Source organism: Onychomys torridus, chromosome 14 (genome assembly GCF_903995425.1).
Source record: "Onychomys torridus chromosome 14, mOncTor1.1, whole genome shotgun sequence".
NCBI lineage: Eukaryota > Metazoa > Chordata > Mammalia > Rodentia > Cricetidae > Onychomys > Onychomys torridus.
The window spans coordinates 24,533,662-24,809,052 of record NC_050456.1 but is presented as its reverse complement, the minus strand read 5'-3'; the positions used below and the strand labels follow the sequence as shown (position 1 = coordinate 24,809,052).

Here is a 275,391-nt window from a genome sequence, read left to right as displayed (position 1 = left end):
CTTACATTCCTCTTGATTCCCAAACTCTGGAATTATAGATATGAGATACCATGCCCAGATCTCCAATACTTGAATCACAATTTTAGGTGATTACCTGAACTTTAGTCTGTTTCATTTTGTAAATTTCCAGCAAATATTACAGTTTAGTTCTGATTTCCTGACACTGGACTGTGGCAGACTTAGCTGAATGGGAACCTGCAGCCCTGGGCAGAAGGTAGTGCCCGCTGTGTTTCTGTGTCTCCTGGTTGTTTGGCTGGGGGTCTGGCGTGTCCCTGGCTGGCAACGTCTCAGGAAGTGCTTGGGCTCCTTTGGAAGATGCAGAGTCCGTGTTTGAACCGCAGATGCTCAGATGTCAGGTCCGAGGTGACTGTCTCCCTTAGGCAGCCTTTTCACTGTAGGCCTACACCGTCAGGGCCTGTGTGGAGGCCTGCTAGCTCCCCACTTTGCTTACCACATTCTTTTCTCTCTTCCCGAATGGTGACTGGAAATGGTGCCCTGAGGTACTGACCCTCAAGGGAGGAAGCTGCTGCTCTAGGATCAGTCAACATGCTAGTGGCTGGGTGCGTGGGGTGCTTTAGACAGTGAATTTGCTCAGGTCTGTGGTGTTTTCTTCTTCACACGGTCAGATCATGCCTGCTGTATTGCCAGAAGCAAAAGCTAGTAAGTTTGTTTGTTTTTTAAACTCAGAAAAATATTGATTTTCCTTGTTTATACTTTTTCATCTTTGAAAGTCTGCTCTCTTCTTTGGAGATTCAAAATATTTACCTGAACCTTGTAGTATAGTAAAATCTTGGTGTTTTTATATTAGTGTATAATTAGCTATTGTAAAAAATCTGAAGATGGCAGAGTTCAAGGACATTTTAGAAAGATGAAATAAAAGATGAAAATGAACTTACTTTTTAAATAAAGAGGTGTGTGTGTGTGTGTGTGTGTGTGTGTGTGTGTGTGTGTAGGTGGTTTTGCCTGTGTGTTTGTATATGTACTGTGTGTGTGCAGTGCATGTGGAGACCAGAAGAGGGCATCAAATTCCCTGGAACTGGAGTTGCAGATGGTTGTGAGCTGCTATGTGGGTGCTGGAGCCAAAGCCAGCGACCCTCCAGGAGCTGTGAGTGCGCTAGAGATAGCAGTGAGCCATCTCTAGCCCAGCGACTTCCATTTTGAATGCCTTGTGTTTAGTATTTAAATTTTCACTTTAGTCCTTATTATAACATTATGAGATAGGAAGTATTTTAAGCATGTAAAATGGGATCAATGAAACTGAGAGGTTGAGTGATTTACTCAGAGTCACACAATTAATGATCAGCAAAACCATTGTTTTTTCTCATTATTCATGTACCTTGCCATTCACTCTGAACTTCATCAGTCAGGGCTTTTTGTCTGCTTATTTTGTAATTCTTATATTTGACTTACATAGAAGTAAGTGAGAGTCAAGAGAAGGAGAAAGGCGGAAGACATGGCTCCATGTGTCTCTATCTGCTTGAGTAGCAGCAGGTAGGGAGGAGAAGCCTGGCTTTGAGACTAGACTAGGGTGCACATGCAGAGAGTATACTGCTACTTTGCTGAGGGATAGAGGCAGCAGAGGAGATGTATCAAATTAGAAGGAGATTGCATGTGTAGAGTACTAGTGTCCCACTTGAAGAAGGCTGAGGATGCTTTATTTAGGCTAGCTCTTTGAGCCTCACAACAAGGCTTGCAATGACTATTAAGATTGGACAGCAGGGGCTAAGGATATGGCTCAGTTAGAGTGCTTGCCTAGCATGCACAAAGCCCTGAGGTTAACCCTCAGCAACTTATAAAACTGGGTATGGTGGTAGCATATGCATGTAACCCAGCACTTGGGAGGTGGAGGTGGGAGGATTAAGGACCAGCATGGGCTTCATGAGACTGTCCCTGAAAACTCTTTCGAGAGAGTGCACATGTGCATATGCGTGCATACACGCACACACATAGATTGATTGATTGATTGAGTAGCAGGTAGGAGCCAGGACTCAGAGGCCTTCAGAGTCAGTCCAGCTTCAGGTTTTTGAGAAGACTGATGAGAATTCTTCAAGGTTCTGGTGGCTTCTGGTCAACAAGAACCTGAGTGTGGATCCCCAGAACAAGTGGAAAAGCCTGGTGTGTGGCAGTGAGTCGCTGTAACCTCAGCCCTGGGCAGAGGTAATAGGGATGTCCCTGAAGCTTGCTGACCATGTAGGACAGCCCAGTCAGTGAGCTCCAGGTTCATAAAGTTTGCTTTTGATTTATAAGCTTAGTAAATGTCTACTGCTAAAATTTGAAAATTAAGTCTAAAGAAGGAACTGAAATCGTAATTTACCATGCAGAGATAATCATTGTTAATAAGTGAGCATGTTTGTTTATATTTTCCAACATAGCCGGATGATTGTGAACAACTCTTTAGTGTTTTAACGTATTTTCAAGCAGGGTTTCATGCACATGCTGTGGTTCTAAATACTCTTTGAAGGTTTGTTTCCTGCAGGTCACGTGCACATACCCTTCTGAAGGCATAGGCTTATAGTATAAACAAGTGTGTGCTGTCTTATTTTAAACTGCACCTCAGTGGCTGTTGTTTGTGACTTTGAGATGTGGCCTCTGGAGTTACGCCCTATTTCTGTCGTTTAGACGTGGTTAGTTTTTTGTTAGCAGAAGCCAAGCGTTCTGTGAGCTGCTTCATTCCTTTCTTCTTACGGCATTGTGTCATGGTTTTGTTTTTTCCCTGCTTGTAAGTATTGTTCATGAGCCAGAGTTACGGTCTGCTGTTGATTCTTCCCGTGGGACAAAGAATGTCTGTGTATGCCAGGTCTGCTTGTGCAGGGGTTGGTAATAACTTTGCAATTAAAATTTACATTAAACATGAAGACAAAGTTACGGTCTACCTAACCTTTTCTTCTGCATCACTTTTGTCTTTGTGGTGGGAACTAGTAACCCTTCATTTACTGTTGGTTAGCTTTGTTTCTTCTTCAGTACTGAGACTGAACACTGGCTTTGCATATGCTGCTCAGGTGCTCCACCCTGAACTCTGCCCCTGGCCCTTTACTTGCTTCAAATTATTATTTTTTAAACTTTCTTTTTTATTTATTCTTTGTGTCTTTCACATCATACATCTCCATTCCATTCATTTCCTGTCTCTTCGTATCTACCCTCTGCCCTTGCAGCCTCCTCCCCAAAATAAACTAAAATAAAACTTAAGATTAAAAGAAAAGGAAAATCTATCATGGAAGCTATGGGATGATATAGTGAGTCATGCAGTAAACTCTTTTATCCATATTTATCCATATATCTTTATGTGCAAGTGTTCACTGCAGAGTCACTGGTCTGGTTGAAGGCCTCTGGTTTCTATTACACTATCCATGCTGGGCCCTCACTGGGACTCCTCTTGGATATCCTTTGTTGCCCTGTAATGTGGAGATCCTGCAGCTTTGGGTCTGAAGGACTGATCCCTTTATGTGCTCCAGCAGATCTGGGGTGGATGTTGGGGTGGGCCTGGGTAGGTGCAGGGTTGGTCAGCCTGCCAGCTCTCCCTTGTCCTCACCACCAGGTCGAGCTCTCCAGCATTGCTCTGGCCAGTTCAGCCCTTGCAGGAGTGAACAAGGGGCAGGGCTCGTTCTCCAGCTTTCACATCCTCTGGGTCGGCTCTCCCACACCTCCTTTTCAGGGCCTGCTCTACTGTGTTGCCCAGTGGAGGTGTAGGGGCCACTCTCCCAAGTGCTGAAGCTGGTGAGGGCGGGCACAGCTCTCCCACTCTTCTGACATCAGGGCCAGCTCTCCCACCTGCTATAGGCAGCATAGGGTGAGGGTGGGGGGTGCAGCGTGGGGGTGGGGTGGGATGGGGTGAGTTTTCTCTCCCCAGTCCACACCACCATATGGCATCTGAGGGTGGGGCTAGATCTTCCATGCTGGGAAGTTTACCCACACCCCGGTCAGTAGGGTCAGCTCTACTCTGCTGCCTAGACGAGGTGCAGGGCCTGCTTTCCCGAGTGTTGGAGCTGGTAGAGGGGAGAGTCAGTGCCCTCACAAACTGGAGGCAATAGGGCAAGGAGGGAGGGCATCTTTCCCTCACGCCCATCACCACACCACAGACGAGGGAGGTGGTACCAGCTATGTCCCTGTCTACAAGTTCAACTTCGCTGTACTACCCAGGCAGGGTGCAGGGCTCCTCCTCCTAAGTGAGTGCTGCAGCTGGTGAGGGTTTGGGGCAGATCCCCCACCTGCTGCAGGTGGAGAGGGGAGGAGATCATCTTTCCCTCACCCACACCACCACATGGCAGACTAGAGGGGTGCAGCTGCTCTCCCGTTCTCACGCCCTGAGGGACAGCTTGACCATACCCCTGCGAACAGGGTTAGCTCTATTGGGCTGCCCAGGTGAGGTGTAGGACCCTCCTCTCTCCTGAGTGCTTCAGTCAGTGAGGGGCGGGACCAGTTCTTAGTGCTTCAGTCAGTGAGGGGCGGGACCAGTTCTTCCTAGTGCTTCAGTCAGTGAGGGGCGGGACCAGTTCTCCCTAGTGTTGCAGTCAGTGAGGGCGGGACCAGTTCTCCCTAGTGTTGCAGTCAGTGAGGGCGGGACCAGTTCTCCCTAGTGATGCAGTCAGTGAGGGGCGGGACCAGTTCTCCCTAGTGATGCAGTCAGTGAGGGCGGGACCAGTTCTCCCTAGTGATGCAGTCAGTGAGGGCGGGACCAGTTCTCCCTAGTGATGCAGTCAGTGAGGGCGGGACCAGTTCTTCCCAGTGATGCAGTCAGTGAGGGCAGGACCAGTTCTTCCCAGTGATGCAGTCAGTGAGGGCGGGACCAGTTCTTCCCAGTGATGCAGTCAGTGAGGGTGGGACCAGTTCTTCCTAGTGATGCAGTCAGTGAGGGCGGGACCAGTTCTTCCCAGTGATGCAGTCAGTGAGGGCAGGACCAGTTCTTCCCAGTGATGCAGTCAGTGAGGGCGGGACCAGTTCTCCCTAGTGCGTCAGTCAGTGAGGGCGGGACCAGTTCTTCCCAGTGATGCAGTCAGTGAGGGGCGGGACCAGTTCTCCCTAGTGATGCAGTCAGTGAGGGCAGGACCAGTTCTTCCCAGTGATGCAGTCAGTGAGGGGCGGGACCAGTTCTCCCTAGTGATGCAGTCAGTGAGGGGCGGGACCAGTTCTTAGTGCTTCAGTCAGTGAGGGGCGGGACCAGTTCTCCCTAGTGATGCAGTCAGTGAGGGCGGGACCAGTTCTCCCTAGTGATGCAGTCAGTGAGGGCGGGACCAGTTCTTCCCAGTGATGCAGTCAGTGAGGGCGGGACCAGTTCTTCCTAGTGATGCAGTCAGTGAGGGCGGGACCAGTTCTTCCCAGTGATGCAGTCAGTGAGGGCAGGACCAGTTCTTCCCAGTGATGCAGTCAGTGAGGGCGGGACCAGTTCTCCCTAGTGCGTCAGTCAGTGAGGGCGGGACCAGTTCTTCCCAGTGATGCAGTCAGTGAGGGGCGGGACCAGTTCTCCCTAGTGATGCAGTCAGTGAGGGCAGGACCAGTTCTTCCTAGTGATGCAGTCAGTGAGGGGCGGGACCAGTTTTTCCCAGTGATGCAGTCAGTGAGGGGCGGGACTAGTTCTCCCTTGTGATGCAGTCAGTGAGGGGCAGGACCAGTTCTCCCTAGTGCGTCAGTCAGTGAGGGCGGGACCAGTGTCCCTAGTGATGCAGTCAGTGAGGGGCGGGACCAGTTCTCCCTAGTGATGCAGTCAGTGAGGGGCGGGACCAGTTCTCCCTAGTGATGCAGTCAGTGAGGGGCGGGACCAGTTCTCCCTAGTGATGCAGTCAGTGAGGGGCGGGCCAACTCTCTGCAGCCCTATCCTCTCTGACTTTGGTGGTATCAGGAGCCATAGACATCACTGACCAAGGCAGTGAACCCAGACAAGGGCCCTGGCAGCCACCCAGGCCCAGACCTCATCACATCATCATGGCCCTGGTGGCAATCAGGCCAACCCAAGAAAGAGAAGAAATGGCATACACAGGATTAATATGGTAAACACGCTGTCTCCCCGCCCTGCTCGGGGCCTTCACTGAGCATGATGTTGGACACTTGCAACTCCAGTACTCAGAAGATGGAGGCAGTAGAACGTCAACTTTGAGGCCACGCTAGGCAAGACAGCAAGATCCAGTATCCAAGTGTCTTAGTCTGCTTCTGTTGCTGTGATAAACATCATGACCAAAAGCAACTCAGGGAGGAAAGGGTTGATTTCATTTTACAGCTTACAGTCCATCATCCAGGGAAGTCAGGGCAGGAACTCAAGGCAGGAACCTGGAGGCAGGAATCAATGCAGAGATCATGGAAGAACGCTGCTTGTTTACTGGCTTACTTCCCAAGGCTTACTCAGCCTGCTTTCTCATATATAATAGGACCACCAACCCAGGAACAGCACTACATATCTTCAATGGAATGGGCCCTCCCACATTAATTACCAATCAAGAAAATGCCTTACAGATTTGCCAAAGCCCAATCCTATGGAGGCATTTTCTTGATTAAGATTCTTTCTTCCAGAATGGAGAGATGGCTCAGTGGTTTAGAGCACTCACTGCTTTTTCCAGAGGACCTGGGTTCAATTCCCAGCAACCACATGGTGGCTCACAACCATCTGTAAGTAAGTCCAGTTCCAGGAGATCCAATGCTCTCCTCTGGCTTCCATGATACCAGGCATACATGCAGGCAAAATAGTCATACATAAAAAAAATAAAATAAGCCTTTTTCTAAAAATTCCTTCTTCACAGATAACCCTACATTGTATCAAGTTGACAGAAAAAATAGCCAGCACACAAGAAAAAGAAGAACTCCTAAGAGATCCACTTTTGTGGCACCAATTTCACAAGAGTTCTGGCATTAACAGGGAAGTGGAGGGGTGAATGGAAGTGTGGTGATGCACAACTGTGATGTCACCTATTCAGGAGGCTGGGTAAAAGGGCAACAGAATAGAGGCTAGCATCAACAATTTGGCAAGAGTCCTCTCAAAATTAAAAATGGGTTGCTGGTGTAGCTCAGTAATAGAGTGCTTATCTAGCACATGCCAGGCCGTGGATTCAATCTCCAAGACCAAAAGCAAAAAGTAGGTAATGTGGGGAGAAAAGTTGGTGTCTCTTAGGCACCTATTACATGCCAAGCAAATGGCAAAGAATTGTACATACAGCTCCTTGTGGTGGTCTGAAAAAGAAGGGCCCCATAGGCTCATATATTTGAATGCTTAGTTGTGAGGGGTTGGCACTACTTGAGAGGGAGCAGGAGGTGTGGCCTTGTTGGAGGAAGTGTCACTGGGGGGAGTGGGCTTTGAGGTTTCAAAAGCCTAAGCCAGGTCCAGTGTCCTGCTCTCTTCCTGTTGCTCTATGCTACTTCTCCAGCATGTCTGCCTGCATACTGCCATGCTCCCTCACATGATGATAATGGACTGAACCTCTGAAACTGTTAGCCAGCCTTAATTAAATGCTCTTTCATAGGAGTCTTGTGGTCATGGTCATGGTCTCTTCACAGCAACAGAACACTAATGAAGACCCTCCTTAATTTTCACAGTGGATTGTGAGATCATGAACAGCATTGTTTTTATAGATGGATGGACTGATTTACTTCTGTTGCTGGACATCAAACAGGGCTTTCTACCCTCCTGTGTTCGGCAAGTCTCTACCACTGAATTCATCCCCAGCACCCTATCACCTTTACATCTGTTTAAAAAGCCTGATTTTCAGTATAGTGGTTTCTCAGAACACTGGGAATCAATCTTCCTCAAGACCCAGCTATATCACTCTTGGGCATATACCTAAGGAATGCTCAATCATACCATAACAACACACGTTCAACTATTTTAATTATTTTTAATAGCCAGAACCTGGAAACAACCCAGATGATCCTCAACTGAGAATGGATAAAGAAAATGTGGCACATACACACAATGGAATATTACTCAGCACAGAAAAACAATGACATCATGAAATTTGCAGGCAAATGGATGTAACTAGAAAATATCATCCTGAGTGAGGTAACCCAGACTCAGAAGGACAAACATGGTATGTACTCACTCATAGTAGGATACTAGATGTAAAGCAAAAGATAACCAGACTACAACCCACTGCTCCAGAGAAGCTAGCTAACAAGGAGGACCCAAAGAGGGATGCACAGATCTCCCTGGGAAGGGGAAATAGATGAGATCTCCATGAGTAAACTGGGGATGAAAGGGAGCAATGGAGGGTAGGGGATGGGGGATGACAACATAAGGGAATGAAATGGGATGATGGAGCTGGAACAGGGATGAAATGGGAGAGCAAGGAAAGAGATACCATGATAGAGGGAGACATCATGGGGGTAGGAAGAAACTAAGTGCTAGGGAAGGTCCCAGGAATCTACAAGGTTGACCCCAACTTAGACTACTAGCAATAGTGAGTGGAGAGGGTGCCTGAACTGGCTTACCCCAGTAATCAGATCGGTGAATACCCTGTCATCATAGAGCCTTTCTCCAGTAACTAATGGAGGCAGATGCAGCAATCCACAGCCAAGCACCAGGCTGAGCTCCAGGAGTCCAGTTGAAGAGAGAGAAGAGGGATTCTATTAGCAAGGGGCATCAAGATCATGATGGGGAAACCTACAGAGACAACCAAACCAAGCTAGGGGAACTCACAAACTTCAGACCATCAGCTGTAGAGCCCCAATGGGACTGGACTAGGCCCTCTGCATAAACGAGACAGTTGTGTAGCTTGGTCTGCTTACGGGGCTCCTGGCAGTAGAATCAGGATCCATACCTGGTGCATGAGCTGGATTTTTGGAGCCCACTGCCTATGGTGGGACACCTTGCACTGCCTTGATACAGGAAAGGGGCTTAGACCTGCCTCTACTGAATGGACCAGGCTTTGCTGACTCCCTATGGGAAGGCATACCTTGTTGGAGGAGAAAATGGGGGGGGGCAGGGGGTGCAGGAGGGGTGGAAGGAGAGAGGGGAATCTGTGATAGGTATGTAAAATGAATGTAAAATGAATAAAAAATACCTTAAAAATAAAGAAAAATTTTAAAAGAAAATGTAGAAAGAAAGAAAGAAAGAAAGAAAGAAAGAAAGAAAGAAAGAAAGAAAGAAGCAAGCCTGATTTAGGAGCTGGTAAGATGGCTCAGCAGTTAAGAGCACTGGCTGATGGGAGTTTGATTCCCAGCATTCAAATGGCAGCTCACCATCTATGTATGTAATTCTAGCTGCTGGGGATTCAATGCCCTCTTCCTGGCCTCCATGTGCATGTGATACACAGACACAAATGCATACACAACACACACACACACACACACACACACACACACACACACGCATGCACACACGCAAACGCACACAGACACTCACACACACACTCACACGCACGCACACACGCACCACACACACACACATGCACACAGAACAATTTAAAATGCACTCACACCTGATTCAGAGCCCTTCCACGCCATAACAATCCCTCCAGAGAAAAGAGCCTTTAGTGGAACGCACATGTAACACCAGAGGCAAAAGGCCTGACTTCATTTGCTATTTTTTGATAAACTACGGGGACAGACGCCTCTCAGAGCATCAGTTTCCTCACCAGTAACATGGAAGACTGTCCTCCAACATTACAGAGCTGTTACAAGGAAAATAAGTAACACACGTGAAATGGATGCTCTACACTGTTCAACGTTAAGACATAAAATCAAATTGCCAAACAGAAAATTGGAGGACCATACTCTATTATATTCTCAAATTTTAAACACGGTCTCAGCCTGGTGGCACAGAGCTGTAAACCCAGCTACACTAGAGGTAAGGTTAGAAGGATCACAAGCTCAAGGCCTGCCTGAGCTACAAAGTGAGTTCAAGACCAGCCTGGCCAACTTAGCCAGCCCCTGTGTCCAAAGAAAAGGATCTGGGGCTGTAGCTCAGTGGCAGAGCACCTACCTATCATGTGCACAGTTTCATCTGCAGCACCAGAGGGGGAAATCTCCAGCCAATTGTTTAACAAAGGAATGAAGAATGCAGACTAGGACCACGTGTGCAGCAACGCACACCTGAAGCACCAACACCCACACGCCAGTCATCTACTCCGTCCCACCCCCAAGAACTTCTTGCCTCAAAACCCTGTTTAGTTAATGAGGTCTCCTGACGCCTCCTTCAGATCAGATCAGTCTGTTCCCATAAAACACAGAAGGGAACACAACAGAGACAATGGAATTCCTCTTGTGCTAGTAAAGACGATGCCACTGAGACTCAGCGACAATGACCTCCTGCGGTTGGTACTTACTGATCTTTGAGATCTGTAAACTGTTTCTCAAGATTGGACATTTCATCTAAACATTCCATTCTTCTCCTTTCACAATCTTCATCATCCATTTCTGTTCATAAAAAGACAAAAAGGGAACGGTCAAAGATGAAACGTCAAGGCAGGCCTGGGAGCACGCACGGGCCGGGATCCCGGAGCTTGCAAGGTACAGGCAAGAGGGTTAGGAGTTTAAGGCCAGCTACAGCCATATGCCACACAGCAAGCTGGAGGCCAGCCTGGGGTACATGAGACCAAATCTCAAGAAACAAAGAAGATAAAACTGTTTCAAATATATCTGAAGTGAGTCCAAATAGGAAAAAAAAAATGCTGTAATTTGAAATTGGATGTCCAAGGTCTATATTAAACCTTAAAGGAAAATAATTTTTATCCAAAATAATTACCACTATAAAATTAATTTAATGACAGATTAGTTAAAGCTCCAGCAGTCTCCAGAGCTCCTGGTGTTTATCCATCTTTCAGTCTTCTTAAAGGACTTTAAAAGCCATGTCAATGGAGTAATTAACCCACTTTTGGTTTCACACTAACTCTTGAGAACTTAGCGCCAAAAATGACTATGCTCATAAAATGTCACTAGTATTCAAAAAACACATCTGGAATTCTTTCTTCACAACTGCAATGTGTCAGCTGTGGTATAGTACATGATTTGTAATCCCAGCACCAGAGAATTTGAGGCGGGAATTGATAAAGTTTCAAAGCCAGCCTGGCTGAAGCAAAAAAAAAAAAAAAGAAAAGAAAAGAAAAACCAGAGCTGGAAAGATGTCTCAGAAGTTAAGAGTGAACACTGCTCTTGCAGGAGCCCCCAATTCAGTTCCCAGTATCCATGCCATGGCTCACAACTGCCTGGAACTCCGGTTCCAGGGGATCAGATGCCCTCTTTTGGCCTCCAAACACACCATACACATACACGTGATTCGAATTTTTTTTTAAATCCTAAAATAAATAAATAAATAAATAAATAAATAAATGAAGGTGAAGGTGGAAAAGCCACATGGCTGATTACCCCATCACATACATAAAATGGGCACCACATACATAAAATGGGCAGCATGGTGGCACAGGCCCTTAATTCCAGCACCTGAGAGGCAGAGGCAGGTGGATGCGAGGCAGAGGCCAGCCTGGTCTACATAGGGAGTTGCAGGCCAGCCAAGGCTACACAGCAACAACAGAAAGCGAACTAACCCACTACATGGAGCTTAGGGAACCCTGGGCTGGCACTCACCCTCTCACTGTACCCTCTCACTGTTCCCTCTCCGCCACTGTCAGTCAGAGAGAGAGCAAAGGAGGCAAAAGGTAAGCCAACTTTTCAAGACGGCAACCATTAACTACCAGGCCTGCCCCTTTTCCTCCTCTTCTATTTTTACATCACATATATGAAACACATCAAAATAGATCTGCATCTTGATCTCCATCAAAGGAACGGTCAAACTAAGAAAGAGTCACAGCATGTATAGTTATTTTCATATGGCAAGGAAGTATATGATGATAATTTTCTAAAACAAATTGAAATATCTCCGCCTCTTAATAGCCTCCTCTGTAGGTCTTAAAAACTCAACTGGAGATCTAACTCCACGCAGAGCACAGGCCCAAACTGTTCAAGGGTTTGACGGGGAGCAGGAGGACATGACAGGGACACATGATCGCACACACCACACTTGGTCCCTCAGAGCTTCCTATCTTCCAAATTCTGCAGGAAGTTTGTGTCCCCAGGACCTGATCAGTACCAGCAGAAACAGGAAAAAATGGGACATGTAATATGCAAGGTGTGGTAGAATAAAAATGATCTTAGAAAAAGTAAAACGCACTTAAATGATTTATTTGCACTTAAAAAATTGACTTTTAGGGTTGGGGATTTAGCTCAGTGGTACAGCGCTTAGGCCCTGGGTTCGATCCTCAGCTCCAAAAAAAAAAAAAAAAATTGACTTTTAGTTCAAATCACTATTATGATCTTTGTAAATTTTTCTAGAGTGAGATTTTTTTTTTTTGAAGATGTTAAAAATCATGACAATGTAAATATTAGAAGGAAGGAATTATAATACATTTAATGGGAACCTGGCTCCCATTGAAACCCACAAAGAACATGGGCTGGAGAGATGGCTCAGAGGATCTGATTACATAACTGCTCTTGCAGAGGACCCAGACTGAGTACCCAGCACCCACACTGGGGGACTCACAACCACTTGTAACTCCAGCTCCAGGAGATCCAATGCCCTCTTCTGGACTCCATGGGCACCCTGACTCATATACCTGTACCCACACACAGACACACACATATACACATAATTAAAAATAAAACCTTAAAAAAACAAACAAGAACATTTAATATAAAAATGCTTTGCTCCTGAGTAACATAGCACAACCCTGTCCTCTATATCCCTCAAAAAAAAAAAAAAAATTCAGATCCAAGAACTGTATTTACAGAGTATAAATGTGATTTATAATCCTTACTTCATGTTAAATAATTCGCTGGTTTTACCTGGGCGGTGGTGGTGCATGCCTTTGATCCCAGCACTCTTTGGGAGGCAGAGGCAGGCAGATCTCTGTGAGTTTAAGGCCAGCCTGGTCTACAGAGTGAGTTCCAGGAAAGGCGCAAAGCTACACAGAGAAACCCTGTCTCGAGGGGGAAAAAAAAAAAAGAATTCACTAATTTTGAAATCTCACCTATGTCCCTAGCTAAGCAGATAACCTCAGAATTATTCTTATCCTGGGCAGGTTCCAATGTTACATTTCCATTTGTCAGTTCAGACATTCTTAAATAAACAGACGGAATACTCAAGAGCAACATGCTCCAAATACTTTATCCTCTATCTTCAACTCAAGTCTTTTACTTTTCCGTTAGAGCTGATGCTACCCACACCTCTCTCTCCTGTGTCTGAGCTTTCCTCTTACCTTCACTTCTACAGTGAGATTCCTCAACTCCGTCTTCAGCCATCTTTGAAATCTCTCACAGCTACAGCTTTCTTTTGCCTTTGCAAGCTTGCTGGTCTCCCAACCAAACTGGTTTTCTCATTCTCCAGGAAGCCTTGAACTCTGGCCTTTGCACCTTTTCTCACATTCCTTCTCCTATATGAACTTTCCACCTTAACTATCCCAACCCAGATGCTTCAAAATAAGGCAATCCTTGCTTCCTCGGGTAAACGTGCTGACCACTCAATTCTGGGAGTATTTCCTCTGCCTCGGAATGCCTCCAACACTGTGTACACTCAACCGTTTATTTGGTAACTTACAACAGTATTTCTAGATATTCTTATTAACTCTGAGAATTGTACAATGTATTTTGAACGTATTGGCTCCTGTTCCCCCAACTCCTCCAGCTCCACCCACCTCCCTACCAACTTCAAGTCCTCCACTTTTCCTTTTTTACAAAACCATGGAGTTCAATTTGTTTTATCCAGCCATTCCTGGGTTGGAGCCTACCCTGGTATGGGGCTGACCAACCAGGGGTCATGCTATTAAAGAAAAGTGACTCTCTCCCAACACTATCAAATGCCAGTAGCTTCCTCAGCCAGGGGTGGGCTCCATGCCCACCTCCACCCCTTCATCCTGGGATTTTTTCTGGATTCAGTCTGCTCAGGTCTTGTGTCACAACAGCCGTGAGTTTCTATCTTCAGCTGCTCTGCTGAATAAGGAAATCACTGTTCTTCACCTGAGACAAGATAATACATCTACATATTTATACCTCATGCTGAGTAGTGCCCAATACTGAGCAAAAAGTCTCCCTCATAAACATTACTTTTGGGTGGCTGACATACCGCCATTACATCCTTCCACGGAGGGGTGTACTCTGACAGGTAAGCCTGAAAAAAAGGTGTGGGGTGACAACACGCGTTATCAGTGCTTCCCTTATAAACATAAACAGCCCAGAGTTACAAAATCACGAACGCGAGAAGATTCTGGGAATCTGGGGAAGTGCCCACATCGTCCAGATTTAAAAAAAAAAACAAAAAAAAAAAACCCATGAAGATTCAAAATCCTCCCTCAGGCTGGTCCCTTCTCGGTCTTGGAAACTTTAGGGACCTACTATGAACCGGGATAGTTCCCAAGCTAGCCCCCTCGAGAGCACTGATGACCGTACTAATGACAAGATGACCTACAAGCAAATGTTAACGAGTTCCAAGCCCGCCAAGGACCAAGGCAAATCTATCCTCAGCCTCCCCCCCCCCCCCCAAAACACACACACACACACACACACACACACACACACACACACGCACACACGCACACACGCACACACGCACACACACACGCTGACAAGGGTGGCGGGCACTGAGTAGGTTGGGGAACGGGACTTTTCCACGGTCTTCCAGACCAGCCAGCGGGGCATTCCACTCCCGGGTGGGTAGCCCCAGGGCACCGCCGGGCGACCGTAGGGCAGGCCCCACCCGTGGAGAGAGCCGCCTCGGGTCCCTACAAGTCAGCGCCCGCCCCGCCGACCCGGAGCCAGAGCTGGCGGCGCCCCGCAGCTCCCGGGTGCCGGAGGCCGAGCCAGTCCCCGCCCCTTCCCCGTCTCCCCGCCCCGCGCTCGCAGCAGGACGCGCCGCCCGGCGTGAGCACCGCGGCCTGTCGCGCGCCGGGCGCTGGGACCCGGCATCCCTGCCCAGCTGGGTCGCGCACCTGAGCTGTCCCCATCCTCGGAGACCGACGAGCTCTCGGTGTCCTCGTCTTCGGAGCTGCTCCCCTCGTTCTCCGCGTAGTCCACCTCCATCTCATCGTGATGATTCGTCTCCTTCTTGTCTCCTCGGGAATGGACCGGCATTTTCCAGCCGCGCCGTCGCTTCCCACTCCCTGCTCCCAGCCCGGCCACTGCCGCTTCGGTGAAGGGCGCGCCGAACGCCCCGAATCACCCGGCCGCAGAGCTCGCTCCGAAACCCTCGACTCCTCCCCACCCCCGGCCCGGGCCTCACAACCTAACCCGCAGGCTGTGCGCTCCGAGCTCTGCCATTGGCCAAGGCTGTCTGGAGCGGGGGGCGGGGCTTGCCTTGTAGACAAACGATTGGTTGTCTGTGATTACGGCGCGGCCTTCTGATGTATGTCGGGAGTTGTAGTCCTTAGGCCTCGGAGCTGCAGGGGCTGTGGGTTTCTAAGGTCCAGCTGCCTGCCTCGTTCCTAACTTCGGACTTCAAGTCCCACAAGGCAGGAAAGCTGACACACTGGGACGCAGTTTATAAACTAAACAGAAACAGATTGTGCTGATTTGGTCAGTATTTATCCTTTTCCCGCCAAGTGGTTATCTGATCTCACTAGCTACGCAAAATGTGAAAAGGTCCTTTGCCTGAAAGGGTTTTTCCTTACGTACTCTTTGAGCCTAGAGAGGGACAGAATCGTCTTTTCTATCTTAGTAGTACATTTATTGCCTCGAATAAACTATTAAATTGAATTGTATATATAAGAAAAACTTGTACTTTTTAATTGTCACAAAGAAATTTTAATCTTGACATTTTCACAGCCAAAAATACAGAGGGGAAGGAATTTTTATCTTGGTATTTCAGTCTAGCATTTTTGCATGTTTTTTTGTTTTTGTTTGTTTGTTTGTTTTAGTGGAAGATGCTACCAGTTGATTTAATTTCAGGTCCCAATGAAAAATACATGTTTGACTTAAAGAGATTTCATATTTTTTTTCCAAAAACAGGATACACAACTAGGACGCAGTAAGTACTATGGTTGTTGTAACTCATAACAGCTGACCACTTTGATTCTACGTCAGGTTGTCTTGGTAGAGTAACAAGCTTATTGCACGGTAAATGAGTTGAATTTTCAGTTCAATAGCCCTGAGGTGGGAGTCAGTATTATATCCATTTTTTAAACAAGAAAAATCATTTCCAGGCAAATCTTAAAACTATATTTTAAGGTGGAGGTGGTGGGACAGGCCAGTAATTTTCACTTGGGAAATGGAGGGTGGTCACAAGTGCAGAATCGTCCTCAGCTACACACTGAGTTTGAAGCCAGCATTGTCTACCTAAGACCCTGGAAAAAAAAGTGAAAAATTGTATTTTACCACTCATAAAGATAAGAGCAATTTACTATTGAAAGATATTTCATAGAATGAGCTACAGGGGTAGCTCAGCATTTAAGAGCATGTTCTCCTCTCCCAGAGGATCAGAGTTTGGTTCCGCATACCCACATCAAGCCTCACATGCACATACCCATACACAGACTCATACATTAAGTTAAAAATGAGAAAAAAATAAATCTTATTTTAAAAAAAATCTTTTCAGGGGCTATAGAGATGACTCGGGTTCAGAACACTTGTTCTTGCAGAAGACCGGAGTTCAGTTCTGAGGACCCACATAATGGTTCATGTATGTGGAGTTTCTCTGTGTCTCAGCAGCCACTTCATAATCATCACACTGAGCCTTAAAAGTAATTATAAATGCTTGGCCAATAGCTCAGGCTTATTACTAACTAGCTCTTACATTTTAGGTTAGCCCATATTCCATATTTATACTCTGCCATGTGGCAGTACTTTTATTACCATGGCATTTTTTAATTTATTTATTACTCTTTTATATACACTGGTATTTGCCTGCATGTATATCTGTGTGAAGGTGTCAGACCTTGGAGTTACAGACAGTGTGAGGTGCCATGTGGGTGCTGGGAATTGAACTCAGGACCTCTGGAAGTGAAGCCAGTGCTCTTGGCCATCTCTCCAGCCCCTCTGCATCTGGCTGGAAGCTCCAGACTCTGCCCTTCATCCTCCCAGCATTCTCCTAGTCTGGCTTTCTGAGGTAGATCACTGAATCTACTCTAAAAAGAAAAAGGAGAAGATATAAAAATGACAAAAGGTAGACTACTGAATCTATTATGAAAAGAAAAGATAGGATAAGTAATGAAAAATTTTTGTCTGAGTTTATCAAATGTTACTGGACTGGACATTATTATAGATAATGGAGTTTATCACCTGAATCTGTCAAATGTTAATGGACTAGACATCATTAATGTAATCTTGACTGTGTATATTGTATATACTTATTGGATATGATTTTTCTTGTATTAGTTATAAGCTTTTTTAAATTTTAGACAAAAACAGGGGAAATGTGGTGGGTATTGTATTCCCTGAAATATTGTGTGTTCTCCGAAATAAACATATCTGGGGTCAGAGAACAGACAGCCACTAGAACAAAGCCAAAAATGGTGGCTAGGAAATAGGAAGAGTAAGCCCTAACAGAAGTTGGGCGGTGGTGGCACACACCTTTAATCTCAGCACTTTGGAGGAAGAGCCAGGTGGATCTCTGAGTTCAAGGCCACTTTAGAAACAGCTAAACATGGTGACCCATGCCTTTAATCCAGAAACCCAACCTTTAATACCAAGGAGTGGGGGCAGAAAGACAAAAGTATATAAGGCGTGAGGACCAGGAATTAGAGGAGAGAAAAGCATGTATTTGGTTAATTAAGCATTTGGCTGGAGAAGCATTCAGGCTTTGGAGCAACACAGTTCAGCTGAGATTCATGTGGAGGAGGACTCAGAAGCTTCCAGCCTGAGGAAACAGGATCACCTGAGGAACTAGCAAGGTGAGATAGCCGTGGCTTGTTCTGCTTCTCTGATCTTCCAGCATTCACCCCAATAACTGGCCTCAGGTTTGACTTCATTAATAAGAACTCTTTAAGATTCCTGCTACAGCTTTCCTACTTAGTTTTATTCTGTTCAGCTATTGGCCAATTAGCTTCTTTATTAAACCAATTACAATGATATATATTCACACAGTACAAAGGGATATTCCATAGCATTTCTCCCTTTTTGTCTAAATGAAGAAGGACAGTTTTAACTTTAACATAATAAATTATATACAACAAAAACACTTATCAAGTAAGAATTACAGTTACCATATCCACTTGTGTTTGACAAAATTAGAGAAAATACTCTATTATCTATCCTTTTTTGGTGAGTCCAAGTGTTGTATCTAATTCACTTTCTACCAAACTCATGTTACCAACTGAAAACTATCTTTATGTCTCTCAACCTTATATACTATACACCTCTTTTGTCAGTCTCTTTTCTGAATTTGGTAGCAAGGATGACTATAATTATCTGGTCTTCAACTCCATCATCGACCTGAGAAGGATATAATATTACCTGAGTAAACAGGAATTGTAGAGCAAACAAATACCAAAACTAAGAAATGACAGAAACATTTAGCTGCCTGGATAGTCACCCAAGTTTCCTCTATAATATTGGGGCATCCATCTTTGGCCTACAGGTGTAGAGTATCTGACAGACATTCCTGTGAAGCAGGGAATTTTGAGGGACTGTCTTACCTTGTCTTGGCAAAGTTTGGCAGTCACTTTCTTGCATCCTGCTAGTCTAGTTTGGACAATAAATTGTCAGCAATTGAGACAAGGAAAAAAAAATTTTTTTTTGGTTTTTTTCAAGACAGGGTTTCTCTGTGTAGCTTTGCACCTTTCCTAGAACTTACTTGGTAGCCCAGGCTGGCCTCGAACTCACAGAGATTCACCTGGCTCTGCCTCCCAAGTACTGGGATTAAAGGTGTGTGCCACCACTGCCCAGCAGGAAAATTTCTTTGCCCACATGGCCATAAAGAAAACAAACTCTATGTGGAATTTCTTCAATGTCCATCATCTTCTCTGAAGTAGATTGCTGCTGCCAGGAACAGATGTGTCTCACTGTCATGAAAAGCCTTAGGTTATTAAATATATTAAATGTCCTGTTCTATAGATCTTTGAAGTGCTTAAAGACCATCTGTCTATCAAAATATATCTGTGTATGACCTTGAAAACATACCTAACATGACTATAACACTAGTGTTGTGGAGTATTAGTTTAAGATGTGTTACATTCATTTATGCTGTGGAATATGTGTTTAATGATGCAAATATGTGTTGCATTCTTTTATGTTGCATTTGCGTAACTCTATAAAGCTGTGTTACTGTGCCTGCCTAAAACACCTGATTGGTCTAATAAAGAGCTGAATGGCCAATAGCTAGGCAGGAGAAAGGACAGGCAGGGCTGGCAGGCAGAGAGAATAAATAAGGAGGAGAGATCTAGGCTAGAGAAGAATGGGAGTGGCAAGGAGCAAGAAGAGGAGAGGAGGATGCCAGAGGCCAGCCACCCAGCCACCCAGCCAGCCACGGAGTAAGAAGGAAAGAAAGATATATAGAATAAAGAAAGGTAAAAAGCCCAAAGGCAAAACATAGTTAAAGAGAAATGGGATAATTTAAGTTAGAAAAGCTGGCTAGAAACAAGCCAAGCTAAGGCCAGGCATTCATAAGTAAGAATAAGTCTCCATGGATTTATTTGGGAACTAGGTGGCAAGCCCCCAAAGAATAAAAAAAGAAAAAAAAAAACACAACTGCACACTAAGACATATAAAATTACTAAATCTAAAATGAATGTTTCAAAATATTCTTTTCATGGAACACAAGGCATCACATAGCATTTCTTTCTCAAGAATGTGGTCCTAAAGGCATTTGACCAAATGTGATAACAACAGCCAGACATAACTACATTTAAAGTTAGATTTGTAATTTAATAACAGAAAACATTTCAAGAGCTGTCCATTTCCTACATGGTAAAATCCAAATTAGAGACTTCTATTATTTTGTGTCAATCAATTCCAGTTTGTCTTTCCTAGATAAAAATCTACCGAAAAGCTCTCTTTATGGTTGCTAAGGACACAAGCTGGTTCCCCTTCCATTTCTTTACTCACTGAATCCTCTCTGCAAGCCCCTCCCTTTCATTTTCTTTTTCAAAGCCCCTTTGTTGACAACTCAGGTGACCACCAACATCTCCGCCATTTCAGATGCCCTTCGCTGGGCTACTGCTATGCGGGGTACTTGGCAACACTGTCTCTTTTTCCCCTACCAGGCTATTTTCAGCCAGTGTGAGTCACCTATAGGATTGTGAATTCCTTGAGAACAGGGCTGTTTTAGTCAAGTATGAAATACAAGGACAAGCAGCAGACAGGCGGAACACTTGAAAGGAGGAAGGTTACTATGTTACATGACGCTTAGCTCCTAGCAGTTGGCAGCTGGCGCTTTCTCCCAGGCAGCTGTTGGGAGATGTATCTCCACACTGCAGCTGGCATGAGACTGTGAGACTAGGAAGCCATGTTTAACTCTGTTTCTGTGCATTTAGAACTTTTTAAAAAAAGCTTTCTCAGGCTTTATGTGGATGACGTTGGGCACGAGGTTCACAGCCATCCATAACTCCAGTTTCAAAGGCGCCTATGCCTTCTTCTGACCTCTGTGGGCACCATGCATGCACATGGTTCACATACATACATGCAGGCAAAACGGAACTAAGAGTTGATTCTTTAAGAAAACCGACAAACATGGCTGGCAAATTGTTAGCCAACTTAAATAAAAGGTGGAGAGAGGAGATTCAAACTAATAAAATTAGAGATGAAGAGAGGGATATCACAACAGATTCTCACTAAGAAAATTAAGAGAATCATAAGGACATACTTTCCTTTTGCCTGCTTTGGGGACCCTTTCCACCCTACTGAGTTACTTCCTCAGCCTTAATATGAGGGGAAGTGCCTAGTCTTACTGCGGAAGGAAGGGAATGGGGGGGGGGGGTTGGAAGAAGAGGAGGGATGGGAAACTTGGTTGGGATAAATATATGTAAGAATAAAGTTTAAAAATTTAAAAAAACCTGTACTCCACCAAACTGGAAAGCCTAAAAGAAATGGATAAATTTATTGATATATATAACCTACCAAAGATAAATCAAGACCAATGAATAATTTAAACAGATCCATAACCCCTAGTGAAATAAAGGCAGCAATTAAATGTCTCCCAACTGAGCCAGGTGGTGGCGGTGCACACTTTTAATCCCAGCACTCAGGAGGCAGAGGCAGGCGGATCGCTGAGTTTGATGCCAGCCTGGTCTCCCAAGCAAGTTCCAGGAAAGGTGCAAAGCTACACAGAGAAACCCTGTCTCAAAAAAGAAAAAAGGAAAGAAAAGAAAAGCCTAGGGCCAGATAGATTCAGCACAGAATTCTACCAGACTTTCAAATAAAAATTAACACCAACATTTCTTGAATTATTCCCAAAAATAGAAACTGAAAGAAAATTGCCTCATTCTTTTTATGTGGCCACTATTATCCTGATCCCAAAACTATGCATAGATCCAACAGAAGATAAATGAGCACACATGTAAAAATTCTCAATAAAATGCATGCAAACCAAATCTAAGAACATATCAGAAATATTATTCACCATGACTAAGTTGGCTTCATTTCAGAGATACAGGGATGGTTTGATATATGTAAATAGGTAAACGTAATCTACTACAAAAACAAACAAAAAAACAAAACCACATGACCATCTCGTTAGATGCAGAAAAGGCCTTTGACAAAATCCAACATCCCTTCATGACGAAAATCCTGAAGAAACTAGAGATACAAGGACATACCTCAACATAATAAAGGCAGTTTACAGTAAGCTCACAGCCAACATCAACCCTAACAGAGGAAAGACTCAAACCAATTCCACGAAAATCATAAATAATGATACAAAGATGTTCATTCTCTACAGGCCTTTCAGTATAATACCCGAAGTCTTAGAGCAATAAGACCACTGAAGGAGACCAATGGGATACAATCAGCAAAGAAAGAATCCAACCTTTCTTTATTTTATCTTTTTTTTTTTTTTATTTAACAAAAATGAAATACAGGACTAAACAGAATTCTCAAAAGATGGAATTCAACTAGCCGAGAAACACTTAAAGAAATGGTCAGCATCCTCAGCCATCAGGGAAATGCAAATCAAAACTTCTTTGAGATTTCACCTTGCACCAGTAAAAGTGGCCAGGTCAATAAAACAAATGACAGCTCCTGGTAGGGAGAATGTAGGGAAAGGGGAACACTTACTCATTGCTGGTGGTAGTGCAAACTGGTTCAGCCACTGTGGAAATTCGTGTGGCAGTTCTTTAGAAAGCTGGGCATCAATCAACCTCAAGATCCAGCTGTTCTCTTGTGACAGCTATTCTTGGTTGTCATCTTGACTACCTCTGGAATTAACTAAACCAAATTCTGGACACACCTGTGAGGGAATTTTCCTTAGTTAAATAATTTGAAATGGGAAGACCCACTTCAAATCAGGATCTTTGAGGTGGGACGACACACCTTTAATCTGGGCCACACCTTCTGTTGGCAGCCTAGATAATGAACATTGAAGAAGGGAGCTTGCTCTCTCCTTACCTTCCTGCTTTCTCTTTTGATAATAAGTCCATTCCTTCGCTGGCATTAGTGCCAACTTCTTCACGATTCCTGTATGTACTGATGACCAGTTGAGACATCTAGCCTTGTAACCTGAACAACTACTGGATTCTTGGCCTTTCCATAGATGGGCAGTCATTGCTGGACAAGCTGGGTTGCATCTTCTAAGCCCTCCCCTGGAAGTTAAGGGTTCTATGTAAAAGAAGAGGCAGAAAGATTTTAAGAGCCAGAGGTGATGGAACACACCAAGGAAACAATGTCATCTAGAGAGACACAACAGGATTAGATGCACATATGAACTCACCAAGACTGGAAACATATACAAGACCTGCACAGGTTCAAGCCAGACAGGGTCACAGTGAACTGGACACAGGGTCCCACCCCTAACCAAGAAACTCTGCAATTGATACCCTTTTGCAAAGGGATGATTTCGTTTTCTTCAACGATGCATCATTGGGTATATTGACCACGTGTCAGCACAGGTTCACGCCCAGGAATAGTTGACCAGCCCAAAATGAACTCAATGGTATAGTGTGGACTTTTTGCTTCATTTTGCTTTGTTTGGACTTTTTTGTTTTGTTGTATTGGTCAGTGGTCTTTCAAATGTCTGCTATGGTTTTCACTTTTATGAGTTTTTTTGTGTTTCTTTTTTATCTTTGCTTTTGTTTCTTGTTTCTCTTTTGTGAAACTACTTTCTCTTTCATTATGAAACACAGTTGTCTTATTTTGTTAAGGGGAAAATTATTTTGACAAATGACCCAGAGCAGCCACAGTATCAAAATTAGGACTGCCAAAATGAGGGATGAATTTGTCAAACAGATACAATGATACTAAAATATATCCTCCCAGTTTATAGTATTTTTGTTTTTAGAATAAATAAAAACTATATTTTATTATATTTTAAAGCATATTCTAAGTCTTATAGTAGCAAAAGTTTAATTCCAGTTTTTACTTTCTAAGGTGCAGACTTGACAAACTGGAGACTCTGAAGGGGGATCCCCAAACTGTACTGTCAGGATTTTAGCTGTACCAGTCACTTGTATGTGCTACATATAAATCATAAAAATAAAACTTAATTGCAAATTGAGTACATAAGCACTTCTCCATTTACCTGAGGGAATGGAGTGAATGGAACTTCATGAATAAATATAACTTTTGTAATCCTCAAAAGATGAAAATTAGTTGCCTGAATGAACATTGTTCCATGGGTTTCTTAGACCACATGTATGAGAATTTCTCTACATCAGAGTCTTCAAACTGGGTTATGTTTGTGCAGAGACTGTCACAAAGAAGGGGGAAGGAAGGAAACATTAAAACTTTTATTTGTTGGCCAATAAAAAAATTGTTCAACTTCCTCAACCATCAAGGAAACACAAATCAAAACACTGAAATTTTACTGCATACCAGTCAGAATGGCTAGAGTTGAGGAAACAAACAACAAAGATTAGTGAAGATGTAAGGCACAGAGGAACTCTTACACAGACTGGTGGGAATGTAGAGTAATGCAACTGTTATAAAAGGCGATCTAGAACTCGGCTTCTCAACCTGTGGGTCTTGACCTTTTCACAGGGGTTGCCAGGGACCATCAGAAACTACAGATACCTACATTGTGATTCTTAATAGTAGCAAAATTACAGTTATGAAGTAGCAACAAAAATAATTGTATGGTTGAGGGGTCACCACAACATGAGGAACTGTACTAAAGCGTGGCAGCATTAGGAAGGTGGAGAACCACTGATACAGAGGTTCCAAAACCAGACAAACCAAACCAAACCAAAAGTAGAATTGTAAGCTGAGTGTGGTGGTGTATGCCTATAATCCTAGCATTTAGGGAGCATCAACAGGAGAATCACAGCAAGCTCAAAGCTAGACTAGTCTGCATAGAAAGCTCCAGGCCATCTGAAAATACACAGTGAGGCTATGTCTCAAAACAAAACAAAACAAAAAATGGTATCCTGTGACTACTCTATACCAGTCCTCTGTAAATACCCGGAGGAATCCAAGCCACCACGGAAATACATGCACATCTGTGTCTATTGCAGCACTATTCCAACAGCTAAGGCATGAACTAGCCTGGATGCCCATCAGCTGATAAAATACAGAAATGTGGCGTGTGTATACAATGTGTCTTATTCAACCACAAAGAAGAAAACCATGTCAGTTGCAAAAGCAGAACTGGATGGAATTCCAGTCCTTGTGTCTTAGGACTCAGAAAGACACACAGTGCACACTTTCTCCTCCTCTCCTCTTCTTCCCCCTCTCTCTCCCCCTCGTTTTTTTGAGACAAAGTTTCTGTGTGTAGCCCTGGCTGGTGTCAAACTCACAGAGATCCTCCTGCCTCTGCCTTCCAAGTGCTAGGATTAAAGGCATGACTACCTCATCTCTTCTTTATGATACACACACACACACACACACACACACACACACACACACGTATGTGTATGAGATATGAAAACAGGAGAGCTATTTTGTGGAGTAGAAAAGAAACCAGATGGAGGACAAAGGTAGTGATGTACACATAGGAAATGACATAATAAATCTCATCATTTTGTATATTATCTAAAAAGTTTCCTTCAAAACTTACAGTGTTGCCTGCCAGGTGGCAGTGGTGCACGCCTTTGATCCCAGCACTCAGGAGACAGAGGCAGACAGATCTCTGAGTTCAAGGCCAGCCTGGTCTACAGAGGTAGTTTCAGGACAGCGAGGGCTACACAGTGAAACCCTGTCTTGAAAAATTGAAAAACAAAACAAAACAAAAACAAAAACAAAAACCCTCTAAACGTACAATGTTTTCAATTCCACCTGTTTGCAATAAAGTCAATACAGAGCTATTCTTTTTAAAATTCTTTTTAAAATTTCTTTCCTGTTTTGAGTCTCATTATGTACTGCAGACCATCTTTACTATTAATAATCCTCCTTCCTCCACTTCCCAGTGTTCGTATTATAAGAAGGGGCCACTACTTCCCTTTTGTATTTCCCTATTAAATTCTCATTTATCCTTCTTACTTGTTTCCAGCCTGCAGGTCCTGTGTCTGATGGAATGCAAACAATTCCAACGTCTGCCACACGGTGGAGCTGAGATACCAGTCATACAATGCCCAAATTTGTCACTGCTGATGGACCAAGGTCAGATGCTGGAAGCCTATATAAAACTAAGACAGAGGTTGTGATTAATAACTAGTACCAAAATTTTTGTCATATCAACTGTAAGACAGGGAGGTATGGTGGCTCATGCCTATAATCTCAGAACTTGGGAGGTTGAGGCAGGAGGATTTCCTAGCGTTGAAGGCCAGCCTGGGCTATCTATTAAATTCTAGGTCAGTTTGAGCCAGAGAAAGACCCTGTCTCTCCAAAATTCCTTTTCATATTCATTAATCTATTATTTACTGGATGTATATTATGTGGCAGGTGTGGAACAAATCTCAAGAGATGGCTTTGATGAACAAAATGTGCAGATTGTCTTTGTAGATCTGCAAGAATAGGGTAGAAAGAACATCAGACAGCACTGCAAATTGAGAGGTGCTCTCTTATGTGTTATAAGAACAGGTCTTGGGCTGGAGAGATGGCTCAGAGGTTAAGAGCACCGACTGCTCTTCCAGAGGTCCTGAGTTCAATTCCCAGCACCCACATGGTGGCTCACAACCATCTGTAATGAGATCTGGTGCCCTCTTCTGTGTCAAGAAAGAAAGGAAGGAAGGAAGGAAGGAAGGAAGGAAGGAAGGAAGGAAGGAAGGAAGGAAGGAAGGAAGAAAGAAAGAAAGAAAGAAAGAAAGAAAGAAAGAAAGAACAGGTCTTTGTTTCCAATGATAAAATTCCATCTCAACAGTAGAGCAATGGCTAGCCTTGCATGCCTCACATGTACAAGGGGAAAAAAATCAAGCTTGCCAGTAAAAATGAGGAATTTAGAAAACCTTAATGAGCATTATAGGCTTCCAGTACTTAAAGAACTATCTGAAGTATATGACTGTTTGATATTATTTAATGAAATTTAACATCTGATATCCCAGTGTACAGTTCTTTCCCAAATGAAAATGAAAAATGTATAGTGTTTCAAAGTTTTGCATAGATAAAAGATATATTTAAGTGCAGAATTTTATTGTAGAGAGCAGAGAATGTCTGCTCGTGTGCCTTCATATTCCCTATTGCAACTCATCTTTACTTTTGAACTTTTAGTGCAGTGGTCACAAGTATTTGAAAAGAAGTTATCAAAATAGTCTCCCTTTCTGATATCATAGAGACACGGAACCAGGATTTTTCCCCATACATTTCAAACAAACAAACAAAAAAAAAATGGTATCACATCATAAGAATCTAGATGTCTTCTATTTGGACATTAAAGAATTGGAGAGGGGGCTAGTACAACGATGATACTTTTCTAACTAAATACTTTTGTGTAGAAAAGATTTTCAGAGGGCTTGGGAAGGTAGCTCAGTTGGTAGACTGCTCGCCTACAGTTAATGTGGCCCTGGTTTCAATCCCAGCAATGCATAAAATAGAGTATGGTGGTGAGTGCTGGTAATTCTGGTACTCATGAGGTGGAAGTTCACGGTTGACCTTGACTACATATAAGTTTGAAGCTGGTCTGGGGCACATCAATATTCCATCTCAAAAAAAAAACAAAACATTTACCATTCTTCCATCTCTGATGGACAGCACAATTTACACTTTAGTGTTGAAAAGATATAGACTCCTTGTCTTTTTCTCTGTTCTCTGAACTTCATCCTTACCTCTACTATGAACCATGTATTGACAGTTTGAGTAATTGAATTTCCATAGTTGGTACTACACTTGGTCTTAGTCAAAGGCATAGAAATGGTCTCACAGCTGATACAGATGAAAATGAAACATTAAAAACATGAGACTGGGGCTGGAGAGATGGCTCAGTGGTATGTGTGTGTGTGTGTGTGTGTGTGTGTGTGTGTGTGTGTGTGTGTTTTGGTTTTTCAAGACAGGGTTTCTCTGTAGCTTTGGAGCCTGTCCTGGGACCAGGCTGGCCTTGAACTCACAGATATCCACCTGCCTCTGCCTCCCAAGTGCTGAGATTACAGGTGTGCACCACCACCGCCCGGCAGCTCAGTGTTTAAAAGCACTGGCTGCTCTTCAAGAGTCCTGAGTTCAATTCCTGGTAACCGCATGGTGGTGCACAACCGTCTATAGTGGGATCTGATGCCCTCTTCTGGTGTGCAGTTGTATATGCAGACACAGCACTAATATGCATAAAATAAATAAATAAATCTTTAAAAAATATATGAGACTGGATGTGTAGCTTAGTGATAAACACCCAGCACTTGCCAAGCTGTGAGTTTGAACCCCAGCATTGAATCCCACCCCCAAAATTTTTTAAATGTAAGGAAAGCATAGAATATATTTTGGTGTGATTCAAACTCACAAAACATTCACCTTTTTGACATTTTGGCTTGCTATGACTAAGCACGGTTTCCCTTTTTTCTTTGCCTCTCACTAACATCCTCCTCTGGTGTTATGTTTAAGCAAATTGTCATTATTGAGCTGACATCAAAGAAAGTGGCAGCTCAAATATATTTTGCATAAATCAAGTGAGCAGTTATTGAGTACCTACTGCTTACACAATCTTTGCACACGTGCAGACTGAGTATCTACCACACAGCCAGTATCACTGGGATCGAGGAGGGAGAGAGGCAAAAGAGAGTGGAGGAGGAGAGGGAGAGAGAGAGAGAGATGGAAAAGGAGGAAAGGAGAAGAGAGAGAACCTTGAGTTGTGAAACATAGGAAAATTAATAAAACTTATCTTCAGCAGAGATTATTGTCTAATGTGAGAGAGATGTAGTGTAGAATGAAGGCCATGTTGAGTAAAGGGTGGTGAATTTGCTGGAGAGGACTTCAGATGGAGCTCCAAATTCTGGGAGGCTGGCAGGGTCTGGGTTCTCTGGGGGAAGGTACAGGGTCTTGCTAGGTAGCTTGGTATTCACCACAAAACTCAGTCTGACCTTGAACTTGTACCAATCCTCCTGCCTCAGTTGCCCAAAAGCTGGGTTTATAGGAATGAGAGCTATCACTCAGGGCTTGCACAATTGTTTTCAAGTACTCCCACCTCCACCCCACCCCATCTCACTCCCTGCCCCACGTTTTAAACTTTTTATTGATTCTTTGTGGACTTCACATCAAGCACCCCAATCCCACTCATCTTCCGGTCCCTTCTCATCCGTCCTCCGATCTTGCAACCCCACCCCACAAAATAAAATAAAATTTAAAAAAAAAACAAAAACAAAAACAAAAACAAAACCTCATTGTGGCAGCTGTAGTGTGTCACAGCGAGTCACACAGTATACCCTTTAGTCCACACCTCTGGAACTGCAAATGTTCACTGCAATGGGTCATTGGTTTTGAGGCCTCTGGCTTCTGCTACACTATCAATACTGGATCCTCATTGGGACTCCTCTTGGATATCCTGATGTTGCCCTGTGATGTACAGATCCTGCAGCTTTGGGTCTGCAACACCAGCCCTTTCACGTGCTCCAGCAATTCATAGATGAGGTGGCTGTTGGGGTGGGCCAACTCTTAGCCCTGCATCTGGACCAGATTGGTAGCTGGTTTGGTCAGCTCTACCGCATCCTTCCCACCAGGGTGAGTTCTCCAGCACTGCTCCTGCTAACTCACCCAATGCCATAGGCAGCAAGGGGTGGGGGCAGTTCTCCCACTTCCACGCCCTTAGGGCGGCTCACCCACACCCACAACACCAAGGCTAGCTCTACTGTGCTACCCTGGTGAGGTGCAAGGCTAATTCACCTGAGTGCTGCAGTTGGTGAGGGGCGGGGCCAACTCTGTGCAGTCCTTGGATATCAACATGGTCCCAAGCTGCAACTGAGACCAGAGACATCCACATGGTCTTTGGTAGTAATGTGGGCCATGGACATTGACACAGACCCCTGCTACTGCATGGCCATGGACCCAGACATGATTCTCGGCAGCACCATGGGCCCCGTCTTCACCATGGCATCGGCTGGCTTTGCACGCTACTCGAGTCAGGCTGTTCCTCTCCATCCTTGAGTCTCCAGATCCGCCTCTCTTCATAGTGCTCAGGTGGTTCCACTTCTCCTTCTCTCCCCTCTTTCCATCCCATACTTGCATGCTGTAGTGGCTCATGCTGTAGGAAGGCCACATATTGGGTAGGGCCTCTGGGTGTCTTCAAGCGTTTGTCTGACCCAAAGCTTCCAAAGGAAATAAATCTCTGGCCAAAGTTAGACACAGCACAGTAAAACTGTAATTCCACACAGAGTTGTCCGGTCTCATGGTTGAGCAACCACCACAACCAACTAGAGAGATTAGCAGCTAGGCCAAGGATGAGAAGTAAACACAGCAGGACCTGTCCAGTCAGTCGTGGGTCTCCATTCTGCAGGCACGGCTCTTCTTCCTGGGCGAGGATGCACCTCTGGGCATCACAGCGACTCATGCAGTGGTCTGTTTTCTCAAAGGAAGAAGGCACAGGCCCGTTGGCGCTTGTGTTTGTTACTGGCTCAATTGATGGGCAGCTGTGGGGTTCTTTCCACAGCCCGCTGGTGATAGGTTTTGTACTTAGGGGGCACATATATCTGTGGATGGTCAGGAAGATAATTCCTTCTTAAGCTGTATAATTTTGATGAATAGAAATAAACCAGGGTATGTTTCATAACTAGATCTATTGCTCTCTGAGGACTGTAAGACACTTAAGCCTGTTTTATATCATCAATTCAGACTGACATAAAGAAAACAGCAATATCTTCTCAGTTCTAAGACAAGCTACATACAATTAGCTGATTTTAGGCCTCGGAGCGAACTCAAACTAGACTGAATGTCTCTGTGAATAGATTGAAAGTTAGACTTTCACAGATCATACACAAGGACAAATTTCCAGGTGTCTTATCTATTAAACCAAGGTCTTTAGACACAAAGCAACCTACATCACTATGCCATCTCTCTTGCTAGGTCTGGCTGATAACACAGACCAGTGGCTAGCTACTCCCTGCAAAAATTCCTCAGCAGCTTGTTGTCATGGTTACTCACTTCCCTCAGATGTAACTTTTACATTGTTTTCCTTGGGGATACATGCAGGGGAGGTAGAACAAGAGAAAAAGAGAAGCTGGAGAAAAGTAAGAGGATGATCATCAGTACTGTGTGAGTATTATCCCCTCACATAGACAAGAATCATTCCTAAGTCCCGATACTCTGAAGGCATTCTCTTTACAGCCTTGGAGAAGTTATGGGAGCTTGTCTCTCAGACTGCAATGGGTTTTGTCTCTCAGATGTAAAAAACCTGATTTATGTGCATGAGTGTTTTGCCTGCACGTGTATTTGTACACCTCTTGTACGTCGGGTACCTGGGGATCCAGAAGAGGGTGTCAGATCTCCCAGAATGGGAGTTACAGACAGGTGTGAGCTGTCAAGCTGGTACTAGGAACTGAACCCAGGTCTTCTGCAAGAGCTATAAATGCTCTTAACTGTCGACCCATCTCTCTAGGCCCCAGCGTAATATCTTTAAATGGAAGTCAGGGCTATATGGTGGCTCAGAGGGAAAAGGCACTTATCACCAATCTGACAACCAGAGTTGTAGCTTTAGGACCCACATGGTGGAAGGAGAGAAGTGACTCCTTCCTGTACATTGTCCCCTGACCTCCACATGCCCAACATAACTTGACCCAAACTGCCTTGGGCAGATAAGTTTGAGGAAGGAGAAAAGATTATAGTACTGAAGTTAACGTTTAGTGGATCCATTTCGTGTCGGTTCCCTGAGACTCTAGCCAGGCTTCGAAGATCTTCTTCGTACTCAGTTCATTAGAAAAAACGACTCCTTTCCAGTAGTGTAGGATGGCATTTCACTGGCCTGACCTACCACGCACGGGCTCATTCCTAACAATAAAGTCTTACTCAGGCTTCGTAGACTACTTACTTAATAAAAACAGGGCAGTGGAGGTGAGCTCAAATGACACAGAGAGAGCTTTCTCAGTCACATGGGGTGTGGCTGTCAGAAAAACACAAATGCCAGCCCCCAACATCCATTCACCACAATCAATGTGACCGCTTCTATGTTTTCCCTTTTCTTTTTTTATTTCCACTTAATATATTCCGAAAAACCAGAAACTAGCTCTGCTTTTTTCTTTTCATCTTCTAGGTCAACTTGAAGATACTGATCATAATCATGTTGAAGTAGAAACAAGGTATAAAGCCTAGATATGTTTATATTTAGTTTCTCTGGAGTCTGTCTTTTGTGTGGGTTTGGTTCTTTGAACAGGAAGTACTATAAATTCCCTAAATCCATATACTAGTCCCCAAAATGGTATGTGCTTGTATCTATACATCCAGTGTGTGTGTGTGTGTGTGTGTGCGCGCGCGCGCGCGCGCACGTGCATGTTTTCTTTTGCAGGGCAAATACTGTACCACTGAGCTACATCTCCTGCCCCTAGATAATCACATATTGATTCCAAAGAGAAAATAGTACTTTGGGTAGTATTTTAATTCTTAATTGTTCTTTAAAAGGAGTGGACTTCCCCAAATTCTATTGAGTATCCACAAAGCCCTCTGGTGGATGCCCATCCACCACATAAACCAGGTGTGGTGGGGGCATGTCTGTGATTCCAGCATTCAGAATATGGAGGGGCCGGAAGTTCAGGAAGGAGTTCAAGGTCAACTCCAGCTACATAGTGAGCTGAGATGACTGAACAAAGCTATTTGTGGGAAGTGGGATCTTCAGGACGTGGTAGTTGATTAGACATGAGGGGAAAAGAAGCCTTAAGGAAGTTCTGTTTTGGATAGCTAGGGAGATGGCTAGTGCTCCACACACAAGCATGGGAACCTGAGTTAGGATGCCCACATGAAAGCTGTAAACCCTGGGCCTGGTCTTATGCTCTGGAACCCAGTGCTGGGATGGAACAGAGATAGGAGGACCCTTGGAGCTCAATGGCCATCCAGCCTAGCCAATCAGTGAGCTGGAAAATGGAAAATGATAGAAGACCCCTGAGACCAACCTCTGGCCTGCACTTGAACACACATTTACACACTCACACTAATGTGCACAGGACACATGCCTACAAATACAATTAAAAAAAATTCTGGTTTGTTTTTTGAAAACATGCTAGCATTAGCGCTCTATACCCAACAAGGAAAGATGAGTTAGTAGATCAGAAGCAATACTTTGTAAAACACCTCTTGTTTTTAAAGAGTTTCTATTTACTTAACTATTTATTTGTTTACTGGCTCAGGCTCACCTATAACTCAATATGTAGTTGAGGATGACCTTGAACTACTGATCTCCCTGCCTCTACCCCCACAGTGCTGGGATTACAGACATGGGTCCCTATGCTACCCAAGCATTCTACCAACCCCACTCCATCTCCAGCCTGAGAGTTTCTAGTCTCACACATACATACTAGTTTGTTTAGTTTAAAATTGGCATATTAGCCGGGCGGTGGTGGCACACACCTTTAATCCCAGCACTCGGGAGGCAGAGGCAGGTGGATCTCTGTGAGTTCAAGGCTAGCCTGGGCTACTGAGTGAGTTCCAAGAAAGGCACAAAGCTACACAGAGAAAACCTGTCTCCAAAAACCAAAAAGAAAAAAAAAAAGGCATATTAGATTTTCTTAATTGCTCTAAAGAATTGGAAAAGATGGCAAAGGTTAGAAACACACACACACACACACACACACACACACACACACACACACACGCTGTGGCACACACGTGGAGGTCATAGAACAACTTGAGGAAGTCGGCTTTCTCCTTCCACCTTGTGGGCCCTGAGGATTGAACTCATGTTCTCTGTCATGTTTGGCAGCAAGTGTCCTTACCTACGTGAGGCATCTTAATAGTCTTGAATGGCTGTCTTAAAGAAAATCAGAGTCCCTGATTAGTGAGGGACAGTTTTCATCTCAGGAAAGAAAATTAGGCATAGACAGAGACACAGGATTCGAGAGTGCCTAATAATTTAAGACCACCTGCTATCTAGCAGTTAATAATCCAGGTTCTTTTCTTTTTCTTCTCTCTCCCTTCTTTCCTCCAGCCTTACTTCCACTTCCTTTTTGGAACGTGCTGTGTAGCCAAGGCATCTTCCTCATCCTGGGATTACAGGCCTGTGTCACCACATCCTGCCTTGATGTGTGCTGTTATTGTTGCTGTCATAGAGTTTTTAAGACAGATCCTCCATCTACAGCAAAGCTGGCCTCAATCTCATGCCAATCCTTGCCTCAGTCTCCTCGGTGCTGGGATTACAAGTGTATGCCACCACACTTAGCTTAACAATAATCCATTATCTAATTGTAAAATCAATGAACATTCTATGCTGCAATGGGATATAAAGTTTGTTTGTTTGTTTGTTTGTTTTTGGAGCTGAGGACCGAACCCAGGGCCTTGCGCTTGCTAAGCAAGTGCTCTACCACTGAGCTAAATCCCCAACCCTATATATATATTTATTTTTAAACACTACTTGTTTTCAAGAAGTTTCTCCTCTTACATGCACATCTTAACTTGTTGTTTTTTAGTTTAAATTTGGCAGACTGGGGGCGAGGGAGACCTCTCAATCCTTTAAGTGTTTTCTGTATAAGTACCCGGACCAGAGTTCAATGCCTAGAACCTATCTACAAAAACTCGGCAGGACAACATACACCTGTAGTCCCAGGGCGGGGAGGTGGGCTCATGAGGATCCTGGGGCTTGCTGACCAGCCAGTCTGGCTGAGTAAGTGAGCTCCAAGTTCAGTGAAAACACTGTCTCCAAAATAAGGTGGAGGGATGGCTCAGTGATTAAGAACACCTACTGCTCTTGCAGAGGACCTCAGTTTGTCCAACACCCATGACTAGTCTTTAGAAAACCCTCTACCTCCAGCTCCAGAGGATCCAACACCTCTGGCCTTAGAAGGCACTTGCACTCATGTGCACACACCAGTACACAGATACACACGCATGCATATAATTAAAAAATAATAACAATACATTAAAAAAAAAATAAGGTGAAGGCCAGGTGTGGCAGTGAATGCCATTTAATCCCAGCAATTGTGAGGCAGAGCCAGGTGGATCTCTGGGAGTTCAAGGCCAGCCAGGGCCACACAATGAGACCCTGCCTCAAAATAAGTAAGAAAGTAAATAAATGAATGAATGGTGGAGAGTAACTGAGGAAGATGCTCAACTGTTGGCCTTCTGTCTCCATAGTGCGTGAACCACCCACACATGAATACACACAAAAGGTGAGTGCACTAGATTCTCTTAATTAAAAAAAAAAAAAACAACCAAAAAAACCCCACACTTTTTGTAAAAGCAGCATATTCTTTTTGTAGAGATGCAGATATCCAGCTAGAACTGGGCTGGAAGCCACGCCCCCAACCCCACCCCGCTGCCTAGCTCTCACAAGGCTGGAAGGGGTAACGCAGGCTTCTGAGGGAGAATTGTCATCAATAGCCTTATTCAGTTTTGGACACTGCAACAAAACTAACTGGACAGGCCAGATGAGGCCACTGATGCAACAGTGGGGAGCCTGTTTTGAGAGCAGTCACCTAGCTTTCTTATTGTATTCGACGGCTTCTCCACAGGAGGAAGTTCACATGGGAAACCCACTCAGAAGCCTGTGGCTGAGGGGGTCATGGCCCTCATTAAGGAAACTACTGTTGTTTTGCTAGATGGGCATGGTGTGACTGTCAAATCTACTTCTAAATAGCTATGTTTATGCACATAGACATGCTGCTGTCAACTTTAGTAGGAGAACTGTCTGTTTCAGTGGCCAGCAGTTATTGCAGATTCCTAACTTATCAAAGCACTGCCCAGCTATTACCGGACACCCGTTATTGCTCCCTAAAGGGAGACAAGAACCACTGGAGAAGTGCTAAGGTCCAGCCGCAGCTAGACTGGAAGGTGATAGACCTAGGCAAGTATTTTCAGGAACAACAATCAGAGGGGAGATCTGCCTCTGATCCTCTCAGCACTGAACCAGAACAGTCCCTGAAGTCTGGAGTGACAGCTGGTATCCCCAGACAAGAAACCTGAGAAGTGTCAGTTCCCAAAGAGTTTTAGGGGAAAATATTTGAGAAAAAAAATGGGGTTTCCAGGAATGATCACATCTGTCCCGTGTATGATTGACAAAATGTCACTAAAATCACCAAGAGAATCATCAATATTAAAAGAGAGAAGAGAGCATGCAGGAGTCCACTGGTCATTGCTAAGTGAGCCTGTCCCCGTGGGCTTTGGCCTCACCGGGAGACCTGTTGGACAAGCACTCAGATACTGGTCTGAAACTCGGCCGCATGGCTCCCAACAGAGAAGCAGTGGAAGGACTCTAAGCCTGGCCAGGTGGGAGAGGTTTGGAATGCTGGCCAGGATATGACATGTACTCTGGAACTCACATTAGCCCTGGTTACCTGCTTAAACTCTGCAGAACATTGGGCCCATCAACACACAGCCACAGTAGTTTTTTTGAGCCCTGACCCTCCTTGAGAATTTACATGCAGTTAATGCTTGATGAAGGATGGAGAGACATTTTCTTCAGTGGTCTGTCTAGTCACTGGTAAGCTGCCCGATGCGCCTTTCAGCAAACTCTTACTCAAACTGTAAATAACCCTAATGCGATGCATTGGATTGTGTGAAAGATAAATGATGTGGTTCGGTATCAGTACGAGAGGTGCCCTTGGAGGCCATCAGAGTCACAAGTTCGCAGGCGGTGCTATGTCCCCCTCTCTGCTAGCTGGAGGCTGGCACTTGCTGGCCTTGGAGCTCTAAGATGGGGAAAGTGACAGGCAGTTGTCTGAGCCAATAGGATGGTGAATTTGGGAAGGGTGTTGCACTAGGAGAGCATGAAGATCACATCTTTCTAGAGTGCCAGCCTACAGAAAGAGAGAGCAAGGATTTCTTGCCATACAGGATTCAAACAAACAAACAAACAAACAAACACACACTGTTTTGTGCCAATCAGCATGCCAGCCATGTTGCCTTTCTCCTGTGCTGGCATCCTATTCTGTAGAATCATATATTAAAAACTGTTTTGCTGGGACTGGAGAAGATGGCTCAGCTACTAAGAGCACTTAATGGGTTCGGTTCCCAGCACCCACATAGTGGTTCATGATGGCTTGAAACTCCAGTTCCAGGGGACCTGGCATCCTCTCTGGCCTCTGAGAGCACTGCATGTCCATGGTGTACTTAGCTGCATGCTGGAAAAACACTCATACACATAAAGTAAAAATAAATGAATAAATGATTTATAATAAGCTGTTGTGCTTTTGCTTATCTTTAGGGAAAAAATATTTTTTTTTCTCATTTTCCCGCTCAGGGTGAGGTTCTTCTTTCTTACAATCACACACATTAAAAAGACACGAAAGGAGAGTGGGACTAGCTGGGCAGAGGAACAGAAGGAGTGGGAAGCAAGAAAGGGAAGTAAGAGGTGACTGTGATGGCATTACGTTATGTATATGTCTGAAATGTCACGGTGTGATGCATTATTAGATAGAACTTTGAGTGTATACTAATAGAAACATTCTAGAGAGTGTTCACAGTGATCAATTTTCATAGCTGTATGGCTAGCCTAGTTAGATTTCTATCGATAAACACCAATGGCCAAAAGCAACTTGTGGAGGAAAAGGTTTCTTTCCGATTATAAGAAGGGAACTCAAGGCAGGAACTCAAGGCAGGAACTCAAGGCAGGGACTGAAGCAGAGACCAGGAAGGAATGATGCTTCCTGGCTTGTTCCCCATGGTTTGCTCAGCCTGCTTTTTTCATGCAGTTCAAGCTCATGTACCCAGGAGTGGTACCACCCACAGTGAGCTAGGCCCTCTCACATCAGTCTCTGCTCTGCCCCTCCCCTGGCAGGCCCAGTCTGCTGGCCATGTTCAGTCTACTACTTTCTCTCTCTTCTCTGGACTCTTCCAGATGCCTCTGGCTGTTCTGTCATATCTGCAGTATAAAAGCCTTGCCCTTAACCGTACCACAGAGCCATCATGCCATCAGTTCATACACTTATAAATCATGTTTTAATATTTTACAAAGACTTTTCTCCCCTCATTTCTGACATGCTTTAAAAAAAAGAGTTCTAGAAGCAGAACTTTTGAATCAGATTACATATACATTTTTATGTATCTTGTTACTTTTCAGAAGCCTCCTATTAATTCCTGCCTCTTCCTAAGGTACTCTTGAGAGTTCACGCTGTCGTACTCACGGGTGAATTTCTATTTGAAGACAAGTATTACTGATAACATAATGCATTGCTGTTAAAAATGTTATGTTGAATGAAGTAAGCTGGATGAAAAAATAGGATTCTGTAGATTTTATGTAAAATTTAAAAAAGAAGGGTGCTGGAGAGATGGCTCTGTAGTTAAGGAAGAATATGCTCTTGCAGAGGACCAGAGTTTGATTCCCAGAACCTATGCTGGGTGGCTCACAATTGCCTGAAAAGTACAGCTTCAAGGTCTCTGACACCTCTGGCCTCAAAGGACACCTGCATTCATGTGTGTGTAGGTACACACACACACACACACACACACACACACACACCGAGACAGAGAGGGAGGGAGGGAGGGAGGGAGGGAGGGAGGGAGGGAGGGAGTTTAAAGTGAAAATAAATTGGCTCAGTGGTTAAGAGCACTGGCTGCTCTTCCAGAGCACCTGGGTTCAATTCCCAGCACCCAAGTGGCAGCTCATAGCTGTCTGTAATTCCAGTTCCAGGGGATCCAGCACCCTCACACAGATATACAGGCAGGAAAACCACCAAAAGTAAGAAAGTAAGTAAGTAAGAAGTAAATAAATAAATAAATGTGCTGGACTGTGGTTGTACACAACATTAATCCCAGTATTCAGGAGGCAGGGGCAGTCAGATCACCGAGTTTGAGGCCAGCCTGGTCTACAGAGTGAGTTCCAGGACAGCCAGGACTACACAAAGAAACTCTTTCTCGAAAATCCAAATAAACAAATAAAAATAAATCTTTAAAAATCTCTTAAAGAAAAATACAAGCGAAAACCTCTAACAAATATGAATTCAGAGTGACAGAAGGCAGATGAGTAAGTGCGTGGGCATTAGGGATGGGCAAAGAGAGAGATACTTATAGGCGGAGTCAGCTCTTTTTTTAAACCAATCAGAAGGCGCCTTGGCAAAGACACATCTTCACAGTGTACAAAAAAAATTATTCCATAGCAGACACTGACAAGGAAGCAAGAGTTGTATAATCCTGTGATTATTATTCATATTTTTCATTTCTCTCTATGTCCTGCTTTGTTTTGGAGACATGGTGTAATGTAGCTGAGCCTGGCCTTGAATTCTGTTTCACCTCCTAAATGCTGGAATGTCAGAAGAGCACTCACACACAGTTAATTGTTCTACTCACAATCTACAGATTTTCCTCTGGATGTATATGAGTACTTCACATGCGAAGACAGCCTTCCTTTACAATCATCCAGATTTCTTAAGTTTTCTCTCTGATACATGGTGGGACTCGTACAAGATATTTTGTTTATTTATGTCTCTCTTTTTTTTTTTGGCACTGGAGATCACCAGCAAGCTGTAGCCCTAGCCATCCATGTGCATGGTAATTTAAAGGAAAAGGATGTACCACACTCCTACGCATCTCTAAGGCACAGTACATTTTTAAATCATGATTTTGCAAAAACACAGGGAAAATCCAAATTAGAAAGTGAATAGTTTGCAAAACACAGGAAGAATCCAAACTAGAAAGCGAAATGACGTTACAGCCAAGGCTTCAGAGCTGGTATCAAGCTGGCCTTGCACATCTACTCTTACGTTTACCTCCACAGGAGTGATTTAAAGAGTGGAGAGGAAAAAAATCTTAAAAAAACAAACAAACAAAACAAAAACTCTAGGAACTGCTGTTTACACCGAGCACACGGTAAAGAACACCCTCCTTAACTTCCTCGCCCTCCTCCAGTTGTGCTAACACAGGTTCTGAGGAACCAACCAAGAGGTTATAGCGGCCGGCATGAGCTCACGCTAGCGTGACGTCACGAGCACTCGACGTCAGAAGGCGGTTGCCACGGGGACCGTTCGCCACCGACGGCAGCGTCGTGAAACTCCATCACCCACACGGCTGGGTTTGGGCCTCTTGCGCGGTTGAAGCTGCTGGAGAAGCTTCAACCTTCAGGGGGCCTCAGGGGAAGGAGAGGAGTGGCGCGGCGGCGGAGCGCTCCATCTCCGCGGCTGTGGGGCCCGGGCGGCGGCCTGGGCGGCTTGGGCGGCGGCGGCAGCAGCGGCGGCCCCCGCTCCGCGTCTCCTCGTCGCTGCAGCGCGCCGGGCCGATCCGCCATATTGGAGCCGGGGCCGCAGGTTCCGTGCAGCGGCGGCGGCGGCGGCGGCGGCGGGGGAGGCGGGCCTGGCAGCGGGGCCCGCGCGGCGGGGGAGCGCATGAGCCGCCGCGGCTAGCCTCTCCTTCCCCGCCCACCGCCTGCGCTGGGCCGTGGGGACCCGGCCGGGAGGGGCCGCGGCGGCCGCAGGATGTTCTCCAAGAAGCCGCACGGGGACGTGAAGAAGTCCACCCAGAAGGTGCTGGACACCAAGAAGGACGCGCTGACCCGCCTCAAGCACCTGCGCATCGTCATCGGTGAGCAGCCGAGCGACCTGGGGGTGAGGTGGGCGGTGGGGTGTGTGTGTGTGTGTGTGCGCGACGCCTCGGCCTCGCTGTCCCGCCCCGGCCCGTCACCCCCGCGAGCTCCGGGGTTCGCCCTCGCGACCTAGCGCGGTCGGGAGTGAGGGCCGGCGGCGCCTCTGCCCACGCGCGGGAGGGCAGGAGGGCGGGTGGGGAGGGAGGGGGCAGCTTGGCAGTTGGCACAGACCAGTCAGCACCGACCCACAAGAGACCCACGTTGGAGTTCGGGGTCTGAATTCTCTTTTGAAACAAAAATAAAATAGATAAAATAAATACAACGAGCGTCAGGCTAGAAACTTAAGTCCTTGATGGGACTTCAGGGACACTTGGTGTTGTTGTGGGTTAATGGTGTTTAGAGGGCGTGTGGGCCAGATGACTGCTGCCATCCCCACCCAAGAGGACAGAAAAGCAACATGCTCGCTCGGGCAGTAGAACCCGTAGTCTTTCAAGCTTTTTTTTTTTTTTTTTTTTTTGGCAGGTGAGGGCCGGGAGGAAGGAGTTACACCTCTCTGGGAAGTGGGTGGTTCCTGAAGTTTGTGGGGAAGGACCCCGCCCTGCTCTCCAACACACTGTTCTTCATTTTGCTGCCCTTTAGAAGGGAAGACCAATTCTAGAGGACGAGATTCTCGAGAACTGTACAGAATTCAGTTTTCATTAAAATTTTCTTACTGTCGGCCGTCTTCAACGTCCGTGTTTCCAAAGACCAAACCGAGCTGAGTTTGGAACATAAAGTTAAAAGGAGGGTTTTGGATACTTGGTGATAGATAACGTTGATTAGGACAGGATTGTGTACTTATGGAACTTTTGGTTCTGTACTTTTTTCCCCCCCAGTGGGGAAATTTGAGATGAAAAGGAAAGTTGACCAGGGCCCATGTACGGAATAATAGCATACATGTCTGAGGTTAGAGCCCAGATGCTTGGATTCTCATCTCAAACTGTCTTCCTAATGACTGCCTACGTTGGAAAGTGACTTAAACATATAAGTAGTGTGCCTGTTCCAGGGATATATTTCCTTAGTGTGTCAAGACACCACTAGTAATACCCAACATTTGTGTGGTGCTTTACTGTCTACAAAGGGTTTCACATGAATTACTATAATGGATTTTTGCAATCTGTCTAAAAATAGAGATCTTATTGCCTTTTTGTGTGTTTGTGTGCAAACGAGAAAGTGTAAGGTAGGCCATGTTTCTACTAAGCTGATGGGAGACTAAATCAAAAATGAAATCCAGATTTTGTGCCTCTTAATTTGTTTTTCATCCTTCCTACATGTATGACAGCTAATCACAAGTACTTACTCCTGTGGTATAATGAGAAAGGAATTTAATCCAGTTTATGGAAACCATTTAACTATGGTAGAGGTTTTTAACATTTTATTTTCATCCTGGAGTTGTCATTGAAGCCAGATTTGTCTGAAAAGATACGTCTGAGACATACAAAGTCATCGTGAATGTAGATGGATTACAAAATAATGGCAGTTGGAAACTGGACACTTGGTGCAACTTGACACTCACTTGAGACAAGCTGTAGACTGCATAAATGCAGAACTAAAAAGCTGAGTTACAACAGGGTATTGAGATTTCTTAAACTAACTGCCATGGTTGATTAAGGATAGATTTCTTTATGTTTCTTTGGCATGTGGTTTTTGTGGTTTTGTGTGTGTGTGTGTGTGTGTGTGTGTGTGTCTGTGTGTGTTTTCTCTATGTGTGTGTCTCCTAACTTGGGAAACATGAAATGTCACACATGTTGGATATTTTGTAGAACTAGCTTCCTCTGTTTGAAAATAGAATACTTAAAAAGAAAAAAAACTTTTTTTTTTGCTTTATTAATTTAAGAACTCTTTTTAAAAAATGAAAATCACTGGAGAAAATATCTTTCAGGACTTTCAGATTTTGAGCATTCTTACAGACATATGCCAGAGAGTAGAAGACCTCGTTGACTAGACACACTTTGCCAATAGCAGACAGTGACCATGTCTGGAAACACTTTTATTTATTTATTTATTTATTTATTTATTTATTTATTTTTAAAGACAGGGTTTCTCTGTGTATCTTTTGGAGCCTGTTCTGGAACTCACTCTGTAAATCAGGCTGGCCTCGAACCCACAGAGATCCACCTGTCTCTGCCTCCCGAGTGCTGCCACCACCACCCGTCTGGAAACACTTCTTCTGTGAGGAGTTGCTACTAGATATAGTATGCTAGATGCTGCTAAATGAACAGAAAAATCTCTCATGGCAATATTCAAGTCTGAAGTGTCAGAATACCAGCTTCTGGGAGCTTGTCATAATGCATACTAAAAGATGGACCCCAAATGCTAAGCTTGGTTTTAAGTTCTCTTCTCTCCCTCTGCTGTAGGGCTAGGAATCGAACCTGGGACTCAAGTGTGCTAGCAGGCACTTTGCTTCTGAGCAAATTTCAGCTCCAATATTTAAATTTCAATAAAAATATTCTTTATTTTTAAATAGTTACAGTTATTTTATTTAAAATAAGATTAATATGATTTCTAAGAAAATGAGTGAGAGAAATGAGTGAACCCTTAGAGGCTTGCCAATTGGTATCCTATTTTGTAGTTGGAAGAGGCATTTTAAATCCTTTTTGGAAATCAGTAGGGATTTAAGTAAATACAAAGAGGGAACTACTTAGTTGGTTAATTACACAGAACGTATTGGACCAATCAGAAGTGCTATTCCTTGGGGATATTTATAGAACTCTGTACATCCAGGTATTAAAGTAGCAACTCCCTTTAGAAAAAGTGTTTCCAGACATGGCCTGTCTCCCTTTGACACTACTGTTCTGCAGCACTTTAGTGTGGTCCTTACAGATCCCTACTCACAGGGCAAAGGTCTGGAAGAGTGGTCAACATTTAAAAGTCTTTGAAGATGTCCTCTTCATTGTTTTTCATTAAGAAACAATTATTTTTCATATGTTCTGCCTTCATGTATGTCTGCATAGTATGTGTGTGCTTGGTGTCCAAGGAAGCCAGAAGAGGGTGTTAGATGCTCTGAAAGTGGAGTTACAGACAGTTATGAGCTGCCATGTGAATGCTGGGACTTGAACCTGGGTCCTCTGGGAGAACAGCCAGTGTTCTTAACCACTGAGCCACCTCTCCAGCTCACTTTTCATTTTTTTTAAACTCCTTACATTATTAAAAAGCAAAAGGTTCTTTCTCCTTTAAAATTTTATTATATAAAAACATAAAATTTAAATATCCAGTGTTAACCTTCCACTGTAGTGAGAATTCTAGTTAAGTGTATAGATTTTAGCCAAGTGTAGTGCTGCACTTCTGATGCTGAGGCTTGAGGATTACAAGTTAAGACAGTTATTATTGGGAGTACCAGAGCAACATAGTGAGACCCTGTTTTAAAGCAAACAAAACAAAACAAAAGGAAAATTCCTCTGATGGGTTCAGATTTCAAATCTGCTGGTTATTGATGATACCATATGTTTGATCTGTAGACACTAAAACATTAAGTAGAAAAAGAAGAGACAGTGTCTGGTTTCTAGAGTTTTGTGGTATCCTTTTTATCTTCCCACTTCCGGTTTACAACTAGTAGCTTTAAGATAATGGTAGTCAGGTTAACACATGTAAAGTGACTGATACAGCTCATGCCAGATTATTCATATTCTGGAAATGTGGGTTTGCTTCTACTTAAAGTAGCAAGTTGGAAGTTCAGTCATCAGGATTTAAAAATATAAGTGCTTATTTAGCTAAGAATGGATTATTGCAGTGGTTCTCAACCTGTGGGTTACAACCCCTTTTGTGTTGAATAACCCTTTCATAGGGGTCACATATCAGATATCCTGCATATTAGATATTTACACTACATTTCCTAACAGTAGCAAAAATTACAGTTATGAAGTAGCAATGAAAATAATTGTATGGTTGGGGGTCACCACAACACGAGGAACTGTGGTAAAGGTCTCAGCATTAGCAAGGTTGAGAACCACTGGATTAGTGCTAGGTCATTTTAACAGCCTTACTAATGTACAGTTGTCATCCAATACATTGCACATATCTAAAGTTTGTGCAATAATTTTGACATGGGTACCTCATGAAATCAACATTAGACTTACCCAAACAAGGTAAATATAGCTGGGGCTGGACATCTAGCTCAATAATAAAGCATGCACTGTACAAGGCCCTGGAGTTAGCTTCTCCACAACACAAGAAACAGAAAAAGAGGGCGAGGCTGTAGCTCAGAGTACTTGTAGAGTGCTTGCCTAGCATGCTTGAGGTCCTGGGTTCAACCTCTTCTACTGCCTTCAAAACCAAGCAACACAAGCCTGTAGCCAGATACATACGACAGCGAGTATGTCCTTAACCTCCCAGAGTTTCTCCACGCTTCCCTTCCTCCTCCCCTTCCTCCTCAGCTCGTGCCTCCTGTCCATCCCTGAGCAAGTCTCAGGGACTCTGCATTTGCAGTTTGTAGAGTTTTATAGAAATGGGGTTATATAGCAGATAACTGAAACTTTACTACAGTGTCTTCATTTTCCTTTTACTCAGCCTCATTATTTTGAAATCCACCTGTGTTGTACTCTGGGGTGTCAGTGGTTTGTGTTTTTATTCTGGAGTTGTAGTCTACTAGACCACAGATTTTCCACTTATCTGTTGATTAACGTGGGTAGTTTGGGGCTATTCCAAGTGAAGCTGCTGCAAAGTGTACTTGATAGGCATACTTTCCATTTCGAATGGATAGATACCTAGGAATGAAAGGGCTGGATCATGTGGCAGTGGTGTATTTAACATTTAAGAAACATGCCAGCCGGGCAGTGGTGGCATACAACTTTAAACCCAGCACTCAGGAGGCAGAAGCAGGCAGATCTCAGAGTTTGAGGACAGCCAGGGCTACACAGAGAAACCCTGTCTTGAAAAACCAAAAACCAAACCACCACCACCAACCACAACAACAACAAAACTTGCCAAGCCAGGTTGCAGTTAGCTGATGCTTATAATCTCAGCATGTGGGAGGCTGAATGAGGAGGATTGCCTAAGTTTGAAGCTAGTTGAAGCTAGTTGAAGCTACATAATGAGTTATAGTCTATCCTGGGCTACAGAATGAGCCAGACCTTGTCGCAGCAAAACAACAACAAAAGAAACTGCCCTACAGTTCAATAGTAGTTTGAGAGTACCAGTTCCTCCATATATGTGTGTGTGTAGAGCTTGTTGATACCAGCTAGTCCAGCAAGCCAGTTTGCTTCAGAAGTCACTTGCCCCTGCCTTCCAAGCTCCAGCATGGGATCTGAATGTGGGTCTTCATGTTTGTATGGCAAGTGCTTTATCTGCTGGGCCATCTCTTCAGCCCTCCTCAGAATTGTTAAATTGTTTTGTTTTCTAACTCACCTTTTAAAGTTCTTTATAAGTTTCTTGTGAGCTTGCTTTGTTGTTTTTATTGTTTTGTTTTCTCAGTGCTCAGGATCAGAACCAGGACCTGAAGCTTAGGCAGGTGCTCTCCTTACAGCAGCATCCCAGCCACTGAATACAAGTGTTTTTATCAAATAAATGATTTGCCAAGACCCCCCCCCCCAGATTGTGGTTTATCTTTTCATTCTCTTACCTTTTAATCTTCTAAAGAGGAAAGCTTTATTTTGACTTATATGATTCTTAATATATTCATTGAAGGGTTAAGCATTTTAAATTTTATTTTTTAAATTTTTGAACTGTTATTTTTATTTCATATTTATGGGTGTTTTGTCTGCATGTGTTTCTGTACCGTGTGCATGCAGTGCCCACACAGGCCAGAAGAGGGTGTCAGGTCCCCTAGAACTGGGGTTGCAGATGTTTGCCAACTGCCACGTTGGTGCTGGGCATTGAACTCTGGTTCTCTGAAAGAACAGCCAGTGACCCAACTCTCCAGTCCCTAGCATTCTTAATTTTGATTAAATTTTTATGAGTTGGGGATGCAGCACAGACAAGAATGTTTGCTTCCCTTGCACAAATTCTTGGGTTTGATCGCCAGCAAGACCACCAAAACCAAAATTTCAGCTTAATTAAAAATTTACATCAACTTGTTCTTTTAAGCTAATTTTTGAACAGTGTCATCTAAAACCTGCCTAAGTCATGGTTAGGCATGTTCTTACATGCTTCTAAAAGTGATACTGTTTTAGGTTTATCTGGGGCCGTGAGGCATCTTAAATTTACTCTGCTTTGTAGGTGTGCTATCAAGTGTGTTGTGGGTGTCCCACCCCAGTCGTTCTATGTAGTTAGCAGTTGTCTCAGACTTGTAAGTCCTGCTGTACTGAATTGCCCCGTGCTTTGTTTGTCTAAACATGTGTGGGTCTATTTCTAGACTCTGTCTTGTTTCAGTGATCTGTTTTATTTGTGCTGGTGCCAATACCACAATATTTTGATTATTGTAACTAAAATAAATCCTGAAACCTAGTTAGTGTTTTCCAACTTTTCTCTTCATTTTCAGAGCTTTGTTGTTGCTTGTGCTGAAGTGCCAGGTTTGTATCTCCATGGCGTTTCAGATGAACCTGTGAAGCCTGTGCATCATGGTGGCACATGCCTGTCGTCTCATCTAGTTTGTAGTCCAGCAACTCAGGAGGCTGAAGCCAGAGGATCATTTGAGGCAACTTCTTCAAGCCTAGCCTGGGCAACATAGTGTGAGACCCTACAAAAAACAGAGGTGCTGGAGAGGTGACTTGGTGGTTAAGAGCTGGCTGCTCTTCCAGAGGACCTGGGTTCAGCTGCCAGCACCTACACGGCGGCTGACAGGCATCTGTAACTCTACTAACAGGGGATCTAACTCCCTCTTAGGGTCTCTGGAGGTATGCACATAGTACATAGACATATGCAGGCAAAATACCCACACACATAAAGTAACAGTAAAGAATGAAAGATTAGTTTTTCAATTTCTGAACAAAACAGAAACCCGTTGGGATTTGGACTGGGACTGTTTGAGTCTAGCCATCAGTCAGGGAAAACAATGTAAATACTTAGAGTCGTGACCCAGTCTGTTTCTTAGGACTTCTTTAATTTTCTCAGCAATGTTGCACTGTTTCCAGCATCCTGTGGATCTTCGGTCAGACCTAACCCTAAGTAGTTTTGAGTCTCTTCTAAAAGGTTATCTTAGGCAGATGTGCTAGCATATCTCTTAGACCCCAGCACTCGGGAGGCAGAAACAATCGGATTTCTGAGTTCCAGTCCAGCCGGGGCTAGGTATGAGACTCCATCTCAAAACAACAACAAAACTAGTGAAAAACACCCCCCCCCCCAAATGTTATCTTGGTATTTATTTCTGATTGTAGTTAGCTTAGGGAAATACAGACTTTAAAAATGTGTGTGTGTGTGTGTGTGTGTGTGTGTGTGTGTGTGTATGTGTGTGTATATATGTGTGTATATGTGTGTATATGTATATGTGTGTATGTGTGTATATGTGTGTGTGTGTATGTGTGTGTTTATATGTGTGTATATGTATATATGTGTGTGTGTGTGTATGTGTGTATGTGTGTGTATATATGTGTGTATATGTGTGTATATGTATATGTGTGTATATGTGTGTGTGTGTATGTGTGTGTTTATATGTGTGTATATGTATATATGTGTGTGTGTGTGTGTGTGTGTGTGTGTGTGTTTTGCCTGCATGTGTGTTAATAGGACGTTGGATCCCCTAGAATTGGAGCAAGTCAGGTCCTCTGGAAAAACAACCAGTACTCTTATTCACTGAGCCAACTCTCCACCCCTCACTTGATTCCATTGGTTTTCTTGTGTTTCCCTTTATAATGTGGGTGCTTTATTCCTTTTTTTTTTTTTTTTTTTTTTGGTTATTGTTGTTTTTGTCCTCTTGCCTTGAACTGGCTAGAAACTCTGATGCTATGTGGAAGTTTTTTGACAGACTTTTTTTTTTTTACAAGAAAGAAAAATGGTGGTTTTGTGTGTGTGTGTGTGTGTGTGTGTGTGTGTGAGAGAGAGATTGAGAGAGAGAGAGAGAGAGAGAGAGGGAGGGAGGGAGGGAGGGAGGGAGGGAGAGAATGGTGATTGGAGGTCCCCTAGATGTCTCTTTATCTAATTTTTTGAGACCGGGTCTCTCACTAGCCCAGACCTTACTGATGGGTTAGACTAGCTGGCCAGCAGGCTCTTGGACTCTACCTGTCCCTTCTTCCCCGACCTGTGCTACGGATCAGATGCAGGCCACCACAGCCAGCTTTATGTATGTTGGTACTAGGAATGCAAACTCAAGTCCATGTGCTTGTGCAGCCCACACTTGACCAATGGAGCTGTCTCCCAGCTTGGTTTTTGTCTTTTTAAAACAATACATAGATTTTATATCAAATGTAGAGAATGTCTTCTCAAGCCTACTTTACTTGGAATCTTTTCTAGGAATCAACATTGGAGTTTTCTGCTTACTATAGCTATAAATATATATATTTTTCCATTTAGTCATGTTATGAATCAGATTCATTGTGGGATAGGTTTTTTTGTTTTTTCCCTTTTCAGTTTTTTTCTTTGTGATGCTGGAGATAAGAGACCGGGGTCTCTTTTGAGGTTTTTTTTTTTTTCACTTTCTTTCTTTTTTTCTTAAGAAAATGTTTTTATTCATTTTTACATACCAACAACAGATCCCTCTCTTCCCTCCTCCTGCCCCTTCAGCCTCCCCTCCCCCAACCCACTTCCATTCCCTCCTACAAGAAGGTAAGGCCTCCACAGGGAGTCAGCCGAGCCTGGTACATTCAGTAGCGACAGGTCCAAGCGCTTCCCCCTGCCTCAAGTCTGTGCAAGGTGTCCCTCCATAGGTAGTGGGCTCCAAAAAGCCTGCTCATGTACCAGGGATAGATCCTGACCCTACTGCCAGGGGACCCATTAAGCAGATCAAGCTACACAACTGTCTGGCTTATGTAGAGGGCCTAGTTCAGTCCCAGGGAGGCTCCATAGGTACTGGTCTAAATTCCCATTAGTTTGTTTGGTTGTCTCTGTAGGTGTCCCCATCATTATCTAGATGCCCCTTGCTCATAGAATCCCTCTTCTCTCTCTTCGACTGGAAATTTAGATTCAGCCGATAATGTAAATGAAAACAAAAATGGAAATAATAGCGAAGCATAACGGTTTCCTGGAGAAAGGACTTGTTAAAGGATTTAGTTTTGTGGGAAGTGTGATGTAAAAAAAATTTTAAATTGAAATTTTAGTAATAAAAGACAAGATAAAATTTCTTATATATGTTGCTACTGTGTTATTGAATGAATGCATAATTTAACCATGTAATCATTTATTAAATATTCCTTATGTTAAACAAACTTTGTTTTTAGGCAGACTTTGTTTTTACTTATTTGCTTTAAGCTTATCCATGAAAACATGTAGAGAAGAGACCAGGGTCTTAAATATACTAGTACTCTACCACTGTGCTACATCTCAGTCCACGATTTATTATTATTATTTTGTTTTTTGTAGAGTTAAAAAGAAACACATTTTTATCTCTTCTCTTTTCCTCAGCCTAGATTCCTCCTCCTATTTATTCCTCTCTGCCTGCCAGCCCCGCCTACCTCTCTCCTGCTAGCTGTTGGCCGGTCAGCTTGTTATTAGACCAATCAGGTGCTTTAGGCAAGCAAGGTGAGACAAGTGCAACACATCTTTACATAGTTAAACACACATCCTTACATCGTTAGACAAATGTAACACACCTTTACACAGTTAAAGTAATATTCCTCAGCATAAACAAATGTAACACAGCTATGCCTAGTTAAAGTAATATTCCACAACAAAGATTAGTACATTTAGAGACTTTCTCAGAACTATGGACTTTTATGGATTAGGTCTATGTTTTCGTTTTGGCAGGTGGTACTGGCTATGTGCTGAGTTTTACAGTCTGAATAGTACTTCTGTCATGGAGTTAGTTGTGCTAAGGTCTGGGGCCTACTAAACTTTGGGGCCCTGTTATACTCCTATAATCTATAATAGTGTGGTGTGTGTGGGTGTGTGTGTGTGTGTGTGTGTGTGTGTGTGTGTATGTGTATGTGTGAGAGAGAGAGAGAGCGCGAGAGAGAGCGAGAGCGCTCATGTAGAGGTTGGTTTGTGGAGTTGACTTTCCTTCCACCTTTACATGAGTTCTGGAGATGGAACTCTGGTTATCAGGTGTGGGTGGCCAGCACTTTTACATTGCTATCAATATAGCCCCATTTGCTTTCATCTGATTAGTGTTGCATGGTAGGACTTTTCCCATCTTTTTAATATGCTACATATTTAAAGTGGGTTTCCTATTACTTGATCCCCCCCAATTTATTCATTTTGAGCCAGTGTAGGGAACAAGTGAAGTCCTGAGTGACTGTGTGTTGTTGACCTTAATGTCTTAGACCTATGGGAGTTGCAAAGCCTTTCCTGGGTGACACTTAGAGGGATGGTGAAGCTTTTCCCTAGTCTGTGTGTGGATATTGATAGTGTGTGCAAAAAAACTCCACTGCAGCCTTCTCCCCTGGATATTTATAGCCTGAAGACATCTCCCTCACAAAGACTGCTCCTAGTGGGATTAGCTAAGCCTGTCTCCTTGTTCAGCTGTATGCAATAACTAGCACCCTGTTCCACTGTATGTACTAACACACTGAGCTGCTGGGGTGCTGTGGATTCTCCCTCAGGGAGCCCAGACCACCAGTTTTCCAGTTTCTCTGTGTCTGTGTCATTCACTAGTCACCCCTAGTCGGAGTTCTAGGACCCATGCTGTGCATAGATGGGACAAGATGTATCTCATGTATCCCCGGCTGGCCTTAAACTCACTATGTAGTTGAGAATGATCTTGAATTCTGATCTTCCTGCTTTCACCTCCTGGCTGCTGGGATTAAAGGCATGTGATTTCATGCCTGGTTTATGTGGTGTTGAGGATCATACCCAAAGCTTTATGCATTCTAGATAGGCCAGCACTCTTCCGACTGAGCTACATTCCCCAGCCCCAATTGCTTAGCTGATTGCTTGCTTTAGAGACAGGGTATTGTTATGTAACCCAGGCTGACCTGCTGGCATTCACTGTGTAGCCCAGGCTAGCCTTAAACTTGAAGTACTCTTCCTGCCTCAGCTTCCGGGATGCTGAGATGACAGGAGTACATCATCATGCCTAGTGAGCATATAAATATAATATCTGCCTTTTAATGGAGAGTTTGGAATTATTGCATGTAATGTGATTATTGATATCATTAAGCTTGGGTCTGTTGTCTTGCTTTTTTCTTTCTTTCTTTTTTCTTTTTTTTTTTTTTTTTTTTTTGAGACAGGGTTTCTCTGTGTAGCTTTGGAGCCTTTCCTGGATCTCACTCTGTAACCCAGGCTGGCCTCGAACTCACAGAGATCCGCCTGCCTCTGCCTCCCGAGTGCGGGGACTAAAGGCATGCACTACCAACCGCCTGGCTGCTTTTCATTTTCTGTTTGGCCTGTTTAGTTCCCATCTTTCCCCTTCCTTCTTCTCCCTTTTTTTAGTTCACAACATGTATCTATAAACAGGTCAGGGTCTCCACCTCTAAGTGGTGTTATAACAGTTTGCACTTAAGACCCTTAAAGAGTATACTTCCATTTCCCCACTTTGAGCACTTACGCTTTTGTTATCATGTTTTACCTATGTAAATCCAACACTTTATTATTTTATCTATGCAAATTGTTATCTTTGTAGGGTTTTTAAGTTTTTCAGGGCTGAGGATAGAACCCAAGGCTTCACAAATAGTTGGTATGTGCACTACCAGCGAGATAGACCTTTGTAAAATTTGTAAGTGACAAAAAAGGCTTATACATTTCTTCATCCAGTATCATTTTAGTACTATTATCCCCTTACATAGAAATTATGTCTATTCTATATAATCTTATTTGTACTTGAAAAACTAACATTTCCTCTATGGTGATTGTCTGCTAATGAAAGCCTATTTTATTTTTAAGACTGCCTTTAGTACTTTTTGGAAGACACTTTTGCTCTGTTTAGAATGCTTGATTTATGGGTTTGTTTTCCCCCTTTGTCTTTAAATATTTTACTTCACTGTCTTCTTTCTCGTTTTTGACAAGTCTTTTTTCATCTGGATCCTATTCTGTATCCAACTTATCATTTCTTTTCCTATGGCTGCTTTCAAGATATTTTTCTTCATCATTGGTTGTAAGCCATTAGGCTATCTTCATATTTCTTGATGTGTAGGTCATTGAGCCTCTTAGATACAGATGGTAGTCTGTGGCAGAGGGCAACTGTGCACAGCATCACGGACAGGAAGCAGCCTGGGGATCATGTACTTGTAGGACTCTGTCTGCAGTGACTTACTTTCTTCAGCTCTGCCCCACCTCTTCAGTTTCTAGAACCTCCAAAAATAACACCCTTAGCTGGATAGCAAGCCTTTGAAAATGAAGGATTCAAACCATGACTCCAGTTAATATTCTTAATAGAACAAACTGTTTTAAATATAGTAAGCCATTTTTGCACTAGTATTTCACTTATTAAGGATTGTATTGTGTCCAGGTAAGCAATGAATAAAGAGTAGAGAGAAAAAGAACAACTAAAGAGTCACTATGTGAAGAAAAGAAACGTTATCAGGTTAGAGACGAGCCGATTACAACTATAAGGCATTGAATTTGGTTCTTAAATTTCCTGGTGGCTCAGGTGAAAAGAGAAAGGTCATGTTACAAGTCTTTGGTGTCCTAGAACAGAAAGAATTCTTTGTTTTTGGCTAGAAGCTTCCTTTTCTTCATTTCTCTGTTTCACTCACTTGAGTTTAAGATGTCCCTGCCTTGTCCTCTCAGGTGCTAGCATTGCACCATGACTGGCTTTGAAGCTTGTTAAATTTAATAGAAATCTATGTTCGTCATGTGTGTGCACTCATATATTTAATTATAGTACCTTTGTTGAAGTATTCATACTCTAGAAATAGATCTTGGGGAAAATAGTTGAATAGATGACTAGCATTTATATTTTTGTAAGTGATATCACCTTCGTCCAATTGGCGTGAATGTTAATGATAGGTAGAAAAAGGTAAATTTATATCGAGACCTCAGAATTTGAAATGTATGGGACTTCTCGTCCCCCTTCTCCCGCTTTGAGACAAGGTCTCTCTATGTAGTCCTGGCTGTCTTGGAGCTCTCTAAGCCTTCAATTCACAGATTTTTTTTTTTTTTTTTGCCTCTGCTTCTAGGATTAAAGGAATGCACTACCATGCCTGGTCTGTGTGGGACATCTTTACATTGCCTCTTCAACTAAATATTGCTCTTTCTGTTTGTGTTTATGAGGATCGGGGTGCATATGTGTGGGTGTGTGTGCACATGTGTGCATGTGGAGGTCAGAGGTCAATGAGAGATATCTCAAGTGTTTCTCCATATTTAGTCATCATTCATTCATTCATTCATTTATTTTGAGTCAAGGTCTCCCATTTGGCTTGGAGCTCACTGATTGGCTGGACTGGTTGACTAAAAAGCCCTAGGGATCCTTCTGTCTCTGACTTTTAGCTTTGGAATAACAAGTGAATAGTCCCTGGCTTTTTACATGGGTTTTTGGGATCCAAACTGTGATCCTCATGCTTGTGTGGCAGCACTGAACAAACTACTGCCAGGTAGCTTACTATCACCCCAGCCCCATCCTGCTCATTTTTGTCTGTTCTTACTATTATTTTTTATTAAATGTTAATTAATTAATTAATTTTGCTTAATAATTTGTAGCAGTTTACTAGTTGGTTTCCCTATGAGGATCTTTCTCCCTTTCTGAGCTTTCACATGATGCTGTCACAGTCTTTCTATAGCACATTACTGAGCATGTCACACCAACTGTTCTTAAATCTTTCACGGATCCTCATTGTCAGGAAGATGAAGTTCAAAATGTTTAGCTTGTGTTTAAGCAATCAAATTATCTGATCTTACCATTCCAGCTGAGTGATGTAGTTGAATCATAAAAAGCAAGGGAATGTCATGGTATTTCATTCTGTTAAAACTCATTTAACTAATCTGAATCCCAGTTTTCTTCTTGATAGCAGATTTCTTTGTATCCCATTTTAATGAGTGGCCCTCTCCCATGCATGGGGAAACCAGCATCCTTGTATTTGTCTTATTACTCTTATGCTTCTGTTGCACCTATGCATTCATCTGAAGATGCCCCATGATTTGGGGTACATGCTGCTTTCTCAGTGCTCTGAGTTCTCCACCTCTGGGGTCAGTCTCTCTCTCTGTCTCTGTCTCTGTCTCTCTCTCTATGTGTGTGTGTGTGTGTGTGTGTGTGTGTGGTGTTTTTGAGACAGTGTTTCTCTGTGTGACCCTAGCTATCTTGGAACTCACTATGTAAGAGCAGGCTGGCCTCAGATTTACAGGACCCCCTTGCCTCTGCCCTCCCCCTGACTCCCCTCCAGTGCTGGGGAGGCACCATCATGACCATTCCATTCCATTTCATTGATTACACTTTTGCAGACTTGTATTCTGTAGCCAAATACTCCCTTCATTGTTAGTGCTTTCAGTGTTCTGTTTACAAAGTCTTTTTTCTTCTACCTATTGATTAAGTTGCCCCTGGCTTCAAATGCCCATATATTTACTGTTAATGCCCTCCATCTACACTCCAGGTTTTAGCTCTGACCTGCTTCTAATCTCAAAAGCAGAATCTACACTTAAAAGACTCATCATACCTAAAACACCTTCAAGTGTCCTAACGTCTTTTCTACCACATCGTCCTCCTGTTTTCCCCCTAGTTACAACTCTGGCATGTTTCACTGTAGTATCAAACCAGAAGTCATTGCACTTGCTAATAATACTTGCTGTACCAGTCTGTGTTCCTATCACTTTTACCACTTGAAAGCTTCAACTTTTGCAAATTTCAGGGAGAAATGTTACACACAGCTTCTATCAAGCCTTTCTGATTAGGTCAGCATAGGAGCTGATACGAGACTTTCATACACTATGCTTATTTATCTCCAGTAATTTGATTGTTTTGGTGACAATATTATTTGCATACCTAAGGAATGTCTCAAGTCTTTCCTGAGCACAGAAATATCTTTTTATATCCCTAAATTAAGTGTGGTGACTTGCTCCATAATAGGGTGCTCAGTAAATACTGTTCAGTTCTTGAGTGGATACATTAAGTATGAGAAGAGCAAAACTTTTGTGAACATTCAATTGTCAGTGGAAGAAAACAATCAAGGAAGTCAGTATCTAGTCAGAAAGACTAGAAAGTTGGGATTGTTTTCAATACCCTTGTAAAAGATTTTGATTCAGAATCTAAAGTCTGTTGTATAACATAGAAGAACAGGCAAATATGTACATGCACACATTCCCACACACAAAGCATTAACTGAAAAATGTACAGGCAAACACACACATGTAACTAGGACATTAACTGGAAAATGTTTATGTCATGAAGGCAGGGATTAACAGATAATTTCTCCTATTGAAAGATATTTTTATTATCTTGTTTATAACATTCAGCTTATGTAAAACTCATCCTTAGGAGCCAAATGAAATGTAGCCTTAAAGTACACTGGTCCTTTAGTTTTATCCTATCATGTAATAAAGTTAACTGACCTCTGCGAGGGTTACAGCTCTGGAGGGAGAGGTAGCCTGACTTGTGAGGAAGTCAGGTGATATCTGAAGCTGGGGTACAGTGGGGATGGTCTCCCGCAGGATATAGCAATCTTGCTCCTCTGAGAGAGACCCATTACAGCTGAACTTTGCTTCCCTCCCCCCCCCTCCCCTTAAGGGTGCTTCCCAGCAGAGCTGTTTCTTCTCTCTGGCCCGAGATAAGATGTTGCTTCTTTTGCTTCACTCTGCTAAAGGGGAAGCCCCTGCAGAAATGTAGCAACCTCCTCCAGCACACCAAAAAGTTGTTAGATTTTCTGCTCCGCCTTGCTCAGCCCCTTTGAGGGAATATTTCAGCAAGGTTTTTTCTGCTCAGTCTGGCTAAGGGATGTGCCCTGAAAATTAAGGTTTTCACCCAAGACTCTTTTTTTTTTTTTTTCAAGACAGGGTTTCTCTGTGTAGCTTTGCATCTTTCCTGGAACTCGCTTTGTAGACCAGGCTGGCCTCAAACTCAAGAGATCCACCTGGCTCTGCCTCCCTAGTGCTGGGATTAAAGGCGTGTGCCACCACCAGCTGGCTCCAAGACTCTTTTGAGAAAGATTTATTTGGGAAGGAGGAGTCCAGGAGAGTGGCTGTCTCTGCCAGGGTGGAAAAGAACAGCCAACAACTGAACAGGCAGAGGGGCTTATATAGGGATTCTTAGGGGCGGAGTTTCTCCAGGGAGAAGATTTTCTGCTCAGGGATTGGTTAGTTTTCCTGCTCAGGAATTGGTTAGTTTCATTGGCCAGGGGCAGAGAAGGCTGATTTCAGGGCCAAACTCTGTTTCTTTCACTGGTTTTATTTAGCCTTTTGGCTGTAGTTTTAGGGCCAGGGTGTATTTCTTTCACTGGCTCTGATTCTAGAGCCAAAGTGTGTTCCTTTGGCACTGGTTTCAGGGTCAGGGCATGTTTCTTAGGTTCTGGGTTCAGGGCTAAAGTGTTTTTTTTCACTGGCTCGGGTCTCATGGCCAAGGTGTGTTTCTTTCACTAGCCCTGGTTTCAGGGCCAGGGTGGATTTCTTTGGCTGGCCCCTTTTCCCTACAACCTACAGGTAAACCCAGAGAGAAAGCTTGATACAAAGACAGAGCAAATGGGAAGTTCAAAGTACTGGTCTTGAAGATTGGAGTTATGGGCTGCTAGATAGATGGGAAATGGTTCTAGAAGATGGAACAGACAGGATGGACTGATTCTTCTCCACAGCTTCTGCAGGAGGACAGTGGTGCTGCTAGTGCCTTGATTTATGCTCATTGATTTCACCTCGGGCATCAGGTGTGTTTGAGAGAATAACCTTTGATGTTTGGGGCTGTAATTTCTTAAAGACAGTCACAGAATGCTAAGAGCTTTCTTGGCTGTTTTGGCTTTTTCCTCTACCATATGTATTTGAGAATCAGCTGGCTAACTTTCATGAAAAGCATTGATTGGATGTTTTGTTTTTTGAAACAGGGTATCTTACTATATTATTTATTGCTCAGGCTGGTCTTGAACTAGAAATCCTCTTGTCTCACCTCCTGCTAGCCTTGTAAGTTTGTGACACTATGCTTGATGTGACTCAGTTTTGTTTTGGTTTTTATTACATTGAATCTACAGATTTAATTTAGAGAAGATACAGACATTAGTAGTAGTGCATGCTCTCTTCTTCTGTACTAAGGAACTTTCCATTTACTTATTTATATTTCTTTAATGTTTGAGAATTAAAAGTTTTCTATTTTCTTCTCCAAAGATTTTTGCACACTTTTAACATACTGAAAACGGTTACATTTAAAAAGAACATTAAAACTTAAAAGGACACTTGGGAGGTACAGATAGGACTGCTGCTACAGTGGAAGGCCACACTGTCAGATCCTTTCTCCAAAGGATGACTGTTCCATTCCTACAGAAGGTACTTGTAGGTGAAGGAATGTTTAGATGAAGTTGAAGAAGAAAGTACTTGTAAAAACTTGTGCTTGGGACATAGAGTACCAGTATATCATGAGGCCTGAACCAGTACACCAAGCCCTAGGTTCAGGCCTCAGTGCCACACAAGCAAACAGAACACCCTGAAATTTTTGAACAAGTCTAGATAGTAATAATTTGCAGATTGATTTCAGAATTTAGCTCTGCTCCTACATATGAATATTATGATTCTAAAGATTTGTTAGAGTTTTTTTGGTGGGAAGCATACTAAGACTTCACACATGTTAACACATGCTGTACCCCTGAATTACATGTCCAGTCATTATTAAACACTAAATAAGTAAGCTTTTCATGTGAATGTAAAGAATTTATATGGTAGTTCCATTTATCTATGTTCTTGGTAAGTTTTTAGAGTGAATATTTTTATAAAAAGCAGCTGTCCATGTATTGATAATAATGGTATTTTTTGATTACTCAATATCTAACAGGTTCTAGACTAGATATTTTATGTGTATTACTTAATCCCCACAATAGCTTCATATGGTAGATAGTAATTAACTGCTGAGCAGACTTGAAGACTAAATAGATAGAGAAAGCAGAAGACTGGAGTCTGATTTCAGTTGTTTATTACTTAATACTTCCAACCTTTAGTTTATCTGTCCACAAAACTATTATTACAGCACTTCCAACATAGTTAGAGACTGCACAAAAAATACATTTGAACCACAAAGTTTATAGGGAAGTTTGAGGCATTTGTGGAAGTGCAATTGGACTCTTAAAAATGATAAAATTAAATCAGAGGTAAAATTAAAATTAAATCTCAAGGTAGAGCACTTACCTAGCACTTTCAAGACCTGGATTCTGGCCAGGCAAACACAAGAATAGACGTTATATGCTACTCAGTCAAGTAATAGAATTTATTTTTAAAGAATAAATGAGCCCTACATGTCTGATAAAAAATAGCAACTTAGAAAATGATGAGTTTATGCTAGAAAACAAAGGAAATAAAATTGGCTGCTGGCATTTTATTTTAGATAATGTAAGGAAGCCACATGACTTTTACCCTTCCTCTCCACCCAAACCTAAAATAGAATAACCAGGCTAAAAGTGGTGTTTGTTTGGAATTTGCTGGTTTTTGTCTGAATTCTTTTAAGTCCATAGACTTCTTAGGACTTTCTAGAAGCAACTAGGTTGTTAATGTAAACCTTTTAAAAAATAATAAACATGCCATTTCTCATCAAACATGTTTAAGAGGGGCTGGAGAGATGGCTTAGTGGTTGAGAGCACTGGCTGTTCTTCCAGAGGTCCTGAGTTCAGTTCCCAGCACCCACATGGCAGCTCACTCACACCTGTCTGTAACTCCAGTTTCAAAGCTTCTGACATCTTCACACAGACATACACACAGGCAAAACACCAATGAACATAAAATAAAAATAGTGATTAAAAACTATGTTTGAGAAACACTGCCATCTATGTATCTGCCTGTTTGAAAATTTAAAACAGATGGATCTAAGCAGTCATATTCTGGGAAGTTGGCAGAGAACTAGAAGAGGTGGTGGCTTGGGAATGTGGAGTCATATGCCAGACGTGAAACATGCTGTGCACATGAAAAAGAAGTGTTATCTTCCTTTTTCTATACTACCTTCATAGAGACGGGGGCATTTGAGCTATGCCTTGAAAGATAATTAGAATTCAGAAGGTATCCATTAAGGAGCAGCAGTTTGGGTAAAGGTAGTGAATGGCAGGAACATAGACATGAATGCAGGAAAGTAGTTGGCCAGTACTCCTTAAAGGTTTTTAAACAAAATATCAGGCTTCAGCTTGAGTTGTTCAGTTTAATTGCAAAGTGAATAGAAGAATCGGTGTTGTGGATGATACTGTATAGAGATAGTTTATGAGATTTGGTAAAAGCCTTTCATGAGGATTTAAGTGGAAATGATGCTACTTCTTCGATGTCTTTTTTTTTTTTCTCTATGTAAATGTGGATGTCCTGGAACTCACTCTGTAGACCAGGCTGGCCTTGAACTCACAGAGATCTGCCTGCCTCTGCCTCCTGAGTGCTGGGATTAAAGGAGTGCGCCACCATGCCTAGCTATGCCACTATTTTTTTTTTTTAAATCTTAGTTTTATTGTGAATTTATATCAGAAATTCTCTGCTTTGGTACCACTGTTAGGGCTGTTAAGCTTAAGCACTGAAACTGTACCATTCCTTCCATAGTTAATGCTGCTGGGACACCAAGTATAGTCTGTAAACAGGTCCACATGTACTGATAGTGTATTACAGATCTGCAACAAGGCAAGCATAGAAGTTGAATGTGTTGAGAGGTTCATCTTACTTTGACAGTCCATAACATCCAAATGTGCAATTATTGGACTTATCAAATAGGGTACCTGAGCATAGAACAGTCCATCTGCTTTTCACTTTATACAAGTCTTATTTATATTTAAATGTACTAGCATATATACAAAATTTCACACATATAAATACTTTATTTGATTTAAAGTACTTGCATTGTGTGAAAATTCAGTGTTTATTAAGAATGCCTGCCTATATTGTTGGCTGTTTTGGACTTTAAACTCCTAAAAGGCATATGCCTAATCTCTTCAGTATCCAAAAGAATATTTTCATTGCTAGAGGAATGATTTTATGAACTGAGATGTCTATTTTGGATGTGTGCAACTGGTTATAAAATATTAATATTACCTCTTTCTGCCATCTTTCCGCGCCGGCACCATGGTGCGCATGAATGTCCTGGCTGATGCTCTCAAGAGCATCATCAATGCTGAGAAGAGAGGCAAACACCAGGTCCTCATCAGGCCCTGCTCCAAAGTCATCGTTAGGTTCCTAACTGTGATGATGAAGCATGGTTACATTGGTAAGTTTGAAATCATCGACGACCACAGAGTTGGGAAAATCGTCGTGAACCTTACAGGCAGGTTGAACAAGTCTGGAGTGATAAGCCCTAGATTTGATGTGCAACTCAAAGACCTAGAAAAATGGCAGAGCAATCTGCTCCCATCCCGCCAGTTTGGCTTCATTGTACTGACAACCTCAGCTGGCATCATATGGACCATGAAGAAGCAAGACGAAAACACACAGGAGGAAAAATCCTGGGATTCTTTCTCTAGAGATGTAAAACACATTAATAAAAAGCCTCCATGAATAAATAAATATATATATCCATATATATTAATATTACTCTATTTTGATTTTTCTGAAAGCAGATGGCATTGTTTTACAACATATAAAAATAGTTTACTGAGTTAGGTTCTCTTCAAAAAAGTGATGGTCGTGTATTTATTTGCAGTAGACATCCGTCACTTGGTGATACTATAGTTTGCAATTTCTAATTTTAGGGGGATTTTTGCATTTTCAGTTCTTCATTAGCTTTATTTCTTTTTATAGTAGTTGTTTTCAATTGACCAGGAAGTTTAGCACTCATTCATTTATCCAGGTAGGATGTCACAGGTTTCACAGATTAGGATGCTAAAGAATTGGATGTTAGGAGAGCTAGAAGAGTTTAAAAGAAGAAAGAAACAGAAGAAACTTGTATCTGTTAGCAGTACTGTCCCTTTCATACTGGGTTCTCCTGGCAGCTATTAATAACTTTGCATCTCCATGGCTCTGGATGGATCATATAAACAGAATCAAACATGTATTGGCCTCTGTGTCTGGCTTCTTTCACTTAGCACCATGTTCTAACAGTACTTCATTTTTTTTATGAATACATGGTATTTGTTGTATGTGAATACACTACATTTGGTTTATCTTTTAATCAGTTTATGGGCATTTGAATTATTTGTAGTGTTTCATAATTATGAGTGATGATGTGTGTTATGTGTATGGTAGCATGTGTCCTACCTAGTAATGGAATTTCTGGGTCATGTGGTAATTCTTTAACTTTTTTTTTAATGCTTACCAAATCATTTTCTAAAACAGCTACATTATTTATAGTCATAGCAGCAATGCACAATTCAAATTTCCCCACATCTTTGCCAACTCTTGTTTCATGTCTAATCTGACTGTAGCTTTATAGTGGATAGTGGTACCTCTTCTTTGTGCTAGAGATGAACCCAGGACCTCATGCATGCTACACAGGTGTCCAACTATAAAGTGATACTCCCCAACCTTCATTTTGGTTTTGGTGTTTTTCCCTGGTGGCTAATGGTGACAAGCATTTTTCATGTGCATATTTTTGTTGGCTATTTCTATATATTGTTGGAGAAATGTCTTATTCAAACATCCTACCCACTTTTAACTGTGTTTTTTGACAGTGTTAAGAATTGTTAAAATGAGGTTTGAAAGTATTTTCTTCCATTCTGTAGAGAGACTTCTCAATTTTTTGATAGTGTTCTTTGAAGCAAACAAACAAAAATAAATACATTAAGTCAGTTCCTTTTTTCTTTATGTAGTGTTGGAAATCAGACCCAGGGCATGCAAAACAAAGATTATACCTCTCTGCCACCTCCTTCTCCTATTTTTTCTTTAATTGCTTATGCTTTTAGTGTTATCTAAGAAATAATTTCTAGCTCAAGATTGTTTCCTTTCTTCTTTTCTTTTCTTTCTTTTTTTTTTTTTCCGTTTTTTTGAGACAGGGTTTCTCTGTGTAGCTTTGGAGCCTGTCCTGGAACTCACTCTGTAGTCCAGGCTGGCCTCAAACTCACAGAGATCCTCCTGCCTCTGCCTCCTGAGTGCTGGGATTAAAGGCATGCACTACTATGGCCTGGCTCAAGATTGTTTTCTTTTCTTTTCTTCTCTTTTAAAAAGGTTTTTATTTATTTATGTATACAGAAGAGGGCGCCAGATCTCATTACAGAAGGTTGTGAGCCACCATGTGGTTGCTGGGAATTGAACTCAGTACCTCTGGAAGAGCAGTCAGTGCTCTTAACCTCTGAGCCATCTCTCTAGCCCAAGATTGTTTTCTTTAGAGAGTTTTACAATTACCTTTACATCTGTCCTTTTTGAGTTTTTATTTTACATACGATATGTGGTAGGAGTCATACTTCATTTTGTTGCACATGGACATCCAATTGTTTGAGCACCATTGTTTTTAAATAAGTATTTTTCCCATTGAGTTGTTTTGGTATCCTTGTCAAAGATAATTGACCAGTTTAAGGGTTTGTTATTGGTTCATTAATCTGTATGTCTTTCCTCCACTCAGAACCAGTTTTGATTAGTGTTAGTTCTTCAGCTTTGTTCTTTCTTAAGGTTTATTATAAATATTTTAGAATCTTTATGTTTTCGTACAAATCATAGAATCAACTTGTCAATTTTGGTAAAAGAGTAGTGTGGATTTGGGTAGGGATTGCATTGAATCTAGATATATTTGGAGTACTGTCTTCACAGTATGAATTCTTAGGATTTGTTCTTCATTTATTTGTTTTAATTATGTTTTGGAGTTTTCTTATTTATCATCATAACCGTTATCATCATTATCGAGGACTAAACACAGGGGATACATATAAGAAGAGAGAGCTGAGCGGTAATAGACAGTGTGAGAACTGACTGGGCCCCATTGTTGACTTTTTTTTTTCTTTTTAACCACTTCTGAGAGCTTTATTGACCTTGGATGACAGCGTTGAGTGCTTGGGAACTCTCTGGAGCGCTTCCACCTGCATTGCCCAGTTTATAGCAGAAACACAGAAGCCAGGTTTTTTAAGAAATACAATGCATATAAACCAATTCCAGGTTTTGCCCAAGGAAAGTATAAAACACTATATAAAGAACCAAACAGGAACCCTGAGGAGCAACTTGACTTACAGTTCTTCTCTGCTGCCGCCGGGAAGGACTCTGCAATGGGCAGTCCTCGTACCCTGCTGAGTCTTACTTTAGGCTTTGCCTTACTGACCCTGTCTCAGATCTAGGTGAATTCCTCCAGGGTTCCAGTTGTGAATGCTTACCCTGGCCCTTTACTGCTGGCTCTTGCCAATGTCATGCAGGCTGTTTGGAGTCTGAATATTGCAAGGTAACATTGGTTCCCACAGGTTTTCAGCTCCTGAATGCTGTTCAGATCTGATTGGAGATTTCTTTTTTCAGTCCCACAGTGTTTGTCAGGTTTCAGCATGTAGTTCAGTGCTACTTAGTCTGGCTTTTCCTAGAATGTGATTAGAGGGTTCAGGCTGCACTCATTTTGAAGTGGCAGCTTGCTTCTGCTTTGTCACCAGTGCAGAACACCCCAGTGCTAAGAGAAGAGGCATTCCCATCTTCTCTGCTATGGGAATGGCTTTCCCCTGCTGTTTATAGAGTTGCTTTTCTGATGACTGTTTATCAATTTCGCTGAGATAATTCCCTGGAGACTGTACATCCGTACCTGAGTATGGGCTGCCATTTTCAATCCTAAATTATTTATTTTGAAGATTTAAAAATTTTTATCTGATGCATTTGACTGTCTTTCTGTATAAATGTATGCCACATGTGCTTGTGCCTGTGGAGGCCAGAACCGGGTATTGAATCTCCTAGAACTGGAGTTACAGATGGTTGTGAGCTGTCATGTGGGTGCTAGGAATCAAACCTGGGTTGTCTGCAGACAGTATGTGCTCGGTATTTCTGTCCTTTTGATAATTTATCTAGCTTGTGTTTTACTTGCATTTTTCAAGTATCTTGGTGTGAAGATTGCCTGGCTGTTGAGTTTAGAGTGGAAGTGTGAAAGGACTGTCTCTGTTGTCCCCGTTCGCGGAACACTTACTAGTCTTTCCCCTGTTGGGTCTCAAGTTGGACTAGAACCTTAGCTTTTACATAATTTAGACACAAGAATTGAAAACCCATCACACTATTTAGTGTCATTTTTTTCCTTAGAGTTACTTGTTTTTGCTTTTTTATATTTTGAAATAGTTGTATAAAACTGAAAGCTTCCTGGTTACAAAAACTAAAATAACATCTATAAATACATTGTTGTGGGAATCTTTCTGGAATAAGCCCTTAGACACCATTGAGAGTAGAAGAGAAGAGATGTCACCAGCGGACTGAAGCCAGGGTACCTGAAAGGCTTTGACGCTGGGTCTAGTTTGTGTTTTCCTTTTATGCCCTAAAACCATAGTGGGGCAGGCAAGCAGGATCTTATGGAAGTGTACCTGCAGTCAGCAGGTTGTTAGGGTGAACGACCCATTGTTTCAACTGTTTCTCCAAGTCCTTCTGTCCTGGTAGCAAATGAAGTCATGCTTGCCAAATAAGCAGTCCAAGTAGTGCTTTAAGCAAGTCACTAAATCAATCAATAAATCAGAATTTAATAACTTTTCATTAGCCTTTTTTAATTTGTAATTCTTGTCTTTGTCTTTAATTTGATGAGTCAGTATAATTGTCTAGGTTAGGATCTGGATTGTATTTTTTTTTTTTTTATCATTTTTAGATTGTGTATGTATGTATACAGGCATTTTAGGAAATACTTTGTAGATTGATTTTTTTTTTTTTTTTAAAGACAAGACTAATATATGGCCTTAAACTCTCTATGTAGTCAAGGATGATCCTCCAGCTTTGGGTATACTAGACAAGCTTTCTACCAACTGAATTGCAGCCCTGCCTTTGTGCTTGTGATAAAGTTCCACTGAGTAGCCCTGGCTGACCAGAACTTGCCATGTAAATTAGGCTAGCCTTGAACTCACACCTCTCTTACCTCCCAAGTGCAGGGTGCCACTATGCCTGGCTTTATTTGATTTTAAAAAGTGTGTGTGTGTGTGTGTGTGTGTGTGTGTGTGTGTGTGTACACATGTGTGTAGGTGCCCTCAGAGACTAGAAGAGGGTGTTGGATCCTTTGGTGCTAGAGTTATAGGTGGTGTGTGAGCTACCCAATATGAATGCTGGCAACTGTATTAGTCAGAGTTCTCTAGAAGAACAGAACTGATAGAATGAATGGATTTTATTAGAGTAGCTCACAGCTATGGTCTGAGTAGTCCAACAGTGGATGTCTACCCACAGAAAGGATCTGGTAGTTGTTCAGTTTACCAGGCTAGATGTCTCAGCAGTCCCAATCTGGTGCTCGCGTCCCAGAGGATTCCTAGAGAGCTGCTTGTCTTCAGTCTGTGTTGGAATCTAAAAAAGAAGGTTCTGATACCAGTGAAGGAACGCCTCAGCAACAGGGTAGATGAACCTGCCAGCGAGAGTGAGGGCATTCAGGCAAAAAATACAAGCTTCCTTCTTCCATGTCCTTTTATGTGGACTGCCATTAGAAGGTGTGGCCTTCCTAACTCAAATGATATAATCAAGAATATCCCTCATACATATGCCCAGCTGCTTGAATTTTAGCAGATTCTAGATATAATCAAGTTGACAAGTAAGGTTAGCCATCCCAGGACCCAAACTCTGGTCCTCTGAAAAAGTAGCAAGTGCTCTTAATCAGTGAGCCATCTCCTCTAACCCTTTATCCAGCATTTCAGTATTTACCCTGAAAGAGTGGTTTGTGGATAAGCCACTATATTGTTGGCTCCATCCTCATTATTGTTGATTGTGTCTTAAGGAAATAATTTGCAATGTTTACTACTTTATTATTAGAAGCAGGTTATTTATGTTGCATCTTACAGGCTAATAAATTATACCACTGTTTGAGGGAAGGTTGTTCTAAATGGCAATTGCTATTTAGTAGATGAAGGATAATTAAATTGTTGAATTTTTGATTTTTTTTAACGTAATTCTTTATTGACTCTTTGGGAGTTTCACATCATGAACTCAACCCTGCTCACCTCCCAGTCACTTCCTATCCACCCTTCACCCTGCAGCACCCTCCTCAAAAGAACCCCCCAAATTAATTAAAAACAAACAAGAAAACAAAAACCATCTTGCTCCTCTGTCTTTACAACACCTCTTCATTCATCCTTAGTGGCATTGGGAGCTGTGATATGTCACACACATGGTATACCCTTTTGTCCAGTCAGCCCCACCCACAGATGTTCTTTGCAGTGAGTCATTGATCTGGTTCAAGGCCTCTGGCCTCTGGCATACCATCATCACTGGACCCTCACCGAAACTCCTACTGGATATCCTGCTGTTGTGCAGTCATAGAGATCCTGCAGCTATTGTTCTGCAGGACTGGCCCCTTCATGCACTCCAGCAGGTCACAGATGGGGTAGATGTTAGGGTGAGCCAACCCAAGGCCAGGATGTGGGTCTGGGTGATTGCTGAGCTGGTCAGTTCAGGCACTGTGACCATTCCTCTCAGGCAAAGCACAGAGCCAGCTCCTCTAGGCCTATGCCTCCTGAGTGCAGGTGTAGGGAGGAGCAGCACTCTTATGGGGAGGGGGTAGGGCCACCTCTCCTGCAGCAATGTCCAACAAGGGGCAGGGCCAGCTATCTTAAAGCTAGTGAGGGGTGGTGCTGGCTCAGCACGGCCCTCAGATTTCAACACACGGGGTTCTTATGACCCCCTGTGGTAACATGGGCCATGGACATCATCACAGACCCCAGCTGCAGCAGGACCATGGATCCAGACATGACCCTTGGCAGCAGCTCAGGCCCAGACATCACCATGGCCTGGTGGCAGAATAGGCCACCCAGATCAGTATGGCCCTGGTAGCAGCAAGGTCCATGGACACCAACATGGTCTCAGGTGGCTGTCTGGACCACAGGCATCCAGTGGCAACAGGAGCCATAGATATCAATACAGGACCCAGCTGTGGTAGGACCACAGGCTCAGACATGGCTCTCAGCTACAACCCAAGACCAGACATCACCAAGGCACCTTGTTACATACAGACCACTCAGATCTGTATGGCTCCAGCTGCAGCATGACCCTCCGATCGCCACCTGGTATTTATATGGCCTTCAATGGTATCAGGAGCTATGTATATCAACCCAGACCCTGGCAGCTGTAGGGCCATGGACCAAGACATGGTCCTATGCTCAGGCTCAGATGTCACTGTGGCCCCAGAGTGGCAGCACAGGCCATCCAGATTAGGATGGTCCTGGCAGCAGTGTGGCCCCTGGACACCATCATGGACTCATGGATGCAGGTGTCTGACTAGACCCTGGTCATCTTCATGGCTTTCAGTGGTTACTGAAGCTGTGGACATCAAAACAGATGTTGGCTGCTGCAGGGCCGGGGACCCAAGTATGGCCCCAGTAGCAGCATCTTCGGACACCAAAATGGCCACAAAATGGCATCCCCATGGCCTTGGTGGTAACAAGGGCCATGGACACCATCACAGACCCCAGCTGCAGCAGGACCACAGACCCAGACATGGCCTTAGGCAGCAGCCCAGGCCCAGGCATCACCCTGGTCCCGTGTGGCAAGCAGGCCACCAACACCAACCTATTCCTCTCAGCCCTTGCTTCTTCAGAACTGCATCTTACCACTGCATAGGAACCATTTCCCTTCTCTTTCTCTCCAATTTCACCACCATGTATTTGCTTACCATATTGACCCAAGGCACAGGGCGGGCACGCGGATGCTTCAGGCAGGCCTGACCATGAGGACCCAGGCTGCCCGTGGTTGTCTTTCACCCTTCTGAGCCTTTTTTTTTTTTTTTTTTAAGAACTTCACTTTTTAAAAATTCTTTTGTAAAGACTAGCATGCTCAGTTTCACTGGGTAAGCAGTTTTGAATAATCCATGCAAGGTCTCTCAGTCCAGCTTGATGAAGCCTATGTCCTTCAAGTACTGACAGAAACACTGACAGCACATGTACAGCCATATTTCCAGATAAACGATGGTGGTTAGAGCAGATGTGGTGAGAGAACCCTGGCTGAACTCCATGGGTGAGTCCAGTAGAGCTAGCTGCTGTTGACCCACCTTCAGACGGCCAATACGGAAAACGGCCGAAGGTTGTATTTTTCAACCAGCTTCATTTAGTGAACTTTCAGGGACTCATTTACTACTCAGGCTTTAAAAGGAAAGCCGATGGGTCTGGAGAGATGGTTCAGCTGTTAAGAGCACCGGCTGCTCTTCCAGAGGTCCTGAGTTCAATTCCCAGCAACCACATGGTGGCTCACAACCCTCTGTAATGGGATCTGATGCCCTCTTCTGGCATGCAGACAGAGCACTCATATACATAAAATACATAAATCTTAAAAAAAAAAAGGAAAGCTGGCCTCTGACCTTTAATTTTTTTTTTGTTTACATACATGCTGTAGTATTTAAATATTTTTAAATATGTGAAAGAGAATAAATGTGTTATCAGGTTCTTAAAGGTTATCCTTTATTTTAAGCCCAAAAGGAACATCTCAAAGACTTAATTTGTGGAAACTGAAGTCTATAACTATTCTGTTACTTAAATTTAATATTCCCAAAGGTCTACAAAGCATTCCAAGGCCTGAGTCATTTTTAAAATTCAGAAACCTTAATCTGAATTTCTGGTGAAATGTTTAGTTTCTTTGGGAAAATACTGTTTCACAAACACTTTCAAACAGAAGTATTTGTGAAGATAGGTAGTATTTTTTTAATCAGCTTTTTTTTTTTTTCTTCTGGTGATAGTGGTGGGTGGGTGGATCATCACCTTGCACAACCCTTCCCCTAGATTAAAATGTTAAAGGTTTGTGGAAGAAAGTAAGTCACACTCAGTGCTCCTGAAGACTGTGCAGTGACTGTAGAATATTCCTGGCCACTGTGGCATGATTAATACTCACTGCACAAAAGTAGTGAGAGCCTTCAACAGAGACACAGACAAGTTAGTGGGCATTTGGAAAGAGTAAAGTTTGGTATTATGGTACAGAATTGATTGAATTTTCCAGTAACCTATCTATAAATATCCTTTCTTTTCTGTTTTCTTTTCTCTTGAATTGTTCTAGAGAGCTTCTTACTTTTTTTTTTCAGATTTATTTATTTTATATAATGTATGAATGATTTGCCTGCATGCCTGTCAGTGTATCATGTGTATGCCTAATTCTTGTGGAGGCTAGAAGAGGGTATTGGATCTTCTGGAACTGGAGTCACAGATGATTATAAGCCATCATGTGTAGACTAGGAATTGAACTTGGGTCCTCTGCAAATGCACCATGTGCCCTTAATGCTGAGCTATCTCTGTGGGAGAGAGAGAAAGAAGAGGAAGGAAGATTTTAAATACATGAAGACCTATTATAGTTTATATAATTTGGCCTTGTTTTTTCCTCTGCCAAGTAAACTTTGTGAATTGACTGTCAAACATTTTACCAGAGGTCTTGTTTGCTATTGTGTTTTTAAAAATAAATATAGAGGGGCCGGAGAGGTAGCTCAATGGTTCTGAGCAAGGACTACTCTTGCAGAGGACCAGAGTTCAGTTCCTAGCACCCCATCAGGTGACTCATAATCACCTGTTAACTCTAGTACTAAAGAATTCAGTGCCCTCTTCTGGTCTCCGTAGATAATTGCACTCACATGCACATACACACAGATAAACAGGCATACAATTTATTTAAGGTAAAAATAAATCTTAAAGTAAAAAAGAAAAACAAACAAATCAGCTTAATTTTGATAGACCCACCTCCCCTTCTTAGTCAAGTCTAGCTGTATAGCCCCAAGACTGGCCTCAACTTTGTAATCCTCCCATCTTAAACCCCACTGGAATTTCAGGAGTGCGTCACTGTGCTTGGCCTCAGTACTTGTTTATTAGGCTTATCCAAGTGTGCAACTTCCAGGCTTTGTTGATAGCCATATGGGAAGGAAATTGAGGGACAATATCTCGGCTCCTAATATGTTGGGAAGTCTTTGGTTGAGGCACATTTGCTTTTGAGTTTTTGTTTTGTTTTGTTATTCTCATTTTCTTGTTTCTCTTGGGACATTGTATTTTTAAGCATTTCAGAAAGTTGAGATGTAACTAATGTATTTCCTTCTCATTTCATAGTTCTTCAGTGCATTCAAAAGGAAAATGTTTTTCTTGATCACAGTTGTCTAAAATTTTTATTTTCATATTCTATAAAATACATTTGTATTCTATGACTACTTTTCTTTGTTATACTCAGGTAATAGGTAGTTTTTATAATGCAGGCTGTAAAGTATAGCTGTTCAGAACATGCAGTTTATAAAACTTTGAATATAATTCTGTGTTTTGAATTCCCATATAAGGTCCTTTCATTTCAATTTCATAATCTAACTTTCTATTGTGCATAGAATTGCATGTTTTGTTTGTATGCTATACTGACAAATTCTTGAGAGCAGTCTGTGTTTTGGGTTTTATAATCCTCAAATGCTCATTTACAAAGCCTATTATTAGGTTATTTACTGAATTATCATGAATTATTCTTACAATAGTTCTTTAACTGTTAGGGGAGATACTAGAATAACTGAAGCCATGAATTGAAAATAGATCTTATTTTAAAGATTTATTTACGTATTTTATGTACATGGGTGTTTTTGTTAGCGTGTACATCTACACACCAGAAGAGGGCATCTGATCCTGTAGGATTACACTTAGAGGTGGTTGTGAGCCACTTTGTAGGTGCTGGGAATTGGAGGACCTCTACAGGAGCAGTCACTGCTCTTAACCACTGAGCACTCTCCATCTCCATTCCCAAAGATAGATCTTTGAGGTAGTGATTTTGAGTCAGTCAGTCAGTCAGTCAGTCAGTCAGTCTGTGTGTGTGTATGTGTCTTGACAGGGTCTCACTATGCTTCTTATGCTACTTCAGCCTTCAGAGTTGCTAGGATTACAGCTGTGCACCACTGCACCTAATTTTGACATTGATTGCTTTTATAAAAAAAAAGACTGTAGTAACTTGACCAATTTTTTTTAAACTAAAACTGAAATATATAAAGGCAAAAATTGCAAAAATGAAGAAACAGTTATATAAATGTTTGTTCCATATATAGAATTTCAAGGGCAGATCTTTGACCTTGAAGGAAATTTAGCACTATGAATGTTTGCTAATCAACATTTAACCTTGATGGAATAGTTGCTAAGAACTGGTTTTTGTTGTTGTTTTTCAGAGAATGCAGAATCTATTGACCTTAAACAGTTTTTTGACCAACATTTTTCACATATATACTATGTGTTTTTTGAAAATTTTGTGACTATTGAAGCTAGTCTTAAACAGAAAGGTAAGATATCAGCATATATTCTGACTTATGTTTCTAGTAGTCATAAGCATCAGCTTAAAAAGAGGAACTGGATTAGAATTTTAGTATTGTTTTATTTTGATACCCTTCTAACAGTATAATCAGCTGTATTTGAAAGGAAACACATAGACTCCTCTGACTCTCCTTGTTGTTTTGTGAAGGCTTGGAACATTTGCATTTTCCTGGTCTGGTTTCCTTCACTTACTTTCTTTGTTCTGCCCTAGGAACATTTGAATAGTAATAGGAATAGTGTTTTTTGTGTTGAGAGCTCATTTAGAACCCACACTATATGATGATTTATTAGTATAACCTAAATATTATTATTATTAGTAGTAGTATTAGTATAACCTAAATTTTTGTGTTTATCCTGGGGATTGAATCCAGGGTGTTGTACATGTTAAGTGTGGGCTTCCCAACCCCTATACCTAGAACCTAAATTTAGAGTAATTATGCTAAAGAATAGAGAGAGGGGCTATACTATTGTCTGTATAGTAAATCCCTGAAGAAAAGCTCAGGGATTGAAACATTTAAGTTCATTAAGTAGTTATATTTTATACTATAAAATAATGTATTTAAAGTATTTTTCTGTTAAAAATATTTCAGGTCACAAGTCTCAAAGAGAGGAATTGGATGCTATACTTTTTATTTTTGAGGTAAGTGCTGTGAATCATTCCTTTTAAACTTTTTCAAAAACAATTCTGGGAACATATGAAGAAATATATTATAATTATTAGATATATAATGAAACACAGTTAATCTGCCAGTTTTTTTGCAGAACTTAATTTATAAATTAAAAATGTATCTGACTGAGCTTGTGTATTTTTGAGGTACAATGTATTTTCGGGGGCAAATTATGTTTATGCTTTTGACAACACAGAATTAATTTGATAGCATATTTACAACATGAAAATTTTTATAATTTACACAGATTTTTTTTAACCTCTAGAGCCTTGGATATTATATATGAGGAGAGGATTTATCCTTTATTTATTTATTTATTATTTGTTTTGCTTTTGTTTTTTCCTAAGACAGGGTCTCTGTAGGCAGTGTTTCTCTGTGTCCCACCTGCCATTCCACAAATAACCATACAGAGACTTAATATTAATTATAAATGCTCGACTGATTGCTTAGGGTTGTTACTAACTAGCTCTTACAACTTAAATTAATCCATTTCTATTCATCTGTGTGCTGCCCCAAGGCTCGTTTACCTCATCTATGAACTTCCCATGTTGCTTCTTCTGCATCTGGTTTGTGACTCCTCAGACTCCACCCTTTTGCTTCCCAGCATTCTCTCTGTCCTGAAAATCCTGCCTAGCTATCGACCAATCAGCTTTTTATTAACAATGAGAACAACACATTTTCACAGTGTACAGAAGGATTTATTCCACAGCAGGTCTTGCTATGTAGCCTTAACTGGTCTGAAACTTGCTATGGGGACCAGGCCAGCTTTGAACTCAGACAGATCTGCCTGCCTCTGCCTCCCAAGTGCTGAGACTAAAAGTGTGTGTCACTATGCTAGGCTTTATCACTTAGTTTTGCAAGCCTCTCACTGCTCATCCACATGAATCTCAGCTGAACTGTGTTTCTCCAAAGCCTGAATGCTAAACCAGCCAAATGCTTAACTAACTTCGTTCCTGGTCCTTATGCCTTACATACCTTTCTACTCTCTGGGATTAAAGGCTGGATTTCTGGGATTAAAGGCATGTGTCACCAGGCCTGGCTGTTTCTAATGTGGCCTTGAACTCAAAGATCCAGAGGTATTTCTGTCTCTGAAATGCTAGGATTAAAGGCGTGAGGACCAGGAACGAAGTTCCTGCAGTCTGAGGAAATAAGACTAGCTGAGGAACTGGTGAGGTGAGGTAGCTGTGGCTTGTTCTGCTTCTCTGATCTTCCAGCATTCACCCCAATAACTGGCCTCAGGTTTGATTTTATTAATAAGACCTGTAAGATTCATGCTACATCTGGCACCCAACGTTCGTGGTACAAATTCCCGTTCCGAAGGGATGTGGAGAAGGGTTCCATGTGAACAGCAGTTGAACAAAAACCAAGTTTTATTTATAAATATAATATTTTTTTTTCCCCCAAGAAGGAAGAACCAGGGCATAGTTATAGTCAAATCTGAACCCAAACCCAGCAGTATAAGGAGCTCAGTGTATGATGTCTGGGACTCACTTCTGATCTTTTGGGCTCTAAAGAGCTTTGGGCAGCTCCACTTTCCCAGCTCTGCCATCCACAGCACACATAGCTTGTTTTTGAGGCTCAAGCCAGCTCCACTTCATAGCTGCTGCTTTTCTTGGCAGATGTCCTGTGGTCCTGTCATCTCCCATATCCTGTAGCCTCTACTCTTAACTGAGGCTCAAACCTTACCATTGACCTTTCCTGGTCTCCCTGCAGGGACTCCAACCCTGACAGGATGGCAAGCCTCAGCTTCTCTCCACGACTCCTTCAACTTTGGGGTTCCCACTGAAACTGAGAAGGCTTCACATTCACTAAGGGCTTCTTATGACTTCTCTGCAGGGACTCTAACCCTGCCACATAGTACTACAAAGCCTTAGTTGTTCTTCATACTGCCAGGGGAATCTTTATGAACTGTAGGTTTCATTGAGTTGGAGAGCCAGCTCCAAATAGGGCCAAACCCATTAGAGAAATTCATCCTTACAATTCTGTTTCTCTAGAGCCACCCCTGGTAACCACAATCTCTATTTGTGAGGCTTCTCTAAAGCAACACACACACACACACACACACACACATTTATTAGATTGGCTTATGTGATACATTCTGGGTAGTCCCACAGTGGCTGTCTCATCCTGGAGAGACTGAGAATCTGGTAGTTGCTTAGAATGTAAACTTGAAGGTCAGCAGACCCAGTCTGGCACTGAAGCCTAGAGGATTCCTGGAGAGCTGCTGGTCTTCAGTCTACTTTGGAAGTCGGAAGAAGGCAATTCTAATTTCAGTGAAGGAATACTGAAGCAGCAGGATGGATAAATTTGCCAGCGAGAATAAGGGCAAGCAGACAAAAAGCAAAACTCCCTTGTTTCATCTACTTTTATCTGATCTGCTACCAAAAGGTGTCACGTAAATTCAGGGCAGGTCTTCCTGATTCAAGTAAATCCCTCATGGGAGTTTCCAGATTTTAGTTCATTCCAGATCCAGTCAAGTTGACAACCAAGGTTAGCCATCAAAAGGAGACCATACTTACTTTTTAATCACTGTTAAAGATAAATTCCATTCATTTTCTTTTCCAAAATTTCTTTAGTATTACTTTTTGGGTGGGAAAGTTCAAATATTTTGCTAGTTTGTATTTGCTATACTTTAACATAAGAAGCTCTTAATGTAGTCCTCTAATATTTCATACTTTACAATATATTGACACATTATTTGATTTTTACTCTTTATTTTGCTTGATTTTTAGAAAATTTTACAACTTCTTCCAGAAAGAATTCATCAGCGATGGCAATTTCATAGTATTGGTAAGTAATATAAATACACATTTCACATCTGAAGTAAATTATATAATGGTTTCCCAGTTATTTTTAATGAGTTCATGGTTTGTTTTAGTGAAAACAGAATACAAGAGGCTAGTGAGATTGCTCAGAAGGTAAAGTGCTTGCTGGACAAGCTACAGCCTGAGTGCTGATCCCCAGCACCCATATCTAAAAGCTCAGAGTGACTGCATTCATACCAGTAACCAGTGCCATGGTGACTTACCAGTTTAGCTAAAACCACAGATTCCAGGTTCAGTAAGAGACCCTGTCTCAAAACATAAGGTGGGAAGCACCAATATTAACCTCTGGCTTCCACTTTTCACACGCGTATGCATGTGTACATGTATATACATGAATTTAGGAGGGATCTAAGTATAGTGCCATAGGTCTCTAATCCCAGCTACTTAGGATGCTGAGGCCTGAGGATCACAAATTCAGGGCCTGCCTGGGCAAGCAAGACCCCATCTGAAAAGGAAAGAGTGAGGAATGAGCTGGGTGTAGAATTCAGTGATGGAGTGCTTGCCTAGAATACGTAAGATTCTAAATTTGATCCTCAGTACTATAGAGAGGAAAATACAGGGGCAGATTGAGAGTCTAAGACTAAAATTTAAATGAAGGATCAAGGATCAGTGGTAGATGTCATGGTTTGTATGCGAGGACCTGGGTTCAATTTCCTGTAAATACACACAAAAAGTAGGCAGAACAGACAAGTTGAGGAAGAGGAGATGGGGAGGAGGAAATCTATTCATGTATATATGTTGATTTGGCACACAATATTTTTTTGTGATCTACCTCTTCCTTTACTCTGATTGCATTAGCAGTGATGAGTTACTTTAAAAAAATAGAAGTGGGCTTAGACTCAAGATAAATATCTTTGTGAATCAGAAATAGGAGAGAAATGCAAATGCCAAAAAAGAGAATCTACGAAACTGTAACCTCTGGATTTCCTGTTTGTTTTGTTTTTTGTTTTTTTTTGTGATAGGGTCTCACCTAGTCCAGGTTGGCCTAGAACTCATTAAGTGACTGCCTTCCCCTCAACTGTGCTCATTTGTGCAGTGGTCCTCCTGCTTCAGCCTTTGAGTACTGTGTAAACGGAGTTTCTCTGTCCTGCCCGATCCCGCAGCCACTTCCAAATAATCACTTACAAATGCTTGGCTGATGCCTCAGGCTTATTACTAACTAGCTTTTGTACTTAAATTAACTCATTTCTATTAATCACCATATGGCCCATGGCTTACTGGTCCTTTGGGATCTTGCTCCTTGGGCAGCTGGCTTTCATCTGCCCCTACTCCACCCTTCTTCATCTCTGTTCCCAGTTTGATTGTACCGCCTAACCTTATCTTGCCTCACCATTGGCCAAATAGCTTTATTATCAACCAGTGAGAGCAACACACATTTATAGCATACAGAAGGACCATCCCCAGCAATACTGAAGTAATTTCAGGACAAATTCTCACTATGTAGCCCAGGCAAGCCTTAAATTCATGATCCTCTTGCCTCCGCCTCCAGTATGTGGGGATTATAGGCATATACTCCATGTATGACTGTGCCCATGATTTGAAAACAAAGCAGGGGGATTAGAGTTAAGCTTACTGTGCTTGAAGCACCAAAATGGCTCTCTAGCTCATGAGATCAAAGCTGAAAAGAAGAAAGGAAGGAAGGAAGGAAGGAAGGAAGGAAGGAAGGAAGGAAGGAAGGAAAAAGAAAAGAGTATATTGCAGGTTACTGTCAGAGAAGAGAAAACAGATTTTCTGTTTATCAGGAAACAATGAAGTCAGGTTTTGCTACATTCAAATTATAACCACAGGGCTCTTGAGCTGTTATTACAAAGTTGTCATGATTAATAATATTCCAAAATTATGTATAACTTGTGAAAATTCATAAATGGTGATTTTTCTCTGTCACTCACATGATTCCTACAAGTTGTTGGCTTTTATGAATAGTTAATGGAGGAAACTGTGACTGTAGTTGATTTAAAAAATAACTTCATTAAGAGATACAATTTGCATAGGTAAAATATATTCTTTGAAGTAAGATTCGGTGGTTTTTAGGAGATAGTTCTCCTAATCCAGTTTTAGGAGACTTCTATCCTCACCTAGTCTTTGAATCCATTTGTTGTCTTATGCCAGCCTCAGCTGTGTTGTGAACACTAGGCCAGCCTGGTCCAAAATCCAAAATAAAAAACAAAACAAAACAAAGGAAAACAACTCAAGTTTTTTGGAAGAACTATTTGTTTTAGGTTTGTAATACCAAAGTCAAGGATTTCTTTATATATAGAAAGTACACCTAAAAATAAAAGTGTTGTTCCTATTGAAATTTATATACACACAACACACACATACAGACACATGCTTTTTGCTGTTTTTGATATAGTTTCAAAAGTCTAGACTGTCCTCTTACTTACTGTGTAGCTGAGACTGGCCTCTCCTATCTCTGCCTTTATAGAGCTGACAGAAAATTAGTAGGCAATATATATAAAGAACTCTTAATATTAAACAAAAACAAAACCTTGAGGGCTGGGGAGATGATGTCTCAGTGGATGAGAAGATGTGCTGCTCTTCTGGAGGACCTGAGTTCAATTCCCAGAGCCCTCTCCAAGCAGCTCACAGCAGCCTGTGATTCCAGCTCCAAGGGAATCTGATGTCCTCTTCTGGCTGCCAACAGCACTGCATACATGACATTCACTCACACAGACACAAACACATACATGTAACTTAAAACAACATAGATCTTTAACTTAGAGAAGTCTGCCCACTTGAAAATCACAAAAGGACATGACAAACAATTGAATAAAATCTGAATGGACAAACAAAAGGTCGTTCTTTGTCACTGGAAAACAGCAAATGCAAACATTTAAACTTAACACTAACTAGATTATCAAATTTTAGAGTTTGTTATTGGGTTGTATGCTGCCATCATATACCAGAGCACTGTTATGCACTGCATTGATTGGTATTGTTAATTATTATTATATTTTAAATTTTAGTTTTTTCGAGACAGGGTTTCTCTGTAGCTTTGAAGGCTGTCCTGGAACTCGCTTTGTAGATCAGGCTGGCCTCGAACTCACAGAGATCCACCTGCCTCTGCCTCCCGAGTGCTGGGATTACAGGCGTACGCCACCACTGCCTGGCGCCTAAATTTTCTTAATATTTGGTAAAGCCGAAAGTGAGTGCTTCCTTTGCAATTTATATATCCTAAGGAAAGTCATATATGTAGCAGACAATCATGGATAATAACATTTATTATAGTACCCTTGATAGTGGCAACAATTTGGAAATAAGCCAAATGTCTTTATATAAAGAAGATACATTTTTGGTATATTTGTATAATGATTAAGTATTAAAGTAGTTAAAATGAATTATCTAGAGCTACATAGACCAGTATAGATAAATTTGAAAAGCTAATATTAGATATGAAAAGCAGTAACTTATAAATGCATTGCTGTGTATGATATCCTTTATATAAGGTTTTAAGCAATTGATGCCAAGAAATGAATGTATTTATAAGTAAGTAGTAATATAAAAATATTTTGAAGTTATAATTCTAAAATGTACATAATATTTTCCTCTAGAGAAGGAAGAAAATGATTTAAGCTTCAATGTGCCATTGATTTAAACTTCAATGGTTAAGTAAAACAAAGATAAGTGTTTAAATCCTAACAAATGTAATATTGTATTTAGATTTGTTCACAGTGAATGATGTACTTCTGGATGTTATAGTAATGAAAATAATTATTAGGAAATAGTGGAATTAATCAATATTCTTTTGGTTAATTAAAACCTTTTTATAGTAGCTTTTTGTATCAGTGGTAAAATACTTTATTTATATTTTCAGTGTAAATAAGAGATGTAATAGATTGTTGTGTTAAGCACAATTTGGGGACCAAATTTTGTCAATAAATAAATCATGTTTAATTGTGTTGAAAGGTGACTTTTTTATATGCCCCTCTGACCTCACTTTTGATCAAAGGGTTACCAAAGTCACCAAGAACAATTTAGAGATTGCCAAGGACTTGTTTTAAAGTAATTTCAAGTCTGACCGAGAACTCTGACATTTATAAATAGGGAAGAAGATAGGTATAATTAAAACCATGTTTTTCTTTTTAGGTTTGATTTTAAAGAAACTGCTTCACACAGGAAACTCCTTAAAGGTAAAATATAATTACATTTATTTTCTATGACTTAGAAAAAAAACCTGAGCAAAGGGTTTGGGTGGTTTAGAGTGTTTGTTAAATGTATACAGGGCCCTGAGTTGGTCCCCAGCACTGCATAAAGTGGGTGTAATGATGCCTTCCTGGAATCCCAGCATGAAGAGGTGGAAGCAGGTAGATCAGCAGTTCAACTACACAGCAAGTCTGAGACCAGCCTGGTCTGCCCTGAGACCTTGTCTCAAACAAATCAGCACACCAAACCAGTAAAACGTCCATACCACGTATACTCTCCCACCTTGACTTTTTCCTGAAGCTTGTTGAAATGATTGTCTTCAATTCATTTGAGAAAAGCCATTTAGAAGAATTCAGTGTCTTTCAGAGAGGGAGTTATCCTTTTTCTCTTTTCTGTTCTCTTTCTGAGAGAGCATTCATTTATTGGGTCAAGTATTTGTAGTCTTTCATGTATGGGGATTGGTGTAGGTCATTGGGCACAGTGGTTATTCCAGAGTTCCAGAAATAGTTGTTTAAATAAATTCACTTTTATGATTTGAATAACTCTAAAACTTTGAAGAGACGCAAGCATGGATTAGTTGTTCACCAGCGTCCCTGTAACCATTCTACTTTACTAAGCCCCTTTGTCCTGTACTTTTTCTCTTTGGATTAGATTGGTGGTGATGGGTAGCAGGGAGGCAGAGAGAGAAGGAAATTGTCACCTGATTGTTTTATTTTTTATTTTTTGCAATTGGAAATTACTACACTAAGTAGTTTATTCCATCAAGTATGGCTGGTTTTCTCCCCAGAGTTATGGATTGAACCCAGGGCCTTGCATATACTGTCACTGAGCAATAGCCTTAGCCCAAGTTTATTCTTTCAAACCTATGAATTTGGATTTTAGAATAATGGGAGTTGTATAGATGTACTGGGTATTCTGTCTTCACTCTCCATCTTGCCTTTCTCTTTCTTCAACAAAACATCATTCTAAAGAATTGTGTTCTAAGGAGCAAGAAAGCCTGTCCTTTAAGAAATACTGCCTTTCCTTTCCTTTTATTTTAGATCAGACGGGAGGGTGTCCGTCTCTTCTTGCTGTGGTTGCAAGCTCTTCAGGATAACTGCAGCAGAGAACAGCTCTGGATGTTTTCATGCTTGATCCCTGGATTTTCAGCACCACAATCTGAGTATGGACCTCGAACTTTAGAGAATCTTATTAATCCTCCACTCAACCTTCAAGAAAGTAAGATTGATGAGATGTTCTCTGTCAGTAGGTTTCCCATTGATTTTCTTGTAAAAATGTGTTTGTTTTATATGCATTTTTGTGTGCGCAGATGTATTTGTAGTATATGTGCATGTGTGCAGGTATGCTTGTCCACGTTGACCATGTGGAGGCCAGACATTGACAGCTGGATATCTGACTCAGTTGCTTCTCCATATTATTGTTATTTTTGAGTCCAAGTCCCATACTAAGTCTGCAATTTACCATTCTAACTGGACTAGCTAGCAAGCAATCCCCCAACCCCTGCAAGTTTACTTGTTTTTGCCCCATAGCACTGGGGTTCCAGGCCTTCAAAGCCATAATGATCTTTTTTTAATGTGGGTGCTGGTGATCTGATCTCAGGTCCTCATATTTGTTTAGTAGGCACTTTACTCACTGACCATCTCTACAGCCCTTTGTGTAGTTTGTTTTTAATGTCAAATGTCTGTGCAGTTATCACATGGTATTCTGAAGCAGTGTTTGTGAAGGTAGGGTTAGTATTACTTTAGCTTGATGGGGCCTGCAGGTTAAGACAGCTGTTGGAAATGTCATTTGCCACTTAGTTTCCAAGAGGAAGCACACCGCATGCCACAGGCCTGTGTAGACAATGCGTGTGTGCGTGTGTGCATGCGTGTGCAGCTCTCTGTGTGAGGGATCAGGGCTAATCAGAAGACAGGGAGCAGAAGGTGATATGTTATTGTGGGCAGGAGCTTATATTATGGTTTCATGGGAAGGAAGTAGCAAGTCAGTGAGAGCAATTAAAGTCAGCTAGTGTAGATAAATGATTTCCGTGGCTTCTGGTACAAAGGGGGTCCCTAGTTGTCTAGTCCTGGGCTCTGAAGTGATCAAGACAGAAAAATAGTACCTTGATTCAGAGTGTAGAGGACTTTATGAGGATGTGGACTTCAGACAGAGTGGTTTATATATGAGAGTCATTATTAACAGGTTAGTCAATTATTACCTCTAGGAATTGGCTAGCCTTGGTAAGGACATTCTCTCTGGTAACCAAGTCCTAGATATCAGAGCATGTAAACCGTATTAGGGTTAATATGGACCACTTCACATCATGTTTTGTTGTGTTTTTTTGAGACAGAGTCTCATATACCTCAGGCTGGCCTTAAATTTACTTTGTAATAAAAGATGACCTTTAACACAAGATCCTCTTGTTGGGAGGTATTGGACACTACTCCTGGTTTTAATTTATAATTTCTTGTGTATCATTTGTATGCTGGAATTAGTTTAGATGTATGCAGAAATAAAAGTGTGTTTCTCGTTATGCAGTAAGTGACTATAAAATGCTGCATATAAAAATTTATAAATCTGAAGTCCCCCCCCCCCAAAAAAAAAGAAGCTGGGCAGTGGTGGCGCATGCCTTTAATCCCAGCACTCGGGAGGCAGAGCCAGGTGGATCTTTGTGAGTTCGAGGCCAGCCTGGTCTACAGAGCGAGATCCAGGAAAGGCGCAAAGCTACACAGAGAAACCCTGTCTTGAAAAACCAAACAACAACAACAAAAAACTAAAGTTGCATTTTTATTTTAAATTTAACTTGTAATTTTAGAAATGTTATTTAACTGTTTTTTTTTTTCTGCTAGTGAATCTTGGTCTTTTTTAGCCCTAAGATTTTGTTATTTTTTTCTTTACTTTTTAGTTTTCTACTTGTATTATTCTGCTTAAATATCAAAGTTGTTTTTCTTTTTCCTAAATATATTCTTCTTTTACTGGTAAGCATTTGTGATATATAGTGCTGTATTAGTTGACTAGGGCTGCAGAAACAAAATACCATAGACTAAGTGGTTTCATGGCAGAGTGTATTTCCTAGAGGTTGGTGTGTGCGAGAAGATGCTGACAGTCCAGTTTCTGATGAGCCTTTTTTCAGTTTGCATACAGCACCTTCTCATTGTGTGTGCACATGATTTTTTTCCTTGGTGCATTTGCATGCTAGTGCACACAGAGCAAACCCTCTGGCATTTCTTCTCTCCAGTTCCATACATTTAGGGCTGAACCCTAATAACCTCATTATAACCTTACATGATCACTGTTTAGATACAGTCACATTGAGGTTTCATGTTTCAGCATATGAATTTTGAGGGTACACAGTTCAGTCCATAACTTGTACTTTATTGGATATTTCGTATTATTATAATATATATTTCTATAAATTATAGATTTTTATAGCAAATCAAACTATATCTGTAGCATGAAATTTTAGAAACAAAAACAATCTTGCATATAATCTATAAATATACCATCTTAAGCAGACCACTTACATCTGCTTATTTACATGCATGTCATCTTGAAGTATTCAACTATGTTTCCTGAGCACTTCTCCTTTTGGTATACTGCCATCCATCCCATCTGTAGCTTTCCTTCAGTCTCTATTTTTAGAGCTAAATTTCTTACTTTTTTTTTTTTTTTTTTTTTTTTTTTGCTTAGTTTCAAATGCATTTTGACCAACTCTTTTGTATTCTCTTTCTGAGAACAAAATTTAAACTTTCCTTTATTTTTTTCTTTATGTGTATATGTGTTTGCCACATGCATGCAGGTTTCCCCAGAGGCCGAGAAATCTCAGATCTTCTGGGATTGGAGTTTGCAGTGGTTTGTGAGCCAGCTGCTGCGGATACTGGGAACCGACCCTGGGGCAAACAAGAGCAGCACACACGCTGAAGTGATGAGCCCTCTCTCCAGCTATTACTTTATAGGGCACAGAAAATACAAATACCTGCCCATTCTTCTGTAGCTACTAAGAAGTCCTTGGGTCTTAAATGGGGGTCTATAGCTTTGCAAAGTAAAGCACTTGAACTAGTCTGTGAGGACAGAGTGCAAATGATAAAAGGTTGTGTTTTAAATACGAAGTTTTAAACGGGTGTTAGAACTGTCATACTGTGTAGTATTTTAGACTCGAAACATCTCTTTGTTGTGGGCTTACTAACGTGAGCAGTACAACCAGTGACTGATTATTCTGTCTAGAAACTTGAGATCATTTTGCTAACTGTGGGTGGATTTTGTTTGTTTGTTTGCATCAGCATTTGTCATAGTGAATTAATATCTGAAAAGTAAAACACAGACTTCTTCTCGTGTATAATCAGAATGCTAATTTGATGAAAAAGCACCTTGCAGTATGCTTCTCATCATATTGTGGCATTTTGTAATGGACACCCCAGTGTGAATTTCCTCTAGTGAGGGCCATGTGCCCTCAGTCACTGCATACTTGCTCATCCCTGTTCCATTTCCTCTCAGTCAAGGAGTCACAAAAAAGCCAGTTTTGAAGTTTACGATAATTATGGACTGTCAGGATTATCCTCAGATTTATTTCAACATATATTTTAGGAAAATTTAAAAGCAGTTTTCATTGCTTATTTGTTTTGCTAAATTTTATTTGATCACATTTTTGTATAATGGAGCTTGTCTTATGATTACACAACTCTCTTGTCTTCGGATAGCTCAAGTAACGATAGAGGAAGTCACCCCTCTTGTTCCCCCGCAGTCAGGAGATAAAGGACAAGAAGACCTCACAAGCTACTTTCTTGAAGCACTTTTAAAATACATAGTAATTCAGGTATGTTGTTACCGTCTTCCCACTGCGTGCACACGTGGCAGCTTGTCTTTGTGCTCCCTTGCATGTACACCCAGACCCTCCTGGTGTCCTTTCCCTTCTTTGTTTTCTCCTTATGAAAAGATACTCTCCCTTGCTATGCTCCTGGATAATTTCCCTGTCTCTTATCATTGCTTTGTTATAGTAGATATTTGCTTATTTTCTTGAAGAGTGACAAAAAATTTAATTTGAAAATGTATATTACTATCATTTCCTCAAGTAAAAATCATGAGAAGGTTATGAAACTCTTAGAGAACTTGCTGGATGCTAGCCTGGTCTACATAGTGAGTTCCAGGCCAGCCAAGACTGTATAGCAAGTCTCAGTCTCTCTCTCTTGACCAATCAGAGCAACACATTTTCACAGCATACAGAACAGCCCACAGTACTCCCCCCCTTCTCTCATTCCCCTCCCCCCCACACACACACCCTAGAGAATAAAAGAAGAAAAAAATCTTTTCTACTTCAGTGTCACAAAGATATTGTCTGTTTGAGTCTTAGAATGTAATCATTTTTTTGAGCTCTCTGGGACTTCTTGAGTGACTTTGTACGTATCTGTAGTGTAGCTCTTGATGCTTTATTAACGTGGTATCTGCCAGGCTTTTCAAATGTGGTAATACTATTAATACTATTTTTCTTTCTATAGTCAGTAAATATTTGGGGAAACCCATTATAATTACGTAACCTCCCCTTCAAAATTTTACTCAGAGTTTTAGTATCTATTGAAGACTTCTGGCTGAATTCCTCCCCGCCCCCTTAGACAGGGTTTCTCTGTGTAACAGCCCTGGCTGTCCCAGAACTAGCTCTGGAGATCAGGCTGGCCTTGAACTCACAGAGATCCACCTGCCTCTACCTCTTGAGTGCTGGAATGAAAGGCTGTGCACCACCACTGCCCAGCCATCTGGCTGAATTTTTACTGCGGTGGTTGCCAACTAATAATTGTTTTAGGTTGGCTTACCGAGCTGTCATGTACGTGTAGTCTAGCTGTCACATAGAATGTGCAGTTTAGTGGATGTTTTTAAGGACTCTGCTGCTGTTATTACATATAATTTTGAAATATTTTAGTTTCCTCTCATAAAAATCCCAAGCCTATTAAGAGTCCTCTTACTCCAGTATCACTCCATCTCCTGCCCTAGGGAAACCCTAATCTGTATTTGCTTATCTTAACATTTCAAATAAATGAATTCATTTAGTGAAGTCAAAATGGACTCCCACAATGTATTCTTTTTTGACTGTCTTCTTTTACTTAGGAAATGCTTTACAAATTCATTCATATTTTAGCATAATCAGTTCTTTCTTCTTATTAACTGTGTATATGCCAAAGTGTATCCTTTGGGACATTTGAATTTTTCCTCTTCTTAGCCAACACTGAAAAATAATCCTGTCATGGCACCTACATTAATGTAGGCCAGGAATTATCTACAAAGGCTTTCTCCCTTCCCTATTTATTTACTCATATAATTGTATATCTCAACTTAGGTTGATGGGTTCTTGCAACTTCAGTGCATTTTATAGATGATTTCTATGCATTTTACGTTGTCTCTAATAAAGTTCTTTTAAAAACTTGTTACCTTGGGTTGGGGATTTAGCTCAGTGGTAGAGTGCTTGCTAGCAAGACCCTGGGTTCATTCCTCAGCTCCAGAACCCTTCCCCCCCAAAAAAAACCAAAAACAAAAAACTTGTTACCTTCTTATTTATTTCATTGGAGGGAGGCCAGAGGTGTCCATGATACAGAGGTGGAGGTCAGAGAACAGCTGTGGAGTTGATTCTTGGCTTCTACCACGTGTGTCCCAGAGGACTGAACTTGGGTGCTCAGTCATGGTGGAAGTACCTTTGCTCATTGAGCCATCTTGCTGTTCCTCAGTGTAATTCTTTTTGTTGTTGTTGATTGTTTTTTCTGTTTTTAATTTTTTTGTTTGTTTGTTTATTGAGACAGGATTTCTCTGTGTAGCTTTGCATCTTTCCTGGAACTTACTTTGGTAGACCAGGCTGGCCTCGAACTCACAGAGATCCGCCTGCCTCTGCCTCCCGAGTGCTGGGATTAAAGGCATGTGCCACCCCTGCTTGGCTCTATTTTTAAATTTGTTTGTTTTGAATCAGAGTCTTTCAGCGTAGTCCTAGCTGTCTTGGAACCTGTATGTAGACCAGGCTGACCTTGAATTCCCAGTGTTTCACCTGCCTCTGCCTCTTGAGTGCTGGGATTTCAAGGGTGCCACCACAACCTGCTCCAGTATAATTCTTTACTGTTCCAGTTTTATTTTGTACTTTTCCTTGGCCCACTCTGGAGACTGGTGGACTCTAAGACTCTTAGACTCTAATAGCTAGGTACTTGGATGCTCATTGCTATCAATACTGAGCATTGCTATTTCTGGATCTTCTTAAAGACTAAAGTTAAAGAATAAATATATATACACACACATCTGTCCCCCTTGCTCCATCTTTTCCTTTGTGACAAACTTGTCTCATACTCAATATATTATTTAGTTAGCCTTGTTAAAAGTGACCATATTTACACAGATCACCATTTCCATGCTCTACAGACATTCTCCTTAACTTGGCTGGGTTCCAATAACTCACCTTGGGCCTTTGCAAACTCCTTTCTTAGGTATCTTTCTCATTTTGCTGAACATCTACAATGGAGTATTATTAGTCTGTGTCCCTCTGTTCCTCTACTCCATACTATATGAATAGTCTCTGTACACATCTCAAGCTCCAAGTCTCCACTGAGCTGCTGCATTTTATGTGTACCCTGCTTCCTGTTCTTAGACTTTGATGTCTGCACTTGCCTACTACCACTGTGAATACACACTCCTGGCCACATATACCTATGCCTCTGATCCCAGTTATTCAGGAAGGAATAGCGACAAAAGAACGTTAGTATATTTGTCATTAATACTGCCAAACTAGTCATTTTCACAATATTGCAATACACAATTTAGTGTAAGATTTTTAAAAATATATATTTTTATATAGACCAATTTTGAAGAATAGATTATAATTAAAGCACATTATATGTGTATGTATGGAAATTGTATAGTGAAACCACTTTGTACATTATTAATAAAAATGAAGAATGGAACTTGTGCTGTAGATTATGATCTCCATAGTCTAAAGGTTCAGTATATTATAACCGCTATATGTTTGTTAATAACAGTTAACCTGTATTTAAGAGATTCTGTCTCGTGGGATGATTCTAATGATATTGTTTATTTTTAGGTAAAAAGTTTAGAATGGAAGAACAAAGAAAACCAAGAAAGAGGATTTTCATTTCTGTTTTCACATTTTAAGAAGTTTTACTTGCCTTATATTTTCCCAAACATCTGCAAGGAGAATAGTTTATATCATCCTGTACTTGGTAGGTATAATTTAGAATTTTATAAAAGAACCCACATAAGAACAAAATGTCAGTGTAAAGTTGGCATTTGTTATTTACAGAAAACTGACCAACCACATTTACTATTTATATTGATGCTATACCCAGATTCATAATGAAAGTGCATTTAAAGTAACAAATTTTTACTAGAATGAAAAGGTTTCATGAAAAGCTTACTCTCTGGATCTCATCCATTAGAGTTAGCAATAGATTAAATTGAATTCTAACATTTCTATGATCATTTGGGTGTGTGTGTACTTTTTTCTTTTCTTTTTTTTAAAATTTTGAGACAGAGAGTTGGTAAACAGCCTAGGTTGGCGTGGAACTTGGTACATAGCCCAATAACAGACCCAGATTGGTCCCAGACTTTATGATCCTTCCTTTCTCAGCCTTCTGAGTGCTGGGATTATAGGTATGTATCATCATGCCTGACTTTAAACTATATATTATGAATTTTCCCCCCAAGATTTCTCAAGGGTTCCACTAACAATCAAATTATGTAATTAAATTGTTGTATCTTTTTGTCATTTCTGGTCCAGTTTTTAGTGGTTTTGTCAAGTGACCTATTGGAACCCTGCAGTAGAGCCTTGTGTAGAGATCTGGATTAGAGGCAGACCTGGGCAATCCATATGTGAAAGGAAGAGATAAATTTGTATATAGAAAATTTATTTTAAAGAAGGATGTTCCTTGTGGCAAATTGAGGCAACTAGCATGGCCATCTCATTGAATATTTTTTCTTTGTTTTCAAGATGTGGTTTCTCAGTGTAACAGCTTTGGCTGTCCTGGAACTCACTCTGTAGACCAGGCTGGCCTTGAACTCAGAGATCCATCTGTCTCTGCTTCCTGAGTGCTTGGATTGATGGTATTTTGGAAAAGACAAGCTTTTGTAATTAGCCTAATATATATTTCATTCTTCTAGGTTCTTAACTAGCATCTAACAGTATAAAAGATTTTTTTTTTTAAACTAACACTTCTAAAACTAGTATAATGTCAGAATATCTCTGTAAGAGTTTAAAAATGTCGGCTTAGCTAAGGGTAATTGCTTTTTCATTTCATGTTTTATTTTTCAATTTTCACATAGATATCCCACAGATCAGACCAAAGCCTCATTACGTGATGATCAAGAAGGATGCTGAAACCAATGAAGCAATGTACTGTACAAAAGAGCCTTTTATCCAAGCACGGGTTATTGTCATTCGTTGGCTGGTTTCTTTCTGGCTGGAGCCAAAACCACATTCAGGACCTAATATTCCTGGGATGGAAGGTGAAGTCTTGCCAAAGAATATTCAGGTAATTTACAAATGAAGCAAGCCTGTTAAAGTTAGAAATGCTTTCCTGAGTTCATCTGCATTAGGTATACAGCATGTTTAGAATGGATGCTTGTGACAGTTTATTTGAGTAAATCTATCTCATAACTCAAACTTTAACCATTATTGTAGAAGTAGTATTATCAGGGCTGTGGTGCACACACCTTTAATTCCACCCAGCACTCTGGAGGCAGAGGCAGGCAGATCTCTGAGTTGGAGGCCAGCCTGGTCTATAGAGTGAGTTCCAGGACAGCCAGAGCTACCCAGAGAAACCCTGTCTGGGGTGGGAGGGGGGAGGGAGAAAAAGAAAAAGTAGTATTAATTTTCCTTGTAGAAAGTAAAGCTTATATAGTAAATACCTAAAAAAAATTTTTAAAAAGAAAAGAAAGCTTGAGATTTAGAAGATAATTTTAGTCATGTATTAGTCTTAGGTTCTAATTTATCTCAGTAGTTTAATAGAATATAGTCTCCTTTATTCCTAGAGTATAGGTTTGGAGAGCCCATGGATATTACTGAAATTGTAGATAGTATTGGCCCTTTTTATGATGTTTTTCCCTCTTCAGTGTATGATAAAGTTTAATTTAACGCCAGGCCGTGGTGGCGCACACCTTTAATACCAGCACTTGGGAGGCAGAGCCAGGCAGATCTCTGTGAGTTCGAGGCCAGCCTGGGCTACAGAGTGAGATCCAGGACAGGCACTAAAACCACACAGAGAAACCCTATCTTGAAAAAAAACAAAACAAAACAAAAAGAAAAAAAAGGAAAAAGGAAAAAAAGTTTAACTCTGGTTTTCATGCTTGTATAATGATCAGTTTACTTACAGATTTATCTTAGAACATCATCCTTTTTCTTTCTCTCTCTCTCTCTCTCTCTCTCTCTCTCTCTCTCTCTTTCTTTCTTTTTTTTTTTTTTTTTTTTCCGGGACAGGGTTTCTCTGTGTAGCTTTGGAGCCTGTCCTGGATCTCGCTCTATAGACCGGGCTGGTGTGTCTGTCTGTCAGTCTGTCTGTTTTTACTGAGTGATGCCATTTATTTGAATCTAATGTTGGCACAGACTTAACTATCAAATCTATCTTTTTTCTATGAATTTAAAAATTTTATTGAAAATATAATACATTTTGATCCTGTTTTTCCTCTTTCCTCCAGACCCTTCCCACCTCCCTATCCACCCAACTATATGTTTTCTCTCTCTCTTTAAAATAAGCAAACCCAAAACAACAACAAAAACAAGAAACACACACACCTACAAAAATGAAAATAAAAATAAGCAGAAAATAATAAGATTAAAAAAAACCAAAGCAAAACGCGACAAAAAGTCTACAAAAATGCCATTGAGTTTGTTTTGTATTGGCCAATTCTTCCTGGCCATGGAGCCTTCTCTGAGATTCCACCGGAGAAAACGGATTTCTTTTCCTTTACCAGTGGGTGTCAGCTGCAAATAGCTTCTTAGTGGGATCCCATTTCCACTTCCACCTCCCAGTGCTGGGATCCCATCTGGCTGGAATCTGTGCAGGTATTCTACATGCTTTCTCAGTCTCTGGAGTTCTTAGGTACATCAGCCCCATTTTATATGGAAGACAAGGGTTCCTTGCTGTCATCTGTCCCCTTTGGCTCTGACAGTCTTTCTGCCTTTTCTTTCAAATAGATCCTGAGCCAGAGGGCAGAGTTTGATGAAGACATCCCATTCAGAATGTAGTGTTCCAGAGTTTCTCATTCTCTGCACATGATTCGGTTGTGGTTCTCAGTGTTAGTTCCCATTCACTGCAAGAAGAGGCATCCTTGATGAGAGCTGAGCGAGACCCTGACCTGTGGGTAGAGCAGTATGTCAGTGTCATTGGAAACCATTTTATTGCTCCGTTCCCCTAGCAGAATCATAGTATTAGGTTTTCCCCTAGAAGTATGAACTCTCTAGTCTCAGGTTCTTGGCCACTTGAGCAGATGGTACCAGAAATCCAATCAGAAAATGATTGTTTGCTCCCATGACATTGTTGCATCAGTATATCTTGCAGTCAGGTCTCTGTTGTAGGCAATAGGGAGTATAGCTGGGTGATACTGATGATTACAGTAGGGTTGAAGCTTCTAGTTAGGGACCGCTTGATTTCTCCGTGTTCAATGGCAAAGTGACTTCAGCAATAGGGTCTTACCATCAGGTTGTGGAGAATAACCAATACCCTTGGCAATAGCCTTGATGTTTGGGTGTTTCCATTGGGTCCCTTTGGCCAATGATTAAACAAGATGCAATCCGTTCCTGGCACTAGAGGTTTTACTTGGTGGCATAAGATGTCTAGTTGGGGCATTGTCCCTCTTACTTGGTCACTCCATTTAAATTCTTCTTATATGTATAAATTATAGGAAGCTTCTGCAGTAGTAGGTTTCCATATAGTTTTTCAGATGGCCTTTAGTGTTAGTCATTCCTCTCCATATTCCCTGCTTTACCCTTCTCTTTCATTCCTATCTGTATAATCTTCCTGTAGACGAATTTCTAAACAGTCTTATTAAATAAGAAACACAGAGCCAAATACAGAGGTGTAAGCCATAGAGACCAGAGCAATAGCCACCAACTAACCTTAGCTTACCACTTCACTGTAGCTTCCCAAGTGAGCTTCTTCTTGTCTAACCTGTGCCTTTATCGTCTTCCTGTTCTGCCTTCTCATGGCTCTAAGCCCAGCCACATGACTTCCTTGTCACTGCCTGTCTACACAGACCTCCAGTTCTCTATGGTTGGTACTGGGATTAAAGGTGTATGTCACCATGCTTGGCTGTGTCCTTGACCACACAGAGACTCTGCCTGCCATGTGATTGGATTAAGGGCGTGTGCTACCACCGCCTGACTTCTGTTTATGGCTTACTATGACCTCTGATCTCCAGGCAAACTTTGTTTATTAACATACAAATAAAATATCACCACACCTTCCTATTCTAGTTTTCCCTTTGTCTCTCCATACTACTAGATTCTATTTCCCCTTCCTTGGGAGATCCTCTCCTACTCCCAGTCCCTCCCATATTAAGTACTTAGTTTCTCCGGAGACTGTAGCACACACATCGAAGATTTGAAAGCTAACATCCATATGTAAGAGAAAACATACAATATATGCCTTATTGTATGAGTTTGAGCTACCTTACTCAGGATGGTTTTTTTTTTTTTTTTTAGTTCCATCCATTTACCTGTGACTTTCATTTTTTGTAATTTTTTGTAACAACTGAATAGCATTTCATTGTGTAAATGTACCACATTTTCATTGTCCATTCATTAGCTGATTGACATCTAGGCTGTTTCCAATTTCTGCCTATTATATATAGAGTAACAATGGATATAGATGAGCAAGTACCTCTGTAGTAGGATATAGAACCCTTTGTACCCAAAGGACTTATGCCCAAGAGTGGTATAGGTGGCTTTTTATATATATGATTCTCAGCTTTCTGAGGAACCACCACGCTGATTCCAATAATGGCTATACCAGTTTGTACTCCCACTAGGGACGATAAGTGTCCCCTTTTCCCCACACCCACAACAGCATGTGATGTTGTTTGTTTTATCGATGTTGGCCATTCTTACTGGTATAAGATGAGTTCTCAAAGTAGTTTTAGTTTACATTTCCCTGCTGGTTAAGGGTGTGGACCATTTCTTTAAGTGTTTCTCAGCCATTTGTGGTTCATCTTTTGGGAACTCTCTACTTAGTTCCGTATCTCATTTTTAATTGTGTTGTTTTTTATGTTTATTTTTTAGTTCTTCTATATATTTAGATACTAACCCTCTATCATATGTTTTCCCATTCTGTAGGCTGCCACTTTACTGAATTGATAGTGTGTTTTGCCGTATACAGCTTTTCAGTTTCCCGAGGTCTCATTGAGTAGTTGTTGATCTTAGTTCTGCTGTCAGTGTCCTGTTCAGAAAGTCATTTCCTGTGCCAATGATCTTGAACCTATTCTGCAATTTCTTTTCTATCACATTCAGGGCATCTGGGCTTATGTTGATGTCCTTGATCCATCTGGAGTTGAGTTTTGTGCAGGTTGATAAATATGGTTCTATTTGAATTCTTCTGTATTCAGCCATCCAGTTTGACCAGAACCATTTGTTGAAGTTGCTGTCTTTTCTCCAATGTCTATTTTTTACTTCTTTGTCAAAAACCAAGTATCTGTAGGTGTATGGACTTAAGTCTGGGTCTTCAATTCAATTGATCAATGTGTTGTTTTTTGTTTTTAAATACAATACCATGCGGTTTTATTACTGTAGCTCTGTATACAGCTTGAAATTTGGGGTAACAAACTTCTACCAGTTCATTTTCATGATTGTTTTGCTGTCCTGAATTTTTTTGTCATTGCATATCAACTTTTAATTTCTGTGAAGAATTGTGTGGAATTTTGATGGAGATTGCATTGAATCTGTAGATATTTTGGTAGGACGGCTGTTTTCACAATATTAACCCTATGGGTCCATGAGCATGGGAGATCTTCCTATCTTCTGATACCTTCAGTTTCTTCAGTGTCTTAACATTTTGTTATAGAAGGCTTTCACTTGCTTGTTTAGAGTTATTCCAATATATATTTTTGGGACTATTGTAAAGGTCCTGTATCTCTGTTTTCATTTATATATTGGAAGACTACTGATTTTCGTGTGTCAGTTTGTATCCTGCTACTTTGCTGAGTGTGTCGCAGCTATAGAAGTTTCCTGGTGGAGTTCTTGGGATCTTTTGTGTATAAAAATCATGTCATCCACAAATAAAAATACTTGAACTTCTCCCTTTTCTATTGTACCCTATTGATCTCCTTCCATTGTCTTATTGTTCTAGCTAGAACTTTAAGTACTGTGTGACTCAGTATAGAGAGTTGTCACATCCTGTATTGTTCCTGATTTTAGTGGAAATACTTTGGGATTGTCCCCTTTAGGTTGATGTTGGCTGTGAGCTTACTGTAAATTGCCTTTATTATGTTGAGGTATATCCTTGTATCCCTTATTGTCTCTAGGACCTTTATCATGAAGTAATGTTAGATTTTGTCAAAGGCCTTTTCTAATGGGTTGATCACATGGTTTTGTCTTTTAGTCTGTTTTTGTGTTGAATTATGTTCATTTATTTGTATATGTGGAACCATCCCCTGCATCTCTGGTAAGAAGTCAGTTTGATCAGGTTAGGCTTGGTCTTCAGGCTTGATGAATTATTCTTTTATTATAGTGAACAGCATTTTCTCACAATTCCTCAGATTTTCTCTTAGCCTTATTTCTTTGTTTTCTGTCATGAGTCATTTCTCCTCTTCCTCTAGTGATTCAGAAAGTTTTCAGTGTTTAGCATTGTGAACTAAATAGCCTGATGCTGTTGACTTGTCAGTTTCTTACTCATTCTTAAAATCAGGGCTTCCTCTGTTTGTGACTGTGTGTTGAAAGTCTTTTCATGTGGGCTTAATTGATGACTTAATTGAATTACTTCAATTTAATTACAGTTAAGTAGATAGTTTGTTACTACACATTGGTGTTTTTCTATATCACTTAGGTGTTATCTGCATTTCTGCTTAATTCTTCAGAATGGATTCTAAGTGTAATTGATTATCTGGCTTTTAAACAGTGTTGGATGTGTCTTTGGGGTGTGCCAATACTTACTGAAAGTAAAGCATTAAGTTGAATGATAATGATGTTTTTCCACTTCTGTTTTCATTTTAGAGAGCAGCTGCTAGTTTGGTATCCAGAGAAGAAAACAAAAACGATAATGTTGATAAAGCAGACAAAACTGCAGAGCCAGAGCAGACTCATTCCAACACAAGCACCCTAACGGAGCGAGAACCCAGCTCTTCTAGTCTCTGTAGCGTCGACGAAGAGCATCTCACGGACATTGAGATTGTTCGCAGAGTGTTTTCATCTAAAAGAAGCAATGTAAACTTCGTCACAGAGATATTTCGTCAGGTAAAATACCCGTGAACATTTTTAGATTGTAATGAAAATGTATGTCATTATTACTGAATATATTGATTTTTAGCTATTTAAAATAGATTCTCTGAAGATTTTTAAAGTTAATTTTAATTTTCTTAAACTTATATGAAAAGCATTTTCATTTATCCTCCTATTTCCCTGTTGTTTTCTTCTCGCAATGAAACACAGAGGTTCATGCTCTAAACACATGCTCTGCTGGATTTGTACCCCGTCCTTCCTCTCTGTCCTCTCCTTCATATTCCCTGAGTTATCAAAAGAGTTTGTAATTATTCACTGTGTGTCTTGGGGTTTCTGTTGCTGTGATAAAACACTGACACCAAAGGTAACCTGGTGAGGAAGGGGTCTATTTACAACTTATAGTCCAGCAACCAGAGAAGTCAGGGCTGAAGCTCAAAACAGGAACTTGCAGTAGCTGACACAGAGGCCATGGAATACTGTTACTTGCTGGCTTGTGCTCAGCCTGCTTTGTGATAGCACCCAGAAACACTGCTCTAGGGGTGGCCCTGCCCACTTGAGCTGTGTCCTTCCTCATCAACTGTTGCCCAAGAACATGCAGCACAGGCTTGTTCACAAGCCAGTTTAGTACAGGGGTTTTCTTAATTGAAGAAAGATTTCCCTTCTTTCCAGATGACTTTGGCTTGTGTGAAATCACCATAAACTGATTGTGCCAGTGTATGGTGAATCAGCACAGAATGGTAGTTAGTTTAATTGTCAGCCTGACACAGCCTGGAATCATCTGGGAAGAGAATCTGAGGAATGATCTAGACCAGGTTGGCCTGTGGGCATGGACAATTGTTTTGATGATAATTTATACAGGAACAGCCAGCCCATGTGGACAATGTGATTCTTTGGGCTAGTGTACTGAACCATGCAAGAGTAAGGAAAGAGAGCTCAGAACTGGAAGTGTGCGTGTTTCTTTCCTCTCTGCTCCTGCTGCCATGACTTCCGTAACAGTGATGGACTCCACCTTGAATTGTAAGCTAAAATAAACCCTCATTCTCACATGGGGACATACATTTCAGTCACAGTCCCCTTTATTCTCTTCGTACCCTCCCACTTCTGCTACCTCCTTCCCATGTTGAGTTTCATTGGGGTTCTTTGTTCACAGGAGTGTGGAGACCTTACCAGTGGTTACACCACTGGAGAAAATGTTTCCCTCCCTGTCAACCCTTTATTGTGTATAAAGCTTCAGAACCTTTCCCTGCTCCATGACAGGATGTTGAGCAGCCCAGTCTTACACAGATCTTGTGCAGGTAATCACAGCTGCTGAGAGTTAAGGAGTGTGACAACTGTGGCATGCTTGGAAGTAGGTGTTCCACACCTCTCTACCTCCTGCTTCCAGCTCTTATATTCTTTTTGCCCTCTTCCTGTATGTTCTTCAAGGGAGTGTTTTACCTGGGCATTCAGTAGTCATTTATTCCCAGTCCTTTGACTAGTTATGAATCTTTACAGTCATTGCTGACCTCTGCACAAAGAAGCATTTCTGACTACTCTAACAGTAGCAGTAATCTATTGGTATAAACATAGTTATTTAAAGCACGATTTCAGGACCAAATGTGGTAGTTCATTACTTTAATCCGGAGCTCGGGAAGTAGACACTAGCAGGCAAACAAAGGCAGATAGATCTCTCTGAGTTTGAGGCCAGCCTGGTCTAGTGGGATCCTGTCTCAAAAAAAGAGGGCGGGGATAGTTTGGTAGACATAGCTTATCATTTACCAAAGTAACAGCAATAGCTTCCCCTCTAGAGCTCGTGCTTCTCCTGACCTAGGAATCTGAGCAGTTTACCACGTTGGATGTGACTTTCCTCTAGTGGAGCAGGCCTCAGACCCAGGTAGAAAGCAATGGTTACTCATCGTAGACTTCCCACTATTGCATCAATGGGTTTATCTTGCATGTCGAGTTGATCCTTGTTTTTGTTTTTTCCTTTCCTTTTTTGAGACAGGTTCTCAATCTGTATCCCTTGCTGTCTTAGAACTCGATCTGTAGGATGATCCACTTGCTTCTGTCTCTCAAGTGTTGGGATTAAAGACATGTGCCACCACACCCAGCCTTAGTTAGTACTTTTGCACACAGCAGTTACAGGTCAGTAAGACCGTTAGTGACAATTTTCCCAGCAGCCAACATAGCACCTTCTAGCACTGTGAGGATGAGCAAGAAGGAAGCATCTAGCTTGTTTCCACCTCGACTTTTCTATACCCTGTGACCAAGGCTTTTGGCAACTGAAGTCATTGGGTCTTCTCATCTAGTTCTGGTGGGCAGCCGACAGCAGGGGCAGTCCCTTTGTTGTTTTAGGAGTCACAGGAGCCTCCCTGGCCAACAGTTCATAGGGAGTGAGACCACTTGGTGCTGGGGTTTCTATTCAATATCTATGGCTTCAGGGAGTAGCTTTAGCCATCCTTACAGGGTACCTTCTTTCTTTTCTTTTTCTTCTTTTTTTTTTGTTGGTTTTTGGGTTTGTTTTTGTTTTTTTGAGACACAGTTTTTCTGTGTAGCCCTGGCTGTCCTGGAACTCGCTCTGTAGATCAGGTTGTCTTCCAACTCAGAGATTCACCTGTCTGCTTGGGATCAAAGGCAAGCACCACCATGCCCTGCCAAATCTTTTCTTTTAATTAATTAATTATTTAATTAGCTTATCAAGTATCATATTTTCTTTTTTTTTCTATACATTGTTAGTATTTACCTCCTCCTCTGCCCCATCTCCCTACCCAATTCTTAGTATTCTTCCATTCACTTCGATAGCACAAGCATTCAACTACCCCATACCTGTTGTGGCTGCATTGCAAGACCCCCAGCAAGATCACCACAGAGCTGAAATCTGAGGCAAAACACACTGGGGTTTATTGATAACAAGCAAGCTCAGGCTTGGTCTGCGTCCAGCACACTGGCTAGCCAGGTGAAGGAGGACAGCCCTGAGCTCTCAGGGTGTGGGGTTTTTAGAGGGAAAAACCACAAACAGGGTGGTACAAGCCTTGGCGTCATATGATTGGGTGAGCATGTGTAACCTTTGAATTTACTGGTTGGGGGTTGCAGTTATCATTTTTGGGCCAGCCTGGACAAATCCCAGGCTTTGTCCTTGAGCTGCCGTGGGGTCTGGCTGGCCTTGAATATTCACATTGATCCATGCACGTAGCTCTAAGTTGGTGAGAGGTCCCAGACAATAAACAACTGGCTGAACTTTGAGCAGTCAGTGTACGTGCAGAAAGGGAGCTACTGCAAAGACTGTCTTTTGTTCATAGCCCTCCCAGAAACTTCTGCTCAAGCCTCAGGAAACTGAAATTGAGGCCCAGTCTCTGAGAGAAGACTGAGCAGCCTGTTATGGTGTCTGCTTGATCCTTTCATATCCTCTTTAAAAGGATAAAGCCTCTACAAACACCTACATAAATGCCCAAATATAAAAGTGCAAGCAAGCTAAGACTGTATGTGAGAAAGAACATGCAGTGTTTGTCTTTCTCAGTCTGAGTTTTTCCACCTAATATTTTCCTACAGATTTCAAAATTTCATTTTTCTTTATGGCCAAACAAAATTACATTGTGTATATGTGCCACATTTTTATTATCCTTTAATCAGCCGATGGACATCTAGGCTGATTTAATTTTCTTGCTCTTGTGATTAGAGCAGCCATTAACATGGGTATGCAATTATCTCTGTGGTATATATAGAATTCTTTGGGTAAATGCCTAGGAGTGGTAGAACTGTTATTTTGAGAAATGTCACTGATTTCCATAGTGACTGGACCAGTTTACACTCTCACCAACAGTGAATGGGTCTTTCTCTGTCCTGCCAGCCAGCTCCCAAATAATGGCACAGAGACTTCTTCTTTTAATTATGAAAGCTCGGCCTTTAGCTGAAGCTTGTCTCAATTATAATGTAAATTAACCCATTTCTTTTCATCTATGTCCTACAATGTGGCTTTTTACTTTTTCCCTTGTTCTGTACCTCTAACTCCCTCCATGTCTGGCTGGTGACTCTGCCTTCACCTTCCCAGAGTCCTCTCTGTGCCTGGAAGTCCCGCCTAACCTTCTGCCTAGCTGTTGGCCATTTAGCTTTTATTAAACCAATCAGAAGGCATCTTGGCAAAGACATCTTCACAGTGTACAAAAAGATTATTCCATAACACTTCACATCCTCACCAGCATTGTTGTTTTTCTGTTTTATTCCCCCCCCCCCAATTTTTTTGGTTTTTCAAAACAGGGTTTCTCTGTGTAGCTTTGCACCTTTCCTGGAACTCACTTTGTAAGTTAAATCAAACTTAAAAATTAAAATTAACCACAGGTCATCAAATTAGAAAATATTTACAAAATAAATGTCAATGGATTGATATAAAAACATACTTTAAAAATCCTACAACTTGGCCAGACAGTGGTGGCACACGCCTTTAATCCCAGCACTCGGGAGGGAGAGCCAGGCAGATTTCTGTGAGTTCGAGGCCAGCCTGGTCTCCAAAGCGAGTTCCAGAAAAGGCACAAAGCTACACAGAGAAACCCTGTCTCAGAAAACAAAAACAAAACAAAACAAACAAACAAAAAATCCTACAACTTGATAATAAAGATGAGTCCAATTCTAAAAGCTGGAAAAGTCCATAACCCAGCAAACCCACACTCTGGCCAGAACACGTAATATCAAACAGCTCCTAGAACAAGGCTCTCCAAATCACTTGGGTAAAGCTCATGAACTCAGAGAGACTGAAGCAGCAGTCACAGGCCTGCATAGGTCCATACCAGGTCTTCTGCACATATATTGGCGGGGGGTGGGATGGGGATGGGGGTTGGCTTGAGACAGGGTTTCTCTGTGTAGCTTTGCACCTTTCCTGGAACTCACTCTGTAGCCCAGGCTGGCTTTGAACTCACAGAGATCCGCCTGGCTCTGCCTCCCGAGTGCTGGGATTAAAGGCGTGTGCCACCACTGCCCAGCCAGACGTGTTTTGTTGCTGTTGTTGTTGTTGTTTTTGTTTTGTTTAATTTTATGAGGATCCATTGGGAGTTGATTTTGGTGCAGGATGGGAGATAAAGTTCTCCTCTCATCCATATATGGCCATCCTAACACCGTTCGTAGAAGCAAGTTGTCCTTTCTCTGATAAGTGTTTTTGACATCTTCATCAAAAACCCTGTGATGGAAGCTGTGTGAGCTAATGTATGAGTCCTCTATTTTATTCCATTGTATCTACTTGTCTGTTTCCCACCAGGACCATACTGTTTTTATTACTATATAGTATACACTATATAGTATATTTTAGCAATTTGATGATACCTTCAACATTATTCCTTTAGGTCAGTTAAGCTATCTGGGACCTTTTGTGCTTCCATATGAATTTTAAAGTAGTTATCAATTTCTGTGAAGGATGATGTTAGAATTTTGATGGGAGATATAAAAATTTATAGATTGCTTTTGGTAAGGTCGTCATTTTCACAATATAATTCTTCTGACTTACAAGCATGGAAGACCTTGCCATCTTTTTTTAATTATTAAATGTTTATTTATTAAATTTTTTTTCCATTTTACATACCAACCCCAGTTCACCCTCCCTCCCCTTCTCCCGTTTCCTCACCTCCCTCCCACTCTACCCCCATCCACTCCTCAGAGTGGGTAAGGCTTCCCATGGCAGTCAACAAAGTCTGGCATACCAAGTTGAAGAAGAGCCTACCCCCTCCCCATTGTATCAAGGCTGAGCAAGGTATCCCACCACAGGGAATGGGCTCCAAAAAGCCAGTTCATGCACCTGAGATAAGTCCTGGTCCTGCTGCCAGGGACCCCACAAACAGATCAAGCCACATAACTGTCACCCACATTCAGCAGGCCTAGTTCAGTCCCATGTAGGTTCCTGAGCTGTCAGTCCAGAGTCAGAGGACCTTGCCATCTTAGTGTCTTCCTCAAATTCCTTCTTCAGTGTTTTAATGAAAAAGTTTCATGTTCTGTTGAGATGTATGAGTGGCTTAAGGCCTTTGCCACCAAGCCTGATGACTTGAATTTGGTTCCTGGGAACCTACATAGTGGAAATAGAGAACTGATTCACAAAAGTTATCTTTTGACCTTCACATATACACAATGGTGCACACATACTAAAAGTGTAATAAAAATCAATTATAAAAAGAAAATACCTTCTTGGTTAGATATATTTGTGTGTGTGTGTGTGTGTGTGTGTGTGTGTGTGTGTGTGCGTGTGTGTGTGTGTGTGTGTGTGTGTTTTGAGGCTGTTGTGAATGGGGTTGTTTCTCTGACTCATTCTCAGTATGTTTATCATTGGTAATAGGAAGGCTACTCATTTTTGTATGTTAAATTTGAGTCCTTGAGTGTCGCTGAAAATGTTCATCAGCTCTAGGAATTTTCTGGTGGATTCTTTAGTCTCATGTATAATGTTGTAGGGTAGCCACCAGAGAAGACTGCTTGGACATGGGTTTAAGCCAATAGAAAGTCTTTATTAGTCAGCCAAGTGACTATATTGTGTGTTCAGAAAACTGTGTAGCCCTGAGCCTTTCCCACGGTGAGCTTTTAAGCACAAAAAACATGTTCTAGGTTGACATACTTCAGTTAATGAGAATAGTTAGCCGGAAATGGAACTACAGAAGCAAAAAAGCAAGGTTAGTATATTTAGAGATTTTCCTAGAACTATGAACTTTAATGGATTGGGTATTTGTTTTAGTTTTGGCAGGTGGTGTTGTCTATGTGATGAGTTTTACAGTTTTACTTTCATCATGGAGTCAGTTGTATTAAGGTCTGGGACAGTGTTACCTACATATAGAATCATGTCAAGTGTAAATAAGGGTATACTGACTTAATCCTTTCCTATTTGTATCTGTAGGAGGAAGTTTTTGTCCACAAGCTGCTTCCCAAATAACTGACACAGAGACTTAATAATAATTGTAAATGATGGGCCAATAGCTTAGGCTTGTTACAAGCTGACTCTTATATTTAAATTAACCCATATTTCTTATCTGTGCTTTGCTACATGGCTTGGTACTTTCTCTTAGTATGGCATGCCCATCTTGCTCTCTCCACATCTTCCAGCGACTCCCTTCACCTTGTCCTTACTCATCCCATCATTCTCCATTTGGCTTTCCTGCCTAACTTTATTCTGTTCAGCTATTGGCCAGTCAGGTTGTTTACTAAACTAATCATAGCAACATATATTCACATAGTATACAGAAGGATGAATCCAACATGAATCCATTTTACTTCTTTTCTCTTATAAGTCTTACAAGTCTACAAACATTATATTGTATAGGAGTGGAGAGAGCAGCAAACATTCTTATTTCTTGTCTTGGTGGAAATGTTGCTAAGTTTTCCACCATGTAGCATTTTGTTGACTATAGATTTGTCATATGTCACTTTTATTATGTTGAGAAATATTCCATTCCTAGTTTATTCTGCATTTTTATCATGAATGGATATTGAATTTTGTCCAAAGTGTTAAATGATCATGTGATTTCTATCCTTGAGCCCATTTATGAAATTTATAGCATTTATTGACTTAGATATGTTACATATCTAAGAATAAAACTAACTTGATCATGATTAATGATCTTTCTGTTAATGTTATTTAATTTGGTTTTTTAAATTTTTTTTGAAATTTTCTGCATATATTTATAAGAGAGATTGGTCTGTAATTTTATTTTTTATGTCTTTCTAGTTTTAATCTAACTGTTTAAATCTGTTTAAATTGTTTGTCACATCTTGGTTTATTTTTGGTAGATTATAAGCATTTAGAAATTCATCCATTTCTTTTAGCTTTTCTAACTTAGTAGAATAAGTTTGTAAGATGAGACCTAATTATTTTTTTAATCTCAGTGATATCTGTTCTAAGGGCTCCCTTTTCATCTGTAATTTTATCAATTTGGATCTTCTTTTTCTTTGAGTTTAGTTTTGTTTATCTTTTCGAAGAAGCCACTCCTTGTTTCATTGTTGTTATTGTTTTTATTGTGTTAATTTCTGCTGTGGTCTTAGTGATTCCTTTTCTCTAGTGGCTTGGGATTTGGTTTGTTCTTTACCCAGAAGCCTAAGTTATTTACTTAAGATTGTTCTGATTATTTTATGTAGGAAGTTAGAGCTCTAAACTTTCCTTTAGGACTGCTTTTACTGTGTCTCAGTAGGTCTTTATTGTGATTTTGTTTTCATTCAGTTCTAGAAAGTTCTTAATTTCTTCAAATACTCATTTATCATTTAATAGAATGCTGTTTAATCTCCATGTGTACATATATGTTCTAGGGTTGTTCTTACTGTTGATTTATAGTTTTACTTCATTGTGATCAGATAGGATACCAGAAAATAGTTCAGTTTGCCTGTGTTTGTTGAGACTTGCTTTGTATCCTAATGTATGATCTTTTTGGGAGAACATTCCAAGGGCTGCTGAGAAAAATTTGTTTTGCATGGAATATGTTTTGGGATAGAATAGTCTGAAGGTGTCTGTTAGGTCCATTTGATATGTGATGTCACATAATGAAGATGTCTCTGATTTTCTAATAGGTGAGAGTAGGGTATGGAAGTCACCCACTAGTGCAGTGGTGGGTTGGCGTGTGACTTTTTACATCTAGTAGTGTTTGTCCTATGAAATGGATGTTCCTGTGCTTGGGGCATATATGTTAAGAACTACATTTTCTTGATGGTTTGTTTAGTCACATGAAGTGACTTCTTTATCTTTTCTCATTGTTTTGTAGTGAAGTCTACTTTGTCAGATGTTACAGCAATGATATCTGCTTGTTTCTGAGGTCTGTTTGCTTGGAATGCCCTTTATATCCTTATATCTATTAAATAAATAGTGTCTGGTTTTTGTTTTGTTTGTTTTGTGGTGAAATAGAGGGAACAAAAAAATGGTTCCTGCTTTTTGATCCAGTCTACTTGTCTGCATCTTGGTTTGGGAAATTGAGACTATTAATATTCAGAGCTCTTATTGAAAGCTGTGTGTACTAATTCCTGTCATTTTGTTGATTTTTGTAGTTTATTTTTTTCCTTTCCTGATTAACTATTATTCTGTGACTTTGTTTCCTGTGGAAAGGTTGTCTGTTTGTTTTTTCTTTTTAGTCTGGAGCATTTCTTTAAAGTAGCTCCCATAGAGAGAAGCCTTAATGGTTATAAATTCTGTTAGCCTGTTTTATCATAGAAAGTTTTTACTTCCCCTTCTAATGTGACAGATAGCTCTGCTTGGTCTGGCAGCATTTGTGAGTTAGCAGTTGGCTTTTAAAACTTGAAGTGCATCTTTCTAGGACCTTCTACTTTTTAAAGTTTCAGTTGACAAATCTGCCTTTATGTGTAACTTGATGTTTTTCTCTGCCACTTTCAATATGCTTTCTTTTTTCTGTATAGTTAGTATTTTAATTAGGATTCAAGAGAAAGTTCTTTCTGGCCTTATTGTTTGGTGTCCTGAATGCCTTTTTTATGTGGATCTCTTCCCTAACTCTAGGAAATTTTCTGTTATGATTCTTTTGAAATGTTTTGTGTGTCTTTAAAATGAAAATTTTCTCCTATGCCCATGACCTTTAGACTTTGTCTTTTCATGTCACATGAGTCTTGGAATTCCCACCTGTGCATTTTTATGACCTTCATTTTGCTCTTACTGGATTGTTCCAGTTCCTCCATCTTGCTTCCAGCTCAGATATTTTTTTTTCCTTTCCTTCATCTATTCTGTTGGTGAAACTTTGCACAGAACTTTTAATATGACTTACTGTTTTTTCATTTCCAGCGTTTCATACTGATTTTTCTTCAGTAACATTTTGTGGAATTCTTTCATACCTCACATCATTATTCTTATTTTATTCAAATGTCTATATTCTTCATCTGTAGTAAATCTTTTTATGGAAGCATTTTAATAGTCATAATTCTCAATACAGCAGTAAATGTAAGTTTATAAAATGTGGCTTATGAGAAGTTATATTTATATTGAACTTTGCAAGAATACATTTTCATGAAGCAAAGAATGTTACCATTTAGAAGTAATGCAACTAAGACAAGTCTTTGTTCCTTCTGCTTGAATAGCTATACTATATTCTTTTTCAAGGTATTTACAAAATATTTGGAGATAAAAGGCTTTCGGGGGGGAGGTTGATTAATAGTTAATGAATTAAGTTTGTAAAATTGTTTATATCCCTATTGTGTGAGATGAGAAATACATTAATGTTTGTGGCAAAATAAAAAGTATCATTGTTTCTTTTTCTTTTTTTTTTTCTACTTACTAGGCATTTTTATTACCAATTTGTGAAGCAGCAGCTATGAGAAAAGTGGTAAAAGTGTATCAAGAATGGATTCAACAAGAAGAAAAGCCTTTGTTTATGCAAGAGCCTGAAGAAGGACCGCTCACTTCTTCAGATATGCCTTGCCTTGAAAACATCACAGATCATGATATTTCCATAGAAGATGGAGAAAAAAGAGAAGAGGTAAAATTATACGATATATATGTTTTAATGTAAGTTCAATAGATTAGAGTTTCTCAAAAGTATAATAGTGTGCTGATATAAATATGTTTAAAAAGATAAAGTATCTTTCAGTATATTTTGCATTTTATATCACAGTATTTACTTCAGTACTCTTTTGCAAAGTTCTGTGATGTATTTTATTTTTATTTTGATGTCACCATCTAAAAGCAAAAATAAATAAATGATTTTGAGGTTATGTTGTGTATATCAGGGTTTTATAAACTTTTTCCACTGCCAACTTTTTTACCCAATAAATTTTTAGACAACCTAGTGTATATCAGTGTATAACAAAGGTATCTGGGATAAGTAAGGTGTACATACCTTTAATTGCAGCACTCAGAAGGCAGAGGCAGGCAGCTCTCTATGAATCCAAGCCAGTACATAGCAAGTTCCAGGCCAGCCAATGCTACATAGTCTCAAAAAAAAAAAAAAAAAAGACATCTGAATCATTCATTAAGAATAAATCATAAATTTATTTTCAAACAGTTTTATATATGTATATATATATAATTTTACCATTTATAAAGACAAAGGCAAATTTCTACACTAATGAAATGGATATGAAAAGAAATAGACTTGTCTGAGTATTTGATACTCGAGGACATGAACATGTTCAGCAATTTTAATAGTTAATTAACATTTTTATTTTATAGTCATCAGTGCTAATTATTTCACTTTGTATAAATATGTAGTGCAAAATGTTGGAAGTATCTTTAAGACCATTTTAGAAATTGTTGGAAATTCTGTCTTAATGTCCATCTAAAATTCATTTTTTATAATTGCTACTCAAGTCAGCAGCTTAACAGCAATTTAAAAAAATTAAACATTCTGACATAGTCCAATCCAAAGAAATACTAATTTGGTACTTCCATGCTGAGGAATGACAATATGAAAATATTAAGTTCTTATATTACCTTTGTTCCATAGTTATGCCATTATATTTTCCAAAAGCAGGCAACTTTGCATGCATAGTGAAAACACTGCAGTTCATAACACATCATAGTCCTGAATCTGATTGGCATTCATGGATGTTTTGTGGTTTGAAGACATGCTCAGTACAGATTGTGTATACTGTATGTTCAGAGCCAGGACTGTAGTTCAGCCATGAAATGCAGCACAGGCCAGTGTGCCTGAAACAGCTTGGATTCATTGTGTATTTGATTTTAATTTTCTGGTGTATATTCAGAAACTTTTCACTATCGTAAATTGTTCACTTATCCCACATACATTTATGCAGCCTATGGTTAAGAAAGGGTTGGGGTGCATATCAGAGGTGGATGCTGTCATATTTTAAACATGTACCAAATCAAACCTGAGGTTAGAGGACATACCTTTGTGATGGTTATCAAATTGTCATTCCTTTTCTCAAAATATTGTCTGCTAATGCTCTAAATGGTTACCCACCACAAACCAAAATGTTTTGAATTCTTTTCTAGACTCCTTTGCATTAGAGCTGACTGCAGAATTTAGAGTTTTCCTGATATGATAAAATATATTGGGTTGGGGATTTAGCTCAGTGGTAGAGCACTTGCCTAGCAAGCACAAGGCCCTGGGTTCAATCCTCAGCTCAAATATATGGCTGGTGATAAGAAAGCCTAGAATTTATCCATAGGGAGCAGAGGTGGCGCTGGGTCACTGAGTCCATGCATTCCTTAGACCAAGCAAATTTTCATCTTTGGGTTGTTCAAACCTTGTTATGTAGCTGACTCTCAAGGAACTAGACTGAGATGAAATTTAGAAGTATAAAAGACTATCAGGCCAGGCAGAAGTGGTGCAGGTCTTTAATCCCAGCACTCCGGAGGCAGAAGCAGATGGATCTCTGTGAGTTCGAGGCCAGCCTGGTCTATGAAGCAAGTTCCAGGACAACTAGAGCTACAGAGAGAAACCTTGTTGTTGTTGGGGTTTTTACTCTTTTAGGGGGCCCACCACCCAGCTTCCAAATAAACCACACACAGAGGCTTAGTCTTAATTGTGAATGTCTGGCCTTAGCTTGGCTTGTTACTAGCCAGCTTTCTTAAATTAGCCCATGTAGCTTTTGCCTTTGGGCTTTTTCCTTTCTCCATTTCTGTATATCTTTTGTTATTTCTTGCTCCGAGGCTTGCTATGTAGCTGGGTGGCTGGCCTCTGATGTCCTCCTCCTTCCCTATCCACTCTTTCTCCTTCCTTCTTCCAGATTTCTCCTTCTATATCTTCTCTCTGCCTGCCAACCCTTTCCTTTCTCCTACTTTGCCATTGGCCATTCAGTTCTTTAGTAGACCATCAGGTGTTTTAGACGGGCACAGTCACACAGCTTCGCAGAGTTCAACAAATGCAACAGAAACAAAAGTAACACGCCTTAAAATATTTTATCACACCCTGTCTTGAAAAACAAAACAAAAGACTGTCTGTTTTTATCGACTTACCTTTCTATAGTCCAAAGTCTTTTGAATTAGTAGAGGAGCAGTTGGGTAGTGTTTCTTTTTTAGCCTTTAATTTAACCTCACCAATGGAGTTTAATCAGGATAAAGACACAGAATGAATAGAGCAGTTCTACATGGATTAATTGAGCAAAGGATTGTAACACGAATCTTAAAAGGTCTTGTTAATAAAAACAAGCCTGGAGCCAGGTATTGGGGTGAATGTTGGAAGATCAGAGAAACAGAACAAGCCACATCCAACCTCACCTTCCCAACTTCTCAGCTGATCTTGTTTCCTCAGACTGAAAGCCTCTGAGTCCTCATCTGAATGGCTCTCAGTTGAACTGCTGCTCAAAAGCCTAAAAGCTTAAAAGGCCCCTGGTTCCTGGTCCGCAAGCCTGATATACCTTTCTGCTTCCTGTCATCACTTCCTGGGATTAAAAGTGTGTGTCTTTCCCAAGCAAGCCATGAGATCACAAGTGCTGGGATTAAAGGTGTGTGTCACCATGCCTGGCTGTTTCCAGTGTGGCCTTGAACTCAGAGATCTAGATGAATCTCTGCCTCCAGAATGCTAGGATTAAAGGCATGTGCTACCACTGTCTAACCTCTATGTTTAATATAGTGGCTGTTCTGTTCTCTGATCCCCAGATAAGTTTATTGGGGTACACAATATATCAACCACAAGGGATTATGGGTGGGGAATGCAGAATCTGCCTAGAGAGCCTAGACTGACCTCAAACTGACAATCTTTCTTAGTGTTTTGAATGATGCTCTGTATAAGATGAGGAAATGTTGAAGTAGTATTACTGAGACAGTGGTAGAAGCAGACTAGCATGTATGAGGCTAGTTCCATCTGCCCCCCAAAAGTAAATAAAAGAAAAAAATGACAAATGCAATTGTATTATATAAATTGTTCTGGTTTTGAGGGTTTTCTTTTTCTTCTACAGACTGACATCAGTCTCACTATATAACCTAGGATGATTTTAAATTCTTCATCATCTTGTCTCCACTTCCCAAGTACTGGGATTACAAATATATACCACCATGCCCAACAAAGTATATAAAATTAATCATATAATTTGTGAAAGAGAATTCATAGTACTATTAGGTATTAGTAAGAAATACCAAATATTTCAGTTATGGTAGAAAATACACCTATCAGTCTAAATGATGTATTTTCCAGAACCCTTTTAGTTATACTAATGTTTGTGTACACTGAACCTACCCTGCATCATTTATGTGGAAATAATAGAATAAACTGTATACAGAATTACAAACAGGGCCCATTGCTTAGGAGACAGAGGCAGATGGATCTCTGTGAGTTTGAGACCAGTCTGATCTACATAGTTTCAGGACAGCCAAGAGCTACATAGTGAGAGCCCATCTCAACAACAACAAAAACAAGCAAGCACACAAACAAACCAAAAACAAACCGCATCAAAAAGTAAAATAAAAAACAAATAGTAATCAACAGGTTGAAGGAAGATGAGTTGATAATGTAGATGTATTGGTAGGCACATCTTCTGTTGGTGTGAATTTTCAAAGTGCCAGTAGCTCTTGTAAGGGTATTAACCCAAATGATACAGTCACTCATTGATTGACATCTGATAAGTTCAATATATATTACAATTGCTCAAAATTTTGGTGTCACAAAGTGAAATTATAGATTTGGATAATTACAAGTGGGTTTTTATTTCACATAGCATTTAACATGTTTGGAAGACACTAGGCTATTTTTCTGTGAGTTTTTGGTACTTTTGTGCACCTTGTAGAACATTAGGTATTTCCTAGTTCATTAACTCCCAGTGGCATTTTCCAATAAAGTACCTCCAAAATGTTCAGAATATCTTGTAAAGCAAAGTATGCATTATAAAACTATATTACTACTATGATCCTAGAGTATGAAAGAGAATACTTTATACTCTGCCTGGAGGTAATAATACAATATGAAAAGCAGGTAGATCAATGGGAAAGGAACCATAGAGTATAAATAGCATCCACAAAGGAGTAAGGGACTGCGAAAATACTTTATTCTAGCTTTAGATAAGAGTCATTAGGAGAGAGTGATAGGATGTATGACATAGACAAGGCTTAGGCTCTGTTCAGTAACTTGTAACACTTCATTAGGTACTGTTAGTGCACTTTGATTATTTTCCAGACATTGGAAAACTTTTGAAAGTAGCATGAATAGTTAAATGGTTTAGAAGGATTGTACAAGACCAAGTTGAGAGTAGACTGGAAGCCAGTGTGGGTCAAACAGACCAGTTAGGGAGTGTTAGCAAAGTCCCAGAGTGAGATGGGAATAACTGAAATAGGACCATGACAGTTGCAAATGACTGTAAGAGAGAACATACATATGTTAGTTTCTCTGTTTGTAAAACCTGTGGACTTTGATGATTGCAGTCATGGAAGGATGGAAACTAAAAAGTGCAGATTTGTTGGTGGAGACTAATGTGGCTGCAATAGGTAGAAATGGGAAGTTTGTGGATAAGCGGCTTATCTTTATACTTGCAGGTCATTTAGGAAGACGTTAGAAGACATATTGTCATAGAGAGAGAGAGCGCAAAAGAAAAGCTGGGCTAGAGCATGGAGAGTTGAGTTTCTATTTAGGACAGAGTGTTAGACAAAACTACATGTATGTTGTAGGTATAACTCTACGCAAACTGTAAGAAGGCAGCTCTCGAAAAATATTGGTGACAAAGGGCTTGGAATGTCACTGTGGCAGAGTGCTTGTGTAGCAGACAGAAGGCCCTGAGTTGGATCCAGTGACTCCTGTCTGTAATTCTAGCCTTTGGGAGACTGAAGCAGAGAGATTGTTGATAGTCCAAGGCCAGGTTGGGCTACAGAAAGAGGCCCTGTCAAGGAGGGAGGGAGAAAAGGAGGATTCTATTAATGAATGTTCAAAAGCAGCAGTGGCTGGGGGGATGGCTCAGTGGATCAAGTATCCACACAAGCATGCATGGGTACAAGTACCTGTACACGCCTGTGCACACACTTGCATACAACACACACACACACACACCCTACAACACAACAAAACAGGCTCTTACCCGAGGGAACTTGTAGCCTGTACTACCTTACAGCACCAAAACTCGGGCAGAAAGTTTGTTTGTTTTTCATTACAGTTATAAGAATTTTACTGTTCTTAAAAAAAATCTATTTTCAAGTTATGTAGATTCTAGCATTAATATAGAATAGAATTAATCTTTTACAAAGCTGTGGATAGTGTAATATGATTGTTGAATATATGAGAATATACACAAATGACTCCATATATGATGTGATATTAACTCTAGTTACTCATTATCCATAATTTTTTACTTTGTTAGAATTTTTTTACAGTGAATACACATTCCTTGTATAATCAGTTAAAATATCTTTATCTTTTGATTTATTTTTGATATTTTTAGTTACGTGTAGGCGTGTGTATCTGCATGTGGGTATGTGCACATAACTGCAGTTGCTCTCAGAGGCATCAGAGTTCTGTGGAGCTGGAACTTCAGACAGCTGTAAGCCTGCTGATATGTGCTGGGGACTGACCTCGGGTCCTCTGGAAGAGCAGCAAGTGCTCTTCACCATTGAGTTGTCTCTCCAGGCCCCTAAAACAATGTATTTATGGAAAGAAACAGTTTAATAGTGGGATCTAATAATTTCATACAACTTTTAGGTTACTGACTTGTTACAGCATTCTCATTGATGAAATATTAAAAAGTTTGATATTTTGCTTCAGGAAAATGGGACCAATATTTCTGAGCATGTTCGAAATTCTAGCTGGACCAAAAACGGTTCCTATCAAGATGCTTTTCTTGCCTCTGAAGAATCCACAGAACAAAATATTCAAGCTGGTACACAGGCAGTTTTGCAGGTGGGTAGCTTTATACTTACTTATTTGTGTGTGTGTGTGTGTGTGTGTGTGTGTGTGTGTGTGTGTGTGTGTGTGTGTGTTTATAGTTCCTGGGATTAAACCCAGGGCTTTGTGGCATGCTGGGCAAGTTTTCTACCAATGAGCTACATATCTAGCCCTTTAGCTTTTTTAAAAAAAAACCAAAACAGTCATTAAATATTTCAAATGCCTATAGTTTGAAATTTCAAATATAATAAATTCATATATTCATATTATATTTATATATAATTCACTACTCACATCTATGAGTTGTCATTATACCATATTTTGTTTTTCATAAAATGAATACTGACAAACACTACATAGTTCTTAATTAAAAAAAATAGGCTCAAATTCGAGACTAATAAAGGAAAAGTAAATTGATCAGGAAATATAATTTTGATTTTGTATTTAGAGTGTGTATGGGGGGTAGGCAGGTGTGTGCTTGCCATGTGGCAGTCAGAAGACAACTGTGGCAGTGTACATATTCTCTCCTAACCGTGTGGCTCCTAGAGAGCAGACTTGAGTCATCAGGCTTGGCAGCAAGGGCCTTACCCACTAAACTGTGTCACCAGCCTCAGAGTTTCTTAAAAGAGAACAATGTCACATCCTCTGTAGACTGAAGAATTCCAATGTGATAATTCACGTACTGGGCGGATGTGCAGGAATAGGAATTCCCAAACACTTCCTGAACTCCATCTGCACATCTCACCTGAATGGCTGCATGCTTCATTGTGCTTTCCTACCCCTCTGTCGGGAAGTCTACCCTTTAAAGGATGTGCAGGGGTGTCTTATGTTCTCCTTTGCCTTCCCCTTCAGTCTTGCCTTTGTTTCTGGTGTGTGGCAGGCACCCTTTTATAATCCTATGCTGAACCTCATTCTGTTTTCATTTCATTCCTAATACTTCCCTCGTCCTTTCTCTTGCTTTTGTTTGTTCACATCTGCTAGGTTTACAGAACCTGCTCTTTTCACTCTTAAAAGTGTGCTTTAAAGAAGTGTGCTCCTTTTCAAATGAGTGTACAACTTCGTGTGGTAACATAGTACTTCTAGGAAAGAGGAGGTATGCATAGAAAAAGGAAATAGTTTTTATAACAGTTATAAAAACGTCATAGATGCAATGTTCCAGCGCTCCAGTATGTCTGAGACATGGGTACATGGCAAGTTTGAGGCCAGCCTGATCTATATAGGGTCCTGTCTGAAAGGTAAAACAAAACAACAAAAGTGAAGCAGAGCAGACTGTTCTTGAGATCCCCTGTATACAGCTGCTACATTATGTTTGTCTTTACAGCAGCATTCAGAAGGCGATCACAGCTTACAATGAATGTGTTAATAAGTTTAATTATGATATATGTTAATAGAATCTCATAAATTATAAAATGCAGTCTTTTATGTAAGGTTGTTATTACAAGAACAGATGTACACATAAAAATAAACAAGAAAATGGTTATGTTTATACAACTCAGAAAAAATTTCCTGGTTTAGTTGTTATCTTTCTTATTAAGCTTTTTGTACATACTGTTGTCCTTGGTTATGCTTATAAATTTCTCACTTTAGAAATGCTGTTTTTCATATGGATTCATTTCTTTGAGTGTTAATTAGCTTAAATATCAGATGCCAAAATAGTAGTAGAAATAGGAGTATTTAGTAATCCATGGTGGTTTTTAAGTTTATTCTAGATCACCCAGTCATTAGTGCTTCTCTCTCTCTCTCTCTCTCTCTCTCTCTCTCTCTCTCTCTCTCTCTCTCTCTCTCTCTCGTGTGTGTTCACCCGTGCGCGTGTGAGAGAGACAGACAGACAGAGACAGAGAGTCAGAGACATACACATACACATACACAGAGAGTCTTATTCTTTAACCCAGACTGGCCTCATATGTGCAGCCCTCTTTCTTGTCAGCTTTGTGAGTTCTAGGACTACAGGTATGAACCAGCATGCCAGACTAATTTTTTCTTTAAATAAGAACTTTATCATTCAGCCAGATGTGGTAGCTCATGCCTATAATCTTGGCACTCAGAGACAAAAGCAGCTGGATTGCAATAGATTCCAGCTTATCCTGGTCTACATAGTGAGTTTCAGACCAGCCAGGACTACCACCAAATGAGATCCTGTCCTAAAGAAACAACAAAAAATTGAAACTACCATGGAAATTTTACTATGAATAATGAGTGATTTCTCCCATTATAGGTGTTCATTATAAACTCATCAAACATCTTTCTTCTTGAACCTGCAAATGAAATAAAAAATCTTTTGGATGAGCACACAGATATGTGTAAACGTATTCTTAACATTTATCGATACATGGTTGTGCAAGTATCAATGGACAAAAAGACCTGGTAACAATTCTTTATCTTTATATAGTTAATTGTTCTCTGTATAAGTATAGTAAGTTTTCAAGGAATAGTATCTATAAATAGGGTGTGTTACAGTATTAGAGTGATCCTATTACTGAATGAATACACACAATTATAATAGCTATATCCTTGGGTCCTTTTTAAAATTTTATTTCTTTCTTTCATTCATTCATTCATTCGTTTTGGAAAAGGTCTTGCTATCTATGTAGCCAGGCTGACCTGGAACTCTTGCCTCTCCAGCCTTAGCCTCCTGAGTATTGGGATTACAATTGTAAGCTGCCACAATTTATTGATTTTTGTAGCTCAGGCAGACCTTAAATTTATAATCTTCCTTCCTCAGCCTCCTTAGTAGCTGGGAATACAAGCCTATAATTAACCTAACCAACATATGTTAATAGACATGTTATTTTTTTCTCTGATTTTGGGGTGAGAAAGTTTAAGACAATGAATATCCTTACATCTATTAATTTTTTGAGTCATTTTTAAAAAGTGGGAACACTTGGTTACAGAAAGTGCTTACTTTATGTTTTGCTACTTAGAAGGAAGTGGCTTTAAAGATTCATATGTATATAAGTGTTTTGCCTACTACATGTATGTAACTACACTATATGCATGCCTAGGTTCTGTGGAGGCCAGAATAGGGCCTCCCTCTCTAGACCCCCTAGAATTGGAGAGTTACAGCGCCTTGTGAGCTGCCATGTGGGTGCTGGGAATTGAACCAGGCTCCTCTGCAAGAGCATTTAGTACTCTTAACTGCTGGACCATCTCCCAGCCCTCTAGCTTAATTTTAAAAACATTCTTTACTAAAAGTCTGTATAGAATTGCATATAGAAATACTTATGAACATATTTGGAACACTTTGTGCTGAGACATTTCTTAGCATTTCCCATGCACACTAATCACATTATTCCTTAATAATGTGTGTCTCCCTGAGTTTGTCACAAGGAGATTAAATGACTGGTCTTTGTTTAAGCAACTCAAGGTTTGAATTATAATCTTCTCCTTTCAAAAAGCATTCTGTTTTTCAAACCAAACACCAAGGTGTACGGTGGTAATCCAGCACTTGGGAAGCAGAGGCAAGAAGAGGATTGCAAATTGGAGGCTTACCTGGGCTACATAGAGCTACACTCTCTCAAAAACAGGAAACCATATCAAACTGAAATATGTTTTCTTTTCTCTTTTTCTTTTTTTAGAGGGGGATAGTGCTTTCAAAACAGTTTCTCTGGGTAGCCTTGGCTGTCCTGGAACTCTCTCTGTAGACCAGAGTGGCCTCAAACTCTCAGAGATCTGCCTGCTTCTGCCTCCCCAGTCCTGAGATTAAAGGCATGTGCTACCACTGCCCGACATGAAATATTCTCTTTGCAGTAAGTTTCCAATCAATGATGAGCCAGGAATCTTGCCATGTGGATGGAACATAATTTTAGACTTTATTTCATTAAAGAATTTTTTTTTTTTTTTTTTTAAATTTTCGAGACAGGGTTTCTCTGTGTAGTTTTGGAGCCTGGAAGTCACTCTGTAGCCTAGACTGTCCTTGAACTCAAAGAGATCCTTCTGCCTCTGCCTCCCGAGTGCTGGGATTAAAGGCATTCACCATCACTGTCTGGCCTTATTTCATATTTTTAATTAAAATTTTAAATTTTATTTTTTTGTGTATGGGTGTTTTGCCTGCATTCATGCCTGGTGCTGGCAAAGGCCAAAATATACTGGATCTCCTTGGACTGGAATTACAGAAGATGTGAGCCACCATGTGGGTGCTAGGAATCAATCCAGGACCTCTGGAAGAGCAGCCAGTGCTCTCAACTACTATCCAACTCTCAAAATTCTTTTAAGTTCCTTTAAAGCTGAAGTCATAGTGCCTGTTGACAGAGGTATGGGTGAGCCATCCCTGAAGTTGTGAGCATGGGAGAACTATTTCCATTACTCATCTGTCTTGTGGTAGCATGAGTTGGGGAGACTTTGCCACTCCCTGCACCGCCCATCAATACCTGAGGCAGGTAGGAGAGCTGGCCCTGTGGTCATAAGAGCAGGAGGGCTGTCCTACCCCTCACCAACTGCAGTGCTTGGAAGAGCTGCCCCTGTACCTTGCCTGGGCGACACAGTAGAGCTAGCCCTAATAGTGTAGGTGTGTGAGAGCCGACCCTGAGCATGAATGCAGAAGAACTGGCTCCACCCTCACTTACTGCTGCAAGAGGTGAATTAGTCCAGGCAGTGCTGGAGAGTGGACCACCCTCAGCTGCTCTGGCCCAGAACCAGAGATATGACTTGGCCCATCCCAACATCCACCCAGCTATGATTTGCTGGAGCAATTGAACGGACTTGACCTGCAGACTCCACAGACTGCTTTACTCACAATTCTTAACAGTGGCCATCCTTAAAGCTGTGCCTAGATTGGGACTGCAAAAATAGCCTGGATGGAGGAGACTCTGACAGGGACTCTAGCTTGCCTCTATACTCAACTAGAGCTCTCTTGTTAGTTTTCTTTCTTTTCTCTTACTCTGTCTCTCTCTCTCTGTCTCTCTCTCTCTCTGTGTCTCTGTCTCTGTCTCTCTCTCTCTCTCTCTCTCTCTCTCTCTCTCTCTCTCTCTCTCTGCTTTTTTTCTTTCTTTTGTGTGTGTGAGACAAGGTCTTAGCTGTGGTCCCAAACATACCGCCCCTCCTGGCCCTGTCACCAAGGGTTACAGGTGCATTCCACATGCCTAGCTATCAGCCTCATATATTGGTATGTTGATGAATTTGTTCCCAAAATACCAGGTGTAGTTTTATGGTGTTAGTAGGAAGCATCTAGGAGAAAGTGTTAAGGTAAAGACTATGTTAGAATTGGTTCCATTTCCAGTATACATGTAGAGCAAAAGATTGGAAAAAATTGTTGAATGGAGCTAGAGAGATGGCTTAGCAGTTAAGAGCACTTTATGCTGGGGACCTGAGTTCAGTTCCCAGCACCCACATTGGGTGGCCCAAAACTGCTGGTCACTCCAGCTCCAGGGGATCTGATGCTCTCTTCTGAGTTCCTCAGGTGCCTGCACACATGTGGCATACACTCACACAGATACACATTTTGAGATAGAAATCATTTTTTAAATCCCTGAAACTAAAAGGAAGGAAAGGGTATGGTGACAAGCTTCTGTAATCCTAGTACAAAGGAAATGGAATCAGGGTTAGGAGTTCAAAGCCACCCTTGGCTACATAGGAAGGAAACAAATGGGGGTGGGAGGAAGAGAAGCAGTATCGTTGCCTCTTCTTTTTTCCTGAGTGTTCCTTATATAAAGTTTGTACCTGAAGGTATTGTGCCCTAAAGGGTTTTATGATGACTTACTTCATAAAGGCTTACTAGCTTTAATTCTTAATAATTAAAGAGTCCTAGAAACTTGATAATCTTTCAAAGATTTTAGTATTTGTGTTATTACAGTGATAATGTTCTTTTCAAACAAATGAATATGAAAATTGATCACTAATTCAAAGAAAAAGGAAACATTAACAGATCTTCTTACTTTAAGGGAACAGATGCTGCTCGTCTTGCTCAGAGTCACGGAATCTGTACTGAAGATGTCATCACAAGCTTTTCTACAGTTCCAGGGGAAAAAAAACATGACCCTGGCAGGTCGACTTGCAGGACCACTTTTCCAGGCAATAAAAATAGATAGATGGATAGAACTGTGCTTGTTTTTAAAACATCATTGAGGCTGAGCTTGTTAGTAGGGAAAATGTCTTAAATCAGAAACCTGTTTGTGTTAAAGCATCTTTTATAGAGCTAAATTAAAATCCACTCATCTAAATAGCCATACACACAAATTCACAGCATAATGGAAGAAAAATGTTGTAATGAAGAGTAATGGTGCTTATTTTACCTCTAGTGGGGCAAGCTTATGGTTTCAGAAAGCTAACAAAAGGCTGCAGGAGTAATGCCTGAGTGCTTTATGTGTTTCTGAAGCTCTGGGATTATTAGGAAAAACATCTTCAATTTGTTCTGTAGTGATGACAGTGTAGTGCATAACCAAGAGTCATTCTTATGCTGTCCCATAGACTCCTAGTGTCTCCTTTCTAGAGTTGATTCAGTCAGTGGTATTTTTGATCATACAGGAATTGCATATTGTTTTTCAACATGAAGGCTGACTACTATAAACTCTGAAAACAGGAAATATTTTATAGTGACATATTAAATGAAATTACATGGTTAAAATGATTCTTACTACCAGAGGTCAAGACTATTTCCTATCTAAGCCATGGCCTTAAGTGTAACCATTTATATTGGCATTTTTAGTTCTTAATCACTTACCTCAAAATCTCTGCTGATGGCAAATTAACTTTTAAAATAGCAACATGTGTTATCTAAACTTTTAGAAAATTCCTCTTTTTTAACTAACCCAGTGATGGGAGCTACAGAAAGATAAAAATTTAGCTTAGTTTGAACATTTAAAGACAGAATGAAAGGTCACTGTTCACTTCAATGTTATCTTTACATTTCGTGTGTGAGTTTATAATAATTCCTCAGAAAATTCATGAAGTTCAAGTTTTGAAAGCTTTTTATTTTGTGACTTAATAGCAAGGTAAATATTTAGTAGCAATCCATAAAGCCTTAGAGGATACCAGATAATCAGTATTTTCAACCCTCTTAACTGTAAACTTTTAATACTATAATTGGGTTTATTACAGAATGCTCTTAATTGCTTTTGTATCTTCAAATAAAATTTAATTTTAACCTTTAATTTGCATATAATTTTTCAAGGATATTTCATTAAGTACATCTCTGGGACCCTCCTTTTTTTTTTTTGTAGTAATAGTAAAACAAACTTCCACATTCTAGTAATTTCCATGTTTAATTTGGGAATGTAGTTTCAGGTTTTTACTTAAGAACTCAATTTCAACACTAAATAAGACAGAACCACCTCTTACATGGGTTTTACTTAGTAGTAATGCAGTGCATCATGAACGTTATACCTTAGTGTTACTGGGGATTAGTAGTTACTTTACTTATCAGGTAGTAATAACTACATTAGTTACTTATACAACAGTTTCTGTGATAAAATTTTTCTGTTTTTTAGATAAAAAGAATTGAATAGTTGATTTTGAAGTCACACACCAAACAAATCTCATTCGTTGTTTTTGAATATTTGCCTTTGTAGACGCTCATTGTTGCCTGGATCAAAGCAAATCTAAATGTGTACATCTCTCGAGAACTTTGGGATGACTTGCTTTCAGTATTGTCATCGCTGACCTATTGGGAAGAATTGGCCACCGAGTGGTCTCTGACCATGGAGACACTAACTAAAGTCTTAGCCAGGAACTTGTATAGTCTGGATCTCAGTGATTTGCCGTTGGATAAGCTGAGTGAGCAGAAACAGAAGAAGCACAAAGGGAAAGGTAAGAGCTGGCAAAGGTTCTCCACAGGAAACTGTATCTTCTCCATTCTCCTTCATTGATCCTGGAGCTCTACAGTTGTAGAGATACATTGTTCTTTCCTTATTCTTAAAATCAGTAATAATTTTAGATAAAGAATGTCATAGAAATGTGTGTGTATGTATTTGTATGTATGTAGATATGTTATGGTCAATCTTACATTTAACTAAAGTTAAATAATATAGAACCTTAACTTTTATTTTAAATGATTAACCCAAGTCAAAATTTATAAAATGTATTTACTTTTTAGTATAAGCAGTTTTTATGTAGAATTGAAAAGATGACTTCATTTTATTCTATTTTTAGGGTATATAATAATTACTTGGATAATTCTCTTAAAAGAATTTTATTATTTGAAACTACAAGCAAGCATTCTGTAGGTGTGAAATCGTATTTGTGTAATGGTAAAGTGAAGTGGGGAGAGTAGCATAATTATTATATCACTACCATGCCATTGGTATAGTATCCTGATTTGTAAAGAATAAGTTGCCAGCTAGAAATTATATTTGTCATAATTTATATTTAGCTGTTCATGGATAGTTAAGTATATGCCCAAACTACTTTTTCTGTACTATTTATTTCTCAAGTGGCTGTTACTGGTATTTAGAAATTTAAAAAACTGTCACTCAAGGTGACTTTCCTTTAGCTCATTTCTTATTTCTAGATGGTAGAGAATTATAATAATTGATTGATGATGAAATAATTGATAGAATTTTGGTAGTCTTCCTAAGTTTAAAGTATAGTTTTTACATAAAATGAAGTTCAAAACAATCTTTATAGTTACTTTATAATGTATTGTGAGGAAGCCTTAGAATTTGCAACAACATCTTTCTGATAATTTAAAGATAACAACCAGGCAACCATAATGCTGCATTTCTAGGAGTTGGACATGAATTTCAGAAAGTTTCAGTTGACAAGTCATTTTCCAGAGGATGGAGTCGTGACCAGCCTGGCCAGGCACCCATGAGACAAAGAAGTGCAACCACCACGGGCTCCCCAGGGACTGAAAAGGCAAGAAGCATAGTACGGCAGAAAACTGTCGGTATGTACACTGAAGTCCTGGGTGCAGGCGAGCAGTGTCGGGAGTACAGTGCTGTCTGTGTAGATGTTTGCTTCTAGGAGATGAAAACTTCTGTAATTCGTATAACCCAATAGCATGCTTATAAGCCTTGATTCCTTTAATATATATAGTCTTGTGTTTATGGAGTTCACTTTATTGTGGGTATCTGTATTTCCAAATTGTCATTTTATAGAATTCAAAAAGTAGAACTTGGATCAACATGCAGAACTCAAACATGAGCTGGTATATGTTTTATTAAGTAAATATATTCACAAATATGGAGATGGTAGCAAACTTTCAGTTTTAAATTATATATCACAGTCTTACTGACTTTAGGAACTTTCAACATGGAATTAATTCACTCCTTCTGCTGGCAGGCGACTGAGGTCAAGAAGAAATCTATGCTTTTTTTAGACAAATAAAGCAGTTTTTATGGTGTCGTAAAAAGTGGTATAGGAGCACTGTGTGAAGCACTTGAAGGCTAACAGCAGCAGTACAGTGTAGTGTAGAGCTAGCAACTGGCTTCTCCCCCCCAGAGCCATGTAACTCAGCTGAGTTATATAGAGAGGATTCTGTGAGAAATACAAGGAGGGCGGAGGCCCTGAGTTCTTTCTTACTCTTTTTCTTTACTAAATATCTAGGTAACCTTGGACAATTTACCAAACCTTTCTAGGCTTTACATTTTAAAAATGTGTGTGTGTGTGTGTGTGTGTGTGTGTGTGTGTGTGTGTGTGTGTGTGTTTTCCACATTGTGCATATAGAGGTCAGAGGATAAATTCTTTGAGTTGGTAATCTGTTTCCACCAAGTAGGTCCCAGGATTTAATCAGATTGTCAGGCTTGGTGACTGTTACCTTTACCCACTGAGCAGCATCTCACTGGCTCCTTTTCTAGGCTTTAAGCACTTTTTTTGTTTAGTGGTAGTGATAATACTTCTTTTGCATGATCCTGTCACAGATTTCAGGTGCACTAAACAAAAAGCAAATCCTTAACTAAGAAAGGTACATGCATAAAGTTGGAAAGTTTAAATACTGTTAGATCTTACTTGTTTGCTCTCTGAGACAAGGTTTCACACTGTATCCTGGGCTGGCCTGAAACTCACTGACCTCAAACTTTAAGTAATATTGTCACAGCTTCTGGAGTACCTGGTTTACAGATATGAGCCACTATGACTGATTAATTTCCTAATTTTTTTTTCTTGTGTATACAGTGTTCTGTCTGCATGTATGCCTGCAGGCCAGAAGAGGGCACCAGATCCCATCACAGATGGTTGTGGGCCACCATGTGGGTGCTGGGAATTGAACTCAGGACCTCTGGAAAAGTAGTCAGTGCTCTTAACCACTGAGCCATCTCTCCAGCCCCTAATTTCCTAATTTTTAGAATTAATTTTTTGTAACCATGGTGAATGAATGTGCTTAATTCAGTCTGAAAAATGTATATACACTCCATTAAGCCCTCACAGCATGCTCCTCCCTGTCTTCAGTTGACTTCACTAGAGGCAAACCTTTCCACCGGTTTCTTACACATGCTTCTCAAGACCCTTTCTTCACATAGAGGCCTAAACACATTGCCTATGTGCTGTGGTTAACCATGGATTTTACACATTTGAATGAAAAAGTTAAAATTTCAGTATCAAAACACTGTTCTAAACATTAAGGATGTAATTAAGAACAAACACTTGATCTTGGTTAAAAACTAGGAAGCGATAAAGCAAATCAAATATTAAAAACAGTCACTGGCACTTAAAATTTTCATGTTGAGCTTACAGATCTGGTAAACAACATGTAGTAGGAAATTACAAAGAAAAGTAAGGCAAGATAAAGGACTAGAGAATAGCAGGAGGGAAAGCAAGACTTTTAGATGAAGACAGGCCTCTGTGTGGTACAGTTTGAGAACACAGATTTGAGTAAGCGAGACAAGGATCTGTAGGAGATAACAATCTGGGCAAAGGGGAAATGTAGAAGCCCTGAAGACGAGAGGTTTTGTTTTGTTTGTTGTTTCTTTTTGCCTCTATCACTTGCATTGAATTCTGTGCAATATAGTTAAGTATTATGTTCTTACATAGCAGTACCATAAGTTCATTTAATCAGTAGTCCTTACACTGAAGCGAGAACTACTGGGAAGTTTAAGTTATTAGTTACTGCTGTGTGAACTAAAAATTTCTACCTTTGTGATCTAGTGACTCTTTTATGAAACTATCCAACCAAAATATACAACCAAAAATAGAAGTTTTGGAAAGTAACCTACAGTTTTTGTATTTAAAAAAATACTTTGAAGTTTTTATATGTTTATTATTATTTGGATGAGCAGAGATTGTATATTTTTTCTTAAGAGCCTGATGCTGTGTTTGTTGTTGTGTATTTGCTTTGCTTTTAGAGAGGGTGTGCTGTAGACCAGGCTGGCCTAGAACTCACTGTGTGGTTGGAAATGACCGTGAACTTGTGATCCTCCCCTCTTACCACTCCGGTGCTGGGGGCAGGTGTGCACCCACGCCCGCTCGGATGTGAGTCTTCCTTCATGTTGATGCACGTTCTGTTTTCTACTAATAGTTAGATTTTGTATAATTACAAAGTTATACTTCTATACTTTAGTGTAAATAGAGACACTGGTTTGAATAAATGTTCTCTCACCTGGAACAACTACTAAGCACAAGAGTAAGTCAGAACAAATCAAATTTCATAAAAGGACCTGTTAGTCATTAGAGGACTTTATTTGGGTAAGAATATGTAAATATGAATAATTTGTTAGTAGAATTCAGCTTCCTTAAGAAGAATTGCTCAGAGAAATGACCAAATCGGGTATCAGAATTATTTTGGACTAATGATATTGAGTGTTTTTCAATGATTCCATTTGATAGATTTCTCATTTCTTGGTTTTTTTGAAAATGTGCTGAAGTGTCTGCTGTTTTTTTTAATGCTGTTCCATTGTGATTGCTAATAATAGGCATTTTCCTGCTTTACACCAAAAGAATTACATTCAAAATGTGTGTTGTGGTTTCTTTTCTTACAGCTTGCCAGTATTTGCTGTGCTGAAATGTTTTAATTTAAATTTTCCTTCCTTTGAGTCTTTTAGTTTTCTCTGTTGCTGCTTTTTCTGTGACACAGCCTTTCATATAGTCACTCTTCTTTTTCCTTCCCCACCTCTTTCTTTTCCTTTTTAAAGCCATGAGAAGCCGATCCATTGGTGAATGTGCTCTGCCATCGGCCTATATTCGCAGTGCTAAAAGTGCTCCTGTTCTGATCCATACTTCCAAACCCTTCTTGCCTGATATTGTTCTCACTCCCCTTTCTGATGAGCTTTCAGGTAGTGCCACCTCTGCTAATTTCTGCACCACCCTTTCACTTTGTAATCCTCTGCTTTCGAATTTGCTGATCAAATAAACTCTTCAAAGTTAATTTCTTTGGGGGGAGGTGTGGGAAATTGGAAAATAATTGAGAAATCAACATTTTGAGTTATTTGAACTCTAATGCTATTCTTGCAGTTCATTCTGGAAGTGCTAAGTTTAGTGCTGTGCCAATGTCTTATTTTTTTTATTCTAAAAGGCCAAGTTGATATGTTTGATTTTTTCTTTCTTTCAGGTGATTAAAAGATATAGTAATGAACATTTGTATCATAGATGTCTCACAACAGATAACAGACTTTTTCAATTTTTCTTTCTTTTTCTTTTCTTTTCTTTTCTTTTTTTTTTTTTTTTTTTGGCTTTTCAAGACAGGATTTCTCTGTGTAACAGCCCTAACTGTCCCCTGGAAGTAGACCAGGCTGTAGACCAGGCTGACCTTGAACTCACAGCCTCTGACTCCTGAGTGCTAGGATTAAAGGCATGTGCCCCCACTGCCAAGCCAGATAACAGACTTTTAATGTTTTGTTGTTTTAGTTAACAATATGATAACTCTTAAGTATTACTTCCTCCCTGTCTTCTGTATTTATGGAACTAATTGAGGGTGTATAATCATTGGAGAAAACATATAATCTAATAGTTACTCTGGGGTTTTATATATTTCATATAACACTATGTAGAATTCAAAGGATGTTCTCAAATCATTTTAAGCAATTCCAGATAGCCCCAATTCCGAGGGACTTAAAAACCTCAGCTTTCCTATTGGATTAGATATTTGATTGTCAGTACCAGGATATCATGCTCTTTTATTAAAATAGTTACTGTTTAATAAAATGCATGGATTCATTTCAGTGAGTTTTGAGAATTAACATACACCGTCACCCAAATCAAATACGGAACATTTCCATTGCCCTAAAATTTCCCTAGTCTATGCCAATAACCACTGATTCTCCACCTCCACATGCAGAAACCACTTTTAACTTCATCACCTCACTTAGTATTGCCTTTAAATTATGTTGCTTATATATAAAATTATACATAGCTTGTCTTTTGGACAGAAGCAAACAAGTGTAGATATTGTGCAAAATGTGATTGTTCAGTGAGCTTACCTGGGCATCATGAGGTACCATCCTGGCAGTTTGCTTAGTTGTCTGACACTGCTGTTCTTAAGAGGCACTGGTGTTTTTTGTTTTATGTGTATTTGTGTAGATTTTTTCTTTTCTTTTTCCCTTTAAAGTGTATCTTTAGTTCAGTGGACTGAAAGATCTGTGAAGGAAGGTACATCTGTGCTAATGATATTTTCAGTGCCTCTGCCATCTGTATTCCATTAAGATCAACTTCTTCTAAATTATCAGGGTTCCAATAATTGAGAATTACTTATGTAAATACAGAAATATGTCTTAAATACATCTTATGTTTGATACTCTATAAAGAGTTATAAATGACAAAATGTATTTAAATTTTCTCAAAATTAAACAATAAAACTCAGTTATTGGATATATGCATTTTCCAGATGGCATCTGGAAGAATTACTTCTGGATAGTATTCTGATATGTTGTTACTGCTGAATAGTATTCTGATACATTGTTCTTGTTTTGAGTCAGTGTTTTACTTTGTAGCTCAAACTAATCTAAAACTGCCTAGTTTAAGCTGGCCTGCAACAGTGATCCTTTCACCTCAGCCTCCTAAATTCTGGGAAAACAGGCACAGACCACCATGCCCAACCTCATAGTATAATATATTCGGGAAGTATTCAAGTATTATTTTGAAACCATAATATAATAAATTAGAAATAGTTTATAATTAAATTGGTATTTGATTTTGCAGTTAAATGACAAAAGTAAAATAGGAAATTTGGCCTTAATCCAAATCTTGGATGACCCATAAAATTTTTTGTTTGTTTGTTTGGTTTTTAAAGACAGGGTTTTTCTATGTAGCCCTGGATGTTCTAGAAATCACTCTATAGACCAGGCTGGCCTTGAACTCAGAGATAAACTATCTTTGCCTTGGGGAATGCCAGGATTTAAGATGTGAGCCACCATGCCCAGCTGCTCCATAAATATTTGATTAAATAAATTAGTAAAATTTAAGGCTACCAGTGCGAAACTGTAGGACAGTTGGATGGTATATATGTGGAATAATATCGACTTAAATGGATGAGAGAAAGTGCTATTTATTTCTCTTAAATATGGCCCTTAGTTCTAAATAACTGAATGAATAAATATTTTGCCCTTGGCTGTAAATATTGGCTATAAAAATATATTTTGCCTTTTCGTTGCTCCATCCAAATACTGTGTCTTTCTATGCAAACAGCACAGATTTTTGTCTGCATATGTCTCACTATAATTTATTTCTTCAAATTAGCAAAGTTTCTGTCTGATAACTGAATTAGATACAGTTAAAGAGAACCTTCTAGTTTATTGTAAACAGATAAATTCTTTTGTTTCAGGCTTTTAAAAGCACATTTACTTAAAACATGTAATACAAACAATCTTTACTTATTTAGAAAGATTAAAATTAATTTTGGCCACTAATTCTTAAATTTTTGGTTGGATCAGATAGTCTCCTGTTTTAAAAACTGTCAGAAAATTTCTTTTTGTTTTTTAGAATCTTTGGCACTTTAGAAAATTTCTTGTCAGAAACTTTAATATTTTGACAAATAATTCTTGTAGGTGATAATAAAAAAACAAGGTATTTTTTAAAAAAAGAAGTGCTTGATTTGTAGGGAAAACTCTCTAGGACTTACACCTTATGTACAATAGAGAAATAGGGATGGGGAAATGAAAGAACAGAGAAATCTATACTGTAGTAGTCAGGATGTGGTGGGACCAAATTTCTGCTTTCTAATTGAGAATGTATTCTTAGTCCGTAACAAAATGATAGAGTAAAGTAGCAGGCTCCCTGTTTAGTAGAAACCTCCTGTCTGCTGCTGGAACACACCAAGTATATCTTCTTCCTCCATTTCCAACTGTGCAGGTGTGTGCATTACACTGATTGGTTACCCATCAAACCAGAATCTCTTCTGCCATTCACAAGAGGCTTTTTCATTGGTTCACTAAGAGGTGTTCTTAAAGTGTACCACAGAACCATCTGCCTGCCACTTTCAGCTTAGTATGGTCATTGTTCTGTCTTGACTCCTTCATTGGGTTTCTCATCTGCCATAATGAGTGCTGGTATCTCTCAGCTACTGTTCCACAGAAGAGGCACCAGGTCCACACTGAAGGAGCACACAAACAGCACCAGAAGCAGCAGTAAAATGTGTTTTCTAAAAACTAACAGAAAATCAAAGTGTTTCTTCCCTACCCCCTAGTTCTCACCCCCGTTGAGACAGTCTCATGTAGTAAAGATTGGACTTGAATTGAACTCAGTATGCAGTCAGGGATGACCTTGAATACCTGATCTCCCTGCCTCTGCTTCCCAAGTACTGGGCCCAGGCTACATTGTTCCTTTCAAAATATTCCAAGTATTGCCTTCAATAGCATGAGATGTTTCTATTTCACAATTCTTGCTTTGTTATAAATAATTCATAAAGATTACCTTTTAAAAAGACCTTTAAGTATTTATAGATGATAATATTTAAAAGATTTTCCAAGTGCCATGAATTTTTTGCCTTCATTTTCCTCATTTGAGATAAAATGTTTTCTATGATAAACTTAACTATTTAGATAATATTGGCATACTAGTCACTGGAACAAAACATTTTGTGTCTCACTTTCAAAGTGATGTTTACACTTGTTTTTGGAATAGTCTTCCTGTAGCTCGTGCTGGTCTTCAGCTCATAGCAATCCTGTTTTAGCTTCCTGAGTGGTAGGATTAGAGGCATGCGCTCTCTGTGCACGATGTTCATAATAGACTGTTTAGACTTCAGAAAGAACATTTTAAAAACACAGTTCTCCAAAACCAGTTTGTTCATAAGATACTTGGCCACAGTGTTGTATGAAAATGCACATATACAATGTCAAAGCATGATTAAAGTCATTTTCAATTAGACATCTTTTTTGTCTTAGGACTCACAAGAGGCACAGCATTTTAATGTTAACAGCAAACCTTCCTTTCCCTGAAAACTGACTTAAGATAAAGTCACCAGGTGTAAGCTGATGCACTCAGCGGTTAGAGTACTAAGATATAATAAGTTATAAAAAGGAAATGGATGAAGATTCATAGTGTCTGCTGACATTTTGAGGGACCCTCAGAAGTCTGTCAACAAATAAAAATTGCAGAATCCAATATTTGTCAAGTTTATTTCAGCGTAAACACTTTCTCTTAACATTTTGACAGTTTATATAATAATGTTAAGGTCCATAGAACACAAATTTAGAAGACACTGAACTAACTTTTTTGTTTGGTTGTTTTTTGAGACAGGGTTTCTCTTTGTAGCTTTGGCGCCTTTCCTGGAACTCACTCTGTAGCCCCAAGCTGTCCTCAAACTTACAAAGATCCACCTGGCTCTGCCTCCCAAGTGCTGGGATTAAAGGCATGCGCCAACACAGCCCAGCCACAACTAACCTAAAAAAACTACCACAAACAAACAAACAAACAAACAAACAAACAAAAAACCCAAAAAACCAACACTGTGAAATCTGATGATTATTGTAGGAATCTGAGTTATTGGTTGATTTTGTGCATTTGTGACACACAGAAGCCAGTTGATGACATGGAGTTTGTTTTGTCAGGGGTAGGTGGAGGAGAGAGAAGAGATAGTTGTGTGGTACAGATATGTAAAATTAGTGCTAAGTTATAAGCAAATCATGGCTTGAATCTTCAACCATTCCAATTGGTTAGTTATTTATGTTTCCTATAAGGTTTGAGTAAATTTTGCTTTGGAATAATTTGATGTAGAAAGAAACCATTGATGGGCAGTGGCGTCATAAATCAGCCAGCTCTAGTGATGTGGGTCCCTCGTGCTAGCACCAGTGAAACTGAGGCAGGAGTAGATTGAGAGCCTAAAAGATGATGTCTTTAAAAAGATTCAGAAAGAATCAGTCAGAATATTGGACTTCATAAACTGGGTGTAGTGACACATGTCCTTAACTGCAGCATTTGGGAAATTGAGGCAGGAAGTTGTGAGTATGAGGCTAGCCTGGGCTACATACCAAGCCCTGTTTCAAACAAACAAACAAACACGTTACCACAACAAAACTCCACAAAAGAATAAAAGGACTAGATAAAGAAAAGCAATGTGTTTCATGGTTTTCTGTATTTGTTCCCATGTTTATAACCATAAATGAGCACATAATAAAGATTTCCTGTGTATATCTTTGAGCTCAGGAATTGAAGTTCTGTAACAGCTTTATCAAACAAAAATAGTGACACTCTCATAATAAACAATCACTTGACTTTTGGTTAAAGTAGCAGTTTATCAGAAAAATGTCCACACAAAGGAGGCAATCCCTGTCCTAGTGGTATGATTGAATCCTAGCACTGCAGAGGCTGAGGCCAGCCTGGGTTACTTAGCAAGACCTTGTCTTGATAAAAAGAAAAAGATGAGAGAAGAAAAATATTTTCCTGATAGCTTTTAAATTAAAATTAATTGCATTATGATATTCTTAAATAGTTTGGGGGCGGGGGGTTAAATTAAACTTCTTTTAACTCTTCCTATACCTATGAGTTTTTAAAAATATACTAAAATTGTTTTAAATGACCTATCAGTTCTCAAAGTACCATTTTTGCCGGCCCTTTTGTCTCCTCCATTATTTTAGAGGGCCATTCTACCTAAATAGTTGTGAATACTGTGATGCCGTGTCTTAGACCTCATAGATAGTTATAAACTCAATTATTGAATGTCTTAGAACTTCATAGATATAGACTAAATTATTGAATATCCTAGAACTTCATAGTTATAGATTCAATTATTGAATATCCTAGAACTTCATAGATAGTTATAGGCTCAATTATTGAATGTCCTAGAAGAGTTTTCCTAGGCTAGGGACCAAGTGAACGTCATTGGCATTATGCCAACACTTTCTTAACATAAGATTTGTCTTTAGTAGTTGAAAAAAAAGTATTTTCTTGGGCCCTTAGCTCAGATTTTGATACAGTATATGTTGGAGCTTGCATAAACGCCAAATACAACTTTTTAGTAATTTTGGCATCTGAGGAAGCACAGTCTCTCTGGCCTCTCTCCCAGCATCTCTTGAGAATTACTGCACTAGACTTCACTTGAATGCATTTGACAGTGAACTTGGCAGACTTTCTGGTTTGTTTTGCTTTTGAGACAAGGTTTTTTTGTTTGTTTTGAGACAGGATTCTCTGTGTAGCCATGGCTATCCTGAAACTTGTACTGTAAACCAGGCTGGCCTTGAACTCAGAGATTCATCTGCCTCTGCCTGCCCAGTGCTGGGTTTAAAGATGTGCCCCACCACCAACCAGGCTTGAGATAGGGATTTTTTATGCAGCCCAAGCTGGTCTTGAACTGAGAGCTTTGTGTCTCCACCTCCACCACTACAACTAGCAGTGTTATTTTTCTCTTAAGCAATTTCTTAAGCAAATTTGTTTATAGTGCCAAAAACAATGCCTTCATGAAAGGAGGGTATTAAAAAATTTAACAATAGGGGCAGTTTATTACTTATAATTCTGTTTTCTGGCAGAAGAAAGATGCCCTCCTCCTTTTCTAAATTTTGCCAAGTAAGAATGAAACTTGTCCGTCTCTAATTAAATAAGTATGTTCCTCTTTATGCAATGAAGATATTTCTTTTTTCCTGTCATCAATATGTAATAGCATATCCATCTTTGGTAGCTCTTTGCACCTATAATAGCATAATTCCAAATTATATATTCAGTTCTTGGCCCTGAACTCACTTGTTGAGTAGTGGATAACTTTGAACTTCTGTTCTTCCTATGTCTACTTTTGAAATACTGGGGTTATAGGTGTGTGCGATCACATGCAGCCTCTAAAATCTCTTTTTTATTGAATTATCATCTTAGTATTTTCAAAGTAAAATTTGATGGTAACTTAAAAGGGCAGTTGGTAGATGTAAGCATAGTGGCTCCTCCCTGTATTCCCTGCAGAATTGAGGCAGGAGTTGAGACAGCTTGTGGGTTTGAGGACCACGTGGACTACATAGTGAGTTCTAGGCCAGCCTGGCCTAGAAAGTTAAGAGCCTGTTTCAAAAAAGAAAAAAGAAAATAAAAGAAGGCAATCCATACATAACATGCTCAGAAACAAAACACTATAGTATAACATAAAACTAAAGGAACATGTACATGCATCTGCACACACAAACATGAACATGCATATGAACACACACAAACATAAAACATGTATATGTGAATATTAGAGTCTTAAAAGAGTAGAAGAGATAGTTCAGTGGCATAATTTTTTATTTAACTTTGATTGATTGTTTTGGTTTTTTTTAATTCATATTTTTTTTTTTTTTTGGTTGTGAGCGTAGCCTTTAACGGCTGAGCCATCTCTCCAGCCCTAAATTCGTCTTTTTATTTTACATGCTGGCTACAGGATTGGTTGGTTTTTAAGTCTTCATATGATTTAATAATGTAACATTGCTTTGTCCACTGAGACATCCCATCTTTTAAAAAGATACATAAGTATACTACATGTACTATGTAAAAACATTCTACCATGAAGGTACATTGATATTATTGTCAAAATAGGCAAAAAATGATAAATTATCTAGTAATTATTAGTAAGCTTGAGTTTCATAATGACATTGGTTTCTGTATAAACTAATATAAATCATTTTAAGTTCAAGGGCCATAAAATACCAATATTTGTGCTTTACTAAGAAAATAATTTAACTTCATTAAAAGAATTTGGAGATTTCTGTTTTTTAGAAATCTAGTTGAATGTTAATATTTCTAATTTAAGAGGTTCTGTTCTTGAGGAATTATTTCTACCAATGAGGAACAGCTTTAAAAAAAAAAAAAAAACTTTCATGTATTTGTTGTGCATTTGTATGTAGGCTTGTGCACATGAGTGCCGGTACCCAAAGAAGCCAGAGAAGGCATCAGATCTCTTAGAGCTAGAGTAGGAGGCTGCTCTGTGCTACTGTTGGCTGCTGTGGGCTGTCCAACCTGGGTGCTGGGACCCACACTCAGATCTTTAGAGGAGCAGTGTGTGCTTCTCAGCATCCAGCTATCTGTGCAGCCCAGTGAGCAGCATTTTTATGTGACTGATGCTTTCCTTCTGTATTGTATCCATTCTGTATGATAAATGCTCTGAAAAGCAATGAAGATAATTGTATGAACAGGATAAAAATCTTCAAGAAACCTAAATTCTGTTGGAAGGGTTTTTTCCTTATATGCTACAAGCTAACAGTAATACTTTAATGCACAATTTACTTTTAAACCTAGCAAAATAACCTTTCTTTAAAACATAATATTCAGAAAAATGTACATTTTAATACAGAAAATAATTTTCAATGCTTTAATGCTAAACATTACCAAGGAAACCTAGGCAAATAAGACTTGCCATGCCTATAAAATTATAGGTTTCCATGAAGCTTTGATTCTGTAGTCAAGAATATTTTTTTCATTTATTTAAGATAGCAGAAAGACCACCATTTAGCTCTCTCAATGACTCTGAAATTACACTGAATAAGAATTTACCTTTTGTAAACAAGGAAGCTGCTCTCATGCCCTCACCTTCTAAAGGATGTAAATAAAATCTCAGTTACTTTGTGTTCCTAGAAAAATGATAGCTTCACTCTGAACTAAATGTTTAGTTAGAACGCTTCAGTGATAGTTGTTGCTTCTGTTTTGTGAGATAGGGCCTCACTTTTGAAACATAGGCTAGTTTTGAACAAATCTCTTCATCCCTCTGCCTCCCAAGTGCTAGATTATACCCCGTGCCAGCCACCATGCCAGGCTTAGTTCTGTTTACTTTTCGCATTTGCATTACAAGTGTAATGAATGGCAATGATAATCTCTTAAAATTCTGATTTTATTTTGCTGGTAGATACAATTTTTTTATTTCTAGGTAACCTAAAGACTTTATTTTTTATTAATTTTTAATTTATTTATTATTATTTTTTTTATTATTATTATTATTATTATTATTAGATTTATCAAGACAGAGTTTCCCTGTGTAACAGTACTGGCTGTCCTGGAACTTGCTTTGTAGACCAGGCTGGCCTCAAACTCAAAGATCTGCTTGCTTCTGCCTCCCAATTGCTGGGATTAAAGATGTGCACTACCACCGCCTGGCAAGTCTTTATAATGAGTTCACAGGCATTGTGTTAACTTCCACAATTACACTTTGAAAAATTATATGTAGTACTTGATTTTGTGATTTGTGGTTTCATAAATATTTTTGAGGACTTAAATATACTTAGCACTTTACGATTATAAAAATAATATAATGACATTAAGCCTTTTTTTGAAACTGCATTATAAACTTGAGAAAAGAAATTTAGTTCTTCTGGATTTCAACTTCCTCATCTGTAGGAGAATTAATTAGATAATCTCTGAATCTCCATTTTGACATCAGAATCTGTACTTCGTTTTTATTACTTATTTATTCCTATTTTATGTGCATTGGTGTTTTGCCCACATACATGTCTATGTGAGGGTGTCAGATCCCCTGGAACTGGAGTTAACAGACAGTTGTGAACTGCCATATGTGTGCTTGGAATTGAACCTGGGTCTTCCGGAAGAGTAGCTAGTGCTTTTTTAACTCCTGAGCCTTCTCTCCAGACCCCCAGAATTTGTGCTTCTTAAAAAAGAGATGCAAGCAGCCATGGTTTCTAGAGTTTGGTGATGTCTTAGAGTTTCTATTGCTGTGATAAAACACCATGACCAAAGGCAGCTTAGGAAGGAAGGGGGTAATTTCAGTTTACAGTTTGTAGTCCATCATTCAGGGAAGTCAGGGCAGGAACTCAAGGCAGGGCCTAGATGCAGGTACTGATGCAGAGGCCATGGAGGAGTGATACTTAGTAACTTGCTCCTCTTGGCTTCCTCAGCCTGCCTTTTTATGGTACCCAGGACCACCTGCCCAGGGCTGGCATCACCCACAGTGATCTGGGCCTTCCCACATCAGACATTAATCAAGAAAATGCACCACAAGCTTGCCCATAGGCCAGTCTGGTAGGGACATTTTCTCAGTTAAGGTTTCTTTCCAAATGACCAGCTTGTATCAAGTTAGCATAAAACTACCCAGCACAGTGGTTGCTTATGAGAAGGGCCACTCATAGGTAGATAAGATTTCTCTATATCAGATTTAGATATTTTTTATCTAAAACAAAGAATATTTTTTTTTGATGTACTGATCTTATTTTGTCTTTTACTGATTATATTGGATAGTAAAGGATAGAATTTAAGATTATAGTAAATAAAGTAAAACAGAAGAAAACATACAGTGTCCTGACAAAGAGAACTTTAAGGAACAGAGGGGAGAGATTTCCCTTACTATATTATGTGGTCAATTGGATAGCAACAGTTGAGGAAAGGCAATGTTTTCTTCCTGCCTGATGGAGCAGAATTTCTAAAAGTCTACACGAAACACCTAAATCAGCCCTGTGTGTTATGATCTTTCTCCCCTGCTTACAGCGTGACTAGGAAAGGCTAACAAGTCTGGATGGCTTGGTGTATTGGCACAGCTCTATCTTACACTGCACTTCCAAGTGTTTCATTGCCTCACTCTTCATATGCATGTTAACATCTTAAGTGCATTCCGGTCGTTTTCTAATTCATTGACACCACATGCCTTGGGCCCATCGTATTTTTTGAAAAGTCAGCTTTATATTTTTTAATTGGTTTTCTTTAGTTGAATTTACAAAAAAAAAAATCAGAATTTTTTTTTTTTTTAATCGGGAAGCATTTGCTTGGGTTATGGGTGAGACAACTTTATATTTTGATAATTTCTACTATGTATAATTTTTGTCTTTTACAGATATTGATGATGCTCAAATCCTTCCCCGTTCAACCAGAGTCAGACATTTTTCACAGAGTGAAGAGACTGGAAATGAGGTTTTTGGAGCTTTGAATGAGGAACAGCCATTGCCTCGAAGTAGCAGCACGTCTGACATCTTGGAACCATTCACTGTTGAGCGAGCCAAAGGTGCAGTTCCTGTCGTTGACAGTTCATCCCGCCATGCTCCGAGCTTGCAGAGTTCCACAGAGGCTTCTTCAATAACTAGATCCACTGAAAGCCACATCACTGATTCTCATAGCAGAGAGTCTTCTCTGGAAGTTGGTGATAGCATATATGACCATCTCTGTCATTTAATAGGTCCAGTAGAACTTGCAGATGCAGCTTTCGAACAAATCCAGTACATTGACCTTGAAGGAGACGATGATCTTCTTTCTTCCCTGAAAGAATACTTTAAGGAAAACCAGGAAAATCATAGTAAAAATGAGCTAGGTAAAGATACAGCTTCTCAGAAGGTGATTATTGCAGTAACTAGAGATGAAATACCATCTTTAGATAAATTAGAATACACAGGCCAGGAAATAACATCAGAAAATCTCATGTCTGTTGTTGGGACTCCTGAAAATACAGCATTTCAAAAAGAACCAAGCTCAGCTGTCTTCACGAGTACTCTTGCACCTAACCAGTCAGTTAGTTTCTTGAGAACACAAACTGCTGAAAAATCTAAACAACTCAATCTTGATGAACAGTCCTCGGATCCTAGTTCAGATAGCCCTTGTGATAAAGAAAAAAAGAAACATCTGTATAGACAAACAGCCACAGAAGTAGATGTTTGTGTAGATATGACACTAGGTGAAAAGCTTAAGAGTATACAAGTCAATGAAAAAATCACCCCATATATAATGCATGCCAAGAAAACTGCACTAAAAGCACCAGTAAACCGCAGAATGCCTCATGTTTCCAACACTAGCAAGCTTTCTCCAACTAAGAGGAGCTTGTCTGAAACAGTAACGCATAGGGCCAAAATCATGAAAATTGCTGCTAAGAAACGCAATAGTGTTCATGTTACTTTTAGACCGTCTACTGAGTCTGTCCAGTTCTATAACCCTCTGGAAAACAAAGAGGCTCCATGGAAGATGAGACTACGGAAGCTTAGTGCCTTTAGCGGTAGTAGCAATAGCAGTGCCAGCAACACACAGACCAGCTCAACTAGTGGTACAGACCTTGTAAAACCTGGTGTGTACAGACCTCTCGATACGATTGGTGCAGCATCAGTTAGCAAACCAGTGAAGGAATCCACAGCGATTCCCACCACCACATCACAGAAAGAAGGAATTGCAAGTCACCAGTTAGGGAGCCGCAGTCCTCTCAGGTCCTCCAGTCCCGAGGCAGGACTACAGCAGGGCTCCCTGGGTGGCGTTTATAAAACTGTTGTACATGCTCTTTCGAAGCCGAAGGCAAATGTTTCCCCACAGAGGCAGAACAGAATGCCAGCAGAGGCTCCACTGAGGGATCTGTACAGTCATGTAATGGGCTATTTTGGAAGGAAAGCTGCAGGTGAGCACTAACAGTGTGCAGAGCGCAAAAGGAGAAAGACAGCACCAGTTTGGCTTAATGCAACTGAAGCAAGCTCTAAGCAATCAAAAAGCTTTGGGATGGTCACTGCTTTCTCTCTGTTTGGTTATGCATGCGCCTTTCCCCAGCTGTATTTTTCCCAGCATACAATATTTATTTAAATTACTAATTTCCCTTATGAGGCATTAAATTAAACCTCTTTGCTGCTGAACAATAAAATAGAAAGGGAAGATGCAGGAACAAACTCAATGACCTTTCAAAGGTCAAGTATTTTTCTTAGTGTGTCCCATGAGTTTTGAAGTTTACTGAGGAGTTGGCTGTACCTTCTCTCTTGCCCCACTATAGTATGTCTAAACGGGCATTAGCTGTGGCTAATTGAATCCCCTTATTTTTACTGGTAACATAGTTGGTTTTGTATTTTTTCCTTGGTAGAAGGTTACTTTGACATTTAACATGGCAGAAATCAAAGTCCTAAAACCAGCACCAATATTATACTTAACTATCATTGAAAAGGAAATCCTTTCTTTAACCTCAAAGAAGATTTAATCAGTTTCTGTTCAAGGCATTTCTGAAGAAAATTGTTGTAGGCCTTTAGTCTTTCATTCTTGTGTATAGAATGTATTTTTGAAAGATTGAAATATTTATTGTGAAACTTTAAATGTGCATGAAGGTTTCATAATAGCTAATCATTATTTCAATGTGGAACCTAAACATGCAGATTAGAAAAAGGAAGCAAGATTGTAGTAACCACTTAATCTTGTTTCAAAATTAAACAACTTTACAGATACAGAAACTTAACTTTCAGCAGTAAGGTAGGTTTTGTTTTCATTTGTTTTAACATGGTTTTGTTAGCATGATTAACAACGCTGTGTAATGCATCTTGCATTGAGCCATTAATGCCACTTGAGGGCAGTATTTACAGCTTAGCAAAGCCTGGCCAGTAATATAAAGACAGTGGTATTACACAGTCTGAAACTCTTCCTGGTTCAGCAGGAATCTAAGCAGCGCTGGTCTTTGTTCTACAGAGAAACAAACTTTTCAACAGTGTGATAGTGACATAATTAATTATCTTATTTTCCACCAGTTAGTTTTCCAAGTGAAAATAATCTTGTTACTATAAAATCATATTATAGTGTTAATGTTAAACAATCAAGTAACTATTTTGGTTTGATTTTTTTCTTGACTCTTGTGAAAATTTAACCTTTTTTCCCTTCAAGCACTGAGGTTAGATTTTAGGCTAAATCTAAAAAACAGTATACCAAATCATGAAATTTTAATTTGTATCCAAACCTAAATGTGTTTGTGTCTTACTGAGGTTTGCAAAAGTTGAAAGGATATATTCTTGCAGTTACTCTCTGGGAAAAGAGGGGGAATGTAAATTATTACAGCCCTATGGCAGCATAGAGTAGGAAGAAGGAAAAATATACCAGTTTCTTTATAGGCAATATTAACCTGACTTCAACTAGTGCTTCCCTCTAGCTTTCTTGCTGTTTAAGGTCAAACTGAAGATTGACTAACATCTGCTTAGTTAAATAAAGTAAATACAATTTACTAATTCTTAAAAATTAAATCTGAAAGGAGGGAAATTATTCATAAGTGCATGTTTGGCAAATAATGGCTATGGCAGAGGTATTTTGTTTTATTTTGTTTCAGATTTAGAAGATAGAGTTAAGTTGTTGCTCACTATATGTAGTTCTTTATTTGCTTCTAGTAAATAAAGAGGACATGGGCCCCAAACCGCCGCCTCTTAATAGTGACACTGGAGGCAGCAGTGCTAATGTCCCTGACCTGATGGATGAGTTCATAGCGGAGCGGCTTCGAAGTGGGAACGCCTCGGTGAGCTTGCTTTTCTGTCCTTTATTTGCCTTGAGAAAACGATAGAAAACTAAAAGGTAGGTATAGTGTATATGTGGAAAGTTTTCTTCAAAACTTCATTTTACTGAAATGTAACCCTTCTTTTATGAAGTAATTAAAACATTTTACCATGAATGTATTTATTTTTTCTGTGTATATATGTGGGTGCATGTATGCCATAGCATGTACATGAATGTCTGAGGACAGCTTAGGAGAGGTAGTTCTCACTTCTGCCTGTTTGTTCATCAGTGTTCACAGTAAGCACCTTCATCACTGACTTGCCAGCCCTTACAACTTTTTAAAGCTGGACTTAGGGGTACAAAGTTCTACCTAGCTGCTCAGGAGGCTGAGGCAGGAAGATAGCTAGTTCAAGACATTACCTGGGGTACAATGTAAGTTCTAAGCTAGCCTGTGTAACTTAGTGTGACCCAGTCTTATCAGAAGTAAAAGGAAAGCTGGCTGGACCTCAGTGATAGAGTGCTTGCCTAACATTTACAAATCTTTAGGTCAAATCCCCAGAGAGAAGGGGGGGTGGGCATGGAATGTATATGTGTGTGTGTGTGTGTGTGTGTGTGTGTGTGTGTGTGTGTGTGTGTGTATTTTTTGAGCTGGGGATGGAACCCAGGGCCTTGTGCTTGCTAGGCAAGCGCTCTACCACTGAGCTAAATCCCCAATCCTATGGATATGTGTTTTAAACTAAAGGTTTTAAATTATATTTTTTTTTTTTTATTAAAAGACATAAAACATTGAAACATGTAGCTTTTACTACAGACACACTGGACATTAGTAGTTATGAGCCACTTCCTTCCTAGTTCCCCTTACCCTCTTTGGAGGCTGGTATCACCTGCTAACTGTCAGCAGGAAAGAACAACAGGAGTCACTTAGCCCGCTTCCATAGTTTTGATAGTGTAAATATTGCTTAAAAAATTCAGATAACTCCAGAGTCGATGTTCAGATTTACCATGTATATTAAATATTAAGTATCAGAATGAAATTGAAGCTAATGTATCTCTAGTTCTCAGTTGCAGAATTGCTTTTAAAAACTGTCATATTCCATTTGGGTTTTAATTTGTCCATGACTGTTACCGTTCCTTTTATTTGAATTTTTTCTTTGAGTAAGTGAGAATTCTTTTAGAATCATCTTTTCACGTACTCTGTTTGCTTCTTTGTTCCACTATAAACTTTATTTTTCTTCTCTTTAAGAGCCTTAGACTCAGCACCATCTCACCTGATATTTGGCTCTTTGATTTAAGTAGAACTACAGTAGCTTAGGCATCAGGGACATGTCATTACATACTATTTAAAATGTTCAATAAGTATGTTTCTCCTATCCAGCTGAGGTCCTAAATATCAGCATTTATACTGGTTATTATCTTGAAAACTAAAGGTTTTAGATGCTTAATTAAGATTTTAAAGAATATTTTAATTGTAAAATATTTCTTGTTTTAGACTATGACAAGAAGGGGAAGTAGTCCAGGAAGCCTTGAAATTCCGAAAGACCTCCCTGATATTCTAAACAAACAGAACCAGATGCGTCCTGTTGATGACCCAGGTGTACCCTCGGAGTGGACATCTCCTGCCAGTGCAGGGAGCAGTGATCTTATGAGCTCAGATAGTCACTCAGACTCCTTCAGTGCGTTCCAGTGTGATGGACGAAAATTTGACAGCAAGTATCTTTTACTGTTTGAGTCTGTGTTTTCTGTCAGTTGTTTGTTGACTCGTGGACTGCATAGCTTTTACTTTGCTCTCTGATGTTACCCTATATGTTGATTTCACAAATTCTGAAGTAAGGTTTAGGGAATCCTCTTAGGTTGAGACCATTTTATTTTACAAAAGAGGGGGCAGGGGCATTTTGAAAAACCCAAACCACTGTCCATCATAAGATAAATTACATATTAAAGACAGAAGATGTGAAAAGAAAAATGATTTAGAATGGTGTTAATATTAAAATAAAGAGCCAGCAGGGTTACAAGATGCTGTTATTTAATGTACTCATATTTGACATCTGTTTTCCAATTCTGTTCTACCCAGACCCTTCCTTGAATGTTCCTCCATGTTAAATATCAGCAATTATTATCTGGTACCATATGTCACTACATCATTATGCTGGTGAAATTCTCTCTACACTTAGCATTCACAGAATAAAGTAAAAATCTTTGGGAATCAAGTTTATGAAGAGCTAGGAGGTACATTGGAGTAGTGTATGTTTCCTTCTTTAATAGGTTGATGGTATACTGAGCTCAAACAGGTGCAATTTTAAGATACGTGATGATGATGGTGATGGTGTGTGTGTGTGTGTGTGTGTGTGTGTGTGTGTGTGTGTGTGAAAGAGAGAGAGAGAGAGAGAGAGAGAGAGAGAGAGTGAGAGACAGATTTATAAAATACTTAAAAAGTAGTAAGTGTATTACCAGCTATCAGAAACTACATAAGAATGTAATTTTAAAATAGTCATTGTTAATAGTAAGGTGTTACAATCCTAAAATGTTTCTAGTTGAGAGCCTCAAAGTGTTACTGCTGCTTACACCGGCCAGAGTATACTGCAAAGAGTAGACTGGGAAGACTGGACATGTGAGTCTTGTGTTGCTGTAGTACTAGTCTTTCTTCTTCCTGCAGACTTTGGCTTTGGGACTGACATAGGGATCCCGTCCTCTGCTGATGTGGACTCCGGTTCTGGCCATCTTCAGAGCACCGAGGAACAGGAAGTGGCTAGCCTAACAACACTTCATTTAGATTCAGAAACAAGCAGCCTTAATCAGCAAGCCTTCTCTGCTGAAGTTGCAACAGTTACTGGTAAAGTAACTCACTGCAATGTTACTTAATCTTGGCTTCTAAACTCCAAAGAATGGTTAAGTTTCTACAGCTTATAGGACCTACTGCTATTTCAATGGAGTTTTTGGTTTGTTTTGTTTTCATTTGATTTTTATTTTATTTTAACAGAGGAGAAAACAAAACAAAAACCCAAAGTAGTTTCTTGACATGAAGTACATATAGGTAAGCATTAGTGGACCTGATGTATATGCACCAGACTAGAAGAGGTTATTAAGTAAACAATCTAGAAGAGGAAAAAAGTACTTCACTATATATTTTTCATTTTTTGGTTTTTCGAGACAGGGTTTCTCTGTGTAGTTTTGGTGCCTGCCCTAGATCTCACTCTGTAGACCAGGCTGGCCTCAAACTCACAGAGATCTGCCTGGCACTGCCTCCCAAGTGCTGGGATTAAAGGTGCGCACCACCACCGCCACCCAGTCCAGATACTTTTTAAATGTGACCAAACTCAACTTTAGTATAACAAGTGGAGTCCTTAATTTTTTTTAATATAAATGTTACTTCAGGGTTAGTGTAGAGATTAAAATGATCTTGAAGGTTCTACCGTGTGATCTAAACTTACTTGTAGATGTAACAGGCTTGTTAAATAAGAAACACAGAGCCAGTTGCAGAGTTAAAAACCACGAGGTCAGAGCAAGAGCAGAAAACCTTACCCTTCACTGCTTCTGCTGTCCTTCCTCTCCGCAAGAGACCTATTTCTGTGTGTCCTGTCTTTTTTATAGACTTTCTGTTCTGTTTTCTCATTGGTTGTAAACCCAGCCACATGACCTCCTCATCACTGCCTGTTTGTACAAACCTCCAGGTCTTCTATGGTTGGTATTGAGATTAAAGGCGAGTGTCTGCCATGCTGGCTGTGTCCTTGAACGCACAGAGATCTACATAGCTCTGCCTCCCAAGTGCTGGGATTAAAGACATGCACCACCATCGCCCAGCTTCTGCTCTGGCTTGCTCTGACCTCAGGGCAACTTTATTAACATACAAATAAAATCACATTTCAATACAAATAAAATATCACTATACTTACTCTGGTTCTAGCTATACTCTGACGCACCCCACTCAGAGGTTAGCCATTCCAGTTAACAATCATGAGGTAGTCGCTAATGATTCTAAGCATCCTGATCTCTTTAAAAACAGAAATACTTCCCCATGCAAGCTTGATTCTAATTCTACTTTACTTAAAACATTAGTAAACTGCTATAGGGGCTGAAGAGGTGGCTCAGAGGTTAAGAGCACTGGCTGTTTTTCCAGAGGTCCTGAGTTCAATTCCCAGCAACCACAAAGGTGGCTCACAACCATCTATAATGAGATCTGGTGCCGTCTTCTGGCCTGCAGGCATACATGCAAGCAGAACACTGTATACATGATAAATAAAACTAAAAACAAAACAAAACAAAAACAGAAACTGCTGTGTTTTTCAAAGGTTATTACAATGTGAAAGAAAATGTCACCACTCTTTTTTTCTTGTGTCTCTTTATTCATCAAAACTAAAGCTCCAAGAGCTAGGGAGATGATTCAATGGGTAAAGTACTAGCCAAGCAAGTGCGTGGATCTGAGTTTAGATGCCAGAACCCTGAAAAAGCCGGACATAGCAATGCATTCCTTCTACCCCAGCTTTGGGGTACTAAGACAGGTGGCTCCTAGGAGCTTGTTGGCCAGCCAGTCTACTCCAAAAACTAAGCTTCAGATTGAATGAGAGGTGCTATCTCAAAAGTTGGATAGCAATAAAAAATGATGACATCCTAATATCAACAATCAGGCCTCTCCATGCCCTCACATGCACCCCCCCCCACACACACAGGTACATACACACACAAAAGTAAATGAATAAATAAATAGTTCAAACAAAAAAAATCTAAAAATTAAAACTTAGTATGAAAAATTAGTTTTATGTTTGTTTATGTGGTCTTTTTTGTAGCTAAACTTCTAAGAATTTGTAATATGCATGCAACTTATGTGCTGCATTGAATGACCGATTCTGTTACCCTATTGGGAGGTTTTATTAGTAATACTAACCTTAATCTCTGACGTTATCTGTAGTGCAGGGGTGTTTAAAAATAGCTGGGCTTTTAATTCACAAACATAAAATTCAGGAATGAGTATAACTTCATATACTCAATATACAAAACTTTGTAACAATGTTTTCTGATGGTCAAGTTTGCATGCTTGGTAACATGGTAACTGTGTTTTATCAGAGGGATGTCACTTCCCCTGGGATCTTCTCTCCTGTTTAATACAGAAGTTTTCAGATACTGCAAGTAATCTAGAGGGAAAGATTAAAAGATATGAAGTTTAATACATATAGTTAATATAAGCTCTATGCATATTGGGGATATGAGTATCAGTATAAAAATGTTGGGTGTTTTTGCTTTAAAAAACTGTTTTAACAGTGAAAAACCTTTAAGTCAGCCATTATAAAAATTAAAGGTAATATTGATCCTTTGGTAATTCATCTTAATATAAACTGATTTTAAAATCTTTGATCTTGAAAATGAATTTAGGATATCAAGATGACTCATTGGGAAAAGGCTTTTGCCACCACTCCTAACAGCCTGGGTTGGTCCCAGAGATTTACACAGAGGAGGAAGAGAAACAGTTCCTGCAAGTTGTCCTGTACCCCACACATCCTGTGGTCAGTGGACACACACACACACACACACACACACACACACACACACACACAGTAAATCTAAAATGTCTGACATATTGATTTATGGAGATAAAAGAAATAGATTTGTATTTCAAAGCATTTGCTGAAAATATTGATGTCTCTTGGAGATGCTTGAAGTTTTCGATAAGTGTTAAGGAGATTTTTCTCCATGTGCCTTCCCTGTGATAGTGCTTAGGCTAAGCTTCAGAGTCCTCAGGCTTCTGCAGCTGTCTTATCATAGGAATTTTCTTGTATGTCAAACAAAAGGAACATGCCACCTAGTTAGTAATGTGACTCCACCTACTTAATCCTAGGTGGAGTCGAATTATTTCTACACATAATAGTCATATGATCATGTGATTATTGTAACATGATGCATATACTATAGTTCTTTATCTTTTGAGCATTTATTGTGCTACTTTTAAAAATTACTCAAGTGATATGTAGAACCACACTTTTAGAAAATTAATACAAATGTGTAACTTATATTGTTTTTTGCTTTACTATATAGAAAGAAGTAAAAAGGGTAGAATATTATAATTACTAGGTCTAGAACCTTGATATTTCTGAGCTAGAAAGAAATTGAAGATGAGAAAATGAACTATGTATATAGCTCCTGTTTAGTACCAGTGGACTCTGTTCTGTAGCTCCCATCAGCTATCCTGTATGGCAGTTATGCCGCACAGTGCTTACTGGCAAGGTGTCATGCAGCTTGGTAGATACCAGCAATGCAATGATATGTGACAAGTAACAAGCCTGTGTTTAAGGAGCTTGTATTCTGCTGAGGGGTATTTCAAACTGAACAGGCATGTTAAAGTCAGTATGATAGTGGTATAATGTGAACGTATGAAAGTCTACCAAGCCATATAGCAGGGAGTTACACTTGGTAAGGTCAGGAGTAGGCATCAGTAGGAAACAATGTCTAAGCAAGAATTTAATCAGGATTCTGTACAAAGAAAAGAAAACATGGAAAAGGTCTAGACTATGATGACTTTAGTAAATAGAGTTCATTTGGCTAGAATACAAAAATTAAAGGCGGATTGTAGAGTAATAAGAGCATTACAAGGACGCCTGAACACTAGGAAGTTAATTGGAGGGTTTGCAAGAGAAATGAGACTTGGAGGATGTTTGTTTGTTTGTTTGTTTGTTTGTGTGTTTGTGTGTTTGTTTTTGAGACAGGGTCTCAGGTTGTAGCCCAGGTTGACTTTAATTTAAGTTCATGGTCATCCTGCCTTAGCCATCCAAGTGCCAGGATGACAGGCATGTACCACCATATATCTATTGATTTGCAAGATTTCTGTTTGTTTGTTGGTTGGTTCTGTATGGCAGTTTTTGTGGGGAGGGGTGTAATTCTTTCACATGTATTTATGTTGTAAAGGTGTGCATGCATGTGTGAGCTGTGTACATATAAGGTAGAAGGTGATTTCCCAGAGTAAGTTGTCTCCCTCTACCACATAGATTTTGGGGATTTCAAGTGGTCAGACTTATTAAGCAAGTGTCTTTGACTGACTGAGCCATCTTGCTGGCCATGTTTGTGTGTTTTAAAGGCAGACTGTCATTAAGCCCAAGCTGGCCTCCGACTGAACATGTAGCTGAGGATGACCGCACTGCAGTCCTGGTCCTCTTCACACCTCAGTGCTGGGGTTATAGGCATACACGTTGCCTCTGGAGGATCTTAAATGACGACATAATCAGAAAACGCATTTTCATGTGTTTTCACTGTACATGAGAACGGATTGGTGGGAAAGAGTAGAGATGAGGGGACACTGGAGGCTGGGAACTACTATAAACCAAGTTAGCATTGATCACTATTATTATTATATAGAAGAACAGCCCCGTCACTGTTGACTTGTCCCAAATTCAAAAGAGAAAAAGAGGATAAATAGCAGTGGTACCAAAGTTTGTATAGTTAGACCAAGAATGAAAATAGAGGTTGTCTCTGTCACTGATGGTTCCCATTACCTGGCATATCTATTCCTGATCCTGTTAGTCCAGCGGGAGACAGTATTGTGATTTTTGTTGACATCTTTGGATAGTATATAACTTGGTTTGTCTTTTGATGTTTTAAAGTTATGTCCTACTGGTGTTTGAAATATTATGTCTTAGATAGGATACTGAATATATTCTTCACGGTAATTTTATGAAATTTTATCTTTACAGGTTCAGAAAGTGCATCCCCAGCCCATTCCGCTCTGGGATCCAGGTCACAGACACCTTCCCCATCTACACTAAATATAGATCACATGGAACAGAAGGACCTGCAGCTCGATGAGAAGCTCCACCACTCTGTTCTGCAGACGCCAGATGACCTAGGCAATGTTTGCAAGAATTTCTGTTCTTACAAAGCACTAGTGTCAGGAGACCTTAGGGCGTCATCTCAGCAGTGCTTATTTATTCTTAGTTTACGTCTCTGACTTTTCTGAGCCTTCTGTTGGTTTTCTTGCCCTTAAAAGGGGCTATTATAAAAATAGCTCTGATTGTTTTCACGTTTTATCACAGGTTTTAACAGCCTTATAATCAGTGATAGTGATTGCACCGTATGGTAGTGTGTCTTTTATCCTCTCCCACCCCTCTCTCCTTCCCCACGTTCTCCTCTTTCTGTTTGTGAGACAAGGCTCACTGTGTATCCCTGGCTGCCCTGGCCTGGAACTCACAGAGGTCTGCTGTCTCTGCCTCACAATTGCTGGGATTATAAGCATGTCACCATACCTGGTTCCCCGTTTTAAAATTTTAACTTTGAGACAGGGCGTTGCACTGTAGCGCAGGTTGGCCTCTATCTCCTACTGCTCCTGTCTCAGCTCCCTGAGGGCTGGGATTATAGGTATGCTCACCATGGTTCAGGTCTCTGAATACTGTACTCGAGTATCTTGCTCACTCACAGGAGGAAGTAGCAGCACTATCTTGTCAGCCAGGCTTTTAGTAAAACAATTTGTCAAATTAGTAATTTCACCTATTTTTTTGTTTAATGCATTTAACTGAAATCTGCATAGTATAAAAAGTGTCAGATAAACACTTGAAACATATTCTGAAAATTAGCCAAGGACATATCTGACAAAATATAAGTCCTATTAAAAGTTCATTTTTATTATTCATAGTATTTAATCTTACCAAGGGAAGAAATGAAAGCTATTTAACTCCTGGACTACTTTAAAGGGCTCATTCTATTTTTTTCTCTCTATATATATCCCTAAAATTATTTTATTTGTTTTTCTGTGTATTGTTGATATTCTTTTCTTTTAATTGAAAATAGATTCTTCTCTCCTACGATACATTTTGACCACAATTTTCCCTCTCTTCACTCCTCCCAGGCTCCCTCCCCCCACTTCACTCCTCCCCTAGATCCACTCCTTCTGCATTTCCTCTTCAGAACAGAGACGACAACCAAACAGGACAAAACAAGATACAGTGATACAAGACAAAACCTATTGTAGAGGCTGGATCAGCACCCCAATAGGAGGAAAGAGTCCCAAGAGCAGGCAAAGGAGTCAGAGACACAAACACCAAAACCAACGGCCATAACGTATACCCAGAGACCTGGCGCAGACCCATGCAGGCCTGTGCTGGCTGCTTCAGTCTCTGTGAGCCTATGTGAACACTGTCTAGTTGATTCGCTGGGCCATGTTCTCCCGGTGTCCTCCATCCCCGCTGACTCCTACAGTCTATCCTCCCCCTCTTCCGCAGGGTTCCCGGATCTCTGCAGGACCTGATGTAAACCTCCAATTTAGACTCTCTCCATATAAAGTCTGGCTATGTGTTTCTGTACCTGCTCTCATCTGCTGCTGCAGGAGGAAGCTTCTTTGATAATGGCTAGACGAGGCACCAATCATGAGTATAGCAGACTATCGTTAGGCATTATTTCAGTATTTTCATTTATTTATTATTTGCCAGTTGTTTGGTCTCTGGACTATCCACTAGGAATTATTTCAGTGTCTTCATTTATTTGTTTGTTTGTTTATTTGTTTAGGGTTTCTGGGCTATCTAGTCTTTTGTTCCTGGCCATCCAGGCATTATAGGACATGGGCTCCCTCTCATGGTGTGGGCCTCAAATTAAACCAAACATTGGTTGGCCACTCCCACAAATTCTGCACTACCATTGCCCCAGCACATCTTGCAAGCAGGGCAGATTGTAGGTGGAGGGTTTTGTGGCTGGGTTGGTGTCCAGGTTTCTCTTTTTCTAGCCTGCACAGTACCTTCTTGCACCAAAGAGATTAGAATGTAGGAGTAAAGGCTCCAAGATGCAGGACCAGCTCAACCTCTCTACATTCTGTGAGCTGTACGGATGTTGTCCTCTCCACTGGGCCCCTGCTGTCAGTTTTCAGAGAATGACCTTCCGTCCTAGCATCAGTCTGGGTTGTTTAGGGATCTCCACAGGACCCTGTTGGCTCAAACAACTACAACCCAGTCCCACCACTGGCAGCCTTGCCTGACTACAAAAGACGACCAGTTCAAACTCCATAGCCTCTATTACTAGGAATCCTCACTAGGTTTACCCTCATAAATTCCAGGAAGTTTCCACTGCACAAGTTTTCTACACTGTCCCCCAATTTCAGCTTTCTCTCCCTGCACTGTCTCCCTCTACCCACCCACTCCCTTATACCTGATCCCTCCCACTCCAGTCCCCACCGCAAAGTCTATTCTATTTCTCCTTCCCAGAGAGATCCATGCATCCCCTAAAGTAAAGGGGCTCATTCTTTAAGGTGCAACTAACGCCTAAGTTTCTGCTTGGTGGATTGGGGTGGCCTTTAACGTGTTTGTACACTGTTTGCCCACCATTTGGAAGAAAAATTGTAAATTACAAAACAGTTAATATGACTAGTTTTTTAAAAAAATCCATAAATCATTCATTTTACCAGGCTGTTACCATTTTACCAATTTATATGTTTTTCCACATATAATTTAAACTTGTAAATATTTTATACCTATAAACTTAAGTAGATCTGTCCCCCAAATATGCGTGCTTCCTGTATATCCCAATGTGTTAGCTTCATTCACAATATTTAACATCAGTTACCATTCTTTTAGCTATAGTACATTTCCTCAGTTAGCCCATTAATGTCATTGGGAGCTCTGCCACACAACTTTTATTTTAAACAAATACTGTTTATTGTTTCTTGCCCCTTTATTATTGAATACTTTGTAGTTTTACTCTAGGAAGTTAAGTTAGAGACAAATGAATTGATCTCTATACACACACACACACACACACACACACACATGTGTGTGTGTGTGTGTGTGTGTGTGTGTGTGTGTGTGCACGTATGCTGTAGACTAGGAAGAGTATTACAACTCTATGTGGTTAGAACTCAGTAGCTTTCTTTTGATTTACTGGCTTTATACTGAAAGCCTACTTTTTATTCTGAAGATTAACTGTATAATATCTTTTAAATATTATTAGTTATTATATAATTTACATGCAAAGAGAAAATTTAAGCATTACAAATATAAGATATATGTCTTGTAAAAATGGACAGACTATAAATTATCAATATATTTGGAATATTATCAAACATGAAAGATCTTATTTAAGCTGGATGGTGGTGGCACATACCTTTAGTCCCAGCACTCAGGAGGCAGAGGCAGTTAGATCTCTGGGTTTGAGGCCAGTCTGGTCTACAGAGTGAGTTCCAGGATAGCAGGGCTACACAGAAAAAGCTTGTCTTGAAAAACCAAAAAAGAACCTATTTGAGATTCTGATGGTCTAAAAAATGTTTAGTTTCTTAAGTTCTTTAGTTGCAAGGATATCAGCATTTTTATTTATTTTTGTTGAGTTGTTTACTACAAGCTTTCACTGGGTAGCCTAAGCTAGGCTTGAATTCACAGGCTGGACTTGAAATGGTGGGGATCCTTCTGCCTCAGCTTTGCTGAGAGCTTGGATCACAGGCATGAGTCACCATTTGTACTTTGTTATAATCCCTATACAGTTGTAAGCATTGAATAGTGGATTCTTTAAGCTGGAAAAAGTCTGTAGTGAAACCATCTATTTTATAAGTGAGGAAGTATAACCTTAAGTCATTAAAATAATTTGTTTAATGTGGTTAGTGGCAGAAATGAGACTAAGATCAAAGTTACCTATATTTATTGCTTATCACCTTGTCAGTATTAAAGATAAAAAGGATAATTATGCCGGGCAGTGGTAGCAGAGGCAGAGGCAGGTTTCTGGGTTTGCGGCCAGTCTGGTCTGTGAACTAGTTCCAGGACAGCAGGGCTACACAGAGAAACCCTGTCTCAGAAAACACCACCACGAAAAGCACAATTATGCTAACACTGTTGTGTTCAAATTGTAGTACAAGAATCTTCCTTATGTGGTGATAACTCTTCTGGTGCTACTGTTTGCACACTCTAGCTCCATAGAAATTGGCTTATGAAGACTTCCTACAGGAATTACTTTAGCCTAAGATTTTCTGCTTGATGATATGATCTAAACTAGATAATAAATAAAAGTGAGAGTGTGTGCTTATAAAGTTGATACTTGTGCCCTACATACATGTCTCTATCACAGGCTGGCAAGATGGCCCAGTGGGTAAAAGCGCTTATAGCACAAGCCCTGCCAGCTGCCTTCAATTCCCAGAACCCACAGTGTAAGGAGAGAACCAGCTCTACACACATACTCTCTCACACACATCACACACATACAAGGATAATAATTGCCTTTTTTGATAGCTGCACAAGAAGTGGTAGTTGTATATTTTTTCTTCAGCAAATCTCAATAACAGCCCTATTAACAAGAAATTATTACCAACATAGGGAATTATGAATTGGCAAGGTTTTGACATTATCAGAAAAAATGGCTTCTATTTACTTCCATTTGTTCACATTTCTAGATATTTAAGATCTTTCACTTAGCTTGGCTCTTGGGGTACTGACACAATTATGTTATTTTTTCTGTAGAAATCAGTGAATTTCCATCTGAATGCTGTAGTGTGATGGCAGGAGGTACACTCACTGGGTGGCATGCTGATGTTGCTACTGTCATGTGGCGAAGAATGCTGGGCATTTTGGGAGATGTCAATGCTATTATGGATCCTGAAATACATGCCCAAGTTTTTGATTACCTCTGTGAACTTTGGCAAAATCTAGCCAAGGTGAGAAAAAAAATAAAGACTATAAGAGGAAAAGGGAAGAAAAATAAAGTATTAATAAGTAGAAGAAGGCCTGGTGTGTGGTGCACACCTGTAATTCTGGCATTTATAAGATTGTGACAGGGGATCATGAGGTAGAAGCCATGCTGGGGTACATAGCAGGTTCCAGGCCAGCCTTGTCTATCCTGTCTCAAGAAACAACAAGCACCTCTCCTCCTCAAAAAGAAGAGGCCTTTGAGAACATAATTACAACCTTGATCTTGCTTTGAATTCAGTGAATGCTCAGCCTGGTGAAGTCACTTGTAGGTTGTTATGGTAGAGACTGGATTTGACTTCTGTTTAAGGTAGAACAGCTAAAAGAGGAAATGGTGTAATACATGTGTGTTACCTTTCATTTGAAAATTATAGATCAGAGATAACCTTGGCATTTCAGCAGATAACCTGACTTCACCTTCTCCACCTGTTTTGATTCCTCCACTAAGAATTCTTACACCTTGGCTTTTTAAGGTAAGCTTAATATATAAAACATTAATGTATTTTCTTTAATAAATTAGTCTTGAGCATTTGATAGAAATTTTAACAGACGTTTGGTCTTCAAGAACACTTACTTTTTAGCCAGTATCTTTAAGAAATTTTGCATAGAGAGGAGAGTTAGACATAGCAGAATCACATTACTTATTTATTTATTTAATAAAGCAAAAGTAAGTGTAGAAAAGTATGTCTTAAATGTTTTAAATACATTTACTTGTTTTTATTCATTTTCCCCCTGTCAGGGATGTAATCCACAGCCTTGCACATACTAGACAAGTGCTATAGCACTGAACTATACCCACAACTCTAGAAGAGCCTGTCTTCATTATATTTAAATAAAAAGTAAAGCACCAACTATAGTTTTAGAGATTTATTTCTCTTAAATATTGTTTGATGCTTGGATTGTTTTCAAGTGAAACAGTCTGTGGTTATTCATTAGTACATTGAATCATTTCAGTAACATAGTTTCCCTAGTCCTGACTTCTGGTTCATTAACAAAATTAGACCAACAAAGAAATATATGAAAACAGATACTGCTCATTATATTTGATTGTTTAAATAGTTATAAACATTATTGGTTTTTAGTATTAAAACGGATTTCTTAATTTTAGGCAACCATGTTGACTGATAAGTATAAACAAGGTAAATTACATGCATATAAACTTATTTGTAATACAATGAAAAGAAGACAAGATGTATCTCCAAATAGAGATTTTTTAACACATTTCTACAATATAATGCATTGTGGACTGCTTCATATTGATCAGGTAAATGTGTGTATCTTTTTAAATGTTTTATCAGTTGTGTCAGTTGTCAACTTGACAAAAATTAGATTCACCTAGGAGCTGGGCCCCTGACCATGTCTGTGAGAGATTGTCTTGATTGCATTAGTTGAAGTGGGAAGACTTGCCCACTGTGAGTGGGTACCATTTCCTGTGCAGAGGATCCTGGACTGGGAGATGGAGCAAGCTGAGGACTAGATGAACACATTCATTGTTCCACTCTGTCTGTGCACATATGTGACTAGCTGCTTCGAGTTCTTGTCACTGTGACTTTCCTGCAGTGACGGACTATCACCTAGAGATCTGAGTTAAACAAACCATTTCCCCTTGAGTTGTTTAGGTCAAAGTATTTCATCATAGCATTAGGAAAGGAAACAAAGACACTGGTTTTCATTCTGTTTAACTCTGGCTTCTGAAGAATTAAAACTGTCCTTCACACGTAGTGACTATATATAATTCACTCCCACTTTATGACCTTATTTATTCTTGAAAAGTAGTTGAAAACAAGCTATCGCCGTACTTAAGAGACTGATTTCAGTGTTCTTTCAGCTTTCACATGCTAACCAACTCACTTTTTGAAGAGATTAGATAATCCTTTGTTTAGGTTGTTTTCTTTCTTAATATTCCAATGTGTCTGTTTTTAGGTATTTTATAATTGATTCTTATTGACATTTGAGGAATATGAATTTGCTTACCTTTTCATACAGCAATCATAAGGTTTATTCTACTCTAAAATTTACCTCATATTTTCTTATTACTCAATACATTGCCATAATGATAATTACATTGCCTTGGCAACTGTGTCATTTATGTTCATTGAATAATCATAGATAGGATTCTAGGACATGTATTACAGGGGTGTTGATCTTAGTTGGAAAACTTAAAGTGTGAAAGATTACTGTAATTTGGCTAAATGTCAGTTGGAGAACACTAATATTCAAAGCTGATAGTTAATTTCTTTCTGATCAAATGAGAAAATTTTATTCATTAATTTGAAAATAATTGTAGCGTGCTGACCCTTATAAACATATCTCATATACTATTACATTCTTACTGCTACAAAAATAGAGTTTTCATTTAAGGTCAGTCACATGCAGTAGAAGAACACTGGTTGGGAGAAGAAGGGGATCAGTTGGGAGTAGGTGGGCCAGTGACAAGAAAGGGTTGTGGAGTAAGTATGATCAAAATATGTTATGTACCTATATGAAAATACCATAATGAAACATTACTATTTATAATCAATACAGGCTAGTAAAAACCTTTCCTAAAAAGTCACATTGAATAATACAGCCAAATGCACTGCATGTTTCCTGGTAAATTCCGGAATCATAATGCCATATTAAGAATATTCACTTAAAATCACCTACCTTTAGGTTTCTGAAGCCAGATATCTATTATTCAAGGACTTCCAATTTGTCTATTTTCAAATAAGGTCTCTCCAGTTGCCACATAGCAGATCATATAGGTTCAGTGTAGATTCAGAGTGTGAATTATCACACAGAAGCAGCTCGGTGGCTGGAGAAACTGCCCTGTAACTCAGTGTTACGAAATGTAGGGCTAACATTTGCTGTGAAGCAAAGAGCCCTCCTGCTCTCATTTATGTCAGCTAGTCACATGGGTTTTAAGTTCACTTTCCTAACAAAATATACTAAGCGTGTATTAATTGGAAGAATTAAAATTGGTCTTTCCAGGTATTCAGCCAGTATATTTTTTATTTCACATTGTACCTGTTTTTAATGATATCGATTAGCTGATACCCAAGATTACATATGTGGTCATCTTCCTCTCCTCTTTTCTTCTTCTAAGGACATTGTCAATACAATCATCAAGCACTGCTCACCTCAGTTTTTTTCACTTGGTTTGCCTGGTGCCACAATGCTCATTATGGATTTTATTATAGCAGCTGGGAGAGTGGCTTCTTCAGCTTTTCTTAATGTAAGTCTTTATTTCTAGTTCTTTTAAGGTAGTAAACTCTATTTGTCAAGACTCAGCTTACAAAGCAACAAAGAGAACACTATTGCTGATAAAATATAACAAATTCATGTTCAGGAAAATTTACCATTTAATTGGAATTGATTGCTTCTCCCACATTAAAAAGAAATTCTGATATGCTAAGAAAGCAATAAAATTAGTTGAATTACCCCCAAGAGCTATAAAAATGGTTTACATCCAGTAGGGAAAAAAAGATTTATAGTTGGAAAATCTATGGAAACAGGGAAGGAAGTGAAGAAAGGGTTGTGAGTTATTATAAAAGATAAGAGTGGAGAATAATCATTACTGTGTGTGCATGAAATCATCATGTTATTCAACTAGAACTTTTATTTGACAATTAAGATTTTAATGGGATAAAGAACAAACATTCATGGGATAGCCCAGAAATATGTCCTTGGAGTAACCTTTGCACGTTAAGAAGCTGTGAGATAATTACACAGAAACCAGGGTAATGGAATATGTAAGCAGCAGAAGGGGGCTAGCCAGGAAGGTAGTAACTGTGGACATAGTGCTACAAGGGTTAGATTTTGTCTAAGGAGAATTGAGTAATGATGTAAGGAAACAAGTTGTTAACATGATCAAGTGTGAACTTTAGAAAGATCACGTTCTAATGTCCTGTTAGATAAAAGTTTAGGATATATGGAAGAGTAAAGTACTTGTGTGTCATTTTAAAGCATGCACAACCGTTTAACAGATTGTTTCTGTTTTGAAAGCCCAACAGTGAATGATAAAAATGCTTCTTGTGGCAGTACATAAGGTGTGCATTGGGTACTGATGAGAGGTCAATAGAATAATTGTATACATAAGTCAGGAGGTCAAGAGGAATGTTTTAAAGGTGTTTTTAAAGCACTTAACCTGGATGGATACAGTTGATCATGTGGAAGAAATGTGCAAATGAGAAAGAAAGGACTATATTCTAGCCAAGTTGGTTTCTACAGTTCCTGGAGAACAGTCATCATATCTTGCATTTTGATATCTGCAGGGCCTGGCCCAGGGCAGTGCTTAGATACTCACTGACAGTGTTAAGTACGTACTATATGCTCAACATTATGCTTAGCCCTTTGGTGGCTTTATAAATTTTTTCTTCCTTGTTCATATATGCAGAGGCTAGTCTACAGAGGAACAGGAAAGTGTTCTGTATCACCCAAAGCGTGCTCTGCACAACTACATTTACTATGATCTGGTTGCTCATTAGCAATGCTGAAGTACTGAATCAGAACCTACATTGTGATGAGATTATAGATGATGAATGAAATCATTTTGGTTACATCTTAGTAGGTTTTAAGTGTTGTGGACCAGGTTATGATGCTATACTGGCTTAAAGAAATACTTTAAAATATGGAAAGAAGTAATAAAGCCTGTGTCTCGAGAATATTAAATACATTACTCTGAAGTAGATTACATGGAAGACAAACCAAATATGAGGCAGAAGCTATAACTTCATTGTAGTATTGCCATGATACCCAGATAATCAGCCTCTTAGACTGGCCAAAGTTGATAGAACTCAGAAGGAGAAACTGTCACTTCTGATTAATTTACTGTGAAAACTTTTCCTCATCAGTGGACCAGTTACTCCAGGTGACTAGCCATATTTTCTGCAACTTTTGTCAAAGTTTTGTAGAATTAAACCCTGATGCCTTTTATGTGACTCACTTTCCTCCCCTACATCTAGATATTGGTTATGTATAGCATCCTTTGGGTAATGCAAATAATAGTCCCTTTCTATGCTAATTTGCATGATGCCTATTACTGAGGAAGGCTACGTAGAAACCAAATCATTGTAGGAAACAAGCTGGACACTCACATGTGCCCTGTAAGGTCAGAGGAAGTCTTCCTCTGGATGCTGTTAAAAACCCCAATTCCAAGTCTTGGCTCTTTCACTCTCTTTCAGATTCTATCCATATCATCTCTCATTGTTTATTTTCCCTTCCTTAAGCAGATTACACATGATTGAATTTTGTCTTTCTCAACTATTACATAATCATTTATTCCTTTTATAGCTTCATATCTAGACATTGCCAGTTACCTTACCCAACTTAGCAAAAAACCTCAACTCATCCCTTCAACTGAATATTGATTTTTTTTTTAAACTAGTTCTATTTGTATAGGATAGTTTTAAACCAGGATGGTAGATGTCAGTTTACTCTGCCCTTTCATACCTGTCCATCTGAGTTGTTTTTTAATCTGGACATGAAGTATTTTATCTTTTGTTTTGTTGTTTTGTTTGAGATAATGTCTTGCTGGTAGTACAGACAGGCTTCAGCTTGCAGTCGACCTGCTTGGCCTCCTTAGGTTAGGGATTTTAGGTATACTCTTAACAGGTCTAGTAAAAATGAGCTGTTCTGTTCTGTTGAAAGTCATGTAAGCTGAAATCATACTAAGATGCAAGTCTTTTTTAGATATTGAGTCTTAATTTATGTGAATGGAAGTATTATGTTGCTAATATACTGGTGTTTCACATTTTTATTAAGTATTCTTAAACCTATCAGCCAGTTGGTAAGTAAATAATGCCTTGGTCCCTGTTTAGTGGGCAGAAGAGGAAATGTCCAGTATTGATATTTAAGAAATGTCTTAATAAAATGAAAGGCAGCATGAAGTACTTTCTTCTGTAAGATTTGTGTTGACATAAATTATGTTAGTAAAGATAGATTAAGGACAGTGGTGTTTTTCATATTCATAAAAAGATAAAGATCATCTAGCCTGGTAACCATTTCTTGGAGACAGAACTAACATTTTAATCTTTTTATTTATCCTAAAGTAGTGACATTGAGTCATCAGCTTATTTGAAATAATGAAGTGTGAACTACATTTAAAGTAATTTAGTCAGGCATGGTTGCACGTATCTATAAGCCCTGCACTTGGGAGGCTGAAATAGGAGAATCACAAGTTCCAGACCACCCTAGGCTGCAAAGTGAGTTTAGGGACAGCTTAGGTTATGTAGCACAACCCTGTCTCTATAAATAAATAAACAAATAAAATGTTCATTTTCCCTTTAATTACGTTAAATGTTTATTGGTTACCAGCTTTTTTATTTTATTTTTATTTAAAATTCATTAGTTACAGATGATTTCTGTTCATTGGTTGCTTTTCAAGAAAGTTTTGCTATTTGTCCATTATATTTACTAAGAATAATCATACTGTCTTTAGAAATTCTAGATGGAAACCTAAATCATTGACATTCCCTTTTTTAATCTCTTCATTGCTCTTACTGTCCTGTTTAATGTGATTATTGAAAAAATATTTAAGAGTAGTTTAAGAACACAGTTAACTAGCATTTCATAGATTGCTCAAATCTGATGTTCAGGCCCCACGAGTGGAAGCACAGGTTCTCCTGGGATCCTTAGTCTGCTTCCCCAACTTATGCTGTGAACTGCCTGCGCTCCATCCCAACATCCCTGAGATTGCTGTTTCTCAGTTTACAGACGTGAAGGTAAGAAATAAGACACCAGTATTCATTTAGCATATATGATGGAATTTGATTTCTCCGTTTGCCTTTTGGAATCTAGTTACTAAAGAATGTTAATACTCCAGCCATAAAACTGCTAGGAGCAAAGCCTTTTCAGGTTTAAAAGCTTAGAAACCTTTCCTCATTCCCCAGCCTGCTCACTTGTCTGCCCCTTAGGAGCCATTCAATTACTCCCTGCCCCAAGACCTATGCTGCTAATGTACGGCTTCTAAGATTGAGATGCTAAACTAAAGCTGAATGTTTGACTTCCATTTTCTATTTCTTGATATATTATATTATATCAAAGTGATAGAACTTTCCTGCTCTGTGGAACTTTGTATGAAACATGGAGTATCTCCTGAACCTGAAGCATCAAAGGGTTCGGACAATCACCAGGAGCAGGCATGGCCAATAACACTTGTGATGTATGCACTTCTCAAAGTTTCAGGTTAGAAAAGTAGTAAGAAGTTGTTCTGAGCCTCTGCAGAAGTCAGCCTCTGTTTAAAGAGGAAATAGGATTTGATCATGTATTTAGTCCTATGCACTCAATACCTCTTAGATCAAGGTAGAGGGGGCTGGCATGGAAAGTTCTGAATGTTCTGACCCCAGCAGTGTGAGCCATAGTGAATAATTCTGTGACTAGGTCATTGTCTCTGACTGATGCCTATGTTACTCCAAATTCCCAAGGGCTTAGCACTCCTGTTAATAAAGCGTGCTGTGACAGTAACTGCACGATGTTCCATGTTTAACATGAACTGACCTTCAGCATCCCAAGAGCCGAGCAGAAGACACTGCAGCTCTGGGGGATTATGCTGACGTTTTATTTTTCCAAGTTGCTTTCTCTGAAAGTTTGGTTTGAATTTCTTCTTAAGCCTTTAAAAATGTTTTGAGTTAGTAAAAAGAGTATAGGTTTCATTATAGCATATTCTGAACTGTTTTGAGACAAAGTCTCACCATGTATCCTAGACAGGCCTAAAATTCACTCTGTAGCCCAGGAGTGCTTGAACTAGTAGAGATCCTCATGCCCCTGCCTCCCAAGTGCAGGTATCACAGGCTTATAGCACCAGGAATACTGTTGAAAGGTAACTTTTTATTTTGTTTTGTTTTGTGTTTTCAGACAAGATTTCACTGTGTAGCCAAGACTGGCCTGGACCTTGTGGTCCTTTCATGTCTGCCTTCGGGCTTCCGAGAGTACAAGCATGTCATGATCCCTCGTGTACTGTTTTCTTTTTATCATACTGATTTCTTTACATATGTAACTATAAATGGAATTGCTTTGGGTGACATGGCTATTCTAACAATATTAATATGTCCAATAAATGAACCACCTTTTGTTTCCAGGAATAGATTCTGGTTAATCATGTACAATCTTTTTAATGCACTGTTCAATTTATTTATTGAATACTAGTAATTTTTTAGGACTTTTTAAAAAAAGAAAGTAGTATCCTTATGGATTTGGGTATCTAGATAATTCTGGCCTCATAAAATGAGTGTGAAGATGTTCTTATTTCTTCATTTTTTTTTTAAAAAGATCTTGATAAAAATCAGTCTTACTTTTAGAAGTATTTGGTAGAATTCACCAATGAAGCCATCTGGCTCTACCTTTCAAATAATATGTCTAAAAAAAAAAAAAAACTTAAAGGTATTCATGCCTCCTTAAGTGTCAGCTCTGCTGTATAGTGAATCCTTATTACTCTCCTGACTGAAAAAAAAAAAAGTATTTTTAAACATATTGTACTTAGAAATTTCATGATTTGTTAGCTACTTTTTAGAATAATGCTGGGTTTTTATTGAAAGTAAATATAAGAACAAGCTGTTTACTTACCCACTCTATTTCTAATGTCCAGAGAACTATCTGGCCAAGAATGGCCAACTAGTAAATATTTGTTGAACTAGTACATGAAATCATAGTCATTTCTTTTATTTCTTCTTATTTTAGGAACTTATAATTAAAACTGTTCTAAGCTCAGCAAGAGATGAGCCCTCTGGCCCTGCACGGTAGGTCAGATATTCTTAGATCTAGCACTTAATGTAATGACTCTGCTTAGTATTTTGTAAAAATTGATTACTGCGCTTCAGATTGTTCCAGACTTCCAAAAGCCTTCATCTTTCATAACTAATAATTTGTTTGAATCTTGATTACATTTTACTTCATCATTATATTTCATTAGTTATTTATGCAGTGCTTTGAGATCAGTGTTCATTAAAATAGTTCTGACATAGAAACTGATATAGCTAAGGAAATAGTATATTTTAATAGGCACCTATTTGATCATGATTTTTTAAATTTATTTGATATGTGTGCAGTGTTCTGCATGCAAATATACCTGCAGGCCAGAAGAGGGCATCAGATCTCATTACAGGTGGTTGTGAGCCACCATATGGTTGCTAAATTGAACTCAGGACCTCTGGAAGAGCAGTTGGTGCTCTTAACCGCTGAACCATTTGATCATGATTTTTAATAGACTATCAGAAGATTTTTACTTTCCCTTCCTTTTCTTGCATGTATGTGTACATGTATGTATACACGTGTCTATGCAGGTGCTCATGCCAGAGGAATATATCAGGTGTCTTCTGTTGCTTTCCATTTTATTCCATTAAGACATGGGGTCTCTCCCTGAACCTAGAGCTTGCTGTGTTTTGGCTAGGCTGGTGGCCAGCATGACTCTGCTTACCCTATCCCCACTGGGGTTGCTGGTTTATGCGGGCATGCTCACAGTTTTATAGGAATGGAATGCTGGGATCTGAACTCAGGTCTTCCTACTTTGGAGTAAGCACTCTTACTCACTGAGCTATCTCCCAAGCCCAAGGTAAATAATCTTAATTATTTTAATAAATTGGTCAAGAAACTCCATACTCTGTTTTATGTCCCCTAATTTCTCTTGGTGTTCACACACAAATTCAGTAACATCTTGTTTGTAGCCTCTAATTTATTTAATATTTCAATATTTTAAATTAATTCATTGAGTTTTGTTTTTGAGACAGGATCTCATGTAAACATGGACTGGCCTTGATCTCACTGTATAGCCAAGATAGCCCTTGAACTCGTGATCCTCCTGCCTCTGCTTCCCAAGTGCTAGGATTATAGGCAGGAACTACCACAACTAACCAAAGCCTGGTGTTCCAGCAAAACCATTCAGTGTAGGTACTCTCAGTGCCTGCTTTTGGTTAATTGAGTTTATGAAGCATTTTGCTGCATTTTAAAATGTATTGTTGTTTTAGGACTTCATATATTGCTATTGCTAAAACCTGAAACTTGGTTATTTAGATCTGCCAACACTATGTAAGACTTATGGATTGATGCCAAGGGAGAAAAAATAAGGCAGTAGCCTTTACTCTGAAGACATTTTGGTCATCTCGGTAGTGAATAATTGGGTAGCATTAATAGTCTACACCCTAAGAGGAGACTTCAGCCTCTTCAGTGTTCTGGAAGAAAAAATACTTTTTCATTGAATTATTATAAAATGTAGTGTCCCACTATATTTAAGAATATCAGTATTAATACATGTACATATTTACTTGGAGAGAGCTATTATACAGTTTATCAGAAGCATAAACTTGAGTACATTGATGTCTTCCTGATTCTGATTATCAAATAACTTTCAGCTGAAACTTAGCTGAGTTACATTTAGGAAAATAAAACCCCACAAGATATTAGGGAAACAACTAACGTCCTACAAGGTCTATTTCTGCTGGTGTGTTAAATCTGAATAACACATTTTTTACTTATTTCGTCGGTTTATTTTTATGTAAGTTCATTTTCTTGTTGCCAGTCAAGAATATTAGAGTCTCCTGTTGAAAGCAGGTTCTGCATTTGTTTGGGAAGAAGACTTGTCACATTGCCAATTTAGTAATATGAATTTGTCAGAAAGGCGCTGCACATTGTCCAAGCCTGCCTCTCTGTTACATCACTATTGGTAATGAATACAGTAGAAAATTAGGTTTCAGTTTGGGGTGTTTTTATTTCCACTTTTCCTATCAGCTAACTCATACAGTAACAAAGTCTTTGATTCACTCAAACAGTGACTGTACTAAATGTTTAGTTTTCTTTAAAGTCATTTTAGGTTGTTTTTCTTTTCTTTTCAGATGTGTAGCACTTTGCAGTTTAGGGATTTGGATTTGTGAAGAATTAGTCCATGAATCTCATCATCCTCAAATTAAAGAAGCTCTGAATGTAATTTGTGTTTCATTAAAGGTAAAGAAAACTATTTAATGAAATATATTGAGGACACATGAATTTTCCCCCCAGACATTTAATAATCCTGGGCCCCAGTGACTACAGTATTTAATAATCATTTTCATCATGTATTATTACATTAACTCCTTGATTCTGACTTGCTTTAAGAATAGTCCAACTCTTGGCTTTAAGGTGTTTTTGTGATGAGCTCTTTTGTCTGAACTTTCCTATATTTGACTTTTTTCCTAAAAACATGTGAATGACGTCTTACAAACAAACCAGTCATTTAAAACAGCGGATAGGAGGGAGGTGATTTAGTGTGTGTGTATAAGAGAAGGGAGGAGGGACAGGAGGAGAGGTGTGGTATAGGTTTATGTGTGTGCTTGTGTGCTGAGGCCAGAGTCGTGGGCAGCTTTGAGTCAGAACTCTCTATAACTCTAGTTCCAGGGGACCTAGTACCCTCTTCTGGCCTCTTCGGGTACTAGGCCCATACATGGTGTACATACATACATGCAGGCAACCAACACACAGTTTAAAAAAAAAAAAAAGTTAAAAAAAGTAGTGATAATCTAATCATGTGGAAATTCTGAATAAAATTATAAAATTTTATTTTGTTTCATTATTATTTGGGGGTTTGTTTTTGCTATTGTTGTTTGAGACAAAAAATCTCATTATTTAGCCCAGGCTAGCTTCTAATTCAGTAGCATACTCAGACTGTCACTGAATTCATAATCTTCCTGCTTGAGTGTTCTGAGTGCTGGAATCAAGCATGCTCCACCATGCTCTGCTTATATGAATATGTTTTACTTAGGAAAGAAAATTTATTGTTCTTGTCTGAGAACTTTTAATGCCACAGCATCTGTTGAAGGCTAAATAACATGATTTACTTAGTAAGCACTTTTGAGTAATACCAGCTAATTGACAGATATTTCTGATTGTATGCTATGTTTGAGGCATTTTGCTAAGCAAAGTGAAGAATGAAATGGACACTGTACAGATAGGAGCTTTGAGAGATGAATGTACAACAGCTGACATTATGATAAAAGGGACATGAGATTTAAATTGCCAGAAGCTAATGTTGATGAATATGCATGAAGAACTTTTATAACAATGATTTTTGTTGTTGCAGTTTACTAATAAAACAGTTGCCCATGTAGCTTGTAACATGCTTCACATGCTGGTTCACTATGTACCTAGACTTCAGACTTACCAGCCTGATTCACCCTTGAAAATTATTCAGGTAAATAACTTTGCATTTATTTTTATTACAAACTTTTATAAAAATTTCTTAGATATGGGTACCTTGAAATATGAAATTATTTTAATAGGTGCTAATTTCTTTGTGGGTAAATGCTTGGTGTTCATCTTGCTCTTTTGTAATATCGAAGTTCCTGATAATTCTTTTGTACTTGTAAATTTTATCTATCTATCCATCTGTCTGTCTGTCTGTCTGTCTGTCTGTCTATCTATCTGTCTGTCTGTCTATCTATTTTACATCCAGACTGTAGTTTCTCCTCCCTCCTCTACTCCCATCCCTGTCCCCTCCCCTCTGCACCCCCCATTCCACTCCTCTGAAAAGGGCAGTCCTCCCATGGATATCAGTTTGTTAAGATACGTTTATTGTATGTGTATGTATGTGCACCACATGCATGCAATACCTGCAGAGATCAGAAGAGAGCATTAGATGTTCTGGAACTGAAACTACAAATAGTTGTAAACCATCCTCTGAGTGCTGGGAACTGAACCAAGGTTTTCTGCAGAGCAGTAAATGCTCTTAACCACTGACCATTTCTCCTCCTTTGTACTTCTTATGAGAAGTATGGTTTCTTGGTTTGGAATGAAATTTTTTTAAGTCATGAAAATAGTTATTAGTTGTGAAAATTATATACTTCATACAAACTTATTAATGCCATTGTGTTTATAAATCTATATTTTGCTTCATTTTCTCTTAAGTGAGTAAAACATGCTATCCCTCCAGCTTACCAGAATCAGGGTAATCAGAATCCTTCCCTTTTTTAGCCAATCATTATGAAGTTTTATCTTTTATTCAAATTCAGTGTTTCCTGTATCGTTTCTTTTTTGCTACTACAGTATCTTGCTCCTGGCAGACATCTTCTTCCCCTTTAGGTCATCATTGACATTCTCATGACACCTGAAACAAAAATGACCATAAAGTTCCTTTCTTTGGCTGTGAATTCAGACCCCCAATTGAAGACCTATTTCATCTTTCCAGAACCATATACAGCTTCCCATGAGATTCTTGTTCTCCTGGCAACTAAGTCTGCTTCTCCCAAACATTCCTCTATCTCTCTTCTTATCTAAAATGCTTTACTTCTCTCAAAACCCCCTCAATCTCTGTATGCCTTTCTTGGTATTCTTATAACATCATCAAGAAAGCTGAAAACAAGTATTTATTAAGTTCCTACTGTAGAGCAATTGCTGTATCACTCACCTCTTTAGAAATATTTAATTTTTATTTTATTTTACTTATTTTATTTTTTTGAGTTAGGGTCTCATTATGTAGCTCTGGCTGGTTTGGAACTCAATATGTAGATCAGGCTAGTCTCAAACTCATAGAGATCCACCTGCCTCTTCTTTCAAGTGCTGAGATTATAGGCATGCACCACTACTCACAGCCCAATATGCAGTTCTTTTTAATTTTTATTTTATATGCATGGCTGTTTTGCCTGTGTATATGTACTTGCACCATTTGTGTGCTTGGTACCTACATATGCCAGAAGAGAGTATCAGATCCTTGGAACTAGAGTTGCAGGAGGTTGTGAGCCACCTTGTAGGTGCTGAGACTTGAATGTCCTCTAGAAAAGCAGCTAGTGCTCTTAACCTCTGAGCCATTTCTCCAGTTTCCCCGTATCTAATTCTTAAAAGTATTTTGGCATGGGAAATTATTCCCTCTACCACTTTACCTTATTTAAGAGAGAACTAAAGACTTAGTAACTATATAAAGTCTAAAACCAATAACCAATAGGATAGAAAGAGGATTCCTGTAGCACAAATCCTGATGCCTGTCATTAGGTAACATTACATCCTTTTGGCGTCTTTGATGGAGTTGAAGACTAATTATAGTTTTCCTTAGTTTAATAGAAAATAAATTAGATAAAAAACTTTATACTCACCGAGATAAGATAGATAATTAAGTATTTTCTCCAATTTTGTCAAATGCAAATGGATTGGATATTGTTACTGTAATTCTTATTTAATAACTTTTTGTTTTACTATATTAAGGTCAAAACTTTCCTTTTTAATTAGACACACACAAAAAAAAGAGGAATGCTGTGAGATAATGATCTTGTACACTGTAAAGATTTGTCACTCATATCAGTTTAATAAAACACTGATTGTCCAGTAGCTAGGCAGGAAGTATAGGCAGGGCAACCAGACTAGGAGAATTCTGGGAAGAGGAAGGACAGAGTCAGGCATTGTCAGCCTGATGCAGAGGAAACAAGATGAGAATGTTGTATTGAGAAAAGGTACCGCCGGGCAGTGGTGGCACATGCCTGTAATCCCAGCACTCGGGAGGCAGAGCCAGGCGGATTTCTGTGAGATCAAGGCCAGCCTGGTCTACAGAGCGAGATCCAGGACAGGCACCAACACTACAGAGAGACCCTTTCTCAAAAAACAAAAAAAAACAAAAAAAAAAAAAACAAAAGAGAAAAGGTACCAAGCCATGTGGCTAAACACAGATAAGAATTATGGATTAATTTAAGTGTAAGAACTAGTTAGTAATAAGCCTGAGCTACCAGCTGAACATTTATAAGTAATATTAAGCCCTGAGTCAATTATTTGGGAAGTGGCTGCTGGGTGTTTGGGAACAGGACCAGGCAGGAAAGAAACTTCTGCCTACAGATTCCAACCCAAATCTGTAAAATTCAAAGGTATATGGGTCCTAGTAGCACAGGCCTGTAATCCAGCAGTTGGGAAACTGATGCCAGAGGGTTGCTAGCTCAAAGCCAGCCTGAAAACTTAGAAAGACCCTGTTTCAAAAAATAAGGTATGGGACAGGGAGGAGACTACAACTCAGTTGTAAAGCACTTTTCACTTGCAGAGCATGCTCAAAGCTTTTGGTTTGATCTCTAGCACTATAAAATAAAATTTTAAAATTTTTTTAAAAAGCCTTAAGTTCAAACTTTCTAACTCAATCAATCATATTATCATCCTCTGCTAAAATACTAAATGTGGTAATACACCATTTGTGTCCTATATAAAGTACATTTAGAAGAATTTTTCTACTTAGTGAATTGACACAGTAATTTTCAAAAAATAGCAGTAGCATGCTTAAAAATATAGTAAGTTTATTCCTAGTTTTAATATATACATAAAAATTTGAATGAGATCAAGACATAAAATTTTAGGCTCCTTTAAATATTTCTTATGCATAGACAACTTTGACATACAAAGTAATTGAATGTCTGTTGAGTGATGTGTTAGTTATTGTTCTGTTAGTGTGGTAAAACATTGTAACCAAGATAACTTAGAAAAGAGAGCATTTAATTGGGTTTCTGGTTTCAGAAGATTAAAGTCCACAGTGTCATGGTAGTAGAAACAGTTGAGAGCTCACATCCAGAGTGCAAGCAGGAGACAGGGATCACACTGGGGATGGCATGAGTCTATTGAAACCTCAAAGCCCATCCCACTAACACACCATTTCCAATATCCCAATCCTTCCCAAACTGCTCCCCCACTAGGGACCAAGTTCGCAAACATGTACGCCTAATGGGCCATTCTCATTCACACCTCCAAGGTTCAACCCAGTATTAAGAGTAGGTTAGTGGTTGGACATACTTGAATTTAACTGATCCTAACCCTGTCACCTAACTGTGACTCTGGACAAGTTATTTTAGGACTTGAAACTCCGAACTCTCTACTTGGGATCAGGAAATTTACCTGCCAGATTACTTAAATTAGGAGTACATGTAAAATACTAAACACCTTTTTACATTATAGAATAAATAAAAATACTTTTATTGGCTATAGTTACTATCTTTATGTTGTGTGGGACATGGCAACTGGATTTCAGTGTGAATATGTCTGCTCATGAAACATTTAAAAAATTTTAAAAGTCCACCCTGGAAAGATGGCTCAGTAGTTAGGAGCATGAGCTCCTTCAGCACACCCAAGTTTGGTTGCCAGCACCCACAACCACCTATACCTCCAGCTCCAGGGGATCAGCTGCCCTCTTCTGGCTTCTGTTGGCACTGCATTCCCATACACTAACACTCAGACATACATATATTCATATAATTAAAAATAAAGTCTTTGAAAGTTTTAAACATTTGACAATTTTATTCTTTAATTTTTTCACTGTGAAAATTAAAAATATTTGTGTATTTGCTTATTTTTGAAACAGGGTCTCACAGTGTAGCCCACCTTTGCAGTCCTTCTGTCTCAGCCCCTTGCTGCAGGGATTATAGTTATATGCCCCCATTTCCAGCTTTAAAGAGTTTGTTTCCATTTTAGAAAATTATTATGTGTGGGGGTGTTTCGCCTGCATGTATGCCTGTACATGATGAAAGCTATGGGTCTGATTTCATTCTTCTGCATGTGGACATCCAGTTTTCCCAGCACCATTTGTTGAAGATGCTTTCTTTTCTCTAACTTGTGTGTTTGGCATCTTTGTTAAATATTAAATGGCGTAAGTTACATGTACTCATGTTTGGGTCTTTGATATTTTTCTCCCTCATTGGTCTACATGTCTACAAAGTGTTTTTACTAACATGGCTGTCTTGTACATCTTAAGATATGAAATGATAATCCCTCCAACATTGGTCTATTTATTAAGGATTGATTTTGGCTATGTGGCATCTTTCGTGATTCCGTATGAATTTTAGGATAGAATGAGGTCGGGGTTTTTATTGGGATTGCAAATGGTCATTTTCACAATATTAATTCTATGAATCGATGAGTATGGGCTGTCTTTCCATTTTCTACTGTGTTTCTTCAGAGTTTTAAAGTTTGTATTTTAGAAGACCTTCATTTCCTTGGTTAGGTTTGATAACTGGTATTTTATTTTTCAATGAGGCTGTTGTGAATGGGATTTTGTCCATTATCTCTGTGTCTCTTGAGATGATCTTCTGATTTTTGTTCTTAAGTCCATTTATGTGACTTATTACATTTGTTGGACTATGTGTGTTAAACTATCTTTGCATTTCAAGGAAAAGGCCAACTTGGTCATGGTGGATATTCTCTCTCTCTCTCTCTCTCTCTCTCTCTCTCTCTTTCTTTCTTTCTTTCTTGAGTTTAGGACAGACTGGCTGTAGTGTAGATGTAACTGTCTTGTTAAATAAGAAACACAGAGCTGGTTGCAGAGTTAAAAGCCAAGAGGTCAGAGCAGTAGCTGAGAGCCGAAAACCTTACCCTTCACTACAGCTCTGTCTTTCCTCTCTGCAAGAGACCCTTCCTGTGTGTTTTTTCTTTTTTTATAGACTTTCTGTTCTGCTTTCTCATTGGTTATAAACCCAGCCACATGACCTCCTCATCACTGCCTGTCTATACAGACCTCCAGGTCTCTATGGTTGGTATTGAGATAAAAGGCGTGTGTCTCCATGCTGGCTGTATCCTTGAACACACAGAGATCCTGCCTAGCTCTGCCTCCCAAGTGCTGGGATTAAAGGCATGCACCACCACTGCCCAGCTTCTGCTATGGCTTGCTCTGACCTCAAGGCAACTTTATTAATATACAAATAAAATCACATTTTACAAATAAAGTATCACCACACTGTCTTGAAAGAAAAGCTGTGTTTCTTCCAGACAACAGATAGATGCTTTTTGTTTCTTGATCCATTCAGTCAGTCTGTGTCTTCTGGTTGTAGAATCAGGGCCATTGATACTGAAAGTTCTTATTGACATGTGTGTGTCAATTGTGGTCATCACATTGTTGATTTTTGGTCTTGTTTGTGTTCTCAGTGGAACTTTGTGTTGTAATAATTATGGCTTCATACTTCTTTCCACAGTCTCTCTGCTCTGCACAATTCTCTCTTTAACCCAAAGTCTTGCTTCCTGTATATTATTTAGGTTTCCTTTGTTGGATATAAATTTTTTAGGCTGTTTATATCTTGGAAAGTTTTTCTTTGGCCTTCAATTATGGAAAAAGTAGTTTTGCTGGGCAGGCATATTAGTCTAGGCTAGCTGTCATAGTCTTTTAGGACTTAGAATACATTTCTCCAGGCTCTCCTCACTTTCTAAGTTGCCATTGAGAAATCAGCTATTATTCTGATGGTTTTTTTTCTTTATATATGACTTTTGCTTTTTCTCTTGCACCTTTCAATATAGTCTCTTTTTAGTGTTTAACTATGGTATGCCATGGGGATTTTATTTTTTGATCTTGTCCTTTTGCTCTGTGTGCTTCCTGTCCTTTTCTGTATAGGTGTATTTTTCCTTAGTTTGGTAAAGTTTTCTTCTATGATCTTGTTGAAGTTCTTATCTGTCATTGTCCTGCAATTCTTCTTCCTCATCTATGTCTATAATTCAAAGGTGGGTTTTTTTTTCATGGTGTCCCATATTTCCTATGTGTTCCTTTCCTGTGTATACTTTTTTTTTTTTTTTTTTTTTTGTAACTTTTCATACTTCTTGCTTCTCTGGTCTAGATCCTCTATTTTATCTTCAAGTCCTGTAATTGTATTTTCTTACTAATTTTTTTCTACTTGGAAGGCTTCCCTTTGAGTTGTCTAGTTGAGTTGTTGGGTTTTCAAGTCCTTCTCATTTCAGCCTCAGTTCTCTTCAGTGTTCCTACCTCCTTGTTGAATTCCTCTGTCAAGTCCTGCACTATCACCATGTCCTTCAGCCTTAGGCTTGGGGTTTCTTGGGCATCACTCAGCTGTTGTTCTCCTTAAGTTCTTTCTCCTTCGTTTCACTGAGTGTTTCCTTGTGTCTTCTTTAAACTCCTTGAATTATTTGATGATGTGTTGGATTTCATCTAGGTCATTCTCAATGGCAAACATTTCCACCAAACGTAGGTTCTGGAGAAAAGAGGCTGGTTTGATCACTCATATCGTTAGTATTTTTGTGATGGAATCAGGCAAGCTCCTGGAAAAGGGATGTGGGAGATCTGGCTGTGATAGGCTTGATGATGCTTTTGTTTAGAGGAATGTGGACTTTGGGACTTTGGATTAGAAAAGCAGTTGAACACTTTAAGTGGGTTTTAATGGCCATACTCGTAGGAAGGTAGAAGACAGTGGTGCTGAGGGGGATTTGAACTGTGAGGGCCTGGCTCAAGAGGTTTCAAGGAAAGGAATTTTTGTATGTGGCTTAGAGACTGTTCCTGTGATATTTTGGTGAATAATATAGCTTTTTGTCCTTGTCCAAAAAGTCTGCTTGAGGCTAAAGTGAAGAGTTTTGGATTAATTGCGTTGGCAAAGGAAATCTCAAAACAGCTTAGTATAGCCTATTTCTTATGGTTACTACTGTTGACTTTTATAAAGATTTATAATGAAAAGGAGCAAGCTGGGCAAGGAAAAATACATGCTAGACAAGCACTCTACCAACTGCATATTATCCCCAGCCACAAATTGGTATGTGTCCTAGCATTCTTGGATTTTGAAGTATTTCAGATATGGGCTGCTCAGTCAGCATAGATAGGGAGATCTGGAAAAGCATTGGAGTGTGGTTCTTGAAGTAGTAGTGGGATTATTATTTGTTTTGTTTTGTTTTGTTTTTGTTTTTCGAGACAGGGTTTCTCTGTGTAGCTTTGTGCCTTTCCTGGAACTCACTTTGGAGACCAGGCTGGCCTCGAACTCACAGAGATCCACCTGGCTCTGCCTCCCGAGTGCTGGGATTAAAGGCGTGCACCACCACCACCACCACCCGGTGGGATTATGATTTTTGTAAATCCTTTACCTCCATCTTTGGACTTCTTCTAATGTACCTAAATATCTGTTTTTATACACATTGATTGACCTTGTGAATTGAGTTAGTATGAAATTATTTACCATTGAGAGAACATATGCATTGTAATCTTCATTCTGTACATGTACATTATAATCCTTATAAATGATTAATAGTTAAATGTACTTAAAAAGCTTCCATGGTACAAATTAAAGTAACAATATATGGGTTAAATACTATGTTTAGATGTTATATTGATGTTAAATTACAGCAATCAATTTTATATCACTAAGAATGTAGTAATTAAATTTTAGGGACTACAGTGAATTTCATGTATTTTAAACTCATTTACTTACTCATTCTTCTTTTGCCTGCAGATCCTAATAGCTACTGTCACTCATCTTTTGCCAAGTACAGAAGCTTCATCGTATGAAATGGACAAAAGGGTAATTTTAATTTTTTTACATTTAATATGTATTTGTCTTGAATATTTAAATTTAAAAGTTTTAAAGGTACAAATAAATAAATATTCAACCAACTATGGCAAACTCTAACTTTGCGTGACTTAAGTATAAAACATGTCCTTTTATTGACTGGAGAGATGGCTCAGCAGTTACGAGTGCTTGCTGCTCTTGCAGAGGCCCAGGTTTGGTTCCCAGCACCCCTGGAGGCTCACTGGAGTCTGTAACTCCAGTACCGGGCATCCACATCCTTCTAGCCTCATGGCACCAGGCACACAAGTGCTGAACAGACATACATAGAGACAAAATTCACATTAAATGAATAAACAAAAAAAAATTAAATTTTATTTTAGTTTTAATTTCGTAAACACTTGACTGTCTTGAAATCTCAGAGTAGTAAGGAAACGTAGCAAACATTTTGTTTACTTGTAATGATTTTAATTACTCTAGCCTGCCAGATTAGGAAGTTGCTAGAGACTCTGAGAAACTTACCACCTCTGAAGACAGTCACTGGTTTTTGACAGCTGTTATCAGTGGAAGGACATTTATAATAGATAGAGTACAGGAATATATGAGAAGTATACCTCTGTTGTTGGTGTTTTCTGAGACAGGGTTTCTCTGTGTAGATCAGGCTGGCCTCGAACTCGGAAATCTGCCTGCCTCTGCCTCCCGAGTGATGGGATACAAGGTGTACACCACAATTCCAGGCCTAGAGGCATACTTCTTAAGAAAAGGCATTTCCTCTGCCCTCAGAAAAGTTCTACCATGTGACATTTACCTTAGGCTATCTTTTCCAGGAGGTCTTTAGTGTTCTGTATCCCTCCTCTATATTACCCTCCCATCCCCTACCCCATTTAACCCTTCCTATTCCAGTATTCCTCTTTCCTACCTCTTACTGCTCTGTTCTACCTCCCATCCCTTTTAAAGATGACAAATAATTTACTAAAAACTATAAATATAAAGGAGGAGGAATACATACAAATATAAAGGATATATACATATATATATATATATACATGCATACATACATACACATACATACATGATAAGGAGTGTTTGGAACCATATAAATGTTTTAGACTTTAGACTTTTAAAAGATTTGCAATGGTTTTTCTCCACTGTTTTGCATCCTTATACCTTTCCATTTATCCTTATACCTTAACATTCTCTTCCATCAAGATTTTGTTTGAAGCTTATATATTACACCTAGACAACAAGCTTATGTATTAGACTTAGACAAGCCTCTCATTTTATCTGGTAACTATTAATATTGTTAAGTAAAACACAATATAGACAGGCATTTCTTATGGATGACAATCAAATCACTTACAGTGGGGTCCATACACCTTGCTTAACCATAGGCTTGTAAGAACATGAGTAAACTCTGTATAAGCAAGGAATTTTAGATTTCTGAAAGAATTTATTGTTATTGGTGAATATAACATTGTAATTTTAAACAATCTAGTAGACAGGGGTTAAAAAACAGCTAGCGATATAGTTCACCTGCAGAGCACTTGCCTAGCTTTCATGAAGCCCTGTGTTTGATCCTCAGTACTGCCAGAAAAACAAACAAAAGAAAAAGGAGTAAAGATCGTTTATATGCTGATTTAAAAGGAGAAAAAAACAAACCTATCACTATGCACTTCATAGGGATTGTTGCAGCTTAAACAAACAGCAGATTTTTTGTATCCCCAGTCAACAGAAATAAGAGTTAGGTTATTCACCCACATTCATATAGTTGTTACTACATATGAACCTGAAGAAAGGAACCTATCATTGGCAGATAGATTCCAAAACCTTTCCTCTTTCTGTTGACATCGATTCCAAACTTTGATTTCAGTTCCACATTAGAACATTAATTTCAGGGGGTCATTTAGGTTTGTTATAATGCTGAGGATGGTACGCAAGAACATGGAGGCCATGAGTTCCGATTGGAGAGAAGTTTCCAGAAGAGGAGGAGTCTTTGTTAACTCTTTCCTTTATTCCTCCTTTAGTCCATATGGCTTTATCCCTCTGCAATGTTATAAATGCATTCTCCATACTACAGTGTGTGCCTACAGACTTCACTGTGTTCTTCCTAAAAGCAAGCAGTTATTTATAACCACAGTACAGCTATCAACAGTTAGGGGCTAATATTGGTTTGTTAGTTGTAATCTATAAATCTTACTTAGATTTCACTAGCTAGCTCAGTAATGTCCTCTATAGCAGAAGAAAAGCCCAAACCTGTGTTCTGTTTGTAAATGTACTGTAACATCTTAAACTTTTTTAGTGGACTGGTTTTTCAGCAATTGTTGGTTTATTAGAACATTTCTTGTTCTGATAGATGGCATGTGGTACACAGCTCCTCCAACAAGGCTACAACCTTAATCTTTCCAAACGGTCTCACCATCTGGGGACAGAGTATCATATGAACCCTTCCCATCACCATACATCCTTTCTGTCTTAGGAGTATAGGGAAAGTGTTAGTTTTGTGAGGGTCCACTAGTTAAAACAGGATTAAACCTCAACTTGGAGAGTTTATCTTTGATGATGAACAGACCTAGTTGCTGCCTGATTACCACTTTCATGGCACTATTTATTATTTAGCATTAATTGTGATTTTTAAGTCTAGTACAAAAGATAATTCTGTGTTAGGGTAAAAGTTTTGTGTTTATGGTATCTGTTATTTTAAAAGTTACTGAAAGGTTTTATTTAATAAAATGAGTAACTGCTTTCTACAAGGCTACTAACTGAGGTATTACAAATTAGAGAAGGGGAATGGAGGGATCTGGGGAGATGGCTCAGACTGCAGAGTGCTTGACAAGCAAGCGCAAAGACCCCAGTCCAGATCCCCATCACCACAGAGAGCCAGGCATGAGGGTGCACACCAGCAACCAGTGCTGAGGTAGCAGAAACAGGAGCACTGTCCCGTTAGTCTAGCTGAGTCTGTGAGCAAAGGTGCAGGGAGAGGTTGAGTCTGTCTCAGGTAATACGATGGAGAGCAACTGAGGAGGACACCAAGCATGTACCTCTGGCCTCCATGTGCATATCACACACACACACACACACACACACACACACACACACACACACACACACACATATACAGAGGAAAGTTAGGGATATGGGATGGCCCAGTGTGTAAAGGTACTTGTTACCAAGGTTAATGACCTAAGCTTAGTTTCTGGAATCTGCTTGGTAGAAGGAGAACACTGACTCCCACAAGTTGTCCTCTGACCTCCACAAGCTTCATGGCACACACACTCCCACATGCACATACAAAAATAATAAGTGAACAAAAAAATGGAAAACAGGCATTTTAATATATTTAATTATGTTATTTATTTGTATAGTTACTTGAATGAAGTTATGTTTTCCTTTTTCTTTTGTTTAATACTTAGGATACCAAGCTCAGGATGCTCTGTCCCCTGGCTATACTCTCAACCTCAATGTATATTGCTGTTATAATTAACTAATGGTTTGTGTATCAATATCAGTGTTCATAGTTGAATTTAGGATTTAAGTTTCCTGTAATAAATTCTAGAAACCCAAGAATAACAAAGTGATTTATTGATTATTAATAATCCCTTACTGGAGATTCAGTTGGTAACATGCTCACTTAGCATTGACAAAGCCCTGGCTTTAGTACCCAGCACTGCATAAACCTGGTATGGTGGCACAGGTTTGTAGTCTCAGCTCTTGGGAAATGAAAACAGGAAGACAGGAGTTCAAGGTCATCCATGGCTAATGAATTATTTTTCTTCTATCTGTAGTAAAATACTTGATAAGTGAAATTTAAGGAAAGAATGTGAGACACCTCATCACACCGCATGTGTAGTCAGGGAGCAGACAGCGATGAAGGCTAACCCCCTGCTTTCTTTCATTTTTGTATTCAGTCTTGCACCACGGTGCATGTGGAGGTGCTACCCATGTTTAAGGTCGCACCTGTCCATCTCATCTCCCCAACTTTCCTCTGTGCGTGTGTGTGTGTGTGTGTGTGTGTGTGTGTGTCTGTGTGTGTGTGTGTGTGTGTACATGCACACACGTGTGCATGTATATATGGAAGCCAGAAGTCTGTGTTTGGTGTCTTCCTCAATTGTTCTCTACCTTATTATTTTGAGACAGAATCTCTCAGTCTAGTTTAGAAACTCACAGACATACAGCAATTTGTCTCCTAGGTGATTTGAAGTCCTATCAAATTGATAATCAATATTAAACCATCATAGCTGCTACATCTTAGGCTACATGAGACCCTTTCTCAAAAGGGGGGTGGGGGTGGGGAAAGCCCTTCTCTTCCAAGTTTATATTGATAATCGCTTTATTGTTGTTACAGTTGGTTGTATCATTACTTCTTTGCCTTCTGGACTGGATCATGGCCTTACCTTTAAAGACACTACTCCAGCCAGTCCATGCTACAGGAGCAGAAAATGATAAGACAGAAAAATCTGTCCTCAACTGCATTTATAAGGTAAATCTTCTTGTTTGCTTTATTATTTATTTGATAACCAAGTGTTTTTAAAACTACAGAAATAACATTCAGTATCTGATAATATTTCTGAGTATAATGTTTTCATTATTTAAAACTAGATATATTCTAAAATATACAGACTTTGCTTATAGAACCTAGAAGTAGGTGGTGGCACACGCCTTTAAGCCCAGCACTCAGGAGGCAGAGCCAGATGAATCTCTGTGAGTTCGAAGCCAGCCTGGGCTACAGAGCGAGCTCTAGGAAAGGCGCAAAGCTACAGAGAAACCCTGTCTCAAAAAACAAACAAAACAAAACTTACATAGAACCTAGAAGTAATCATTTATGAGTACTTCTTACATGACAGACTTGCTCCATCACAGAAGTTTGAGAGGGTTAGATTCTGTTGAATATGAGGACCACTGGTTAGATTTCACACATCTTTTTAAGAGTTATTAAATATCACCTTCACTGAAGAGCTAAGATGTAAACTACTCACGTTTTGCCAAGCTTTCATGTCACTAGTGACTGTTTTGTTTCCATATTTTCTTCTCCCTTAGGTGTTACATGGGTGTGTATATGGAGCACAATGTTTCAGCAATCCAAAGTACCTTCCAATAAGCCTTTCTGATTTGGCATCTGTAGATTATGATCCTTTTATGCATTTGGAAAGTCTGAAAGAGCCTGAACCTCTACACTCTCCTGATTCAGAACGGTCTTCTAAACTCCAGCCTGTAACAGAAGGTAACATGAGTTTTCCTCAAGACGATGTTATTGCTTGGGTTCTAACAGGATATGCTTTGAGGCCATGCATGAAAATAGGTTTCTGGTTATAGTCAGTTACCTAACCATGTATTTACCTATTATAAGTTAGTTTTCAGTTTAAGAAATAATTTCATATGTACAATTACTAATATTATATGTGATAATATTCCCTTTATAGTCTGGCTGACTTATACTTAGGAATGTTTTATTGTAGATTTCATAGTATTTTTGAAGAGTAAGAGAATTTTGAAGTCTGACAGGCGCTCAGTTGCTGAGAGACATTTTAGTTCCTCATTTATAAAATGCAGATAATAATATTAGTTTCAGCATGAATTGTTTTGAGTACTGAGATTATATATACAAATCCCTCTGCACAGTTCTTGGTACATAATGAGTTCAGCGTTCAAAATTTTTTTAAATTTTTTTATTTGATTTGTATATGAATATATGCACAGAGGACAGTTGATAGAGTCAGCTCTCCTTCCCTCAGGTGAAGGAAGTTTTTAAGGATGAAGCAAATTGAATTTCCTTTAAATGAGTGGGGACTCAGTAGAGAATTGGTCAGTTTTCATGGGTTTGTAGCCTTTGTTGTTTCTGTTGTTGAAATCCAACTTTAACCTCTGGTGGTCTGATAGGATTCAGGGAGTTATTTCAGTTGTTTTAGATCTGTTGAGACTTGCTTTGTGGATAGAATATGGTCGATTTTGGAGAAGGTTCCATGAGGTGCTGAGAAGAAGGTGTATTCTTTTGTGTTTGGGTGAAACGTTCTGTAGATATCTGTTAGGTCCATTTGAGTCATTATGTCTCTGAGTTCTGTTATTTCTCTATTTGGTTTCTGTCTGGATGACCTGTCCATTGCTGAGAGTTGGCTATTGAAGTCTCCCACTATCATTGTGTGTGATTTAAACTTTAGTAATGTTTCTTTTACAAATGTAGGTGCCCTTACATCTGGGGCATAAATGTTCAGAATTGAGACATCATCTTGGTAGATTTTTCCTTTGATGAATATGAAATGCCCTTCTCCGTCTCTTTTGATTAAATTTGGTTTAAAGTCTATTTTGTTAGATATTAGGATAGCTACACCAGCTTGCTTCTTAGGTCCATTTAATTAGAAAATCTTTTCCCAACACTTCACCCTGAGGTAATATCTATCTTTGATGTTGAGGTGCATTTCTTGTATCCAGCAGAATGATAGATCCAGTTTTCATATCCATTCTGTTAGCCTGTGTCTTTATTGGCAAATTGAGTCTATTGATTTTGAGGGATAATGAAATGAGTTGAATTTACTTAAAATAAGTGAGTAGGGTATTATTTAAAGAATAAAGTCCATGAAGGAATATATGGGAACTCATTAGTGCTAGGATTTGCCCTTCATTTGGGACTAGAAAGAAAAGGAAAAGGAAAGTGAGTTAAAGGAATTGATAAGAGTCATGAAGAGCCCAAGGAAAAATAAACTGTCAAAAACTTTTGGTTGTACTGATCAGTTAGTAAGGTGAGTCTAACATATTCAAAGGAACTATGAATATCTGAATATTGATTTGCAGTTTACATCTGGGGCCCAAGTTTGGTAAAGAACTGCTTTCAGGCATAACTAACAGCTAGGGAGAAAATAGAGTGTTCTTAAGAGGTAGAAGGTAGAAAGTAAAGAAGTGATTCTCAGTTTAGCCCACAGTAGAATATGGATACTCTGGTTCCATCAATAGATGTTGATGGTCTGTCTGCTAAGATTGCCAGAGTTTCCAAGATGCTGCAAGGAAGTCATCTGCACCCATGGTTGAGAACTGCTGAGAGTTGGTGGACTGTGCCAGCAGTTCATACCATGTGTTAGGGGGTAGAATTTCTTCAAATAAGTTTTATAAAGAAGCCCAATTTGTAAAACTTTAAAAAATAAAGCTTCAGTAGACTGGAACCTAGAGGTCCAGTCACCTTTCCAGGAGCTTCTCCTAGGGCTCCTCAAAACACAATTGGATAAGGCTGGAGAGATGGCTTAGTGGTTAAGAGCACCGGCTGCTCTTCCAGAGGTCCTGGGTTCACAGCCATCTGTAATGGGATCAGATTCCTTATTCTGGTCTATACATAAACTATATGGATAAACGGGTCTTTTTAAAAAACACCCAATTAAACTAGGAGGCTGTGGTTAGAGAGTAGGCTGTGAGGAAGAGTTTGGTTTTCTCGATATAGAAAAAATAGTTACAGACGATTAAAAGATTAAAATTTGACCCTATAGAATTGAAGGTATGAAAGTAAAAGTCAAGGAAATTGGTCAACTCCAGCTTTGAGTTGAATATAATTGAATGTAAGTTGCTAATAATTTGTCTAGAGCACAAGTACGTAAAATAATAGGAACATAAAAATTTAATTATTAGGCTGGGCGGTGGTGGCACATGCCTTTAATCTCAGCACTCGGGAAGCAGAGGCAGGCGGATCTCTGTGAGTTCGAGGCCAATCTGGTCTACAGAGCTACAGAGCGAGATCCAGGAAAGGTGCCAAAGCTATACAGAGAAACCCTGTCTCAAAACAAAAAAAAAAAAACAACAAATTAATTATTATTTAGCTCTGAAAAACGTTCTGGGTTGTGTAATAGAACCAAAAATTTACACAATAATTGATAGTAATGAAACACTTTAGATATCACAAAGTATAGTGTTTATTTTACTTAATACTATATAAAATGATGGTTGTTCTTTACATTTAATGGTAACACTCTAAGACAGTATATTTTTAATAGAATAATAAATAAAATTTGCTTATTTATAAAAAGGGTTTTACTACTTTAAAAAAATATGCAGAGTGTGTTTGGGTCAGAGGACACCTTGTGAGACTCAGTTCTGTGCTCTCACTGTGTGGGTGCTCGGATGGAACTTAGTCATCAGGCTTGGTAGCCGTTGTTCTGTCTGCTGAGCCATCTCACCACCACCCTAAAAAGGTAGACTGTGTTTGTGTAGAGTTACTGCAGAGTACAGTAAGTAGAGGAGAAGTTGTCTCCAAGGGAGCTGACTGCTGACACCAGGCACTCCGTTCTTTTGTTCTCTGTGCTAGTTGTCCCCGTGTGAGTCCTCAAAGACAGTGAGTCCACATGAATTCAGCATCATGTAGGACAAGCACAAGGTAGCAACAGGTGACACTACTTTACTCGGGGCTCTGGACTCTGAACTACATGCTGTGGGGTTTGCTGGTTTTTATTGGGGGGCATGTTAGGCAAAAATGACTGATCATTGTGTCCTTGTAAGACATGCTTCATTGTCTTCAAGTACTTTTTGGCCAATGAATTCTAAACATAGAGTGCTCATAATCAGCTCAGTATTGGATTGAAAAGTGATTTGAAAACTATTGGCAGGAGTGACTATAATTATTAAATTTACTGCAGAACAAGGGAAGGTAGTGAAATTGGCTTTTTGTCAAATGGCAGTAGTTTTATTAGAAAAAAAAAAAAAATCATTTGCAAGGCCAGAGTGAAAGGAAGCTCCAGAGATCCATTCTTTCCTAATTATAGTTTCACCTATACGTATTACGCAAAGCTAATATTTAAAGCGTTTGCCAGAATTAACTTCCCCTGCATGTCTTTTACAGCACAGTGAATTGCAGCAGCTTTTGATGGCTTGCTGCTTTTGTATGCCATAATAATCTGTAATTATGGGTTTGCCGCAAATGATGTAGGGCTTGTTTAATGTGACGATCTGAACAGATAACCCTGGCTAGCTGCGTTTATTTAATGAATGCCAGTTACACAGTGCCTTAGAAGCATTGGTATCTCCATTTTGTATTTTCTCACCAAACTGGTTATTTTATAATTTTATTTTAATTTTTAAATTAGAGAATTTTATGTCTTTCTAACTTAGCAGGTAAGTATGAGAGAGATATTTTCTTTAGTTTACTGCTCAAAAATCTAAATAAATCTAATCATCTAATTAACAAATTAAAAGATTTTGATCTTTTCATATATGTGCAAATATCCTGAATTTAGAGAAGCAATGATTTTGCTCATATCTAAATTTGAAATTCATCCTTTAAGTATTTTCAGTGTTATTAATTATAGTAGATTGTAGCAGTTTTTTGTTGCTTGCTGTTTTTTGTGTGGTGCTAAAAGCAGGTGACGAGTATTTAAGTGAATGACTTTTTTGAGTTTTGTGGTTTTGAGCTGGGTCTTATTATGTATTCAGACAAGCCTTGTGCTCCCCCTGCTTCTCCTGTCTCAGCCTACCCACGTGTAGGATTACATACGTGCACCTCCTTGCCCAGCTCCACAGCTCTTTTGAACTAAATTCCCACTGTCTCCTCCTTTAGGCAGAGGATGTATAGGGTAGACTAATGCCTGGGCTTGGGGGCTTATGTTCTACATACAGAATGAGCTGAGCCATTCTTGGGGTGTATTTATAAGCAAGTTCAAAAGAGAAATGTCTAAAAGCTGTATCCCTTATAATGCTGTCAAAATTGAATAGTTTATATTGTATTTATTACTCTGAGCCTTGTACATAAGAGCTTTTAATTCATCTTTACAAGTAAGCCTAGGCTGTTGTTACAGGATAATGTGATTATTATCTGACAATGGTAGAATAACAGGGAAATAGAGTCATTCTGTAACTGTGTAAATCTGAGTAGAGACAAGAACACCAACTCCTCCCCACCCCTCTTATGACAAAGCATCCTCTTTTAGCATGAATACTAATATATCCTTACCAGTGACAGTGCTCTTCCCAATCTTCCTAACACCACTCCAAAACTGGCCTCTACATCAGCCCACCTTAGAGTTGCAGCAGCAGCTTTGTTTTGGTACAGTCACTTCATATCAAGTTTATTACTCCATTGGCACTCGCACAGCTGGGTGTGGTGGCCACATAGGGCCACCTGCCTTCTAGGGGCTACCTACCCAGCACACCCTCTAGGGAACGCCACCTGGGCCGTGGACTCAAATAAATCTTGGAACATGTTTACTTAGTGTTGATTTTAAATACACAGTGCTGGTTACCGTGTGATCATGAAAGATCATGAGACACTACAAAAACCAGTATCAGAGTTTTATTAGGAAGAAGGAACAGGGACAGAAGAGAGCCTGGCCAGGCCTGGGAAGAGACACGTGCAGGAGAGAGAGTGGGGGAGGGGGAGCAGACCAGGAGGGAGAGGAGTCTGGCATTTAAGAATTTCCCTGCACTTGTGCATATGAGCTTAGGGAGCTACACCATGCATGCGCTGATTGCGTGACCGTACTGTGCATATTTGCGCAACCACGCAGCACAGCGCACTGATGATGTAAGATGTAAGACCCCTTACTTAGCTACTGAGCTGCGCATGTTTGGTCATATAGTTGGAATGGCAGAATCCTAACACATAGACTTTTGTACATCTCTATGTTTCCCTCTGAAAATGATAAAGCACTTTGTGTACCCTACAGCCCAACATTTTAGCAGTTGGCTTTGCCAAGTGATTGTCTAGTTTTTTTCCCTCCCTCTTTCTGTCTTCCTCTCCTATCTTAGTTACTTTACTGTTGCTGTGATAAAATGCCAAGGCAACGTACAGAAGGAAAGGTTTGTTTGAACTTATGGTTTCAGGATTGGAGACCATCACTATTATGGCAGGGAACATGGAGGCAGGCAGGCAAGGTGTTGCAACCACAGCTGAGAGCTAACTTGAAATGGCATTTGGAAGCCCATCTCTGGTGACATAATTCCTCTAGCAAGGCCACAACTTCCAATCCTCCCCAAATAGCCTCCACCTGGGGACCAACTATTCAAATGCCCCAGACTTCCGGGATCATCTCATTCAAACCACCACGCCTCCCATGTTCTCTGGACCCTTTCCTCCTTCAGATGCTAATTTAAGACAGCTTGCTTTTCCAGGCCTCTCAAACTACTGTGTTGTCTGAGCTTTATCTCACTCTTTTTTATTCTATAATATTCATATGAATATGAATATACTTAGCTGGTTTCCTTAAAATGAATTAGAGAAGGAAAAAATGTTTTTCACATACTTATAGACTAGACCATATTGATCTACAAAATTTATTTAAAGGTTTTTTTTTTTTTTTTCCTTTTCTTTTTTATCCGGAGCTGAAGACTGAACCCAAGGCCTTGAGGCAAGCACTCTACCACTGAGCTAAATTCCCAACCCCCAAAATTATTTCTTTAATTATTAATTTTTTAAATTTATTATACATACCAACCACAGTTTCTCCTCTCCTCCCGCCCCCCTCCCACTCCTCAGAAAGGGTCAGGCCTCCCATGAGAGTCAACAAAGCATGACATATCAAGTTGAGTCAGAACCAAGCTCCTCCCCACTGCATCAAGACTGAGCGAGGCATCCCGCCATAGGGAATAGGTTCCAAAAAGCCAGCTCATGTACTAGGGACAGATCCTGGTTCCACTGCCAGGGACCAAACAGACCAAGCTACACAACTGTTACCCACATGCAGAGGACCTAGGTTGGTCCCATGCAAGCCCGCTGTCGTCCAGAGTCCTTGAGCTCTCACAAGCTCGGGTCAGCTGTCTCTGTAGGTTTCCCTGTCATGATCTTGACCCCTCCTTGCTTATATAATCCCTCCTCCCTCTCTTCAACTGGACTCCTGGAGCTTAGCCCAGTGCTTGGCTGTGGATCTCTGCATCAGCTTCCATCAGTTACTGGATGAAGGTTCTATGATGACATTTAGGGTAGTCACCAATCTGACTGCAGGGGAAGACCAGTTCAGGCACCCACTTCACTAGCTGGGGTCATCCTTGTTTCTCTGGCACCAGGCTTCTTTCTAACCCCATAATGACACTCTCTATCAAGGTATCTTATTACTCTCCCTCTCCGTCCCTCCCCCAACTCAACCATCCTGATCCCTCATGTTCCCATCCCACACCTTCTCCCCTCTACACCCCCACTCCCAGTTTGCCCAGGAGATCTCTTCTATTTCCCCTTCCCAGGGGGTTTGGAGCTCAGCAGTTAAGAGCACTTGATTGCTCTTCAGAGGACCAGGTTCAACTCCCAGCACCCATGTGGCAGCTCACAACTGTCTACAACTTGAGTTTCAGGGGACCTGAAACTTCCCATGGCAAAACACTAATACACACTAAAAGAAAAAAAAAGTACTTAAAAAATTATAATGCCTAAATAAGTAGATTCATCATCACCCTTTATTTTTTTTATTTGTGTATGTTTTTTGTAAAGCACTGGAGATCAATCTTAGGGTCTTGCTATTGCTGGGCAAATATTTTACAACTGAACTATATCCTCAGCCCATATTTTTTAAGTTTATTTTTATTATTTTTTTAATTATGTGTATATATGTCTCTTAGTGGGTATATACTTGTACGTAAAGTGCCCAGGGAAACAAGAGGCAAATTGTGTCACTTTGGGGTTGAGTTACAGGCAGTTGAGCCTCCTGATTTGGGTGTTGGGAACCAAACCTGGGTCCTCTGGCAGAGCAAGTGCTCTTAGCCAGTGACATCTCTCCAGCCCCCCACTCATGTTTGGAGCTTGGCCTATAAAGTTTCCCTGTGATACAAATGTACACTGTTCACTATGTCGATTCATCCTCATTCTTGAAGTTTAATTCAGATAACACTTTTCTCTGACATACTTGTTATCATCAGTAAAAGCCAGAATGAAATGACATTTAAAGATGCTGCAGACTATGTCTCTAAATCTGGAACGTCTCCATGAGATAAACCTATCAGTCGGATAGATTTCATTGGTTTTTAGTCTGCGTGTTTAGTGTATTCCAGGGAATTGATTTCTGACACTTTTGATCTTCAGAGGTGATCTACATTTAAAAGCTTTTGTTTAAATTGTGAATCCATTAGCTATAGTTTCCAAAGGACTTCCTTATAAAATAAATAAAACTACTTTATCAGAAAAGTTTTCTGTACTCTGCCATTATTCCTATAATAAGAAAGCTAAATTGTATGCATTAATGTTTATTCAGATATTTGATTGTGATGTTAGTAATGTGATAACATCCTCATTTTCTAATATGTTTTGTAACTCCTAGGAAGCAATATTATTCCTACTCATTTGTGGTTTTTTCCTTTTTTTTTTTTCAGTGAAAACTCAGATGCAACAAGGATTGATCTCTATAGCAGCCCGTACTGTTATTACCCATCTGGTTAATCACTTGGGCCATTATCCAATGAGTGGTGGTCCCGCTATGCTGACAAGCCAGATCTGTGAAAATCATGACAATCATTACAGTGAAAGTTCTGAACTTTCTCCTGAGCTCTTTGAAAGTCCCAACATTCAGTTCTTTGTGCTGAATAATACAACCTTGGTGTCTTGTATCCAGATTAGAGCAGAAGAGAGTTTGCCTGGAGGAGGGCTAGCTGCTGGCCTTGTGTCAGCCAGTTCAAATGTTAGAGTCATAGTGCGTGACCTCTCCGGAAAGTACTCCTGGGATTCTGCCATACTGTATGGACCACCACTTGTGAGTAGTGTGTCTGAACCTACAGCTTTCATACTTTCAATGTCTCACCAAGAGAAACCGGAAGAGCCTCCTACATCTAATGAATGCGTAGAAGACATAACAGTAAAGGATGGACTTTCTCTTCAGCTTAGGAGGTTTAGAGAAACTGTACCAACCTGGTCTACAATAAGGGAGGAAGAAGATGCTCTTGACGAGCTCCTACAGTATTTAGGCACTACGAGTCCTGAATGTTTACAGAGAACTGGAATCTCCCTCAATGTTCCTGCTCCACAACCCATATGCATTTCTGAAAAACAGGAGAATGATGTCATTAATGCTATCCTTAAGCAATACACAGAAGAAAAAGAGTTTGTGGAGAAGCACTTTAATGACTTAAACATGAAAGCCTCAGAACAAGATGAACCAACACCTCAGAAGCCCCAGTCAGCATTTTATTACTGCAGATTGCTTCTTAGTATATTGGGAATGAATTCCTGGGACAAACGGTAAGAAGACAGCAGGAGTTTCCTTTTTTTTTTTTTTTTTAAACATTAGTCCTAATCTTCTGATAAAGATTTTAGTCTCGGGCAGTGGTGGCACACACCTTTAATCCCAGCAGTTGGGAGGCAGAGGTAGGTGGATCTCTGTGAGTTCAAGGCCATACTTATCTACAGAACAAGTTCCAGGACAGCCAAGGCTGTACTGAGACTGTGTCTTGAAAAACAAACAAACAAACAAACAAAAATGTAGTCTTTATTCTTATTAAATTCTATCTAGCATGCTGGAGAGATGGCTTAGCAGCTAAGAGTGTACTACTCTTTCAGAGGATCCAAGTTCAGTCGTCTCTAGCATCCTGGTGGGTACCTCATAACTGGGACTAGAGCTCCAGTGAATCTACACCTTGTACAGGCCTCCTTGAGCATTGTATTCTGCACACACACACACACACACACACACACACACACACACACACACACCCATATGCACATAATTAAGAAAATTTTAAAAAACTAGGAGCTGAAGAGTTGTTCCAGTGGTTAGGAGCACTTGTTCTTTGCAAAGGATCCAAATTCTATTCCCAGCACCTACACAGTGGCTAAGAACTGTCTGTAAATCCAGTTCTAGAGGATCCAACATCCTCTTCTAACCTCTGCACCAGGCATGCATGTGGTACATGTGTGTACATGCAGGCAAAACACTCATACATATAAAATAAATCTTTTTTAAAACCCTTTAGAAAGAAAAGAAAACTGTATATTCTATCTACCAATTAGTTTTTTTGACCAACAGGCAAATTGTTTGAGTTTATTTATTTGGTTGATTGAATGGTTTGTTTTTTTTTTTTTTTCAACTGTTGAACCATATTAAAATTGAGGGGAATAAAAAGTAATTTAATCCAGTACATTCTTGACATTTTCACAGTATCTACTAAAACTATATAACTTAGAAATTATAGTCATATAATTGAAAAAAATCAAGTTTTTAATCCTTCATTATAGCCTATCAGTTTTCAGATGAGTACCAGTGTTTTCAAATTTGAATTAAGGAAGTAACTCAAAATTCAGGATCAAATCAAGAAAATAATGGATTGTTTTTCCTCCTCCTATTTTCTTATAAATGTTAAAAATTTTAATAAAAACTTAAAATAGAGCCGGGCAGTGGTGGCACACGCCTTTAATGCCAGCACTCGGGAGGCAGAGGCAGGAGGATCTCTGAGTTCGAGGCCAGCCTGGTCTACAGAGTGAGTTCCAGGAAAGGTGCAAAGCTACACAGAGAAACCCTGTCTCAAAAAACAAAAACAAAAACAAAAGCAAAACAAAACAAAAAACAACAACAAAAAAACCTAAAATAGATACAGGGCATGTTGGTACACACCTGTAATTCCAGCAAAGCCAGCCTGGACTATAAAGACCCTGTCTCCAAAATCAAAACAAAATAACCTGATGATAGGCCTGGGAGTGTAGTACAGTAATAGGGTTCAGTTAGCACTTGTAAGGCCTTATGTTTAACCTCCAGTACAGAAAACAAAGACCTTACAATAATTAAGTTATAGTTAAATGAAAAGAACATTGGACTTAAATCAAAACTAGGTTAGAGATACTTTGTTTTTGAACTTTGACCTATAGTGTCTAAATTGAGAATAAATTTTACATCAATACTAGAAAGAAATAATGTACAAAAACATTTAAGGTTTACTTTATATAAAGCATTACTAATATATATTTAGGTCTTTTGTTTGTTCTGGTTTTTTGAGACAGGATCTCATGTAATCCAGGCTGGTTTTGAACTGGCATTGTAGCTGAGCATGGCTGTGAACCTCCTGATCCTTCTGTCTCCAAGGACTACAGGTATGTGCCAACATGCCTGGCTACAGTTAGGTTTTGTTGTTGTTTTTAATAGGAATTGAACACAAAACCTTAGGCATGCTGTGTACAATCTAGATTTTGGGTTTTAATTTTTATCCTATCAAAAGCTGTTGGAGAATGAAAAATGGCATTTATTTTATCATTAAATCATAGAAATATATCCTTTCTATTCAGCTTATCGTAGGAGGGAGAAGCTCAGAAATGACTGGATGAATAGGTCTGCAGTACTCCAAGTACATGTGAGGCATTAAGATGGGCCTGCTCTCCCTCTTGCTTAGTATTTACACTTCCACTTGATTTAAAACCTTCCATTTGTTAAACAGTATTCTTGCCTCAGCCATTTTACATTACTTTTTCAATTATTTCCTGAGGTCTGAGGGTACATACATGCCATGGCACCTTTATGGAAGTCAAAGGACAACTCCCAAGAGTCACTTCTGTCTTTCCACCATGGGAGCTGCATGGATTGTACCCAGATTCAGGCTTAACACCAGATACTGTTGTCTGCTGAGCCACCTCTGTATCCCATAAGCCCCTCTGTATAACGAGCATAGTTTGCCTTATGTTGTAGCTGACTACAGGTTATTGTCATCTAATTATTAGAGAAATACATTCTAGTTTCTTAAAAAATATGTGTTTATTCATTTTTTTAAAAAACACATAATAGGATTGAGGAAATATAATATATGTGTATATACATAAACACATGTTTATGTAATAATAGGACTGAGGGGGTGTATGTGTTATATGTGTATACACACACACACACACACACACACACACATACACGACAAAATGTTTTAATACCTGTAATATAAAACAAGGAGAAAAGCAGAATCTTACAAGTTCTTTTATCCATTTCTCTGGATGTTACTTTAGGTGCTCACATCTGCACGGAGAGTTTGAGCTGGCCTTGATAAGTAAGGTACATTATCAAATGAATGAAGGCCTGGGAGGAATAATGACATCTGTCTTTGCATCTTTTTTAGGGTCTGTTCTACTTGTGTTAGAAATGTGGGAAGGCAAGAAAAGTGTAAAAGTTGCATGAGTAGAAGGGAAATGTTTCCGGACTGTCATGTCCTTCCCTGCAAAGGTGACGAAATGTTTATGAATCTCTCCATTTAGGAGGAGCTTTCATCTCCTGAAGAAAAATGAAAAGCTGCTTAGAGAACTTAGGAACTTGGATTCAAGGCAGTGGTGAGTTGTTGGGGAAACTTCCATATTTACAACTGGAAACACTAAGCTATTTCTGTTGACAGTAATACCATGCATTGCAATGTAAACTATAATCGTGTACTATTGACTTCCAGCTCTTTGAGTGGAAACTATGTCATTGTACCTTAGATAAATTAATTTTAAGAAAAACGTAGAACTGCATTAAGATGTTTGACATATTTGAATTATTTTTATTCTTTGTGTGCATTTCACAGTCCTCTTTTGAGTTGGAGAAAACTAATTGAATGTGTAAAATAGCCTTAGATTTCTGTGCCGTACTTAATCAAAACTCATTCACTGTTCTGGTGCTTAAGATGGCTTGGAAAGCTCATTTGAGACAAGCCGCCTGCTGTGACATCACTAAGGTACAAGAATTCCAGGTGAAATGAGCTGATCTGCACCTACATGAACAACTCACATCTTTCAAAGCCCTATGCTGAGCTCTTTGTTCACTTTCAGGTCCAGAAGAGTTGCCCTTGTATTCATACCTAACTTACTCTGACTTCCCTCTCTTCTGCCTGTGTATGGTCCTCTTCAAAGCAGAACCTTTTCATCTTGCATTTCTTTGGATTCACAAATGTGCTTGACACATTTGGAAAGAAGGCACTTCAGTTAAGGAATTGCCTGCCTGGGACTGGCCTGAGAACATGTCTGTGGGGCATTTTCTTGGTTGCTAACTGATGCAGGACAGCCCAGCCCATTGTGGACAGTACCATCCTTAGGCAAGTGGGTCTGGGCTGTATAACAAAGGTAGCTAGCTGGCTATGAGCCTGGGAACAAGTCAGGAAGCATTGTACCACCGTGGTCTTTGCTTCAGTAACTGCCTTGTTTTTAAAGCCTTGGATTCCCTAGATGATGGACTGTAACCTATAAGATGAAATACATCCTTTCCTCCCCAGTTGCTTTTGGTCAGTCTTATCACAGCCATAGAAGAACAAACTAGAACAATTGTTAAGCTGCAGTCCTTGTTCCTTTCATGCTGTTTTCTACCAAATGTATGGGATGGCGCCATTGACTCACTTCCTGTAGTTCCTGACTGGGTTTGTTGAGGAGCTGTTGACTTTCTTTTGCATGGGCTTTTTAAAAATTGTTTGCATTGATTTGTTTGCTCTGTGTGTGTATCTGTGTGTCTGTCTGTGTGTCTGTCTGTGTGCATATGGTGTGTGTTAAGGATTATTTTGTATTTTTGGATGCTGTTTAGCTTTCAGTTTTCAGCTTCAGATTGATGGAGTTTATTGATTTTTGCATAGCCATCTTTCTCAGTATTTTTCTTTGCATTTCCTCAATTTCTTATTTGCTTACGGAGTTCTGTGTTGAAATCATTCATTCTTTGTTTAAGATGGTTATATTTTATCCTAGTTCTTTAGTCTTTGTAGAATATATTTTGAATTATGGCATATAAAGGCATCTACCAAGGCTCAGGACCTGAGTTCAGTCCCTGGGACCCACATGGTGGAAGAAGAGAGCCGACTCCAGCAGATGTCCTCTGCCCACCCCGCGTACACATCCACAATGATAACAATAATAGTTAGGAAGAACTTGAGAAAAGGATAGAGCTGGGGAGATGACTCAGTAGTTGAAAGCAGGTGCTGGACTTGCAGAGGACTGAGCTCAGCCCATGTCAATTGGCTCACTACTTAACTGCCTTGTAATTCCAGGTCTCGGAGACCTGACACCCTCTTTTTGCTTGCACAGGTGCTAATATGCACATGCACATATCCACATACAGACACATACATACACATAAATAAGAATAATAAAAATAAATCTATAAATAATTTTTAAAGAGAATTAGAACTAGGTTGAATATGGGAAGTGATCCATTTCTATAATTTGTTAAATTAACCCTAATCTTTTTTTTTTTCTTTTTTCTTTTTTTCCTTATTTTTTTTTTCTTTTTCCTAGAGCTGAGGACCGAACCCAGGGCCTTGCGCTTGCTAGGCAAGCACTCTACCTTTGAGCTAAATCCCCAACCCCAACCCTAATCTTTTCAATTGATTTACTATTGCCTTTATCAAACTTTGAAGCATTGTGCTTCAAAGTTATGTGCATTTCTATTGATTTATCTATTGTTTTGCACACATATTACTGTTTAATTTACTACAACTATATAATACACTTTCCATGCATATTTATGTTAATGTATTTTTACTTATTCTGAGACCCAAACCTTACTTATGTAATTTCTTATTTCATCATTAATTCTATATAGAATCCCCAATGTTATATTTTTGACATTTTGGTTGTAAGCCTAGCCTTTAATGGCTAAGCCATCTCTCCAGTCCCTAATAGTATATTTTTGGAATTTTTTTCCATTTTTAATATTTTTCTTGTACCTTACAGGTTAGTGAACTTTCATATTGCTCTTAAGCATATTTTAGTTTTAGTTACCTCTTTCTCTTAAGATTTGTTTAGGTATACTGTCATTATCTGGAAACAATCTCTTTTCTGATAGTTAGTTTTGCTTATATTATAGTTTTGCACTGACTGGAACTTTCAGGTTAGGGTAAGTAATGTAGAAAAAGTAGATGGACATCCTTGCCTGTCCTGATTTTAACGAGAGTAACTCTTCTTTCCTTTCTTCTTCAGGAAAGCTATTGCTTATTGTTTTAAAATAGATCATTTTGATCATGCTATAAAAGCAGTTTATCCTGTAGGATTTTCTTTTGGTGAATATTAAAATAAAATGGTGGTGGTATATATTACCAAAAATTTTTTTTTCATTTTTGAGATTATAACATAAGTGCAACATTTTTAATTCCTCTTTAAAATTCTTTTTAGCCTTCATTCATGTGCTCCTGTAGTTTGAATTTCTTAACTAATTTCTTAACTATTGTATGTTAGTTTAAAAACTGTATAGACTTAGAGAGTTGGTCAGCAATTTTAAGAGCCCTTGTTGCATGATTCATAATATCCACAGAGTGGCTTATCCACAAGTGCTAGGGGATCCAACCCCTCTTTTGACCTTCATGGGCACCAGGAATACAGTTTGGTGCACATACATACATGCCGGATACAGGCAAAACACCCAATAAATCTACAAAGAAAATCTGTCTAGTCTTTTGACTTACTGTACTTGGTTTACTAAAATTTCATTTTGTATGCAGCTATATTCCATTTATTAGCAGATTCTTCAAATTTTTTGTTCTATCCTTTGTAGGTTTTTAGAATTAAGGTTATAGTGAGCTTCATAAAATCAATATTACCTGTTACTTGAAATTCCAGATTCAAAATAATTTCACTTTTGATTTACTTTTTCAGATTTTGTTTCAGCTTTGGATCAATTTCATTATTTTTTGTTTTTATAAAAATATTTTATCGAGATCTTAAATAGATAAGAATAGAGAATTTTTGCTTATTTCATATTTACTGTACCTATCAAAACTTTCAACATGTCATAATTCTGTATTCTATTCTTTTTCTCAGCTTAGTTTTTTGGAATAAATAAAACAAACTTTCCTGTTGCAGATCTAAGTGTGTGTGTGTCTGTGTGTCTGTGTGTCTGTGTGTGTTCATTTGTGTATATGATGATGCACATGTATATGTAAGTGCATATGGAGACAAGAGACAACTTTGGATATCATTTCTCAGGTGCCATCTACCATCACACCTGCTTTTTTGTTTTGTTTTTTTTTAAGTTGCTTCGGGGGGGTCAAACTCAGATCCTTGTGCCTGCAAAGCATGTACTTCACCCACTGAGCTCTTCAGTTCTGATGTTGTGTTTCTAATTCATTAATTTCTGTTCTGTTATTTTTATCACTTTTGTGAGCACTGTTTTCTTTTTCTCATACCTAGAACTAAATGTTATCTTTCTTAGTTGTTGTTGTTGTGTTTTTTATTAACAATGAAATGATCCCCGATTATAAGGTCTAGCTAAAAGTGTAGCATCTATCTACCCTTCAAGTCTCAATTTAAGCATCAGTGTTTCTGGAAAGCCTTGCCATAAATCACTGCTGACCTTCTTAATTTATCGAATTAACTAAATTTAATTCCAATTTAAGAATGTTTTAAAATCTGAGCATTGTTAGGCTTGAAAATAAAATTGATAAGAAAGTAGAAAGTGTGTCCATATGGCATCTTGCCTCCACAATTTCTCTTGTTATTGACATCTTCTTGCCTCGTATGCAGCTTTGAAATTGACAAACCAATATTGAAATACAGTTAACTAATATGTTCGTTAATAATTATGCATTTACTGAATAAGCATCAGTACAATCTAATTTTAGAGCTGCTTTTCATTTAACATGTGGAGTAAATACCAACTTGATCTGTCCAGCAGCTGCAGCGTTTCTGACCCTTGCCAACCATGTGAGCAGGCTCCCCCCTCTCTGTCACGGCTTGCTCATTACCACCTGCCTTTTCAATTCAGCTTTGTAGAATGGGGAGTTGGATCTTGTGATTTTGATTTGCTATCCATTATGAGGCATTTTTAAGTGACTAAAATAGCTGTTTGTATCTCTTTTGGGGGAGAATATTCAAATTTGTACTGCATTAAATAATGCCTTCTAAAATTTTCCTGTCTACCCAGAACCTCAGAGTGTAATTTGGAAATCAGGACACAAATATAATTAAGATAAGGTCATATTGGATTAAATTTGCTCCCAAATCTCGCTGCTGTTCTTATAAGAAGGACACATGCACATAGAAAGAATGTAGGTGACCAGGTAGAAATCACAGTTACAGTTAGAATATGAGGGATGCAGAGGATTGCTATAACCACTAGACTGTGGGAAGGCTTCTTGCCCTGTTGCTTTTAGAGACATAACACTGTCAAAACTACCTAGTTTGTATGGTTTGTTATAGAAATCCTAGGAAACAAAGTTCTTCGCCTGTCATTTTTTTAAGATTTTTTTTTATTTCATGTGTATAGTGTGTGTCTGTGTTTATGTATATGCAACATGTGTGTGCCTGTTGCCTGCAGAAGCCTAAAGAGGATGCTGGATGCCTTAGAACTGAATTTATAGATGGTTATAAACCATGTGGGTGCTGGAACTGAACCTGAGTCCTCTGCAAAAAAAGCAGATTCCTTGAACTGTTGAGCCATCTCTCCAGCCCTATCTTTGCCAGTCCTTGTGTTACCTTTTTAGTATTGAGTTACACGAGTTCATAATACTTTTCTGGATGTAGATTCTTAGGTATGACAAGTGTTTTTCCTCATTATGTAGGTTGCCATTTTACTATTTTTTATATCACCTCTAACACAAAAAATTCAGGGCTGATAATGGCTTTTTTACAGTATGTGGACATTAGCAAGGGTTCTTCTCTACTAATAAAATTAAGACCTCACCTAATTCAAAGTCCTGTAATTCTTTCTGAGACTGTAATAGTTTCAGCTCTTATACTTGGGCCTATGATTCATTTTGATTTAACTTTTTTAGCTGGTGCAAGAGGCTAACTTCATTCTTTTCCATTTGTCTATCTGATTGTTCCCACACCACTTGTTACTGAGATTTTTTTTTCTTACCTAATTTCCATGTTACCATTATCAAAACACAACTGATCAACTAGATTTGGCAATTGTATGATGCAAACACTGGAGAGGCTGAGGCAAGCGTCACAAGTTTGGGGCTAGTCTGGGCTATGTAGTAAGTTCTAGGCTATACTCAGATACATGGTGAGGACTTTTCTCAAAAAACGAACACACACAAAAGCAATCACCATAGAGTTTATTTCTAGGCACTTAATTGTTGTAATATAGTACGATAGTGCCTTGATTTATTTTGCCACAAGTTTTGAGACTATAAAGTATGAGTCCTCCAGTGGGGTGTGGTGGTGCACACCTTTAATCCCAGCACTTGAGGCAGAGGCAGGTGGATCTCTGTGAGTTCAAGGCCAGCCTGATCATAGAGTGAGTTCCAAGACAGCCAAGGCTACACAGAGAAACCGAGTCCTTAGAAAAGAAAGAGCCCTCCAACTCTATTCTTTCTCAGGTGGTTTTGTCTACTGAGTCTGTTGAATTTTCCTATGAACTTTAGGATCAGTTTGACAATTCTTAAAAGATGGAAAGCCTACATTCTGATAATGATTGAACTGAATCTGTAGATTTGTGGAGAGTCCTGTCACATTAACAATATTCAGTTTTTCAGCTCGTGAACTGAAGAGTTCTTTTGTTTAGGGCTTTAGTTTCTTTCAGCAGTGTTGTACAGCTTTCAAAGTATATATTTTATACATCGAGTGTATGTACCAGTGTGAAAGATTCTTCATTGCTAATACGTATAGGAATACACTGTGTATCCGCCAAACTAATTGGATTCATTTAGTAGTTAGTTCTAATGGTTTTCTAGTAGAGTCTTAAGGATTTTCTTTAGCTTAATTTTATTTATCATTTGTGCATGCATGGGTTCGTGTCTATCCAAATTTCAGTAGTCAGTAGTCAGTTCTCTCCTTCCACAGTGGGCTATGAGAACAGAACTTAGGTTGTCCGGCTCGGCAGGAAGCAGTTTTAACCACTGAGCCACCTTGCTGGTTCCATATCTTCTATATATAAAATCATATCCACAAGTGGAAATAATGTAACATCTTCCTTTTTGATAAGAATACTATATAGTTCAATTTTTTTAGATAATCAGTTTTTTTCTTAAATTCAGTTTTAGCAGTTTATGTTTTTCTGGGAATTGTGTTTTTAATCTAAATTATCTATTTCTTGGCATACATTTATTAATAGTACTCTTATCTTTTTGTGTAAAAGTATGATTTTGGTAACATAATTCCTTTTTCTTTTTTTTTATTGTATGGGGAGGGCACCCCACACACAATATATGTTAGTGTGGCATTGGTAGAATCATTTCAGCTCCCTTTCACAGTTTGCTTGGTGTCTTCCCATTTTGTTTTCGGTTTTAGCTGTGATTTGAATTAGAAGTTTATTAGTGGAGGCTGGAGAGAGGACTCAGTGGTTAAGAGCACTTGTTAGGAGCACTTGTTGCTCTTGCAGAGAGTCCAGGTTTGGTTCACAGCACTCACATGGCTGCAAGTCTAGTTCATTCCTGTAACTGTAACATTCTTATAACTCTAGTTCCAGGAATCCAGCACTCTCTTCTGGCCTCCTCAGGTACTGCGTGCATGTGGTATATAAACACGCAGGCAAAAAATATCCACACACATAAAAATAATAAATATATTTTAAGTATGTTAGTGGTAGTACTTGGTCATTTAATTCTTAGCAGCTGTATTTCCAAACAATGTGAACTTCTAATTGCCAACTCAGATTTTTTTTAAGTTATTTGTTCTTTTCTAAGACACTGGGGTGACTTCCCTAGGTTTATATCACTTATTACTCAGAATTTGTGCTTGAACACTGCCCTCCTAAACATAGTATTTTTGTTATTTACTGTTGATTGTGTGTGGCTTGGAGGCTACCACCACAATTCAAAATGTTTATTTTTTTGTCTCTCCTTTATCCAGATACCAATAGCTTAAAGGTTTACTCTCTGACCGTTCCAAAATGTATATAGCCTTGAGGGTGCACACAGATTACCAGATGTCCAGGTACTGATTGGATATTAGTCTTCATTCTTTAGAGTTGGCCCAGAGTTAGAATATTCTGGAGTGCCTGTGAGACTCTTTGGTTGTCACACTCTCTGTCAATGCTTCTCACCCTTCCCAATGCTGAGACCTTTAACACACTTCCTCATGGTGTGGGGACACCCCACCATACAATTATTTTTGCTGCTACTTCATAACTGTAATTCTGCTGCTGTTATGAATTGTAATGTAAATATCTGTGTTTTCCTGTGGGTTAGGCAACCCCCATGCTAGGTCATCCAGTCCCCCAAGGTTGGGATGCACAGGTTGAGAACCACTGTTCTAGCTGCTCTTAAGTGTACTCTGGTACATGTGCACAGGCTTCTTGACTCACAGAATTGACTGATCCCAGGCAGTTCTTAGTCTCTCTTTTCCTGATTCTTACTAACTTCAGGCTGCTTTGCTATTTACGTAGATCAGAGCTGCTGGCTTGTCCTTAGTGCTTTAATCCAAATTCTGGTCCAAATAGTTGTTCTTCTCAGGTAGAACTAATGCCAAGTCTTTGTACTTGAAGCCTGCCTTTCACCCTGGGCATCATTGTGTACCACTATACCTGAGATAGGATTAGGGCCCACCTTTGCCTAGAATGATGCCCATAGTCAGCAGGTGGCACTTGGGGAAAGGTTGGAAATCCCTAGTCTTCTTTGCTTACTACCCCAGCAGAACTTCCACTCTCCTCCTCCAAGTGGAGTACAAGGAAAAGTGTTGAGAATCAGCCTCTTATGCCTAGAGCTTCCATGCTAAGAGAGGGGAGCTGGAGAAACAGAAGACCTAGGCCAGAGCTTCTGTAACATGGAGGTATGTAGTTAGAGTTTTCCTTTCCTACCTGGCCCAGTCAGGACAAATCTCTCTCACCCGCCAGGCCCATAGATGCTCAGACCCAACCAAGTAAACACACAGAAACTTACATTGTTTGCAAACTGTATGGCCGTGGCAGGCTTCTTGTTATCTACTTCTTCTATCTTAAATTAACCCATTTCTATTAATCTATACTTTGCCACATGGCTTGTGGCTTACCAGTGTCTTTACATGTTGCTTGTCATGGTGGCGGCTGGCAGTGTCTCCCTCCAGCCTTCTACTTCCCAGAATTCTCTTCTCTGCTTGTCCCACCTATACTTCCTGCCTGACTACTGGCCAATCAGCATTTTATTTATACAGAGTGATATCCACAGCAGAGGTAGGAAGTGATAATAACTTCTACCAATAACCTTAGCCCCAAACTGAAAGCTAGAGGGAGAGGGAACTTCTCTCTGCTAGGCCTGAATAGAATGCTTAGGGCAAAACTTGGGTCCCATGGAGCTGAGGAGCTGGAGTGTATGGAAACAAAAGTGGCTCATATGTCAGTGACTATTTTTACCAAGATTTAGTAGATTTTCTTGAAGATTTTCTGTTTCTTTATAGCTTTAGGACACATTTTTAAAATGCTAGATTATTTTTAAAATAATAACTTTCACCAGTTAACTTGCAAAAACACGGCCATCCAGAGCTATACTCTGTAATTCTGGAGGCTCCCTTCTTCCCCACACTACCCGCAGTTACATTTGACTGCCTAGACTGGGTTATGCTAGCACTGTATGGAGCACATTGAAACTCCCCTGTGTCTTTACCTCCCGAAGTGAAAGGCCACCAGTTACAGAAACTTGCTGGAGCTTCTTGGTTGCTGACATGGAAACTCAGAGTTATGACTTCTCAAAATATGGAGGAAAACCTGGCTGCAGGCTTCAGTTTTAAAGACTTGCTGGTATCTGCAATCCATTTTTTTATTCTTGCATAATTTGGCAACAAAATTTACTTCTGGTCCAGTTTTGAAATCAGGAAGTACATATGAGTCCCTCCAATTTGTTTTTCTGGTCCTAAAGTTTTCCAACATTCATCAGACATAGATGGTCTAGTTAGCTTGGGTTGCCAGATGTCTTATTAGAAATTTACTTTAAGAACACTTTTCAATTCAGAGAAAACTAAAAATTAAATGTCCAAGAATTTGGCAGTTAAGCCATGCGTGTGTGTGTGTGTGTGTGTGTGTGTGTGTGTGTGTGTGTGTGTGTGTTTCTTCTGTTGTTGTATGCAGTTTTGGGAAATACACTCCCTACTGATGGTTACTTGGTTCTAAAACAGTCGCTCTAACCTTGAGATTTGTTCACACTGCATAATGATCAACTCTTTAGATGATTTTTGCATTCATATTTATCTATCCTTGTCCATACTCTTTGTCTTCATTTGCCAAAGTCATACCTTTACCTAATTCATTATTCCTTCACTGTAAGTATTATTTTTTTCCAATCGGAAGTAACCTGCCTTTCTTCTGATCCAGTGGCATTTTTGTCACTTTTTTTATTTCTTTCTTTATGTTGCAATTACTTATCTCCTTCTGCAGACTATAGCATCTAAATCTTTTCCATATTCTTACTGCTATGTAGTCTGTATATATAATTTAATTAGCAAACAAATGAATGGTATAACCTTTTGTTTTGTAGCCGAGAGACACACAAGATTGCGGTATTTTACGTTGCTGAAGGACAAGAAGATAAATACTCCATTCTCACCAATATAGGAGGAAGCCAAGCATATGAAGATTTTGTAGCTGGCCTTGGTTGGGAGGTATTGTTTTTAGGTTATACCAATCATCATTTTATATTTAACCCTCAGTCAACCTTCAGGATCCAAGGATATTCCAGCCCCTCATATAAAACAGTGGGATACTTACCTAAAACTAATGCATATCCTCTTGTATACTTTAAAGCATACCTAAGTTACTTCTACCAAGTAGTCTAAATAATGTATATTCAATTGCTACACTATGCTGTTTAAGAAATAATTACCAGAGGGACTGGTAATATGGATCAGTTGGTTAAGTGCTTACCTATCGAGCATGAGGACTTGAGTTTGGGTCCCCAGCACCCGTGTAAAAGCTAGGCACAGCAGCAGGAATCTATAACCCAATGCGGGGAGAGTAGAGACAAACAGATCCTGATTGCTCACTAGCTAACTAACTAGCCAAATCCACAAATTCCAGATTCAACAAATGACTTTGGTTTTGATGAATATATAGTTAAAGCAGTATTATGGAAATAATAACCTTGGTAGCCATTTAAATTTACAATGAAATGTTTTCTTATAGTTGACAATTATTTCACAAAATTTGTATTGAGGGTATCTTTCAAAGTTGTTGAAGACCATTGCCCTAGACTATAGACTTGTGGAGGGCTAGCACTCCTATCTTACTGACCTCTGCTCTTAATACCAGAACTCTCCACAGTGTCTGATAGAGGAGCTTTTCCTACCCCACTTGGTGTGTGTTATATGGGTTAGCAGCCAGTTTATCTTAGGGGAATTATGTAAGCTCTCCAAGCCTCTATGTTTATTTCTTATAGGTAATATTCTTCGTTACCCAGCAGAGATGACAAAACATTCAGCTAAGATGGTGTATGTAAAAATGTCTTGAAAACACAGCAAATGGTATTTGTATTGAAGAACTATAGAATCATTACTAAAAGTAGGGATACATGAGAAGAGCAAATTGAGAGGACTATATGTACCTCTTGATTTCAAAACTTACTAAACAATACTAATCAATATAGTGTGGTATTAGCAAAAGGATAGACCTACAGATCAGTGGAATAGAATATAAAGAACAGAAGTCCACACATTTATAGTCAATGATTTTTTTTTACCTAAACCATCCAGTGAAGAATGGATAATCTTTTCAACAAATGTTGCTGACATAACCAGATAGCCATATGCCAAAAAAAAAAAAAAAGTCAGGGGCATGGAGAGATGACTCAGCAGTTAGGAGAGTTTGATTCCCAGCACCCATGTTGGGAGCCTCACAACTGCCTGTAACTCAGGTTCCAAAGTATCCAGCAACCCTCTTCTAGCCACTACAGGTACTTGGAGTCGTGTGCACATACCCCCACCACACGTGCACACCAACACTAACGACACAGGCATACACACATAATTAAGAGTAAACTAGTTTAAATGAAGTCAGACCACACTATATATAAGAATTAACTCAAAATGGATCTAAAATTATAAAATACTTAGAAGATAATATAGGTGCAAATATTATGACCTTGGATTTGGCAAAGATTTCTTAGATCTGACACTAAAAGCATGAGCAAGAAGGAAAATAATACTCATCAAAATTAAAACCTTTGTGCTTCAAGGACATCACCAACAAAGTGGAAAATTCCACAGATGGGGAAAATGATTGCAAATCATATATTTGAGAAGAGATTTGTACATAGAATATTTGAAGAACTCATACAAATTAAAAAGGATGTAATTCAGTTCAAAAATGCCTACACTAGTGGGCATGCCAACATAGATGGAAGAGAATTTCACAAAATTTCCCTAGATGAAGAAGGACAGGCAGTCAGTGGCTGCTGAGGAGGAAAAATAGGAGTTTTGCCTTTTTTTTTTTTTTTTTTCCAGGAATAGGACCACAATCCTAAGTAGTCAACCCTGAACATGTAAACAAGGGCAACAGTAATTGGACTCAGAATAACAAAAATAAAGGAAGAAAAAGCGGTCATGAATTCAAGAGGAAATTATTGAGAGGGCACAAAAGTAATGTTGGGGGAGGGAGATGAAAATAATGCAAATGCCACTGTATGAAATAATGTAAATGTACTCATGTAGGAAATCCTCCAATTAAAAAAATGGCCACAGGACCATAACAGATGTTACTCCATAGTTAGGTAAATGTTCAATAAATACATGAAAAGACTCTTGATGTCATGAGGTGTCAGGGAAATGAGGAAACCACCCAGCAGGGTGGTTAGATTTAAAAAGTCCAGAAATTATCTTTGGCTGGGATTTAGAGCAATCTGAACTCTCATATTCTGCTAGAGGGGATGTAACATGCTTTAACATAGTTAAGCATAGAGGTGCCATATCCACATTAGGGTTACAATAGCTGTGATGAAACACCATGACCAAAGCAACTTGGGGAGGGAAGGGTTTATCTGACTTACACGGCCACATCACTGTTCACCATTGAAAGAAATCAGGACAGGAACTCAAGCAGGGCAGGAATCTGGGGGCAGGAGCTGATGCAGAGGCCATGGAGGGGTGCTGCTTACTGACTTGTTACTCATGGCTTGCTCAGCCTGCTTTCTTATAGAACCCAGGACCACCAGCCAGGGATGGCACCAGCCTCAATGAGTTGGGTCCTCCCCAATCAATTACTAATTAAGAAAATGCCCTACAACTGGATCTTATGGAGACATTTTCTCATTTAAAGTTCCCTCCTTTCAGATAACTCCAGCTTGTGTCAGGTTGACATAAAACTAACCAGCACACCTTATAACAATAGTTCTGCTGTGTGCATATCCAGAAAAAATAAACACTTAAGCTTATATAAAAACATACACATCTGTGTTCATTGCTGCATAATAACAAAATGGCAAAACAACCTATATGTTTGTCCATAGGTGAATGAATGGATGAATAAATGTAGTATATTCCTACAAGTGAATATTAGCCATAAAAATGGATGAATATTGTGATGCTTAATTTTGATTGTCAACCTGATAGGATTTAGAATTACCATAGAAACAAATCTCTGACATGAGGGACCTTTTAAATTAGGTTAATAGAGGTGGGAAACTCCACTCTAAATTTGGGTGATAGCATTCCATGGGTTGGGGTCCCAGACTGAATAAAAAGGGAAAGCAAACTGAGCACAGCATTCATTGCTCTCTGCTTCCTGATTGGGGATGTAACGTTCCTCAGCTGGAGAAGTCAGTAACTAAAACTATATAGACAAACTAGAAAAGCCAGAGAACTGGGAAGTGAGCCCCTAGAAAAACTGCACACATATGTCCAAGGTCAGATAGGAAGCCTAGACTTCCATCTTCTCTAGACAGTAAGGAGAAGCTCTCCACACTGAGGTAGTATCAGATGATGTCAGAGAAGGTGGAGAAAGCCAATGACTTCAGCTCTTACCAGAACAATTTATTGGTTTCTGTGCTACAACCCTGATACTGATATATATTATATATTATATCATGACCTAAAATGTTTCCAGATCGTCATACAGCTCAATTGATAGCTTTTTAGATGTAGTTGAAGTGCAGTTACATTTTGTGATTTTTTTTTTCACATTTTTTTTTATTCTAGGCTAGAATGGGTACTGACTAGAAAGACAGTTTTATAAATAAATATGAGACATCTAATTGATGATTTTTCGAAGTTGACATTGTTTTTAACATTCCCCAGGTCATTTCAGCTTTGATTTTTACTGACTTTAGTGCCTCCCAAAGCCTTTCTAGTTTACTGTTAACACCGAGTTGCCTAATGTAATAAGTTCATAGTAAACAACAGCTGATTTCCTTCTTACTTAGCTCCTACTAATTAGAGATCCTTAAATACTATTTTTAAAAAAATACAGGGGTAAACAAATCACCTCTAATAAAGTTGCCTCTTGGTATAATATGTGGTGATTGGTTCCAGGTCCCCCTTCAGATACCAAAAATTTACAGTACTCACATCCTTTATATAAAATGACAGCACAATGCACATTTTCCTGAATACTATATGGATTATTAATAATATCCAATAAAATGTAAACATTATGTAAGTAGTTGTTGCATCAGGCCATGTGTGGTTGTGGCACATGCCTTTGAGTCCAACATTTGGGAGGTAGAGACAGGAGATCAGGAGTTCAAGGCCAGCCTGGCCTATGTGAAACCCTGTATCAAACTAGTTGTCATACTATATAACTTAGGAAATACTAATAACAGGAGAAAAAAGTGTGTATGTGTTTGGTACAAGCTCATTTTTTCTGAATACTTTCAATCCATAGTTGATTGAATCTGTAGATGTGGATCCTACAGATACAGAGAGCCAGCTGTAATTCTAGATTTAATATTGGCCAATAGCATATAAAAGACCTTACTCCTTTTTCCCCTTTATTGAAAATAGATTTTTTTTTTTCTCACACAATATATCCTGATTAGGTTTCCCTTCCCTCTACTCCTCCCAGTTCCTTCCCACCTCCCCTTGCATCCAGATCCACCCCTTTTCTGTCTCTCATTAGAAAACAGGTTTCTAAGGATAATAATATAGTGTAATATAATAATGTAAAACAAAAGCTAACACATCAGAAAGAGACAAAACAAACCAGAAGGAAAAGACCTAGGAGAAGGCACAAGAGACAGAGACCCACTCATTCACACACTTAGGAATCCCACTAAAAAACAAAAAACACCAACACTGAACTGGAAGCCATAATCTATATGCAAAGGACCTATGGGGTAAAATGAGAGACATATATAATACATAATAAAAATAAAAAGTAATAAAATAAAAATACTTTTAAAAGGAAAAAGGATGGAAAAGTCCTGACATGACAGTATGAGACAAGGACTCTCCAAAGACGCCAGTGAGTTAGTTTTCTCTGGCCATCCACTGCTGGCCATGGGCCTACCCTTGAGAGTGGTTTGTTTCCCCAGTGAGACTTTCTTGGAGGAAGTTCAGTTTTCATTTGCAAGTGTTTTATCAGTTGGAAATTGATTCCGAGTTAGGGATAGGACCATGTATCCACTTTGCTTTTCAGCTCTAGGATCCCATCTGGTGCAGACCTTGTACAAGCTGCCTCAGTCTCTTTGAGTTCACATGTGGGTCAGTCTTGTTGATTTAGAGGACCTTGTTTTCTTGGTGTCCTCCATCCCCTCTGGCCCTTACACTCTTTCTGCCTCCTCCTCATCTGTGGGGTTCACTGGGCCTTGAGGGAAGGGATTTGATGGATACAATCTGCTTAGGGCTGAGTGTTCAAGGTCTCTCATTTTCTGCATAATGTCTGGCTGTGGGTCTCTATATTTGTTCCCACATGCGGCAGGAGGAAGCTTCTCTGATGATGGCTGAGCAAGGCACTGATCTATGAGTATAGCAGAATGAAAAGACCATATTCCTAATGGCTCTAGTAAAGTGGTTTTTTTTTTTCCTTTGTCAACGGTGTTTCTGAGGTTTTGTTGTTGTTATTGATTATATAATTCTTCATTGTTTCTAGGTAAACCTTACAAATCATTGTGGCTTCATGGGAGGACTTCAGAAAAACAAAAGCACTGGACTGACCACTCCATATTTTGCTACCTCTACAGTAGAAGTAATATTTCATGTATCAACAAGAATGCCTTCTGATTCCGATGACTCTCTGACCAAAAAAGTAAGTGCCAAGTTAAAGGGAAAAAAAAAACCAACATCCAGTTGGTAGATCCCTGCTGGAGCGTGAAGAGCTTGTTTCTTTAACCGATGCCATCTTTAAAACCAGGATTGTTACTTGGGTGGTGGTAGCTCAAGCCTTTAATCCCAGCACTTGAGAGGCAGAGCTAGGCGGATCTCTGTGAGTTCAAGGCCAGCCTGGTCTACAGAGCAAGATCCAGGACAGGCACCAAAACTACACAGAGAAACCCTGTCTCGAAAAGCCAAAAAAAAAAAAAAAAAAAGACAAAAAAAAAAAAAAAAGAGAGAGAGAGAAAAACAAAACCAGGATTGTTGTATAATAAATTGTGTTTTCCTTTGATAAGGAAAACAATGGTGTGATTAAAGGCTACAATCTTTTTTTATTTAGGTTTATTTTTAATCACTTTAATATGTGTGTCTGTGTGAATGTGTGCCACATGTATGCAGGTATAGAAGAGGCCAGGAAAGGCTCTCAGATCTCCCAGGAGTGTGAGCCACCCAATGTGGGTGCTGAGAACTGAATTCAGGTCCTCTGGAACAGCAGTAAATGCTCTTAACCACAAAGCCATCTCTTTAGCTTTTTTTTTTTTTTTTTTTTTTTTTGGAGACAGGGTTTCTGTGTAGTTTTGGTGCCTATCCTGGATCTCGCTCTGTAGACCAGGCTTGCCTCAAACTCACAGAGATCCGCCTGCCTCTGCCTTCCTAATGCTGGGTTTAAAGGTGTGTGCCACCACCACCTGGCTTACTTTGCTTTTTTTTTTGTTCGTTTTTTTGTTTTGTTTTTTTCAAGACAGGGTTTCTCTGTGTTGCTTTGCCCCTTTCCTGGAACTCACTTGGTAGCCCAGGCTGGCCTCGAACTCACAGAGATCCGCCTGCCTCTGCCTCCCGAGTGCTTGCGCCACCACCGACTGGCGCTTACTTTGCTATTTACTTACTTTGCTATTTTTAATAAATTTTATTTTATAATATTTGATGTTTACAGCAATATGTTTAGAAAATATGTATAAGTGGTAAATTATTTCTGTGATGAGGCAAATTAATTTATCCATCATTCATTAAGTAGTTACTTTTCTGTGGTAATAGCAGCTAAAATTCAAATGTCTTTGAGCACAAAAATCTCATTTTTGAACCAATATACTTGTTCACTAGATTCCTGGATGTGTTAACCTATACACCTGCTACTTAGTATCCTTTGGCCTTTGTCTCCCTCCTTCTCTCCCTGTGCATCACTGTTTTGGTTTGGTTTTGATCTCCTGTTCATTTGGAATGTGTCGTTTGTTTGTTTGTTTGTTTGTTTGTAGACATAGTCTTGCTGTGTAGTCCTAACTGTTCCTGAACTCATGATCATCTTGCCCAATCTCTTGAGTGGTGGGATTATTCGTATATACCAAAACAAACCTGGGTAATTATTATTATATTTTTGTATATTTAATTTTTTTAATTCTGCATATAAACATGATCATATGTTTTCTTTGTTTGGCATATTTTTCTCTTAGCATAATCGCCTTCAAGTTTTTCCATGTTGTAGCAAATGGCAGAATCTTCTTTTTTAAAGCTAATCAGTATTTCATCACACCCACATATACCACATTTTCTTTATCCATTGATCATGAATGGATACAGTCCTACTTTCATTTCTGTTTTGGGATAAAAATTATGGAAGAAAGGGTCTATTTTAGTTCACGATTCCAAGTTACAGATCATCATTGTGGGAAGTCAGGGCAGGAACTTCAAATAGCTAGTCATATCATCCACAATCAAGAGCAGAGAGTAATGAATGTACACATGTTCACCCACTTGCTTGCTTCTGCTTAGCCTAATTTCTCCAGTCTTACATAGTTCAGGAACCCCGTCTAGGGACTGGTGCTTTGCACGGTGGGCTGGTCCTTCCCCCATGCGTTTCCTTAATGAGGACAGTTCCCCACAGGCATGCCCACAGGTCAGTCAAATGCAGAAAGTCCTTCACTGAGAGTCTCTTCCCAGATAATTCTTAGTTGTGTCAAGTTGATGGTTAAAGCCAGCCATCAGAGAGCTATAGGATGTTTCCATTTCCTAGTTATTATGAATGTTCTGCAAGAAATCTAGGGATGTAGGCACTTTTATGAGATCATAGCCTAGTTAGTTCACTTTGTCAACTTACTACAGCCTACAGTCATCTGAGAAGAAAGCCTTCATTGAGGAATTGCCTAGATCAGATTAGCCTGTGAACATGTCTTTGGGAGGGATGGTTCTTATTGATACAGGAGGGCCCAACCCACTCTGGGCAGCGCTATTCCTTGGCAGATAGTTCTGGGGTGAATACAAACACTAGCTAAGAGAGGACCTTTAAGTGAGCCAGCAGGGACTTGCTGTATTTCCTTTCTGTGAAGAGTTCATGCTTGAATTCCTGCCCAGATTTCCCTTAGGGATAGATTATGAGTGGTAAGCTAAAATAAATCCTTTCCTCCTTTCGGTTGCTTTGGGTCAGAGTGTTTCATGACATCAACAGAAAGGAAGCTGGAGCAGGCATGTGCTCAGAGCAGAGATTGGTAGTTCACATGTAGTTCTTTCTTAGCAGTCTCCACGCTGTCCCCTGTAACTGCTCCATTTCCGCACATTGCACCAATGATGAATGAGTGTCCCCTTTGCTCTGCGCTCTCAGTGCTCACCTCTTTTTATCATAGCTACCCACCAAAACTTGTAGTGGTTTTAATTTCACACGCTCATCTTTCTCTGCACCTCTGTGGTTTAACTTGTCTCAGGAGAAATGTGTGTTCTGGTCCTTTGCCCATGTTTTACTGTGTTTCATTTTCTGTTTATTGAGTTGTAAATATCCTCCATAGTTTTGGCTCCTGACCCTTCATCAGATATGTGGTTTGCAGATTGTCTGGTTTTCTCCAAGTTGGTAGGTTGCCTTTCTTGCCTTTTGGCTTTGTTCATCTTGGTTCTGTAGTACATGTATTTGATGTGACAAACCAAAAACGAAATATTGCTAAAACCAGAGTCAAGTAGCTGCCCCCATATGTCTTTTTGGGACTGAGATTTAGGTCTTTTATACACTTGGAGTTTATTTTTGTGAATGGTGGAAAATATGTGTCATTTCATTAGTTTGCGTGTGGAAATCTAGGTTTCCATTCCATTTATTGAAGAGATTATCCTTTTTTGCATGCTTTATTGGCATCCATATTGAGACATTTGTACTTATTTACACATTCTCTATTCTGTCACCTCAGTCTACACATTTTTATGACAGTACCATCTTGATTACTGGGGGGCAGGGGTCTTAATTTTATCCATGAATTCTAGTTCATTGTTAATTCTGGCCCCTGTTATTTCCTGAATTTTTACAGTATCAGACAATAAGCATGTCTCTTTTCTTTTAAGATTTATTTATTTATTATGTACACAGTGTTCTGTTTTCATATTTGGCTGCAGGCCAGAAGAGGGCACCAGATCTCATTACAGATTGTTGTGAGCCACTATGTGGTTGCTGGGAATTGAACTCAGGACCTTTGGAAGAGCAGTCAGTGCTCTTAACCTCTGAATCATCTCTCCAGCCCAAGCATGTCTTTTTATGGTTGAGTACTTTAGACACCAGAAGCAGGCCTTAGAAGGGGAAAAAAAAAAAGACAACAAAGCTTTCTCTGACTTTCACCTAGCCCCTTTTCTACTGAAGGCAGGCCATAGACACTAATCAGCTCCTGCCTTCTGTCTTGGAGGTAGCCATAAATTGATTATCTTGACATGACTTGTCTGTAAGTAAATCATAAGATCCCCATTTCAGAAGAGCTCTCACCCCATACCCATGGGAAAGGACAGCTTCACACAAGACCAAGAAGAATCAGCAGACAGGCTCTGCTGAGTTCCCCCACTCCATCTGTTAGCACTAGTCCAGTGATATTGCTGCAGCGCTTCAGTCATGGCTGTGCCATCAAGTCTCCATGTGTGAACCCAAAGGATGGTGCTCAGAGAATTTCTGGATAGCCAAACACATAGAGGTTCCTGGAGAATGGCCTTGCCAGAAACAGCATGGAAGTTCCACACCCCATCTTTCATCTTAGTCTGCACATTTGTGATGCCTAATCTTGATGGTCAGATTGAATAGATTTGGAGAGAGCATTCTCAAGGCATTTACCTAAGGAGGGAAGAGACTCTCTTCCCCAGATGTGGGTGGCATCATTTTCTAGGCTGGAGTCTCAGACTGTAAACAGAAAGTCAATTAAGTGCTAATATTTCCTTCTCTCTGCTCTTTGGTCAGCACTGAGGATCAAACCACTCTACAGATAAACTTATTCCTCAGTTCACTTTCTCTCACACTCTGTCTTTCCCCCCATTACTTTCTGCCTCCATAGTTTACCAATTCTAGAAGTATAATAAATAGGCCATACAATATTTGTCCTTTTGCACTGTCTTATTACCTGAACATTTTTAAGGTTTCATGCATGTTGTAGCACATCAGAATTTCATTCTTTTATATAGCCAGATATCTAATTGTATGAATGTACTGCATTTTGTTTATCTGTGTATCTGTTAGTAGATATTTGGGTTGTTTCCACCTCTTGACTATTGTGAATCATACTGCAGGAAACATTGACATACTGTTTAGATGCTGGTTTTTACTCTTTGGGCTGTATACCTAGGAATAACATTGTTGGGTTATGTTCACACTATATGTTGAGCTTTCTGAAGATGCTTAGTATCAGCTGCACCACTTTACATCCGTGTCAGGCTTGCACAGTGGTCCCACCCTTTCCACATCATTACCAACACTTGTTAATTTGCATCTTTTTTAGAAAAAACTATAGACATCCTGATAAGCACTGAGTAGTTATCTTATTTATTTGTTTTAAGGCAGAATTTATCTGTCATCTATCACAGGCTTTTCTTGAACTCAACTGTGCAGCACATACTGGCCTCAAACCTCATAGTCTTCCTTCCTTTCTCTTCTTACCACCATGCCTGTCCCAAAGTAGCCACCTCCTTGTAGTTTTCCTTCACATTTCTGTAACAACTAAAGATAGTGAGCATCTTCTCTTCCATCTGCTTTGAAGAAATGTCTATCCCAGACATGTCATTTTAGGAGTTCTCTATATGTTGTAGATATTAATCCGTTATCCACTGATTGGTCACTATTTTTGGACTCCAATTTAATTTCTCTTTTGTTACCTTTGCTTTTAATGTCAATTCAAGAAACCATTGCCAAACACACTATCATGGAGATGTTTCTCTATTTTCTTCAGAGACCTTTATAGCTTTAGCTCTTAGTATTTAAGTTTTCTGTTCATAAGGGTTGGGGATTTAGCTCAGTGGTAGAGTGCTTGCCTAGCAAGTGCAAGGCCCTGGGTTTGGTCCCAGCTCTGGGAAAAAAAAAAGTTTTCTGTTCATACTGAGCTCTTTGTAGTGTATGGAGTGAGATACAGAGTTGCATATAAATGCCCAGTCTTTTCATCACTTTTGTAGAGAAGCTGCTGCATTCTAGTTCATTAGGCTACATGTCTGTCCTTATGCTAGTTCCATACTGTTTGGATGACTGTCACATTCTAATTTTGACTCAAGAAGTATGAATCCTCCAGCTTTTTTTCAGGATTGTTTTGGCTTTGAACATCTCTTGAAAGTCCATATAAAATTTTAGAATGGGTTTCCTATTCCTGGATCTATTGGAATTCTTCCTTCTCTTCTAATTACCAAGTACAAAGTAAGGGATTTAATTATGACATTTTCATCCATACATAGAATGTATTTTGGTCCCTCTTACATTGTTGGGATTTTGATAGCGATATATTGAATCTGTAGATGGTGTCAGGTAGAATTAATGCTGTGTCTGAGGTTGTTTTATCGCATTTTAGAGTTTATTTTGTGCGTAGGGTGTCCACTTGTAATGACACGCATGTGGAGGTCACTGGGACCCACCCTCTCCTTCCATTATGTGGGTCCCAGTGACGCAACTTGGGTCATCAGTCTTGGAACAAGAGCTTTTACCTGCTGCTACCTTTCTGGCCTGTTGTTGTTTTTTTAAATGTTGTTTGTTTATTTATTGTTTGTTTGTGTGTGTGTGTCTGTGTGTGCACACGCACATGCTTGCTTGTATGCCACAGTACATGTGGAGGTTGGAGGACAACCTGAGGGAGTTGTTCTCTCCTTCCACCATATGGACTCTGGAGGTTGAACTCAGGTTGTCAGGCTTAGCAGCAGGCCCTTACTTGCTGAGCCATCTTGCCAGCCCCTTCTCATTTTTTTAAATATAAATATATGGTTATAGTTTTTAAAACTTTTATAATATAGGCATGTGCATTACTGTTAAAATAAGTATTGTTGAAAAAATGTCCAGCCTAAATTAGCTTTTTTACTTAAAGCAGTTTTAAAGGGTTTGTCTGTCTTAAAATCCAACAGAAAGAAGATATAAATGTAATCTCATAATTCAGTATTGCTACTTTAAACCTTCTTTTCATAGAAATCAAAAACAAAGGATACTGGTCTTTTTCCATATACTGATTTTCCCTATTCTTTATTCTCTATGATGCTTCATGTTAATATGCTCTTCAAGCATCCTAGTAATATTTATTTTCAGTAGCAGACTTCTGTTTTAGTTTTATTATAATATCACTTTCTTTTTAACAGGTTAAATGTTTAAACTTAATCATAGAAGCCAGTTGTCTTACACTAGTTCTTCTTAATAAAAAATCACTTTCTGTATTGGTATTTTTTCTCCCAAATTTAATAAATTCCACATTAGTGGTAATAAGTTGAGGCCTAGAACATGTCCTATTACAAATGAACAATTGGATTTCATTAGGTTGTCCCCCCTGTCCTTTGTCCATATATCTTCAGGTGTGTTAATCCATTCAGTGGACACATTAATGAGCACTGGTCACAGTGTAATATTGGAGGAAGTAAAGCTTGTTGACCTCAACCTGGAGTTTAATACCTCTAATTAAATTAGACAGTCGGCAGGCAGTAGAAAGAAATAGCCATGCCCCTGGCAAGCTAGAATTATTTATGACTCTGGTTCTATGTTTTAAACTTGGTTGAAGAAAAGTCATTTATATCCATTTTATAAAAACTAATTTTAGTTCTGACTTTTTATTTTAAATATTATGTGGTAGTTTTGTAAATTATTTTTAAGTATTTTATTTTCTCAGAATGCAAAGTTAATGTCCCTGGATCTATTTAAGTATAACTTTTTGTGCATGTGTGTGAAGTGAAGGTCTTTCAAATCTCAAGGTAATAGCAGCAGAATTTTTGTAACATAGACTATGCTTTTTGAACAAATTAACTATTCAATCTAGTAAAGTCTCTCTTAGAAAACTTATGCCACTGTATCAAAAATCCTGATAGAACCCCAGTCCAAGCTATCCATTCTATAAATTATTTCTACCTGAGAAAGATTGATGGAAAATGGTTAAAAATAATTTCCACTTAACTGACTGTATGTACCCCTAAAAGTAAAAAGTTCTGCAAGAACTGGGGTAGAGTGCAGAGAGGGGCCTCCTGTCTCCTCTCTCTCTCCTTGTGGCAGCCACTTGCTGGGCCTCTGCTGCCAAGGTAGCTGAATCATCCTTTTAGAAGCTTGATGAAGATCAAGCTGAATCATTGCAGAATACTTAGTTGGACTCTGTAGGCTGTCTTTCATTTCCTGAACCCCCAAAAGAGGAAAAAGAAGTACTCTGTTTCCTTTGAAATACTGTTAGTGTAGTGGACAATAGGTCATGTCTTGAAACTTGATCACAACAGTTTCTCAATAAATGGGTCTTAAATACTCTACTTGGTCTAGTTTTTATTTCAAATCTATTTTTATTTTGATTTTAAAATAAAATTAGCATGTGAGAGACTTCCAAAAGAACTACAAGCTAAATATAGTCTGAAAAATTAATTTTGAAACAGCTTTATGGAATAATGACAAAAATATTTTATTATTTCAGTAAAAGTGGGCTTCATAATGGACTTGATGGATGTTATGGAGTTGGCCTAGTCTGCTGTCTGTCGCTGTGATAAACTCCATGATTAAAAGCAGTGTGAAGGAGGAAAGGGTTTATTTGGCCTACATGGACCAGTTTTATAGTCCATCATGGAGGGAAGCAGGCTGGGCGCTCAAGCAGAAGCAGGAACCATGGAGGACCTTGCCTTAGTGGCTTCCTCAGTTTGCTGTCATATACAAAACCAACCTGCCCAGGGTGACAGTATCCATAGTGGACTGGGCCCTCCCACATCAATTATTACTCAAGAAAATGTCTCACAGACATGTCTACAGGCCAGTCTGATGGAGGCATTTTCTCAATTGATGTTCCCACAAAAGTTCCTAGTGAGATCTGAGCTTGCTTTACCCAGCAGAGCTGCACTAGATGATTGCTTGACCACGTGCATGGTCACCAGGTGTTTGGAAGGGTCTGCACTTAGCTTTGCTATGGGGGGAGGTCTTTGTTCACTCCTTGACGTTCCTTTGAAAAACCCTTTAGAAGAGACCGAAGGCTGGTGGGTTTTGACCCAGGCCCTCCCGAGCTGTCCTGTGTTTCTGTCTCCCTGCCTCTATATTTCTATCTACATACTCATTTCTCCCAACTAAGAGCACCCTGCGGGAAAGTGGGAACAGATCTCCCACAGATAAAATAAATGTGCTGTTCTGCCATAAAGTGGATGTTTTAGTTCTCTTACACTACTTAAAAAACTGCCAGAGATTGGATGATGTGTAAGCAACAGTTTCTTCTCACAGCAGTAGGGGCTAGCAAGAGCAGGAGACTGCAGATCAGTGCAGTGTCTGTTGAGGAGCCACTAACCTGTTCACAGATGACTGCACTGCTCACAATAGCCATGTGCTGAGACAAGCAAGCTCTTTGGAGTCTTTTTTTCTAGACACTAACCCTTTAAAAATGATGTAATCACCTCTCCAAGTCCCTACCTGGTGGGACCTAAACTCCTAATATCATCACTGTGGAGGCTAGCATGTAAGCTTTAGGAGAATGTATTCGTCTATACCAGTGGAAAATACCTGATTTTACAAAGGGGTATAAAACAGGCCATCCCTCTGAAAATACCAACATTCATGAACTCCAGCAAAATAGGATTATTAAGCAGATGGCTTGTGAGCACTTAGATAATGAGGTGGTAATCACCAGGAGCCACTATAAGTTCAGCACAACTAATCACATCAAACTGAATTTGTTTTAATAGGATTACTAAATCAGGGCCAACCATGGACTGTGTGAAGTTTTTCGTTGTAAGTTGGAGCAATGTGGTCTTAATAGTTTGGTATGTATGATAATGACTGGTTGCATAATCATTTAGAACACAAATGCTTTAACAAGAGGAAATACAGCAAAGTGGTGCAAGTTTGGGTTCTAGAAACAGATTGCCTGGACTTGAATATTATTCTCTCACTTAAAGGTTTTATTTTTGCTGTAGCCAAACTTCTTCATCCTTTAAGCTTCAGTTGTTTATCTGGAAAAATAGTAATAATACTGATTGTACTTGCATTATTGTTGTGAAAATGAAGTTAATTGTCATAGAACATATAGAATAGTGTGCCCTTAATAAATAATGTATAATAAATACCTTTCATAAATGAAAGGCATCTTTTTAAGCAGAATGAAAATCTGCAATGACTCTCTTATGTAAACCATTTGACATTTTTGTTCAGAACTTTCATGAAGACATAAGAATGATAACCCTGATCTGGAAAAGAATGAGCCAGCACATTGAATAGCAGAGATAACCTTGACTTGGCAAAGTAAAACTTAGTAAGAATAAATATGAAATCCTCTCTTTAAATGGAGCAGTTGATTTTACCTGCTTAAAAGAACTTTGAGGCTGCCCCAGTAGATAGGGGAGCTTGCTGCCAAGCCTGGCAACCTGAATTCAATCCCCTAGAAATGTACGTGGTAAAAGGAGAGACCCAGCTCCCAAAAGCTGCCCTCTGACTTCCACACTTATGCTATGGCACGTGTGCACACACATATGCATGCACACACACATATATATACACACTAAATAAATGTTCTTTACAATCTGAACATTGTAAAGAGTTTTGTTTTGTTTTGGTTTGGTTTGGTTTTGGTTTTTCGAGACAGGGTTTCTCTGTGTAGCTTTGCGCCTTTCCTGGATCTCACTCTGTAGACCAGGCTGGCCTTGAACTCACAGAGATCCGCCTGCCTCTGCCTCCCGAGTGCTGGGATTAAAGGCGTGAGCCACCACCGCCCGGCAATTTTTTAGTTTTTTTGAGACCAGGTCGCCCAGTGTAACACTCCCTGTCCTGGAACTTGCTTTGTAGACCAGGCTGACCTTGAACTCAGAAATCCACCTTCCTCTACCCACCAGAATGCTGGGATTGGAGGTATGCACCACTATGCCTGGCAAGATCTTTTAAAAAGAACTTTGCAAGGAGAAGGGTTTGCGTTGGCCAGCTGTTTGACGATGCCATAAAGTCTCAGAAAATACTCTAGTGACAGAGGAAAAAATAGTTCCATTAGGAGTTTTCTGTATTAGAACATATATTGATAGTCTATTCCAGACATTGCAGTCCAATAGAAGCATCAGTAAAGTGAGAAAATAATACAGGAAAATGACATTTTTAACATGGAAAACAAAGTGAAGATATTAAAATGATCTTCAAATGCTGGATAAGATAAAGAATAGAATACATGTTGGATTCACTTTGTAAGGCTTATTTGAAAGAACTATTGTCAGGAAGGCAGGGTTTGCTTCATGTGAAGAATGTTATGATGATTTACACTCCTTAAAGGTAGATTCTGGGCTAACTGTGAACAACTACACTCCAACTTTAAAAGAATTAGAGCAGAGGTCAGATGTCTACTCCTTGGGTTATCACAGTTGAGGCATTGGGTGTGAAATTACCCCTTTAGAATATCTTCCAATATTCACATTCTATAATGAATGAAGGACTTCAGTTTACATATGCTGACTTTCATTGTACTTTCTTCATGAATTAATACTGGTCATCTGTAGCCTACAGTACAGTTTAGATTCCAGAGTGATGTCAGTAGCAGTTGAAGTAAATTTAGAAGAATATTTTGGTTCCCAGTCATCACACAGACCTGTCCCATATACACAGCAGTCTGGTGCTCTTTCAAAAATTGAATTGCACAAGGGTTCAAAAACACTGATAGTCTGGGTATGATGGCATATGTCTTAGTATAAACACTCAGGAGGCAGAGACAGGATCTCTGTGTTCAAGGCCAGCCTTATCTACATACTGAGTCCCAGGACAGACAGGCAGGGCTGTACAGAGAAAAACCCTATCTCAAAAAATGAGGGAGGAAGGGAGGGAGGGAGGGAGGGAGGGAGGGAGGGAGAAAAGGAGGAAAGGAGGGAGGAGGAGGAGAGAGAGAGAGAGAGAGAGAGAGAGAGAGAGAGAGAGAGAGAGAGAGATTGATCGATTGATTTAGAGCACAGGAAAACTTACTGAGTATACACAGAACATAGTCTTTTAAGTCCTTAAGAGGTAAGGAATAAATAAACATAAAACAGTATATGAAGTATCTGGCCGGGTGATGGTGGTGCACGCCTGTGATCCCAGCACTCAGGAGGCAGAGGCAGGAGGATCTCTATGAGTTTGAGGCCAGCCTGTTCTACAGAGCTAGTCCAGGACAGGCACCAAAGCTACAGAGAAACCCTGTCTCGAAAAACCAAAAATAAAAATAAAAATAAAAAATAAAAAACAAAGTATCTGTACCAATATAGACACACCCACTGTGCTTGCTAGCTCGTTTTTTATTACTGACGTTATGACCTCTGACACCTTTTGATCGCTAGAAAGCCATCTTCCAGTAGTCTTGCAGAAGCTTCCCAAATGCACAGTGATGATTAACATAATCTCAGTTTCTGTTTAACCAATATATGGGGGATTCAAAGTTAAAAAATGTCATTATGACAAGCTCAAACTACTATATTTTTAGCATTGGAATCTAAATAATAAAGGATTTTTTCATGAAAGTTCTTCCTTTAGATATCAAACACATGTAGAATGATTTTTTGATGCGCATGCTTCTATGCAGAAATTGTTACAACATCTTAACAAAAAATGTGTGTTCTTTTAAACTTCTGTAGCAGACCTTTAAATACTATGTGGAAGATATTTGAAGACAACTTTGGTTTAAAGATAATAATACAGTTGCCTTGTTCTCTCTCTCTCTCTCTCTCTCTCTCTCTCTTTTTGAGATAAGTGGCACTAGAAATTATAGATAATTTTGGCAAGAGTTCAAGGGTTAATGTAGCAGATAAATAAAAGGAATTTTCTGTAAATTGAGACCTGCATTATTTCAGTTGTCTTGTCTTTCCTAACCTAACTCATTTAATTTTAAAAAGTAAATACTTAAATTCTTCCTGACAGTGTGCTCAGCTTTTACTATCATTTATTACTTCAATTATACTTGATATCACTTAGAACAATCTGCCATTTGGAAATCTCAGGATAGCCTGGAGCTTAGTATTAGATCTGGCTGCTATTGTAACATGTACAGCATATGACATTAATGTATCACAATTAGATTGGATCATCCCTCCTGGTTACATTTATTTCACATTTCTTTTGTGTTCAGTTAACATAAACCTATTAGGGAAGCTGACACATGGGGATGGCTGTATAGGAAGGATATTTTTAAAGTATTTTGATTTAAAAATGAAATTATAGGGCCATAGCTTTTCTAGGTTGTGTAATCTCTTTTTTGCTTTTTAGAAATGGCAAAGTCTAAGTCTGTGTTTATGTCATTCCTGTGTGTCTACACAGGTGTAAGGAGTTAATTCCTGGGCCAAGGAGGGGCTGAAAAGAGCCTTTCAGAAATTGAACTGAATTCCTCTTTTTGTTTCAGTCAGACATTAAGTCCTTTGCCTGCCTTATGGCTTTTAATAAAAAAGTACATATATAAAAATAGAAAGCACTGTACGATAGCTCAGACCACCTTTATCCTTCTTTTGTCTTCTGAACCACCACAGTGTATCTGAAAGTAATGGAAAAGCCAGGGGAAAGCATCTATGAAACATAGACTCACATGTTCCAAATAATCTAGATGATGAAATTTTATAATAAAATTGAGATGTATACCATAATCTCCATGAGGAAAACTCAATAATATACACTATGTTCATTTGTTAACAACTCATTAGAAACACAACTTTTAAGTGCTTTTCTTTCTTGCAGTTTTAATTATTGTAACAAAACACTCTCAAGATTGCCAAGAGCACCTTTGTAAGCAGCACAAATATCTAAGTAACATTTTTAGGGCCCATTAAATATCAAGGCATCTGTTTGGAGGATTTTCTAAGTTCCATGGGGGGAGGTGCTGAAAATTAATTTGTTAGACCAAACATAACTGACTTTTTCCTGCTCAGTAGGTGACTATAAAATGTTTAGTTATCTATTTTTACTTCTCTTCTGACTGCCTTCTTCAGGCCACCTTGCTACTTATTAGCACTTCAGAAAATGTATAGAGTAAGAGGAGAAGAATCTCAAATCAGTCACTTTTTAAAACAGTCTTTGAGAGTGAAATTGCGGTGGTACAGTTGCTAGTTTGAAAGAGTGGGCTGTGACTGTTTTCTAGGTCTTTCTGTCTCATTGACTGTGGGAGTTGAAAGTACCTGGTCTTCTTCTGTGTTTCTTGATGACTTTGAGTGTTTGTATTTGTATTTTATGTGTCATGCAAACGATCGACTATTTCTCTTCTGTATGCTCTGTGGTCTCTAGCTGTAGAACTATACTCACATGGCTTTCATAAGCACTATAAACTATTTCCTTGATTTTCCAGTTGAGACACCTAGGAAATGATGAAGTACACATTGTTTGGTCAGAACATACTAGAGACTACAGAAGAGGAATTATTCCTACGGAATTTGGTGATGTCCTCATTGTAATATATCCAATGAAAAACCACATGTTCAGTATCCAGATCATGAAGAAACCAGAGGTGAGAATTCCTAGCTTCTGTCTTAGTAATAGATTTTCAATTGTGAAAATAGGGGGAATACAACAGACTGTGTAGCTGTGTAGACTCTTAAGCATAGTTTGAAGGACCTAACCTGGCTAGGGAGACTGCCTCAGTGGAAGTTCCTTTGTGTTTGACCTTTTAGTAAAACAGAAAACAGTTGAGTTTCCAAAAGACACGGTAAGAGGAACAGTTGTAGCCCCAGCAGAGTAGAGGCAAGATAATCAATCGCCAGAGCTTCAAGGCTAGTCTGTGCTACTTAATGAACTGAGAAAGCCAAAAATAATTGTAAAATAATAAATGAAATGTCTGCAAGTATTTTTAAATGTTAAAGAGTTGTTACCTCTCCTCCAGTTGGATATCTTATATGTAGCACAGGATTTCAACCCTATTTCAGAAGTATTTCTTTCTAAGATAATAAAAGTTTGGCATTATTTTCACGTGTTCTTCTCTTTTAAGATGAATGTTTTTAATAGAAAAATTTTTTGACAGTTGATTCAAAATCTTCAGAATTCCTTGAATTTGGCCAAGTTTCCATTTATAAATTTTTCTGATGGACAAGTATTTTTTTTAAAGGTTTATATAAACCAGAAGTCAGCTTATGACAGGGCTAATTTTGTGCAACCTACAAACTGAGAGTGTTTTTCATATTTTTAAAGCATTTTCACAAAAATTATAAATTTCACAAAATTGATATATTATATGGCTACAAAGCCTAAAATACTATGTCATCCTCAGGGAATTGTCTTGCCTTGAGCTACCATTCTTGTCAGCCATATTTAAATGGGTTTTTTTTGTTGTTGTTTTTTTCCAGTACTGGGCCTTGCACCCAGCTAGATTAGCACTCTACCACTGACCTATATATTCACAGCTTTAAGTTGTCAACTCATGAAAGTGGTGCTTGGTTCTCAAAGCATAGGTTTTGTTTTTTCACTAGCCAAACCAAATGCATTCTTGGTTCTGTACTTGTGTTACGTTTGGTTTTGTTCACTCTGACAACATCTGGGCACATCTTAAAGAGGAAAGATGCGTGTGTTTTCTCTCATGATTTAAGTCCGTGGTCTTTTGGCTCCTTGGCTCTGTGCCTGTGGGTCAAAGTTCTGGTTACCCAGTCTCTTCCCCAGAGCTCCCCTTCTAAACGTGGTCTTGGGAACCAAGCATTCAGCATGAGTTTGCAGAAGACATTTCATGTCCAAACCATAAGAATAATAAAACTGGTATCTCACAGAAACGACTATCTAACTGCCTACCTGTAAGAATGTGTATCTTTTCCTGTGTTTGTTTAATAGAAGAATTGTGTGTGTGTGTGTGTGTGTGTGTAGCTGACACTACGAAACTAGAAATTGTCAGAGTATATAAATTAGTTACACAAAGCACATAGTTCTTTTAAATGGACACCCTTTGACCTTGGGCATTTTTGTTTGTTGACTTAATGGGAGTGATTCATCATGTAAAAAATTAAATTTGAATAATATTTTTACTTGAAAGAACAACCAAAGAGGAAACAAACACATGTGTATGCAAAGGATCTTGTTTTTATTATAATCTTTCTGCAGTTTGAGTTTAAAATTCTTTTCTCGTCTCTCTGTCAGGTTCCCTTCTTTGGTCCACTTTTTGATGGTGCTATTGTGAATGGAAAAGTCCTGCCCATTATGGTCCGATCCACTGCAATAAATGCTAGCCGTGCTCTGAAGTCACTGATCCCATTGTATCAGAACTTGTATCCTTTCCACCTGTGCAGTCAGTGCACCAGTGCACATCTGCTTACAAAAGGGAAATAGTTGGCATAGAAAAGACGCTAGCATTTCTGTTTATTGATAAGTGGCCGAGTTTCTCTCTAGTGATTAATTGTGGTGTTTGAATGGTTTGATTTCTTATATACTTTTAATAAATATTCATCTTTGACCTAGTTAATTAAATAATCAAAACAATCACTGAAAAGAATTCAGTCTGCATGGAAAAACATACTTTTTTTATTACATGTGTTTTAAAAGAGGAGTGTGCAGAATATATACTAATAAGGGGCCAGCCATTCAGCTGGAAGTTTGTGTCCAGAAACACTTGTGAGAAAAATGAAAATTAAACCAGTCTTAAATGATAACTAATCAGGTGGAAGAGGATCAGAACCTTCTAAACTGCAGCAGCATACTGAGGAGACATAAAAATGGGAGAAGCTGTGGAATGCTTAGGAACATGGCTCCTGGAGCCAGCCTGTCTGGTCAGGTGCTGCTCTTCTGGAGCTGGACAGCCTCCCTGAGCCTCAGCATACTTACCTATGAAATGAACTCAGTGAGAGTAACTGCCTCATGAGCTTGGTCAGGCCACAGAACCAGGTTTGGTTTTTCCTTCTCTTCAGTGTCTGGAATTGAACCCAGGCCTTGAGCATGCTAGGGAGTCACTCTACCACTGAGTCATAGTCCCAGGACAAGTTATGGACTCCTTAAATCTCACTTGATCTGTAAAGAGTCCAATGTTATGTCAGCATTATTATGAGTGCTAGATGACTATGCAATTATCACTTATAATATTTATAAATATTACAGTCAGTATAAAACATCTATGCCCAAGATGAAGGAGTTGCTTAATTGAACTTTTATATTGGGCTGATTAGTGCTTAAGGTGAATTCTCAGTTCTACCTTATGACATTTTTAATATTTTATTATATTGAGATAATGGTTGCCACATTGGAGAATATTCTAAAATGAAAAAAAATAATTTCTATTAAAATAGTAGGCATGAGCAACAGATCTAAACAGTTCCTCTCAATGAAATTGCTTGTAGAATACTTAGACTGAGGGGCTGGAGACATGGTTCAGCAGTTAAGATCATGTATTGGTTTGCAAAGGACCTGCTTTGGTTCCCAGCACCCACATCATACAGCTCACAACTACCTGTGATCTGAGCTCAAGGGGGACCTGATGCTTCTTGCCTCTTCAGGAACACACACACACACACACACTTAAAAATATTTTTTAAAATAAGAATACTTAGAGTGAAAACATTACATAGTACACCAAACAAACCTTTTCTAAGATGTAGAAAATTTGTCCTCTTCATACAGTTTAATAGTAGTTGGTCTTCCGTATCCATGAGTTCCTCATTTGAAAAATTCGTTCAACTTTATGTGAAAAATATCCCTTTAACAACATAGTGTGACAACTCCTAATATGGCGCTTGTATGTGTGTGTATGTATGTGTATGTGTATATATATATATATATATACCTACAAGTAATACAGAAATTTGGTTATGTGCAAATACTTTATCATTATACAATGGGGACTTGAGTGTCCACAGATTGCTATCCATGGTGGTTCCTGAAATAAATAAATAAATAAACCTTACATACCAAGAAAATATGTAATAGTAGGTATTACTACCCTTTGTTAATCTGAAGAATATTATATGTGTTTCACAAAATGCACAGTGTCTGTATTCTAATTGTTGAGGAAGAGCCAGACATAGTAGGTGCTCTTAAAGCCAAGCTGTAAAGGCAGAGAGATTGGGAAGATCACTTCAGATGAAGAGTTCAAGTCAAACCACATCGAGTGACCCCATCTCAGGCACACAAATGAATGAATGGAGATAGGAAGGAATGGATGGGAAGTGACTTCTTTACTTGAATTTAACATGAAGGTTTATATATTAAATTACAACTGGATACAGGTATTTAAGTATAGGCATATCTGTTAATTTTAAGTAACATTCTGGTTTCATAAATGTGCCAAATGTATGTTTTTGACATCAGATTTTTCAATGAGAAAATTGTATATTCTAAAATAAATCAATATACTTAACATGAATTATAGTAGAAATTGAAATAGAAGTCAGTTTTGAAAACCACCAGATTTAATACTTTAATCCTCATCAAAGAAATAAAGAGGTAGAATGTAATAAACTCAATTGTAATTATACTGCTGGGTCAGTTATCTTATATCCAATTATAGTACCTACTAAGATTCCACAGCATAAATTGTGCTATTTATGATCATTAAATGGAGTTTAAATTTTACCCTAGGAACATCTTCTCTAACTATGAATCTAATGTTCAGAAAATGAGGACAGTATTGATTGTCATCTGCTGCCCGAATCGATCATGCTAGAATTACAGTAATCTGTCAGCATTGATGACTGTCTCTCAAGCTTTGAGACCTCTGTCTCACTTCATTGCTGTTCCTTACATGACTTGTCCTTGAGAAACATTCGTGCGACCTCTGATTCTGTCCGCTAGCTGCTTTTGTCTCTTCAGCTCAATTTATTGGTTTGATCATGCAATTAGAATTAAATTGCCACACTCGGAAGGAAGGCCAGGCAGACTCTGGTGACCACTGAGCCAGAGGAGTGCTTCAAGTTTCATTTTAGGCCATCACTGGATTAGCTACCTAGAGAGAATTCCCGTTTGTTTGGTTGCTTAGTTTTAGGTTTGACAATGGAAATTATTCTAAAGCTTTTATTTCATGATCTTACCAGTTGTGACTCTATTCTTGAAGTAAAACTTGAAAGAAATTGTTTTGATCCTTAAAGTTTCACTATGACTCCTAAACATACATGTGTTTAGTGTAATGCTGTCAATGTTTGTACTTTCTTTTTTAGAGTGAGATTTTTGTACATGTAGGAATTTTCAGAATTTGTAGTGTGTGATCACATTAATAAACCCAGAGCTCCACTCTTTTATATTAACTGGTACATTTTCATATAACCCACACAAATTCCCTTCATATGTTATTCATCTTTAGATTCCTAATGATAACTAATACAATGTCAATGTTACATAAATAATGAGAAAGATGTACTTTAAGGAATTGGCTTCCCTGACTGTGGGGATTGGTAAGTGAGTACCAATTCTGTAGACCTAGGAAGAGTTGATGATGTTGTCAGTCTTCAGGCATGTAGCAGTAGAATTCCTTTTTTTCTCAAAAACCATGACTGGGTGAGACCTCCCTGTGTTATAAGGGTAAAGGGCTTTACTCAGGTCCACCAATTTAAGTAGTAATCACTCCAACACAAAACAATAACAAGCCGGGCGGTGGTGGTGCACACCTGTAATCTCAGCACTCTGGAGGCAGAGCCAGGAGGATCTCTGTGAGTTCAAGGCCAACCTGGTCTACCAAGCGAGTTCCAGGAAAGGTGCAAAGCTACACAGAGAAACCCTGTCTCGAAAAACAAAACAAACAAACAAACAATAACATCTAGACTGGTGTTCAAAAAAATACCATGTCCTTGACCAGCCAAGTTGACGAACAATATTCACTGACATATTATGATTTGCTTTGTACCTTAAATGTTGATGTATGATGAATTATTATACTTACTATTAATAGGTCAAAAATACACCGTTAGCTTTTTCTTCTTTCAGATGTATTTATTGGGGTGTCAAGATGGCCAACTGGTCTGTGGTGCTAGCTAGACTCAAGTATATTTATTGAAAGCCAGGGCTGGTGGCACATACCTGTAAGTTTCAGCATGAGAGTAGCTGAGGAGGACTTTGAGCTTGAAGCCACCTGGGCAACAATAACAAGATTCTATCTAAAAAGAAAAAAATATATATATGTATGTATGTATATGTATACATAGATGTATACACACATATAGCTGTGTCCATATATCTGTATATATACATATTTATACCTTAGCAAAGATTTTTGAAATGATGCAAACATTCAGATGGTCTTACCCTTATAAAAGTAATAATTTGATAAGTATATGGATAGTAATGATTATAATTCAAGTAAAGTTACATGCAAATTGGTATCAGAGTTCCATGGACCAGAGTTCCATGGAGGAAGAAATTAGTGTGGAATAAAATCAGGAAAGAATATGTAGAAAATCTGGGTCTCAAAGGATAGTATTTGAATAGGTAGAATGTGACATATATGCTATAATTCTTTTTTGTTGTTATTAGATTGTTTTTTGGTTTGCTTTGCTTTGATTTTGAGACAGGGACCTTTTATGTAGCCCTGACTGTCCTAGAACTTGCTGGTAGACCAGGCTGACCACAAATTCACAGAATTTCATCTGCCTCTGTCTCCTGAGTGTTAGGATTAAAGACATGTGCCACCAGGCCCAGCCAATGCTTTATTTCTTGTGATTTTTAGCTGGGGCTTTGTATGTGTCTACATATGATATAGAGGATATTCTGAGATACACAGTATTAGGGGCACTATACAGTTAAAAGGCATCTTTAAAGAGTGCTTTCCTACCACAACCAATATTACTTGATTTTTCTCAATCTGTGTAGATTGACTTTTTCTTGAATGCCAGAATTGGCTTTGTTTAACTTTATCAGACAGATTACTAAATTCAATGATAATTCTTCAATTAGTCACAGTTTGTTAGCCCTGCAGTCTACTACTCAAATGTGAGGGACCTGTTGCAGAAGTATGGAAGGCAAAGCTAAGTGAATGGTAATTGATTGGCTCCACTAATGCAGTTCCCTTTCATTATGATGGACACTGTAAAGCTCCTGGGGGGCCTCATCAATATTACTGCCATTTATGTTAGAAGAAAATGAGTTTCTTGAAAACTTACATAATTTTATGTATTTACTGTCTTTTGTAAAGCATTTTCTTAGAAAATAACATCAATAAATATGGACTGTCCTTAATTTAATCTGTAAAAAGGAGATGGTTATAGTACCAAACTCAAGATTAGTGTAAGGATTACATAAAACTGTCCAAAGAAGCACTAGTCAGCCTTCCTGTCATCTCCAGCAGCAGCTCAGAACACTGTAGCTGTGTGGGGGCTGATGATGTTATTACTGTCTAAAACACAAACCTGGGCATGCTAAAGGCTTACAACAGTTCTGACTGCCTACTGAAACAGGTCTACATTTGGTTGATCACCTGCAAACAGTTCTTTTCTCATGCCCTTCCAGCCTCGTTGTTCCCATAGCTTGGTCAAACATACCTGTGTATCTCCTCAACCCCATGGCCCTTCTCTGCTGTCTTCTCCCAGCACACTAACACACAGATGCTGTGTTTGTTCAGCTAAACCGAAGTCATCTTCTATGAATGTTCATGTTTTAAAACTCCAAGAATATGTACCTCTGCTGTTTTCTATTTAATATACTCATTCATTATAACCTAAGTGATACATCTTTAGGGGGCAAAAAGTAAAAATAATTCCTCCATTTAGCAAAATTATTGCTCACACTGCCTCAAAACATTTTGCTATAGTTCTTATATGTTTGTGCACATATCAGTAAGTTTTTTATTTTTATTTATTTATTTGTTTGTTTGTTTGTTTGGTTTGGTTTTTCGAGATAAGGTTTCTCTGTGTAGCTTTGTGCCTTTCCTGGAACTCACTCTGTAGCCCAGGCTGGCCTAGAACTCAGAGATCTGCCTGCTTCTGCCTCCCGAGTGCTGGGATTAAAGGCGTGTGCACCACTGCCGGCTGTCAGTAAGTATTACCTTCCTCCTGATTTCACTGACTTAGCACCATATCTGGCCTATGGTAAATGAGTAGTAACTCACTATGATGTAACAAAGGGCACCGTCCGTGGATGGAGTCTTAATGAATTCTTTTCTCTCACTTCCAAGGGTACTCTAAAATTCCTAAAGTTCACATGTGTTCTTATTGCCTATGCTTTTAAAGACTTATTTCTATTATTTTTAAGATAAAACTGTGTGTGTGTACATATGTAAGTGCAGAGGCATCACATCTCCCTGGAGCTGAAGTTACATGTGGTTGTGAGCCTTCCAGCATGGGTGCTGAGAAGTAAACTCTGACCCTCTGCAAGAATAGCACTATTCTTAACTACTGAACCATCTCTCCAGTCCATTATCTATGCTTTTAAGTTTATGATTAGCTTATTTTTTGAAAAGTTAAAAAAAAATTTGTAACTTATAATTTTAAATTGATATTGAACTAGGTTGCATGGGGTTGGAGAGATAGCTCAAAGGTTGATACTTGTTCCTCCTAAAGAGGAACCCATATGGAGGCTCCTAACTATCTCTAACACCATTATCAGGGGATCCAGTACCCTCTTTTGAACTCCACTGACACACATGTGGTACATATGCATGCATGCAAGAAAAATATTCATACATATAAAATAAAATCAATCTTTAAAAAACTTTATGACTTGGCTGTCACTTTGAGGAGTGTGCTGGGTAGCTAAAATGAGGAAGCCTAGAACCAAAAGAAATGTATCTATACAAACACACACATATATGTACACACACACACACACACATTTACATATATAAAGGGAACTTATTGGAATGACTTGCAGGCAGCAGTCCAACTAATCCAGCAAAGCCTAGCCGTGAATGGAAAGTCCATTAGGCTAGGTGTCTCAGCTGCTTTTCTATATGCTGGGATCCCAAAGAGGTAGGCTCCAGTGCCAGTGAAGGAATGGATGTGCTGACAAGGCCAGGGCAAGCAGGCAAAGAACAAGGAAGCCTTCCTTCTTCCATGTTCTTATATAGGCTTCCAGCAGAAGGTGTGGCCCAGATTAAAGGTGTGTCACCCTCTAGTCAAGTTGACAACTAAGAATATCTATCACAACACACAAATAAAACAACAGCAAACACATGGAAAGAGTTGTGTTTGTTTCTTGAGAGCCCTGGCTGACCTAGAATTCGCTCTGTAGGCCAGGCTGGCCTTGCACTCACAGAGATCTGCTTGCCTCTGCCTCCTGTGTGGTAGGATCAATGGTGTGCAGCACCATGCCCCAGAAGTCTGTATTTTGATTGGTTAGTTGGTGTTATTTTTATTAGTGAACATTATGCTTAGTGAAGAGCATTCATTTTCAGAGATGAAAAGTAAAAGATAAGGGTAAAGACTATCTGTTAGGGAGAAAAGTGAGCCCAAACATGTCTGACTTGATGGCACTGACTGTGGGAGACTTTGTACCATTTTACCAAGATTAAAGCTCCAAGTGCTCACATGTCCTTACTAGATGGCAGGAAAGGTGAGAGTCACAGGCGAGCAGCAGAGGGAGCTGTAGGACTCTGGGTGCTGGGGAGCTAGTCCTTCAGCTCACTGCTGGAACGTTTGTACCATTAGCGATTCCATTAGGAGTCTCCATATCTGAGGGCATTTATTTCTCATTCTTTCTGAATCAGTCTTGAACTGAATAGACAAATAGTTAGCTGGTAAATATACTCAGAACTATGCAGAGGGTCTTTTATGTGCTTGATAATAATTGTTGTGTTAGGACTTCTCCAAGAGTTGAAAATATTCTTATGCCTGACAGTCTCTAATTGGAGCACTTACATTTCTTCTGTATTAAAGACAGAATATATTACTACTTTCAAAGAATTTTTTGGTATGCTTATGTATTCCACTGACCTCTGTTTTATTGCCAACCCTAATAGTGTTTCTGCAAACAGAGCAATTCTTTAAACAGCACTTCTATAGTGACACTAATAGATTCCTTACTGTGTAATTATTTTAGCTATTCCTTTCACTGAGTGGAAAGTATCTGTTTGTTGATGATACTACTAATTATCTAGTAGATTCTTTTCAATCATTGTAGAAATCTTTTATCACATATTTTTAAAGTTATTATTGGTTTGAGAATGCTAAGTCTGACTTATGCATTCAACAAGGAAAAGATAAAAGCAACCAGATACAATGACAAACACCTATAGAACCAACTTCTTAGAAAGTTGAGGCAGGAGGATCACAAGTTTTAGACCAGACTAGACTAGGATGCATTAATAAGTTCACTATGTCTCCAAATTTAAAAAGAGAAAGGTTTATCTTTAAAGGGGCTGTAACTCAATGGAAGAACACTTGCCTAGCTTACACAAATCTCTAATACTGGAAGAGGTTGAGGGAGGAAGAAGGAGAAGCGGGAGGCAAAAAAAAAAGAAAGGGAGGAGTTGGGGATAGAGCGCTTGCTAGGCCCTGGGTTTGGTCCTCAGCTCCCCACCCCCCAAAAAAGAAAGGGAATAGACATGAAACTCTGGTGTGTAATAAATATGTGATGTTAATAGAGTAAGTTTGTTTATGGAATTGAACCAGTAATTGAACCCGTGGTTTTCCAAGACAAGGTTTCCCTGGCTGTCTTGGAATTCACTCTTTAGACGAGGCTGGCCTTTAACTCACAGAAATCCATCCTCCTGCCCCTGCATCCCAAGTGCTGGGATTAAAGATGCACCACCACCACCACCACCACCACCACTCGGCTTCAACTTAAAAACAATGCTGAAATCTGAGATAGAGGTTTTATCCTCTCCCAAGAACTGATACTAACCATATTACTAAGGACTTTGAGGTCATTCACTTAGTCACGTATTTGTTGTCTATCTTCAATCTAGGAGACACTGTCAGAGAAAAGCTAGAATTAAGAAAGCCACCCCCCCCCAGGTGTGGATGTGGTGGCGCACGTCTTTAATTCCAGCACTTAGGAGGCAGAGGCAGGTGAATCTCTGTGAGTTCGAGGTCAGCATGATCTACACATTGAGTTATTGAGCCCCAGAACAGTCAAAGCTACATAGTAAGACCTTATCTAAAAAGAAAAAAGGTCTCTGTGTTTGAGTAGCATACAGTGTGTAGGAGAGAAGAACCCTGTGAACTGGATTAGTGAACTGCACACTGAGAGGGCCCAGCAGAAGTGATACATACAAAGTAGGATAGGGATAATGACTAATTATGAGTGAGAAAAGATAGTATTGGGGTGAAGCAGATTAGGAATGGCTTTACCAAGGGATTCTGTTCTGCAGATTTCTTTTAAAGATACACGGGACGTTATGAGACAAAAAATTCAAAGCTTTTCAGGGTAGGAAAGGGATGTGGCAACATATGGAGTGTAATGTGGTCAAGAAATGCAAGTTGGTTTCTACTTCATTGATTTCAGTCCTCAATTTGATTATTTCTTGGTGTCTATTCCTCCTGGGTGAGTTTACTTCTTTTTGTTGTATTACTTTCAGGTGTGCTGTTAAGTCACTGGTGTGAGATTTCTGTCTTCTTTATTTAGTGCTATGAACTTTCCTCTTAGCACTGCTTTCATAGTAGCCCATAAGTTTGGGTATGTTTTACTTTCATTTTCATTGAATTCTAGGAAATCTTTAATTTCCTTCTTTCTTTCTTTCTTTCTTTCTTTCTTTCTTTCTTTCTTCCTTCCTTCCTTCCTTCCTTTCCTTTCTTTCTTTCTTTCTTTCTTTTTCTCTCGTTCTTTCTCTTTCTTTACCCATTGGTGATTCAGTTGAGCATTATTCAGTTTACATGAATCTCTTCTTTAATTTTTGTTGTTGTTGAAATCTAACTTTAAGCCATGGTGGTCCGATAAAATAAAAGAGGTTATTCCTTTTTTTTTTTTTTTTTTTTTTTTTTGGTATCTGTTGAGATTTGCTTTGTGACTGCGCATGTGATCAATTTTAGAGAAGGTTCCATTGGTGTGCTAAGAAGAAGGAATATTCTTTTTTTGATTAGGGTGGAATGTTCTATAGATGTTAAGTCCATTTGAGTCATAACTTCGGCTAGGTCCTTTATTTCTCTGTCAAATTTAGTCTGGCAGATCTGTCTCCTGGTGAAAGTGGCGTGTTGAAATCTCCCACCACTAGTGTGTGGGGTTTGATGTGCAATTTAAGCTTTAGTAATGATTCTTTTACAAATGTGGATGCCCTTGTATTTGGGGCATAAATGTTCAGAATTATGACTTCATCTTGGTAGATTTTCCCTGTGATAAATATGTAATGCCCTTTCCAATCTCTTTTGATTGATTTTAGTTTGAAGTCTATTTTATTAGACATTAAGATAGCTATACCAGCTTGCTTTTTAAGTCCATTTGATTGGAAAGTCTTTTCCCAGCCTTTTACTCTGAGGTAGTGTCTGTCTTTGAAGTTTAGGTGCATTTCTTGTATGTAGCAGAAGGATGGATCCTGTTTTTGTGTCCATTCTGTTAGCCTGTGTCTTTTTACAGGCAAATTGAGAACATTGATGTTAATGGATATCAATGACCAGTGGTTGTTAATTCCTGTTATTTTTTGGTGGTAGTGTTGTGTGTTTCTCTTCTTTGGTATTTGTTGGTGTGGGATTATCTATTGCCTGTGTTTTCATGGGTGTATATAACTTCCTTAGGTTGGGTTTTTTTTCTTCTAGTGCTTTCTGTGGGACTGGATTTGTGGATAGGTATTGTTTTTCTCTAGATTTTTTTATTATTAAATATGTTTATTTATTAAAATTTTTTTCCCATTTTACATACCAACTCCAGTTCCCCCTCCCTCCCTTTCTCCCGCCTCCTCACCTCCCTCCCTCTCTGCCCCCATCCACTCCTCAGAGTAGATAAGGCCGTGGATAGGTATTGTTTAAATCTGGTTTTATCATGGAATATTTTGTTTACTCCATCTATGGCAATTGATAGTTTTGCTGGATATAATAGTCTGGGTTGGCATACATGGTCTCTTAGTGTCTGTATAACATCTAGGCCCTCTGGATAGACAAGACTGTTATTTAGCTTGGACTGTTTAGGGGTCCCCCAGGCAGTGGGATCAGGACCCATCCCCGGTGCATGAGCCGGGTTTTTTGGAGCCCAGTGCCTATGGTTGGATACTTTGTGCAGCTTTGGTGCAGGGAGGAGGGACCTGGACCTGCCTCAACTGAATGTGCCAGGCTCTGCTGACTGCCCATGGGAGACCTTGCCTTGGAGGAGGTAGGAATGGGGGTGGGGTGGGAGGGAAGGCTGGGGGGTGGGAGGAGGGAAGAGAGGGGAATTTGTGGTTGGTATGTAAAATGAATAGGAAATATAAGAAGAAGAAGAAGAGGAGGAGGAGGGGAGGAGAAGAAGAAGAAAGAGAGAGAAAAAAAGGAAGGAAGGAAGAGAGAGAAAGAAAGAAGAAAGAGAGAGAGAGAGAGAGAGAAAGAAAGAAAGAAAGAAAGAAAGAAAGAAAGAAAGAAAGAAAGAAAGAAAGAAAGTAAGTAAGTAAGTTGGGACCGGGGAGATCATTCAGTGGGTAAAAATCGAACTATCAACTATGAAAAACCAACAGCCTGAGTTCATCCCTTGGAACCACATAAACTGACAGATGCAATGACGAGCTTCTGTATTCCCAGCACATCTGTGGGAAGATAGAAAGTGGAGATGAGAAAATCGGCCAGAAGCCTGCTTCAGGATTCAGCTGCTGGATGAAAGACCCTGCCTCACAACAAAGTAGAAGAGAACCAACCCCCAAAACGGTTGTTCTCTGACTTCCATATGCCTTCCCTCTGCCCTAAGTAGCTAAGTGTGTGTTAATGCAAACAGATCACTGCTGGGTGGTCCAGGGCAAATGGAAGAGCAGTAGCGGGTGAAGATGGAGCAATGTGTCTAAACCTACAGTGGAGCCAGGAAGAAGAAAAGCAAAATGGTCTGGGTTTTCTGCTGTTACTGACAGTATGGTGCCAGTGACAATACCTTCTGCCTTTGTATGCCTTTTGCCTGATGATTTAGAGAGGAATTACTGTTGAAATTAATAATTGTTCTCCTTGGAGAAACCTTTACAATGTATGTTTTATTAACTGTCATTTTCATAAATCTCAGTATTTTATAATTCATCAAGCAATTATTGTCAGGCTATTAACAGTAATAGCTGATTTTTTTTTCTTCGTGAGACTGAGAAGGTATGTGTAAATGTTTGATAGTATGTACACATATTTGTCATTTTTAAAGAGCATTTGAGATTTTATTTCCTATGATAGATTCTTTGTGGTGCTGAAAATCAAATTCAGTGTGTATGCCCTGGACAAGCACTCTGCTGCTGAGCAAACTCTACCTCAGCCCTTCGGTTTTTGAGACAGGGTTTTATCTAGCCAGGCTAGTCGAGAGCCGCCGTGCACTGCAGATTAGCCTTGAACTCAAAGTCTGCTTCTGCCTCCCAAGTTACTGAGTTTTTAGATGTACAGCCCATAGCTGGTTAGACTGTACATTCTTACATAGCAATCCTAACTTTGTTTTTATATATTATGCTTTTATGCAATACTGGCAGATGAAATTCTTAGAGCCTGTCCTCTTTGGGGGTGGTGTCCTATTCTTAGTTATTACATGCTGGCTTCGTGACAAAAAAAAAAAAATAAAATGACTTCCACTATCTTATACATTTTTGTCAAATCTCATGTGTCAGTATGGTCCACAAATACCAATGTAGACAGCTGGGTCATATCTCAGTACTCCAGAGGCGAGACAGAGCTCCATGAGAGCCTGGACATACTGCTCCTCAATCACGTAAATTTGATGTTGATCTACATTTATCTTTTAACTTCTCACCCCTGCTGAAACAGGATTTTCTTCCCCATGTTAAAAACCTGAGTTCTGTGAGTGATAAGGAGAGGCTGGTATATTCATATTATTATTCACCACACTGATGCACAAATTGCCTTCTAGTCTTTGTTTAAATATTAAAAACAACTGTAGACTCAGATGGTATTTGGGGGATTCAGAGAATAAATAAAGGCTGTACAGCAGAAATCAATCTAACTCATTAGACCTATCGGCATGGGAACTAAAGTGCTTTTAATCCTTTTCATTTTACTAAAAGTAAGAATTTTTAATACTGAACTTTTATTAATCCAGTAATAGGATAAAAATTAAAGCATGGGTCACAAATCTCCCCATTTTCTTCTAAATACATTTTCTCAAACACTACAGTATAGCCTATTTAAATCTTAACTTTTGCTTGCCAAACCACTGTTACCGTCCATCTGTTCATGCCAGTTGTAAAGAAGGTTCAGTTTTTAGTGAAGCTTTGCATTTCACATAAGGTATGTGAAGTGAAATTTCACAAGGGACATGATGGATCCTGATTCTTAGTGATAAACCTTTGGGGCCATCAGGGTTGGCATATGGTCCAGTATGATATGAAGGCTTGGGTTCCCTGGCTTCACTTCTTTGGCGTGAAGCTGATAAAACCTGGCTCTTGAGTATTATTTCACTGGACACCAATCATGGGCAGCAGGAACTGCCCATTTAACTCTCTGTGGGAAGGAAGCCCAGAGAGCATTCACAATGGTACCATTGTCAAGTTGCAAACTGCTCTGAACAGCTTGACAGCTAGGGAGGAGGGGAAGGGGTTGCTTTACTAATTGCTGCTCAGAAAAGCGAAGGAGCAAAAATAGCTGCTGTAGAACTGATGTTTCCACATTACTTACTCTCTTGATAGGAGTGTTGACTTGCCTTTAGCACATAGCTACTATCAAAAAGAAAGCAGATGAATATATTTAAACAGCCACCTGTAGTACTCAGTGTTAACATGCCATATCCGGCTTATGCTACAGCAAAGTCATGAATGAATGTTTTATTTCATGATATTTCTATGTTTAGATGAAAGTAAGTTTTATATCCATAAAAATTTTAACTGAAAATGGCTTAAAATCACCACAATTCACGTATCCGATAAAGCTATAAATCTAGTTTAGTTTCCTTTACACTTTGCCTTTTTGGAATTCTCAGGTGACATCTGAATGTAGATATAGTTTGTATATTATATGTTATTATAGAAATGTAAATCAATTGTGTAATAGTTACAGATGCTAAAATAATTATAAAATAAGTGATTCAGCACATCTTAAGGTTAATTCCTATATTTACCATTTAGTAAATACCTAATGGCTGTTTCAATCATCTTTCCTTACCTCAGTGAGTTCTGACTAGCTTGAGTGTGTTTAAAAATGGGACCATTGTTTCCTTTTAATGAAGTATCATACACCCTGGTATTTGTATAAATACTTCCTGAGCTTTCTGTGTCCTGGAACCCTTTTAACAAGCCATTGGTCATTCTGAAGCAAGCAAAATGATCTACTTTTTTTCTTTTTTAAGTTAAAACCTATTTTTAACCTCCAGGGATTCTGACCTCACAGTGTATTTCCACAGGTGATTCTTTTACCAGCTGAAATTAAATTGACTAAGTTATATTTGCTGTTAGAATTTAGGCAGCTACCCTTATATAAGAGCAAAAAGAGATTTTAAGAAAACTTTTTGCTGTAATTTCTTATATAACTGAGATGTTCTTGCTGAAGTTGGAGAGAGTCAAGTGCATGTTTTGTAAAATTAGTGAATCTGTAAAATTTACTAGAATTCCCTCTCCTTGTATCCCCTTAAGTGATTTTAGTAAATGGCACTAGTGCAGTATTTCAAAAACAGTAATTCATTGAATGCCCATTCTTCCTTCTACTGCAGAATAGATTATATTTAAAGTCAAGATTAATGGACAGATTCTGATGTTAAAGGCCAGTGTCCCAGGCTATCATTCCCTGGGGGCACATAGTGCATTAGTTTAAGCCAATATACTGCTTATCATAGAGTCTATGACCATGTTTGAAATGGCAATTTGCTGTGCTTTGTTAATACCTGCTATGATAATAAAATCACTTTTCTGTATCCCCAATAATTACAGCATTTAAAATCTTAATTATATTAGTGCACATTTAAGTAGAGATAACACTTAAGTAATTGTATACTGTAAAATCTCACTTTAGAGTTTAGGGAGCTTTTGGTTTGGGGGTGGTTTTCATTTTTGTTTCTGCGTGTGTGTGTGTGTGTGTGTGTGTGTGTGTGTGTGTGTGTGTGTGCATATTTTCCTTTTTACAATTATCTGACAAGGTTCAAGCTTAATATTTAACTGAAACTCCTACATTAATTTTCTCTGCTTTGATGTACTGAAACTTTTGTTTCCAAAAAGAACAACATGAAGAGGCTGTGTTTCTCAGACCCTCCCAGTAGTTATAAACTTAACTCTAATACTAGTGATTTTGGAGCAGTTCTTAACTCAGTATGAAAACTTCATTTTTACAAATTAGTGATAGTATTCTCAAGTATTATATCTTAACAAGAATAGATAGAGATTGTTGATTTTGTTAACTTTGAAGTCCACATAACTTAGTTTTTCTTTTAGATGCTTTGTTTCGTGCACCTTTTGTGAAGGTAGGAGAGAGAGATGTAAGTATTTATAGTCAATGCTAGTGACATTTGTAAATCACCAATGATTATTCGATTATTAAATCAGGAAGTATTTCCAGATACCTTAGATAGGTTTGAGTTTTTAAGCCTATTTATTTGAGGCTGATCTTTCTTAATGTATTTACATGAACATTGGTAGAAATGAACTTATCAACTCTTCTAATGTTTTCATTTAGTAATTGACTGATTTACGAGCAATTATATATGGTACAAATGTATTCCACTCCAGCTTCCAGTAATAGGGCTATCCTCACACTCCTTAGCACCTGCTGTGGATTTTGAGTCATCTGGCAACCATGGGACTCCGATAAAGAAGTACCAGGTGTCCTGCCTATCTCTAATTGAGACGCAGTGAAAACAATACAGGCTTGGCAATGTGGTTAAAAGGATGGATTAAAGCCCAGCTTTGTCTGCACTGACAAATCACAGCTTTTCCTAATGGCATAGATAGTGTCAGCTACTAAAGAATTGCATTAATATAAGACACAGAACAGACAGTTGATCATAACTTGTTGCAGGCTCTTTGAGAAGGACTGGTGCTAGCATGGTGCAATTAAACAATATAAGGGTTAGGAGAATTTGTTTTCACTGCATGTGAACTAGACTGCATGTTTCATGGCAGATTTAGCTACAGTAGGAAAGAAATGGAATATCCTTCCCCTGCCAAATTACCAGACATTGCTTTATAAGGTAAATCATATAGTTTACATTCATTTTAGAAATGAATAGTGTCTATTAGTTCATAGGATACTTCAGTTGCCCTACATATTTCAGGTTTACATAATACTTTAAAACTAATAGTAGCATGAAATCCTTGAAATGCATTTGTAAAATATATCTACATATGTTGCATATCTCAATAAAATTCATCTTCTTCATGATTCAAGGCTATTCAGTGATTTTTTGCCTCACAGTGTATAAAGCTATTTCATGGCCCTCTAAAACTAAAATGTTAAATATCACTTGAATTCTTTTCTCATTTTTATTTTAGGACAAATAGGAATTGTTTGACTATGGTATATATATTAAAGTACAATAATCACAGTGTAGCGATATAAACAGCTGTTTTCAACAGCCTCAGAATTTGGCTAATGCTTGTTGTCTTGGCCATCTTTGGGATAACATGCCTTGTAGTCTTTTTTTTTCCTCTCTCCTCCACGAAACACACAGATGTATGAAACTAGATGTAAAGCATGCTGAGGCGTTACCTGAAAGACCAGGCTTCGGTCCCGGGCGGACTGAGCAGCACTTGTGCTTTGTGCAGTTTGCAATGCTCTCCCCAAGAGGAGGACTGAGGACCGGCTGCAGAAGAAACTTCTTTCTGGTTTGGGGAGGACAAAACAATCAGGCATGTGATGAAGCAGGATGATTGTGAGTCTCAGCCAGCCTGAGCTCCGAGCAAGACTGCCTGACGGACAGACGGACAAACCAGATAGTTGATGGTTTACTTTGGTTCAGCTTTATGTGTTTCCTTGTGTAGAAAGAAGTCCATTTGGTGAAAAGTGCATTTCGTCTTGCTGGACTGTCGAATGCTGTACTTTATTGCCCCTCCTACCCATCCACAGGATAATGGAGATAAACAACCTGAACTCCTCAGTGGGCGGTATTCTAGCTGGGATCTTCAACAGACTTGCCGTGTGAAATGCATTTTAAACATATTTTTCAAGCTTTTTTTTTTTTTTTTAGGAAGTTTCTCTCACTCTGTAGCACAGGCTGGCTGCCTTGAACTCACAGCAGTCTGCCTGCCCCAGCCTCCTAAGCACTGGGGTTGCAGACATGTGCCACCACATCCAGATAGTGCTTTTGTCCTTGTGTACCAAGCTGATTCAGAAACATGCCCTAATTTTTTTTTCTTAGAGTTTCTCTGTGTGGCTTTGGAGCCTCTCCTAGAACTAGCTCTGTAGACCACAAAAATCCAAGGTTAAAGGTATGTGCCACCACTGCCCGGCTGCCCTAAATTATTTTAAAGTACCCTACATTTTATTACCTACACAGATTTTCTTTAAGGTCCCTTCTCCTTTTTAGTGGTGGCCCCTTTATAAAAGTAAAAATTAGTTTAAACTCTGTTATAAAATCATAAAAATTTTTAAATGTTAAATTTCCTCTTAAGAATTATTGAGGGGTTGGGGATTTAGCTCAGTGGTAGAGTGCTTGCCTGGCAAGCACAAGGCCCTGGGTTCGATCCTCAGCTCCGGCAAAAAAAAAAAAAAAAAAAAAAAATTATTGAAAGTGGGGGTGCATAGTTGTCTCAGTGCTGAATTACAATGAGTTGTAATTCTTTGCAACATTCATAGAACGTTTTCTGTAACTGGTTTTTCAAGAATAATTAAAGAGCAGTTTCCGGTTTTCCCTTTCTGCTGCTGTTAGACTTCACCTGCTTATATACACTGTTACAATGTGCTTGCTTTTTTTTTAAATGTGACAAGTTCTCACTGCATAGCCCTAGCTGGCCTAGAGCTCATGGAGATTGGCCCACCTCTTCCTCCAGAGTGCTGGGACTAAAGGCGTGGCCACCTCACCTGATACAAGATCAAGAGGTGTGACAGAACCAAGTATACCCCTGAGTACAACTGGAAATGGCTGTGGTGGGCCTAAGGGGGTTGGCTCAGTGCGTTAAGTGCTTCCACACAAGCATGAGGACCCAAGTTCAAGTCCCAGAACAACATATAGCAAATAAGACACAGTAATACACAGTTATGCCCAGTGTTCCTTCACAAGACAGGAGGTGAAGACACCCAGGAGCTTCAGGCTAAGTAGACTGAGCAAGTGGAGGGGACAAGGGACGTGTCTCAAGGTGAAAGGCCTGAACTTGTCTTCTAACCTCCCTACACATACATGCACTGTGGCCCACAGACACCTGCATGTTCATTCCCCTCTCCTGTCTGTCTCTCTGTCTCTCTCTCTCTCTTACACACACACACACACACACACACACACGTGCACTCACACATTTTTAAAAATTGATATTGGTGCTTTTCCCATTCCCATCTCTGTTGTCTCTTTCCTGGTGCCTATTCTAAAAAACTACGCTCTTAAATAGCTTCTGGCAGGGTCAGTGACTCATACCTGTTATCCCAACACTTGGGAGAGGAGTCCGGAGAATCAGAAGTTCAAGGTCATCATTGGCTACACAGTGAGTTCTAGGCTACTTTGTATTATTAAAATCCTGTATCAAGAAACAACAGAAAGAAGAGAAGAAACCCTTTCTGTTCCTGACTTAGAGGGGCAGATTCTGATGGTACTTCTGTGTTGCTGTTGCACTTTGTAGACTAGAGGTTCTGTGCATGTTTGTGCTGTATTTTAAGTGTTCATTCTGTGGTTAGACTTGACTTGTGGAGAGACTAATGTCATAGGAGCAGAGGCAGAGGCCGTGCATTTTTAATCATTGTAGTTTCAGTACCTAGCACAAGTTGCAAAGTTGTCTTACAAATAGCATGTTTACTGACCAGTTAGTTGTAATAATGTAGGTAGTACTCAGCTTATAGCCACCTCAATTACAATTGTTCATTCAGAATTTCTAAATAATGGTTTCTGTCAGAAGTCTCCCTATGATAATATCTTTGGGATCTTGAATACAGAAAAGAGCTAGAAACTCCTACTCCTCAAAGCTACAGAGAAGTCACAGGCTGCATGTAAAGCACATGCTATCTAAGAAAGCCTACAATTCCAGAGCAAACCTTCCATCCCTCCCTAAGACTGCCACTGACAACAGATACCAAAACTTCAGGCTTCCTTTAAAAGAAGCCATCTTTACTGTGGGTTTTTTTCCTGTATTTAGGAGGTAAGTCATTAAACCGTAAAAGAGGAAAATAAGCAATAGTAAAAATCTTGGATATTTGTTTACAATTATAATTTTCATAACACATGATTTATGCTTTATTCATTCTTACATATATGTATTTAAAGTATATATGCATGCAAAACTTTCCATTTCTTTTAGTATAATCATACGTTACATTCTAAGTGTACAACCTACTGAGTCATGCCAAACTGAGCATGGTGGCGCACACCTTTAATCCAGGCACTGGAGAGGCAGAAGCAGGTGGGTCTCTGGGAGTTGGGAGACCAGCCTGGTCTACAGAGCAAGTTCCAGGACAGTCAGAGCTATACAATAGAGAGACCATGTCTCTCAAAAAAAAAAAAAAAAAATTCTTATTTCTCATGGTAAAAGCAGTTTAAAATCCTAGGATTAAGAAACTTGTAGAGACTGAAGGTTGTAGCTTCTTTAAGAACAAATCTTGGCCTGGCCGGGCAGTAGTGGTGCATGCCTTTAATCCCAGCACTCGGGATGCAGAGCCAGGTGGATCTCTGTGAGTTCGAGGCTAGCCTGGACTACAAAGCAAGGTCCAGGACAGGCCCCAAAGCTATAGAGAGAAACAAAAAACAAAAAAACAAGACAAAAAAAAAAAAAAAGAACAAATCTCCCTTAAAGTCTAGTCTCCTTGCAGTTTAATAAAATGGAAATATTTCCTGCTTACCCTTTTCTTCCTGTTTAATGTACTTATGTCAGAATAAATCAAAAGCCCTCTGCACATACCACCAATAAGAAGCATTACTGACATAAAGTGCTGACACAGGACTGGAGCTGTGTATTGGATGGGTGGGTGCTCACTTTGTAGCCCAAACTAGACTGGCGTTAAAACCCTCTTACGTCAGCTTCCAAACTGTTACGATTACAGGATATGCAAGTATATCTGGCAACAAAGATATATTTCCTGCCTTGGCATTGAAAACTTTCCTAGAGCAGGGTGTGGTGGAGTACACTTGTAGTTCCAGAAGATCCTGTGTTCAAGGTTAGCCTGGACAGGCTAGAAACAGTGGGAGGGGAAATTGTGGAGACAAAAGCTGCTGTGTACAAAGATGTGCACCAAACTTTAAACTAGTACAAAAATACTACATTGGTTATATCGGTTACCTTGCTGACAGTGGAGCAGAAGAGTACATGAAGAGGTCCTTTGAGTTTTACAATTCCTAGAAGCTCATCAGAACTATTTGTTAGCTGTAGTCCTTACATTTGGTCCATACTTCATAAAGTATTGGACATACTTTTAAATAAATTAAGTTCAAAAATATGTAACAGTATTTGTACCACTGTAGCAATGAAAATAAATAATTCTCAGCTCAGATGTAGATGGACCTTTGGATTACAGTGTATTTATATTCTTTAAAGCCTTAATAAAGTAAATAGGGGTAGATGGTGATATCCCCGTAAACTGTAGAAAAGATAATTCATACTTATATTTTCAGGGCCAGGATAAAACTGGGTTCTAGTTTCTTAACAGCCTGTCTTGAAACTTAAAATTAACAACAGTTACTCAAAATGTCTACTAGTGTAAACTTAATGTAAACTATTTCTTTGTGACAGAACATATGTAGTGTTCTTCATTATTTTCAGAATTGTAATATCCTTTCCCCTTTTCTGCTTTGCAGAAAGTCCAAGGTCAGAGGATTAATGAGTGATTGTATTGCTGTGATTGGGGAGGGGAGCAGTGGGGGTGTAGGTGTAGGAGTGTATGTGTAAAGGGTTGTGTGTGTAGGTGTAGGATGTATGTGTGTGTGTGTGTCTGTGTAGGTATTGGGGCGTTATGTGTACTAAGACCACTCTTTCGAGCTTGTAATCATTCAGGACTGTGGTGGAAGTTTATCACATCTCCTAATTATGTGTTTTCTGGACCAAAAATTGTGAAAGTGTATTACAGTAGATTGGGTTGGTTCATTTTTATGTTACTTAATTTGGCTGTAACAAACGTGGAGAAACTGTAGAGAACACTCACTTCAGAAGTTGGGTTACTTACCAAGCTAACAGTACTTTCTGAACTTAACTCACAAAAAAGGAAAGTTTAGGTATTAGCCTGTGCTAATATGTGATGGGTTTCCCATTTAAAAGCTCACTCTTTCGCATAGACTTAAACTTCTCATAATTATGAAGCCCGTTTTCATCAATGAAGATTTATTGGCATTTTATTAAAAACATTGTGAGCTAGGCGATGGTGGCACACGCCTGTAATCCCAGCACTCAGGAGGCAGAGGCAGGTGAATCTCTGTGAGTTCGAGGCCAGCCTGGTCTACAGAGCTAGTCCAGGAAAAAAAAAAAAAAATGTGTATATTATATAAAATGTTACATGTCTGGAAAAGCTATTTTATAGGACTATGTGCTATGGCTTAGAGCTCCTTTGCTTTATAAACCTCCATCTAGCACATTCATTGTGCTTTATTTACCTAATCTTCCCCCCCCCCTTTGGTGAATTTGGCACATTGGAGCTATCCTCCTTGTTTTAAAAATATTAACATTTGCTTTTCCTGCCTAGTTTTTCATGTAAACTCTAAATAAGATAAAGTAAAATGTTACATTTATAGACCCTCTAAAGTAGAGCATTTTCAAAGCAGGTAGCTATCTCCACCCTGCTTTCCATGAAGCATTTTACCCATTCAAACAGACTTTAAAAACAGCTTGTTTTGATAGCAGACTGTTCTCCTGTGGGCCTTCAGCCTTTGCTTCCTGGCAGCACCTTTGGTGCGAAAAGAGAGTGATCAATTGGGAGACTATCAGTGCCAGCATGCATAGAGTGATAAGTTAACACACCACTGGGAATTTCTAGGGCCCACCAAGATACTTCACTTCTAATGTGCTAACAAGCTCACTTTTCTACCTCGTGCCTCTTCAGTTATTTTTTTCTCAGAAGAGCTTAGAAGTTGAGTGCATCGGGCATAATGAAAAGCTCTGTAGGGGGGAGAAGCAATAACCCCATTTTTCCCTTTCCAGCCAAATAGAAAATTAGTTTCTGGTAATACACAAAGGCCAGTATTTTTTGTACAAGGGGCACTGCTGTGAATCAAAGGACTCTATTAACTGCAGAAAATTCGGCAGCTGTGAATCTCCCCCAATGAAAAAGTACTTTCCAACAAGTTGTGAGATACGTGCTATTATTTAGAGTGGACAGTCAGCTTCATCCTCTTCCATTTAGAACATATATCTTCTTTTTAAACGTGCTATGTCGCTTTTCTATGTGAAATTTGCCTCCTAAATGTCTGCTACCCTTCCATAGAAGGGCAGTCATTTTAATACAGTCATTTTAATACAACACCTTGCCCCGCTGCTACCTATTTCAGAAGTAAAATTCTTTTAGAGTTCAACCACAATGTGCAGAATTGAAAATTATAAATTATAAAGAGGTAGCATCCAGGTTATTTCAATATTTGATGCAAAAAAAAAATTGTAATCCAAGAAGTGAGAATACAAGCCATTTCCAAGGCAAAGGATCCATTAAAGTCAAGTCCCAGTGGTGCTCAGTCTGGCCTTTAGCTAGCCAGCTTTTTGCCACCTCTTAGTAAACTGTTGTAAATGTAACTGGCTATAATAATATCACTCATTGAATTATCAGTTGAAATTAGCTCCCAAATGATTTTTCCTAGTTTGAGTCTTAATTCCTAGGAGTATTGAATTGTAATTTTTAAAAGAGAATAACAATTTTTAAGATGGAAATACTAAAATGGCTTCTAGGGGGAGAAAAATCAGTGCAAAAAGAAAAGCCACTGGGTGAATTTTCACCGTCCCTATGTAAATGCCTTGTATGCATTTTCATTGTCTTTGTTTAAATATCAACACCGCACACCAAGTCCAGCAGGAGAACTTAAAACCTGAAGAAGAAACGTTAGGTGGTTTCTCGGTTCAGGAACTGTACGACACGAAGTCGGCATGTGCTTTTTCCTGATAATTGTCTGTTGCTGCCTGCTGCTCTACACTCTGACAGCCATTTCCATAGCTGCTTTCATGAACAACAGAAATATTCTCTCCCTTTCTTGCCCTTTCTATACTAACAACACAATCAGACCTGCTGAAACAGGAAGCCTGGAGAGGGTTGTTCAAAAGCAACAACACTTGAAGGGATGGTTGCTTGTCAATAATATCAGGGAATAATCTGTGGTAGAGGGAAGTCTGGTCTCTCTCTTAGCAGTGTCAGTGTCCTGTAGATGCTTTGTTGGACAGTATTTAGGAGTCCCGTGGACTCTTTGCAAATAGTCCTGCTTGTTTCAGTGTTGTAATTGATGGGGTATTTTTTACTGACACACACATTCAGCTATGCATTTATCTTAACGGCATGGAGTTATTCAAGGATTAGAGCAACAGTAGTCTTCCATTCAAAATGAGAGCAATTGTTGAGCAAATACAGAGACTTTAAAAAAATGAAGAAGATATGTAGGAATTTCACAATAAGTCTTTACAAATAAAAAATGGAGAATTTGGGACATAGTATTTTAAGCGCAGTGTAATTTTATTGAATGACTTTCGAGAGTAAATCTGCAGATGAAACTTGATTAACAAGATGAGAAGGGCTCAGGCTGACCAGCTAACAGTTGAACCTTTTCTCAGACTGTTCTGATAATAACCCAGTATTACAGTTCTTCTCTAGTAACTTCCTGTTCAACTATCTTTGTCGTGGAGTCAAGAGAACTGAACTGCCACTAAGAAGGAGACTTTTACACTTGAAGAAGGGGCACTTTTAGTAGTCAGAACAGGAAAGAGTTTACTAAGTAAGGGTGCACTGTGGCCCTCTCATAAAATGTGCTTGTTCACAATGTACACTGCATCTCAGTTGATCCTTAACAGACGGGATCAGCTATGAGGAGAGAGCACGGTACCTGCAAACAGTCGTCCAGCACCACTCAGAGCCAACGACGTTTGAAGACTTTGCAGCACAGGTTTTCTCTCCAGCCCCCTGCCATCACTCACCTTCCGATGCAGGTAAGAGCAAACCAAAGGATTGCTTACTTGTCACAAACTCAAGATGCAATACCCTTTTCTTCTACATATTGGTTGAATAAAATTCTTATCATTAAAATACATTATAACTACTTGAGTTTGGCCTGTAAATTTTTTTTATCTGAATGTGGTTCCTTTAAAAATCCAGTAACTTTCATAAAAGTACATGGTCCACATCACAGTTACTGGCTCTTGTGTTTCTTGAGATCCCAAAGCAGAGGGAACTCTCAAGAGGATTAAATTTTATGGCCAAAGATAATGGTGTCATCACCTCTAACTTTATGAATAAAGCTAAACCAGTCTGGATCTAGAAGCATTGAGCACAGCAAACTGTGTTATAACAGTGGAAGATTCTAGAGGGTACTGCATTAATACAATTAACTAATTTGAACGAAATCAGGAAAGATGACCCGCGGCCTTCCTATTCTGTAATGTCTTGCACCCCTTATGATTGTTTCATTTATTTTATTTCCTCTTTAGATCATTAAGTGTCAGTTCTGTTTATCTGAAGGTAAGACGAAGTGTCAACCAAAGCATCTTCTCTTCTTCTCCCATCCCCGTCTTCCAGAACTAGCAAGCTCTGCGCTTGTAACTCAGACAGGAAGCAGACTTAACACTGCCCTGGTTCATACTAAACATTTCAAATGCTGTCACTAAATTTTTCCCCAGAATTATACTAACTAACCCAGGTCTGCATGAAACACTAACATGGTTTGGGGATAAAGTAACTAATGATAGGACTCCTTGACTGAAACTAGTTATGCCCTGTTATATTGACTTCTTTTGTTTGTTGTTTCTCAGCATGAAAAGTAGCTCTATTGAACTGACATCATGTGTCTTTGTATTTTTGCAATACATTCTATTGTGACTAGATATCTGGACTCATCGTTGGCTTTTCTCCATGTGCCTTGCACTGCACCAGGCCCCTGAAATCCAGCGATGAGTGTTGTGGGATGAGTGTTCTGTTCCAGGGGAAGCAGAAAGAGCCTAATAGGAACTTGGCCAAAATAAACTACTTCTCACTCTCACTACATCAGATATATCTCTTTATATCAGATAAAATTTAAATGCACAATAATTTTTTAACTAATCTATTTTTAAATAGAATTATAATTCTCAGTTGTAGTTTCATTAATGAAATTAAAGCTTTCTTTTATTTTAATAAATAATTAATTTGCCATTAGAAAAATAATTTTACCAAAGAACTTAGAAACCTTTCAACTAATAGACCTAGCAAAGAGAAAATATGTCATGCCAGATTAAATCTTTTGAAAATAAGATAAGAAGTGTAAGATTCACTTTCATAGATTGACACTATATAAAGTGATCAGTTGGGCATTAAGATAAAAAAGGCAAAAGAAAAGAAAGGGATCAAAGGTGAATTACTGAACAGCAAAATGAAAATGGGTTATATATACCTGGGTATTGTTGTCAGTCATCGAGACCATCTCATAAGATGGAAGGCTATATTAAAGACTTTTATAGTTATGACAAATTCTTATCAGAATGGTGCTCAGTTCAACACAGTAAAATCTATAATTACAAAACATAGTACCTGAAGAATAATTTTCTTCCATTCATTTCAAATCTTTGTTTTCCTGTCATATTCCACCTCTTACATAGAAAATAATCCTTTATACTTTAAGTCAAAATGAGAGACTTTGAAGTAAGTATTTCATAACAATTTGGACCTGACTGCTTCTTTACAAAACTGACATAGTATGTTTATTGAATTTTTGTTTTTGAGACAGAGTCTTACTATATAGCTCAGGTTAGCTTTGAACTCTTCTAAACACTAGGATTATAGGCTTGCACCAACCTGCACACATAGCTGAATTCATTTTTTAATTATAAAGTTTGTTTGCTCTATTCAGGAAATGGATTATTGCAATTGAGAATCAACTTTAGATGTCCTGTGTATATAAAACAATACTAATCAGTAGTGACATGCGTGAAATTAAGTTTTTAAAAATGCTGATATGCAGATATTCCTTGTAGCCAACTGTAATATACTGTATTTAGACTCAATGGAATAGTATTGAGAACTATATTCATAGGGACTGGAAGGATAGATAGCCCAGTGGTAGAATGTATGTTTACCAGACTCAGCCCTGGCTGAGCTCATTTCCTAACTGGGGGTAGGGGGGTGTATGCGTATTTATATAATTCGCCTCATCTGAAATGTACTGATTAACAGTAATTGGCTAGTAGTGATGACATTTAAATCTAAAAATTTTTTTCATGTAACTTTATTTTAATAGATGTGAAAGATTTCAGTGTACCATAATTGATCCATAAATTACATAACTATGTTTTCTCAAAATGTACTGTCTGTGGCACTAGACTGATAACTTAAGGGAAATTATTTTTATCCCTAAGGTCATTGAGGGAAATACTGTGATGTCACACAATGTTGATCTTCCATAACTTCATTAAAACATTATTAAATTTTTCTTGTCCTTTATTTTTTTAAAAAAAGTTACAGGAAATTTTGTCTTATCTTTGTCGGGCTTGAATGTAGAAAATATCAAAAGTTTTATACACACACACACACACACACACACACACACATATGTCTTCAAACTGTAAATTTGAAAATAAAATTGTTCTTGTTCCTGGCCAGATTTGAGTGATAGTTAAAAAAATTCGTACTTCCCTAGTGCTACCTTGTTTGTTCAGCATTGTCCTGGGGTTTTTTGTAATAAAAAAATCATACAATGTTATTGAGGAACAGAATCCTACTTTGCTGTGTACAATAAATACTACTTAGTCTTATTCAATTTCAGCATTAAAAATATGCCCATAATTCTAGTACTATGTATTTTTATTGTATCAACTATAAATATGGTATAATATATCTGGGATTACATGTTAGCCTCTAATACTACCTTCTTTTGGTTTTTTCAGCGGCTTAGTTATTCTTTAACAATTAAGGAGTTGACTAATAACTCAATTATCTATATATATGGACATGATATTTCTATATATACACCATTTTTATAGTTGCCTTTAGAAACCATCAGTCTTGCTGTTCATTCCCATGCTAGGTGTTGCCATATGTAGATAGGTTAGGATGTGTGGCCTTTGGGTCTTTCTTTCTGAATCTTTAAGAAGGAAATGACATCAAAATAGACATTGTTTTAGGTGCTTTCAGCTCCGTGTCCTTTAAATATTATTTTAAACTTTCCTCCCAGACAGTGAAATAATCTAAAAGAAAATATTTCAGCTCCTTCAGAAGATACTTATATAAAAAAAACTAAACACTAGTTATAAGTGCCAATATGAAAACCAGTTTCCTTCAATCTATTAGCATAAGCTATAAATTTGTTTCATTCTTTTAAAAAACAAGATTCCTGCTCAAATTTGTGTGTCAGTGGATTAGTCTGAACTTGTAGACAGGCAAATGTGTTTTGTTTTGTTTTTTTAAAGGTTGTTGGTTTTTTTTAAGATTGATTTATTTATTATGCATACAGCATGTATGACTGCAGGCCAGAAGAGGGCGCCAGATCTCATTACAGATGGTTGTGAGCCACCATGTGGTTGCTGGGAATTGAACTCAGGACCTCTGGAAGAGCAGTCAGTGCTCTTAACTCAGCCATCTCTCCAGCCCTGGAAAATGTGATCTTTTCAGTATCTTAAACTTGGAAATTTGACTTTCATGTTATTAACCAGTAGATAAAACTGACTTAAATAGCATAATTTGTGGCAATAATTACTGGGTTCAGTTTTCATATAGAACACTCATTTGAATGTAAAATTTTGGTAATGAAAGTAATAAAGTAATAATTGAGTGTGAGACACTGGGCCTACTGCAGTATGTGGACCCTTTCATTACATCTTCACAGCATGTCTATGCAGTTTTAAAAGGAGAAAGAAATGATACCAGGACCACCTCACAAGTGGAGGTCAGCATGTACCCTAACCCTGCCTGCCTTCAGAGCTCATGGGTTGCCATTAGGTCTATCAGCCCCTTACTGTTGCTAGCAGTGAGAGAGGGGGTGAGGGTCAGAGAGAGAGAGGGAGGGGAAAGGAAGGAGGGAGAAGAGAAGGAAGACAGAGACAGACAGACAGACAGACAGACAAACAGAGAGAATTATTCAATACCCATCACATTTACAGAGACTATTAGAAATTTGTGTTTGTAGAGCTCTACTTTTCCATTGAAAAATCCTTTAAAAATTTTAGGGTTGCCAAGGAAGAAGTATACTTTGAAATCAGGCTGATCTGGATTTAAATTTAAATTGTAGTCCTGACATTTATACTACATGAAGTCAAGTCAGTCTGTACTATACCAGTTTTCTCATTTGTAAGGAGGAGAGAAAATACAAGAAGCCTGACCTGGTTTATTCAGGTCTCCAGCAGTAGTTTTTCAGTGCTTAAAATGAAATCACTTGTTTGCCTGTATTTCTGTGTAATTTGTTTGGAATAGTGTGTTACTTCCTTTATGACCGTTTGGGGCTGTCTGTGTGATCTTACTCATTGACTCTGTCAACGACATGAAAGCAGGAAGTCTGTTAGGGTAATCTGACCTTTAAGGGTGCATTTTATAGCATTTCTACAGAAAAGAGGATAACCCTTTCATTTCCAAAAATTAACCTAAATGTACCTTACAGATGTTCTCCACATTTGCCTGACTATATTTCATAGGTAATCATTTATCCAAAACTGTTTCTAGTTTCTACCCTTCCTTCCAAATCCTCCTCTGTTCTGACTCAGAGTCTCCTATCTGCTCGGTGACAGCCTTTCTGTGGCCATGCTCACTCTGTACCTGCTGCACCAGGCTCTTTGCTACATAGTCCTTAGTCTCCACAACTTGACCAGGTAACCCTGATTGTCTCCATTTCACAAATAAGAAAATGACTCCAGTCAGCTTGCCCAAGATGAAACAGTTCGTAAAGCAAGAGGTGGGCCAGCAAAATGGCTCAGCAGGTAAGGTGTTTACCACCAAGCGAGACAAGCTGAGTGTGATCCCCAGGGATCATATAGTAGAGGGAGAGAAGCTGTCCTCTGACCTCCACATGCCCCCTGGCGTTCATACACACAGACAGATTAAATAACTAAATCTAAATACATAATTATTATTATTATTAGAAAACAAGAGTCCAGAAGTACCTAACCCCATTCTTTCTGACATAGTCACATATGTCTCTTAGTTCATCTAACTAAAGTTGCTTTCAAAGTTACAGTACTTTAAAGGCTTTCTTAGACACTAACTTTAGGAAGCTTTAAAGTGGTCATGCTTATTAGCGGACAGTATAAACCAAGCCAAATAAATTTAAGAATCATTTATATTCCTTTTTAAAATGTCAGTGGAACCTCCCAAAGTCATACCCATGGTATCATCTATGATGGTTTATAGTAATCAGCTCGCAGTACACCAGCTTGTACTGTCAACATGTAGACACCCATCTGTGGAACACTTTGATTGGGTTAGTGCACAGACATAGGAGCCATGGGTACTTTTTAAGCCACCCTGGAAGGGTACAGTGATGACAGAAATAGTTTAGTCACATCTTCATTACTCATCTGGTGTAAATCGACAATTGGAAAGGTTAGGTTGTGACGGGGGCAGCAAGAGTGACTGTTTTCTTTACAAATCAAAGCCGGGGCCTGCTGCCGGTTGCTGCTGGGGAGGGGCTCTGCTGAGTCCACTCCGCGGGTCAACTGTACAAGTGTAAGCATGAGACCTACACCAGCCCTGACTCAGCTGATTTCATTTTAATTGCATGAAATGAAATTTAATCATTTTAATGTGGCTCCAGCTACCTCATTACATAGTACCTATCTAAAGTTCTTATGGCCACATTGTGAGGCAATAAAGACGACATGGGAGAATGCTGGTATTGAAGAAAGTACATTTTACTAGAGAAGTGGGATATGCACCCTGATGCCCAAAGATGGACATCTTTACTGTCATTAAAAAGTAGTGGGGAAAAAAAACAGTAATTCTCATTGTCAAACTGCCTTCAAGAGTTCAAGAGTTTCAACCAATAAAAACAGTTTATGGAAACATTTTGGTTTTCTCCAAAGACTCTTCATTCTAGTACTGGGATTGGGGATTAAGAATTAATTGGGATACTTGAAAGCAATTCTCTTCAGTAAAACTTCTGTGGTGATAGAAATGTCACGTGTCTGCTCTATCTAAGACTCGCCAGGTGTGACTCAGAATTTGAAAATGGCTAGTTTAGCAAGGAGTTGAAATTTAAACAGTTGTAGCTATCTCCTCATTACACTGTCCGTCTAAAGGTCTTAGGACTGATTGGTAAGACAACCAGTGCAGTGAAGATACTAGACAGGAGATGGCTCTCTCACAGACTTTTTTTTCCTGTTCTCTTTTCCTGTTTGAACTTGTTTTGTTAGTTGGTAAGTATGGCATCCGAACTGGCGGAGCATTGGCCATTGTGGCACATCACCCCCTAACTCATTGCATGCCAGTTGTTGTTCTCTGTTGCTTGGGTAACGCCTGTAGCACCTGCGCAGTCTCCCTCACATCTGGGTCTGTCTTCTCTTTTGTTCTCCACTCCGCTCGCTACTGCACTTTTCCTTCACAGCAGAAAGGCATGCACTGCTGCTTCTGTCCCCTCCAACCCTCTTGCAGAGGTGCTGGCCCTCGAGGGAGCAGCGCTGAGAGGGAAGACCTCTCCCCACACAGCAGCACCTGCGTGGCACCAGCGAGCCTGGCTACTGCTCCTCACTGTCTTTCCTGTTCTTGTGCCAGGCTTCTCTAAGTAGGCTGTGGAATCACATCCTCTGAGTATTCTAGTCTGTGTCTACTATGAACCAGCTCAGCTCAGATCATTGGGAGGAGTAAATTTGGAAAGAAAGAAAAACAAACAAACAAAACCAAAAAACCTTCCTGCTTTATTTTGTAGGCCAGCCTCCTCTGGTTAGAAAAGAAATAGTGGAGAAGATACTTTGAGCAGGCAGTACACAGGTACAAGTGACAGGCGAATGTCGCTTAAAAATGTCTGTCTGTCCCTAAGTATAATGAGACCATTTGGCCTTTCAAAGTACTTTGAAGAATTCTTTGGGGATATGTTCTTAAGATGTCTCAATAGGGTCTGTACTTATTGAGCATTTTTGTTTTTCTCTTACAAATATGTATATCTTCAATTTAAGCATGAGTGTTTCATTGCATAGAAATATTAGCATCATTATTCCCAAGCCTAAAGTGTCAGTGAGGCTCTGGAAGAAGTGCCCTGTAAATGACCCAGGATTTTCCTATTTGACTTTGTTTTGCCTGTTTTACAATTCTGTGTCTACTAATTCTACTGCTAACTGTAAACACAAAAGCATTACTTATGTCTAAAGACATGTTCTAAAGTCGGTTTGTCTTGTCTGACTGGCTTTCAAATGAAAATTCCTATCTTTTTCCTTCTCCCAAGAATTTGTCTGCTCCTTCTTATGTAACCTCCTTATGTGCTAGCATGGTCTCCTGGGGACCTTCCTGTTTGGAGCCTATTGTGGAGTGAGAAGATGCTCTCTGGCTGCTCAGTACAGCTGGCTGGTCTTTTTTCCCACCTCCCACGCCCTGCCCTGCATGTTGGCGGTACTTTGGATCCCTGGTCTTTCAGACCCAAAGATTTTATTTCCCACTGCTTTTTCCAGGGTGCTGGCTCTGGACACGATGATTGGTGCTTTTAATATATATATATATATATATATATATATATATATATGTATATGTATATATGTATGTATGTATGTATGACATGAGCCACCAGATCACAGGGTTTGAAATATATTAGTAAGCTTTGAGGACTAGACTAGCAAGTCTGGGGCTTGCTTTTTTTTTTTTTTTTTTTAAACTCCTGAAGTCCTTGTGAAGGGTTGGGATCTTGCTCCAGATAGCAGCAGAAAGGTCGATGTGATCTGAAAGACTGGAGAGTACTAACATGCTCACTCTCTCCTACAGGATCCTACCCAGAGAGTCTACCCAGTGACGCTCCCACAGCAGCACAGGTAGACGGGGCTGACCTGGCCTCTCCAATGTCTCCTCGAACTAGCAAAAGCCGCATGTCCATGAAGCTGCGTCGGTCCTCTGGCTCAGCCAATAAATCCTAAGGAGACAAACCACCCAGCAGCGATCGGCAGTAGCCGCCCTGGCGCAAACGGGGTCGACTCTTCCAGGCCTCGTGTCTGCCATGGCAGTCATGTTCCTTCCTGTCCACTTACTTGAGAAAATACTGGGCTTCAAGTCACTGCAACGTACTATTTTAAATTTGGACTATTTATTTAGTTCATGTTGTTTGTTTTTCCACACTCCATGCTACTGACTCTTGAGGGATTGGATTTTATTCCGTACTCTTCACCTTCCCAGATAACCATGTCTAAGTAGTGCTGCCTTCAATTCATGATTAATGTGGAGCCAAGATGTAATTGTGTTATTATTGTGCCTCATTACAACTTTGTAATTCAATAAATACATAGTTTTTACAAACGTAACCTTTTTTTTTGTAGTGCTGGGAACAGACGCCAGCATCCCAAGCATGCTAGGCAAGCACACTGCCCTTTACAGCCCAGCCCTACAAATGTAAATTAATACAAGCATTTATAAAGCTAGAGCAAAAGCTGCACATCAGCTCGTTACATAGGATGTGGACAGATTATTTATGTTCCAAACAGAAACACTCTAATGGCCGTGCTGCAGCTCAGATTCCAGCTGAGCTTTCTCTTCCCAGTGCAAAAGACAACACAACACATCGAATGACTGACTGGGAAAACCACCGCTGACCTCGGATTTCTGTGGAGCTTCCAAACAACTGTGTTCTGCTTTCTTAGGTGGCATCACTGCTAAATACCATTTCTGTTTGGGGGCTCTGGTCCTTTATTATTGACACCTTTATCCTGGTGTGTCTGTACTTTGTAAAGTACCAAAAAAGAAGATGGTGGAGAAGGATGGAAGACACTTCTCATAAATGTTTTGCTCAAATTATGTGCACTGTTTAAAAAGAAGGAACATGACCTAGGAGTCTAAGTCAAATCTAATATTTTAGTACTAAACTTGCTGCAGATGCAGGTTGGTATGCATCCCACCTCCAGAAGTATTTCCTGTAGTAAATAAGCTGCCCCCTTTTGTTTAACATGGGCATCTCCTAAGGAAATGTAGCATGATTGATACCAACTGCATGTGTAAATACATCATCCTGACAAACCACAGAATATAAATTATGTATCATTCATGTAGTGTCTACAGATTTGTAATGGGACAGAAAGATGACATGGTATTTAATAAAACAAAATATTCTTCACACTTCCTGTCCATGATTGTATTCTATTTCATGTATTTTCAGACCTAAGAGCAGCAGGGCTGTGTAATCACGAGATGTAACATACCCCCTAGGGCAGCTTAGCTAATCATGAAAAAATAAACATAAATGCTGTTTTCAGAAACAGCCCAGTGTACTCCTCAAAGGTCCTCCTAATGTCCATTTGAGCACAGAAACTCTTCCATTCTCCTAAGTCTGGACGGAAACTTGACCAAAATCAGTGCATTGATCTCATGACATTCGACTTTTGAAATTTTTATTTATTTATTTTTTGTATACTTTCAGGAATAAAACTTTCTACCAAATTTTTCTTAGCAAATTTTTAGAGTTTCTAATTTGATTTTTTTAAATTAATGCTCATAAATAAAACAATCAAATGAGTAAAGAGATCCTGTAGGAATGTGTTTAAAACAGTTGAGTTTCCCATAGCCAACAGGATATACTCCTTATGTATTCCTATTGGATTGATAACAGGTAACAAGATGAACAGAAAATAGATCTGAAATAGTCACCATTTATAATTTCTGTCATCTCCAGATAACACTATTGAGTAGACTTTAAACAAACAAAAACAGTCCGTATTCTCTCTTCCATGGAGCTGCAGTCTGCAGCTCGACTTCCGAGGAGGAGTTCCCATTGCGTTTCAGCACTGTTCTATTCCTTTGCAAGGTATCCTATCTCCTGCCTTTGTGTTCTGTCAAAATAGGTCCCTAGGATTCCAAAGTTGAATGCTGGTATTGGGAAGATAAGAGATGTACCTTTGAAAATACACTGTGTCCAACCACTTCTTAAGACAGAAGAAAACAGGTACAGTCTACGTAGTACATTTATTTGGCAGAAGCAGCTTACAAATCTATTGTGGGACCACGCTCAGCCAGTGTCCCAGACTCTGGCTATTGAGGGAGTAGATACAGAATATACATTGCATATGATTTACAAAAAAAATTCAAACATTGCTCCTGCAAAGAAATATAGAATAATGAGTGAATTGATACTCAATTCCATGGTGGATTACAGGTATTAACATCCTCCTTAAGTTGAACAGTTTTTTATGTAATATGCAGCAGATTTACAGCATAATTCTTACATACTTGGAATTAAATCTTTCTAAAACATTCAAACTTTAGGAATGAGTATGATATTTCAAAAAAAAAAAAAAAAGGTTATATAAAGAAAAAAGTAGCTCCTCCTGGATGCAGCACAGAAAATAAGTAAAGAATTCAGAGAGCACACCAACCCCTTCCCACTAAGCAGCACCTTCCCCACCTCCAAAACCCAATTTTAAAAAGGAACTAATACATTCAAATGAGGAAAGAAAGTTTCAGGGAGATGATCACACCAGACAGCAACATCCTCCTGTATTCCTGGCTGTCTACAAGGGTGGGTCCTCCTTCCCTGCAAGTTTGGCATTAGTCACATAGCTTGATTCACAGAATATACAAGGCAAGAAATCTGACCCCATTGAGACAGAAACGACCTAAGTGCCTGAGGTGGCAAGAGAGAAAAACGTTGGTGACTACCACTTTAGGCAGAACCTTGTGTACACACTGAGACTTGCACGCATTCACTGCGACTTTCCATAGGAACTACAAACCATATAGGATTCATTGGGGTCTCCAGCGTTTTAAGGAAAGGGATGCCCTGTTTTAGTGGGGAAATACGGACTTAAAGCTGTCAGCCTTGACCATAGATTTTTATGCCAGATACATACCTGCTCTAGAGAGGGGTTTTTACATCTCGCTGCCTTCTCCCCGGGCCGATTGTGACTGGGAGAGTTTTAAGAGGGAAGGCACGGGAAGGAAAGAGGAAATTGCAAGATGAAGAAAGCCCCACAGGAGTTCCCATATTGTTTTCTCCAAGCCATTCTCGAAATCTCGCCAGGCCTCAGTCCCCTCAGCAGCCAGGCCGCAGTGGCATCTGCAACAGCAGCACTTGCCGGCTTTCTGAGGGGTGACACTTATTGATATGCCGGGTCAGGCCCGGGGAGCTAAAAAAAGTGGATGGGCAGTACTTGCATGAGAAAATCTGCTGAGTGCTACCGTCGGACGCCCCTCCAGGGCCCGCTTCCGATGGAGCTCCGACCAAGGCGGGCAGTAGCAGCTCCTCGCGGACAGCGTGCCATAGCCGGTGCTTCTCTCGGATATCCGCGGACGGGAAGTGCGCCCCGCAAAGCGGGCACGCAAAGGCGAGTGGGGCTGTGCGCTCTGAGCCGAAGCCCGGGGCTGGTGCACGGGCCGGGCCCGCCTCGTGGGTTCCCAGGTGCTTGCGCAGATAGGCTTGGCGACGGAACTTTTTGTGGCAATACGGGCACACGAAGACCTCGGATGTCGCCCCCGCGCTGGCACCACCGGGCCCGGGACCTCGGCGCACGAGCATCACCTCGGGGTAGGAAGCTTGAGGTCGTGCTGCCTCTGGGTGCACCAGCGCCTGCAGGCCTGGGAGAGTGGCGCTGTCCCGGTGCTGACCGGCCCCGGAGCTGTCCCGGGCCTGCGGGTGCTGATCGTCGGTCCGCGGCAAGCGGCCGTTCTCCTTGCCGGCCGCCAGGGAAGGGTCCGGAGGGGTCAACGGCGCGGAGGGAGGTTTACTCGCGGCGCAGGAGGGCGCGGGACGTGGCTTGTGCCAGCGGCGATGGGAAGCGAGGTTCGCGGGGCAGCTGAAGACCTTGTCGCACTCGGGGCAGCGGTACTCGACGCGCACGATGCGGGAGCAGCGGTGCTGAGCCAGCGCGAAGGGGTCCGCGTACTGCTGCTTGCACAGCTGGCAGATGAACTCCCCCAGCGGCGTGCGGACGCCGCCCAGAGCCCGCGCCGGCGCCCCGGGCTCCTCCTCCTTGATCTTTAGACCGAGCACCGGGGACGTGGTCACCTCGTCTGCGAAGCTCAGCCTCCTCACGGCCTTAGGCTTCCTGACGGCCGCGGGCGCTGCTGACACGCAGCCCAGGGCGCCCTTGCCGCGGCGCTGGAGACCCTGCGGGGCGGGCGCGGGTGCGGGGACGGAGACCGGGACGGGGACGGCGCCCGGAGGCGGCACCAACTGCTCCCCCGAGGTCGCGGCCGCGGGCGCCGCGGAGCAGAAGGCGGTGGCGCTGGGGAAGGACTCGGCGGAGACGGGCGAGCGCAGGCAGCGCTCCAGGAACGCGCGGCGCAGCTCGGGGCCCGCCGGCCTCGCGGGGCTGGGTCCCGGGCCGTCTCCGCCACCCGCGCCCCACTCGGCGCCGTCCCGCGCGGGCGCGAGGCAGGGGGACCCCGACAGTCCCCGGCCGGCCTCGTCGGGCGAGGGCGGTGCAGCGCGGGGACCCGGCGCGGGGAAAAGCGGTTCGGCCGGGCGCGCGCGGTAGGAGCTGCCCGAGCGCTTGGTTCGCTTCACCAGGAAGCCCCTCGGCATGGTGGGTCGGGTGCGCGTGCGAGCCCCGGAGCTAAGCGGGCTGGGCCGGGCCGGGCATGCGGCTCCCGGCTTTATAGCTGAGACGCCGGGCCGGGCCGAGCCGGGCCCCTCGAGCTGCGCCGGCCAATCAGGAGTGGGAGCGGGTCCCGGGGCGGGGCCTTCGCCCACCGGGGCACCGGGACCGAGACGCGGGAAGACGAGCGGGCGCGAGGGGCTTGGAGCGCCCCTGTCCCGCCTCCGGGGACCGCGCGCTGGGGAGCCGACCGAGCCCGCGCCGGGGCGTCGGGCTGAAAGGCTCGGCAGCCCCGGGAGGACAGTGGAGGGACGGCCGCCGCCGCGACAGGGCGGGAGTCGGTGCGGGAACGGGTTAACCGTCCTCTGTCAGGACTGAGCTGATGAGAAGCAGCGAGCGAACTGCGGGGCGGCGAAATCGGCCGCCCTGTGCCTACACTTGACGGCGGGAGCACGTCTGCCATCCAGTATCGATCCGGACTGCGCGCGTCTGTGATACTATGAGAATCCATCTGGGGAGAAGGGCTCTCGGCGCCGCAGAGCGTGCGTGCTGGCAAACCTCTGGAGCTCAGGACGCTGCACGGTTCGGGCACCGAGCTCTTGGCTGATAAGTGCCTCCTCCCCTGGGGGAAGAGGAGTGGGGAGGGGAAGGGATCTAATTTTCGGCTGTCCTCACATAAAGTGGTTTCTCTGTTCACACTTTCCACTTAAGCTACCCAGAGACATGACTTAATGCCTAACTGGCCTGTTTAGCATGGAGGAGATTGAGTGAGAAATGCTGGTAGAATCGGCATCGCATCTGCTTCCCCGGACATGACAAGAGACAACTGTAAAAGATGTACTGGTAGGGCCAAACTCAACAGACTGTCGTCTGGCCCCCTGCCACCAGCCCCGCACTTGGTGGTTGTTAAGAACCGGAAGAGATTTGAAAGTTTGTAATATTAACTGAACAGTGAAATAATTAGCCAGTGTTCGGCAGAGGTATGGTGCCAGCCTTTATAACAAAAACCTGTGCAGTGTGAGAGCAGGACCGGGAAAGAGCTGGGCTCAGTGCTCAGAACTCAATGCTCACTCAACAGAACTGGCGGGAGAATCGGGCACGGTTATAGTGGAATTCCGGCTAAGAGTCCCATCAGTGAAATAATTTTACATGGAAGACACTGCTCAAGGAAACACACACACACACACACACACACACACACACACACACACACACACACCAGCAAGATGTCTACTCTATGCAATAGGTAGATTAGGCCAGAAAGACAGTAGATGACTAGAAAAATTACCCAGTACAAATTCAAAGCCTTGCAGAGTCCAATGCCTAGAGTCTTTCTAGTATACCTGTAACTTCAAACTACTTCTTTAACTGCCTCTCACACGGAGCAATAAGTCTTATAGTACACACACACACACACACACACGTTTCACAAAATAATACTTAACAATACACTAGATTCTCAGGTTTTCTGATCAGTCCCATTGTATTTTAATGACTGGATTAAGACCACAGTTAGGGTGCTTCCCATTAAAGAGCATGGAGTCGTGTACAGTAAGTGTGATATTTTGCAATCAAAATTCATATCCTGAATCATTAAAATGCTAGGATCCTAAGGAGGTTGATAAACTCGTTTCCGAGTTGATCATTTCTGAATGTCAGTTAGGTATAACACCTCAAATTCCTCTCTGTCCTTCCTTTTATTCTCCCTTCTCATGACCCAGAAATATTTATGATGTGGAAAGACAGGTGTAAGGGTTCTAATACTTTAAGATGGACCCTTGCCAGGAAGGATTTCTCCCTGACCCAAACAGCATCGCCACATGTTATCCATAAGCTCCAGTAGTCTCCCCACCCCCACCCCTCCAATAACAACCGTCTGGGAAATGATACGGCAAGGTACACCAGGATATTTAAAAAACATCCTTAATCTGCCACTTTCTGGGAAATATTTGTAAAGAAATGTTTACCGCCTAGTATTGGAGATTGTAGATAATCTGAAATCACCTCAAGGAACTCATTGTGAAGCTGAAGGTGGTGAGTTAGCCATAAGCATCAGATAAAAGTGTACATCGTGACATTAAGGGCCAGAGCAGGACAAGAAGGTGCTCATGTTCTACAGAGCTCAACTGTGGAAGAATAAAATGCTTACACTGGGAGGGAAGGGTATCAAAATATTGTCGCAATGTTCTTCTATTTAGTAAGACTTTTAAGAGTTTTTGGATCTTTTAAGTGCCCTGCAGAAAGTATACATGACTGGTGATCAGAAGATAAAAAAAAAAAAAAAATACATCACAAAAAAAGTCTAGGGTAAATGTTGCAGCTTTCCCCAGGACACCCTGAACATCAAGTAGAGACTTGTATAGTTACCCAGCATTCTCTGTGTCCCTGACACAGAGGCGACAACCTCTGCCATGTAGACTTTCCACATGGAGAGCTCTCCTAAGAGTTGAAAAATAGAAAGACTTGAAAAGTTGGAAAAGTTGGTCTTGCTGCACACCTCCCACTTGGGAGAAACCTAGAGGATTCTTCTAAATACCAGCAATTCTTTCTGTTTTCTCACTAAAATATTAAGATACTGAAGGTGGGTCCCAGAAAGTGTGTGAAATCTTTGTGGTATCCACCTCCTTTCTCTTAATACTGCCAATGTGTTCCTCCTTTTAAGCACACAGGACCTTCCTCTGCTCCATTACACTACGACCAAAACTCATACATCCTGAATCATCTCTCAAGATTTAGTTCTCTAGTTGTGGAATAAATTTTATTTGAATTCAGAAATTTTGAAGGAAAAAAGGGGAAATGATAGTAGAAAGGAGACTATGGGGAGAAAGTGGGACAGGAGAGGGCATGAGCCCAATGTAATCCACACACGCTGTATTGCTTAGTTCTCGTCAGTTTGGCATGAACTAGAGTCACTTGAGAAAGAGGGAACCTCATTTTCGGAGTTTCCCACATTGTATGAGCCTCTGGACATATCTATGGGTTTGTTTGTTTGTTTGTGTTTTTTGTTGTTTTTGTTTTGTTTTTTTGAGACAGGGTTTCTCTGTGGAGCTTTGGTGCCTGTCCTGGATCTTGCTCTGTAGACCAGGCTGGCCTCCAACTCACAGAGATCCTCCTGGCTCTGCCTCCTGAGTACTGGGATTAAAGGCTTGCGGCGGCAGACACCACTGTGGCCACCACCACCACGATGGGTCATTTCTTGATTAATGATGGATGTAAGTGGAATGTGGGTCTGAGCTGCATAAGAAAGCAAACTGAGCATATCAAAGGGACGAAGCCAGTAAACAGCATTCTTCTGTGTCCTCTGCTTCAGTCTGCCTCCAGTATCCACTTCCTTTCATGATGGGCTGTAAGCTGGAAGATGAAATAAACCCTTTTCTCTCTAAGTTTCTTTTGGCCATGGTATTTATCAAATCAATAGAAAGCAAATTAGGACACATGATATATGGGCATGGAAATGCCATCATGAAACCCACTTTTTGTACAAACAATATAACATCATCACAGCAAAATAACTCAAAAATTGGGAAAATATTTTGGAAGAAAGAAGACCCTTCTTACCCTGAAATCATGGTGTGTATGAGACAGGCTCAGTGGCCATTCCATTTTAATCCTTTGACTGTCTGGGGCTTGCTGAGGAGCAGGTTTATTTCTTCTGTTTCCTACCCCGTGACTTCCGCTTACAAAATGTTCCTGTAAAAACTAGCATCCTTTGTCACTATTAGAGGCCACGGATCATAAGGACTTGAAAGTCAGCCATAGCTCCAGAATCTAATAGTGAACTACCGATATTTTCCCCTGAACTTAATCCTGTCTAGGTGTCTCATTCCTATGCCAAAACCCAAAATCTTTTGGCTCAAGCTACCCCATACTTATCCCATTAGCAGTTCATATCATTTCCACCTTCAGACCATTTCCTGACTCTGGATCCTCCTCGGGTTTCCCATTGCTGCATTCTGCGTGCCGCCTCCACTGCTCTCCCTGTGCTCTTCAGAGCAGAAGGAACCTGACTATTTAGCTCCTTTGCTTGGAAACATCAGGTGACTTCCCACCACATTTAAAGTCCAAAGACATCAACTCACCTACAAATGTGTCTGGCATGTTCATAACCAGGGCCCTGGTTGGTTGGTTGGTTGGTTGGCTGGTTGGTTGGCTGGTTTTCCTCAATGCTGGAGATTTAACCCAGGGACTATCACGTGCAGGTGGTTTACCATTGAGCCAAGTCCTCAAGCCCCTACCCTAGCTATTTTAAACCACGTTTCCTACCCTGCTGCTCCTCACTCCATCTATTCCACCCACACTGGTCTTCTTAATTTCCTCAGCTGTGGCAAGCACTCTCCTACCTTAATTAAGCCTGTTTTCTTCTGCTAGTGCAGAGGTCCTCGGCCTTCCCAATGCTGCCACCCTTGAATACAGTTCCTCATGTTGTGGTGACTCCCAGCCCTAAAACTATTTTCATTGCTACTTCATAACTGTAATGTTGCTACTGTTATGAATTGCAATGTAAACATCTGTTTTCCAGGGGTCTTAGGTGACCCCTGTGAAAGGGTCCTTCGATCCCAGAGGGGTCATGGCCCACAGGGTGGGTCTAGGTAGCCATCATGCTCCTGGGATTCAGTCTCTGCTTCTGGAGAGATGGGATGACAGGCAGGCTCCATGCCCACCCAGCTTTTGTGTGGGTGCTGGGGATCCCACCTGCCCACCCAGCTTTTGTGTGGGGGTGCTGGGGAGCCCACCTGCCCACCCAGCTTTTGTGTGGGGGTGCTGGGGAGCCCACCTGCCCACCCAGCTTTTGTGTGGGGGTGCTGGGGAGCCCACCTGCCCACCCAGCTTTTGTGTGGGTGCTGGGGAGCCCAACCCTGCTCCTCATGCTTCTGGGGCAAGTGCTCTATCCACAGAGCCGTCTCCCAAGCCCCCAGTAACTATTTTTTTTTAATTTCTCATACAGAGAAATGGGTTTGATAGTGCCGTTTTCATCACATACTTCATTTTTATCCCATCACCCCCTCATCCCCCCCACTGTCCCCTCCTGCTGTCCCCTCCCACTGCACCTCAAATCTTCACTTCGGAAAGGTAAGTTTAAGGGCTGTCTTGGAGCAAAGCTGTGGGGCTGAGGAGATGATGTGGAGAAGCTGGGAGGAAATGAACAAGAGGCAAGTAGGCCAAGCCAGAAAATACTACAGGACATGATAAAAGATAACGTGGGCCTGACCCTTACACTGCTGAATATATTTAAATAACTGATTGAAAACTGTGCAATTACACTTGTCTGAGTGTTCTTCCCGTGTTAAGCTGAACAGTAGATGCACATTTGAAAAACCTGAGAGTAGAGAGAATGTCCACTTGACCTTCACTTGGCTGTGAAAGACTGGCTGCCTTTTGAAACTGGGATTCATTTCAAGAACTATAAGTAATGAGAAAATAGCCAGCTTGAACTCACGGGAAAGGGTTTCCAGTGCCGTAAGATGTCACCTAGGAGAGGCATTTTAGTTTCCAGCGTGCAGGGTGCATGCTGGGTCATTTCAGCCAGCCTCACTCTCCGGAGCACAGTCTTACCCTTCCAAGACAGCGCACACACTGCCTGTGCCCAGTGGGTAGCGCCCCCACATCACAGGTACTTAAAGCCTTTGTCAGCGTTATGCAAAGATAGCTCCCAAATACTATTACAGATTTCCCTGTAAGCATACTCCCTTCCCTCCTTCCTTCCAGTCTCAAGAGAATGAGTACTTTCTGAAATGGATTCACTGCACAGGGAAAAAAACAAAAAACAAAACTCAGGTTTGCATCCTAGCACTGCCATTTACTGGAAAATTTAAAATGTTTTTCCTTGGCTCCCACTTAGGCATTGCAATATGTAGAATAGAATTACATGAGATACACTAGAATCCTCCGCAATGTAGGCTCATGGTCGAGTGTGTCTTGGGAATCCAAGTCTCCATAGTTGGTGGTGTAAACTCACAAGGGAAGAGACAATCCAGTCCACTCTTTGTCTTACAAATAGTGTATGTATGCTTGTTCCGAACAAGCATCCTGAGCACCTTGGACCCTTGATGAAAGCAAAGCTTGGCTGGGGGAGTAAGGCCTTGTCAGATTTTATTTGCATATGTATACTAAGATCCAGTTTATACCCTTGAAAAGAATATGCGTTTTGCAACCGAACATGCCAAGACTAGGGAAGTGCATCCAGGTGCCCACCCCACATGGCAAGTTACATTCTCTTCGTGGCCTCTCAACTTCAACTGCATACAGTCTCGAGACGCACAGTCTCAAGATTCATATTCATTAAAGCCACATCTGTTTAGCTGACTGAACCATTCACTACCATTGACTCTCATTGTCTGCAGGAAGGTTTTCTGCCGTCAAGTGCGTTGACTGGTTGGTTCATTTGGGAGACACAGCAGCTTTCTTTTGGTTGTTGTCTCCAAAGTATACGTCTGCATTCTCAACCTTTCTTTACCTTTTCGTCTTCAATGAATCCTACTAATAACAGTTCCTATGGTTTTTGTTTTTAGCCAGTGATGGTTTTAACATAACTGAACTTTCAGCCCCTTTCCTGTGTCTAATGGCTGTCCTATTTGGAATGAAATCTGCTCTCTCTCAAAAGGCTTTGCATTTGCCCAGTTACATTTCTTTTTCTCTCCTCTTTTCTTCCTTGTTAGATTAGTGTCCCGTTCTTATACATACAATGCCTCTGAACCAGTTTTAAATTGTCTTACATTCCTTTCTGGTTTTTAAAACTAGATAACGCTTTAATCCAGCAGAATCATTCTTTGATAATAAAAGGACCTTAGACCACCTGAACACCACCTGTGCTTTCCTGACTCACACTACACTCATGCTGTGTGGTTTAACACTCTGTATTCAAAGTCCACAACATGAGCTCCGTACCAGAACTACATGGGGGGCTCACAGCTGCCTAGAACCAGCTCCAGGAGAGCCAGTAACCTCTGGCTCGCCATGGGCACACAGACACATAAAAAAAAAAAAAAATGAATCTTTAATATAAGAAGTGCAAGGTCCCTCTCAGCTTGTACATCAGCCTTGAACTATAGGAGATCCTGTCTCCAAAACGAAACAGATTTAATTTACTGATATGTATTTACATATGTGTCCATACAGAGATTTAGCTGTGGCAAAATAGGCTAGCTGTGGTATATCTGAAATGTTTTTATTTTTAACCATCAGCCATTTATTTACATGTATTTGTTTTGTGTATGTCTGGTGGTCAAAAGACAATTGATGGGAGTCAGTTCTCTCTTTCCACCACATAGAGCCTTGGGATGAAGCAGGACAACTGTGTGAACTCACTGACCCTGAAATGCCCTTTTTTGTCTATTACAGAAATTTAGCTTAAGATTTATTGTATTTTCAATTATAGATATGTGTGTATGTCTGGGGTGGGAGTGCAGGTGTGCAGGTGCCCACGGAGGCCGAACAGGAAGCTGGATGCTGGAAATAAAAATGGGACCTCTGCAAGAACAGTGCATGTAAGCATCCTTCTGGGGTTTTGCGTTAGTACAACCCTAACACCATTGCACTGTTCATTGCCCATTTGTACCAGAGAAAAGGCAAGTGTTAGTAGCTGCTGCTCTTCTGAAAGTAATGTGCCTTTATCCTGGCTGTTTTTCATATTGGGTTGAGAGGAGAATCAGGGCTCTTCTGTGATCTTTAAAATTCTGTTAAAATATTTAAAACTCCCAACTGTCAGTTATAAACACACAAGGAAACGAAAGCTTGCACACTGAGAACCAGAGAGCTTTATTTCACTGTCAAAAGCAAGGCAGTTTGGGGGCCGAGTCCATAGATGGTTTCATAGTTTAAGTGTCAGCTAGAGTCCAAATTCCAGGACCGACCTGATGCCTGCCAGCTGCCTTGGCCTGCCTGTGATTCCAGCCCATATTCCACAGAGCGAGCTGGCTGGCGGGACCAGACAAACCTGCAAGTCCTGGGTTTGATGGGGAGAGCGTAAACCAATGAATGATCCAGGGTGATTACCAACGGCAACCTCAGGCCTCCCACAAGCACGTGCACCCGCACACACGGGTGCCCACACACATGCAAACACGACACACACTAGCAAGCCACCTGTATTTGTACACACACGAAAATGGAAACAATAGTAGTGTGAATGGCACTTTGCCCTTTAAGTAGTGTTTGCCGATACACGTCTTTCCTGTGTCAGGGTGCCTGGTCCCACTCCTCTTAAATTTAGATCGGCGTCTACTGTTAAACGGTTCAATTTTTTTTCCAATGTTGTAAAACATTCCTGTATTCACGCTATATCCTTTAATGTGGAGTTTTTCTCTCTTTGGGGGCATATTCATGCTTTTTGTCACAGCTTCATTCCTGGGTGGGGTTGGTGGTGACTTGCCTGCACCAAGTTTCTCTGAAGCATTTCTGGGACTAGCAGCAGTACCAGCCCCCCCCCCCCCCCCCCCCCCCCCCCCCCCCCGGTCAGTCTTCGGCAGCCACATTTGTGTTGCACTCAGAGACTGTTGCAACATTGCCCTGTTCACTGCTCCATCGTGCCTTCATCTCTGCTGGCCACCTCCTTCTCTTCAATTCTGCCTGCTTCTGTAAAATGTCGTGTGGGTGACATGGGAAGATCACAATGATAAGCCTTAGTGTGAGCATATAACAGATGCACGGGGACCGATGGTCAAGCTGGCCACATGCATGAGGTGCAATGTCTGTGTGTGTCTGTGCGCTGGTGAACTATCATGGCATGCGGTTGGCAGCTGACATAGTATGGTGACTGAGAACTGAATTATGCTGCTGTAAGAGCTGCTATTGAACCAAACAATAGGTATAAACTTGAGTCTATAGAAATCATGCCAAAAAAAAAAAAAAAAATCCCACTTGGTACATTGACAGACAGGCTTAAATCTGATAAGAAATAATCCATCTAAATTTACATCAGCTAATAAACCTTACAGCACCAAGAAATCACCATCTTTGCATGTTGAGGCTATTTCTAAATCTTTGTTATTTGACAACATCAACTTTAAAATACATCCTAGAGTGATAGTTTTAGCAATCACGGCAGGTTCCCTGAGGACCTCATAGTTTACAGCCAGGCATGGTAACACGGATCTGTCACCCTGACACTTAGGAGGTGGAGACATGGGTTCAAAGTCATCCCTGGCTACATATCAAGTTTGAGGCCAGCTTGGGATACACAAGGTCCTGTCTCACAATAAACAAACGAGATCCCCACAGTCTGATCCTATGAACTATCCAGCACATTTTCATTAGTTGTTGGTGCACATGTCACCTTGATTTGCTCATCCAGCCACTTACAATCACAGTGGAGTTGAGGTCAGGGTCCCATAAAGCATAATGAATAGCATAGGCTGTCTTCAAGACAGTCACAAAGGTCCATTCGATGGCAAGCCAAGAGGTGCTGGCTACCCCAGGTCTTGCTGTTGGCTGGTGTGATCTCTCTGTCTGTCTGTCTGTCTGAACCAACAGTTGCATTTTTTTTTTTTCAAGCCTTCCTGTTCTCCGTAGAGTTAACCAAAGCTGGTCTTTCATGTACTTTGTATTTTTTGTTTTATGATTACAGGTGTGTGTGTGTGTGTGTGTGTGTGTGTGTGTGTGTGTGTTCACACACATATCATTCATGCCACATTGCACATGAGGAGGTCAGAGGACAACTTGGAGGAGTCAGTTCTCACATTTTATCATGTAGGTTCTGGGGGTAGAACTCAGGTCTTCAGGCTTGGCGGTAGGTACCTTTGACCACTGAGTCTCTGCACTGGCCCTGTTTTTTTATGCTGATAAACAAACTCAAGCTGGGGCTGTAGCTTGGTGGTAGAGCACTTACCTTAGGTCCAATCCCCAGGACTGCCTAAAAATAAAAATGTAAGCATATTCTTCATTACTATTTTATTACCTTTTAAATTTTATTATTTTTTCTTTACGTGTGTGTGTGTGTGTGTGTGTGTGCGCACCTGGGAGGGGGCACACAGCCCTGCATATATATGGAAGTCAGAGGGCAACTTTATAGAATCCATTCACCCCTTCCATCTTTACATGGGTTCCAGGAATCAAATCAGGTGATCAGGTTTGAATGGCAGGTCCCTTCAGCAGCTGGGCAACTATTTCCTATTTTATTACCTTATGATCTGAAGCTGTGAAACCCAATATCTGAAGTCCTCATGGCTCTTTGGGTTATTGTTTATTTGATGGAGTTGGTTTCTTGGTCTATGTGATCAAGCTTGTAGGGGGAGGGTTGTTTTGACAGTGATTTTAGCCCAGGATGAAGGTATCACACTATAGAGAGAATCTAAATTTGCTTCTGCTGGACACGACAAGCCACAATGCTTTAACCTGAGTTCCAGGCTTGAGACTCAGTGAAAAGCAATTTGAATAAACATATAAATCATGAAAGGCTTGGGTCCCAGCATCTTGTGGGGGAAGATCTTCTGCCTGACCTCCTCCTTTATCTAGGTCCTAGTTTCTGTCTCTCTTGTCCTGCACATCTGTCAAGAGAGATCTTCTGATTATCATGGGTGGGGAAATTCCGTTAGGGAAGAGCAGTGTGCATTCTGTGCTGACCAGCCATCATTTCTTCACTGTGGCCTAGTAACACTGTCCTTTCAGATCTTTTTGTGCTTTGTGCTTTAAGAATGTTACGGGGCGGGGGAATGGCTGAAGAGATGACTCAGCGGTTAAGAGCTCTGGCTGTTCTTCCAAAGGACCTGAGTTCAATTCCCAGCAACCACATGGCAGCTCGCAACTGTTTGTAGCTCCAGTTCTAGGGGATTCAGCATCCTCACCCAGACATGAATGCAGACAAAACACCAATGCACATAAAATAAAAGGAATGTTGTAGGGGCTGGAAAGGCGGCTCAGCGCTAAGAGAACTTGCTACTTGTCCAAAGGACTCTCGCTCAGATCCCATGTCAGGCAGTTCACAGCCACCTCTAAGTCCAGCTACAGAGGATCCTGTACCCTCTTCTGACCTCAGCAGACATCTGCACACGTGTGGCATACATACTCATAGACACACACATACACATAAATAAAAATACAGAGTTTTTTCAAGCTTTTTATTGAAAAAATTTCATACAATTTATTTTGATCATGTTTTCCCTCAGTTCCTCTCAGACCCTCCCATCTCCACACGACCATATGTTCTCGATCTCTCAAATAAAACAAAACAAAACAACAATAACAACACAAGAAACACACCAGAAAAAAAAAAAGCCAGAAAAATGAAAATCAAAATAAACAAGCAAAAGGTCAATGACAAAAAAAAAAAAAAAAAAAAAAAAATGCCCAAACAAAGCAAAACAAGACAAAACGTCTACAAAAATACCACTGAGTTCCTTTTGTATCGACCGACTCCTCCTGGGCTTTGGGGCCTGCCCTGAGGGGTGGTTAATATACCCAGTGAGACCTGATTTCCTTCTTCTTGTCTTTTATATGTCGGAAAACTATTGATTTTTGTGTGTTCATTTTGTATCCTGTTACTTTGCTGAAAGTGTTTATCAGCTGCAGAAGGTTCCTGGTGGAGTCTTCAGGGTCTTTTCTGTATAAACCTTATACATGTAAAGATTCTTGGACTTCTTTCTTTCCTGTGTGTATCCCCCTGATCTTCTTCAGTGGTCTGATTGCTGTAGTCAAGACTTCAGGTACTATAGTGAATAGAGAGGCAGAGAGTGGACACTCTTGTCTAGTTCCTGAGTTTAGTGGAAATGCTTTGAGTTTCTTTCTGTCTAGGCTGATGTTCGCTGTGGGGTTGATACAAATGGTCTTTAATGTATTGAAGTACATCCCTTGTGTCTCTAGTCTCTCTAGGACTTTATCATGAAGGGGTGTTGGGTTGTGTCAAAGGCTTCTACATCTTAAGATGATCATGTGGTTTTGTCTTTCAGTCTCTTTATTTGGTGGGCTATATGTATTGATTTCGCATGTTAAACCACCTCTGCACCTCTGCCATGAAGTCTACTTGATCTTGGTGGATGATCTTTTTGATATGTTCTTGAATTTGCTTTGCAAGTACTAAGAATTTTTGCATCTACCCTGCAGCCAGGTGATGCTGATCTGAGTGGTCTCAATGGGGATATGGTGGCATCCAAACATGGGCTGCTGCTGAGGACCATGTCTCATGTCCTGTTGATGTCCATGGCCCATGTCACCACCAAAGGCCACATGGATGCCTGGTCTACCACCTGAGGCCATGCTGGGGACCAGGAACATGCCACAGCTGGAAGCCATGCTGATCTGAGAGGCCAGAGTGTCAATCGGGCCAAGCTGCTGCCGGAATGTATGTGTGTGTGTGGGGGGGTGCACGTTTGAGTATGTGACCCTACAGAAGCCAGGGTCTGCGTCAATGTCAGTGGCTCCTGTTACCACCAAAGGCTATATAGATGCCCTGGGTATGGGCCAGCACCATGTTGGTGTCTGAGGGTCATACTACCGACACACAGATTAGGGTGGACTGCACTGCCACCCAGGGCCATGGTGACATTGGGCTGGGATACTGTAGAGGACCATGTTTGGGTCCATGGTTCTACAGTAGATAAGGTTTTTGTTGATGTCCATGGCCCTTATTGCCACTAAAGGCCACAAGGATGCCCAACTTCTGGGCCACTACCTGTGGCCTTGTTGGAGCCCGGGGACCATGCTGCAGGCCAGGCAGATCAGGGTGGCTTGTGCTGCCACCTGGGGCCATGGTGACATCTGGCCGTTGCTGACAGCCATGTCTGAGTCCATGGTCCTGCTGCAGCTGAGGCCTGTGTTGATGTCTCTTGCCTGTGTTACCACAGGGGCCCATGTGAACCATGTGTTGAACCATGTGTTGAAGTACGTGGACCTAGCTGAGCTGGCCCAGCCCCTCACTAGCCGAGGGAGAACCCTTTAGGCCCCTCACCAGCCCTGGGATAACCAACTCCCGTGACCACGGCATGGGAAAGCTGGCCACACCCCTAATAGAGTTAGTCCCCACCCTTGTGAAAGCTGGGCCCACCCCTCACCATGGGCTGGCTCTGCAGCTCACCTGAGGGGAGTAGTCCCAGCCACCCAACTGACCAACTCTGCTGCCACCCAGGCACATACCCAGGTCTTTGAGTTGGCCCACCCCAACATCTACCCCATCTATGACCTGCTGGAGTGTGTGAAGGGACTGATCCTGCCGAACCATAGCCACAGGATCTTCATAACTTGGGGCAACAGCAGAATATCCAAGAAGAGTTTCGGTGAGGGTCCAGTATTGATGGTGTGCCAGAGGCTGGACACCTTGCACCTGACGAACAACACCTTACACAATGAACATTTGCAAGGAAAGCTGTTTGGACAAAGGAGTGTACTGCATGATACACAGCAGTTACTAATGCTGCGAAGATATGAGGAGACGGAGAGGCGGGAAAGACCAACAGAGGGGACTTTTAATTACTTTTTCTCTCTCACTGTGGGTTATAGGTCTGTTTAAATTGTTTACTTGATCTTGATTTAATGTTGACAGGTAATCTAGATAAAGAGAGATCTATCCATTTCTTTCAGGTGTTCTCGTTGGGTGGAATGCAGATTATTAAAAGCTGTTTTTATGGTTCTCTGGATTTCCTTAGTGTCTGTTGTAATGCTCCCATTTTCAGCTCTAATTTTATTAATTTGGTGGTTCTCTTTCCTTCTTTTAGTAAATTTGAATAAGGGTTTATTAATCTTACTGATTTTTTTTTCGAAGAACCAACCCTTTATTTCATTGATTCTTTGCATTGCTTTTGATGATGTTTTATTTTCATTGACTTCAGCCCTGAGTTTGATTATTTCTTGCCATTCACTCTCTGGGGTGCGATTTCTTGTTTGTTTTTATTTTTTCTGTTCTAAAGCTTTCGGGTATGTTGTTAAAGTTACTAATATGGAATTTCTCCAATTTTTTAATGTAAGCACTTAGTGCTCTGAACTTGCCTCTTAGAACTGCCTTCATTGTATCCCACAGGCTTGGGTATGCTGTGCTTTCATTTCCATTCTATTCTAAATAGTTTTCAATTTCCTTCTTCATGTCTGTCTTGATCCATTTTTCATTTAGTAGTGAGTTGTTGTTTCTGTGAATTTATAGACTTTGTTGCTTCTATGGTTGTCCAACTTTAATCTGTGCTGATCAGATAGGATGCAGGATAAAAAATATTTTTAATTTTCTTGTGTCTGTTGAGACTTGCTTTGTGTCCAATTTTGGAGAAAGTTCCATGAACTTCTAAGAAGAAAGTGTATTCTTTTATATGTGGGCCGAATGTTCTGTAGATGTCTGTTAGGTCCATTTGGCTTATGTTGTTAACTTTAGCATTCTTCTGTTTAGTTTTTGTCTGGGTGATCTGTCTAAGAATCAGGCACTGAAGTTACCCATTATCACTGGTGTGAGGGTCAGTATATGATTAAACTATAGCAGTGTTACTTTTATAAATTTAGGTACCCTTATGTTTGGTGCATATATGTTTAAAATTGCCATATCCTCTTGGTGAATTTTTCTTTTGATGGTGGATAGTGTCCTTTTCTGTCTCTTTTGATCAGTTTTGGTTTGAAGTCTACTGTGCCAGATATTAAAATGGCTACACTAGCTTGGGTCCATTTGCTTGGAATCTCTTTTCCCTTTTACCCTGAAGTGATGTCTATCCTTGATGTTATGCTGTGTTTCTTGGATGCAGTAGGGGGATGAATCCTGTTTTGTATTCCATTCTGTTAGTTTCTGTCTTTTTATTGGGGGACATAAGATCATTGTTGAGAGCTATCTGTGATCAGTGTTGGTTGACTACCGGCATTTTATTGTAGTGTGGGGTTTTTTCCTCTCTTGATTTGCTACTCTGAGATTACTTATTCCTCGTGTTTTCTAGGGTGCAGCTGACCTCTTCAGACTGATGTAGTGACTTCTGTATTGCTGGGTTTTTAGATAGCTATTGCTTAAATTTGGTTTTATCGTGGAATGTGCTTCTTTCTTCTTCCACTGTGATTGAAAATGTTGCTGAGTGTAGTAGTCTGGCAACTGTGGTCTCTCGGAGTCTGTAGAACATCTGTCTGGGTCCTTCTGTTTTTCAGATCCTCCATTGAGAAGTTAGGTGTTGTTCTAATGGGTCTGCTCTTATATATCACTTGGTCTTTTTCCTTTGTAGCTTTCAATGTCTTTTCTTTGTTTTGTGCTTTTAGTGTTTTGAATATTGTGTATTAATGGGAATTTCTTTTCTAGTCTTATCAGATGTCTCCTGTGCTTCTTGTATCTTGAGAGGTTTCTCCTTTATGGACTGGGGAAATTTTCTTCTATGATCTCATTACAAATATTTTCTGGGCCTTCACCCGAGTCTCTTCTCCTTCCTCTCTCCCTGTGAATCATAGACTTGGACTTTTCATAGCGTCTGGGACTTCCTGGAGGTTTTGTGCTTGGAATTTTCTTAACATTTTCTTTGACGAAGATATGCATTTCTTCTATGTTGTCTTCACTGCTGGGGATTCTCTCTTACATGCCTTACACTCTGTTGGTGAGGCTTACTTCTGGGGTTTTTGTTTGACATCCTAAATTTTTCCTTCCAAGTTTTACTTCAGTATGAGTTTTTGGGGTTTGGGTTTGATTTTTGTTTTGGGGGGGTTTGTCTTGTTTTGTTTTTTTCCAAGACAGGGTTTCTCTGTGTAGCCCTGGCTTTCCTGGCACTCTCTCTGTAGACCAGGCTGGCCTTGAACTCACAGAGATCCACCTGCCTCAGCCTCCTGAGTTCTGGGGTTAAAGACGTGCGCCACCGCCGCCCAGCCAATATGGGTTTTTTTTCAGTGAGTTTATTTCTTTGTTAAATTCTACTTTCATGTCTTGAATTGTTTTATTATTTCATTCAACTCTGTGTGTGTGTGTGTGTATGTGTGTGTGGTGTGTGTATGTATGTGTGTGTGGTGGTGTGTGTGTATGTGTGTGTGGTATGTGTATGTGTGTATGTGTTGTGTGTGTTGTGTGTGTTATGTGTGTGTGTTGTGTGTGTGTGTAGTGTGTGTGGTGTGTATGTGTGTATGTGGTATGTGTGTGTTGTGTGTGTGTTGTGTGTGTGTGTTGTGTGTGTGTGGTGTGTATGTGTGTATGTGTGTGTGGTGTGTATATGTGGTGTGTGTAGTGTGTGTGTGTATGTGGTGTGTGTGTGTTGTGTGTGTGTGTGGTGTGTGTGGTGGTGTGTGTGGTGGTGTGTGTGGTGGTGTGTGTGGTGGTGTGGTATGGTGTGGTAATGTTGGTGTGTTGTTGTGCGTGTGTGTGTATGTGGTATATGTGGTGGTGTGGTGTGTTGTATGTGTGTGTGTGTGTGTGTGTGGTGTGTATATGTGGTGTGTGTGGTGTGTGTGTGTATATGTGGTGTGTGTGTGGTGTGTGTGTATGTGTGTGTGTGTGTGTGGTGTGGTGTGTGTATGTGTGTATGTGGTGGTGTGTGTGTGTGTGTGTGTGTGTGTGTGTGTGGTGTGTATGTGTGTATGTGTGTGTGTGGTGTGTGTGGTGTGTATATGTGGTGTGTGTGGGTGTGTGTGTGTGTATGTGTGTGTGGTGTGTGTATGTGGTGTGTGTGTGTTGTGTGTATGTGGTGTGTGTAGTGTGTGTGGTGTGTGTGTGGTGTGTATATGTGGTGTGTGTGTATGTGGTGTGTGTATGTGGTATATGTGGTGTGTGTGGTGTGTGTATGTGGTGTGTGTGGTGTGTGGTGGTGTGTGGTGTGTGTATGTGGTGTGTGTGGTGTGTGTGGTGTGTGTGTGGTGTGTGTATGTGTGTATGTGGTGTGTGTGGTGTGTGTGTGGTGTGTGTATGTGTGTATGTGGTGTGTGTGGTGTGTGTGTGTGGTGTGTGTGGTGTGTGTGGTGTGTGTATGTGTGTATGTGGTGTGTGTGGTGTGTGTGTGGTGTGTGTATGTGTGTATGTGGTGTGTGTGGTGTGTGTGTGGTGTGTGTATGTGTGTATGTGGTGTGTGTGGTGTGTGTGTGTGGTGGTGTGTGTGGTGTGTGTGGTGTGTGTATGTGTATGTGGTGTGTGTGTGGTGTGTGTATGTGTGGTATGGTGGTGTGTGTGGTGTGTGTGTGGGTGTGTGTATGTGTGTATGTGGTGTGTGTGGTGTGTGTGTGTGGTGTGTGTGGTGTGTGTGGTGTGTGTATGTGTGTATGTGGTGTGTGTGGTGTGTGTATGTGTGTATGTGGTGTGTGTATGTGCTGTGTGTGGTGTGTGTGGGTGGTGTGGTGTGTGTGTGTGTGGCGTGTGGTGTGTGTATGTGGTGTGTGTGTGGTGTGTGTGTGGCGTGTGTGGTGTGTGTGTGTGGTGTGTGTATGTGGTGTGTGTGGTGTGTGGTGTGTGTGTGTGTATGTGTGTGTGGTGTGTGTATGTGGTGTGTGTGTGTCTATTTTGAGATTTTCACACATAAATAAGGGATTTATTCATATTTCTCTTTCAGATCCTTGAACATATCTGTAACTGACACTTTGAAGTTCTTGTCTCATGCTTCAGCTATATTGCATTTCTCAGGGTCTATGGCAATAGGTTTACTGGCTTCTGGAGGAGGCTTACTGTCTTGGCTTGTCCTGTTTACATTTCTGCCCTGGGATCTAGGCATCTGGAGTTATGGCATGTGGGGTGTTTCTTAGTGTCAATAGTTGGTTTTGTCTTTGTTGGATGGGTGTTCCATTTTTTGTCACTACTGACCTCTCTGGATCCTAAGCAAATGAGGTGGCTGTGGAGTCCCCGGTTGAACCTGCTTCTGTGTGTGGGTCATCAGGTGACAGAAAGGAATGGAGAGATGTTAGGTGGAAAGGCTGAGAGGGGCCCCCAAGATCCTCACCAGAGCAAGAGTCCCCAGGGAGCAGGACTGAGAGTAAGCCGGGAGATGATAGTGGAGGAGAGGAAAGACAGGGACAATCGTCTACCAAGTCCCAGCCCAGTGTGGTCACTGGGGGGAGGGCTGTGTCTGGTAGAAAGTGTTTCTGAGGACCCATGGCTGACACAAAGGAATGGAGGCAGGCTAGAGAAGAAGCTGAGAGAGGGTTGGGTCGGGTCGGCATGGAAGAGCTAAGCTGGGTCTGCACCAAGAGCTAGAGGAGTTAAAAAAAAAAAAAAAAAAATCCAGCGTCAGCAATATGGTTTAGTGGGTTAAAGTGCTCACCACCAAGCCTGACCGCCTGGTGATGAGTCCTGGGGGCCCATGTGGAAGAAAAGAGATGACTCTTGACCTCTGACCTCTGACCTCTGCACTCATACTATGGCACACACACACACACACACACACAGAGGGGGGGGATAATAATAGTAATAATAGTAATAATAACGTTTTAAAGAATGCTTTGAAATCCAGCTTTTTTTCTTTTTTCTTTTTTTTTTCTTTTGGTTTTTCAAGACAGGGTTTCTCTAGAGAGTGTAGCTTTGCACCTTTCCTGGAACTCACTTGGTAGCCCAGGCTGGCCTCGAACTCACAGAGATCCACCTGCCTCTGCCTCCCGAGTGCTGGGACTAAAGGCGTGGGCCACCATCGCCTGTGGCTTTTTTTCTTTTCTGTGTTTATCAGTGGTTTGCATGTATGCAAGGCAGGTGTGTGTGTGTCATACCCCAGAAGAACAAAAGAGAGTGTTGGGTCTGGAGTTGGAGATGGTTGTGAAATGTGGGAACTGGGAACCAAACCCTGGTCCTCCACAAGAGCAACAAGAAACCCCTGAGACAGCTCTGCTGCCGCAGCTCTTCTCCTGTTTTCACCAGGAGGGTGTATCTAAGAGTCTGCCATTATCAGGAGTACTACCTTGGACATCTTCGAAGTTTTACGAAACAATGCAAACTATCCTTCAGAATGCCTATCTGATGTCGGTCAGTAAGCATGAAAGTACCACTTCCCCACTTCTTTGGTTATGTCCTGTCACTTATGAGAGAAAAATGTCAACTAGATAAGCTAAAAGTATCGCTGTCTTCAAATAAACTTGCATTTAGTATTGATATGATTCAACATCTTATCTGTTAAAGTGATATTTTACTTTCTTTTATGCTGCGAATCAGTCTCAGGGCCTCATGCACGTTAGACAAGCTCTCAACAACTGAGCCATATCCTCAGTCTTTCTTTTGTGATGTAACCTATATCCGACTTTCTGTTAGATAGCTTTCTTAGGGTCCTTTGGCTATTTTACAGCTCATACCCACCAGCAAAGCTACACTAGTTGTTAGAATTCGAAAATGCTTTCACAGTGGTTAGAGAAGGCTTTCCAGGGGGCTGGAGAGATGGCTCAGAGGTTAAGAGCACTGGCTGCTCTTCCAGAGGTCCTGAGTTCAATTCCCAGCAACCACATGGTGGCTCACAACCATCTGTAATGAGACCCGGTGCCCTCTTCTGGCCTGCAGGCATATATGCAGGCAGAACACTGTATACATAATAAATAAATAAAAAGAGAAGGCTTTCCAGTGCTCTCAGCCACTTCTCCGGCTTCATTCAAATCCACCAGCTCAACTGGAAGGTCCAATACAACAGGCTCTTGGGGCCTGGGTTTAGATCAGTGGCCCTGCCTCCTCTCTGGCTAGTTAGTAGCCACCTCATAGGTAATTACATTTTTTTTATTGTCACCCTTGTGGTTACACATAGAAAATATACAACAAAATGACAATTACTATGGTTATTTTCTTTTGAGGGTGGGGGATATCTTTTTTTGAGACAGAGTTTCTCTGTACATCCCTGGCTGTCCTGGAACTTGCTCTGTAGACCACGCTGGCCTCAAACTCAGAGATGCACCTGCCTCGGCCTCCTGAGTGCTGGGATTAAAGGTGTGCACCACCACCACCACCACCACCACCACCACCACCACCACTCGGCTCATGGTTATTTTCTTATAAATTATCTTTCAGCTCTTAAAAATCTACTGGGCTGGAGAGATGGCTCAGCCGTTAAAGGCTAGGCTCACAACCAAAAATATAAAAATCTACAAGGGAATTTATTTACATAATATTTTCACTCAACTTTACCCTGCTTTAGGAACCACCCAGACCTACAGTACTCTATCATAATGCCTTTGTGGACAACCTTAGATTCCAAATTCTGTGACCCTTAGTAGAGGACAAAATCATAGTTCAGTC

General features: G+C 39.9%; 2 protein-coding genes, 1 long non-coding RNA gene, 1 other non-coding gene and 2 pseudogenes across 19 annotated transcripts; 4 read left to right on the top strand and 2 right to left on the bottom strand.

Moving 5' to 3' along the window:
• The first annotated feature begins 15,342 nt into the window (after positions 1–15,342).
• LOC118595682 lies at positions 15,343–25,630 on the top strand. The gene is made up of 3 exons (XR_004946541.1): positions 15,343–15,474; positions 15,907–15,925; positions 25,469–25,630. It is a non-coding gene; the product is annotated as an uncharacterized LOC118595682 (long non-coding RNA).
• A 14,165-nt stretch (positions 25,631–39,795) lies between these two features.
• Positions 39,796–251,931, top strand: Ralgapa1 (Ral GTPase activating protein catalytic subunit alpha 1). Of its 16 annotated transcripts, none has more exons than XM_036205955.1 (43): positions 39,796–39,978; positions 71,208–71,318; positions 71,940–71,989; positions 74,750–74,807; positions 78,929–78,972; positions 80,026–80,203; positions 83,662–83,777; positions 87,027–87,165; positions 88,265–88,473; positions 94,143–94,382; positions 104,573–104,770; positions 110,936–111,070; positions 113,271–113,419; positions 116,932–117,061; positions 118,558–118,795; positions 119,712–119,873; positions 123,052–123,192; positions 134,073–134,240; positions 137,338–137,462; positions 138,930–139,146; positions 140,094–140,270; positions 145,114–145,266; positions 149,842–150,035; positions 150,441–150,539; positions 151,175–151,330; positions 153,152–153,280; positions 156,642–156,767; positions 158,722–158,780; positions 160,869–160,977; positions 162,089–162,199; positions 170,175–170,243; positions 174,571–174,705; positions 175,263–175,446; positions 183,486–184,347; positions 187,333–187,404; positions 197,418–197,541; positions 202,958–203,113; positions 216,861–217,019; positions 218,630–218,757; positions 242,536–242,660; positions 243,159–243,189; positions 249,039–249,041; positions 250,594–251,931. In XM_036205955.1, the coding sequence occupies exons 1-41, from the start codon at positions 39,873–39,875 to the stop codon at positions 243,164–243,166; spliced, it is 6,249 nt and encodes a 2,082-aa protein (XP_036061848.1). In that variant the 5' UTR covers positions 39,796–39,872; the 3' UTR covers positions 243,167–243,189; positions 249,039–249,041; positions 250,594–251,931. The 16 variants fall into 16 exon arrangements, with proteins under 16 accessions (XP_036061848.1, XP_036061841.1, XP_036061852.1 ...); XM_036205948.1 differs by having other exon boundaries at positions 134,073–135,608; positions 250,594–250,642; XM_036205959.1 differs by lacking the exon at positions 123,052–123,192.
• LOC118595425 lies at positions 60,108–60,521 on the top strand (annotated as a pseudogene).
• On the bottom strand, positions 126,132–126,388 carry LOC118595426 (annotated as a pseudogene).
• Positions 236,040–236,114, top strand: Trnaa-ggc. The gene has a single exon. It is a non-coding gene; the product is annotated as a tRNA-Ala (tRNA).
• A 1,909-nt stretch (positions 251,932–253,840) lies between the features above and the next one.
• On the bottom strand, positions 253,841–255,331 carry Insm2 (INSM transcriptional repressor 2). The gene has a single exon (XM_036205542.1). It carries the CDS (start codon positions 255,329–255,331, stop codon positions 253,841–253,843), a length of 1,491 nt encoding a protein of 496 aa, XP_036061435.1.
• Positions 255,332–275,391: the final 20,060 nt, after the last annotated feature.

Bases quoted from the DNA above. Each gene is read 5' to 3' on its own strand.
- Ralgapa1 (XM_036205943.1), top strand. From the start codon at position 39,873: ATGTTCTCCAAGAAGCCGCACGGGGACGTGAAGAAGTCCACCCAGAAG. The intron at 88,474-94,142 runs GTAATTTACAAA...TTTTCATTTTAG, and splicing joins TCTTGCCAAAGAATATTCAG to AGAGCAGCTGCTAGTTTGGT. The intron at 150,036-150,440 runs GTGAGAAAAAAA...TGAAAATTATAG, and splicing joins TTTGGCAAAATCTAGCCAAG to ATCAGAGATAACCTTGGCAT.
- Insm2 (XM_036205542.1), bottom strand. From the start codon at position 255,331: ATGCCGAGGGGCTTCCTGGTGAAGCGAACCAAGCGCTCGGGCAGCTCC.